At 43.3% G+C, this 230000-nt stretch overlaps 67 non-coding genes across 67 annotated transcripts; all 67 read left to right on the top strand.

Moving 5' to 3' along the window:
* Window positions 1-23504: 23504 nt before the first annotated feature.
* TRNAL-CAA (transfer RNA leucine (anticodon CAA)) lies at window positions 23505-23624 on the top strand. Its single transcript has 2 exons — window positions 23505-23542; window positions 23579-23624. It is a non-coding gene; the product is annotated as a tRNA-Leu (tRNA).
* Window positions 23625-27775: 4151 nt separating this feature from the next.
* On the top strand, window positions 27776-27896 carry TRNAL-CAA (transfer RNA leucine (anticodon CAA)). Its single transcript has 2 exons — window positions 27776-27813; window positions 27851-27896. It is a non-coding gene; the product is annotated as a tRNA-Leu (tRNA).
* Window positions 27897-39533: 11637 nt separating this feature from the next.
* On the top strand, window positions 39534-39653 carry TRNAL-CAA (transfer RNA leucine (anticodon CAA)). The gene is made up of 2 exons: window positions 39534-39571; window positions 39608-39653. It is a non-coding gene; the product is annotated as a tRNA-Leu (tRNA).
* Window positions 39654-43008: 3355 nt separating this feature from the next.
* Window positions 43009-43129, top strand: TRNAL-CAA (transfer RNA leucine (anticodon CAA)). Its single transcript has 2 exons — window positions 43009-43046; window positions 43084-43129. It is a non-coding gene; the product is annotated as a tRNA-Leu (tRNA).
* Window positions 43130-46393: 3264 nt separating this feature from the next.
* On the top strand, window positions 46394-46513 carry TRNAL-CAA (transfer RNA leucine (anticodon CAA)). The gene is made up of 2 exons: window positions 46394-46431; window positions 46468-46513. It is a non-coding gene; the product is annotated as a tRNA-Leu (tRNA).
* Window positions 46514-59303: 12790 nt separating this feature from the next.
* Window positions 59304-59423, top strand: TRNAL-CAA (transfer RNA leucine (anticodon CAA)). The gene is made up of 2 exons: window positions 59304-59341; window positions 59378-59423. It is a non-coding gene; the product is annotated as a tRNA-Leu (tRNA).
* Window positions 59424-60886: 1463 nt separating this feature from the next.
* On the top strand, window positions 60887-61006 carry TRNAL-CAA (transfer RNA leucine (anticodon CAA)). Its single transcript has 2 exons — window positions 60887-60924; window positions 60961-61006. It is a non-coding gene; the product is annotated as a tRNA-Leu (tRNA).
* A 3824-nt stretch (window positions 61007-64830) lies between these two features.
* On the top strand, window positions 64831-64950 carry TRNAL-CAA (transfer RNA leucine (anticodon CAA)). Its single transcript has 2 exons — window positions 64831-64868; window positions 64905-64950. It is a non-coding gene; the product is annotated as a tRNA-Leu (tRNA).
* A 1933-nt stretch (window positions 64951-66883) lies between these two features.
* Window positions 66884-67004, top strand: TRNAL-CAA (transfer RNA leucine (anticodon CAA)). Its single transcript has 2 exons — window positions 66884-66921; window positions 66959-67004. It is a non-coding gene; the product is annotated as a tRNA-Leu (tRNA).
* Window positions 67005-67992: 988 nt separating this feature from the next.
* TRNAL-CAA (transfer RNA leucine (anticodon CAA)) lies at window positions 67993-68112 on the top strand. Its single transcript has 2 exons — window positions 67993-68030; window positions 68067-68112. It is a non-coding gene; the product is annotated as a tRNA-Leu (tRNA).
* Window positions 68113-70072: 1960 nt separating this feature from the next.
* On the top strand, window positions 70073-70192 carry TRNAL-CAA (transfer RNA leucine (anticodon CAA)). Its single transcript has 2 exons — window positions 70073-70110; window positions 70147-70192. It is a non-coding gene; the product is annotated as a tRNA-Leu (tRNA).
* A 3264-nt stretch (window positions 70193-73456) lies between these two features.
* Window positions 73457-73576, top strand: TRNAL-CAA (transfer RNA leucine (anticodon CAA)). Its single transcript has 2 exons — window positions 73457-73494; window positions 73531-73576. It is a non-coding gene; the product is annotated as a tRNA-Leu (tRNA).
* Window positions 73577-84972: 11396 nt separating this feature from the next.
* Window positions 84973-85092, top strand: TRNAL-CAA (transfer RNA leucine (anticodon CAA)). The gene is made up of 2 exons: window positions 84973-85010; window positions 85047-85092. It is a non-coding gene; the product is annotated as a tRNA-Leu (tRNA).
* A 1463-nt stretch (window positions 85093-86555) lies between these two features.
* Window positions 86556-86675, top strand: TRNAL-CAA (transfer RNA leucine (anticodon CAA)). Its single transcript has 2 exons — window positions 86556-86593; window positions 86630-86675. It is a non-coding gene; the product is annotated as a tRNA-Leu (tRNA).
* Window positions 86676-90508: 3833 nt separating this feature from the next.
* On the top strand, window positions 90509-90628 carry TRNAL-CAA (transfer RNA leucine (anticodon CAA)). Its single transcript has 2 exons — window positions 90509-90546; window positions 90583-90628. It is a non-coding gene; the product is annotated as a tRNA-Leu (tRNA).
* Window positions 90629-92561: 1933 nt separating this feature from the next.
* On the top strand, window positions 92562-92682 carry TRNAL-CAA (transfer RNA leucine (anticodon CAA)). The gene is made up of 2 exons: window positions 92562-92599; window positions 92637-92682. It is a non-coding gene; the product is annotated as a tRNA-Leu (tRNA).
* Window positions 92683-93668: 986 nt separating this feature from the next.
* On the top strand, window positions 93669-93788 carry TRNAL-CAA (transfer RNA leucine (anticodon CAA)). Its single transcript has 2 exons — window positions 93669-93706; window positions 93743-93788. It is a non-coding gene; the product is annotated as a tRNA-Leu (tRNA).
* A 1959-nt stretch (window positions 93789-95747) lies between these two features.
* Window positions 95748-95868, top strand: TRNAL-CAA (transfer RNA leucine (anticodon CAA)). Its single transcript has 2 exons — window positions 95748-95785; window positions 95823-95868. It is a non-coding gene; the product is annotated as a tRNA-Leu (tRNA).
* Window positions 95869-96854: 986 nt separating this feature from the next.
* On the top strand, window positions 96855-96974 carry TRNAL-CAA (transfer RNA leucine (anticodon CAA)). The gene is made up of 2 exons: window positions 96855-96892; window positions 96929-96974. It is a non-coding gene; the product is annotated as a tRNA-Leu (tRNA).
* A 1959-nt stretch (window positions 96975-98933) lies between these two features.
* TRNAL-CAA (transfer RNA leucine (anticodon CAA)) lies at window positions 98934-99054 on the top strand. Its single transcript has 2 exons — window positions 98934-98971; window positions 99009-99054. It is a non-coding gene; the product is annotated as a tRNA-Leu (tRNA).
* Window positions 99055-100040: 986 nt separating this feature from the next.
* Window positions 100041-100160, top strand: TRNAL-CAA (transfer RNA leucine (anticodon CAA)). Its single transcript has 2 exons — window positions 100041-100078; window positions 100115-100160. It is a non-coding gene; the product is annotated as a tRNA-Leu (tRNA).
* Window positions 100161-102120: 1960 nt separating this feature from the next.
* TRNAL-CAA (transfer RNA leucine (anticodon CAA)) lies at window positions 102121-102241 on the top strand. The gene is made up of 2 exons: window positions 102121-102158; window positions 102196-102241. It is a non-coding gene; the product is annotated as a tRNA-Leu (tRNA).
* Window positions 102242-103229: 988 nt separating this feature from the next.
* On the top strand, window positions 103230-103349 carry TRNAL-CAA (transfer RNA leucine (anticodon CAA)). Its single transcript has 2 exons — window positions 103230-103267; window positions 103304-103349. It is a non-coding gene; the product is annotated as a tRNA-Leu (tRNA).
* A 1816-nt stretch (window positions 103350-105165) lies between these two features.
* TRNAL-CAA (transfer RNA leucine (anticodon CAA)) lies at window positions 105166-105285 on the top strand. The gene is made up of 2 exons: window positions 105166-105203; window positions 105240-105285. It is a non-coding gene; the product is annotated as a tRNA-Leu (tRNA).
* Window positions 105286-109373: 4088 nt separating this feature from the next.
* TRNAL-CAA (transfer RNA leucine (anticodon CAA)) lies at window positions 109374-109493 on the top strand. The gene is made up of 2 exons: window positions 109374-109411; window positions 109448-109493. It is a non-coding gene; the product is annotated as a tRNA-Leu (tRNA).
* Window positions 109494-111454: 1961 nt separating this feature from the next.
* TRNAL-CAA (transfer RNA leucine (anticodon CAA)) lies at window positions 111455-111574 on the top strand. The gene is made up of 2 exons: window positions 111455-111492; window positions 111529-111574. It is a non-coding gene; the product is annotated as a tRNA-Leu (tRNA).
* Window positions 111575-114879: 3305 nt separating this feature from the next.
* Window positions 114880-114999, top strand: TRNAL-CAA (transfer RNA leucine (anticodon CAA)). The gene is made up of 2 exons: window positions 114880-114917; window positions 114954-114999. It is a non-coding gene; the product is annotated as a tRNA-Leu (tRNA).
* Window positions 115000-116960: 1961 nt separating this feature from the next.
* TRNAL-CAA (transfer RNA leucine (anticodon CAA)) lies at window positions 116961-117080 on the top strand. The gene is made up of 2 exons: window positions 116961-116998; window positions 117035-117080. It is a non-coding gene; the product is annotated as a tRNA-Leu (tRNA).
* Window positions 117081-120249: 3169 nt separating this feature from the next.
* On the top strand, window positions 120250-120369 carry TRNAL-CAA (transfer RNA leucine (anticodon CAA)). The gene is made up of 2 exons: window positions 120250-120287; window positions 120324-120369. It is a non-coding gene; the product is annotated as a tRNA-Leu (tRNA).
* A 3356-nt stretch (window positions 120370-123725) lies between these two features.
* On the top strand, window positions 123726-123846 carry TRNAL-CAA (transfer RNA leucine (anticodon CAA)). Its single transcript has 2 exons — window positions 123726-123763; window positions 123801-123846. It is a non-coding gene; the product is annotated as a tRNA-Leu (tRNA).
* A 984-nt stretch (window positions 123847-124830) lies between these two features.
* TRNAL-CAA (transfer RNA leucine (anticodon CAA)) lies at window positions 124831-124951 on the top strand. The gene is made up of 2 exons: window positions 124831-124868; window positions 124906-124951. It is a non-coding gene; the product is annotated as a tRNA-Leu (tRNA).
* A 3357-nt stretch (window positions 124952-128308) lies between these two features.
* Window positions 128309-128428, top strand: TRNAL-CAA (transfer RNA leucine (anticodon CAA)). The gene is made up of 2 exons: window positions 128309-128346; window positions 128383-128428. It is a non-coding gene; the product is annotated as a tRNA-Leu (tRNA).
* Window positions 128429-130715: 2287 nt separating this feature from the next.
* TRNAL-CAA (transfer RNA leucine (anticodon CAA)) lies at window positions 130716-130835 on the top strand. The gene is made up of 2 exons: window positions 130716-130753; window positions 130790-130835. It is a non-coding gene; the product is annotated as a tRNA-Leu (tRNA).
* A 3353-nt stretch (window positions 130836-134188) lies between these two features.
* Window positions 134189-134309, top strand: TRNAL-CAA (transfer RNA leucine (anticodon CAA)). Its single transcript has 2 exons — window positions 134189-134226; window positions 134264-134309. It is a non-coding gene; the product is annotated as a tRNA-Leu (tRNA).
* A 992-nt stretch (window positions 134310-135301) lies between these two features.
* TRNAL-CAA (transfer RNA leucine (anticodon CAA)) lies at window positions 135302-135421 on the top strand. Its single transcript has 2 exons — window positions 135302-135339; window positions 135376-135421. It is a non-coding gene; the product is annotated as a tRNA-Leu (tRNA).
* A 1961-nt stretch (window positions 135422-137382) lies between these two features.
* On the top strand, window positions 137383-137502 carry TRNAL-CAA (transfer RNA leucine (anticodon CAA)). Its single transcript has 2 exons — window positions 137383-137420; window positions 137457-137502. It is a non-coding gene; the product is annotated as a tRNA-Leu (tRNA).
* A 2668-nt stretch (window positions 137503-140170) lies between these two features.
* Window positions 140171-140291, top strand: TRNAL-CAA (transfer RNA leucine (anticodon CAA)). Its single transcript has 2 exons — window positions 140171-140208; window positions 140246-140291. It is a non-coding gene; the product is annotated as a tRNA-Leu (tRNA).
* Window positions 140292-141816: 1525 nt separating this feature from the next.
* TRNAL-CAA (transfer RNA leucine (anticodon CAA)) lies at window positions 141817-141938 on the top strand. The gene is made up of 2 exons: window positions 141817-141854; window positions 141892-141938. It is a non-coding gene; the product is annotated as a tRNA-Leu (tRNA).
* A 2616-nt stretch (window positions 141939-144554) lies between these two features.
* TRNAL-CAA (transfer RNA leucine (anticodon CAA)) lies at window positions 144555-144675 on the top strand. The gene is made up of 2 exons: window positions 144555-144592; window positions 144630-144675. It is a non-coding gene; the product is annotated as a tRNA-Leu (tRNA).
* A 1525-nt stretch (window positions 144676-146200) lies between these two features.
* On the top strand, window positions 146201-146321 carry TRNAL-CAA (transfer RNA leucine (anticodon CAA)). The gene is made up of 2 exons: window positions 146201-146238; window positions 146275-146321. It is a non-coding gene; the product is annotated as a tRNA-Leu (tRNA).
* Window positions 146322-148808: 2487 nt separating this feature from the next.
* Window positions 148809-148928, top strand: TRNAL-CAA (transfer RNA leucine (anticodon CAA)). The gene is made up of 2 exons: window positions 148809-148846; window positions 148883-148928. It is a non-coding gene; the product is annotated as a tRNA-Leu (tRNA).
* Window positions 148929-150535: 1607 nt separating this feature from the next.
* TRNAL-CAA (transfer RNA leucine (anticodon CAA)) lies at window positions 150536-150656 on the top strand. The gene is made up of 2 exons: window positions 150536-150573; window positions 150610-150656. It is a non-coding gene; the product is annotated as a tRNA-Leu (tRNA).
* A 1110-nt stretch (window positions 150657-151766) lies between these two features.
* Window positions 151767-151886, top strand: TRNAL-CAA (transfer RNA leucine (anticodon CAA)). Its single transcript has 2 exons — window positions 151767-151804; window positions 151841-151886. It is a non-coding gene; the product is annotated as a tRNA-Leu (tRNA).
* Window positions 151887-158775: 6889 nt separating this feature from the next.
* TRNAL-CAA (transfer RNA leucine (anticodon CAA)) lies at window positions 158776-158897 on the top strand. Its single transcript has 2 exons — window positions 158776-158813; window positions 158852-158897. It is a non-coding gene; the product is annotated as a tRNA-Leu (tRNA).
* Window positions 158898-160008: 1111 nt separating this feature from the next.
* On the top strand, window positions 160009-160127 carry TRNAL-CAA (transfer RNA leucine (anticodon CAA)). Its single transcript has 2 exons — window positions 160009-160046; window positions 160093-160127. It is a non-coding gene; the product is annotated as a tRNA-Leu (tRNA).
* Window positions 160128-161738: 1611 nt separating this feature from the next.
* On the top strand, window positions 161739-161858 carry TRNAL-CAA (transfer RNA leucine (anticodon CAA)). The gene is made up of 2 exons: window positions 161739-161776; window positions 161813-161858. It is a non-coding gene; the product is annotated as a tRNA-Leu (tRNA).
* Window positions 161859-163132: 1274 nt separating this feature from the next.
* TRNAL-CAA (transfer RNA leucine (anticodon CAA)) lies at window positions 163133-163251 on the top strand. Its single transcript has 2 exons — window positions 163133-163170; window positions 163217-163251. It is a non-coding gene; the product is annotated as a tRNA-Leu (tRNA).
* Window positions 163252-187161: 23910 nt separating this feature from the next.
* TRNAL-CAA (transfer RNA leucine (anticodon CAA)) lies at window positions 187162-187281 on the top strand. Its single transcript has 2 exons — window positions 187162-187199; window positions 187236-187281. It is a non-coding gene; the product is annotated as a tRNA-Leu (tRNA).
* Window positions 187282-191552: 4271 nt separating this feature from the next.
* TRNAL-CAA (transfer RNA leucine (anticodon CAA)) lies at window positions 191553-191698 on the top strand. The gene is made up of 2 exons: window positions 191553-191590; window positions 191652-191698. It is a non-coding gene; the product is annotated as a tRNA-Leu (tRNA).
* Window positions 191699-193316: 1618 nt separating this feature from the next.
* On the top strand, window positions 193317-193436 carry TRNAL-CAA (transfer RNA leucine (anticodon CAA)). The gene is made up of 2 exons: window positions 193317-193354; window positions 193391-193436. It is a non-coding gene; the product is annotated as a tRNA-Leu (tRNA).
* Window positions 193437-194738: 1302 nt separating this feature from the next.
* TRNAL-CAA (transfer RNA leucine (anticodon CAA)) lies at window positions 194739-194858 on the top strand. Its single transcript has 2 exons — window positions 194739-194776; window positions 194813-194858. It is a non-coding gene; the product is annotated as a tRNA-Leu (tRNA).
* Window positions 194859-196335: 1477 nt separating this feature from the next.
* TRNAL-CAA (transfer RNA leucine (anticodon CAA)) lies at window positions 196336-196456 on the top strand. Its single transcript has 2 exons — window positions 196336-196373; window positions 196411-196456. It is a non-coding gene; the product is annotated as a tRNA-Leu (tRNA).
* A 1273-nt stretch (window positions 196457-197729) lies between these two features.
* TRNAL-CAA (transfer RNA leucine (anticodon CAA)) lies at window positions 197730-197875 on the top strand. Its single transcript has 2 exons — window positions 197730-197767; window positions 197829-197875. It is a non-coding gene; the product is annotated as a tRNA-Leu (tRNA).
* A 1627-nt stretch (window positions 197876-199502) lies between these two features.
* TRNAF-AAA (transfer RNA phenylalanine (anticodon AAA)) lies at window positions 199503-199648 on the top strand. The gene is made up of 2 exons: window positions 199503-199540; window positions 199602-199648. It is a non-coding gene; the product is annotated as a tRNA-Leu (tRNA).
* A 1608-nt stretch (window positions 199649-201256) lies between these two features.
* TRNAF-AAA (transfer RNA phenylalanine (anticodon AAA)) lies at window positions 201257-201378 on the top strand. Its single transcript has 2 exons — window positions 201257-201294; window positions 201332-201378. It is a non-coding gene; the product is annotated as a tRNA-Leu (tRNA).
* A 1346-nt stretch (window positions 201379-202724) lies between these two features.
* Window positions 202725-202845, top strand: TRNAL-CAA (transfer RNA leucine (anticodon CAA)). Its single transcript has 2 exons — window positions 202725-202762; window positions 202798-202845. It is a non-coding gene; the product is annotated as a tRNA-Leu (tRNA).
* A 2649-nt stretch (window positions 202846-205494) lies between these two features.
* TRNAL-CAA (transfer RNA leucine (anticodon CAA)) lies at window positions 205495-205614 on the top strand. The gene is made up of 2 exons: window positions 205495-205532; window positions 205569-205614. It is a non-coding gene; the product is annotated as a tRNA-Leu (tRNA).
* A 1479-nt stretch (window positions 205615-207093) lies between these two features.
* Window positions 207094-207213, top strand: TRNAL-CAA (transfer RNA leucine (anticodon CAA)). The gene is made up of 2 exons: window positions 207094-207131; window positions 207168-207213. It is a non-coding gene; the product is annotated as a tRNA-Leu (tRNA).
* Window positions 207214-208463: 1250 nt separating this feature from the next.
* Window positions 208464-208584, top strand: TRNAL-CAA (transfer RNA leucine (anticodon CAA)). The gene is made up of 2 exons: window positions 208464-208501; window positions 208537-208584. It is a non-coding gene; the product is annotated as a tRNA-Leu (tRNA).
* Window positions 208585-211233: 2649 nt separating this feature from the next.
* Window positions 211234-211353, top strand: TRNAL-CAA (transfer RNA leucine (anticodon CAA)). The gene is made up of 2 exons: window positions 211234-211271; window positions 211308-211353. It is a non-coding gene; the product is annotated as a tRNA-Leu (tRNA).
* A 1479-nt stretch (window positions 211354-212832) lies between these two features.
* On the top strand, window positions 212833-212952 carry TRNAL-CAA (transfer RNA leucine (anticodon CAA)). Its single transcript has 2 exons — window positions 212833-212870; window positions 212907-212952. It is a non-coding gene; the product is annotated as a tRNA-Leu (tRNA).
* Window positions 212953-214202: 1250 nt separating this feature from the next.
* On the top strand, window positions 214203-214322 carry TRNAL-CAA (transfer RNA leucine (anticodon CAA)). The gene is made up of 2 exons: window positions 214203-214240; window positions 214276-214322. It is a non-coding gene; the product is annotated as a tRNA-Leu (tRNA).
* A 1620-nt stretch (window positions 214323-215942) lies between these two features.
* Window positions 215943-216065, top strand: TRNAL-CAA (transfer RNA leucine (anticodon CAA)). The gene is made up of 2 exons: window positions 215943-215980; window positions 216019-216065. It is a non-coding gene; the product is annotated as a tRNA-Leu (tRNA).
* A 1346-nt stretch (window positions 216066-217411) lies between these two features.
* TRNAL-CAA (transfer RNA leucine (anticodon CAA)) lies at window positions 217412-217530 on the top strand. The gene is made up of 2 exons: window positions 217412-217449; window positions 217485-217530. It is a non-coding gene; the product is annotated as a tRNA-Leu (tRNA).
* Window positions 217531-220205: 2675 nt separating this feature from the next.
* On the top strand, window positions 220206-220325 carry TRNAL-CAA (transfer RNA leucine (anticodon CAA)). The gene is made up of 2 exons: window positions 220206-220243; window positions 220280-220325. It is a non-coding gene; the product is annotated as a tRNA-Leu (tRNA).
* Window positions 220326-221643: 1318 nt separating this feature from the next.
* Window positions 221644-221763, top strand: TRNAL-CAA (transfer RNA leucine (anticodon CAA)). Its single transcript has 2 exons — window positions 221644-221681; window positions 221718-221763. It is a non-coding gene; the product is annotated as a tRNA-Leu (tRNA).
* Window positions 221764-223242: 1479 nt separating this feature from the next.
* Window positions 223243-223362, top strand: TRNAL-CAA (transfer RNA leucine (anticodon CAA)). The gene is made up of 2 exons: window positions 223243-223280; window positions 223317-223362. It is a non-coding gene; the product is annotated as a tRNA-Leu (tRNA).
* Window positions 223363-230000: the final 6638 nt, after the last annotated feature.

Here is a 230000-nt window from a genome sequence, read left to right on the forward strand (position 1 = left end):
AATATCTCTCGGTAATTTCCTGAAACCTATTTTACTGCCGGCTAATAATGTTGAATGAAATAAAAACGAAGAAATATATGTCGGCATCATTGTTGACGTTTTTGTGACGACTGTCATCAAACGAAAAAGTAATATATCTTAACGGAAAAGCAAAAGCGAATTTTTAATATATATCGACACGTTGACGTCGGTTTCATGTTGGGCGGTGTATGATACACCATGACGCGATTTTTAAAAATATATCTCTGCGTTTTCCCGCGTGTGTGGAATGTTTGTGGAAAATTAAAGATTTCAAATAAACCTATTTAAAGTGTATGCGCACATAACTAATAAAAAAAACGAAGAAATATCTCTCGGTAATTTCCTGAAACATATTTTACTTCCGGCTAATAATGTTGAATGAAATAAAAACGAAGAAATATATGTCGGCATCATTGTTGACGTTTTTGTGACGACTGTCATCAAACTAAAAAGTAATATATCTTAACGGAAAAGCAAAAGCGAATTTTTAATATATATTGACACGTTGCCGTCGGTGTCATGTTGGGCGGTGTATGATACACCATGACGCGATTTTTAAAAATATATCTCTGCATTTTCCCGCGTGTGTGGAATGTTTGTGGAAAATTAAAGATTTCAAATAAACCTATTTAAAGTGTATGCGCACATAACTAATAACAAAAACGAAGAAATATCTCGGTAATTTCCTGAAACATATGTTACTTCCGGCTAATAATGTTGAACGAAATAAAAACGAAGAAATATATGTCGGTGTGGCGGACACAAAAGCCCACTGGCGTGGTGACATCATTCCACGCACCAAGTGGGCGGTGGCCACGCCCGAGGGGTAGGCGTGGCCTCATGATATACACCGGGCGACCAGCCCGGAGGAGTTCAGTGTTACAGTGTAGTCTTACAATAAAGACGTTTATATGTTACCGCTTGTCCGCTTCCTCCTTGCTCACAAGCAGCGCGCGTAACGCCGCGCTTTACTGGTGACCCTCGACGTTGGATCTGCCGGAGCGATCCTTCCACACGCGACGCCATCACCATGGCCGCCTTCGTCAAACTTCCGGAATTTTGGGAGGCTCAGGCCGAAGTCTGGTTCGTCCAGGCCGAAGCCCAATTTCAGCTTCGTCACCTCACCGGCGATGACACGCGCTACTGCCACGTCGTCGCCTCCCTCTGGCCCGGCACGGCCGCTCGAGTTGTGTCCGTCCTTCGCCACCCACCGGACGGCCACAAGTACGAGGCACTCAAGCGGCTACTCCTAGCCACGTTCAGCCTCACGGACGACGCACAGGCCGACCGCCTCCTGGATCTCCCCGAGCTCGGTGAGACGCGCCCGTCGGTCAGAATGGACCATATGCTGTCACTGTTGGGCGACGAAGCCCCCGGTTCTCTATTCCGGGCACTTTTCCGTCGCCAACTTCCAGCGCAGGTTCGCCTCGCGTTGGCCGGGACCGGGCTAACGGAACCCCGAGCATTGGCGGCCGAGGCGGACAAGTACTTCGCCGCTTCGGACACGCGGGCGAGCGTTGGCGTGGCCGTCACGGCCTTCGACGCTGATGTTCCACAGCATCATCTTCTACAGCACGCTGAGGTTCAGCAGCATGCTGATACGCACCTCGTGAACGCCGCCACGCCCCGCCCACCGCCGCGGCGAAAACCGCCACCGCGGGGAAACCCGTCGACTCCACCGGCCTGGCGGAGCCAGCCGCGCTCCTCCAGCTCCACCACCTGGTGCTGGTTCCACGCCAAGTTCGGCCACGAAGCTCGGCGGTGTCATCCGCCGTGCTCCTTCAACGGGTCGGGAAATGCCCGGGCCGGCGCTCAATTGTGGCGATGAGCGCCGGCCGTTCGAGCAGCCTGCTGTTCATAACGGACACCTTCTCCGGGCGCCGTTACCTGTGCGACACGGGAGCGCAGGTGAGTGTCATTCCCGCCGGCACGTCAGACAAGCACGCCGCGGGTGGGGGCCCCGCGCTGCTTGCCGCGAACGGGACGCCCATCCGTACGTACGGAAAACGCTGCCTCTCTCTGCGGTTTGGAGGGCAGGTTTTCCGATGGACGTTCGTCACCGCCGACGTGCCCATGGCACTGCTTGGCGCGGACTTCCTGTGCGCTAATGGGCTCCTGGTCGACGTCAAGCGCAGACGGCTTGTCCAGGCCGAGACGTTCAGCTCGCTCGCGTGTGCGTTGCCCAGCTCAACGAGCGGCTTGCCAAGCGGCTTGCCGAACGATTCGGTTCCGGCCACGTTGGTCTGTACGCTTCCGGCAGCGGACGCATTCACCCGCCTCCTCGCCGGCTTCCCGGCCCTCACGCGGCCCACCTTCTCGGCGGGGGCCGTCAAGCACGGGGTGGCCCATCACATCCCCACCGTCGGGCCACCGGTCTACGCCCGGGCACGCCGCCTCGAGCCGACGAAGCTGGCGGTGGCAAAAGCGGAGTTCGCTACCCTGGAGCGACTCGGCATCGTTCGGCGCTCAGAGAGCGCTTGGGCGTCGCCGCTGCACATCGTGCCGAAGCCCGGCGGGGGATGGCGACCGTGCGGGGACTATCGCCGTCTCAATGACGCCACGACTCCCGACCGCTACCCCGTCCCCCACATTCAGGACTTTTCCGCCCGTTTGGCGGGCAGGTCCTTCTTCTCGAAGGTGGACCTCATACGCGGCTACCATCAGGTCCCCGTCAGGCCGGAGGACGTCCCGAAGACGGCGGTCATCACGCCATTCGGACTCTTCGAGTTCCTGCGCATGCCCTTCGGTCTGAAGAATGCGGCTCAGGCGTTCCAGCGACTGATGGACAGCGTCCTGCGCGACTTGGATTTTGTCTACGTCTACCTGGACGATATCCTCGTCGCCAGCGCGTCCCGCGAAGAGCACCTACGCCACCTCCGCACGCTCTTTGAATGCCTGGGCCAGCATGGCCTGATTGTGAAACCCGCAAAGTGCTGGTTCGGCGCCGCCACAATCGATTTTCTGGGGCACCGTGTCACCAGGCACGGCGCCGTCCCCCTGCCGGCCAAGGTGGAGGCGGTGAAGGGGTTTTCGCGCCCTCGCACGATCAGAGGGCTGCAGGAGTTCCTGGGCATGGTGAACTTTTACCATCGGTTCCTGCCCCGTATCGCCCAGCTCCTGCGCCCCCTGCACGAAGCTCTCCGAGGTAAGCCGGGCAAAGGCGACGTTACCTGGACCGAGCAGATGGACACGGCGTTCACGGGCGCGAAGCTCGCCTTGGCTAACGCCACCATGCTCGCGCACCCGGCGCCCGATGCACCGATCGCCCTCACCACCGATGCCTCGGACTACGCGGTGGGCGCGGTGCACGAGCAATGGGTGCGTGGAGCTTGGCAACCGCTGGCGTTCTTTAGCCGGCAGCTTCGCCCGCCCGAACGCCGTTACAGTACCTTCGACCGCGAGTTGCTCGGACTTCACTTGGCGGTCAGGCACTTCCGCCATCTGCTCGAGGGCCAGGCGTTCACTGCCTTCGTCGACCACAAGCCGCTGATCTTCGCGATGGGCAAGGTCACCGAGCCGTGGTCGGCCCGGCAGCAGCGTCACCTCTCGGCCGTGTCCGAGTACACGACGGACATCCAGCACATCGCGGGGAAGGACAACCCGGTGGCGGATTGCCTTTCCCGGGCCGTCGCCCACGCAGTCCACCTCGGCATCGACTATGCCCGGATGGCAGCGGACCAGGCCGCTGACCCCGACGTCCAGGCCTTGCGGACCGCTGTCACGGGCCTCCGCGTCACCGAGGTGCTGTTCGACGGCGCGGGCACGGCCCTCTTGTGCGACGTCTCCCTCGGGCGTCCTCGCCCCATTGTGCCCGCGGGCTGGCAGCGCCAGGTGTTTGACGCCATCCACGGCCTGCCCCACCCGGGCGCGAGGGCCTCCCAAAGGCTGATCGCCGACAAGTTCGTCTGGCATGGCCTCCGGAAGGCCGTCCGCGGCTGGGCCAGGACGTGCCTCGCGTGCCAGCGCGCCAAGGTGCACCGGCACACCCAGGCCCCGTTGGCCCCGTTCACGGTGCCGGAACGCCGGTTTGACCAAGTCCACGTGGACCTGGTGGGACCTCTGCCCCCCTCGCGGGGTTTCACCTACGTCCTCACCATGGTGGACCGCACCACCCGGTGGCCGGAGGCCGTGCCCTTGGCGTCGACAACGGCGGCGGATGTCGCGCAGGCTTTCATCGCCACCTGGGTCGCCCGGTTCGGCGCCCCCTCAGACATCTCATCCGACCGCGGCCCCCAGTTCACCTCGGAGCTCTGGGGGGCGGTTGCGCAGGGGCTCGGGGTCCGGCTGCACCGAACCACGGCCTACCACCCCCAGGCTAACGGCCTGTGTGAGCGATTTCACCGCTCATTGAAGGCCGCGCTCCGGGCCACCCTCCGCGACGGCGGCTGGGTCGACAGGCTCCCCTGGGTCCTGCTGGGCCTCCGGACGGCGCCCAAGGAGGACCTGCGCGCATCCGCGGCGGAGTTGGTCTTCGGGCAACCGCTGCGGGTGCCGGGCGAGTTCCTCCCCGACTCCACGGCACCATGGTCCGCGGCACAGCAGCGCTCCGCTCTGCAAGAGACCGCCCAGAGGTTCGCCCCGGTGCCAACGGCATGCCACGGGCACCCACCGACGCACGTCGCCCCGGAGCTTCGCACGGCGGAGTACGTCTTCGTCCGCCACGATGCCCATCGGACACCACTGCGGCCCCCGTACGACGGGCCTTTCCGCGTGCTGGAGACCGGGGCGAAGCACTTCACCCTGGACATCGGCGGTACTCCTGACCGCGTTTCGGTAGACCGCCTCAAGCCGGCCCACCTCGATGTGGACCATCCACCGCCAGTGGCCCGACCCCCACGTCGGGGCCGCCCTCCTGCGGGCGGACCCCCGGCACCGCCCAGCCCCGCCGCCACGGCGCCCCCCGGTCCTGCACCCATCCCAGGGGCAGCCAGGGGCATCCCACCTGGTATCCCTGCACCCCGGACGCCGCCGATCGCCAGGGGGCGCTTCGGCCGGGTCATTCGTCTGCCCCGCAAACTGGCCCTCCAGGTGCGCGGGAATTCTGGGGGGGCACGTGTGGCGGACACAAAAGCCCACTGGCGTGGTGACATCATTCCACGCACCAAGTGGGCGGTGGCCACGCCCGAGGGGTAGGCGTGGCCTCATGATATACACCGGGCGACCAGCCCGGAGGAGTTCAGTGTTACAGTGTAGTCTTACAATAAAGACGTTTATATGTTACCGCTTGTCCGCTTCCTCCTTGCTCACAAGCAGCGCGCGTAACGCCGCGCTTTATCGGCATCATTGTTGACGTTTTTGTGACGACTGTCATCAAACGAAAAAGTAATATATCTTAACCGTGTTACCGTGTCTTAACTTAACGTATCTTAACGGTAACGGTGTAACTTAACGGTAACTAGTGGGGTCACCCGTGGGAATCCCACGGGCATGGACGTGTGTGACATTTCGACATATTGAGTTAGATGCTGCACCTGTTTCACAATAACACACACACACACACACACACACACACACACACACACACACACACACACACACACACACACACACACCTCGTTTTTTCATTTCTGTATCTCACAATTCGGTCTCTCTCTTATTCACACACCCACACAAACACACACACACACACACACACACACACACACACACACACACACACATACACACACACACACACACACACACACACACACACGTACACCGACACACATATACACATACACACACACATATATATACACACACACGCAAACACACATACACATACACACACACACACACACACACACACATGCACGCACACGTACACACATGTACACCGACACATGCATATACACATACACACATATACACATACACATATGGATACACACACATGCACACACATACACATATACACACACAGACACATACACATATACACATACACACACACACACACAGACACACACACACACACATGCATAAACATACACACATATACATACATACACACACACACATACACACACATGTACACCCACACACATGCACACACACATATATACACATACAGACACACACATATATACACATACACACATATATACACACACATACACATGTGTACACACATGTACACCCACACACACACACACATACATACACACACAAACACACACACACATATACACACACACATATACACATACAGACACACACACACACACAGACATATATATACACATACACATATATGCACGCACGCATGCACACACACACACACACACAAACACACACACATATACACACAAACACACACACATATACACACACACACACACATATACACATACAGACACACACACACAGACATATATATACACATACACATATATGCACGCACGCACACACACACACACACACTTATATGCACGCGCACGCACACGCACACACACACACACACACGTCCCACATGTATATATCCCACATCCCACATGTATATACATGTTTAAAGTGTACGTGCCCTTCCCCCCTCCCCCGCCCGGCAACGCTGAGTACTTCTGCTAGTAACTAATGAAATAAAAACGAAGAAATATCTCTGGGTAATTTCCTGAAACTCGGTGAAATTCGCTGAAATTCGCTGAAATTCGCTCGGTGTATCGGTGAAATATTTTATTTGGGCGGTGTAGAATTGCTTCGAACGAAATATCTCTTAGCAATTTCCCGTCTGTGTTTCATGTCCATGCACACGTGAAATGGAGTTTGTTTTTGCACACGTGAAATGAACATGTGAACCTTTACTTCCGGATAATAATGTTGAATGAAATAAAAACGAAGAAATATAGTGGGGTCACCCGTGGGACATTTCGACATATTGAGTTAGATGCTGCACATTCAAAATGGTTACTGGCAATTCATCAGATCCAGAAATGGTGTAATGAACACAATTTATTTATTTCACATAATATGTGACCCCTCACTCCTCTCCACCTGACACTCTCCTCTCTCCACCTGACACTCTCCTCTCTCCACCTGACACTCTCCTCTCTCCACCTAGCACTCCTCTCCTCTCCAATCCCTCACATTCCTCTCCTCTCCAATCCCTCACCTCTCCAATCCCTCACACTCCTCTCCTCTCCAATCCCTCACTCTCCTCTCCAATCGCTCCTCACTCGCCTCTCCAATCGCTCCTCACTCGCCTCTCCAATCGCTCCTCACCTGCCTCTCCAATCGCTCCTCACTCGCCTCTCCAATCGCTCCTCACTCGCCTCTCCAATCGCTCCTCACTCGCCTCTCCAATCGCTCGTCACTCGCCTCTCCAATCGCTCCTCACTCGCCTCTCCAATCGCTCCTCACTCGCCTCTCCAATCGCTCCTCACTCGCCCCTCCAATCGCTCCTCACTCGCCTCTCCAATCGCTCCTCACTCGCCTCTCCAATCGCTCCTCACTCTCCTCTCCAATCGCTCCTCACTTGCCTCTCCAATCGCTCCTCACTCGCCTCTCCAATCGCTCCTCACTCGCCTCTCCAATCGCTCCTCACTCGCCTCTCCAATCGCTCCTCACTCGCCTCTCCAATCGGCTTTCCCCGTCTCGTTTCTCTCGTTTTTCTCCCGTCTATTTCTTTTTCTTGCTCCAAATCGGCCCGTCTCGCCCGTCGGCCCGTCTCGCCCGTCGGCCCGGCTCGCCCATCGGCCCGTCTCGCCCGTCGGCCCGTCTTGCCCGTCGGCCCGTCTCGCCCGTCGGCCCGTCTCACCCGTCGGCCCCTCGTCCGTCGGCCCGTCTCGCCCGTCGGCCCGTCGGAATCGGAAATCGGGCCGTCTTGCTTTCTTGCTTGCGCGTAAATAAATTGTGTTCATTACACCATTTCTGGATCTGATGACTTGCCAGTAACCATTTTGTAAAAATGAATGTGCAGCATCTAACTCAATATGTCGAAATGTCACACACATCCATGCCCGTGGGATTCCCACGGGTGACCCCGCAAGTTTGCATTGACGTTCGTCGATGGACTCGTTCGCCCGTCTCATTCGTTTTCTTGCTACATCCTGTTCAAGTCTGCGTTCTTCATCGATCGTCTCATTCATTTTGGAAATAGAAGTTTCCACGCAGCGCATGAATTGTCACGATCCTCAAGAGGAAGTGTCTCGTAATCATCAAATGATAAATGGCAAGTAAATTATATTGTGGAAAATTAAAGATTTCAAATAAACCTATTTAAAGTGTGTGCGCACATAACTAATAAAAAAAACGAAGAAATATCTCTCGGTAATTTCCTGAAACATATTTTACTTCCGGCTAATAATGTTGAATGAAATAAAAACGAAGAAATATATGTCGGCATCATTGTTGAAGTTTTTGTGACGACTGTCATCAAACGAAAATGTAATATATCTTAACGGAAAAGCAAAAGCGAATTTTTAATATATATTGACACGTTGCCGTCGGTGTCATGTTGGGCGGTGTATGATACACCATGACGCGATTTTTAAAAATATATCTCTGCATTTTCCCGCGTGTGTGGAATGTTCTCAATTATTGCTGACACCGAGTCTGAAACCATCGATAAAAATGAAATCATATGGTGAGTTAGATTGGAGATAAAGGCGTGAGAGAGACTCAATGGCCTTGAAGTTACAGGCGTTTGAGAATTCATTTCGTTCTATAAACGGCAACTTTAATCGGATTTTCTTCCCGTTTTTTTTCAACCGAGTCTAAAACTATGTTAGCGACTGTGAAAAATGAAATGATATATCGAATTTGATTTGAAATAAAACTGGGAGAGAGAGCAAGACACCACGGGCCTACAAAACAGGCCTCAAAGCTATGCGAGTTAATAAAATGGTGGATATTTGTTTATAATTATATGAAGCCACTCCCAGAATGGGTGGAGCTATGGGTCTGCAAAATGGCTACTCTGCAAACCGAGTAAGCCACACCCCGGACAGACACCCAACAGACAGACAGACAGAATCATCTACGGCTATTATAATATAGATTTGTTATATTATATCATCTTTATCTGTCAATATTGTTAAAATGAAGATCAAATAGCTGTATGTTGAAATATGTTGAAAAAGTCAAAACTTTACATGCGGTGTACTTACTTTTTCATGTGACTGTAATTACTCTTTAATGGGAAAAAAAATTCGAGTTTGTTTTATCCTCAAAAATAGACTAGAGTGAACACACATTTGTGTTACAATATTGGCCTTTAAAACCTACCCTTATGAAGGAGGACAGACATCTGTACAAACACACAAACACAAACAAAAACACAAATTGATATAGTTTTAAATGGTAGATATTTCAAGTCCTGTACTTCAAATTATTTAAAAGTAAATTTTCACCTTAGAGTGCAGTCTACTTCACAATATTTGATTAAATTAAAGAAATTTTTGTTTCCTAATGCAAATTTGAACCAAATAGCCCAGGAGCTATAGGACCTAGAAGAAATGAGTAGAAAGCTGATTTTTTGCACAGAGCTTCAGAATACCATGTGGATGCCCACAATATAAAGTCCCACGAGTCCAACCTTGTGGCATTTTCAAAATTCAAGATGGCCGCCGGTTGGATGGAAAATACATAAATATGGATAACTTTAGCCTCGCACCTCATAAAAGTGTACTTTTCGTGGCTAAATATATGTTTTAGCACACTAGGATTTTAATAGAATATATTTCAGTGACCTCAGATAATGATATGTAGATATAATCCAAGATGGCTGACAAAATTACCGCTGCTGTAATGCAAAAAAACATCAAAATCATGATAAGTTTAATTTGCTATTATTTTATTTAATGCAAAATGTTTCACATTGTGACCACAAGGCCTGCAAGAGGTAAACAACACATGGGGATTTGACATTTAATTACAATACGACACAAAAGCAGACCAACTCTTTGATCCCAGTCATCCCAACCTGATTCTAGTGTTTTGGACAGTACCGTGTTAACTGAATGTCACTTTTCTTATTCCTGACTTAAACACTTATCACCCTCTAAATCAATGTCCCGAGAGTTTTTGCAATTATGGCCATTACAAACAGTACACAAGAGGGTACACTCCAGACCAGACGTGTAGCAAGTGCATCGTTTTCCACACCCCGCCTTGCATCCACAAGATATCATCTTCAGCACTTTCTCAGGGGCGACAGGCCTATCAGTCTCGATTGGAACAAGTAGTCCCTCTCTGTACTGCCACCCCCACTCAGTTGGCAGCAGTTCATTCCCCTGCCACTGCTGAACAGCATGGTATGCTCTGTAGCTGTGGAATTTGGTAGCTACTGAAGTAGGTGGGAGTGATTCCAGCTTGAAACCAGAAGACGTCAAAGATGTTCTATGGATTGATCGGAAGTACATGAGATATCGGTGTTTTTCCGTCTAACCGGCGGACATCTTGAATTTTGAAAATGCCACAAGGTGGGACTCGTGGGACTTTGTACTGTGGGTATCCACATGACATTCTGGAGCTCTGTGCAAAAAATCAGCTTTCTACTAATTTCTTCTAGGCTTCCCCTTCATTTTTGGCTAATGCTCCTGGGCTAAAAATTGACTTTGAAAAGAATGGTTCTTAAAAAATTGCCTTACTCAAAAAATATGACCATGATAAAAATGGAAAGTATGACAATTTTTCATTCAGCCTCATTAAAAACTTCACTTACTTCATGCAATTGGCATCAAAGTATTTCGTTGATAGTAATACGGTATCCAGGAACTGCCAAATCTAAAGGCCTGGGAAATATTTGGCTAGGTTTTGAAGTTTTGACAAAAGATCCTTGAAAGGCAGCTTTGGTGAATGCAATGCAGCAATGCAATCGTGAAACACAGACAAGCTAAAGTGATGAGAAGCAGACAAGAAATCCTTCTAAAATTTATGTTTTGATGATCCTAGCCATAGCAGTTACAAAAGACGATTTGTTATACTTAAATCATCAAAGCCTCGGAGCTACAAGCAGTAATGGAACGATGCATATTTTGAGAGAGGTTTGTGCAAATAAATAAATATAAAGCAGAGAGTTTGCACCCTTACATCTTCAAATGGAAAATGTGACAAATTAAAAATATGGCACTGAAATAAAAAAAACTTGTGGATGAAACACTTTTTACAACTTAACTGCAACACATCACAGAGGAATGTCAAGGTGTACATTCTTTTGGCCCAAACAGTTACAACTTATAGTTTTAAAAAATCTCTGTAGAGATGCTAAATGGGAAAGGTTCATGCCAATCAAGGTTCATGCTCCATGAGTCCGCATTCCATTTGTCCAAGAGCATTTTCTTTCTTTAATGGTGAATTTTTGAATAATTAGGCTTATTACCCATAACATCACCATCTCCAATTTAGAATGTGTGAATACTTTGCTGTTTCTTTCATAGACTTGGAAACAATGGGTGCTTCATGCTGCTGTGAAGTACGTGTTTGTGGCATGCTTTAAAAGTTTAACTTGCAGTGGAAAATAAAGAGTATTTAAGTCACTTGCCTTGATGCTGAAAAGCAACCTGTGCCAATGGAAATATGTATTGAAATTATCTAGGTGGTTCAAAGAAGTTTCCAAATAAATAAATAGAAGTACACTTTTGGAATATTGTGAAAGTTTATTTAAAATGCAAGTTTGTTGAGCCATTCTGACTAAAAAGATTCCAGAATAATCATGTCTTCTTCTTATTCTTCCAATAAGGCGCAGACACTTCCAAGCAGTATTATCGCAATGAGCACATGTAATCAAAGTTGCTGACTCTAGTCGACACGTTTTGTGACTTGCGACTTGACTTGGAATTGAAGAAATTGTCTTGAGACACAGAATTGGTGTCTGGGAACTTGCGACTTACATGCAACTTGAGTTTATAATGAATTGTTGACAATGTACAGAAAATAATCTGCCATATAAAACGCAATGTCAATTTGTGTGTTTGTACAGATGTCTGTCCCCCTTCATGAGGGTAGGATTTAAAAACCAATCTTTCAATACGAATGTATGTTCACTGTGATCTATTTTTGAGGATAAAACAAACTCGAAAAACATTTTCCATAAAAGGCTCTTCTATTGGAATTGTAGATGGTGGGTTGCAAACGGAGCATTAAGGGCGGTGTACAAAAGTGTTTTTTTTAAAATAACAATAAATACAAGGCGGGGGGGGGGGGTGAAGTTTGCTGCACGTGATGTACAATGTGCGCTCAGAGTAAAATCTGTGTTCATTTACATCCGCAGGATGTCTACTAAATAAAGAAAATATAAGCACACCTGACACTAGGCCGAGGCTTCAGACATTGTAAAGTTCACGAGGCTGCACCGTCGAATAAACTGTTCTAAGTCATCTTTGACGGCTTTTTACAAGTCATTTGGCTGCATGTGAAAACGTTAATCAAACCATGAACATTCGGGCCAGGGGAAACCTGGCCCCTGATTGGTAACCCCATGCATGTCCTGACCCAATAAATATATATTGTGATGATTAAACTGTCATTTGACTTTGATTATTTAAACTTCATCAATAATTGTAAAGTATATCAGACATATCTTTTTAAAAAGAAAACAAAAAAGTACGGTATCTTAAAAGACAAAAATTTAATAAGTTATATGTTTCATTTCCACATACAGGGGGAGGGGGGAGGGGGAGGGGAAAGGGGAGGGGGAGGGGGAGGGGGAAGGGGGGAAGGGGGAGGGGAAGGGGGGGGAAGGGAGGGGGAGGGGGAAAAGGGAGGGGGAGGGGGAGGGTGAGGGGAGAAGGGGAGGGGGTAGGGTGGAGGGGGAAGGGAGGGGGAGGGGAGGATGGAGGGGGGAGGGGGAAGGGGGAGGGAAGGGGAGGGCCAGTCAACAATGACGTTGCAGTTCTCATGGTCGGAGAGCAGCACAACAATCGCGACATCGTCCTGCATCTTCGCAACAGCACGAAGCGGATTTTGGAGACTCACCGATCCTGTGACGCCCTCCATTACCGGCGTTGCCGGGCAGGGGAAGGGAGACCCGGACATTACACACATTACAACATTACACACACACAAACTGTGTTTTATGTTCAATGGTCTGGCGGCGGGAATGGAACATCACATGATCGCTCTGAGCGAATCAGCGCGCTGCTCTGCCACCAGGTCAGATTCCATGTATAATATTACTTGCTGAAATGCGCTGAGGTAAATATGAATAAAAAATATGGATCTCGTCAAATATTTTTAGGTAGGCCATGTCCTTCCCAGGCTCAATGGCCATGTCTGTGCCAAATATCAAGTACGTGAGCCTCTCCATTTAGGATTCTATCGGTAACATTACACACACACAAACTGTGTTTTATGTTCAATGGTCTGGCGGCGGGAATGGAACATCACATGATCGCTCTGAGCGAATCAGCGCGCTGCTCTGCCACCACCTCAGATTCCGTGTATAATATTCCTCGCTGAAAAAAAATCGATGTGAAACATGCTACTATCTATGCTAAATCATGCTAAATCATGCTAAATGCAAATCATGCTAAAATCTATGCTACTTGCTTTGAGTTTATGGCGGCAAGGAACATCATGTGATCGTGTCATGAACATCATTCGTGATCACGTCATCACGTGATCGTGATCGTCATCAATGAGCGCGAATGAGCGAATCAGCACGCTGCTCTGCCACTGGTTCAGATTCCGTGTATAATATTCCTCGCTGAAAAAAAATCTATGTGAAACATGCTACTATCTATAGTGTAGCAGCATAGCAAACCTGTTGTGCATTTTGTGATACAAGCACCAAATTTGGCACAAATGTACATTAATATGTTGCGAACATTTTCAGATATTGGGCCACTTGAAATTCCGTAATTTTTTTTTTCAAATTTTTTCAAATTTCGTAATTTCAAATTTTTCGGGTGACACCGTCACAATTTCGGTCTTCGAGGCCGGCCGATAGGCAAAGTGTGACCAGAAGGGACGAGGTTCTCCTGACCACGTGGCCCTCGATCTGGGAAGCGAGAGGCGTTCCATTAGTGATATATATATATATTGTTGCAGGAGGGTCAAGTTCAAATCCCCACTCCTGACAACATTTTGTTGCGGGGGCCGGGTTCAAGGTGCACACGTCAAGGTGCACGCGCGTGCCGAAGAACCGTGCGATGGAACCCTCACTTTCCCACACCTTATGGGTGCCGAGCGGATTTGCATGGTGTGGAAAGCGGCGTTACCCCCACGAGATTTATGGACCTGAGTCTAGCCAAATTCGGTCCCAGATGATGCTAGGCCAATTGGTTAAAGGACATACCGAACAGGTTGGAAAGTAACAACAAAATGTACAGCCTTTTATTTTGAAGGCACAGAGAAACAGAGACGAAGATTCAGCTTATCAATTATTACCTAATAATAACCCCGACTTGGTGCCTTCACACTCTGACACACACACACAGGGAAAAGGGGCACTGGTTAAGGGCGTACCGATGTACGTGCTGGAATTGCCTCGCTGGTGACCACATGGTCTGGTGTGCGCGGCTCGCAGTTCGATGAGGTCAGGTCCGAAGGACGAACCGCCGCCTCGAAGTCGGCATGGATGAACTTAGCACAGGTAGATGAACTTCAGCGCAGGTGAGTCGTGTAGAAATGCCAACGCTTGCATGTCAGCCAGATGGCGCAAAACATCGGCGCAGAAGCGATGGGTGTCGACGAAGAACAAAGGCCAAAACACCTGTTGTCTGGTGGAGCCAAAACAAGAGAGTCCAGAGCAGGGTGTCGTCCAAGTGGCAAAATCCGAGGGAAAGAGAATCGTGTCGTCCACGAGGCAAAGAGAGAACAGAGCAGGAGTTCGACGTGGCGAAATCCACAGCAAGAGTTTAGAACAGGTGGTGTAGCACAGCAAAATCCAAAAGCAAAGAGAAGACAGTACAAAAATGTCATGCGTTGGGTGTAACTCATCTCGGATGACAGCTTTTGCTCTTTTCACGAATCGACTGGAGTACAGGCTCTTAATGGAAGTCAGATCACACCCAATAATTTTACAAGCAGTCTTTACTATTAGGTGGGATCGATCATCCCGCGTCGAACTGCCATACCAAACCGTGAAGGACAGGGTAAGGACACTTTATCATTGAGCGATAGGACCTGATCATCACAGGATGGCCGACACCAAAACTTTTCAACCTTCTAAAAAAGAACGACAATTGCTGAGCTTTTTTCACACAGTGATAGGTGTTCATCTCCAACTTAAGGTCATTGGAAATAGGTATGCTTAAATCCCGATAGTCAAAAGCAGCAGTTGCAGCTTTATTCAATCCCCACAGCAGAAATGCCTCTCAGTTGAACTTTTGTCTTTAAAAAAAAAAAAACCTTCCAATGAAGATTATAGAGGGTACTGGAGGTTTCCTTCCACCAAAAGTCATTGCCACAGCACTGTGCATAATTCCCGTTGCTTTAGCCCCATGGTGAACACCCCCAGGATCAATCCCATCTCACCATTTCCCTTAGCAGGACATCAATCAATCAAATCGATCAATGGGATTATTTTTAGTGCGATTTAATTTGAAAGTACGGTAAAATCTCAAATATCTTTGCAAATAAATAAGAGGAAAGGAAGGTTAAAAAAAAATTTTTTTCTAAAAACAATTGTAAAAAAAAGGATTAAAAAAAAGAAAACATTTAAACAATGATTTTATAACCACGATTGATAAGGTTGCGTGGATTTTGAAAGGGAGCAGTTTGTGAAGCTTATCTGAACAAGCTTGATAACTAAAAGGATTCATGGTAGTGTGAGCCCGAGTGTGAGGAATGACCAGAATATTCCCTTTGTTAGACTGTAGCAATCTTGCAGAGGTGTAGGGTGTGAAAGCATCATAAATGAAGCCTGGAATGAATTTATTTTTGGCTTTAAAGGTTATCAGCCATACTTTGGTGTACCGTACTGGGATCGGTGCACTGAGAGCCAGTTCAGTGTCTTGAGGATTGGAAAGATGTAATCAAATGTCTGACCTTTTATACCACTGGAAGATAAGACCTGTCTGTCGCTTCGCTGACGGGAATAGCAATGTTATGGATAGAGATAGATTTATGTATGCTTTAAAAGGCGGTGCATAACACTGGTCAAAATTTTTTGAAAAGTTTTATGGTTCTAGTATATTTGGAGGTGATTCTAACCAACATGAACCTGTAGATTTCGATTATGATATCCAATTTTCACGAGCACATCCAGTTTTTGAGAAACAGTATACCATAGGAATATCACTTCATTTGAAATTCACAAACCTCTTGTTGACCCTGAGAAGGTATTCTTACCACCACTTCATTTGAAACTTGGTTTGATGAAGAACTTTGTGAAGGCCATGGATCAAGATGGTGCTGGCTTCCACTACTTGCTAATGAAGTCCCAAGGCATTGTATCTGAGGCCAAAGTAAAGGCGGGTGTTTTCAATAGTCCTCAAATTCGTCTTGTACTCACTAATCAGGACTTTGTAACCAGACTATCTGAGCTGGAAAGCGTTGCTTGGGATAGCTTTGTGGCTCTTGCTAACAATTACCTTGGAAAATTTCGAGCACCAAATTATGAAGACCTTGTGGACAAGATGTTGAAGAGTTACCAGGCACTCGGTGCTCGAATGTCACTCAAGATACATTTCCTCCATTCTCATCTGGACTTCTTTCCACAAAATCTTGGCGATGTCAGTGATGAACATGGAGGAAGGTTTCACCAGGAAATTGCCATCATGGAGACTCGATATCAAGGCCGATTCAATCCAAACATGATGGGCGACTACTGTTGGACTTTACAGCGTGAAAGTGATTGCTCCTACAAACGCAAAAGTAAAGTTCAGAAGCACTTTTAATGTGATGTAAATAAAAACTTAAAGTTCATATTATTTTTGGAGATTTACATTTTTTTATGTGATGTAAATAAAAACTTAAAGTTCATATTATTTTTGGAGATTTACATTTTTTTATGTGATGTAAATAAAAACTTTAAGTTCATATTATTTTTTGTGATAATAAATAGACTTATTGAGACTTAATCAAGAAATTCGCATGCTCCAAATATTTTTTCCACACTTATGATGTACTACGTCAACGTTACGTGATAGCGAAATTTTATGGTCAGATTCGGATTCGTGGACACCAAATTAGTTAGAAACAGTTGAAAATAAGTCAGAACCAATTTGTCTGTTGACCAGTGAATCTGTAAATACTGTTTGATACAGTGATATACCACTGTTGAATGAATAAAATGGAAATGTTGAAAGTAAAAGTGTGAAATATAACAAGCATTTTCTGAATCTAAATGATATGAGACACCGAAATGAATGAGACTCACCATTATTATAAGTGAAGAAGAAGATGGAGGCAGAGTATTTGTTTTAATTTAAATTGAAACCGGCCCTTCTATCGTCAGCTTAATCAACTACATCATACTGTTTGCAGATTGCCCAGCATCTGATTGATAATGCTGCCAATTGTGTAGGGGATACCGTTATTGCTCGATTAGGACAATTGTCGCCGACCGGACACACACACGGACCCTGAAAAAAAAAAACATATTCTAAAGAAAATTTCTATAGAGGTCTATAGGAATTATATTGTACTTTCACGTCTGAAACTCCTGTTAAAACAGGAACCTCAGCGCCGAAATAGACTCAGAAGATGGACCGAATCATCTTTTATTGCACTGTGTTCAATTAATGAATTCTAACTTTACTGTTCTCCTAGGACCATTAAATTGGAGTCGAAATAATGGCGGCACACACACGGAAAGCATATAGATGGCTGAAACAAGTTTTCTTATCTTTTAAAGGGTTTATTAACCTGCACTCGCAAAGGGAAAAGCGGGGTTAAGTGATTGCTGCCTGCGTACGGCATACGTACGTGCGTGTCTGCATCTTACGATAATTCACCAAATGTCCATCTGTCTGTCTGTTCGAAGGTACCGTAAAAACTGCTGTACCGATCGCAAAGATATTTTGGGTGGATAATCCTGGGATCTCCAGGAGTAAAATAGGTAATTTAGTTTTCCCAATTTCAGCTTTAGTCTCCAGCATTCTCAGATTTGGACTCCCGCATAACATTCGCGTTCGCATAACGTTCATTGTTCTCATTGTGACGATGTTGTTTTCCCGGGTGCCGCGCAATCGGTGCAGCCGTTTGTGCGGCACCCCGGGAAAGCAACATGTCTGCATCGATCTTGCCAAGGCCGTAACAGCTATCGGCTCAAAACCCTTTTAACTGTTGATTTGGTACAGTAACACGTATCGGGAATTTGGTACACATATCGGGAGTACACACGACATACCGATTGTGAACACGATTATCGATCACGATTCACGATCATAGTGTATCGATCACGATTTGAAACACGATGGAATAATATTTACCGATATGAACAGTGATGTGGCTTTTATTGAAATTCTAAAGTTACTGTTTAGATTTTGATGATTTGCGTGTGATATGATTCAACGGATGTTTATATAAATCGTTTAAAATAAAAAACCTTCAATTTCTGATATTTTGCCTTTTCATTTGGGCCTCCCAATTGAAGCCCCGCCCATAGGGTGGGTACCGTTGCTGGTTTTTAAAATTCATTTTCTCGGCAACCGTTGGTCCGATTGACACGAAATTTTCACCATAGGAGCGACTCTGCCTGTATAATTTTTACTGATAATGATGACGTCATAAGTCACGTGGTATGGTACGGGCGACATTTTCGAAAAACTTTGCACCTCTATAGCTCCAAACCGCTCCATGGGAAAAATTGAAACATGGCTCATTGTAAATAACTCTGCATAGTGAATATGTGTTGTTAATGATGACGTCATTGGTGCCTTAATTATGATGTCATAATTCGACAAGTACAATGCTTAGTCCGATCAGCATGAAATTTCTTGAGCATGATCGACACAACGATTATATTGGAGAATGTAAATTTATAATGTCATCGGTCATATGGTCTGGTAGCCATATGGGAATCAAAGAAAAAAAACCGTTAACAAAACAGAAGAATTGGCTCGCACCAAGTGGATTGCTCGGGGTAAATATTCCATGAATTCCATCTCATTTGTAAAGTAAACAGGGAAGAGGGTAAAATACGCCCCCCCCCCCTCCTCTCTCCCCATAGACACACTTAGGGCCAGATTTACATTATAGGTGATGAAGGTTGTGATCAAGTTTGATTGAAATTGTATGTGAATAAACGTTGGTACATCACGAGTGATAAACGGGACGTTGTGGTCAAGTTTCATCGTAATTGTATGTGTTGTTTCTGAGAAGAAGGCAAATACATACTTTTGGGGGCAACCACACCTTAGATCCCCCAGGACCAAATTTTTAATGCCATGAACAAACGTTGGTACATCACAGGTGATGAAGTTTGTGGTCAATTTTGATTGAAATTGCAGGTGCAGTTCTGAGAAAAAAACAAATATGTATTTTGGGGGGCAAGTGCAACCCTCCCATAGACTGCCTTAGACCCCAGACCAGGAATCGAACCCAAGTCCTCTGATGAACTGTACCAGCGCTGACATCTGAGCTATCTGAGCAACTCTAAGCCAGCATGCAATTTTCGTATCCTTAGCAGCCAGTGCCTCAGAAGCATTGACGGATAGAGAGTGGCAATTCTATGTGTGGGAAAATTGCATGCTTGGTTAGGGTCACTCAGATAGCTCAGATGGCAGAGCACTGGTACACCTCACCAGCTAGGCCCTGGGTTCCATTCATAGCCAGGGCACGTAATTTCCATACCACATATATCAACTAATTAGTTATAATCCTGCTCGTTAAAATGTAATTATGCAGTTTCTGAGAAGAAAGCAAATGCATATTTTGGGGGACAACTGCCCCCAGTAATACCCCTTACAGCCCGATTTTTTTTAATTCCGTGAAAAAACTTTGGTACATGACAGATGATGAAGATTTTGGTCAAGTTTCATTGAAATGGTGTGTGTAGTTTCCGAGAAGAAAGCAAATATCTATTTTGGAGGGGTCAAACCTGGGCCACCCGTATATCCCTTCAAACATCGATTGTTTTTTTTAATGCCGTGAACAAACTTGAGTTGCAACACACGAAATATCATTTGTGCCAAGTTTGGTCACAATCCCATTAGCAGTTTCGGAGAAGAAGTTGCAAGTGTTTACGCTTGATGGACTGATGGACGGACAACATGCCATCCCATAAGTTCCCCAGAACTATGTTCAAGGTGAGCCAAAAAGCAACAGAAAGATCATAAGCAACAGACAGATCTTCGGGGTCTTCTGGGTCTTTTGGGTCATCTTGGTCTTGAAGGGTCTTTGGGGTATTTTGGGTCCTTTGCTTCTTTTTGGTCTTCGGGGTATTTTGGATCTTCCGGGTCTTTTGTGTCTTCAAGTATTTTGCGTCTTTATGGGTCTTGGTCGTCTTCAGGGTCCTGCGGAGCTTGAAGGGGTAACAAAGGTCAAGGGGTCTCAGCCGTCTCAAGATTTGAAAGGTATATTCCAACAGTATGTAATTAATAGACGTACATAATTAATGGTCAGGATGCAACCGAACCGAGAACGTTTGGATTCGGAAGAGGGTCAGAGAGCAGTATTCAGGATTGCAAAGCAGATAGCGAAAGAGAGGTGTGATGTGATGGGGGTGAGTTGCTTGAAGGATGAAGTGGGACAAATCGTTGTCGACCCAGATGGAATTAAAGGAAGATGGAAAAGATATATGGAAATGCTGTTGAATACAGAGAATGAATGGGATGGCAACATAGAGAGTAACCCAGTTTTAGGACCGGCAGAGTAGATAACTGAGAAGGAAGTTGAGGGAGCAATAAAAGCAATGAAGAGTAGAAAAGTGGGTGGGCTGACGGGAGTTGTGGGAGATATGTTGAAGGCAGCAGGAAGTTGGGGTGTGAAGAGAATGACAGAGATCTGTAATCTGGTGGTGAAAGAAGGCCGCATTCCAGTGCATTGGGAACTGAGTACCCTCGTCCCTCTATACAAGGGGAAAGGTGACCCTCTGGAGTGTGGCTCATACCGAGCGATAAAGTTATTGGAGCATGGAATGAAGGTATTGGAAAGGGTGTTGGAGAGGAGGATAAGGAAGAAAGTGAAGATCGACGAAATGCAGTTTGGATTTATGCCAGGAAGAGGAACGACAGACGTGCTTTTTATTGTGAGGCAGTTGCAGGAGAAGTACATGGAGAAGAGGAAGAAGTTGTTTCTTGGGTTTGTTGATCTGGAGAAAGCATTCGATAGGATTCCACACAAAGTATTGACATGGGCATTGAGGAAGTTAGGAGTGGAGGAATGGTTGATCAGAGTAGTGATGGCAATGTACAAAAGAGCACGCACAGCTGTAAGGACGTAGGATGGGAACAGTGGTGAGTTTGAGGTGAAGGTGGGAGTGCATCAGGGGTCGGTACTAAGGCCACTACTATTTGTAGCTGTGATGGAGGTGCTGGCTCAGAACGTAAAGGAGGGTTTACCGTGGGAGTTGTTGTATGCAGATGATCTTGTGTTGATTGCGGAAAGTATGGATGGACTGAAGGAAAAGATGAACAAGTGGAAGGAATGTATGGAGACAAAAGGTCTGAAGGTGAATATCAGAAAGACGAAGGTGATGGCAAGTGGTAAAGCATGTGGTGAGGTGGAAAGAACTGGGAAGTGGCCCTGTGCTGTGTGCAGGAAGGGTGTTGGAGTGAACTCCATTCAATGTACAATGTGCGCTGAGTGGGTTCATTAAAAATGTAGTGGTTTGAGAGGGTCATTAACCAGTGTGGCAGCTACATTCAAATGGGAGGTCTGCACAGAGGGAGCTGCAGATGGAGGAAATGTTGAGTTGGATCTTGGAGATGGCATGAAGCTGGAAGGTGTGAAAACATTTTGTTACCTAGGAGACATGCTGAATGGAGAAGGTGGATCAGACTCGGCAACGGTTGCTCGAGTGAAATGTGCATGGAAGGAGTTTCGGGAACTGAGTGGCGTGCTGACGAGGAGGGGAGTGTCGTTGAAGCTGAAGGGAAAGGTGTATGCTGCATGTGTGAGAAGTGTTATGATTTATGGGAGCGAGACATGGGTAATGAACGTAGAGCAGCAACGAAGGTTGGAAAGGGTGGAAATGCGAATGGTTCGATGGATGTGCGGAGTATCGTTGAGAGAGAGGAAGACAAATGATGATTGCGAAAGATGATGGGAATAGAGCCTGTGATTGATGCTGTGAAGAGGAACAGGTTGAGATGGTTTGGTCATGTGTTGAGGAAGGATGAAAGTGACTGGTTGAGAAGAGTGATGGAAATGAATCTAGAAGGAAGTAGAGGACGGGGAAGACCAAGAAAGACTTGGCTAAAGATGGTGGAAGAAGAAATGCGGGCGAGGGGGTTAACAAGGAGCGATGCAGAAAATAGGGCAAAATGGAGAAGATTGTCATGGGGACCGCAAGGCTAACCCCCGCTCTAGCAGGGAAAATTGCCTTAAAATGCATGTTGTTGTTGTTGTTGTTTGTATGCAACCGACATTCCAACAGCACATAATTAATAGATAAATAGTCACACTGCTTCACCGCACGCCTTCACGGATTGTTTTTGGTTTTCCGTACATATTTAAATAAAGAAGAAGACGTTTTGGCCACAAACAAACATACATACATATGAGAATCGGTGTGAGACCGAGGACTTGCCGGAATGTACTTTGACAGAGTTATTAGGGGTAAAAAACAATTTTTGACCTTGAGTTTGACCTTTTGAAGGTCACTCAAGGTCAAAGGTCATGGTGCCAAATGAAATGTCGTATGTGACTTCCTATATGTCAGAAACAGTAAGTGTATGCACATCTCTTGTACTTTTAGAGTTATAGTGGTTTGAAATATACTTTAAATGAAAACTCTGACCCCCCTGATTTCACATTTTGGGTGACCTTGAGCCTGACCTTGGGCCTAGAGAGTTAAAAATTGGGCACAGTCTATTCCAGGGCAAGGCAAATATGTGTGTAAAGTATGGCGATGCTATGTGCAACGATGTAGACGTAGTACTGCGCACAAACAGACAGACAGACAAACAGACAGACAGACAGACAGACAGACAGACAAACCAACCAACCAACACACATACGGAATATTTTCTGGCAAGGAACAAACATAACCAAACACGTTTGCTCCATTATAATAAGATTTAATCTAATTCTAAATTAATATCCATATCTCTTTACAATGAATTGAACACATACCATCTCATCGCCAAAAAGGGGAACTTTGTCAGGGCACTCGCATGCAATGAGCTATTTTTTTCAAACGGTCCATGGGATATCAATCTTCCACAAGCTGAATGAAAACAGGACAGCCGAAAGTTGGCATGCTCCGAGATGCAGCACCAAGCACCAGCATCTACCAGGATGGCAGTTTGAGGCATCCAAATAAACTTCACAGAACAAATCGATGTTGAGATTTTCTATTTCCATTAACCATATTTTCTACTTCCATAAACCGACCTTACCCAAACTGTGGGTGCAACAGCTCTGACATTGGTCATTTGGCCATGAAATTGAACCCTCCAAAGTACTGGAGTGTGTCAGTAGCTTATTTGGAGGGTATGACGCACTTTGCATGTATCAGGATAGCAGAGTGGTCTAAGGCGCCAGACTCAAGGCTCTCTTGCTTTCCATGCACTTCCATGGGTGGGTATTCTGGTCTCCCCATGGAGGCGTGGGTTCGAATCCCACTTCTGACATTATTTTTTAAATGTAATTATAAACGTTATTTTTCGAGCCATATAATTTTGCCAAGATGAACATGAACGCCAGATCCACAACCACAGTCAGTCACGGATCGACATCAGTGGATTTATATCAATTAATGGATTCACAACCTCAGTTGCATTCAGGCAGTCAGACCCAGTTGGTCTCGCACATCTTTGCACACGGACACACACACGCACATCCACACCCACACTCTCAAACGCATACACACTCAAACGTACACACACACGCACACACGCAAACATCTTTTTCCCATCACCTCATCCTCATCCGTACCCTGTTTGTTCTCATTTTCACCCTCACCACTCGACTCCTCACCTCCACCCAAATCACTCTTCCCTCACACTCGACTAACTCAGAGTTCACAGTTCACACTCGACTAACTCATTTTTCACACTCGACTAACTCAGACCTCACAGTTCACACTCACTTTAGTGAGTTGGTCTCGCAGTTGGTCTCGCAGATCTTTGCACACGAACACACACACGCACATACACACCCACACTCTCAAACGCATGCACACTCAAACATACACACACACGCACACACACAAACATCTTTCTCCCATCACCTCATCCTCATCCGTACCCTCTTTTCTCTCATTTTCACCCTCACCACTCGACTCCTCACCTCCACCCAAATCACTCTTCCCTCACACTCGACTAACTCAGACTTCACAGTTCACACTCGACTAACTCATTTTTCACACTCGACTAACTCAGACCTCACAGTTCACACTCAACTAACTCATTTTTCACAATCTACTCACGCATCCCTCACACTCTGGGCCTTCAGGGTCTTCAGCATCTTTTGCATATATTGGGTCTTCGGGATATTTTGGGGCTTTTTGGGTGTGAAGGGTCATCGGGGTATTTTGGGTATCCGTGGTCTTTTCGGATCTTCGGGATATTTTGGGTCTTCGTTGTTTTTAAGGGTCTTTGGGGGTATTTGGGGAATTTTTGGTCTTCATGTCTTTTGGATCTTTAAGTGTCTTCAGGGTCTTTTGTATCTTCAGGGTATTTTGGATCTTCAGGATATTTTGGGTATTATGGGTCTTCGTGGTCTTTTGGGTCTTTTAGGGTATTTGGGGTATTTTGGGTCTTCATGTCTTTTGGATCTGTAACTATCTTCAGGGTCTTCAGGATATTTTGGGAATTTTTGGTCTTCATGTCTTTTGGATCTTTAAGTGTCTTCAGGGTCTTTTGGATCTTCTGGGTATTTTGGATCTTCTGGATCTTTTGGGTAGTTTGTGTCTTCATGGCCTTTTGGGTCTTTTAGGGTATTTGGGGTATTTTGAGAATTTTGGGTCTTCATGTCTTTTGGATCTGTAAGTGTCTTCAGGGTCTTCAGGATGTTTTTGGTATTATGGGTCTTCAGGGTATTTTGGATCTTTAAGGTCTTCAGGGTATTTTGGGTCTTCAGGGTATGTTGGGTCTTCAGGATCTTTTGGGTATTATCAGTCTTCAGGGTATTTTGGGTCTTTGGGGTATTTTGGGCATTTTGGGTCTTCATGGTCTTTTGGAACTTCAAGTGTCTTCAGGGTATTTTGGCTTGGATGCGTGTCAGTAACTTATTTGGAGGGTATGACACACTTTCGAAGTGTCAGGATGGCCGAGCAGTCTAAGGCGCCCGACTCAAGGCTCTCAAGCTTTCCATGTGCTTCCATGGGTGGGTATTCTGGTCTCTTCATGGAGGCGTGGGTTCGAATCCCACCTCTGACACTATTTTCTTCCCAATTTAATTATAAAAAATTTCGTCGAGCCATATTAATTTGCAAAGATGGACGTGAACGCCAGATCCATAACCACGGTCAGTCACAGATCCACATCAGTGGATTTATATCAATTAATGGATTCACAACCTCCGTTGCATTGAGGCAGTCAGACCCAGTTGGTCTCGCAGATCTTTGCACACGAACCCACACACGCACATACACACCCACACTCTCAAACGCATGCACACTCAAACATACACACACACGCACACACACAAACATCTTTCTCCCATCACCTCATCCTCATCCGTACCCTCTTTGCTCTCATTTTCACCGTCACCACTCGACTCCTCACCTCCACCCAAATCACGCTTCCCTCACACTCGACTAACTCAGAGTTCACAGTTCACACTCGACTAACTCATTTTTCACACTCGACTAACTCAGACCTCACAGTTCACACTCAACTAACTCATTTTTCACAATCGACTCACTCATCCCTCACACTCTGGGTCTTCAGGGTCTTCAGCATCTTTTGCATATATTGGTTCTTCGGGATATTTTGGGGCTTTTCGGGTTTGAAGGGTCATCGGGGTATTTTGGGTATCCATGGTCTTTTCGGATCTTCGGGATATTTTGGGTCTTCGTGGTTTTTAAGGGTCTTTGGGGTATTTTCGAAATTTTTGGTCTTCATGTCTTTTCGATCTTTAAGTGTCTTCAGGGTCTTTTGGATCTTCAGGGTATTTTGGATCTTCGGGATCTTTTGGGTATTATGGGTCTTCGTGGTCTTTTGGGTCTTTCAGGGTATTTGGGGTATTTTGAGAATTTTGGGTCTTCATGTCTTTTGGATCTGTAAGTGTCTTCAGCGTCTTCAGGATCTTTTGGGTATTATCGGTCTTCAGTGTATTTTGGGTCTTTTGGGCATTTTGGGTCTTCATGGTCTTTTGGAACTTCAAGTGTCTTCAGGGTATTTTGTCTTGGATGCGTGTCAGTAACCTATTTGGAGGGTGTGACACACTTTAGAAGTGTCAGGATGGCCGAGCAGTCTAAGGCGCCAGACTCAAGGCTCTTCAAGCTTTCCATGTGCTTCCATGGGTGGGTACCCTGGTCTCCCCATGGAGGCATGGGTTCGAATCTCACTTCTGACATTATTTTCTTTCCAATGTAATTATAAAAATTTTCGTCGAGCCATATTATTTTGCAAAGATGGACATGAACGCCAGATCCACAACCACGGTCAGTCACAGACCCACATCAGTGGATTTATATCAATTAATGGATTCACAACTTCGGTTGCATTCAGGCAGTCAGACCCAGTTGGTCTCGCAGATCTTTGCATACGAACACACACACCCACATACACACCCACACTCTCAAACGCATGCACACTCAAACATCTTTCTCCCATCACCTCATCCTCATCCGTTCCCCCTTTGCTCTCATTTTCACCCTCAGCACTCGACTCCTCACCTCCACCCAAATCACGCTTCCCTCACACTCGACTAACTCAGACTTCACAGTTCACACTCGACGAACTCATTTTTCACACTCGACAAACTCAGACCTCACAGTTCACACTCAACGAACTCATTTTTCACAATCGACTCACTCATCCCTCACACTGTGGGTCTTCAGGGTCTTCAGCATCTTTTGCATATATTGGGTCTTCGGGATATTTTGGGGCTTTTTGGGTTTGAAGGGTCATCGTGGTATTTTGGGTATCCTTGGTCTTTTCGGATCTTCGGGATATTTTGGGTCTTCGTGGTTTTTAAGGGTCTTTGGGGTATTTTGGGAATTTTTGGTCTTCATGTCTTTTGGTTCTTTAAGTGTCTTCAGGGTCTTTTGGATCTTCAGGGTATTTTGGATCTTCGGGATCTTTTGGGTATTATGGGTCTTCGTGGTCTTTTGGATCTTTTAGGGTATTTGGGGTATTTTGGGTCTTCAGGATATTTTGGGAATTTTTGGTCTTCATGTCTTTTGGATCTTTAAGTGTTTTCAGGGTCTTTTGGATCTTCAGGGTATTTAGGATCTTCGGGATCTTTTGGGTATATGGGTATATGGTATATGGGTCTTCATGGTCTTTTGGGTCTTTTAGCGTATTTGGGGTATTTTGAGAATTTTGGGTCTTCATGTCTTTTGGATCTGTAAGTATCTTCAGGGTCTTCAGGATGTTTTGGGTATTATGGGTCTTCGGGGTATTTTGGATCTTTAAGGTCTTCAGGGTCTTTTGGGTCTTCAGGGTATGTTGGGTCTTCAGGATCTTTTGGGTATAATCGGTGTTCAGGGTATTTTGGGTCTTTTGGGCATTTTGGGTCTTCATGGTCTTTTGGAACTTCAAGTGTCTTCAGGGTATTTTGTCTTGGATGCGTGTCAGTAACTTATTTGGAGGGTGTGCCGCACTTTAGAAGTGTCAGGATGGCCGAGTGGTCTAAGGTGCCAGACTCAAGGCTCGTCAAGCTTTCCATGTGCTTCCATGGGTGGGTATTCTGGTCTCCACATGGAGGCGTGGGTTCAAATCCCACCTTTGACACTATTTTCTTTCGAATGTAATTATAAAAATTTTCGTCGAGCCATATTATTTTGCAAAGATGGACATGAACGCCAGATCCACAACCACGGTCAGTCACAGATCCACATCAGTGGATTTATATCAATTCATGGATTCACAACCTCGGTTGCATTCAGGCAGTCAGACCCAGTTGGTCTCGCAGATCTTTGCACACGAACACACACACGCACATACACACCCACACTCTCAAACGCATGCACACTCAAACATACACACACACGCACACACACAAACATCTTTCTCCTATCACCTCATCCTCATCCGTTCCCTCCTTGCTCTCATTTTCACCCTCACCACTCGACTCCTCACCTCCACCCAAATCACGCTTCCCTCACACTCGACTAACTCAGACTTCACAGTTCACACTCGACTAACTCATTTTTCACACTCGACTAACTCAGACCTCACAGTTCACACTCACTTTAGTGAGATGGTCTCGCAGTTGGTCTCGCAGATCTTTGCACACGAACACGCACACGCACATACACACCCACACTCTCAAACGCATGCACACTCAAACATACACACACACGCACACACACAAACATCTTTCTCCCATCACCTCATCCTCATCCGTTCCCTCTTTTCTCTCATTTTCACCCCCACCACTCGACTCCTCACCTCCACCCAAATCACGCTTCCCTCACACTCGACTAACTCAGACTTCACAGTTCACACTCGACGAACTCATTTTTCACACTCGACTAACTCAGACCTCACAGTTCACACTCAACTAACTCATTTTTCACAATCGACTCACTCATCCCTCACACTGTCGGTCTTCAGGGTCTTCAGCATCTTTTGCGTATATTGGGTCTTCGGGATATTTTGGGGCTTTTTGGGTTTGAAGGGTCATCGGGGTATTTTGGGTATCCGTGGTCTTTTCGGATCTTCGGGATATTTTGGGTCTTCGTGGTTTTTAAGGGCCTTTGGGGTATTTTGGGAATTTTTGGTCTGCATGTCTTTTGGTTCTTTAAGTGTCTTCAGGGTCTTTTGGATCTTCAGGGTATTTTGGATCTTCGGGATGTTTTGGGTATTATGGGTCTTCGTGGTCTTTTGGGTATTTTAGGGTATTTGGGGTGTTTTGGGTCTTCATGTCTTTTGGATCTGTAAGTGTCTTCAGGGTCTTCAGGATATTTTGGGAATTTTTGGTCTTCATGTCTTTTGGATCTTTAAGTGTCTTCAGGGTCCTTTGGATCTTCTGGGTATTTTGGATCTTCGGGATCTTTTGGGTAGTATGTGTCTTCATGGTCTATTGGGTCTTTTAGGGTATTTGGGATATTTTGAGAATTTTGGGTCTTCATGTCTTTTGGATCTGTAAGTGTCTTCAGGGTCTTCAGGATGTTTTGGGTATTATGGGTCTTCAGGGTATTTTGGATCTTTAAGGTCTTCAGGGTATTTTGGGTCTTCAGGGTATGTTGGATCTTCAGGATCTTTTGGGTATTATCGGTCTTCGTGGTTTTTAAGGGTCTTTGGGGTATTTTGGAAATTTTTGGTCTTCATGTCTTTTGGAACTTCAAGTGTCTTCAGGGTATTTTGTCTTGGATGCGTGTCAGTAACTTATTTGGAGGGTGTGACGCACTTTCGAAGTGTCAGGATGGACGAGTGATCTAAGTCGCCAGACTCAAGGCCCCAAAGCTTTCCATGTGCTTCCATGGGTGGGTATTCTGGTCCTCCCATGGAGGCATGGGCTCGAATCCCACTCCTGACACCATTTTCTTTCGAATGTAATTATAAAAATTTTCGTCGAGCCATATTATTTTGCAAAGATGGACATGAACGCCAGATCCACAACCACGGTCAGTCACAGATCCACATCAGTGGATTTATATCAATTCATGGATTCACAACCTCGGTTGCATTCAGGCAGTCAGACCCAGTTGGTCTCGCAGATCTTTGCACACGAACACACACACGCACATACACACCCACACTCTCAAACGCATGCACACTCAAACATACACACACACGCACACACACAAACATCTTTCTCCTATCACCTCATCCTCATCCGTTCCCTCTTTGCTCTCATTTTCACCCTCACCACTCGACTCCTCACCTCCACCCAAATCACGCTTCCCTCACACTCGACTAACTCAGAGTTCACAGTTCACACTCGACTAACTCATTTTTCACACTCGACTCACTCAGACCTCACAGTTCACACTCAACTAACTCATTTTTTACAATCGACTCACTCATCCCTCACACTCTGGGTCTTCAGGGTCTTCAGCATCTTTTGCATATATTGGGTCTTCGGGATATTTTGCGGCTTTTAGGGTTTGAGGGGTCATCGGGGTATTTTGGGTATCCATGGTGTTTTCGGATCTTCGGGATATTTTGGGTCTTCGTGGTTTTTAAGGGTCTTTGGGGTATTTTGGAAATTTTTGGTCTTCATGTCTTTTGGATCTTTAAGTGTCTTCAGGGTCTTTTGGATCTTCAGGGTATTTTGGATCTTCGGGATCTTTTGGGTATTATGGGTCTTCGTGGTCTTTTGGGTCTTTTAGGGTATTTGGGGTATTTTGGGTCTTCATGTATTTTGGATCTGTAAGTGTCTTCAGGGTCTTCAGGATATTTTGGGAATTTTTGGTCTTCATGTCTTTTGGATCTTTAAGTGTCTTCAGGGTCTTTTGGATCTTCTGGGTATTTCGGATCTTCTGGATCTTTTTGGTAGTATGTGTCTTCATGGTCTTTTGGGTCTTTTAGGGTATTTGGGGTATTTTGAGAATTTTGGGTCTTCATGTCTTTTGGATCTGTAAGTGTCTTCAGGGTCTTCAGGATCTTTTGGGTATTATCGGTCTTCAGGGTATTTTGGGTCTTTGGGGTATTTTGGGCATTTTGGGTCTTCGTGGTTTTTAAGGGTCTTTGGGGTATTTTGGAAATTTTTGGTCTTCATGTCTTTTGGAACTTCAAGTGTCTTCAGGGTATTTTGTCTTGGATGCGTGTCAGTAACTTATTTGGAGGGTGTGACGCACTTTTGAAGTGTCAGGATGGACGAGTGATCTAAGTCGCCAGACTCAAGGCCCCAAAGCTTTCCATGTGCTTCCATGGGTGGGTATTCTGGTCTTCCCATGGAGGCATGGGTTCGAATCCCACTCCTGACACCATTTTCTTTCGAATGTAATTATAAAAATTTTCGTCGAGCCATATTATTTTGCAAAGATGGACATGAACGCCAGATCCACAACCACGGTCAGTCACAGATCCACATCAGTGGATTTATATCAATTCATGGATTCACAACCTCGGTTGCATTCAGGCAGTCAGACCCAGTTGGTCTCGCAGATCTTTGCACACGAACACACACACGCACATACACACCCACACTCTCAAACGCATGCACACTCAAACATACACACACACGCACACACACAAACATCTTTCTCCTATCACCTCATCCTCATCCGTTCCCTCTTTGCTCTCATTTTCACCCTCACCACTCGACTCCTCACCTCCACCCAAATCACGCTTCCCTCACACTCGACTAACTCAGAGTTCACAGTTCACACTCGACTAACTCATTTTTCACACTCGACTCACTCAGACCTCACAGTTCACACTCAACTAACTCGTTTTTTACAATCGACTCACTCATCCCTCACACTCTGGGTCTTCAGGGTCTTCAGCATCTTTTGCATATATTGGGTCTTCGGGATATTTTGCGGCTTTTTGGGTTTGAAGGGTCATCGGGGTATTTTTGGTATCCATGGTGTTTTCGGATCTTCGGGATATTTTGGGTCTTCGTGGTTTTTAAGGGTCTTTGGGGTATTTTGGAAATTTTTGGTCTTCATGTCTTTTGGATCTTTAAGTGTCTTCAGGGTCTTTTGGATCTTCAGGGTATTTTGGATCTTCGGGATCTTTTGGGTATTATGGGTCTTCGTGGTCTTTTGGCTCTTTTAGGGTATTTGGGGTATTTTGGGTCTTCAGGATATTTTGGGAATTTTTGGTCTTCATGTCTTTTGGATCTTTAAGTGTCTTCAGGATCTTTTGGATCTTCAGGGTATTTTGGATCTTCGGGATCTGTTGGGTAGGATGGGTCTTCATGGTCTTTTGGGTCTTTTAGGGTATTTGGGGTATTTTGAGAATTTTGGGTCTTCATGTCTTTTGGATCTGTAAGTATCTTCAGGGTCTTCAGGATGTTTTGGGTATTATGGGTCTTCGGGGTATATTGGATCTTTAAGGTCTTCAGGGTCTTTTGGGTATTCAGGGTATGTTGGGTCTTCAGGATCTTTTGGGTATTATCGGTCTTCAGGGTATTTTGGGTCTTTTGGGCATTTTGGGTCTTCATGGTCTTTTGGAACTTCAAGTGTCTTCAGGGTATTTTGTCTTGGATGCGTGTCAGTAACTTATTTGGAGGGTGTGACACACTTTAGAAGTGTCAGGATGGCTGAGTGGTCTAAGTCGCCACACTCAAGGCCCCAAAGCTTTCCATGTGCTTCCATGGGTGGGTATTCTGGTCTTCCCATCTTGGATGCGTGTCAGTAACTTATTTGGAGGGTGTGACACACTTTAGAAGTGTCAGGATGGCTGAGTGGTCTAAGTCGCCACACTCAAGGCCCCAAAGCTTTCCATGTGCTTCCATGGGTGGGTATTCTGGTCTTCCCATCTTGGATGCGTGTCAGTAACTTATTTGGAGGGTGTGACACACTTTAGAAGTGTCAGGATGGCTGAGTGGTCTAAGTCGACACACTCAAGGCCCTAAAGCTTTCCATGTGCTTCCATGGGTGGGTATTCTGGTCTTCCCATGGAGGCATGGGTTCGAATCCCACTCCTCACACCATTTTCTTTCGAATGTAATTATAAAAATTTTCGTCGAGCCATATTATTTTGCAAAGATGGACATGAACGCCAGATCCACAACCACGGTCAGTCACAGATCCACATCAGTGGATTTATATCAATTCATGGATTCACAAACTCCGTTGCATTCAGGCAGTCAGACCCAGTTGGTCTCGCAGATCTTTGCACACGAACACACACACGCACATACACACCCACACTCTCAAACGCATGCACACTCAAACATACACACACACACACAAACATCTTTCTCCTATCACCTCATCCTCATCCGTTCCCTCTTTGCTCTCATTTTCACCCTCACCACTCGACTCCTCACCTCCACCCAAATCACGCTTCCCTCACACTCGACTAACTCAGAATTCACAGTTCACACTCGACTAACTCATTTTTCACACTCGACTCACTCAGACCTCACAGTTCACACTCAACTAACTCGTTTTTTACAATCGACTCACTCATCCCTCACACTCTGGGTCTTCAGGGTCTTCAGCATCTTTTGCATATATTGGGTCTTCGGGATATTTTGCGGCTTTTTGGGTTTGAAGGGTCATCGGGGTATTTTGGGTATCCATGGTGTTTTCGGATCTTCGGGCTATTTTGGGTCTTCGTGGTTTTTAAGGGTCTTTGGGGTATTTTGGAAATTTTTGGTCTTCATGTCTTTTGGATCTTTAAGTGTCTTCAGGGTCTTTTGGATCTTCAGGGTATTTTGGATCTTCAGGATCTTTTGGGTATTATGGGTCTTCGTGGTCTTTTGGGTCTTTTAGGGTATTTGGGGTATTTTGGGTCTTCATGTATTTTGGATCTGTAAGTGTCTTCAGGGTCTTCAGGATATTTTGGGAATTTTTGGTCTTCATGTCTTTTGGATCTTTAAGTGTCTTCAGGGTCTTTTGGATCTTCTGGGTATTTCGGATCTTCTGGATCTTTTTGGTAGTATGTGTCTTCATGGTCTTTTGGGTCTTTTAGGGTATTTGGGGTATTTTGAGAATTTTGGGTCTTCATGTCTTTTGGATCTGTAAGTGTCTTCAGGGTCTTCAGGATCTTTTGGGTATTATCGGTCTTCAGGGTATTTTGGGTCTTTGGGGTATTTTGGGCATTTTGGGTCTTCGTGGTTTTTAAGGGTCTTTGGGGTATTTTGGAAATTTTTGGTCTTCATGTCTTTTGGAACTTCAAGTGTCTTCAGGGTATTTTGTCTTGGATGCGTGTCAGTAACTTATTTGGAGGGTGTGACGCACTTTCGAAGTGTCAGGATGGACGAGTGATCTAAGTCGCCAGACTCAAGGCCGCAAAGCTTTCCATGTGCTTCCATGGGTGGGTATTCTGGTCTTCCCATGGAGGCATGGGTTCGAATCCCACTCCTGACACCATTTTCTTTCGAATGTAATTATAAAAATTTTCGTCGAGCCATATTATTTTGCAAAGATGGACATGAACGCCAGATCCACAACCACGGTCAGTCACAGATCCACATCAGTGGATTTATATCAATTCATGGATTCACAACCTCGGTTGCATTCAGGCAGTCAGACCCAGTTGGTCTCGCAGATCTTTGCACACGAACACACACACGCACATACACACCCACACTCTCAAACGCATGCACACTCAAACATACACACACACGCACACACACAAACATCTTTCTCCTATCACCTCATCCTCATCCGTTCCCTCTTTGCTCTCATTTTCACCCTCACCACTCGACTCCTCACCTCCACCCAAATCACGCTTCCCTCACACTCGACTAACTCAGAGTTCACAGTTCACACTCGACTAACTCATTTTTCACACTCGACTCACTCAGACCTCACAGTTCACACTCAACTAACTCGTTTTTTACAATCGACTCACTCATCCCTCACACTCTGGGTCTTCAGGGTCTTCAGCATCTTTTGCATATATTGGGTCTTCGGGATATTTTGCGGCTTTTTGGGTTTGAAGGGTCATCGGGGTATTTTGGGTATCCATGGTGTTTTCGGATCTTCGGGATATTTTGGGTCTTCGTGGTTTTTAAGGGTCTTTGGGGTATTTTGGAAATTTTTGGTCTTCATGTCTTTTGGATCTTTAAGTGTCTTCAGGGTCTTTTGGATCTTCAGGGTATTTTGGATCTTCGGGATCTTTTGGGTATTATGGGTCTTCGTGGTCTTTTGGGTCTTTTAGGGTATTTGGGGTATTTTGGGTCTTCATGTATTTTGGATCTGTAAGTGTCTTCAGGGTCTTCAGGATATTTTGGGAATTTTTGGTCTTCATGTCTTTTGGATCTTTAAGTGTTTTCAGGGTCTTTTGGATCTTCTGGGTATTTTGGATCTTCTGGATCTTTTTGGTAGTATGTGTCTTCATGGTCTTTTGGGTCTTTTAGGGTATTTGGGGTATTTTGAGAATTTTGGGTCTTCATGTCTTTTGGATCTGTAAGTGTCTTCAGGGTCTTCAGGATCTTTTGGGTATTATCGGTCTTCAGGGTATTTTGGGTCTTTGGGGTATTTTGGGCATTTTGGGTCTTCGTGGTTTTTAAGGGTCTTTGGGGTATTTTGGAAATTTTTGGTCTTCATGTCTTTTGGATCTTTAAGTGTCTTCAGGGTCTTTTGGATCTTCAGGGTATTTTGGATCTACGGGATCTTTTGGTATTATGGGTCTTCGTGGTCTTTTGGGTCTTTTAGGGTATTTGGGGTATTTTGAGAATTTTGGGTCTTCATGTCTTTTGGATCTGTAAGTGTCTTCAGGGTCTTCAGGATGTTTTGGGTATTATGGGTCTTCAGGGTATTTTGGATCTTTAAGGTCTTCAGGGTATTTTGGATCTTCGGGATATTTTGGGTATTATGGGTCTTCGTGGTCTTTTGGGTCTTTTAGGGTATTTGGGGTATTTTGGGTCTTCAGGATATTTTGGGAATTTTTGGTCTTCATGTCTTTTGGATCTTTAAGTGTCTTCAGGGTCTTTTGGATCTTCAGGGTATTTTGGATCTTTGGGATATTTTGGGTAGTATGGGTCTTCATGGTCTTTTGGGTATTTTAGGGTATTTGGGGTATTTTGAGAATTTTGGGTCTTCATGTCTTTTGGATCTGTAAGTATCTTCAGGGTCTTCAGGATGTTTTGGGTATTATGGGTCTTCGGGGTATTTTTGATCTTTAAGGTCTTCAGGGTCTTTTGGGTCTTCAGGGTATGTTGGGTCTTCAGGATCTTTTGGGTATTATCGGTCTTCAGGGTATTTTGGGTCTTTTGGCCATTTTGGGTCTTCATGGTCTTTTGGAACTTCAAGTGTCTTCAGGGTATTTTGTCTTGGATGCGTGTCAGTAACTTATTTGGATGGTGTGACACACATTAGAAGTGTCAGGATGGCCGAGTGGTCTAAGGCGCCAGACTCAAGGCTCTCAAGCTTTCCATGTGCTTCCATGGGTGGGTACTCTGGTCTCCCCATGGAGGCGTGGGGTCGAATCCCTCCTCTGACATTATTTTCTTTCTAATGTAATTATAAAAATTTTCGTCGAGCCATATTATTTTGCAAAGATGGACATGAACGCCAGATCCACAACCACGGTCAGTCACAGATCCACATCAGTGGATTTATATCAATTCATGGATTCACAACCTCGGTTGCATTCAGGCAGTCAGACCCAGTTGGTCTCGCAGATCTTTGCACACGAACACACACACGCACATACACACCCACACTCTCAAACGCATGCACACTCAAACATACACACACACGCACACACACAAACATCTTTCTCCTATCACCTCATCCTCATCCGTTCCCTCTTTGCTCTCATTTTCACCCTCACCACTCGACTCCTCACCTCCACCCAAATCACGCTTCCGTCACACTCGACTAACTCAGAGTTCACAGTTCACACTCGACTAACTCATTTTTCACACTCGACTCACTCAGACCTCACAGTTCACACTCAACTAACTCGTTTTTTACAATCGACTCACTCATCCCTCACACTCTGGGTCTTCAGGGTCTTCAGCATCTTTTGCATATATTGGGTCTTCGGGATATTTTGCGGCTTTTTGGGTTTGAAGGGTCATCGGGGTATTTTGGGTATCCATGGTGTTTTCGGATCTTCGGGATATTTTGGGTCTTCGTGGTTTTTAAGGGTCTTTGGGGTATTTTGGAAATTTTTGGTCTTCATGTCTTTTGGATCTTTAAGTGTCTTCAGGGTCTTTTGGATCTTCAGGGTATTTTGGATCTTCGGGATCTTTTGGGTATTATGGGTCTTCGTGGTCTTTTGGGTCTTTTAGGGTATTTGGGGTATTTTGGGTCTTCATGTATTTTGGATCTGTAAGTGTCTTCAGGGTCTTCAGGATATTTTGGGAATTTTTGGTCTTCATGTCTTTTGGATCTTTAAGTGTCTTCAGGGTCTTTTGGATCTTCTGGGTATTTTGGATCTTCTGGATCTTTTTGGTAGTATGTGTCTTCATGGTCTTTTGGGTCTTTTAGGGTATTTGGGGTATTTTGAGAATTTTGGGTCTTCATGTCTTTTGGATCTGTAAGTGTCTTCAGGGTCTTCAGGATCTTTTGGGTATTATCGGTCTTCAGGGTATTTTGGGTCTTTGGGGTATTTTGGGCATTTTGGGTCTTCGTGGTTTTTAAGGGTCTTTGGGGTATTTTGGAAATTTTTGGTCTTCATGTCTTTTGGAACTTCAAGTGTCTTCAGGGTATTTTGTCTTGGATGCGTGTCAGTAACTTATTTGGAGGGTGTGACGCACTTTCGAAGTGTCAGGATGGACAAGTGATCTAAGTCGCCAGACTCAAGGCCCCAAAGCTTTCCTATGTGCTTCCATGGGTGGGTATTCATGTCTTCCCATGGAGGCATGGGTTCGAATCCCACTCCTGACACCATTTTCTTTCAAATGTAATTATAAAAATTTTCGTCGAGCCATATTATTTTGCAAAGATGGACATGAACGCCAGATCCACAACCACGGTCAGTCACAGATCCACATCAGTGGATTTATATCAATTCATGGATTCACAACCTCGGTTGCATTCAGGCAGTCAGACCCAGTTGGTCTCGCAGATCTTTGCACACGAACACACACACGCACATACACACCCACACTCTCAAACGCATGCACACTCAAACATACACACACACGCACACACACAAACATCTTTCTCCTATCACCTCATCCTCATCCGTTCCCTCTTTGCTCTCATTTTCACCCTCACCCCTCGACTCCTCACCTCCACCCAAATCACCCTTCCCTCACACTCGACTAACTCAGAGTTCACAGTTCACACTCGACTAACTCATTTTTCACACTCGACTCACTCAGACCTCACAGTTCACACTCAACTAACTCATTTTTTACAATCGACTCACTCATCCCTCACACTCTGGGTCTTCAGGGTCTTCAGCATCTTTTGCATATATTGGGTCTTCGGGATATTTTGCGGCTTTTTGGGTTTGAAGGGTCATCGGGGTATTTTGGGTATCCATGGTGTTTTCGGATCTTCGGGATATTTTGGGTCTTCGTGGTTTTTAAGGGTCTTTGGGGTATTTTGGAAATTTTTGGTCTTCATGTCTTTTGGATCTTTAAGTGTCTTCAGGGTCTTTTGGATCTTCAGGGTATTTTGGATCTTCGGGATATTTTGGGTATTATGGGTCTTCGTGGTCTTTTGGGTCTTTTAGGGTATTTGGGGTATTTTGGGTCTTCATGTATTTTGGATCTGTAAGTGTCTTCAGGGTCTTCAGGATATTTTGGGAATTTTTGGTCTTCATGTCTTTTGGATCTTTAAGTGTCTTCAGGATCTTTTGGATCTTCTGGGTATTTTGGATCTTCTGGATCTTTTTGATAGTATGTGTCTTCATGGTCTTTTGGGTCTTTTAGGGTATTTGGGGTATTTTGAGAATTTTGGGTCTTCATGTCTTTTGGATCTGTAAGTGTTTTCAGGGTCTTCAGGATCTTTTGGGTATTATCGGTCTTCAGGGTATTTTGGGTCTTTGGGGTATTTTGGGCATTTTGGGTCTTCGTGGTTTTTAAGGGTCTTTGGGGTATTTTGGAAATTTTTGGTCTTCATGTCTTTTGGATCTTTAAGTGTCTTCAGGGTCTTTTGGATCTTCAGGGTATTTTGGATCTTCGGGATCTTTTGGTATTATGGGTCTTCGTGGTCTTTTGGGTCTTTTAGGGTATTTGGGGTATTTTGAGAATTTTGGGTCTTCATGTCTTTTGGATCTGTAAGTGTTTTCAGGGTCTTCAGGATGTTTTGGGTATTATGGGTCTTCAGGGTATTTTGGATCTTTAAGGTCTTCAGGGTATTTTGGATCTTCGGGATCTTTTGGGTATTATGGGTCTTCGTGGTCTTTTGGGTCTTTTAGGGTATTTGGGGTATTTTTGGTCTTCAGGATATTTTGGGAATTTTTGGTCTTCATGTCTTTTGGATCTTTAAGTGTCTTCAGGGTCTTTTGGATCTTCAGGGTATTTTGGATCTTTGGGATATTTTGGGTAGTATGGGTCTTCATGGTCTTTTGGGTATTTTAGGGTATTTGGGGTATTTTGAGAATTTGGGGTCTTCATGTCTTTTGGATCTGTAAGTATCTTCAGGGTCTTCAGGATGTTTTGGGTATTATGGGTCTTCGGGGTATTTTTGATCTTTAAGGTCTTCAGGGTCTTTTGGGTCTTCAGGGTATGTTGGGTCTTCAGGATCTTTTGGGTATTATCGGTCTTCAGGGTATTTTGGGTCTTTTGGCCATTTTGGGTCTTCATGGTCTTTTGGAACTTCAAGTGTCTTCAGGGTATTTTGTCTTGGATGCGTGTCAGTAACTTATTTGGAGGGTGTGACGCACTTTAGAAGTGTCAGGATGGCCGAGTGGTCTAAGGCGCCAGACTCAAGGCTCTCAAGCTTTCCATGTGCTTACATTGGTGGGTATTCTGGTCTCCCCATGGAGGCGTGGGTTCGAATCCCACTTCTGACAATATTTTCTTTCCCATGTAATTATAAAAATTTTCGTCGAGCCATATTATTTTGCAAAGATGGACATGAACGCCAGATCCACAACCACGGTCAGTCACAGATCCACATCAGTGGATTTATATCAATTCATGGATTCACAACCTCGGTTGCATTCAGGCAGTCAGACCCAGTTGGTCTCGCAGATCTTTGCACACGAACACACACACGCACATACACACCCACACTCTCAAACGCATACACACTCAAACATACACATACAGGCACACACACAAACATCTTTCTCCTATCACCTCATCCTCATCCGTTCCCTCTTTGCTCTCATTTTCACCCTCACCACTCGACTCCTCACCTCCACCCAAATCACGCTTCCCTCACACTCGACTAACTCAGAGTTCACAATTCACACTCGACTAACTCATTTTTCACACTCGACTCACTCAGACCTCACAGTTCACACTCAACTAACTCGTTTTTTACAATCGACTCACTCATCCCTCACACTCTGGGTCTACAGGGTCTTCAGCATCTTTTGCATATATTGGGTCTTCGGGATATTTTGTGGCTTTTTGGGTTTGAAGGGTCATCGGGGTATTTTGGGTATCCATGGTGTTTTCGGATCTTCGGGATATTTTGGGTCTTCGTGGTTTTTAAGGGTCTTTGGGGTATTTTGGAAATTTTTGGTCTTCATGTCTTTTGGATCTTTAAGTGTCTTCAGGGTCTTTTGGATCTTCAGGGTATTTTGGATCTTCGGGATCTTTTGGGTATTATGGGTCTTCGTGGTCTTTTGGGTCTTTTAGGGTATTTGGGGTATTTTGGGTCTTCATGTATTTTGGATCTGTAAGTGTCTTCAGGGTCTTCAGGATATTTTGGGAATTTTTGGTCTTCATGTCTTTTGGATCTTTAAATGTCTTCAGGGTCTTTTGGATCTTCTGGGTATTTTGGATCTTCTGGATCTTTTTGGTAGTATGTGTCTTCATGGTCTTTTGGGTCTTTTAGGGTATTTGGGGTATTTTGAGAATTTTGGGTCTTCATGTCTTTTGGATCTGTAAGTGTCTTCAGGGTCTTCAGGATCTTTTGGGTATTATCGGTCTTCAGGGTATTTTGGGTCTTTGGGGTATTTTGGACATTTTGGGTCTTCGTGGTTTTTAAGGGTCTTTGGGGTATTTTGGAAATTTTTGGTCTTCATGTCTTTTGGAACTTCAAGTGTCTTCAGGGTATTTTGTCTTGGATGCGTGTCAGTAACTTATTTGGAGGGTGTGACGCACTTTCGAAGTGTCAGGATGGACGATCGATCTAAGTCGCCAGACTCAAGGCCCCAAAGCTTTCCATGTGCTTCCATGGGTGGGTATTCTGGTCTTCTCCATGGAGGCATGGGTTCGAATCCCACTCCTGACACCATTTTCTTTCGAATGTAATTATAAAAATTTTCGTCGAGCCATATTATTTTGCAAAGATGGACATGAACGCCAGATCCACAACCACAGTCAGTCACAGATCCACATCAGTGGATTTATATCAATTCATGGATTCACAACCTCGGTTGCATTCAGGCAGTCAGACCCAGTTGGTCTCGCAGATCTTTGCACACGAACACACACACGCACATACACACCCACACTCTCAAACGCATGCACACTCAAACATACACACACACGCACACACACAAACATCTTTCTCCTATCACCTCATCCTCATCCGTTCCCTCTTTGCTCTCATTTTCACCCTCACCACTCGACTCCTCACCTCCACCCAAATCACGCTTCCCTCACACTCGACTAACTCAGAGTTCACAGTTCACACTCGACTAACTCATTTTTCACACTCGACTCACTCAGACCTCACAGTTCACACTCAACTAACTCATTTTTTTACAATCGACTCACTCATCCCTCACACTCTGGGTCTTCAGGGTCTTCAGCATCTTTTGCATATATTGGGTCTTCGGGATATTTTGTGGCTTTTTGGGTTTGAAGGGTCATCGGGGTATTTTGGGTATCCATGGTGTTTTCGGATCTTCGGGATATTTTGGGTCTTCGTGGTTTTTAAGGGTCTTTGGGGTATTTTGGAAATTTTTGGTCTTCATGTCTTTTGGATCTTTAAGTGTCTTCAGGGTCTTTTGGATCTTCAGGGTATTTTGGATCTTCGGGATCTTTTGGGTATTATGGGTCTTCGTGGTTTTTTGGGTCTTTTAGGGTATTTGGGGTATTTTGGGTCTTCATGTATTTTGGATCTGTAAGTGTCTTCAGGGTCTTCAGGATATTTTGGGAATTTTTGGTCTTCATGTCTTTTGGATCTTTAAGTGTCTTCAGGGTCTTTTGGATCTTCTGGGTATTTTGGGTCTTCTGGATCTTTTTGGTAGTATGTGTCTTCATGGTCTTTTGGGTCTTTTAGGGTATTTGGGGTATTTTGAGAATTTTGGGTCTTCATGTCTTTTGGATCTGTAAGTGTCTTCAGGGTCTTCAGGATCTTTTGGGTATTATCGGTCTTCAGGGTATTTTGGGTCTTTGGGGTATTTTGGGCATTTTGGGTCTTCGTGGTTTTTAAGGGTCTTTGGGGTATTTTGGAAATTTTTGGTCTTCATGTCTTTTGGATCTTTAAGTGTCTTCAGGGTCTTTTGGATCTTCAGGGTATTTTGGATCTACGGGATCTTTTGGTATTATGGGTCTTCGTGGTCTTTTGGGTCTTTTAGGGTATTTGGGGTATTTTGAGAATTTTGGGTCTTCATGTCTTTTGGATCTGTAAGTGTCTTCAGGGTCTTCAGGATGTTTTGGGTATTATGGGTCTTCAGGGTATTTTGGATCTTTAAGGTCTTCAGGGTATTTTGGATCTTCGGGATATTTTGGGTATTATGGGTCTTCGTGGTCTTTTGGGTCTTTTAGGGTATTTGGGGTATTTTGGGTCTTCAGGATATTTTGGGAATTTTTGGTCTTCATGTCTTTTGGATCTTTAAGTGTCTTCAGGGTCTTTTGGATCTTCAGGGTATTTTGGATCTTTGGGATATTTTGGGTAGTATGGGTCTTCATGGTCTTTTGGGTATTTTAGGGTATTTGGGGTATTTTGAGAATTTGGGGTCTTCATGTCTTTTGGATCTGTAAGTATCTTCAGGGTCTTCAGGATGTTTTGGGTATTATGGGTCTTCGGGGTATTTTTGATCTTTAAGGTCTTCAGGGTCTTTTGGGTCTTCAGGGTATGTTGGGTCTTCAGGATCTTTTGGGTATTATCGGTCTTCAGGGTATTTTGGGTCTTTTGGCCATTTTGGGTCTTCATGGTCTTTTGGAACTTCAAGTGTCTTCAGGGTATTTTGTCTTGGATGCGTGTCAGTAACTTATTTGAATGGTGTGACGCACTTTAGAAGTGTCAGGATGGCCGAGTGGTCTAAGGCCCCAGACTCAAGGCTCTTCAAGCTTTCCATGTGCCTCCATGGGTGGGTACTCTGGTCTCCCCATGGAGGCGTGGGTTCGAATCCCTCTTCTAACATTATTTTCTTTCCAATGTAATTATAAAAATTTTCGTCGAGCCATATTATTTTGCAAAGATGGACATGAACGCCAGATCCACAACCACGGTCAGTCACAGATCCACATCAGTGGATTTATATCAATTCATGGATTCACAACCTCGGTTGCATTCAGGCAGTCAGACGCAGTTGGTCTCGCAGATCTTTGCACACGAACACACACACGCTCATACACACCCACACTCTCAAACGCATGCACACTCAAACATACACACACACGCACACACACAAACATCTTTCTCCTATCACCTCATCCTCATCCGTTCCCTCTTTGCTCTCATTTTCACCCTCACCACTCGACTCCTCACCTCCACCCAAATCACGCTTCCGTCACACTCGACTAACTCAGAGTTCACAGTTCACACTCGACTAACTCATTTTTCACACTCGACTCACTCAGACCTCACAGTTCACACTCAACTAACTCGTTTTTTACAATCGACTCACTCATCCCTCACACTCTGGGTCTTCAGGGTCTTCAGCATCTTTTGCATATATTGGGTCTTCGGGATATTTTGCGGCTTTTTGGGTTTGAAGGGTCATCGGGGTATTTTGGGTATCCATGGTGTTTTCGGATCTTCGGGATATTTTGGGTCTTCGTGGTTTTTAAGGGTCTTTGGGGTATTTTTGAAATTTTTGGTCTTCATGTCTTTTGGATCTTTAAGTGTCTTCAGGGTCTTTTGGATCTTCAGGGTATTTTGGATCTTCGGGATCTTTTGGGTATTATGGGTCTTCGTGGTCTTTTGGGTCTTTTAGGGTATTTGGGGTATTTTGGGTCTTCATGTATTTTGGATCTGTAAGTGTCTTCAGGGTCTTCAGGATATTTTGGGAATTTTTGGTCTTCATGTCTTTTGGATCTTTAAGTGTCTTCAGGGTCTTTTGGATCTTCTGGGTATTTTGGATCTTCTGGATCTTTTTGGTAGTATGTGTCTTCATGGTCTTTTGGGTCTTTTAGGGTATTTGGGGTATTTTGAGAATTTTGGGTATTTTGGGCATTTTGGGTCTTCGTGGTTTTTAAGGGTCTTTGGGGTATTTTGGAAATTTTTGGTCTTCATGTCTTTTGGAACTTCAAGTGTCTTCAGGGTATTTTGTCTTGGATGCGTGTCAGTAACTTATTTGGAGGGTGTGAAGCACTTTCAAAGTGTCAGGATGGACAAGTGATCTAAGTCGCCAGACTCAAGGCCCCAAAGCTTTCCTATGTGCTTCCATGGGTGGGTATTCATGTCTTCCCATGGAGGCATGGGCTCGAATCCCACTCCTGACACCATTTTCTTTCAAATGTAATTATAAAAATTTTCGTCGAGCCATATTATTTTGCAAAGATGGACATGAACGCCAGATCCACAACCACGGTCAGTCACAGATCCACATCAGTGGATTTATATCAATTCATGGATTCACAACCTCGGTTGCATTCAGGCAGTCAGACCCAGTTGGTCTCGCAGATCTTTGCACACGAACACACACACGCACATACACACCCACACTCTCAAACGCATGCACACTCAAACATACACACACACGCACACACACAAACATCTTTCTCCTATCACCTCATCCTCATCCGTTCCCTCTTTGCTCTCATTTTCACCCTCACCACTCGACTCCTCACCTCCACCCAAATCACGCTTCCCTCACACTCGACTAACTCAGAGTTCACAATTCACACTCGACTAACTCATTTTTCACACTCGACTCACTCAGACCTCACAGTTCACACTCAACTAACTCGTTTTTTACAATCGACTCACTCATCCCTCACACTCCGGGTCTTCAGGGTCTTCAGCATCTTTTGCATATATTGGGTCTTCGGGATATTTTGCGGCTTTTTGGGTTTGAAGGGTCATCGGGGTATTTTGGGTATCCATGGTGTTTTCGGATCTTTGGGATATTTTGGGTCTTCGTGGTTTTTAAGGGTCTTTGGGGTATTTTGGAAATTTTTGGTCTTCATGTCTTTTGGATCTTTAAGTGTCTTCAGGGTCTTTTGGATCTTCAGGGTATTTTGGATCTTCGGGATCTTTTGGGTATTATGGGTCTTCGTGGTCTTTTGGGTCTTTTAGGGTATTTGGGGTATTTTGGGTCTTCATGTATTTTGGATCTGTAAGTGTCTTCAGGGTCTTCAGGATATTTTGGGAATTTTTGGTCTTCATGTCTTTTGGATCTTTAAGTGTCTTCAGGGTCTTTTGGATCTTCTGGGTATTTTGGATCTTCTGGATCTTTTTGGTAGTATGTGTCTTCATGGTCTTTTGGGTCTTTTAGGGTATTTGGGGTATTTTGAGAATTTTGGGTCTTCATGTCTTTTGGATCTGTAAGTGTCTTCAGGGTCTTCAGGATCTTTTGGGTATTATCGGTCTTCAGGGTATTTTGGGTCTTTGGGGTATTTTGGGCATTTTGGGTCTTCGTGGTTTTTAAGGGTCTTTGGGGTATTTTGGAAATTTTTGGTCTTCATGTCTTTTGGATCTTTAAGTGTCTTCAGGGTCTTTTGGATCTTCAGGGTATTTTGGATCTACGGGATCTTTTGGTATTATGGGTCTTCGTGGTCTTTTGGGTCTTTTAGGGTATTTGGGGTATTTTGAGAATTTTGGGTCTTCATGTCTTTTGGATCTGTAAGTGTCTTCAGGGTCTTCAGGATGTTTTGGGTATTATGGGTCTTCAGGGTATTTTGGATCTTTAAGGTCTTCAGGGTATTTTGGATCTTCGGGATATTTTGGGTATTATGGGTCTTCGTGGTCTTTTGGGTCTTTTAGGGTATTTGGGGTATTTTGGGTCTTCAGGATATTTTGGGAATTTTTGGTCTTCATGTCTTTTGGATCTTTAAGTGTCTTCAGGGTCTTTTGGATCTTCAGGGTATTTTGGATCTTTGGGATATTTTGGGTAGTATGGGTCTTCATGGTCTTTTGGGTATTTTAGGGTATTTGGGGTATTTTGAGAATTTGGGGTCTTCATGTCTTTTGGATCTGTAAGTATCTTCAGGGTCTTCAGGATGTTTTGGGTATTATGGGTCTTCGGGGTATTTTTTATCTTTAAGGTCTTCAGGGTCTTTTGGGTCTTCAGGGTATGTTGGGTCTTCAGGATCTTTTGGGTATTATCGGTCTTCAGGGTATTTTGGGTCTTTTGGCCATTTTGGGTCTTCATGGTCTTTTGGAACTTCAAGTGTCTTCAGGGTATTTTGTCTTGGATGCGTGTCAGTAACTTATTTGGATGGTGTGACGCACTTTAGAAGTGTCAGGATGGCCGAGTGGTCTAAGGCACCAGACTCAAGGCTCTCAAGCTTTCCATGTGCTTCCATGGGTGGGTACTCTGGTCTCCCCATGGAGGCGTGGGTTCGAATCCCTCTTCTGACATTATTTTCTTTCTAATGTAATTATAAAAATTTTCGTCGAGCCATATTATTTTGCAAAGATGGACATGAACGCCAGATCCACAACCACGGTCAGTCACAGATCCACATCAGTGGATTTATATCAATTCATGGATTCACAACCTCGGTTGCATTCAGGCAGTCAGACCCAGTTGGTCTCGCAGATCTTTGCACACGAACACACACACGCACATACACACCCACACTCTCAAACGCATGCACACTCAAACATACACACACACGCACACACACAAACATCTTTCTCCTATCACCTCATCCTCATCCGTTCCCTCTTTGCTCTCATTTTCACCCTCACCACTCGACTCCTCACCTCCACCCAAATCACGCTTCCGTCACACTCGACTAACTCAGAGTTCACAGTTCACACTCGACTAACTCATTTTTCACACTCGACTCACTCAGACCTCACAGTTCACACTCAACTAACTCGTTTTTTACAATCGACTCACTCATCCCTCACACTCTGGGTCTTCAGGGTCTTCAGCATCTTTTGCATATATTGGGTCTTCGGGATATTTTGCGGCTTTTTGGGTTTGAAGGGTCATCGGGGTATTTTGGGTATCCATGGTGTTTTCGGATCTTCGGGATATTTTGGGTCTTCGTGGTTTTTAAGGGTCTTTGGGGTATTTTGGAAATTTTTGGTCTTCATGTCTTTTGGATCTTTAAGTGTCTTCAGGGTCTTTTGGATCTTCAGGGTATTTTGGATCTTCGGGATCTTTTGGGTATTATGGGTCTTCGTGGTCTTTTGGGTCTTTTAGGGTATTTGGGGTATTTTGGGTCTTCATGTATTTTGGATCTGTAAGTGTCTTCAGGGTCTTCAGGATATTTTGGGAATTTTTGGTCTTCATGTCTTTTGGATCTTTAAGTGTCTTCAGGGTCTTTTGGATCTTCTGGGTATTTTGGATCTTCTGGATCTTTTTGGTAGTATGTGTCTTCATGGTCTTTTGGGTCTTTTAGGGTATTTGGGGTATTTTGAGAATTTTGGGTCTTCATGTCTTTTGGATCTGTAAGTGTCTTCAGGGTCTTCAGGATCTTTTGGGTATTATCGGTCTTCAGGGTATTTTGGGTCTTTGGGGTATTTTGGGCATTTTGGGTCTTCGTGGTTTTTAAGGGTCTTTGGGGTATTTTGGAAATTTTTGGTCTTCATGTCTTTTGGAACTTCAAGTGTCTTCAGGGTATTTTGTCTTGGATGCGTGTCAGTAACTTATTTGGAGGGTGTGACGCACTTTCAAAGTGTCAGGATGGACAAGTGATCTAAGTCGCCAGACTCAAGGCCCCAAAGCTTTCCTATGTGCTTCCATGGGTGGGTATTCATGTCTTCCCATGGAGGCATGGGTTCGAATCCCACTCCTGACACCATTTTCTTTCAAATGTAATTTTAAAAATTTTCGTCGAGCCATATTATTTTGCAAAGATGGACATGAACGCCAGATCCACAACCACGGTCAGTCACAGATCCACATCAGTGGATTTATATCAATTCATGGATTCACAACCTCGGTTGCATTCAGGCAGTCAGACCCAGTTGGTCTCGCAGATCTTTGCACACGAACACACACACGCACATACACACCCACACTCTCAAACGCATGCACACTCAAACATACACACACACGCACACACACAAACATCTTTCTCCTATCACCTCATCCTCATCCGTTCCCTCTTTGCTCTCATTTTCACCCTCACCACTCGACTCCTCACCTCCACCCAAATCACGCTTCCGTCACACTCGACTAACTCAGAGTTCACAGTTCACACTCGACTAACTCATTTTTCACACTCGACTCACTCAGACCTCACAGTTCACACTCAACTAACTCGTTTTTTACAATCGACTCACTCATCCCTCACACTCTGGGTCTTCAGGGTCTTCAGCATCTTTTGCATATATTGGGTCTTCGGGATATTTTGCGGCTTTTTGGGTTTGAAGGGTCATCGGGGTATTTTGGGTATCCATGGTGTTTTCGGATCTTCGGGATATTTTGGGTCTTCGTGGTTTTTAAGGGTCTTTGGGGTATTTTGGAAATTTTTGGTCTTCATGTCTTTTGGATCTTTAAGTGTCTTCAGGGTCTTTTGGATCTTCAGGGTATTTTGGATCTTCGGGATCTTTTGGGTATTATGGGTCTTCGTGGTCTTTTGGGTCTTTTAGGGTATTTGGGGTATTTTGGGTCTTCATGTATTTTGGATCTGTAAGTGTCTTCAGGGTCTTCAGGATATTTTGGGAATTTTTGGTCTTCATGTCTTTTGGATCTTTAAGTGTCTTCAGGGTCTTTTGGATCTTCTGGGTATTTTGGATCTTCTGGATCTTTTTGGTAGTATGTGTCTTCATGGTCTTTTGGGTCTTTTAGGGTATTTGGGGTATTTTGAGAATTTTGGGTCTTCATGTCTTTTGGATCTGTAAGTGTCTTCAGGGTCTTCAGGATCTTTTGGGTATTATCGGTCTTCAGGGTATTTTGGGTCTTTGGGGTATTTTGGGCAGTTTGGGTCTTCGTGGTTTTTAAGGGTCTTTGGGGTATTTTGGAAATTTTTGGTCTTCATGTCTTTTGGAACTTCAAGTGTCTTCAGGGTATTTTGTCTTGGATGCGTGTCAGTAACTTATTTGGAGGGTGTGACGCACTTTCAAAGTGTCAGGATGGACAAGTGATCTAAGTCGCCAGACTCAAGGCCCCAAAGCTTTCCTATGTGCTTCCATGGGTGGGTATTCATGTCTTCCCATGGAGGCATGGGTTCGAATCCCACTCCTGACACCATTTTCTTTCAAATGTAATTATAAAAATTTTCGTCGAGCCATATTATTTTGCAAAGATGGACATGAACGCCAGATCCACAACCACGGTCAGTCACAGATCCACATCAGTGGATTTATATCAATTCATGGATTCACAACCTCGGTTGCATTCAGGCAGTCAGACCCAGTTGGTCTCGCAGATCTTTGCACACGAACACACACACGCACATACACACCCACACTCTCAAACGCATGCACACTCAAACATACACACACACGCACACACACAAACATCTTTCTCCTATCACCTCATCCTCATCCGTTCCCTCTTTGCTCTCATTTTCACCCTCACCACTCGACTCCTCACCTCCACCCAAATCACGCTTCCCTCACACTCGACTAACTCAGAGTTCACAGTTCACACTCGACTAACTCATTTTTCACACTCGACTCACTCAGACCTCACAGTTCACACTCAACTAACTCATTTTTTACAATCGACTCACTCATCCCTCACACTCTGGGTCTTCAGGGTCTTCAGCATCTTTTGCATATATTGGGTCTTCGGGATATTTTGCGGCTTTTTGGGTTTGAAGGGCCATCGGGGTATTTTGGGTATCCATGGTGTTTTCGGATCTTCGGGATATTTTGGGTCTTCGTGGTTTTTAAGGGTCTTTGGGGTATTTTGGAAATTTTTGGTCTTCATGTCTTTTGGATCTTTAAGTGTCTTCAGGGTCTTTTGGATCTTCAGAGTATTTTGGATCTTCGGGATATTTTGGGTATTATGGGTCTTCGTGGTCTTTTGGGTCTTTTAGGGTATTTGGGGTATTTTGGGTCTTCATGTATTTTGGATCTGTAAGTGTCTTCAGGGTCTTCAGGATATTTTGGGAATTTTTGGTCTTCATGTCTTTTGGATCTTTAATTGTCTTCAGGGTCTTTTGGATCTTCTGGGTATTTTGGATCTTCTGGATCTTTTTGGTAGTATGTGTCTTCATGGTCTTTTGGGTCTTTTAGGGTATTAGTAGGGGAGCTCCCAATAGAGTTCGTGACCATTTTCCCGTGATCAAGGTTTGAAGGTTGATTTTGAAAGATAAAAATATATATAAAAAAATAAGCTTGGGTATCTTTTTTTAAAATGCGGGCTAACTCGGCCAGAGGACAAAATCCAAGATGTCCGCCAAAACCGCGAAATCGGGCATATTTCCGCCTACGTGAATGCTACATATACATATTGGGTGTCCATATGTGGGTTTTTCTGGGCCCAGATCTTGCATCTTACATCAGTCAAGTGATATTGTGACTTAAAATGATATTAAATGATTAATGTTGACCAAAATCCAAGATGGCCGCTGCAAAAAACCATGTATTGTATATGTTCATAATTGTGCATACCATAGATTCATCGCTGGCGTCTAAATACAGTTTTACATGACTAGTGTTTTCATTTATAACCTTACTGTTACTATGAATGACTTTTTGAGCAGGTAACGAACCAAGATGGCTGCCTCTCGCCCGTTAGATAAGCAGTTATGGCTACTGTACATTGTATCTATTGCAACGTCTTTTATTTGACACAATGTTCAAGGTTTTCATTTGCAATCAGTAAGAAAGAATTTATCTTTCTCTATTTTGTTTTATTATATTTACAGTGACATGACATTACATTTACAAGCAGTGATACACATTGCACAAGTAGCATATACGGTAGGGTTGAAAATGACAATAGTTGTTATAACAGTTTGTTTGTGTTGGATAGATTGAAATTGTTATTCACTGTCCGAATCGTCCATCTCGGACCCAGACTCGACTGGATCATCCATAGTTGGGCTGCTTTCCAAAGCCTGAGTTAGTTTTTCTGGGAGTGCTGGGTGAATGTACCTCAATGGAAGACACATGCCTTCCTCGAGATGCCAGCCATGAGATAAAGGAGACGGTGGCGCATCAGGTTTTTCGTAGTTGAGCAACACGTAGGTTTGATAGTTCACTCTCTTGACTTTCAAATCGTGGGATTCTTTGTCTGGTGGAAGCCGCAGTATTGATTTCCTTTTCATTTGTCGCCACTTCCTGGCCCGAGCATCACACAGAGTGGTACTTTGTTTGTCCTTGTATATGTACCGTATGGTGTACAGCGTCATATGATCAAGCACCTGCTGAGGGACCGGTAGGTGTTTCCCTACTTCACTGAGGAACGCTCTAGCTTCAGGTGAAGTGGATGATATGTCGAAGATGGTTTTCTTCCCATGTCCAAAGAATGCTGCTGTTGTGTCTGAGCCGCTGTGGACGTGAAGAGGAACTATGATATCTGCTATTTCCTTCGGGCAGAAAGCTGTACAATCTATGAACTGCTTTTTGTACTTCATTGCGAGCACCCCTTCAGTTCTATGAGCAACATACGATGCCAATACAAGCACGTCCGTATCTTCTGCGTCGATGATAACAGGTGTTTCTATTCCAGCTTTACGTATTTGTGAGTAGATGAAGAACATGCATGTGTCTGCTTCTAACTGTTCACACTGGAAGTCTGTAACAGGCAAACCTGTCGATAGATTGACACATGTGGGCCCAACGCAGTAGACAAATTCAGTGTTAGAATAGTTTCGGTACAACACGCTGAACTCGTTTCTGAGAAAGATCTGTAGGTGCTGCTTGTTTGTTGCATTGTGGAAGAAGTCTTGAAATCCTTTGGCAGATGGGAATTTGTCCGACTGCTTGAAAAATACATTCTTGGAGCCATCTGAAAATCCAGAAGTGCTTTTTCGAAACTTGCGTTCGCTATCCTTGACGGTCAGGGAAACATCATATCTGTCATTGACAAACACAACTTGTGATGCATATTTATGTCTGCTCATAATGACGGCGAACACCTTCGATGCGTAGTCTCCCCAGGTGTAGGAAATTCCATCAGCCTTTTCCCTGTCTTCTACCGATGGCGTAGACAAACGCCATATAAATCCCATGTCCAGGATCGCCGTGTACTTGTCTGGTGTTGGTTCCAACGCATGTAGCTTGAATTTTTCTACCAACTTAGATTTTTGCACTTTTTTCATGGTGCCGTTGATATTGAATATTGGCAGACATTCATCTGTGACTCGGTACGACATTATCTCTGACAAGGTGAAATTTTCGGTGTCATTTTCAGCAAGTGAGACAACTGCTGCCATCGCTCTGTTCTCCATTGCGTCTGACTTCATGATGCGCTCGCCAGTCTTGACTGAAGGTGGGTTGCTGAAGTTCCGTCTCAAATTCCTGTGAATGGTTGCATGGAAAGGTTTGTTGCTGCTGAACATTCTGTCTTCACAGAATGCCTTCAAGCATTTCTCGCCATCGGTGTGGACCGATTCAAAATCTTGAATGAGGTCATCAGAAGCTACCATTCCAGACTGTAGTGACTTCAAGACCTTGTTTTCTTCATTGAAAGGGTCACAGCCGAATTCAGTGATGCAGTTGTTAATATCTTGTACAGCTTGTTCGTCTTCCTTCATGCGAGTGGGAGCATTTTCACTGTGATGTCGTTTTGATTCTGATGTGCTGGCAAGATCATGCAGTGAGGATCGGACTCTATTAACATTGTTAGCATTTCGGGAATGTGACAGCAGCATCTTTTCGTTCTTCAAAATTTTGAGCCAGCCAGCTTTCATCTTTGAACCCTTGTTCATTGTCATCTCGATCCAGAGATCCAATGGCAAACATGAGTAAGGCTTTCCCGACATGGATTGAGCAAATAAGCCATCTCGCATGTATTGTGCTACATCCTCTGGGAGGGATTCCATTTCCAGCCAATACTCAACCAACCACCGTCCATATTTATCGTTGTCATAAATCTGGATCCATGGTAGCATTAAACGTAATGTCGACTTGAATTGTTCCCAGTTCTGGATTCTCAACGCATGCAGATTCATCATCAATATTTCAGTCATCTCCATAAATGTGATCCAGTACTTTGCCATTGAACCACCGGACTCCTCAATTCTATTGAACTCATCTGCCACCAATGAAATAACCTCTTGGTTGGCTTCCAGAAGTGCATAACATTCCTGCCGTTCTTCTGCTGTTGAGGAAGGATTCCGCAGGACAGTCAAGTGAGCTTCAAGTTCATCTGAGATGCTTCCCCCATTCTGTAGTGACTGTTGTATGATTCTTCTCAGCAGAGTTTCATACATCAATCGGAGACATCGTATGCTCCTCTTGTAGTGTTTGCCCCGTAATGCCTGGTCCACAGACCCTTCTGCAATAACATCTGCCGCAACGAGGATGTCAGACAAGCCAGACCCGTGAAAACGCTTATTCATGGCAGAAATGTAAGACATGTGAATATGAAATGGGCCCATAGAAGGCAACACGACACTGAATTTATCAGGGTGTTCGTATCTCATTTGCACTATCAAGGCATACACTGGTTGATCTCCTACCAACTGGATGAAGGGCATGTTCTTTTTGCCTGCTGCATCAACCATCCGGCACATTATTTCGTGCACTACAGATTTTACAGGAGGATTTGGAAAAGTCAAGAAGTAATACGGCTTGCTTTTGACAACATGCGGCTGAACTGTTGACTGGAAACCTGCAAATCCCCCAACTGTTTGACTGCATGGTGCAGGTGGTGTATGAGTCTCATCTAGACGTGCTTGACGTGTCATGGCATGAATGAGTCCTCGCTGCCTCTGGACTTTAGTATCTGAAGGAGTAATGTCAACACCTGTTCGCATACTTGGAGCTCCACGCTGGACAGTCTTGTAAGGATGGACTTTATGCTGATCGATGCAAAGATGCTTCATTTCTTTAGACTTGGGAATTGTTAATTCTGGGGCCGATTCCTCTGGAGCATGAACCAAATCAAGTGGCTGGACAAACATAACATTTGTACGGTGTGAAGTGTTCGCGCCAGTTAGCGTGTCCTCAGAAAAGTCATCATTGTCCATTACTGCTGTCCCTGGCATACCCAGTGCAAGCTCCTCTGGACATGCTTTGTTCTGCTCAATATCGTACTTGGCCCAAGCATCATAGAGATGTAGCACGTCTTTGTAGCTGATCCCAATTGAGAATTTTTTCAATAACTCGACAAGTTCCCAGCTTCTGGTTAGTCCGTGTATCATAACAGACAACCTTGTTCCAAATGAAGTTCGTTTGCCTGTCATATATGAAGAGAGCAAGGCAGTCAAAGCGATAACTGCAGAGTCGTCATCCTCCATATCAAGGTCACGCTGAGGTTTTGAAGACTTTAGACGGGAAATGAGCTGTTTCAGTAGGCTGCTTGTTTCATCCTCATTGAGTAAATCGTCAATGTGAGGTGGCCAGATCATTGGCGATACTTTTGCTGCTTCAGCTCTAATTCGTTGCGCTACAATTGAGACGAGTTGGTCATCAGTTGCACCTAGGCAATTTACAGCAGCTTCTATGTATGTTCCACCAGCTGACGTGTCAAAAACCATTGAGCTCTTGTTTTTTGTAACTCTTTCGTGGAAACCAATTTGGTCGCTGAATTCCGTTTGGAGCATAGATTTTATTGTGCTAGACTTCACAGTGTTCACAGTCATGCCAAAGTTCACCAGCATTTGCGTGTAGTCTTGTAGAAGGCTCTGTAGTGTTCGGAGTTCATGTCTTTCAAAAATTACAGTGCGCACATGTTTGAAAAACATTTGACGTACTTCTGCCAGTCGTACATTGTGCATGTGCAAATGTTGATCATTATAATCATGGACTTTGATGTATTTCGTCCAACATGACCGATGGTAGCGGATCTCTGTGGCAAATGGATCTGACGTGGAATCAATCAGTGTCAAAATGCGATCCCGCATATTCTCGTCGTCCAGATGGACTGTGTGACCTTTGAAGACATGCCATGCATCCATTTGTTGCATGATGTGCCACTTGTCCCGTCCAGGGTGTTTCAGGTCTTCTCCCTTCATACACCAAATACACAAATGTTTGTCTTGTATAATACCGGTTTGTGATCGTGATTGTCTCTGAGCGCAAGATGGTCCAGGTGCTTCGTCAGCTACATCATCGCTGCGAGAGATTTCTGTTTCAAAACATTTCTTTTGTCGCTTTAGTGCCTGCTCCAATTTATAGTTACTGGCCAGTTGAACTTTACACAGTTTGTGGAAATATATTCCAGCTGGTCCATTGTGCCATGGCACTGCATCAAAGACTTGACCGTATTTGTCCAATCCTCTCCATCGTTCTGCTTGTTGTTGGAGATGCTGCCAGGCTTCTGGGCTTAAGCTACCCTTTTCCTCATCACAATGCTTATGACAGAGGATACACTCACTGGAGCTTGATAGTCCTGGAGGCTGGTCCTCATCTTCACTCTTTCTCTTCTTTCCTTGAATGGGTGGTGTCGCCATGGTATACTCTGCAATGAAAAATAAAACCTATTACTTACTGTACATACCGTACATCAGACAGCATGATATGAATGATGTTAATACTTAACTGAACTTAAATATTGAACAGGACAGATCTTTATCTCTTAAAGAAAGGGACTTAACTAATATTTTAACTATTTTATTAGTTGAATATACTTAACTGTAATGCCTTGATCCATTGTCCACCCTGGTACTCCCTGGAAATTAATACTAACAACTACCTGTGAACAAATACCTGTGAAACTTAATCAAACCATCTTGTAGATAAGGCAGCAATCTTGGTTCGTTACCTGCTCAAAAAGTCATTCATAGTAACAATAAGGTTATAAATGAAAACACTAGTCATGTAAAACTGTATTTAGACGCCAGCGATGAATCTATGGTATGCACAATTATGAACATATACAATACATGGTTTTTTGCAGCGGCCATCTTGGATTTTGGTCAACATTAATCATTTAATATCATTTTAAGTCACAATATCACTTGACTGATGTAAGATGCAAGATCTGGGCCCAGAAAAACCCACATATGGACACCCAATATGTATATGTAGCATTCACGTAGGCGGAAATATGCCCGATTTCGCGGTTTTGGCAGACATCTTGGATTTTGTCCTCTGGCCGAGTTAGCCCACATTTTAAAAAAAGATACCCAAGCTTATTTTTTTATATATATTTTTATCTTTCAAAATCAACCTTCAAACCTTGATCACGGGAAAATGGTCACGAACTCTATTGGGAGCTCCCCTACTATATTTGGGGTATTTTGAGAATTTTGGGTCTTCATGTCTTTTGGATCTGTAAGTGTTTTCAGGGTCTTCAGGATCTTTTGGGTATTATCGGTCTTCAGGGTATTTTGGGTCTTTGGTGTATTTTGGGCATTTTGGGTCTTCGTGGTTTTTAAGGGTCTTTGGGGTATTTTGGAAATTTTTGGTCTTCATGTCTTTTGGATCTTTAAGTGTCTTCAGGGTCTTTTGGATCTTCAGGGTATTTTGGATCTTCGGGATCTTTTGGTATTATGGGTCTTCGTGGTCTTTTGGGTCTTTTATGGTATTTGGGGTATTTTGAGAATTTTGGGTCTTCATGTCTTTTGGATCTGTAAGTGTTTTCAGGGTCTTCAGGATGTTTTGGGTATTATGGGTCTTCAGGGTATTTTGGATCTTTAAGGTCTTCAGGGTATTTTGGATCTTCGGGATCTTTTGGGTATTATGGGTCTTCGTGGTCTTTTGGGTCTTTTAGGGTATTTGGGGTATTTTGGGTCTTCAGGATATTTTGGGAATTTTTGGTCTTCATGTCTTTTGGATCTTTAAGTGTCTTCAGGGTCTTTTGGATCTTCAGGGTATTTTGGATCTTTGGGATATTTTGGGTAGTATGGGTCTTCATGGTCTTTTGGGTATTTTAGGGTATTTGGGGTATTTTGAGAATTTGGGGTCTTCATGTCTTTTGGATCTGTAAGTATCTTCAGGGTCTTCAGGATGTTTTGGGTATTATGGGTCTTCGGGGTATTTTGGATCTTTAAGGTCTTCAGGGTCTTTTGGGTCTTCAGGGTATGTTGGGTCTTGAGGATCTTTTGGGTATTATCGGTCTTCAGGGTATTTTGGGTCTTTTGGCCATTTTGGGTCTTCATGGTCTTTTGGAACTTCAAGTGTCTTCAGGGTATTTTGTCTAGGATGCGTGTCAGTAACTTATTTGGAGGGTGTGACGCACTTTCGAAGTATCAGGATGGACGAGTGATCTAAGTCGCCAGACTCAAGGCCCCAAAGCTTTCCATGTGCCTCCATGGGTGGGTATTTTGGTCTTCCCATGGAGGCATGGGTTCGAATCCCACTCCTGACACCATTTTCTTTCGAATGTAATTATAAAAATTTTCGTCGAGCCATATTATTTTGCAAAGATGGACATGAACGCCAGATCCACAACCACGGTCAGTCACAGATCCACATCAGTGGATTTATATCAATTCATGGATTCACAACCTCGGTTGCATTCAGGCAGTCAGACCCAGTTGGTCTCGCAGATCTTTGCACACGAACACACACACGCACATACACACCCACACTCGCAAACGCATGCACACTCAAACATACACACACACACGCACACACACAAACATCTTTCTCCTATCACCTCATCCTCATCCGTTCCCTCTTTGCTCTCATTTTCACCCTCACCACTCGACTCCTCACCTCCACCCAAATCACGCTTCCCTCACACTCGACTAACTCAGAGTTCACAGTTCACACTCGACTAACTCATTTTTCACACTCGACTCACTCAGACCTCACAGTTCACACTCAACTAACTCATTTTTTACAATCGACTCACTCATCCCTCACACTCTGGGTCTTCAGGGTCTTCAGAATCTTTTGCATATATTGGGTCTTCGGGATATTTTGCGGCTTTTTGGGTTTGAAGGGTCATCGGGGTATTTTGGGTATCCATGGTGTTTTCGGATCTTCGGGATATTTTGGGTCTTCGTGGTTTTTAAGGGTCTTTGGGGTATTTTGGAAATTTTTGGTCTTCATGTCTTTTGGATCTTTAAGTGTCTTCAGGGTCTTTTGGATCTTCAGGGTATTTTGGATCTTCGGGATCTTTTGGGTATTATGGGTCTTCGTGGTCTTTTGGGTCTTTTAGGGTATTTGGGGTATTTTGGGTCTTCATGTATTTTGGATCTGTAAGTGTCTTCAGGGTCTTCAGGATATTTTGGGAATTTTTGGTCTTCATGTCTTTTGGATCTTTAAGTGTCTTCAGGGTCTTTTGGATCTTCTGGGTATTTTGGATCTTCTGGATCTTTTTGGTAGTATGTGGCTTCATGGTCTTTTGGGTCTTTTAGGGTATTTGGGGTATTTTGAGAATTTTGGGTCTTCATGTCTTTTGGATCTGTAAGTGTCTTCAGGGTCTTCAGGATCTTTTGGGTATTATCGGTCTTCAGGGTATTTTGGGTCTTTGGGGTATTTTGGGCATTTTGGGTCTTCGTGGTTTTTAAGGGTCTTTGGGGTATTTTGGAAATTTTTGGTCTTCATGTCTTTTGGATCTGTAAGTGTCTTCAGGGTCTTCAGGATGTTTTGGGTATTATGGGTCTTCAGGGTATTTTGGATCTTTAAGGTCTTCAGGGTATTTTGGATCTTCGGGATCTTTTGGGTATTATGGGTCTTCGTGGTCTTTTGGGTCTTTTAGGGTATTTGGGGTATTTTGGGTCTTCAGGATATTTTGGGAATTTTTGGTCTTCATGTCTTTTGGATCTTTAAGTGTCTTCAGGGTCTTTTGGATCTTCAGGGTATTTTGGATCTTTGGGATATTTTGGGTAGTATGGGTCTTCATGGTCTTTTGGGTATTTTAGGGTATTTGGGGTATTTTGAGAATTTTGGGTCTTCATGTCTTTTGGATCTGTAAGTATCTTCAGGGTCTTCAGGATGTTTTGGGTATTATGGGTCTTCGGGGTATTTTTGATCTTTAAGGTCTTCAGGGTCTTTTGGGTCTTCAGGGTATGTTGGGTCTTAAGGATCTTTTGGGTATTATCGGTCTTCAGGGTATTTTGGGTCTTTTGGCCATTTTGGGTCTTCATGGTCTTTTGGAACTTCAAGTGTCTTCAGGGTATTTTGTCTTGGATGCGTGTCAGTAACTTATTTGGAGGGTGTGACGCACTTTAGAAGTGTCAGGATGGCCGAGTGGTCGAAGGCGCCAGACTCAAGGCTCTCAAGCTTTCCATGTGCTTCCATGGGTGGGTATTCTGGTCTCCCCATGGAGGCGTGGGCTCGAATCCCACTTCTGACACTATTTTCTTTCTAATGTAATTATAAAAATTTTCGTCGAGCCATATTATTTTGCAAAGATGGACATGAACGCCAGATCCACAACCACGGTCAGTCACAGATCCACATCAGTGGATTTATATCAATTCATGGATTCACAACCTCGGTTGCATTCAGGCAGTCAGACCCAGTTGGTCTCGCAGATCTTTGCACACGAACACACACACGCACATACACACCCACACTCTCAAACGCATGCACACTCAAACATACACACACACGCACACACACAAACATCTTTCTCCTATCACCTCATCCTCATCCGTTCCCTCTTTGCTCTCATTTTCACCCTCACCACTCGACTCCTCACCTCCACCCAAATCACGCTTCCCTCACACTCGACTAACTCAGAGTTCACAGTTCACACTCGACTACCTCATTTTTCACACTTGACTCACTCAGACCTCACAGTTCACACTCAACTAACTCGTTTTTTTACAATCGACTCACTCATCCCTCACACTCTGGGTCTTCAGGGTCTTCAGCATCTTTTGCATATATTGGGTCTTTGGGATATTTTGCGGCTTTTTGGGTTTGAAGGGTCATCGGGGTATTTTGGGTATCCATGGTGTTTTCGGATCTTCGGGATATTTTGGGTCTTCGTGGTTTTTAAGGGTCTTTGGGGTATTTTGGAAATTTTTGGTCTTCATGTCTTTTGGATCTTTAAGTGTCTTCAGGGTCTTTTGGATCTTCAGGGTATTTTGGATCTTCGGGATCTTTTGGTATTATGGGTCTTCGTGGTCTTTTGGGTCTTTTAGGGTATTTGGGGTATTTTGAGAATTTTGGGTCTTCATGTCTTTTGGATCTGTAAGTGTCTTCAGGGTCTTCAGGATGTTTTGGGTATTATGGGTCTTCAGGGTATTTTGGATCTTTAAGGTCTTCAGGGTATTTTGGATCTTCGGGATCTTTTGGGTATTATGGGTCTTCGTGGTCTTTTGGGTCTTTTAGGGTATTTGGGGTATTTTGGGTCTTCAGGATATTTTGGGAATTTTTGGTCTTCATGTCTTTTGGATCTTTAAGTGTCTTCAGGGTCTTTTGGATCTTCAGGGTATTTTGGATCTTTGGGATATTTTGGGTAGTATGGGTCTTCATGATATTTTGGGTATTTTAGGGTATTTGGGGTATTTTGAGAATTTTGGGTCTTCATGTCTTTTGGATCTGTAAGTATCTTCAGGGTCTTCAGGATGTTTTGGGTATTATGGGTCTTCGGGGTATTTTTGATCTTTAAGGTCTTCAGGGTCTTTTGGGTCTTCAGGGTATGTTGGGTCTTCAGGATCTTTTGGGTATTATCGGTCTTCAGGGTATTTTGGGTCTTTTGGCCATTTTGGGTCTTCATGGTCTTTTGGAACTTCAAGTGTCTTCAGGGTATTTTGTCTTGGATGCGTGTCAGTAACTTATTTGGAGGGTGTGTCACACTTTAGAAGTGTCAGGATGGCCGAGTGGTCTAAGGCGCCAGACTCAAGGCTCTCAAGCTTTCCATGTGCTTCCATGGGTGGGTATTCTGGTCTCCCCATGGAGGCGTGGGTTCGAATCCCACTCCTGACAATATTTTCTTTCCAATGTAATTATAAAAATTTTCGTCGAGCCATATTATTTTGCAAAGATGGACATGAACGCCAGATCCACAACCACGGTCAGTCACAGATCCACATCAGTGGATTTATATCAATTCATGGATTCACAACCTCGGTTGCATTCAGGCAGTCAGACCCAGTTGGTCTCGCAGATCTTTGCACACGAACACACACACGCACATACACACCCACACTCTCAAACGCATGCACACTCAAACATACACACACACGCACACACACAAACATCTTTCTCCTATCACCTCATCCTCATCCGTTCCCTCTTTGCTCTCATTTTCACCCTCACCACTCGACTCCTCACCTCCACCCAAATCACGCTTCCCTCACACTCGACTAACTCAGAGTTCACAGTTCACACTCGACTAACTCATTTTTCACACTCGACTCACTCAGACCTCACAGTTCACACTCAACTAACTCGTTTTTTACAATCGACTCACTCATCCCTCACACTCTGGGTCTTCAGGGTCTTCAGCATCTTTTGCATATATTGGGTCTTCGGAATATTTTGCGGCTTTTTGGGTTTGAAGGGTCATCGGGGTATTTTGGGTATCCATGGTGTTTTCGGATCTTTGGGATATTTTGGGTCTTCGTGGTTTTTAAGGGTCTTTGGGGTATTTTGGAAATTTTTGGTCTTCATGTCTTTTGGATCTTTAAGTGTCTTCAGGGTCTTTTGGATCTTCAGGGTATTTTGGATCTTCGGGATCTTTTGGGTATTATGGGTCTTCGTGGTCTTTTGGGTCTTTTAGGGTATTTGGGGTATTTTGGGTCTTCATGTATTTTGGATCTGTAAGTGTCTTCAGGGTCTTCAGGATATTTTGGGAATTTTTGGTCTTCATGTCTTTTGGATCTTTAAGTGTCTTCAGGGTCTTTTGGATCTTCTGGGTATTTTGGATCTTCTGGATCTTTTTGGTAGTATGTGTCTTCATGGTCTTTTGGGTCTTTTAGGGTATTTGGGGTATTTTGAGAATTTTGGGTCTTCATGTCTTTTGGATCTATAAGTGTCTTCAGGGTCTTCAGGATCTTTTGGGTATTATCGGTCTTCAGGGTATTTTGGGTCTTTGGGGTATTTTGGGCATTTTGGGTCTTCGTGGTTTTTAAGGGTCTTTTGGAAATTTTTGGTCTTCATGTCTTTTGGAACTTCAAGTGTCTTCAGGGTATTTTGTCTTGGATGCGTGTCAGTAACTTATTTGGAGGGTGTGACACACTTTCGAAGTGTCAGCATGGACAAGTGATCTAAGTCGCCAGACTCAAGGCCCCAAAGCTTTCCATGTGCTTCCATGGGTGGGTATTCTGGTCTTCCCATGGAGGCATGGGTTCGAATCCCACTCCTGACACCATTTTCTTTCGAATGTAATTATAAAAATTTTCGTCGAGCCATATTATTTTGCAAAGATGGACATGAACGCCAGATCCACAACCATGGTCAGTCACAGATCCACATCAGTGGATTTATATCAATTCATGGATTCACAACCTCGGTTGCATTCAGGCAGTCAGACCCAGTTGGTCTCGCAGATCTTTGCACACGAACACACACACGCACATACACACCCACACTCTCAAACGCATGCACACTCAAACATACACACACACACGCACACACACAAACATCTTTCTCCTATCACCTCATCCTCATCCGTTCCCTCTTTGCTCTCATTTTCACCCTCACCACTCGACTCCTCACCTCCACCCAAATCACGCTTCCCTCACACTCGACTAACTCATTTTTCACACTCGACTCACTCAGACCTCACAGTTCACACTCAACTAACTCATTTTTTACAATCGACTCACTCATCCCTCACACTCTGGGTCTTCAGGGTCTTCAGAATCTTTTGCATATATTGGGTCTTCGGGATATTTTGCGGCTTTTTGGGTTTGAAGGGTCATCGGGGTATTTTGGGTATCCATGGTTTTTTCGGATCTTCGGGATATTTTGGGTCTTCGTGGTTTTTAAGGGTCTTTGGGGTATTTTGGAAATTTTTGGTCTTCATGTCTTTTGGATCTTTAAGTGTCTTCAGGGTCTTTTGGATCTTCAGGGTATTTTGGATCTTCGGGATCTTTTGGGTATTATGGGTCTTCGTGGTCTTTTGGGTCTTTTAGTGTATTTGGGGTATTTTGGGTCTTCATGTATTTTGGATCTGTAAGTGTCTTCAGGGTCTTCAGGATATTTTGGAAATTTTTGGTCTTCATGTCTTTTGGATCTTTAAGTGTCTTCAGGGTCTTTTGGATCTTCTGGGTATTTTGGATCTTCTGGATCTTTTTGGTTGTATGTGTCTTCATGGTCTTTTGGGTCTTTTAGGGTATTTGGGGTATTTTGAGAATTTTGGGTCTTCATGTCTTTTGGATCTGTAAGTTTCTTCAGGGTCTTCAGGATCTTTTGGGTATTATCGGTCTTCAGGGTATTTTGGGTCTTTGGGGTATTTTGGGCATTTTGGGTCTTCGTGGTTTTTAAGGGTCTTTGGGGTATTTTGGAAATTTTTGGTCTTCATGTCTTTTGGATCTTTAAGTGTCTTCAGGGTCTTTTGGATCTTCAGGGTATTTTGGATCTTCGGGATCTTTTGGTATTATGGGTCTTCGTGGTCTTTTGGGTCTTTTAGGGTATTTGGGGTATTTTGAGAATTTTGGGTCTTCATGTCTTTTGGATCTGTAAGTGTCTTCAGGGTCTTCAGGATGTTTTGGGTATTATGGGTCTTCAGGGTATTTTGGATCTTTAAGGTCTTCAGGGTATTTTGGATCTTCTGGATCTTTTGGGTATTATGGGTCTTCGTGGTCTTTTGGGTATTTTAGGGTATTTGGGGTATTTTGTGTCTTCAGGATATTTTGGGAATTTTTGGTCTTCAAGTCTTTTGGATCTTTAAGTGTCTTCAGGGTCTTTTGTATCTTCAGGGTATTTTGGATCTTTGGGATATTTTGGGTAGTATGTGTCTTCATGGTCTTTTGGGTCTTTTAGGGTATTTGGGGTATTTTGAGAATTTTGGGTCTTCATGTCTTTTGGATCTGTAAGTGTCTTCAGGGTCTTCAGGATCTTTTGGGTATTATCGGTCTTCAGGGTATTTTGGGTCTTTGGGGTATTTTGGGCATTTTGGGTCTTCGTGGTTTTTAAGGGTCTTTGGGGTATTTTGGAAATTTTTGGTCTTCATGTCTTTTGGATCTGTAAGTGTCTTCAGGGTCTTCAGGATGTTTTGGGTATTATGGGTCTTCAGGGTATTTTGGATCTTTAAGGTCTTCAGGGTATTTTGGATCTTCGGGATCTTTTGGGTATTATGGGTCTTCGTGGTCTTTTGGGTCTTTTAGGGTATTTGGGGTATTTTGGGTCTTCAGGATATTTTGGGAATTTTTGGTCTTCATGTCTTTTGGATCTTTAAGTGTCTTCAGGGTCTTTTGGATCTTCAGGGTATTTTGGATCTTTGGGATATTTTGGGTAGTATGGGTCTTCATGGTCTTTTGGGTATTTTAGGGTATTTGGGGTATTTTGAGAATTTTGGGTCTTCATGTCTTTTGGATCTGTAAGTATCTTCAGGGTCTTCAGGATGTTTTGGGTATTATGGGTCTTCGGGGTATTTTTGATCTTTAAGGTCTTCAGGGTCTTTTGGGTCTTCAGGGTATGTTGGGTCTTCAGGATCTTTTGGGTATTATCGGTCTTCAGGGTATTTTGGGTCTTTTGGCCATTTTGGGTCTTCATGGTCTTTTGGAACTTCAAGTGTCTTCAGGGTATTTTGTCTTGGATGCGTGTCAGTAACTTATTTGGAGGGTGTGACGCACTTTAGAAGTGTCAGGATGGCCGAGTGGTCTAAGGCACCAGACTCAAGGCTCTCAAGCTTTCCATGTGCTTCCATGGGTGGGTATTCTGGTCTCCCCATGGAGGCGTGGGCTCGAATCCCACTTCTGACATTATTTTCTTTCTAATGTAATTATAAAAATTTTCGTCGAGCCATATTATTTTGCAAAGATGGACATGAACGCCAGATCCACAACCACGTTCAGTCACAGATCCACATCAGTGGATTTATATCAATTCATGGATTCACAACCTCGGTTGCATTCAGGCAGTCAGACCCAGTTGGTCTCGCAGATCTTTGCACACGAACACACACACGCACATACACACCCACACTCTCAAACGCATGCACACTCAAACATACACACACACACGCACACACACAAACATCTTTCTCCTATCACCTCATCCTCATCCGTTCCCTCTTTGCTCTCATTTTCACCCTCACCACTCGACTCCTCACCTCCACCCAAATCACGCTTCCCTCACACTCGACTAACTCAGAGTTCACACTCGACTCACTCAGACCTCACAGTTCACACTCAACTAACTCATTTTTTACAATCGACTCACTCATCCCTCACACTCTGGGTCTTCAGGGTCTTCAGAATCTTTTGCATATATTGGGTCTTCGGGATATTTTGCGGCTTTTTGGGTTTGAAGGGTCATCGGGGTATTTTGGGTATCCATGGTTTTTTCGGATCTTCGGGATATTTTGGGTCTTCGTGGTTTTTAAGGGTCTTTGGGGTATTTTGGAAATTTTTGGTCTTCATGTCTTTTGGATCTTTAAGTGTCTTCAGGGTCTTTTGGATCTTCAGGGTATTTTGGATCTTCGGGATCTTTTGGGTATTATTGGTCTTCGTGGTCTTTTGGGTCTTTTAGTGTATTTGGGGTATTTTGGGTCTTCATGTATTTTGGATCTGTAAGTGTCTTCAGGGTCTTCAGGATATTTTGGAAATTTTTGGTCTTCATGTCTTTTGGATCTTTAAGTGTCTTCAGGGTCTTTTGGATCTTCTGGGTATTTTGGATCTTCTGGATCTTTTTGGTTGTATGTGTCTTCATGGTCTTTTGGGTCTTTTAGGGTATTTGGGGTATTTTGAGAATTTTGGGTCTTCATGTCTTTTGGATCTGTAAGTGTCTTCAGGGTCTTCAGGATCTTTTGGGTATTATCGGTCTTCAGGGTATTTTGGGTCTTTGGGGTATTTTGGGCATTTTGGGTCTTCGTGGTTTTTAAGGGTCTTTGGGGTATTTTGGAAATTTTTGGTCTTCATGTCTTTTGGATCTTTAAGTGTCTTCAGGGTCTTTTGGATCTTCAGGGTATTTTGGATCTTCGGGATCTTTTGGTATTATGGGTCTTCGTGGTCTTTTGGGTCTTTTAGGGTATTTGGGGTATTTTGAGAATTTTGGGTCTTCATGTCTTTTGGATCTGTAAGTGTCTTCAGGGTCTTCAGGATGTTTTGGGTATTATGGGTCTTCAGGGTATTTTGGATCTTTAAGGTCTTCAGGGTATTTTGGATCTTCGGGATCTTTTGGGTATTATGGGTCTTCGTGGTCTTTTGGGTATTTTAGGGTATTTGGGGTATTTTGTGTCTTCAGGATATTTTGGGAATTTTTGGTCTTCATGTCTTTTGGATCTTTAAGTGTCTTCAGGGTCTTTTGGATCTTCAGGGTATTTTGGATCTTTGGGATATTTTGGGTAGTATGGGTCTTCATGGTCTTTTGGGTATTTTAGGGTATTTGGGGTATTTTGAGAATTTTGGGTCTTCATGTCTTTTGGATCTGTAAGTATCTTCAGGGTCTTCAGGATGTTTAGGGTATTATGGGTCTTCGGGGTATTTTTGATCTTTAAGGTCTTCAGGGTCTTTTGGGTCTTCAGGGTATGTTGGGTCTTCAGGATCTTTTGGGTATTATCGGTCTTCAGGGTATTTTGGGTCTTTTGGCCATTTTGGGTCTTCATGGTCTTTTGGAACTTCAAGTGTCTTCAGGGTATTTTGTCTTGGATGCGTGTCAGTAACTTATTTGGAGGGTGTGACGCACTTTAGAAGTGTCAGGATGGCCGAGTGGTCTAAGGCACCAGACTCAAGGCTCATCAAGCTTTCCATGTGCTTCCATGGGTGGGTATTCTGGTCTCCCCATGGAGGCGTGGGCTCGAATCCCACTTCTGACACTATTTTCTTTCTAATGTAATTATAAAAATTTTCGTCGAGCCATATTATTTTGCAAAGATGGACATGAACGCCAGATCCACAACCACGGTCAGTCACAGATCCACATCAGTGGATTTATATCAATTCATGGATTCACAACCTCGGTTGCATTCAGGCAGTCAGACCCAGTTGGTCTCGCAGATCTTTGCACACGAACACACACACGCACATACACACCCACACTCTCAAACGCATGCACACTCAAACATACACACACACACACACACACACACAAACATCTTTCTCCTATCACCTCATCCTCATCCGTTCCCTCTTTGCTCTCATTTTCACCCTCACCACTCGACCCCTCACCTCCACCCAAATCACGCTTCCCTCACACTCGACTAACTCAGAGTTCACAGTTCACACTCGACTAACTCATTTTTCACACTCGACTAACTCAGACCTCACAGTTCACACTCAACTAACTCATTTTTTACAATCGACTCATTCATCCCTCACACTCTGGGTCTTCAGGGTCTTCAGCATCTTTTGCATATATTGGGTCTTCGGGATATTTTGGGGCTTTTTGGGTTTGAAGGGTCATCGGGGTATTTTGGGTATCCATGGTGTTTTCGGATCTTCAGGATATTTTGGGTCTTCGTGGTTTTTAAGGGTCTTTTGGGTATTTTAGGGTATTTGGGGTATTTTGAGAATTTTGGGTCTTCATGTCTTTTGGATCTGTAAGTATCTTCAGGGTCTTCAGGATGTTTTGGGTATTATGGGTCTTCGGGGTATTTTGGATCTTTAAGGTCTTCAGGGTCTTTTGGGTCTTCAGGGTATGTTGGGTCTTGAGGATCTTTTGGGTATTATCGGTCTTCAGGGTATTTTGGGTATTTTGGCCATTTTGGGTCTTCATGGTCTTTTGGAACTTCAAGTGTCTTCAGGGTATTTTGTCTTGGATGCGTGTCAGTAACTTATTTGGAGGGTGTGACGCATTTTCGAAGTGTTAGGATGGCCGAGTGGTCTAAGGTGCCAGACTCAAGGCTCTCAAGCTTTCCATGTGCTTCCATGGGTGGGTATTCTGGTCTCCCCATTGAGGCGTGGGTTCGAATCCCACTTCTGACAATATTTTCTTTCCAATGTAATTATAAAAATTTTCGTCGAGTCATATTATTTTGCAAAGATGGACATGAACGCCAGATCCACAACCACGGTCAGTCACAGATCCACATCAGTGGATTTATATCAATTCATGGATTCACAACCTCGGTTGCATTCAGGCAGTCAGACCCAGTTGGTCTCGCAGATCTTTGCACACGAACACACACACGCACATACACACCCACACTCTCAAACGCATGCACACTCAAACATACACACACACGCACACACACAAACATCTTTCTCCTATCACCTCATCCTCATCCGTTTCCTCTTTGCTCTCATTTTCACCCTCACCACTCGACTCCTCACCTCCACCCAAATCACGCTTCCCTCACACTCGACTAACTCAGAGTTCACAGTTCACACTCGACTAACTCATTTTTCACACTCGACTCACTCAGACCTCACAGTTCACACTCAACTAACTCATTTTTTACAATCGACTCACTCATCCCTCACACTCTGGGTCTTCAGGGTCTTCAGAATCTTTTGCATATATTGGGTCTTCGGGATATTTTGCGGCTTTTTGGGTTTGAAGGGTCATCGGGGTATTTTGGGTATCCATGGTTTTTTCGGATCTTCGGGATATTTTGGGTCTTCGTGGTTTTTAAGGGTCTTTGGGGTATTTTGGAAATTTTTGGTCTTCATGTCTTTTGGATCTTTAAGTGTCTTCAGGGTCTTTTGGATCTTCAGGGTATTTTGGATCTTCGGGATCTTTTGGGTATTATGGGTCTTCGTGGTCTTTTGGGTCTTTTAGTGTATTTGGGGTATTTTGGGTCTTCATGTATTTTGGATCTGTAAGTGTCTTCAGGGTCTTCAGGATATTTTGGAAATTTTTGTTCTTCATGTCTTTTGGATCTTTAAGTGTCTTCAGGGTCTTTTGGATCTTCTGGGTATTTTGGATCTTCTGGATCTTTTTGGTTGTATGTGTCTTCATGGTCTTTTGGGTCTTTTAGGGTATTTGGGGTATTTTGAGAATTTTGGGTCTTCATGTCTTTTGGATCTGTAAGTGTCTTCAGGGTCTTCAGGATCTTTTGGGTATTATCGGTCTTCAGGGTATTTTGGGTCTTTGGGGTATTTTGGGCATTTTGGGTCTTCGTGGTTTTTAAGGGTCTTTGGGGTATTTTGGAAATTTTTGGTCTTCATGTCTTTTGGATCTTTAAGTGTCTTCAGGGTCTTTTGGATCTTCAGGGTATTTTGGATCTTCGGGATCTTTTGGTATTATGGGTCTTCGTGGTCTTTTGGGTCTTTTAGGGTATTTGGGGTATTTTGAGAATTTTGGGTCTTCATGTCTTTTGGATCTGTAAGTGTCTTCAGGGTCTTCAGGATGTTTTGGGTATTATGGGTCTTCAGGGTATTTTGGATCTTTAAGGTCTTCAGGGTATTTTGGATCTTCTGGATCTTTTGGGTATTATGGGTCTTCGTGGTCTTTTGGGTATTTTAGGGTATTTGGGGTATTTTGGGTCTTCAGGATATTTTGGGAATTTTTGGTCTTCATGTCTTTTGGATCTTTAAGTGTCTTCAGGGTCTTTTGGATCTTCAGGGTATTTTGGATCTTTGGGATATTTTGGGTAGTATGGGTCTTCATGGTCTTTTGGGTATTTTAGGGTATTTGGGGTATTTTGAGAATTTGGGGTCTTCATGTCTTTTGGATCTGTAAGTATCTTCAGGGTCTTCAGGATGTTTTGGGTATTATGGGTCTTCGGGGTATTTTTGATCTTTAAGGTCTTCAGGGTCTTTTGGGTCTTCAGGGTATGTTGGGTCTTCAGGATCTTTTGGGTATTATCGGTCTTCAGGGTATTTTGGGTCTTTTGGCCATTTTGGGTCTTCATGGTCTTTTGGAACTTCAAGTGTCTTCAGGGTATTTTGTCTTGGATGCGTGTCAGTAACTTATTTGAATGGTGTGACGCACTTTAGAAGTGTCAGGATGGCCGAGTGGTCTAAGGCCCCAGACTCAAGGCTCTCAAGCTTTCCATGTGCCTCCATGGGTGGGTACTCTGGTCTCCCCATGGAGGCGTGGGTTCGAATCCCTCTTCTAACATTATTTTCTTTCCAATGTAATTATAAAAATTTTCGTCGAGCCATATTATTTTGCAAAGATGGACATGAACGCCAGATCCACAACCACGGTCAGTCACAGATCCACATCAGTGGATTTATATCAATTCATGGATTCACAACCTCGGTTGCATTCAGGCAGTCAGACGCAGTTGGTCTCGCAGATCTTTGCACACGAACACACACACGCTCATACACACCCACACTCTCAAACGCATGCACACTCAAACATACACACACACGCACACACACAAACATCTTTCTCCTATCACCTCATCCTCATCCGTTCCCTCTTTGCTCTCATTTTCACCCTCACCACTCGACTCCTCACCTCCACCCAAATCACGCTTCCGTCACACTCGACTAACTCAGAGTTCACAGTTCACACTCGACTAACTCATTTTTCACACTCGACTCACTCAGACCTCACAGTTCACACTCAACTAACTCGTTTTTTACAATCGACTCACTCATCCCTCACACTCTGGGTCTTCAGGGTCTTCAGCATCTTTTGCATATATTGGGTCTTCGGGATATTTTGCGGCTTTTTGGGTTTGAAGGGTCATCGGGGTATTTTGGGTATCCATGGTGTTTTCGGATCTTCGGGATATTTTGGGTCTTCGTGGTTTTTAAGGGTCTTTGGGGTATTTTTGAAATTTTTGGTCTTCATGTCTTTTGGATCTTTAAGTGTCTTCAGGGTCTTTTGGATCTTCAGGGTATTTTGGATCTTCGGGATCTTTTGGGTATTATGGGTCTTCGTGGTCTTTTGGGTCTTTTAGGGTATTTGGGGTATTTTGGGTCTTCATGTATTTTGGATCTGTAAGTGTCTTCAGGGTCTTCAGGATATTTTGGGAATTTTTGGTCTTCATGTCTTTTGGATCTTTAAGTGTCTTCAGGGTCTTTTGGATCTTCTGGGTATTTTGGATCTTCTGGATCTTTTTGGTAGTATGTGTCTTCATGGTCTTTTGGGTCTTTTAGGGTATTTGGGGTATTTTGAGAATTTTGGGTATTTTGGGCATTTTGGGTCTTCGTGGTTTTTAAGGGTCTTTGGGGTATTTTGGAAATTTTTGGTCTTCATGTCTTTTGGAACTTCAAGTGTCTTCAGGGTATTTTGTCTTGGATGCGTGTCAGTAACTTATTTGGAGGGTGTGAAGCACTTTCAAAGTGTCAGGATGGACAAGTGATCTAAGTCGCCAGACTCAAGGCCCCAAAGCTTTCCTATGTGCTTCCATGGGTGGGTATTCATGTCTTCCCATGGAGGCATGGGCTCGAATCCCACTCCTGACACCATTTTCTTTCAAATGTAATTATAAAAATTTTCGTCGAGCCATATTATTTTGCAAAGATGGACATGAACGCCAGATCCACAACCACGGTCAGTCACAGATCCACATCAGTGGATTTATATCAATTCATGGATTCACAACCTCGGTTGCATTCAGGCAGTCAGACCCAGTTGGTCTCGCAGATCTTTGCACACGAACACACACACGCACATACACACCCACACTCTCAAACGCATGCACACTCAAACATACACACACACGCACACACACAAACATCTTTCTCCTATCACCTCATCCTCATCCGTTCCCTCTTTGCTCTCATTTTCACCCTCACCACTCGACTCCTCACCTCCACCCAAATCACGCTTCCCTCACACTCGACTAACTCAGAGTTCACAATTCACACTCGACTAACTCATTTTTCACACTCGACTCACTCAGACCTCACAGTTCACACTCAACTAACTCGTTTTTTACAATCGACTCACTCATCCCTCACACTCCGGGTCTTCAGGGTCTTCAGCATCTTTTGCATATATTGGGTCTTCGGGATATTTTGCGGCTTTTTGGGTTTGAAGGGTCATCGGGGTATTTTGGGTATCCATGGTGTTTTCGGATCTTTGGGATATTTTGGGTCTTCGTGGTTTTTAAGGGTCTTTGGGGTATTTTGGAAATTTTTGGTCTTCATGTCTTTTGGATCTTTAAGTGTCTTCAGGGTCTTTTGGATCTTCAGGGTATTTTGGATCTTCGGGATCTTTTGGGTATTATGGGTCTTCGTGGTCTTTTGGGTCTTTTAGGGTATTTGGGGTATTTTGGGTCTTCATGTATTTTGGATCTGTAAGTGTCTTCAGGGTCTTCAGGATATTTTGGGAATTTTTGGTCTTCATGTCTTTTGGATCTTTAAGTGTCTTCAGGGTCTTTTGGATCTTCTGGGTATTTTGGATCTTCTGGATCTTTTTGGTAGTATGTGTCTTCATGGTCTTTTGGGTCTTTTAGGGTATTTGGGGTATTTTGAGAATTTTGGGTCTTCATGTCTTTTGGATCTGTAAGTGTCTTCAGGGTCTTCAGGATCTTTTGGGTATTATCGGTCTTCAGGGTATTTTGGGTCTTTGGGGTATTTTGGGCATTTTGGGTCTTCGTGGTTTTTAAGGGTCTTTGGGGTATTTTGGAAATTTTTGGTCTTCATGTCTTTTGGATCTTTAAGTGTCTTCAGGGTCTTTTGGATCTTCAGGGTATTTTGGATCTACGGGATCTTTTGGTATTATGGGTCTTCGTGGTCTTTTGGGTCTTTTAGGGTATTTGGGGTATTTTGAGAATTTTCGGTCTTCATGTCTTTTGGATCTGTAAGTGTCTTCAGGGTCTTCAGGATGTTTTGGGTATTATGGGTCTTCAGGGTATTTTGGATCTTTAAGGTCTTCAGGGTATTTTGGATCTTCGGGATATTTTGGGTATTATGGGTCTTCGTGGTCTTTTGGGTCTTTTAGGGTATTTGGGGTATTTTGGGTCTTCAGGATATTTTGGGAATTTTTGGTCTTCATGTCTTTTGGATCTTTAAGTGTCTTCAGGGTCTTTTGGATCTTCAGGGTATTTTGGATCTTTGGGATATTTTGGGTAGTATGGGTCTTCATGGTCTTTTGGGTATTTTAGGGTATTTGGGGTATTTTGAGAATTTGGGGTCTTCATGTCTTTTGGATCTGTAAGTATCTTCAGGGTCTTCAGGATGTTTTGGGTATTATGGGTCTTCGGGGTATTTTTTATCTTTAAGGTCTTCAGGGTCTTTTGGGTCTTCAGGGTATGTTGGGTCTTCAGGATCTTTTGGGTATTATCGGTCTTCAGGGTATTTTGGGTCTTTTGGCCATTTTGGGTCTTCATGGTCTTTTGGAACTTCAAGTGTCTTCAGGGTATTTTGTCTTGGATGCGTGTCAGTAACTTATTTGGATGGTGTGACGCACTTTAGAAGTGTCAGGATGGCCGAGTGGTCTAAGGCACCAGACTCAAGGCTCTCAAGCTTTCCATGTGCTTCCATGGGTGGGTACTCTGGTCTCCCCATGGAGGCGTGGGTTCGAATCCCTCTTCTGACATTATTTTCTTTCTAATGTAATTATAAAAATTTTCGTCGAGCCATATTATTTTGCAAAGATGGACATGAACGCCAGATCCACAACCACGGTCAGTCACAGATCCACATCAGTGGATTTATATCAATTCATGGATTCACAACCTCGGTTGCATTCAGGCAGTCAGACCCAGTTGGTCTCGCAGATCTTTGCACACGAACACACACACGCACATACACACCCACACTCTCAAACGCATGCACACTCAAACATACACACACACGCACACACACAAACATCTTTCTCCTATCACCTCATCCTCATCCGTTCCCTCTTTGCTCTCATTTTCACCCTCACCACTCGACTCCTCACCTCCACCCAAATCACGCTTCCGTCACACTCGACTAACTCAGAGTTCACAGTTCACACTCGACTAACTCATTTTTCACACTCGACTCACTCAGACCTCACAGTTCACACTCAACTAACTCGTTTTTTACAATCGACTCACTCATCCCTCACACTCTGGGTCTTCAGGGTCTTCAGCATCTTTTGCATATATTGGGTCTTCGGGATATTTTGCGGCTTTTTGGGTTTGAAGGGTCATCGGGGTATTTTGGGTATCCATGGTGTTTTCGGATCTTCGGGATATTTTGGGTCTTCGTGGTTTTTAAGGGTCTTTGGGGTATTTTGGAAATTTTTGGTCTTCATGTCTTTTGGATCTTTAAGTGTCTTCAGGGTCTTTTGGATCTTCAGGGTATTTTGGATCTTCGGGATCTTTTGGGTATTATGGGTCTTCGTGGTCTTTTGGGTCTTTTAGGGTATTTGGGGTATTTTGGGTCTTCATGTATTTTGGATCTGTAAGTGTCTTCAGGGTCTTCAGGATATTTTGGGAATTTTTGGTCTTCATGTCTTTTGGATCTTTAAGTGTCTTCAGGGTCTTTTGGATCTTCTGGGTATTTTGGATCTTCTGGATCTTTTTGGTAGTATGTGTCTTCATGGTCTTTTGGGTCTTTTAGGGTATTTGGGGTATTTTGAGAATTTTGGGTCTTCATGTCTTTTGGATCTGTAAGTGTCTTCAGGGTCTTCAGGATCTTTTGGGTATTATCGGTCTTCAGGGTATTTTGGGTCTTTGGGGTATTTTGGGCATTTTGGGTCTTCGTGGTTTTTAAGGGTCTTTGGGGTATTTTGGAAATTTTTGGTCTTCATGTCTTTTGGAACTTCAAGTGTCTTCAGGGTATTTTGTCTTGGATGCGTGTCAGTAACTTATTTGGAGGGTGTGACGCACTTTCAAAGTGTCAGGATGGACAAGTGATCTAAGTCGCCAGACTCAAGGCCCCAAAGCTTTCCTATGTGCTTCCATGGGTGGGTATTCATGTCTTCCCATGGAGGCATGGGTTCGAATCCCACTCCTGACACCATTTTCTTTCAAATGTAATTATAAAAATTTTCGTCGAGCCATATTATTTTGCAAAGATGGACATGAACGCCAGATCCACAACCACGGTCAGTCACAGATCCACATCAGTGGATTTATATCAATTCATGGATTCACAACCTCGGTTGCATTCAGGCAGTCAGACCCAGTTGGTCTCGCAGATCTTTGCACACGAACACACACACGCACATACACACCCACACTCTCAAACGCATGCACACTCAAACATACACACACACGCACACACACAAACATCTTTCTCCTATCACCTCATCCTCATCCGTTCCCTCTTTGCTCTCATTTTCACCCTCACCACTCGACTCCTCACCTCCACCCAAATCACGCTTCCCTCACACTCGACTAACTCAGAGTTCACAGTTCACACTCGACTAACTCATTTTTCACACTCGACTCACTCAGACCTCACAGTTCACACTCAACTAACTCATTTTTTACAATCGACTCACTCATCCCTCACACTCTGGGTCTTCAGGGTCTTCAGCATCTTTTGCATATATTGGGTCTTCGGGATATTTTGCGGCTTTTTGGGTTTGAAGGGCCATCGGGGTATTTTGGGTATCCATGGTGTTTTCGGATCTTCGGGATATTTTGGGTCTTCGTGGTTTTTAAGGGTCTTTGGGGTATTTTGGAAATTTTTGGTCTTCATGTCTTTTGGATCTTTAAGTGTCTTCAGGGTCTTTTGGATCTTCAGAGTATTTTGGATCTTCGGGATATTTTGGGTATTATGGGTCTTCGTGGTCTTTTGGGTCTTTTAGGGTATTTGGGGTATTTTGGGTCTTCATGTATTTTGGATCTGTAAGTGTCTTCAGGGTCTTCAGGATATTTTGGGAATTTTTGGTCTTCATGTCTTTTGGATCTTTAATTGTCTTCAGGGTCTTTTGGATCTTCTGGGTATTTTGGATCTTCTGGATCTTTTTGGTAGTATGTGTCTTCATGGTCTTTTGGGTCTTTTAGGGTATTAGTAGGGGAGCTCCCAATAGAGTTCGTGACCATTTTCCCGTGATCAAGGTTTGAAGGTTGATTTTGAAAGATAAAAATATATATAAAAAAATAAGCTTGGGTATCTTTTTTTAAAATGCGGGCTAACTCGGCCAGAGGACAAAATCCAAGATGTCCGCCAAAACCGCGAAATCGGGCATATTTCCGCCTACGTGAATGCTACATATACATATTGGGTGTCCATATGTGGGTTTTTCTGGGCCCAGATCTTGCATCTTACATCAGTCAAGTGATATTGTGACTTAAAATGATATTAAATGATTAATGTTGACCAAAATCCAAGATGGCCGCTGCAAAAAACCATGTATTGTATATGTTCATAATTGTGCATACCATAGATTCATCGCTGGCGTCTAAATACAGTTTTACATGACTAGTGTTTTCATTTATAACCTTACTGTTACTATGAATGACTTTTTGAGCAGGTAACGAACCAAGATGGCTGCCTCTCGCCCGTTAGATAAGCAGTTATGGCTACTGTACATTGTATCTATTGCAACGTCTTTTATTTGACACAATGTTCAAGGTTTTCATTTGCAATCAGTAAGAAAGAATTTATCTTTCTCTATTTTGTTTTATTATATTTACAGTGACATGACATTACATTTACAAGCAGTGATACACATTGCACAAGTAGCATATACGGTAGGGTTGAAAATGACAATAGTTGTTATAACAGTTTGTTTGTGTTGGATAGATTGAAATTGTTATTCACTGTCCGAATCGTCCATCTCGGACCCAGACTCGACTGGATCATCCATAGTTGGGCTGCTTTCCAAAGCCTGAGTTAGTTTTTCTGGGAGTGCTGGGTGAATGTACCTCAATGGAAGACACATGCCTTCCTCGAGATGCCAGCCATGAGATAAAGGAGACGGTGGCGCATCAGGTTTTTCGTAGTTGAGCAACACGTAGGTTTGATAGTTCACTCTCTTGACTTTCAAATCGTGGGATTCTTTGTCTGGTGGAAGCCGCAGTATTGATTTCCTTTTCATTTGTCGCCACTTCCTGGCCCGAGCATCACACAGAGTGGTACTTTGTTTGTCCTTGTATATGTACCGTATGGTGTACAGCGTCATATGATCAAGCACCTGCTGAGGGACCGGTAGGTGTTTCCCTACTTCACTGAGGAACGCTCTAGCTTCAGGTGAAGTGGATGATATGTCGAAGATGGTTTTCTTCCCATGTCCAAAGAATGCTGCTGTTGTGTCTGAGCCGCTGTGGACGTGAAGAGGAACTATGATATCTGCTATTTCCTTCGGGCAGAAAGCTGTACAATCTATGAACTGCTTTTTGTACTTCATTGCGAGCACCCCTTCAGTTCTATGAGCAACATACGATGCCAATACAAGCACGTCCGTATCTTCTGCGTCGATGATAACAGGTGTTTCTATTCCAGCTTTACGTATTTGTGAGTAGATGAAGAACATGCATGTGTCTGCTTCTAACTGTGCACACTGGAAGTCTGTAACAGGCAAACCTGTCGATAGATTGACACATGTGGGCCCAACGCAGTAGACAAATTCAGTGTTAGAATAGTTTCGGTACAACACGCTGAACTCGTTTCTGAGAAAGATCTGTAGGTGCTGCTTGTTTGTTGCATTGTGGAAGAAGTCTTGAAATCCTTTGGCAGATGGGAATTTGTCCGACTGCTTGAAAAATACATTCTTGGAGCCATCTGAAAATCCAGAAGTGCTTTTTCGAAACTTGCGTTCGCTATCCTTGACGGTCAGGGAAACATCATATCTGTCATTGACAAACACAACTTGTGATGCATATTTATGTCTGCTCATAATGACGGCGAACACCTTCGATGCGTAGTCTCCCCAGGTGTAGGAAATTCCATCAGCCTTTTCCCTGTCTTCTACCGATGGCGTAGACAAACGCCATATAAATCCCATGTCCAGGATCGCCGTGTACTTGTCTGGTGTTGGTTCCAACGCATGTAGCTTGAATTTTTCTACCAACTTAGATTTTTGCACTTTTTTCATGGTGCCGTTGATATTGAATATTGGCAGACATTCATCTGTGACTCGGTACGACATTATCTCTGACAAGGTGAAATTTTCGGTGTCATTTTCAGCAAGTGAGACAACTGCTGCCATCGCTCTGTTCTCCATTGCGTCTGACTTCATGATGCGCTCGCCAGTCTTGACTGAAGGTGGGTTGCTGAAGTTCCGTCTCAAATTCCTGTGAATGGTTGCATGGAAAGGTTTGTTGCTGCTGAACATTCTGTCTTCACAGAATGCCTTCAAGCATTTCTCGCCATCGGTGTGGACCGATTCAAAATCTTGAATGAGGTCATCAGAAGCTACCATTCCAGACTGTAGTGACTTCAAGACCTTGTTTTCTTCATTGAAAGGGTCACAGCCGAATTCAGTGATGCAGTTGTTAATATCTTGTACAGCTTGTTCGTCTTCCTTCATGCGAGTGGGAGCATTTTCACTGTGATGTCGTTTTGATTCTGATGTGCTGGCAAGATCATGCAGTGAGGATCGGACTCTATTAACATTGTTAGCATTTCGGGAATGTGACAGCAGCATCTTTTCGTTCTTCAAAATTTTGAGCCAGCCAGCTTTCATCTTTGAACCCTTGTTCATTGTCATCTCGATCCAGAGATCCAATGGCAAACATGAGTAAGGCTTTCCCGACATGGATTGAGCAAATAAGCCATCTCGCATGTATTGTGCTACATCCTCTGGGAGGGATTCCATTTCCAGCCAATACTCAACCAACCACCGTCCATATTTATCGTTGTCATAAATCTGGATCCATGGTAGCATTAAACGTAATGTCGACTTGAATTGTTCCCAGTTCTGGATTCTCAACGCATGCAGATTCATCATCAATATTTCAGTCATCTCCATAAATGTGATCCAGTACTTTGCCATTGAACCACCGGACTCCTCAATTCTATTGAACTCATCTGCCACCAATGAAATAACCTCTTGGTTGGCTTCCAGAAGTGCATAACATTCCTGCCGTTCTTCTGCTGTTGAGGAAGGATTCCGCAGGACAGTCAAGTGAGCTTCAAGTTCATCTGAGATGCTTCCCCCATTCTGTAGTGACTGTTGTATGATTCTTCTCAGCAGAGTTTCATACATCAATCGGAGACATCGTATGCTCCTCTTGTAGTGTTTGCCCCGTAATGCCTGGTCCACAGACCCTTCTGCAATAACATCTGCCGCAACGAGGATGTCAGACAAGCCAGACCCGTGAAAACGCTTATTCATGGCAGAAATGTAAGACATGTGAATATGAAATGGGCCCATAGAAGGCAACACGACACTGAATTTATCAGGGTGTTCGTATCTCATTTGCACTATCAAGGCATACACTGGTTGATCTCCTACCAACTGGATGAAGGGCATGTTCTTTTTGCCTGCTGCATCAACCATCCGGCACATTATTTCGTGCACTACAGATTTTACAGGAGGATTTGGAAAAGTCAAGAAGTAATACGGCTTGCTTTTGACAACATGCGGCTGAACTGTTGACTGGAAACCTGCAAATCCCCCAACTGTTTGACTGCATGGTGCAGGTGGTGTATGAGTCTCATCTAGACGTGCTTGACGTGTCATGGCATGAATGAGTCCTCGCTGCCTCTGGACTTTAGTATCTGAAGGAGTAATGTCAACACCTGTTCGCATACTTGGAGCTCCACGCTGGACAGTCTTGTAAGGATGGACTTTATGCTGATCGATGCAAAGATGCTTCATTTCTTTAGACTTGGGAATTGTTAATTCTGGGGCCGATTCCTCTGGAGCATGAACCAAATCAAGTGGCTGGACAAACATAACATTTGTACGGTGTGAAGTGTTCGCGCCAGTTAGCGTGTCCTCAGAAAAGTCATCATTGTCCATTACTGCTGTCCCTGGCATACCCAGTGCAAGCTCCTCTGGACATGCTTTGTTCTGCTCAATATCGTACTTGGCCCAAGCATCATAGAGATGTAGCACGTCTTTGTAGCTGATCCCAATTGAGAATTTTTTCAATAACTCGACAAGTTCCCAGCTTCTGGTTAGTCCGTGTATCATAACAGACAACCTTGTTCCAAATGAAGTTCGTTTGCCTGTCATATATGAAGAGAGCAAGGCAGTCAAAGCGATAACTGCAGAGTCGTCATCCTCCATATCAAGGTCACGCTGAGGTTTTGAAGACTTTAGACGGGAAATGAGCTGTTTCAGTAGGCTGCTTGTTTCATCCTCATTGAGTAAATCGTCAATGTGAGGTGGCCAGATCATTGGCGATACTTTTGCTGCTTCAGCTCTAATTCGTTGCGCTACAATTGAGACGAGTTGGTCATCAGTTGCACCTAGGCAATTTACAGCAGCTTCTATGTATGTTCCACCAGCTGACGTGTCAAAAACCATTGAGCTCTTGTTTTTTGTAACTCTTTCGTGGAAACCAATTTGGTCGCTGAATTCCGTTTGGAGCATAGATTTTATTGTGCTAGACTTCACAGTGTTCACAGTCATGCCAAAGTTCACCAGCATTTGCGTGTAGTCTTGTAGAAGGCTCTGTAGTGTTCGGAGTTCATGTCTTTCAAAAATTACAGTGCGCACATGTTTGAAAAACATTTGACGTACTTCTGCCAGTCGTACATTGTGCATGTGCAAATGTTGATCATTATAATCATGGACTTTGATGTATTTCGTCCAACATGACCGATGGTAGCGGATCTCTGTGGCAAATGGATCTGACGTGGAATCAATCAGTGTCAAAATGCGATCCCGCATATTCTCGTCGTCCAGATGGACTGTGTGACCTTTGAAGACATGCCATGCATCCATTTGTTGCATGATGTGCCACTTGTCCCGTCCAGGGTGTTTCAGGTCTTCTCCCTTCATACACCAAATACACAAATGTTTGTCTTGTATAATACCGGTTTGTGATCGTCATTGTCTCTGAGCGCAAGATGGTCCAGGTGCTTCGTCAGCTACATCATCGCTGCGAGAGATTTCTGTTTCAAAACATTTCTTTTGTCGCTTTAGTGCCTGCTCCAATTTATAGTTACTGGCCAGTTGAACTTTACACAGTTTGTGGAAATATATTCCAGCTGGTCCATTGTGCCATGGCACTGCATCAAAGACTTGACCGTATTTGTCCAATCCTCTCCATCGTTCTGCTTGTTGTTGGAGATGCTGCCAGGCTTCTGGGCTTAAGCTACCCTTTTCCTCATCACAATGCTTATGACAGAGGATACACTCACTGGAGCTTGATAGTCCTGGAGGCTGGTCCTCATCTTCACTCTTTCTCTTCTTTCCTTGAATGGGTGGTGTCGCCATGGTATACTCTGCAATGAAAAATAAAACCTATTACTTACTGTACATACCGTACATCAGACAGCATGATATGAATGATGTTAATACTTAACTGAACTTAAATATTGAACAGGACAGATCTTTATCTCTTAAAGAAAGGGACTTAACTAATATTTTAACTATTTTATTAGTTGAATATACTTAACTGTAATGCCTTGATCCATTGTCCACCCTGGTACTCCCTGGAAATTAATACTAACAACTACCTGTGAACAAATACCTGTGAAACTTAATCAAACCATCTTGTAGATAAGGCAGCAATCTTGGTTCGTTACCTGCTCAAAAAGTCATTCATAGTAACAATAAGGTTATAAATGAAAACACTAGTCATGTAAAACTGTATTTAGACGCCAGCGATGAATCTATGGTATGCACAATTATGAACATATACAATACATGGTTTTTTGCAGCGGCCATCTTGGATTTTGGTCAACATTAATCATTTAATATCATTTTAAGTCACAATATCACTTGACTGATGTAAGATGCAAGATCTGGGCCCAGAAAAACCCACATATGGACACCCAATATGTATATGTAGCATTCACGTAGGCGGAAATATGCCCGATTTCGCGGTTTTGGCAGACATCTTGGATTTTGTCCTCTGGCCGAGTTAGCCCACATTTTAAAAAAAGATACCCAAGCTTATTTTTTTATATATATTTTTATCTTTCAAAATCAACCTTCAAACCTTGATCACGGGAAAATGGTCACGAACTCTATTGGGAGCTCCCCTACTATATTTGGGGTATTTTGAGAATTTTGGGTCTTCATGTCTTTTGGATCTGTAAGTGTTTTCAGGGTCTTCAGGATCTTTTGGGTATTATCGGTCTTCAGGGTATTTTGGGTCTTTGGTGTATTTTGGGCATTTTGGGTCTTCGTGGTTTTTAAGGGTCTTTGGGGTATTTTGGAAATTTTTGGTCTTCATGTCTTTTGGATCTTTAAGTGTCTTCAGGGTCTTTTGGATCTTCAGGGTATTTTGGATCTTCGGGATCTTTTGGTATTATGGGTCTTCGTGGTCTTTTGGGTCTTTTATGGTATTTGGGGTATTTTGAGAATTTTGGGTCTTCATGTCTTTTGGATCTGTAAGTGTTTTCAGGGTCTTCAGGATGTTTTGGGTATTATGGGTCTTCAGGGTATTTTGGATCTTTAAGGTCTTCAGGGTATTTTGGATCTTCGGGATCTTTTGGGTATTATGGGTCTTCGTGGTCTTTTGGGTCTTTTAGGGTATTTGGGGTATTTTGGGTCTTCAGGATATTTTGGGAATTTTTGGTCTTCATGTCTTTTGGATCTTTAAGTGTCTTCAGGGTCTTTTGGATCTTCAGGGTATTTTGGATCTTTGGGATATTTTGGGTAGTATGGGTCTTCATGGTCTTTTGGGTATTTTAGGGTATTTGGGGTATTTTGAGAATTTGGGGTCTTCATGTCTTTTGGATCTGTAAGTATCTTCAGGGTCTTCAGGATGTTTTGGGTATTATGGGTCTTCGGGGTATTTTGGATCTTTAAGGTCTTCAGGGTCTTTTGGGTCTTCAGGGTATGTTGGGTCTTGAGGATCTTTTGGGTATTATCGGTCTTCAGGGTATTTTGGGTCTTTTGGCCATTTTGGGTCTTCATGGTCTTTTGGAACTTCAAGTGTCTTCAGGGTATTTTGTCTAGGATGCGTGTCAGTAACTTATTTGGAGGGTGTGACGCACTTTCGAAGTATCAGGATGGACGAGTGATCTAAGTCGCCAGACTCAAGGCCCCAAAGCTTTCCATGTGCCTCCATGGGTGGGTATTTTGGTCTTCCCATGGAGGCATGGGTTCGAATCCCACTCCTGACACCATTTTCTTTCGAATGTAATTATAAAAATTTTCGTCGAGCCATATTATTTTGCAAAGATGGACATGAACGCCAGATCCACAACCACGGTCAGTCACAGATCCACATCAGTGGATTTATATCAATTCATGGATTCACAACCTCGGTTGCATTCAGGCAGTCAGACCCAGTTGGTCTCGCAGATCTTTGCACACGAACACACACACGCACATACACACCCACACTCGCAAACGCATGCACACTCAAACATACACACACACACGCACACACACAAACATCTTTCTCCTATCACCTCATCCTCATCCGTTCCCTCTTTGCTCTCATTTTCACCCTCACCACTCGACTCCTCACCTCCACCCAAATCACGCTTCCCTCACACTCGACTAACTCAGAGTTCACAGTTCACACTCGACTAACTCATTTTTCACACTCGACTCACTCAGACCTCACAGTTCACACTCAACTAACTCATTTTTTACAATCGACTCACTCATCCCTCACACTCTGGGTCTTCAGGGTCTTCAGAATCTTTTGCATATATTGGGTCTTCGGGATATTTTGCGGCTTTTTGGGTTTGAAGGGTCATCGGGGTATTTTGGGTATCCATGGTGTTTTCGGATCTTCGGGATATTTTGGGTCTTCGTGGTTTTTAAGGGTCTTTGGGGTATTTTGGAAATTTTTGGTCTTCATGTCTTTTGGATCTTTAAGTGTCTTCAGGGTCTTTTGGATCTTCAGGGTATTTTGGATCTTCGGGATCTTTTGGGTATTATGGGTCTTCGTGGTCTTTTGGGTCTTTTAGGGTATTTGGGGTATTTTGGGTCTTCATGTATTTTGGATCTGTAAGTGTCTTCAGGGTCTTCAGGATATTTTGGGAATTTTTGGTCTTCATGTCTTTTGGATCTTTAAGTGTCTTCAGGGTCTTTTGGATCTTCTGGGTATTTTGGATCTTCTGGATCTTTTTGGTAGTATGTGGCTTCATGGTCTTTTGGGTCTTTTAGGGTATTTGGGGTATTTTGAGAATTTTGGGTCTTCATGTCTTTTGGATCTGTAAGTGTCTTCAGGGTCTTCAGGATCTTTTGGGTATTATCGGTCTTCAGGGTATTTTGGGTCTTTGGGGTATTTTGGGCATTTTGGGTCTTCGTGGTTTTTAAGGGTCTTTGGGGTATTTTGGAAATTTTTGGTCTTCATGTCTTTTGGATCTGTAAGTGTCTTCAGGGTCTTCAGGATGTTTTGGGTATTATGGGTCTTCAGGGTATTTTGGATCTTTAAGGTCTTCAGGGTATTTTGGATCTTCGGGATCTTTTGGGTATTATGGGTCTTCGTGGTCTTTTGGGTCTTTTAGGGTATTTGGGGTATTTTGGGTCTTCAGGATATTTTGGGAATTTTTGGTCTTCATGTCTTTTGGATCTTTAAGTGTCTTCAGGGTCTTTTGGATCTTCAGGGTATTTTGGATCTTTGGGATATTTTGGGTAGTATGGGTCTTCATGGTCTTTTGGGTATTTTAGGGTATTTGGGGTATTTTGAGAATTTTGGGTCTTCATGTCTTTTGGATCTGTAAGTATCTTCAGGGTCTTCAGGATGTTTTGGGTATTATGGGTCTTCGGGGTATTTTTGATCTTTAAGGTCTTCAGGGTCTTTTGGGTCTTCAGGGTATGTTGGGTCTTAAGGATCTTTTGGGTATTATCGGTCTTCAGGGTATTTTGGGTCTTTTGGCCATTTTGGGTCTTCATGGTCTTTTGGAACTTCAAGTGTCTTCAGGGTATTTTGTCTTGGATGCGTGTCAGTAACTTATTTGGAGGGTGTGACGCACTTTAGAAGTGTCAGGATGGCCGAGTGGTCGAAGGCGCCAGACTCAAGGCTCTCAAGCTTTCCATGTGCTTCCATGGGTGGGTATTCTGGTCTCCCCATGGAGGCGTGGGCTCGAATCCCACTTCTGACACTATTTTCTTTCTAATGTAATTATAAAAATTTTCGTCGAGCCATATTATTTTGCAAAGATGGACATGAACGCCAGATCCACAACCACGGTCAGTCACAGATCCACATCAGTGGATTTATATCAATTCATGGATTCACAACCTCGGTTGCATTCAGGCAGTCAGACCCAGTTGGTCTCGCAGATCTTTGCACACGAACACACACACGCACATACACACCCACACTCTCAAACGCATGCACACTCAAACATACACACACACGCACACACACAAACATCTTTCTCCTATCACCTCATCCTCATCCGTTCCCTCTTTGCTCTCATTTTCACCCTCACCACTCGACTCCTCACCTCCACCCAAATCACGCTTCCCTCACACTCGACTAACTCAGAGTTCACAGTTCACACTCGACTACCTCATTTTTCACACTTGACTCACTCAGACCTCACAGTTCACACTCAACTAACTCGTTTTTTTACAATCGACTCACTCATCCCTCACACTCTGGGTCTTCAGGGTCTTCAGCATCTTTTGCATATATTGGGTCTTTGGGATATTTTGCGGCTTTTTGGGTTTGAAGGGTCATCGGGGTATTTTGGGTATCCATGGTGTTTTCGGATCTTCGGGATATTTTGGGTCTTCGTGGTTTTTAAGGGTCTTTGGGGTATTTTGGAAATTTTTGGTCTTCATGTCTTTTGGATCTTTAAGTGTCTTCAGGGTCTTTTGGATCTTCAGGGTATTTTGGATCTTCGGGATCTTTTGGTATTATGGGTCTTCGTGGTCTTTTGGGTCTTTTAGGGTATTTGGGGTATTTTGAGAATTTTGGGTCTTCATGTCTTTTGGATCTGTAAGTGTCTTCAGGGTCTTCAGGATGTTTTGGGTATTATGGGTCTTCAGGGTATTTTGGATCTTTAAGGTCTTCAGGGTATTTTGGATCTTCGGGATCTTTTGGGTATTATGGGTCTTCGTGGTCTTTTGGGTCTTTTAGGGTATTTGGGGTATTTTGGGTCTTCAGGATATTTTGGGAATTTTTGGTCTTCATGTCTTTTGGATCTTTAAGTGTCTTCAGGGTCTTTTGGATCTTCAGGGTATTTTGGATCTTTGGGATATTTTGGGTAGTATGGGTCTTCATGATATTTTGGGTATTTTAGGGTATTTGGGGTATTTTGAGAATTTTGGGTCTTCATGTCTTTTGGATCTGTAAGTATCTTCAGGGTCTTCAGGATGTTTTGGGTATTATGGGTCTTCGGGGTATTTTTGATCTTTAAGGTCTTCAGGGTCTTTTGGGTCTTCAGGGTATGTTGGGTCTTCAGGATCTTTTGGGTATTATCGGTCTTCAGGGTATTTTGGGTCTTTTGGCCATTTTGGGTCTTCATGGTCTTTTGGAACTTCAAGTGTCTTCAGGGTATTTTGTCTTGGATGCGTGTCAGTAACTTATTTGGAGGGTGTGTCACACTTTAGAAGTGTCAGGATGGCCGAGTGGTCTAAGGCGCCAGACTCAAGGCTCTCAAGCTTTCCATGTGCTTCCATGGGTGGGTATTCTGGTCTCCCCATGGAGGCGTGGGTTCGAATCCCACTCCTGACAATATTTTCTTTCCAATGTAATTATAAAAATTTTCGTCGAGCCATATTATTTTGCAAAGATGGACATGAACGCCAGATCCACAACCACGGTCAGTCACAGATCCACATCAGTGGATTTATATCAATTCATGGATTCACAACCTCGGTTGCATTCAGGCAGTCAGACCCAGTTGGTCTCGCAGATCTTTGCACACGAACACACACACGCACATACACACCCACACTCTCAAACGCATGCACACTCAAACATACACACACACGCACACACACAAACATCTTTCTCCTATCACCTCATCCTCATCCGTTCCCTCTTTGCTCTCATTTTCACCCTCACCACTCGACTCCTCACCTCCACCCAAATCACGCTTCCCTCACACTCGACTAACTCAGAGTTCACAGTTCACACTCGACTAACTCATTTTTCACACTCGACTCACTCAGACCTCACAGTTCACACTCAACTAACTCGTTTTTTACAATCGACTCACTCATCCCTCACACTCTGGGTCTTCAGGGTCTTCAGCATCTTTTGCATATATTGGGTCTTCGGAATATTTTGCGGCTTTTTGGGTTTGAAGGGTCATCGGGGTATTTTGGGTATCCATGGTGTTTTCGGATCTTTGGGATATTTTGGGTCTTCGTGGTTTTTAAGGGTCTTTGGGGTATTTTGGAAATTTTTGGTCTTCATGTCTTTTGGATCTTTAAGTGTCTTCAGGGTCTTTTGGATCTTCAGGGTATTTTGGATCTTCGGGATCTTTTGGGTATTATGGGTCTTCGTGGTCTTTTGGGTCTTTTAGGGTATTTGGGGTATTTTGGGTCTTCATGTATTTTGGATCTGTAAGTGTCTTCAGGGTCTTCAGGATATTTTGGGAATTTTTGGTCTTCATGTCTTTTGGATCTTTAAGTGTCTTCAGGGTCTTTTGGATCTTCTGGGTATTTTGGATCTTCTGGATCTTTTTGGTAGTATGTGTCTTCATGGTCTTTTGGGTCTTTTAGGGTATTTGGGGTATTTTGAGAATTTTGGGTCTTCATGTCTTTTGGATCTATAAGTGTCTTCAGGGTCTTCAGGATCTTTTGGGTATTATCGGTCTTCAGGGTATTTTGGGTCTTTGGGGTATTTTGGGCATTTTGGGTCTTCGTGGTTTTTAAGGGTCTTTGGGGTATTTTGGAAATTTTTGGTCTTCATGTCTTTTGGAACTTCAAGTGTCTTCAGGGTATTTTGTCTTGGATGCGTGTCAGTAACTTATTTGGAGGGTGTGACACACTTTCGAAGTGTCAGCATGGACAAGTGATCTAAGTCGCCAGACTCAAGGCCCCAAAGCTTTCCATGTGCTTCCATGGGTGGGTATTCTGGTCTTCCCATGGAGGCATGGGTTCGAATCCCACTCCTGACACCATTTTCTTTCGAATGTAATTATAAAAATTTTCGTCGAGCCATATTATTTTGCAAAGATGGACATGAACGCCAGATCCACAACCATGGTCAGTCACAGATCCACATCAGTGGATTTATATCAATTCATGGATTCACAACCTCGGTTGCATTCAGGCAGTCAGACCCAGTTGGTCTCGCAGATCTTTGCACACGAACACACACACGCACATACACACCCACACTCTCAAACGCATGCACACTCAAACATACACACACACACGCACACACACAAACATCTTTCTCCTATCACCTCATCCTCATCCGTTCCCTCTTTGCTCTCATTTTCACCCTCACCACTCGACTCCTCACCTCCACCCAAATCACGCTTCCCTCACACTCGACTAACTCATTTTTCACACTCGACTCACTCAGACCTCACAGTTCACACTCAACTAACTCATTTTTTACAATCGACTCACTCATCCCTCACACTCTGGGTCTTCAGGGTCTTCAGAATCTTTTGCATATATTGGGTCTTCGGGATATTTTGCGGCTTTTTGGGTTTGAAGGGTCATCGGGGTATTTTGGGTATCCATGGTTTTTTCGGATCTTCGGGATATTTTGGGTCTTCGTGGTTTTTAAGGGTCTTTGGGGTATTTTGGAAATTTTTGGTCTTCATGTCTTTTGGATCTTTAAGTGTCTTCAGGGTCTTTTGGATCTTCAGGGTATTTTGGATCTTCGGGATCTTTTGGGTATTATGGGTCTTCGTGGTCTTTTGGGTCTTTTAGTGTATTTGGGGTATTTTGGGTCTTCATGTATTTTGGATCTGTAAGTGTCTTCAGGGTCTTCAGGATATTTTGGAAATTTTTGGTCTTCATGTCTTTTGGATCTTTAAGTGTCTTCAGGGTCTTTTGGATCTTCTGGGTATTTTGGATCTTCTGGATCTTTTTGGTTGTATGTGTCTTCATGGTCTTTTGGGTCTTTTAGGGTATTTGGGGTATTTTGAGAATTTTGGGTCTTCATGTCTTTTGGATCTGTAAGTTTCTTCAGGGTCTTCAGGATCTTTTGGGTATTATCGGTCTTCAGGGTATTTTGGGTCTTTGGGGTATTTTGGGCATTTTGGGTCTTCGTGGTTTTTAAGGGTCTTTGGGGTATTTTGGAAATTTTTGGTCTTCATGTCTTTTGGATCTTTAAGTGTCTTCAGGGTCTTTTGGATCTTCAGGGTATTTTGGATCTTCGGGATCTTTTGGTATTATGGGTCTTCGTGGTCTTTTGGGTCTTTTAGGGTATTTGGGGTATTTTGAGAATTTTGGGTCTTCATGTCTTTTGGATCTGTAAGTGTCTTCAGGGTCTTCAGGATGTTTTGGGTATTATGGGTCTTCAGGGTATTTTGGATCTTTAAGGTCTTCAGGGTATTTTGGATCTTCTGGATCTTTTGGGTATTATGGGTCTTCGTGGTCTTTTGGGTATTTTAGGGTATTTGGGGTATTTTGTGTCTTCAGGATATTTTGGGAATTTTTGGTCTTCAAGTCTTTTGGATCTTTAAGTGTCTTCAGGGTCTTTTGTATCTTCAGGGTATTTTGGATCTTTGGGATATTTTGGGTAGTATGTGTCTTCATGGTCTTTTGGGTCTTTTAGGGTATTTGGGGTATTTTGAGAATTTTGGGTCTTCATGTCTTTTGGATCTGTAAGTGTCTTCAGGGTCTTCAGGATCTTTTGGGTATTATCGGTCTTCAGGGTATTTTGGGTCTTTGGGGTATTTTGGGCATTTTGGGTCTTCGTGGTTTTTAAGGGTCTTTGGGGTATTTTGGAAATTTTTGGTCTTCATGTCTTTTGGATCTGTAAGTGTCTTCAGGGTCTTCAGGATGTTTTGGGTATTATGGGTCTTCAGGGTATTTTGGATCTTTAAGGTCTTCAGGGTATTTTGGATCTTCGGGATCTTTTGGGTATTATGGGTCTTCGTGGTCTTTTGGGTCTTTTAGGGTATTTGGGGTATTTTGGGTCTTCAGGATATTTTGGGAATTTTTGGTCTTCATGTCTTTTGGATCTTTAAGTGTCTTCAGGGTCTTTTGGATCTTCAGGGTATTTTGGATCTTTGGGATATTTTGGGTAGTATGGGTCTTCATGGTCTTTTGGGTATTTTAGGGTATTTGGGGTATTTTGAGAATTTTGGGTCTTCATGTCTTTTGGATCTGTAAGTATCTTCAGGGTCTTCAGGATGTTTTGGGTATTATGGGTCTTCGGGGTATTTTTGATCTTTAAGGTCTTCAGGGTCTTTTGGGTCTTCAGGGTATGTTGGGTCTTCAGGATCTTTTGGGTATTATCGGTCTTCAGGGTATTTTGGGTCTTTTGGCCATTTTGGGTCTTCATGGTCTTTTGGAACTTCAAGTGTCTTCAGGGTATTTTGTCTTGGATGCGTGTCAGTAACTTATTTGGAGGGTGTGACGCACTTTAGAAGTGTCAGGATGGCCGAGTGGTCTAAGGCACCAGACTCAAGGCTCTCAAGCTTTCCATGTGCTTCCATGGGTGGGTATTCTGGTCTCCCCATGGAGGCGTGGGCTCGAATCCCACTTCTGACATTATTTTCTTTCTAATGTAATTATAAAAATTTTCGTCGAGCCATATTATTTTGCAAAGATGGACATGAACGCCAGATCCACAACCACGTTCAGTCACAGATCCACATCAGTGGATTTATATCAATTCATGGATTCACAACCTCGGTTGCATTCAGGCAGTCAGACCCAGTTGGTCTCGCAGATCTTTGCACACGAACACACACACGCACATACACACCCACACTCTCAAACGCATGCACACTCAAACATACACACACACACGCACACACACAAACATCTTTCTCCTATCACCTCATCCTCATCCGTTCCCTCTTTGCTCTCATTTTCACCCTCACCACTCGACTCCTCACCTCCACCCAAATCACGCTTCCCTCACACTCGACTAACTCAGAGTTCACACTCGACTCACTCAGACCTCACAGTTCACACTCAACTAACTCATTTTTTACAATCGACTCACTCATCCCTCACACTCTGGGTCTTCAGGGTCTTCAGAATCTTTTGCATATATTGGGTCTTCGGGATATTTTGCGGCTTTTTGGGTTTGAAGGGTCATCGGGGTATTTTGGGTATCCATGGTTTTTTCGGATCTTCGGGATATTTTGGGTCTTCGTGGTTTTTAAGGGTCTTTGGGGTATTTTGGAAATTTTTGGTCTTCATGTCTTTTGGATCTTTAAGTGTCTTCAGGGTCTTTTGGATCTTCAGGGTATTTTGGATCTTCGGGATCTTTTGGGTATTATTGGTCTTCGTGGTCTTTTGGGTCTTTTAGTGTATTTGGGGTATTTTGGGTCTTCATGTATTTTGGATCTGTAAGTGTCTTCAGGGTCTTCAGGATATTTTGGAAATTTTTGGTCTTCATGTCTTTTGGATCTTTAAGTGTCTTCAGGGTCTTTTGGATCTTCTGGGTATTTTGGATCTTCTGGATCTTTTTGGTTGTATGTGTCTTCATGGTCTTTTGGGTCTTTTAGGGTATTTGGGGTATTTTGAGAATTTTGGGTCTTCATGTCTTTTGGATCTGTAAGTGTCTTCAGGGTCTTCAGGATCTTTTGGGTATTATCGGTCTTCAGGGTATTTTGGGTCTTTGGGGTATTTTGGGCATTTTGGGTCTTCGTGGTTTTTAAGGGTCTTTGGGGTATTTTGGAAATTTTTGGTCTTCATGTCTTTTGGATCTTTAAGTGTCTTCAGGGTCTTTTGGATCTTCAGGGTATTTTGGATCTTCGGGATCTTTTGGTATTATGGGTCTTCGTGGTCTTTTGGGTCTTTTAGGGTATTTGGGGTATTTTGAGAATTTTGGGTCTTCATGTCTTTTGGATCTGTAAGTGTCTTCAGGGTCTTCAGGATGTTTTGGGTATTATGGGTCTTCAGGGTATTTTGGATCTTTAAGGTCTTCAGGGTATTTTGGATCTTCTGGATCTTTTGGGTATTATGGGTCTTCGTGGTCTTTTGGGTATTTTAGGGTATTTGGGGTATTTTGTGTCTTCAGGATATTTTGGGAATTTTTGGTCTTCATGTCTTTTGGATCTTTAAGTGTCTTCAGGGTCTTTTGGATCTTCAGGGTATTTTGGATCTTTGGGATATTTTGGGTAGTATGGGTCTTCATGGTCTTTTGGGTATTTTAGGGTATTTGGGGTATTTTGAGAATTTTGGGTCTTCATGTCTTTTGGATCTGTAAGTATCTTCAGGGTCTTCAGGATGTTTAGGGTATTATGGGTCTTCGGGGTATTTTTGATCTTTAAGGTCTTCAGGGTCTTTTGGGTCTTCAGGGTATGTTGGGTCTTCAGGATCTTTTGGGTATTATCGGTCTTCAGGGTATTTTGGGTCTTTTGGCCATTTTGGGTCTTCATGGTCTTTTGGAACTTCAAGTGTCTTCAGGGTATTTTGTCTTGGATGCGTGTCAGTAACTTATTTGGAGGGTGTGACGCACTTTAGAAGTGTCAGGATGGCCGAGTGGTCTAAGGCACCAGACTCAAGGCTCATCAAGCTTTCCATGTGCTTCCATGGGTGGGTATTCTGGTCTCCCCATGGAGGCGTGGGCTCGAATCCCACTTCTGACACTATTTTCTTTCTAATGTAATTATAAAAATTTTCGTCGAGCCATATTATTTTGCAAAGATGGACATGAACGCCAGATCCACAACCACGGTCAGTCACAGATCCACATCAGTGGATTTATATCAATTCATGGATTCACAACCTCGGTTGCATTCAGGCAGTCAGACCCAGTTGGTCTCGCAGATCTTTGCACACGAACACACACACGCACATACACACCCACACTCTCAAACGCATGCACACTCAAACATACACACACACACACACACACACAAACATCTTTCTCCTATCACCTCATCCTCATCCGTTCCCTCTTTGCTCTCATTTTCACCCTCACCACTCGACCCCTCACCTCCACCCAAATCACGCTTCCCTCACACTCGACTAACTCAGAGTTCACAGTTCACACTCGACTAACTCATTTTTCACACTCGACTAACTCAGACCTCACAGTTCACACTCAACTAACTCATTTTTTACAATCGACTCATTCATCCCTCACACTCTGGGTCTTCAGGGTCTTCAGCATCTTTTGCATATATTGGGTCTTCGGGATATTTTGGGGCTTTTTGGGTTTGAAGGGTCATCGGGGTATTTTGGGTATCCATGGTGTTTTCGGATCTTCGGGATATTTTGGGTCTTCGTGGTTTTTAAGGGTCTTTTGGGTATTTTAGGGTATTTGGGGTATTTTGAGAATTTTGGGTCTTCATGTCTTTTGGATCTGTAAGTATCTTCAGGGTCTTCAGGATGTTTTGGGTATTATGGGTCTTCGGGGTATTTTGGATCTTTAAGGTCTTCAGGGTCTTTTGGGTCTTCAGGGTATGTTGGGTCTTGAGGATCTTTTGGGTATTATCGGTCTTCAGGGTATTTTGGGTATTTTGGCCATTTTGGGTCTTCATGGTCTTTTGGAACTTCAAGTGTCTTCAGGGTATTTTGTCTTGGATGCGTGTCAGTAACTTATTTGGAGGGTGTGACGCATTTTCGAAGTGTTAGGATGGCCGAGTGGTCTAAGGTGCCAGACTCAAGGCTCTCAAGCTTTCCATGTGCTTCCATGGGTGGGTATTCTGGTCTCCCCATTGAGGCGTGGGTTCGAATCCCACTTCTGACAATATTTTCTTTCCAATGTAATTATAAAAATTTTCGTCGAGTCATATTATTTTGCAAAGATGGACATGAACGCCAGATCCACAACCACGGTCAGTCACAGATCCACATCAGTGGATTTATATCAATTCATGGATTCACAACCTCGGTTGCATTCAGGCAGTCAGACCCAGTTGGTCTCGCAGATCTTTGCACACGAACACACACACGCACATACACACCCACACTCTCAAACGCATGCACACTCAAACATACACACACACGCACACACACAAACATCTTTCTCCTATCACCTCATCCTCATCCGTTTCCTCTTTGCTCTCATTTTCACCCTCACCACTCGACTCCTCACCTCCACCCAAATCACGCTTCCCTCACACTCGACTAACTCAGAGTTCACAGTTCACACTCGACTAACTCATTTTTCACACTCGACTCACTCAGACCTCACAGTTCACACTCAACTAACTCATTTTTTACAATCGACTCACTCATCCCTCACACTCTGGGTCTTCAGGGTCTTCAGAATCTTTTGCATATATTGGGTCTTCGGGATATTTTGCGGCTTTTTGGGTTTGAAGGGTCATCGGGGTATTTTGGGTATCCATGGTTTTTTCGGATCTTCGGGATATTTTGGGTCTTCGTGGTTTTTAAGGGTCTTTGGGGTATTTTGGAAATTTTTGGTCTTCATGTCTTTTGGATCTTTAAGTGTCTTCAGGGTCTTTTGGATCTTCAGGGTATTTTGGATCTTCGGGATCTTTTGGGTATTATGGGTCTTCGTGGTCTTTTGGGTCTTTTAGTGTATTTGGGGTATTTTGGGTCTTCATGTATTTTGGATCTGTAAGTGTCTTCAGGGTCTTCAGGATATTTTGGAAATTTTTGTTCTTCATGTCTTTTGGATCTTTAAGTGTCTTCAGGGTCTTTTGGATCTTCTGGGTATTTTGGATCTTCTGGATCTTTTTGGTGTATGTGTCTTCATGGTCTTTTGGGTCTTTTAGGGTATTTGGGGTATTTTGAGAATTTTGGGTCTTCATGTCTTTTGGATCTGTAAGTGTCTTCAGGGTCTTCAGGATCTTTTGGGTATTATCGGTCTTCAGGGTATTTTGGGTCTTTGGGGTATTTTGGGCATTTTGGGTCTTCGTGGTTTTTAAGGGTCTTTGGGGTATTTTGGAAATTTTTGGTCTTCATGTCTTTTGGATCTTTAAGTGTCTTCAGGGTCTTTTGGATCTTCAGGGTATTTTGGATCTTCGGGATCTTTTGGTATTATGGGTCTTCGTGGTCTTTTGGGTCTTTTAGGGTATTTGGGGTATTTTGAGAATTTTGGGTCTTCATGTCTTTTGGATCTGTAAGTGTCTTCAGGGTCTTCAGGATGTTTTGGGTATTATGGGTCTTCAGGGTATTTTGGATCTTTAAGGTCTTCAGGGTATTTTGGATCTTCTGGATCTTTTGGGTATTATGGGTCTTCGTGGTCTTTTGGGTATTTTAGGGTATTTGGGGTATTTTGTGTCTTCAGGATATTTTGGGAATTTTTGGTCTTCATGTCTTTTGGATCTTTAAGTGTCTTCAGGGTCTTTTGGATCTTCAGGGTATTTTGGATCTTTGGGATATTTTGGGTAGTATGGGTCTTCATGGTCTTTTGGGTATTTTAGGGTATTTGGGGTATTTTGAGAATTTTGGGTCTTCATGTCTTTTGGATCTGTAAGTATCTTCAGGGTCTTCAGGATGTTTAGGGTATTATGGGTCTTCGGGGTATTTTTGATCTTTAAGGTCTTCAGGGTCTTTTGGGTCTTCAGGGTATGTTGGGTCTTCAGGATCTTTTGGGTATTATCGGTCTTCAGGGTATTTTGGGTCTTTTGGCCATTTTGGGTCTTCATGGTCTTTTGGAACTTCAAGTGTCTTCAGGGTATTTTGTCTTGGATGCGTGTCAGTAACTTATTTGGAGGGTGTGACGCACTTTAGAAGTGTCAGGATGGCCGAGTGGTCTAAGGCACCAGACTCAAGGCTCATCAAGCTTTCCATGTGCTTCCATGGGTGGGTATTCTGGTCTCCCCATGGAGGCGTGGGCTCGAATCCCACTTCTGACACTATTTTCTTTCTAATGTAATTATAAAAATTTTCGTCGAGCCATATTATTTTGCAAAGATGGACATGAACGCCAGATCCACAACCACGGTCAGTCACAGATCCACATCAGTGGATTTATATCAATTCATGGATTCACAACCTCGGTTGCATTCAGGCAGTCAGACCCAGTTGGTCTCGCAGATCTTTGCACACGAACACACACACGCACATACACACCCACACTCTCAAACGCATGCACACTCAAACATACACACACACACACACACACACAAACATCTTTCTCCTATCACCTCATCCTCATCCGTTCCCTCTTTGCTCTCATTTTCACCCTCACCACTCGACCCCTCACCTCCACCCAAATCACGCTTCCCTCACACTCGACTAACTCAGAGTTCACAGTTCACACTCGACTAACTCATTTTTCACACTCGACTAACTCAGACCTCACAGTTCACACTCAACTAACTCATTTTTTACAATCGACTCATTCATCCCTCACACTCTGGGTCTTCAGGGTCTTCAGCATCTTTTGCATATATTGGGTCTTCGGGATATTTTGGGGCTTTTTGGGTTTGAAGGGTCATCGGGGTATTTTGGGTATCCATGGTGTTTTCGGATCTTCGGGATATTTTGGGTCTTCGTGGTTTTTAAGGGTCTTTTGGGTATTTTAGGGTATTTGGGGTATTTTGAGAATTTTGGGTCTTCATGTCTTTTGGATCTGTAAGTATCTTCAGGGTCTTCAGGATGTTTTGGGTATTATGGGTCTTCGGGGTATTTTGGATCTTTAAGGTCTTCAGGGTCTTTTGGGTCTTCAGGGTATGTTGGGTCTTGAGGATCTTTTGGGTATTATCGGTCTTCAGGGTATTTTGGGTATTTTGGCCATTTTGGGTCTTCATGGTCTTTTGGAACTTCAAGTGTCTTCAGGGTATTTTGTCTTGGATGCGTGTCAGTAACTTATTTGGAGGGTGTGACGCATTTTCGAAGTGTTAGGATGGCCGAGTGGTCTAAGGTGCCAGACTCAAGGCTCTCAAGCTTTCCATGTGCTTCCATGGGTGGGTATTCTGGTCTCCCCATTGAGGCGTGGGTTCGAATCCCACTTCTGACAATATTTTCTTTCCAATGTAATTATAAAAATTTTCGTCGAGTCATATTATTTTGCAAAGATGGACATGAACGCCAGATCCACAACCACGGTCAGTCACAGATCCACATCAGTGGATTTATATCAATTCATGGATTCACAACCTCGGTTGCATTCAGGCAGTCAGACCCAGTTGGTCTCGCAGATCTTTGCACACGAACACACACACGCACATACACACCCACACTCTCAAACGCATGCACACTCAAACATACACACACACGCACACACACAAACATCTTTCTCCTATCACCTCATCCTCATCCGTTTCCTCTTTGCTCTCATTTTCACCCTCACCACTCGACTCCTCACCTCCACCCAAATCACGCTTCCCTCACACTCGACTAACTCAGAGTTCACAGTTCACACTCGACTAACTCATTTTTCACACTCGACTCACTCAGACCTCACAGTTCACACTCAACTAACTCATTTTTTACAATCGACTCACTCATCCCTCACACTCTGGGTCTTCAGGGTCTTCAGAATCTTTTGCATATATTGGGTCTTCGGGATATTTTGCGGCTTTTTGGGTTTGAAGGGTCATCGGGGTATTTTGGGTATCCATGGTTTTTTCGGATCTTCGGGATATTTTGGGTCTTCGTGGTTTTTAAGGGTCTTTGGGGTATTTTGGAAATTTTTGGTCTTCATGTCTTTTGGATCTTTAAGTGTCTTCAGGGTCTTTTGGATCTTCAGGGTATTTTGGATCTTCGGGATCTTTTGGGTATTATGGGTCTTCGTGGTCTTTTGGGTCTTTTAGTGTATTTGGGGTATTTTGGGTCTTCATGTATTTTGGATCTGTAAGTGTCTTCAGGGTCTTCAGGATATTTTGGAAATTTTTGTTCTTCATGTCTTTTGGATCTTTAAGTGTCTTCAGGGTCTTTTGGATCTTCTGGGTATTTTGGATCTTCTGGATCTTTTTGGTGTATGTGTCTTCATGGTCTTTTGGGTCTTTTAGGGTATTTGGGGTATTTTGAGAATTTTGGGTCTTCATGTCTTTTGGATCTGTAAGTGTCTTCAGGGTCTTCAGGATCTTTTGGGTATTATCGGTCTTCAGGGTATTTTGGGTCTTTGGGGTATTTTGGGCATTTTGGGTCTTCGTGGTTTTTAAGGGTCTTTGGGGTATTTTGGAAATTTTTGGTCTTCATGTCTTTTGGATCTTTAAGTGTCTTCAGGGTCTTTTGGATCTTCAGGGTATTTTGGATCTTCGGGATCTTTTGGTATTATGGGTCTTCGTGGTCTTTTGGGTCTTTTAGGGTATTTGGGGTATTTTGAGAATTTTGGGTCTTCATGTCTTTTGGATCTGTAAGTGTCTTCAGGGTCTTCAGGATGTTTTGGGTATTATGGGTCTTCAGGGTATTTTGGATCTTTAAGGTCTTCAGGGTATTTTGGATCTTCTGGATCTTTTGGGTATTATGGGTCTTCGTGGTCTTTTGGGTATTTTAGGGTATTTGGGGTATTTTGTGTCTTCAGGATATTTTGGGAATTTTTGGTCTTCATGTCTTTTGGATCTTTAAGTGTCTTCAGGGTCTTTTGGATCTTCAGGGTATTTTGGATCTTTGGGATATTTTGGGTAGTATGGGTCTTCATGGTCTTTTGGGTATTTTAGGGTATTTGGGGTATTTTGAGAATTTTGGGTCTTCATGTCTTTTGGATCTGTAAGTATCTTCAGGGTCTTCAGGATGTTTAGGGTATTATGGGTCTTCGGGGTATTTTTGATCTTTAAGGTCTTCAGGGTCTTTTGGGTCTTCAGGGTATGTTGGGTCTTCAGGATCTTTTGGGTATTATCGGTCTTCAGGGTATTTTGGGTCTTTTGGCCATTTTGGGTCTTCATGGTCTTTTGGAACTTCAAGTGTCTTCAGGGTATTTTGTCTTGGATGCGTGTCAGTAACTTATTTGGAGGGTGTGACGCACTTTAGAAGTGTCAGGATGGCCGAGTGGTCTAAGGCACCAGACTCAAGGCTCATCAAGCTTTCCATGTGCTTCCATGGGTGGGTATTCTGGTCTCCCCATGGAGGCGTGGGCTCGAATCCCACTTCTGACACTATTTTCTTTCTAATGTAATTATAAAAATTTTCGTCGAGCCATATTATTTTGCAAAGATGGACATGAACGCCAGATCCACAACCACGGTCAGTCACAGATCCACATCAGTGGATTTATATCAATTCATGGATTCACAACCTCGGTTGCATTCAGGCAGTCAGACCCAGTTGGTCTCGCAGATCTTTGCACACGAACACACACACGCACATACACACCCACACTCTCAAACGCATGCACACTCAAACATACACACACACACACACACACACAAACATCTTTCTCCTATCACCTCATCCTCATCCGTTCCCTCTTTGCTCTCATTTTCACCCTCACCACTCGACCCCTCACCTCCACCCAAATCACGCTTCCCTCACACTCGACTAACTCAGAGTTCACAGTTCACACTCGACTAACTCATTTTTCACACTCGACTAACTCAGACCTCACAGTTCACACTCAACTAACTCATTTTTTACAATCGACTCATTCATCCCTCACACTCTGGGTCTTCAGGGTCTTCAGCATCTTTTGCATATATTGGGTCTTCGGGATATTTTGGGGCTTTTTGGGTTTGAAGGGTCATCGGGGTATTTTGGGTATCCATGGTGTTTTCGGATCTTCGGGATATTTTGGGTCTTCGTGGTTTTTAAGGGTCTTTTGGGTATTTTAGGGTATTTGGGGTATTTTGAGAATTTTGGGTCTTCATGTCTTTTGGATCTGTAAGTATCTTCAGGGTCTTCAGGATGTTTTGGGTATTATGGGTCTTCGGGGTATTTTGGATCTTTAAGGTCTTCAGGGTCTTTTGGGTCTTCAGGGTATGTTGGGTCTTGAGGATCTTTTGGGTATTATCGGTCTTCAGGGTATTTTGGGTATTTTGGCCATTTTGGGTCTTCATGGTCTTTTGGAACTTCAAGTGTCTTCAGGGTATTTTGTCTTGGATGCGTGTCAGTAACTTATTTGGAGGGTGTGACGCATTTTCGAAGTGTTAGGATGGCCGAGTGGTCTAAGGTGCCAGACTCAAGGCTCTCAAGCTTTCCATGTGCTTCCATGGGTGGGTATTCTGGTCTCCCCATTGAGGCGTGGGTTCGAATCCCACTTCTGACAATATTTTCTTTCCAATGTAATTATAAAAATTTTCGTCGAGTCATATTATTTTGCAAAGATGGACATGAACGCCAGATCCACAACCACGGTCAGTCACAGATCCACATCAGTGGATTTATATCAATTCATGGATTCACAACCTCGGTTGCATTCAGGCAGTCAGACCCAGTTGGTCTCGCAGATCTTTGCACACGAACACACACACGCACATACACACCCACACTCTCAAACGCATGCACACTCAAACATACACACACACGCACACACACAAACATCTTTCTCCTATCACCTCATCCTCATCCGTTTCCTCTTTGCTCTCATTTTCACCCTCACCACTCGACTCCTCACCTCCACCCAAATCACGCTTCCCTCACACTCGACTAACTCAGAGTTCACAGTTCACACTCGACTAACTCATTTTTCACACTCGACTCACTCAGACCTCACAGTTCACACTCAACTAACTCATTTTTTACAATCGACTCACTCATCCCTCACACTCTGGGTCTTCAGGGTCTTCAGAATCTTTTGCATATATTGGGTCTTCGGGATATTTTGCGGCTTTTTGGGTTTGAAGGGTCATCGGGGTATTTTGGGTATCCATGGTTTTTTCGGATCTTCGGGATATTTTGGGTCTTCGTGGTTTTTAAGGGTCTTTGGGGTATTTTGGAAATTTTTGGTCTTCATGTCTTTTGGATCTTTAAGTGTCTTCAGGGTCTTTTGGATCTTCAGGGTATTTTGGATCTTCGGGATCTTTTGGGTATTATGGGTCTTCGTGGTCTTTTGGGTCTTTTAGTGTATTTGGGGTATTTTGGGTCTTCATGTATTTTGGATCTGTAAGTGTCTTCAGGGTCTTCAGGATATTTTGGAAATTTTTGTTCTTCATGTCTTTTGGATCTTTAAGTGTCTTCAGGGTCTTTTGGATCTTCTGGGTATTTTGGATCTTCTGGATCTTTTTGGTTGTATGTGTCTTCATGGTCTTTTGGGTCTTTTAGGGTATTTGGGGTATTTTGAGAATTTTGGGTCTTCATGTCTTTTGGATCTGTAAGTGTCTTCAGGGTCTTCAGGATCTTTTGGGTATTATCGGTCTTCAGGGTATTTTGGGTCTTTGGGGTATTTTGGGCATTTTGGGTCTTCGTGGTTTTTAAGGGTCTTTGGGGTATTTTGGAAATTTTTGGTCTTCATGTCTTTTGGATCTTTAAGTGTCTTCAGGGTCTTTTGGATCTTCAGGGTATTTTGGATCTTCGGGATCTTTTGGTATTATGGGTCTTCGTGGTCTTTTGGGTCTTTTAGGGTATTTGGGGTATTTTGAGAATTTTGGGTCTTCATGTCTTTTGGATCTGTAAGTGTCTTCAGGGTCTTCAGGATGTTTTGGGTATTATGGGTCTTCAGGGTATTTTGGATCTTTAAGGTCTTCAGGGTATTTTGGATCTTCTGGATCTTTTGGGTATTATGGGTCTTCGTGGTCTTTTGGGTATTTTAGGGTATTTGGGGTATTTTGTGTCTTCAGGATATTTTGGGAATTTTTGGTCTTCATGTCTTTTGGATCTTTAAGTGTCTTCAGGGTCTTTTGGATCTTCAGGGTATTTTGGATCTTTGGGATATTTTGGGTAGTATGGGTCTTCATGGTCTTTTGGGTATTTTAGGGTATTTGGGGTATTTTGAGAATTTTGGGTCTTCATGTCTTTTGGATCTGTAAGTATCTTCAGGGTCTTCAGGATGTTTAGGGTATTATGGGTCTTCGGGGTATTTTTGATCTTTAAGGTCTTCAGGGTCTTTTGGGTCTTCAGGGTATGTTGGGTCTTCAGGATCTTTTGGGTATTATCGGTCTTCAGGGTATTTTGGGTCTTTTGGCCATTTTGGGTCTTCATGGTCTTTTGGAACTTCAAGTGTCTTCAGGGTATTTTGTCTTGGATGCGTGTCAGTAACTTATTTGGAGGGTGTGACGCACTTTAGAAGTGTCAGGATGGCCGAGTGGTCTAAGGCACCAGACTCAAGGCTCATCAAGCTTTCCATGTGCTTCCATGGGTGGGTATTCTGGTCTCCCCATGGAGGCGTGGGCTCGAATCCCACTTCTGACACTATTTTCTTTCTAATGTAATTATAAAAATTTTCGTCGAGCCATATTATTTTGCAAAGATGGACATGAACGCCAGATCCACAACCACGGTCAGTCACAGATCCACATCAGTGGATTTATATCAATTCATGGATTCACAACCTCGGTTGCATTCAGGCAGTCAGACCCAGTTGGTCTCGCAGATCTTTGCACACGAACACACACACGCACATACACACCCACACTCTCAAACGCATGCACACTCAAACATACACACACACACACACACACACACAAACATCTTTCTCCTATCACCTCATCCTCATCCGTTCCCTCTTTGCTCTCATTTTCACCCTCACCACTCGACCCCTCACCTCCACCCAAATCACGCTTCCCTCACACTCGACTAACTCAGAGTTCACAGTTCACACTCGACTAACTCATTTTTCACACTCGACTAACTCAGACCTCACAGTTCACACTCAACTAACTCATTTTTTACAATCGACTCATTCATCCCTCACACTCTGGGTCTTCAGGGTCTTCAGCATCTTTTGATTATATTGGGTCTTCGGGATATTTTGGGGCTTTTTGGGTTTGAAGGGTCATCGGGGTATTTTGGGTATCCATGGTGTTTTCGGATCTTCGGGATATTTTGGGTCTTCGTGGTTTTTAAGGGTCTTTTGGGTATTTTAGGGTATTTGGGGTATTTTGAGAATTTTGGGTCTTCATGTCTTTTGGATCTGTAAGTATCTTCAGGGTCTTCAGGATGTTTTGGGTATTATGGGTCTTCGGGGTATTTTGGATCTTTAAGGTCTTCAGGGTCTTTTGGGTCTTCAGGGTATGTTGGGTCTTGAGGATCTTTTGGGTATTATCGGTCTTCAGGGTATTTTGGGTATTTTGGCCATTTTGGGTCTTCATGGTCTTTTGGAACTTCAAGTGTCTTCAGGGTATTTTGTCTTGGATGCGTGTCAGTAACTTATTTGGAGGGTGTGACGCATTTTCGAAGTGTTAGGATGGCCGAGTGGTCTAAGGTGCCAGACTCAAGGCTCTCAAGCTTTCCATGTGCTTCCATGGGTGGGTATTCTGGTCTCCCCATTGAGGCGTGGGTTCGAATCCCACTTCTGACAATATTTTCTTTCCAATGTAATTATAAAAATTTTCGTCGAGTCATATTATTTTGCAAAGATGGACATGAACGCCAGATCCACAACCACGGTCAGTCACAGATCCACATCAGTGGATTTATATCAATTCATGGATTCACAACCTCGGTTGCATTCAGGCAGTCAGACCCAGTTGGTCTCGCAGATCTTTGCACACGAACACACACACGCACATACACACCCACACTCTCAAACGCATGCACACTCAAACATACACACACACGCACACACACAAACATCTTTCTCCTATCACCTCATCCTCATCCGTTTCCTCTTTGCTCTCATTTTCACCCTCACCACTCGACTCCTCACCTCCACCCAAATCACGCTTCCCTCACACTCGACTAACTCAGAGTTCACAGTTCACACTCGACTAACTCATTTTTCACACTCGACTCACTCAGACCTCACAGTTCACACTCAACTAACTCATTTTTTACAATCGACTCACTCATCCCTCACACTCTGGGTCTTCAGGGTCTTCAGAATCTTTTGCATATATTGGGTCTTCGGGATATTTTGCGGCTTTTTGGGTTTGAAGGGTCATCGGGGTATTTTGGGTATCCATGGTGTTTTCGGATCTTCGGGATATTTTGGGTCTTCGTGGTTTTTAAGGGTCTTTGGGGTATTTTGGAAATTTTTGGTCTTCATGTCTTTTGGATCTTTAAGTGTCTTCAGGGTCTTTTGGATCTTCAGGGTATTTTGGATCTTCGGGATCTTTTGGGTATTATGGGTCTTCGTGGTCTTTTGGCTCTTTTAGGGTATTTGGGGTATTTTGGGTCTTCATGTATTTTGGATCTGCAAGTGTCTTCAGGGTCTTCAGGATATTTTGGGAATTTTTGGTCTTCATGTCTTTTGGATCTTTAAGTGTCTTCAGGGTCTTTTGGATCTTCTGGGTATTTTGGATCTTCTGGATCTTTTTGGTAGTATGTGTCTTCATGGTCTTTTGGGTCTTTTAGGGTATTTGGGGTATTTTGAGAATTTTGGGTCTTCATGTCTTTTGGATCTGTAAGTGTCTTCAGGGTCTTCAGGATCTTTTGGGTATTATCGGTCTTCAGGGTATTTTGGGTCTTTGGGGTATTTTGGGCATTTTGGGTCTTCGTGGTTTTTAAGGGTCTTTGGGGTATTTTGGAAATTTTTGGTCTTCATGTCTTTTGGATCTGTAAGTGTCTTCAGGGTCTTCAGGATGTTTTGGGTATTATGGGTCTTCAGGGTATTTTGGATCTTTAAGGTCTTCAGGGTATTTTGGATCTTCGGGATCTTTTGGGTATTATGGGTCTTCGTGGTCTTTTGGGTCTTTTAGGGTATTTGGGGTATTTTGGGTCTTCAGGATATTTTGGGAATTTTTGGTCTTCATGTCTTTTGGATCTTTAAGTGTCTTCAGGGTCTTTTGGATCTTCAGGGTATTTTGGATCTTTGGGATATTTTGGGTAGTATGGGTCTTCATGGTCTTTTGGGTATTTTAGGGTATTTGGGGTATTTTGAGAATTTTGGGTCTTCATGTCTTTTGGATCTGTAAGTATCTTCAGGGTCTTCAGGATGTTTTGGGTATTATGGGTCTTCGGGGTATTTTTGATCTTTAAGGTCTTCAGGGTCTTTTGGGTCTTCAGGGTATGTTGGGTCTTCAGGATCTTTTGGGTATTATCGGTCTTCAGGGTATTTTGGGTCTTTTGGCCATTTTGGGTCTTCATGGTCTTTTGGAACTTCAAGTGTCTTCAGGGTATTTTGTCTTGGATGCGTGTCAGTAACTTATTTGGAGGGTGTGACACACTTTAGAAGTGTCAGGATGGCCGAGTGGTCTAAGGCGCCAGACTCAAGGCTCTCAAGCTTTCCATGTGCTTCCATGGGTGGGTATTCTGGTCTCCCCATGGAGGCGTGGGTTCGAATCCCACTTCTGACATTATTTTCTTTCCAATGTAATTATAAAAATTTTCGTCGAGCCATATTATTTTGCAAAGATGGACATGAACGCCAGATCCACAACCACGGTCAGTCACAGATCCACATCAGTGGATTTATATCAATTCATGGATTCACAACCTCGGTTGCATTCAGGCAGTCAGACCCAGTTGGTCTCGCAGATCTTTGCACACGAACACACACACGCACATACACACCCACACTCTCAAACGCATGCACACTCAAACATACACACACACGCACACACACAAACATCTTTCTCCTATCACCTCATCCTCATCCGTTCCCTCTTTGCTCTCATTTTCACCCTCACCACTCGACTCCTCACCTCCACCCAAATCACGCTTCCCTCACACTCGACTAACTCAGAGTTCACAGTTCACACTCGACTAACTCATTTTTCACACTCGACTCACTCAGACCTCACAGTTCACACTCAACTAACTCGTTTTTTACAATCGACTCACTCATCCCTCACACTCTGGGTCTTCAGGGTCTTCAGCATCTTTTGCATATATTGGGTCTTCGGAATATTTTGCGGCTTTTTGGGTTTGAAGGGTCATCGGGGTATTTTGGGTATCCATGGTGTTTTCGGATCTTTGGGATATTTTGGGTCTTCGTGGTTTTTAAGGGTCTTTGGGGTATTTTGGAAATTTTTGGTCTTCATGTCTTTTGGATCTTTAAGTGTCTTCAGGGTCTTTTGGATCTTCAGGGTATTTTGGATCTTCGGGATCTTTTGGGTATTATGGGTCTTCGTGGTCTTTTGGGTCTTTTATGGTATTTGGGGTATTTTGGGTCTTCATGTATTTTGGATCTGTAAGTGTCTTCAGGGTCTTCAGGATATTTTGGGAATTTTTGGTCTTCATGTCTTTTGGATCTTTAAGTGTCTTCAGGGTCTTTTGGATCTTCTGGGTATTTTGGATCTTCTGGATCTTTTTGGTAGTATGTGTCTTCATGGTCTTTTGGGTCTTTTAGGGTATTTGGAGTATTTTGAGAATTTTGGGTCTTCATGTCTTTTGGATCTGTAAGTGTCTTCAGGGTCTTCAGGATCTTTTGGGTATTATCGGTCTTCAGGGTATTTTGGGTCTTTGGGGTATTTTGGGCATTTTGGGTCTTCGTGGTTTTTAAGGGTCTTTGGGGTATTTTGGAAATTTTTGGTCTTCATGTCTTTTGGATCTGTAAGTGTCTTCAGGGTCTTCAGGATGTTTTGGGTATTATGGGTCTTCAGGGTATTTTGGATCTTTAAGGTCTTCAGGGTATTTTGGATCTTCGGGATCTTTTGGGTATTATGGGTCTTCGTGGTCTTTTGGGTCTTTTAGGGTATTTGGGGTATTTTGGGTCTTCAGGATATTTTGGGAATTTTTGGTCTTCATGTCTTTTGGATCTTTAAGTGTCTTCAGGGTCTTTTGGATCTTCAGGGTATTTTGGATCTTTGGTATATTTTGGGTAGTATGGGTCTTCATGGTCTTTTGGGTATTTTAGGGTATTTGGGGTATTTTGAGAATTTTGGGTCTTCATGTTGTTTGGATCTGTAAGTATCTTCAGGGTCTTCAGGATGTTTTGGTTATTATGGGTCTTCGGGGTATTTTTGATCTTTAAGGTCTTCAGGGACTTTTGGGTCTTCAGGGTATGTTGGGTCTTCAGGATCTTTTGGGTATTATCGGTCTTCAGGGTCTTTGGGGTATTTTGGGCATTTTGGGTCTTCGTGGTTTTTAAGGGTCTTTGGGGTATTTTGGAAATTTTTGGTCTTCATGTCTTTTGGAACTTCAAGTGTCTTCAGGGTATTTTGTCTTGGATGCGTGTCAGTAACTTATTTGGAGGGTGTGACGCACTTTCAAAGTGTCAGGATGGACGAGTGATCTAAGTCGCCAGACTCAAGGCCCCAAAGCTTTCCATGTGCTTCCATGGGTGGGTACTCTGGTCTTCCCATGGAGGCATGGGCTCGAATCCCACTCCTGACACCATTTTCTTTCGAATGTAATTATAAAAATTTTCGTCGAGCCATATTATTTTGCAAAGATGGACATGAACGCCAGATCCACAACCACGGTCAGTCACAGATCCACATCAGTGGATTTATATCAATTCATGGATTCACAACCTCGGTTGCATTCAGGCAGTCAGACCCAGTTGGTCTCGCAGATCTTTGCACACGAACACACACACGCACATACACACCCACACTCTCAAACGCATGCACACTCAAACATACACACACACACGCACACACACAAACATCTTTCTCCTATCACCTCATCCTCATCCGTTCCCTCTTTGCTCTCATTTTCACCCTCACCACTCGACTCCTCACCTCCACCCAAATCACGCTTCCCTCACACTCGACTAACTCAGAGTTCACAGTTCACACTCGACTAACTCATTTTTCACACTCGACTCACTCAGACCTCACAGTTCACACTCAACTAACTCATTTTTTACAATCGACTCACTCATCCCTCACACTCTGGGTCTTCAGGGTCTTCAGAATCTTTTGCATATATTGGGTCTTCGGGATATTTTGCGGCTTTTTGGGTTTGAAGGGTCATCGGGGTATTTTGGGTATCCATGGTGTTTTCGGATCTTCGGGATATTTTGGGTCTTCGTGGTTTTTAAGGGTCTTTGGGGTATTTTGGAAATTTTTGGTCTTCATGTCTTTTGGATCTTTAAGTGTCTTCAGGGTCTTTTGGATCTTCAGGGTATTTTGGATCTTCGGGATCTTTTGGGTATTATGGGTCTTCGTGGTCTTTTGGGTCTTTTAGGGTATTTGGGGTATTTTGGGTCTTCATGTATTTTGGATCTGTAAGTGTCTTCAGGGTCTTCAGGATATTTTGGAAATTTTTGGTCTTCATGTCTTTTGGATCTTTAAGTGTCTTCAGGGTCTTTTGGATCTTCTGGGTATTTTGGATCTTCTGGATCTTTTTGGTAGTATGTGTCTTCATGGTCTTTTGGGTCTTTTAGGGTATTTGGGGTATTTTGAGAATTTTGGGTCTTCATGTCTTTTGGATCTGTAAGTGTCTTCAGGGTCTTCAGGATCTTTTGGGTATTATCGGTCTTCAGGGTATTTTGGGTCTTTGGGGTATTTTGGGCATTTTGGGTCTTCGTGGTTTTTAAGGGTCTTTGGGGTATTTTGGAAATTTTTGGTCTTCATGTCTTTTGGATCTTTAAGTGTCTTCAGGGTCTTTTGGATCTTCAGGGTATTTTGGATCTTCGGGATCTTTTGGTATTATGGGTCTTCGTGGTCTTTTGGGTCTTTTAGGGTATTTGGGGTATTTTGAGAATTTTGGGTCTTCATGTCTTTTGGATCTGTAAGTGTCTTCAGGGTCTTCAGGATGTTTTGGGTATTATGGGTCTTCGGGGTATTTTGGATCTTTAAGGTCTTCAGGGTATTTTGGATCTTCGGGATCTTTTGGGTATTATGGGTCTTCGTGGTCTTTTGGGTCTTTTAGGGTATTTGGGGTATTTTGGGTCTTCAGGATATTTTGGGAATTTTTGGTCTTCATGTCTTTTGGATCTTTAAGTGTCTTCAGGGTCTTTTGTATCTTCAGGGTATTTTGGATCTTTGGGATATTTTGGGTAGTATGGGTCTTCATGGTCTTTTGGGTATTTTAGGGTATTTGGGGTATTTTGAGAATTTTTGGTCTTCATGTCTTTTGGATCTTTAAGTGTCTTCAGGGTCTTTTGGATCTTCAGGGTATTTTGGATCTTTGGGATATTTTGGGTAGTATGGGTCTTCATGATATTTTGGGTATTTTAGGGTATTTGGGGTATTTTGAGAATTTTGGGTCTTCATGTCTTTTGGATCTGTAAGTATCTTCAGGGTCTTCAGGATGTTTTGGGTATTATGGGTCTTCGGGGTATTTTTGATCTTTAAGGTCTTCAGGGTCTTTTGGGTCTTCAGGGTATGTTGGGTCTTCAGGATCTTTTGGGTATTATCGGTCTTCAGGGTATTTTGGGTCTTTTGGCCATTTTGGGTCTTCATGGTCTTTTGGAACTTCAAGTGTCTTCAGGGTATTTTGTCTTGGATGCGTGTCAGTAACTTATTTGGAGGGTGTGACGCACTTTAGAAGTGTCAGGATGGCCGAGTGGTCTAAGGCGCCAGACTCAAGGCTCTCAAGCTTTCCATGTGCTTGCATGGGTGGGTATTCTGGTCTCACCATGGAGGCGTGGGTTCGAATCCCACTTCTGACATTATTTTCTTTCCAATGTAATTATAAAAATTTTCGTCGAGCCATATTATTTTGCAAAGATGGACATGAACGCCAGATCCACAACCACGGTCAGTCACAGATCCACATCAGTGGATTTATATCAATTCATGGATTCACAACCTCGGTTGCATTCAGGCAGTCAGACCCAGTTGGTCTCGCAGATCTTTGCACACGAACACACACACGCACATACACACCCACACTCTCAAACGCATGCACACTCAAACATACACACACACGCACACACACAAACATCTTTCTCCTATCACCTCATCCTCATCCGTTCCCTCTTTGCTCTCATTTTCACCCTCACCACTCGACTCCTCACCTCCACCCAAATCACGCTTCCCTCACACTCGACTAACTCAGAGTTCACAGTTCACACTCGACTAACTCATTTTTCACACTCGACTCACTCAGACCTCACAGTTCACACTCAACTAACTCGTTTTTTACAATCGACTCACTCATCCCTCACACTCTGGGTCTTCAGGGTCTTCAGTATCTTTTGCATATATTGGGTCTTCGGGATATTTTGCGGCTTTTTGGGTTTGAAGGGTCATCGGGGTATTTTGGGTATCCATGGTGTTTTCGGATCTTTGGGATATTTTGGGTCTTCGTGGTTTTTAAGGGTCTTTGGGGTATTTTGGAAATTTTTGGTCTTCATGTCTTTTGGATCTTTAAGTGTCTTCAGGGTCTTTTGGATCTTCAGGGTATTTTGGATCTTCGGGATCTTTTGGGTATTATGGGTCTTCGTGGTCTTTTGGGTCTTTTAGGGTATTTGGGGTATTTTGGGTCTTCATGTATTTTGGATCTGTAAGTGTCTTCAGGGTCTTCAGGATATTTTGGGAATTTTTGGTCTTCATGTCTTTTGGATCTTTAAGTGTCTTCAGGGTCTTTTGGATCTTCTGGGTATTTTGGATCTTCTGGATCTTTTTGGTAGTATGTGTCTTCATGGTCTTTTGGGTCTTTTAGGGTATTTGGGGTATTTTGAGAATTTTGGGTCTTCATGTCTTTTGGATCTGTAAGTGTCTTCAGGGTCTTCAGGATCTTTTGGGTATTATCGGTCTTCAGGGTATTTTGGGTCTTTGGGGTATTTTGGGCATTTTGGGTCTTCGTGGTTTTTAAGGGTCTTTGGGGTATTTTGGAAATTTTTGGTCTTCATGTCTTTTGGATCTGTAAGTGTCTTCAGGGTCTTCAGGATGTTTTGGGTATTATGGGTCTTCAGGGTATTTTGGATCTTTAAGGTCTTCAGGGTATTTTGGATCTTCGGGATCTTTTGGGTATTATGGGTCTTCGTGGTCTTTTGGGTCTTTTAGGGTATTTGGGGTATTTTGGGTCTTCAGGATATTTTGGGAATTTTTGGTCTTCATGTCTTTTGGATCTTTAAGTGTCTTCAGGGTCTTTTGTATCTTCAGGGTATTTTGGATCTTTGGGATATTTTGGGTAGTATGGGTCTTCATGGTCTTTTGGGTATTTTAGGGTATTTGGGGTATTTTGAGAATTTTTGGTCTTCATGTCTTTTGGATCTTTAAGTGTCTTCAGGGTCTTTTGGATCTTCAGGGTATTTTGGATCTTTGGGATATTTTGGGTAGTATGGGTCTTCATGATATTTTGGGTATTTTAGGGTATTTGGGGTATTTTGAGAATTTTGGGTCTTCATGTCTTTTGGATCTGTAAGTATCTTCAGGGTCTTCAGGAAGTTTTGGGTATTATGGGTCTTCGGGGTATTTTTGATCTTTAAGGTCTTCAGGGTCTTTTGGGTCTTCAGGGTATGTTGGGTCTTCAGGATCTTTTGGGTATTATCGGTCTTCAGGGTATTTTGGGTCTTTTGGCCATTTTGGGTCTTCATGGTCTTTTGGAACTTCAAGTGTCTTCAGGGTATTTTGTCTTGGATGCGTGTCAGTAACTTATTTGGAGGGTGTGACGCACTTTAGAAGTGTCAGGATGGCCGAGTGGTCTAAGGCGCCAGACTCAAGGCTCTCAAGCTTTCCATGTGCTTCCATGGGTGGGTATTCTGGCCTCCCCATGGAGGCGTGGGTTCGAATCCCACTTCTGACATTATTTTCTTTCCAATGTAATTATAAAAATTTTCGTCGAGCCATATTATTTTGCAAAGATGGACATGAACGCCAGATCCACAACCACGGTCAGTCACAGATCCACATCAGTGGATTTATATCAATTCATGGATTCACAACCTCGGTTGCATTCAGGCAGTCAGACCCAGTTGGTCTCGCAGATCTTTGCACACGAACACACACACGCACATACACACCCACACTCTCAAACGCATGCACACTCAAACATACACACACACGCACACACACAAACATCTTTCTCCTATCACCTCATCCTCATCCGTTCCCTCTTTGCTCTCATTTTCACCCTCACCACTCGACTCCTCACCTCCACCCAAATCACGCTTCCCTCACACTCGACTAACTCAGAGTTCACAGTTCACACTCGACTAACTCATTTTTCACACTCGACTCACTCAGACCTCACAGTTCACACTCAACTAACTCGTTTTTTACAATCGACTCACTCATCCCTCACACTCTGGGTCTTCAGGGTCTTCAGTATCTTTTGCATATATTGGGTCTTCGGGATATTTTGCGGCTTTTTGGGTTTGAAGGGTCATCGGGGTATTTTGGGTATCCATGGTGTTTTCGGATCTTTGGGATATTTTGGGTCTTCGTGGTTTTTAAGGGTCTTTGGGGTATTTTGGAAATTTTTGGTCTTCATGTCTTTTGGATCTTTAAGTGTCTTCAGGGTCTTTTGGATCTTCAGGGTATTTTGGATCTTCGGGATCTTTTGGGTATTATGGGTCTTCGTGGTCTTTTGGGTCTTTTAGGGTATTTGGGGTATTTTGGATCTTCATGTATTTTGGATCTGTAAGTGTCTTCAGGGTCTTCAGGATATTTTGGGAATTTTTGGTCTTCATGTCTTTTGGATCTTTAAGTGTCTTCAGGGTCTTTTGGATCTTCTGGGTATTTTGGATCTTCTGGATCTTTTTGGTAGTATGTGTCTTCATGGTCTTTTGGGTCTTTTAGGGTATTTGGGGTATTTTGAGAATTTTGCGTCTTCATGTCTTTTGGATCTGTAAGTGTCTTCAGGGTCTTCAGGATCTTTTGGGTATTATCGGTCTTCAGGGTATTTTGGGTCTTTGGGGTATTTTGGGCATTTTGGGTCTTCGTGGTTTTTAAGGGTCTTTGGGGTGTTTTGGAAATTTTTGGTCTTCATGTCTTTTGGAACTTCAAGTGTCTTCAGGGTATTTTGTCTTGGATGCGTATCAGTAACTTATTTGGAGGGTGTGACACACTTTCGAAGTGTCAGCATGGACGAGTGATCTAAGTCGCCAGACTCAAGGCCCCAAAGCTTTCCATGTGCTTCCATGGGTGGGTATTCTGGTCTTCCCATGGAGGCATGGGTTCGAATCCCACTCCTGACACCATTTTCTTTCGAATGTAATTATAAAAATTTTCGTCGAGCCATATTATTTTGCAAAGATGGACATGAACGCCAGATCCACAACCACGGTCAGTCACAGATCCACATCAGTGGATTTATATCAATTCATGGATTCACAACCTCGGTTGCATTCAGGCAGTCAGACCCAGTTGGTCTCGCAGATCTTTGCACACGAACACACACACGCACATACACACCCACACTCTCAAACGCATGCACACTCAAACATACACACACACACGCACACACACAAACATCTTTCTCCTATCACCTCATCCTCATCCGTTCCCTCTTTGCTCTCATTTTCACCCTCACCACTCGACGCCTCACCTCCACCCAAATCACGCTTCCCTCACACTCGACTAACTCAGAGTTCACAGTTCACACTCAACTAACTCGTTTTTTACAATCGACTCACTCATCCCTCACACTCTGGGTCTTCAGGGTCTTCAGTATCTTTTGCATATATTGGGTCTTCGGGATATTTTGCAGCTTTTTGGGTTTGAAGGGTCATCGGGGTATTTTGGGTATCCATGTTGTTTTCGGATCTTTGGGATATTTTGGGTCTTCGTGGTTTTTAAGGGTCTTTGGGGTATTTTGGAAATTTTTGGTCTTCATGTCTTTTGGATCTTTAAGTGTCTTCAGGGTCTTTTGGATCTTCAGGGTATTTTGGATCTTCGGGATCTTTTGGGTATTATGGGTCTTCGTGGTCTTTTGGGTCTTTTAGGGTATTTAGGGTATTTTGGGTCTTCATGTATTTTGGATCTGTAAGTGTCTTCAGGGTATTCAGGATATTTTGGGAATTTTTGGTCTTCATGTCTTTTGGATCTTTAAGTGTCTTCAGGGTCTTTTGGATCTTCTGGGTATTTTGGATCTTCTGGATCTTTTTGGTAGTATGTGTCTTCATGGTCTTTTGGGTCTTTTAGGGTATTTGGGGTATTTTGAGAATTTTGGGTCTTCATGTCTTTTGGATCTGTAAGTGTCTTCAGGGTCTTCAGGATCTTTTGGGTATTATCGGTCTTCAGGGTATTTTGGGTCTTTGGGGTATTTTGGGCATTTTGGGTCTTCGTGGTTTTTAAGGGTCTTTGGGGTATTTTGGAAATTTTTGGTCTTCATGTCTTTTGGATCTGTAAGTGTCTTCAGGGTCTTCAGGATGTTTTGGGTATTATGGGTCTTCAGGGTATTTTGGATCTTTAAGGTCTTCAGGGTATTTTGGATCTTCGGGATCTTTTGGGTATTATGGGTCTTCGTGGTCTTTTGGGTCTTTTAGGGTATTTGGGGTATTTTGGGTCTTCAGGATATTTTGGGAATTTTTGGTCTTCATGTCTTTTGGATCTTTAAGTGTCTTCAGGGTCTTTTGTATCTTCAGGGTATTTTGGATCTTTGGGATATTTTGGGTAGTATGGGTCTTCATGGTCTTTTGGGTATTTTAGGGTATTTGGGGTATTTTGAGAATTTTTGGTCTTCATGTCTTTTGGATCTTTAAGTGTCTTCAGGGTCTTTTGGATCTTCAGGGTATTTTGGATCTTTGGGATATTTTGGGTAGTATGGGTCTTCATGATATTTTGGGTATTTTAGGGTATTTGGGGTATTTTGAGAATTTTGGGTCTTCATGTCTTTTGGATCTGTAAGTATCTTCAGGGTCTTCAGGATGTTTTGGGTATTATGGGTCTTCGGGGTATTTTTGATCTTTAAGGTCTTCAGGGTCTTTTGGGTCTTCAGGGTATGTTGGGTCTTCAGGATCTTTTGGGTATTATCGGTCTTCAGGGTATTTTGGGTCTTTTGGCCATTTTGGGTCTTCATGGTCTTTTGGAACTTCAAGTGTCTTCAGGGAATTTTGTCTTGGATGCGTGTCAGTAACTTATTTGGAGGGTGTGACGCACTTTAGAAGTGTCAGGATGGCCGAGTGGTCTAAGGCGCCAGACTCAAGGCTCTCAAGCTTTCCATGTGCTTCCATGGGTGGGTATTCTGGTCTCCCCATGGAGGCGTGGGTTCGAATCCCACCTCTGACATTATTTTCTTTCCAATGTAATTATAAAAATTTTCGTCGAGCCATATTATTTTGCAAAGATGGACATGAACGCCAGATCCACAACCACGGTCAGTCACAGATCCACATCAGTGGATTTATATCAATTCATGGATTCACAACCTCGGTTGCATTCAGGCAGTCAGACCCAGTTGGTCTCGCAGATCTTTGCACACGAACACACACACGCACATACACACCCACACTCTCAAACGCATGCACACTCAAACATACACACACACGCACACACACAAACATCTTTCTCCTATCACCTCATCCTCATCCGTTCCCTCTTTGCTCTCATTTTCACCCTCACCACTCGACTCCTCACCTCCACCCAAATCACGCTTCCCTCACACTCGACTAACTCAGAGTTCACAGTTCACACTCGACTAACTCATTTTTCACACTCGACTCACTCAGACCTCACAGTTCACACTCAACTAACTCGTTTTTTACAATCGACTCACTCATCCCTCACACTCTGGGTCTTCAGGGTCTTCAGTATCTTTTGCATATATTGGGTCTTCGGGATATTTTGCGGCTTTTTGGGTTTGAAGGGTCATCGGGGTATTTTGGGTATCCATGGTGTTTTCGGATCTTTGGGATATTTTGGGTCTTCGTGGTTTTTAAGGGTCTTTGGGGTATTTTGGAAATTTTTGGTCTTCATGTCTTTTGGATCTTTAAGTGTCTTCAGGGTCTTTTGGATCTTCAGGGTATTTTGGATCTTCGGGATCTTTTGGGTATTATGGGTCTTCGTGGTCTTTTGGGTCTTTTAGGGTATTTGGGGTATTTTGGGTCTTCATGTATTTTGGATCTGTAAGTGTCTTCAGGGTCTTCAGGATATTTTGGGAATTTTTGGTCTTCATGTCTTTTGGATCTTTAAGTGTCTTCAGGGTCTTTTGGATCTTCTGGGTATTTTGGATCTTCTGGATCTTTTTGGTAGTATGTGTCTTCATGGTCTTTTGGGTCTTTTAGGGTATTTGGGGTATTTTGAGAATTTTGGGTCTTCATGTCTTTTGGATCTGTAAGTGTCTTCAGGGTCTTCAGGATCTTTTGGGTATTATCGGTCTTCAGGGTATTTTGGGTCTTTGGGGTATTTTGGGCATTTTGGGTCTTCGTGGTTTTTAAGGGTCTTTGGGGTATTTTGGAAATTTTTGGTCTTCATGTCTTTTGGATCTGTAAGTGTCTTCAGGGTCTTCAGGATGTTTTGGGTATTATGGGTCTTCAGGGTATTTTGGATCTTTAAGGTCTTCAGGGTATTTTGGATCTTCGGGATCTTTTGGGTATTATGGGTCTTCGTGGTCTTTTGGGTCTTTTAGGGTATTTGGGGTATTTTGGGTCTTCAGGATATTTTGGGAATTTTTGGTCTTCATGTCTTTTGGATCTTTAAGTGTCTTCAGGGTCTTTTGTATCTTCAGGGTATTTTGGATCTTTGGGATATTTTGGGTAGTATGGGTCTTCATGGTCTTTTGGGTATTTTAGGGTATTTGGGGTATTTTGAGAATTTTTGGTCTTCATGTCTTTTGGATCTTTAAGTGTCTTCAGGGTCTTTTGGATCTTCAGGGTATTTTGGATCTTTGGGATATTTTGGGTAGTATGGGTCTTCATGATATTTTGGGTATTTTAGGGTATTTGGGGTATTTTGAGAATTTTGGGTCTTCATGTCTTTTGGATCTGTAAGTATCTTCAGGGTCTTCAGGAAGTTTTGGGTATTATGGGTCTTCGGGGTATTTTTGATCTTTAAGGTCTTCAGGGTCTTTTGGGTCTTCAGGGTATGTTGGGTCTTCAGGATCTTTTGGGTATTATCGGTCTTCAGGGTATTTTGGGTCTTTTGGCCATTTTGGGTCTTCATGGTCTTTTGGAACTTCAAGTGTCTTCAGGGTATTTTGTCTTGGATGCGTGTCAGTAACTTATTTGGAGGGTGTGACGCACTTTAGAAGTGTCAGGATGGCCGAGTGGTCTAAGGCGCCAGACTCAAGGCTCTCAAGCTTTCCATGTGCTTCCATGGGTGGGTATTCTGGTCTCCCCATGGAGGCGTGGGTTCGAATCCCACTTCTGACATTATTTTCTTTCCAATGTAATTATAAAAATTTTCGTCGAGCCATATTATTTTGCAAAGATGGACATGAACGCCAGATCCACAACCACGGTCAGTCACAGATCCACATCAGTGGATTTATATCAATTCATGGATTCACAACCTCGGTTGCATTCAGGCAGTCAGACCCAGTTGGTCTCGCAGATCTTTGCACACGAACACACACACGCACATACACACCCACACTCTCAAACGCATGCACACTCAAACATACACACACACGCACACACACAAACATCTTTCTCCTATCACCTCATCCTCATCCGTTCCCTCTTTGCTCTCATTTTCACCCTCACCACTCGACTCCTCACCTCCACCCAAATCACGCTTCCCTCACACTCGACTAACTCAGAGTTCACAGTTCACACTCGACTAACTCATTTTTCACACTCGACTCACTCAGACCTCACAGTTCACACTCAACTAACTCGTTTTTTACAATCGACTCACTCATCCCTCACACTCTGGGTCTTCAGGGTCTTCAGTATCTTTTGCATATATTGGGTCTTCGGGATATTTTGCGGCTTTTTGGGTTTGAAGGGTCATCGGGGTATTTTGGGTATCCATGGTGTTTTCGGATCTTTGGGATATTTTGGGTCTTCGTGGTTTTTAAGGGTCTTTGGGGTATTTTGGAAATTTTTGGTCTTCATGTCTTTTGGATCTTTAAGTGTCTTCAGGGTCTTTTGGATCTTCAGGGTATTTTGGATCTTCGGGATCTTTTGGGTATTATGGGTCTTCGTGGTCTTTTGGGTCTTTTAGGGTATTTGGGGTATTTTGGATCTTCATGTATTTTGGATCTGTAAGTGTCTTCAGGGTCTTCAGGATATTTTGGGAATTTTTGGTCTTCATGTCTTTTGGATCTTTAAGTGTCTTCAGGGTCTTTTGGATCTTCTGGGTATTTTGGATCTTCTGGATCTTTTTGGTAGTATGTGTCTTCATGGTCTTTTGGGTCTTTTAGGGTATTTGGGGTATTTTGAGAATTTTGCGTCTTCATGTCTTTTGGATCTGTAAGTGTCTTCAGGGTCTTCAGGATCTTTTGGGTATTATCGGTCTTCAGGGTATTTTGGGTCTTTGGGGTATTTTGGGCATTTTGGGTCTTCGTGGTTTTTAAGGGTCTTTGGGGTGTTTTGGAAATTTTTGGTCTTCATGTCTTTTGGAACTTCAAGTGTCTTCAGGGTATTTTGTCTTGGATGCGTTTCAGTAACTTATTTGGAGGGTGTGACACACTTTCAAAGTGTCAGCATGGACGAGTGATCTAAGTCGCCAGACTCAAGGCCCCAAAGCTTTCCATGTGCTTCCATGGGTGGGTATTCTGGTCTTCCCATGGAGGCATGGGTTCGAATCCCACTCCTGACACCATTTTCTTTCGAATGTAATTATAAAAATTTTCGTCGAGCCATATTATTTTGCAAAGATGGACATGAACGCCAGATCCACAACCACGGTCAGTCACAGATCCACATCAGTGGATTTATATCAATTCATGGATTCACAACCTCGGTTGCATTCAGGCAGTCAGACCCAGTTGGTCTCGCAGATCTTTGCACACGAACACACACACGCACATACACACCCACACTCTCAAACGCATGCACACTCAAACATACACACACACACGCACACACACAAACATCTTTCTCCTATCACCTCATCCTCATCCGTTCCCTCTTTGCTCTCATTTTCACCCTCACCACTCGACTCCTCACCTCCACCCAAATCACGCTTCCCTCACACTCGACTAACTCAGAGTTCACAGTTCACACTCAACTAACTCGTTTTTTACAATCGACTCACTCATCCCTCACACTCTGGGTCTTCAGGGTCTTCAGTATCTTTTGCATATATTGGGTCTTCGGGATATTTTGCGGCTTTTTGGGTTTGAAGGGTCATCGGGGTATTTTGGGTATCCATGGTGTTTTCGGATCTTTGGGATATTTTGGGTCTTCGTGGTTTTTAAGGGTCTTTGGGGTATTTTGGAAATTTTTGGTCTTCATGTATTTTGGATCTGTAAGTGTCTTCAGGGTATTCAGGATATTTTGGGAATTTTTGGTCTTCATGTCTTTTGGATCTTTAAGTGTCTTCAGGGTCTTTTGGATCTTCTGGGTATTTTGGATCTTCTGGATCTTTTTGGTAGTATGTGTCTTCATGGTCTTTTGGGTCTTTTAGGGTATTTGGGGTATTTTGAGAATTTTGGGTCTTCATGTCTTTTGGATCTGTAAGTGTCTTCAGGGTCTTCAGGATCTTTTGGGTATTATCGGTCTTCAGGGTATTTTGGGTCTTTGGGGTATTTTGGGCATTTTGGGTCTTCGTGGTTTTTAAGGGTCTTTGGGGTATTTTGGAAATTTTTGGTCTTCATGTCTTTTGGATCTGTAAGTGTCTTCAGGGTCTTCAGGATGTTTTGGGTATTATGGGTCTTCAGGGTATTTTGGATCTTTAAGGTCTTCAGGGTATTTTGGATCTTCGGGATCTTTTGGGTATTATGGGTCTTCGTGGTCTTTTGGGTCTTTTAGGGTATTTGGGGTATTTTGGGTCTTCAGGATATTTTGGGAATTTTTGGTCTTCATGTCTTTTGGATCTTTAAGTGTCTTCAGGGTCTTTTGTATCTTCAGGGTATTTTGGATCTTTGGGATATTTTGGGTAGTATGGGTCTTCATGGTCTTTTGGGTATTTTAGGGTATTTGGGGTATTTTGAGAATTTTTGGTCTTCATGTCTTTTGGATCTTTAAGTGTCTTCAGGGTCTTTTGGATCTTCAGGGTATTTTGGATCTTTGGGATATTTTGGGTAGTATGGGTCTTCATGATATTTTGGGTATTTTAGGGTATTTGGGGTATTTTGAGAATTTTGGGTCTTCATGTCTTTTGGATCTGTAAGTATCTTCAGGGTCTTCAGGATGTTTTGGGTATTATGGGTCTTCGGGGTATTTTTGATCTTTAAGGTCTTCAGGGTCTTTTGGGTCTTCAGGGTATGTTGGGTCTTCAGGATCTTTTGGGTATTATCGGTCTTCAGGGTATTTTGGGTCTTTTGGCCATTTTGGGTCTTCATGGTCTTTTGGAACTTCAAGTGTCTTCAGGGAATTTTGTCTTGGATGCGTGTCAGTAACTTATTTGGAGGGTGTGACGCACTTTAGAAGTGTCAGGATGGCCGAGTGGTCTAAGGCGCCAGACTCAAGGCTCTCAAGCTTTCCATGTGCTTCCATGGGTGGGTATTCTGGTCTCCCCATGGAGGCGTGGGTTCGAATCCCACCTCTGACATTATTTTCTTTCCAATGTAATTATAAAAATTTTCGTCGAGCCATATTATTTTGCAAAGATGGACATGAACGCCAGATCCACAACCACGGTCAGTCACAGATCCACATCAGTGGATTTATATCAATTCATGGATTCACAACCTCGGTTGCATTCAGGCAGTCAGACCCAGTTGGTCTCGCAGATCTTTGCACACGAACACACACACGCACATACACACCCACACTCTCAAACGCATGCACACTCAAACATACACACACACGCACACACACAAACATCTTTCTCCTATCACCTCATCCTCATCCGTTCCCTCTTTGCTCTCATTTTCACCCTCACCACTCGACTCCTCACCTCCACCCAAATCACGCTTCCCTCACACTCGACTAACTCAGAGTTCACAGTTCACACTCGACTAACTCATTTTTCACACTCGACTCACTCAGACCTCACAGTTCACACTCAACTAACTCGTTTTTTACAATCGACTCACTCATCCCTCACACTCTGGGTCTTCAGGGTCTTCAGTATCTTTTGCATATATTGGGTCTTCGGGATATTTTGCGGCTTTTTGGGTTTGAAGGGTCATCGGGGTATTTTGGGTATCCATGGTGTTTTCGGATCTTTGGGATATTTTGGGTCTTCGTGGTTTTTAAGGGTCTTTGGGGTATTTTGGACAATTTTTGGTCTTCATGTCTTTTGGATCTTTAAGTGTCTTCAGGGTCTTTTGGATCTTCAGGGTATTTTGGATCTTCGGGATCTTTTGGGTATTATGGGTCTTCGTGGTCTTTTGGGTCTTTTAGGGTATTTGGGGTATTTTGGGTCTTCATGTATTTTGGATCTGTAAGTGTCTTCAGGGTCTTCAGGATATTTTGGGAATTTTTGGTCTTCATGTCTTTTGGATCTTTAAGTGTCTTCAGGGTCTTTTGGATCTTCTGGGTATTTTGGATCTTCTGGATCTTTTTGGTAGGATGTGTCTTCATGGTCTTTTGGGTCTTTTAGGGTATTTGGGGTATTTTGAGAATTTTGGGTCTTCATGTCTTTTGGATCTGTAAGTGTCTTCAGGGTCTTCAGGATCTTTTGGGTATTATCGGTCTTCAGGGTATTTTGGGTCTTTGGGGTATTTTGGGCATTTTGGGTCTTCGTGGTTTTTAAGGGTCTTTGGGGTATTTTGGAAATTTTTGGTCTTCATGTCTTTTGGAACTTCAAGTGTCTTCAAAGTATTTTGTCTTGGATGCGTGTCAGTAACTTATTTGGAGGGTGTGACACACTTTCGAAGTGTCAGCATGGACGAGTGATCTAAGTCACCAGACTCAAGGCCCCAAAGCTTTCCATGTGCTTCCATGGGTGGGTATTCTGGTCTTCCCATGGAGGCATGGGTTCGAATCCCACTCCTGACACCATTTTCTTTCGAATGTAATTATAAAAATTTTCGTCGAGCCATATTATTTTGCAAAGATGGACATGAACGCCAGATCCACAACCACGGTCAGTCACAGATCCACATCAGTGGATTTATATCAATTCATGGATTCACAACCTCGGTTGCATTCAGGCAGTCAGACCCAGTTGGTCTCGCAGATCTTTGCACACGAACACACACACGCACATACACACCCACACTCTCAAACGCATGCACACTCAAACATACACACACACACGCACACACACAAACATCTTTCTCCTATCACCTCATCCTCATCCGTTCCCTCTTTGCTCTCATTTTCACCCTCACCACTCGACTCCTCACCTCCACCCAAATCACGCTTCCCTCACACTCGACTAACTCAGAGTTCACAGTTCACACTCGACTAACTCATTTTTCACACTCGACTCACTCAGACCTCACAGTTCACACTCAACTAACTCATTTTTTACAATCGACTCACTCATCCCTCACACTCTGGGTCTTCAGGGTCTTCAGAATCTTTTGCATATATTGGGTCTTCGGGATATTTTGCGGCTTTTTGGGTTTGAAGGGTCATCGGGGTATTTTGGGTATCCATGGTGTTTTCGGATCTTCGGGATATTTTGGGTCTTCGTGGTTTTTAAGGGTCTTTGGGGTATTTTGGAAATTTTTGGTCTTCATGTCTTTTGGATCTTTAAGTGTCTTCAGGGTCTTTTGGATCTTCAGGGTATTTTGGATCTTCGGGATCTTTTGGGTATTATGGGTCTTCGTGGTCTTTTGGGTCTTTTAGTGTATTTGGGGTATTTTGGGTCTTCATGTATTTTGGATCTGTAAGTGTCTTCAGGGTCTTCAGGATATTTTGGAAATTTTTGGTCTTCATGTCTTTTGGATCTTTAAGTGTCTTCAGGGTCTTTTGGATCTTCTGGGTATTTTGGATCTTCTGGATCTTTTTGGTAGTATGTGTCTTCATGGTCTTTTGGGTCTTTTAGGGTATTTGGGGTATTTTGAGAATTTTGGGTCTTCATGTCTTTTGGATCTGTAAGTGTCTTCAGGGTCTTCAGGATCTTTTGGGTATTATCGGTCTTCAGGGTATTTTGGGTCTTTGGGGTATTTTGGGCATTTTGGGTCTTCGTGGTTTTTAAGGGTCTTTGTGGTATTTTGGAAATTTTTGGTCTTCATGTCTTTTGGATCTTTAAGTGTCTTCAGGGTCTTTTGGATCTTCAGGGTATTTTGGATCTTCGGGATCTTTTGGTATTATGGGTCTTCGTGGTCTTTTGGGTCTTTTAGGGTATTTGGGGTATTTTGAGAATTTTGGGTCTTCATGTCTTTTGGATCTGTAAGTGTCTTCAGGGTCTTCAGGATGTTTTGGGTATTATGGGTCTTCAGGGTATTTTGGATCTTTAAGGTCTTCAGGGTATTTTGGATCTTCGGGATCTTTTGGGTATTATGGGTCTTCGTGGTCTTTTGGGTCTTTTAGGGTATTTGGGGTATTTTGGGTCTTCAGGATATTTTGGGAATTTTTGGTCTTCATGTCTTTTGGATCTTTAAGTGTCTTCAGGGTCTTTTGTATCTTCAGGGTATTTTGGATCTTTGGGATATTTTGGGTAGTATGGGTCTTCATGGTCTTTTGGGTATTTTAGGGTATTTGGGGTATTTTGAGAATTTTGGGTCTTCATGTCTTTTGGATCTGTAAGTATCTTCAGGGTCTTCAGGATGTTTAGGGTATTATGGGTCTTCGGGGTATTTTTGATCTTTAAGGTCTTCAGGGTCTTTTGGGTCTTCAGGGTATGTTGGGTCTTCAGGATCTTTTGGGTATTATCGGTCTTCAGGGTATTTTGGGTCTTTTGGCCATTTTGGGTCTTCATGGTCTTTTGGAACTTCAAGTGTCTTCAGGGTATTTTGTCTTGGATGCGTGTCAGTAACTTATTTGGAGGGTGTGACGCACTTTAGAAGTGTCAGGATGGCCGAGTGGTCTAAGGCACCAGACTCAAGGCTCTTCAAGCTTTCCATGTGCTTCCATGGGTGGGTATTCTGGTCTCCCCATGGAGGCGTGGGCTCGAATCCCACTTCTGACATTATTTTCTTTTTAATGTAATTATAAAAATTTTCGTCGAGCCATATTATTTTGCAAAGATGGACATGAACGCCAGATCCACAACCACGGTCAGTCACAGATCCACATCAGTGGATTTATATCAATTCATGGATTCACAACCTCGGTTGCATTCAGGCAGTCAGACCCAGTTGGTCTCGCAGATCTTTGCACACGAACACACACACGCACATACACACCCACACTCTCAAACGCATGCACACTCAAACATACACACACACACACACACACAAACATCTTTCTCCTATCACCTCATCCTCATCCGTTCCCTCTTTGCTCTCATTTTCACCCTCACCACTCGACCCCTCACCTCCACCCAAATCACGCTTCCCTCACACTCGACTAACTCAGAGTTCACAGTTCACACTCGACTAACTCATTTTTCACACTCGACTAACTCAGACCTCACAGTTCACACTCAACTAACTCATTTTTTACAATCGACTCATTCATCCCTCACACTCTGGGTCTTCAGGGTCTTCAGCATCTTTTGCATATATTGGGTCTTCGGGATATTTTGGGGCTTTTTGGGTTTGAAGGGTCATCGGGGTATTTTGGGTATCCATGGTGTTTTCGGATCTTCGGGATATTTTGGGTCTTCGTGGTTTTTAAGGGTCTTTTGGGTATTTTAGGGTATTTGGGGTATTTTGAGAATTTTGGGTCTTCATGTCTTTTGGATCTGTAAGTATCTTCAGGGTCTTCAGGATGTTTTGGGTATTATGGGTCTTCGGGGTATTTTGGATCTTTAAGGTCTTCAGGGTCTTTTGGGTCTTCAGGGTATGTTGGGTCTTGAGGATCTTTTGGGTATTATCGGTCTTCAGGGTATTTTGGGTATTTTGGCCATTTTGGGTCTTCATGGTCTTTTGGAACTTCAAGTGTCTTCAGGGTATTTTGTCTTGGATGCGTGTCAGTAACTTATTTGGAGGGTGTGACGCATTTTCGAAGTGTTAGGATGGCCGAGTGGTCTAAGGTGCCAGACTCAAGGCTCTTCAAGCTTTCCATGTGCTTCCATGGGTGGGTATTCTGGTCTCCCCATTGAGGCGTGGGTTCGAATCCCACTTCTGACAATATTTTCTTTCTAATGTAATTATAAAAATTTTCGTCGAGCCATATTATTTTGCAAAGATGGACATGAACGCCAGATCCACAACCACGGTCAGTCACAGATCCACATCAGTGGATATATATCAATTCATGGATTCACAACCTCGGTTGCATTCAGGCAGTCAGACCCAGTTGGTCTCGCAGATCTTTGCACACGAACACACACACGCACATACACACCCACACTCTCAAACGCATGCACACTCAAACATACACACACATGCACACACACAAACATCTTTCTCCTATCACCTCATCCTCATCCGTTTCCTCTTTGCTCTCATTTTCACCCTCACCACTCGACTCCTCACCTCCACCCAAATCACGCTTCCCTCACACTCGACTAACTCAGAGTTCACAGTTCACACTCGACTAACTCATTTTTCACACTCGACTCACTCAGACCTCACAGTTCACACTCAACTAACTCATTTTTTTACAATCGACTCACTCATCCCTCACACTCTGGGTCTTCAGGGTCTTCAGCATCTTTTGCATATATTGGGTCTTCGGGATATTTTGCGGCTTTTTGGGTTTGAAGGGTCATCGGGGTATTTTGGGTATCCATGGTGTTTTCGGATCTTTGGGATATTTTGGGTCTTCGTGGTTTTTAAGGGTCTTTGGGGTATTTTGGAAATTTTTGGTCTTCATGTCTTTTGGATCTCTAAGTGTCTTCAGGGTCTTTTGGATCTTCAGGGTATTTTGGATCTTCGGGATCTTTTGGGTATTATGGGTCTTCGTGGTCTTTTGGGTCTTTTAGGGTATTTGGGGTATTTTGGGTCTTCATGTATTTTGGATCTGTAAGTGTCTTCAGGGTCTTCAGGATATTTTGGGAATTTTTGGTCTTCATGTCTTTTGGATCTTTAAGTGTCTTCAGGGTCTTTTGGATCTTCTGGGTATTTTGGATCTTCTGGATCTTTTTGGTAGTATGTGTCTTCATGGTCTTTTGGGTCTTTTAGGGTATTTGGGGTATTTTGAGAATTTTGGGTCTTCATGTCTTTTGGATCTGTAAGTGTCTTCAGGGTCTTCAGGATCTTTTGGGTATTATCGGTCTTCAGGGTATTTTGGGTCTTTGGGGTATTTTGGGCATTTTGGGTCTTCGTGGTTTTTAAGGGTCTTTGGGGTATTTTGGAATTTTTTGGTCTTCATGTCTTTTGGAACTTCAAGTGTCTTCAGGGTATTTTGTCTTGGATGCGTATCAGTAACTTATTTGGAGGGTGTGACACACTTTCGAAGTGTCAGCATGGACGAGTGATCTAAGTCGCCAGACTCAAGGCCCCAAAGCTTTCCATGTGCTTCCATGGGTGGGTATTCTGGTCTTCCCATGGAGGCATGGGTTCGAATCCCACTTCTGACATTATTTTCTTTCGAATGTAATTATAAAAATTTTCGTCGAGCCATATTATTTTGCAAAGATGGACATGAACGCCAGATCCACAACCACGGTCAGTCACAGATCCACATCAGTGGATTTATATCAATTCATGGATTCACAACCTCGGTTGCATTCAGGCAGTCAGACCCAGTTGGTCTCGCAGATCTTTGCACACGAACACACACACGCACATACACACCCACACTCTCAAACGCATGCACACTCAAACATACACACACACACGCACACACACAAACATCTTTCTCCTATCACCTCATCCTCATCCGTTCCCTCTTTGCTCTCATTTTCACCCTCACCACTCGACTCCTCACCTCCACCCAAATCACGCTTCCCTCACACTCGACTAACTCAGAGTTCACAGTTCACACTCGACTAACTCATTTTTCACACTCGACTCACTCAGACCTCACAGTTCACACTCAACTAACTCATTTTTTACAATCGACTCACTCATCCCTCACACTCTGGGTCTTCAGGGTCTTCAGAATCTTTTGCATATATTGGGTCTTCGGGATATTTTGCGGCTTTTTGGGTTTGAAGGGTCATCGGGGTATTTTGGGTATCCATGGTGTTTTCGGATCTTCGGGATATTTTGGGTCTTCGTGGTTTTTAAGGGTCTTTGGGGTATTTTGGAAATTTTTGGTCTTCATGTCTTTTGGATCTTTAAGTGTCTTCAGGGTCTTTTGGATCTTCAGGGTATTTTGGATCTTCGGGATATTTTGGGTATTATGGGTCTTCGTGGTCTTTTGGGTCTTTTAGTGTATTTGGGGTATTTTGGGTCTTCATGTATTTTGGATCTGTAAGTGTCTTCAGGGTCTTCAGGATATTTTGGAAATTTTTGGTCTTCATGTCTTTTGGATCTTTAAGTGTCTTCAGGGTCTTTTGGATCTTCTGGGTATTTTGGATCTTCTGGATCTTTTTGGTAGTATGTGTCTTCATGGTCTTTTGGGTCTTTTAGGGTATTTGGGGTATTTTGAGAATTTTGGGTCTTCATGTCTTTTGGATCTGTAAGTGTCTTCAGGGTCTTCAGGATCTTTTGGGTATTATCGGTCTTCAGGGTATTTTGGGTCTTTGGGGTATTTTGGGCATTTTGGGTCTTCGTGGTTTTTAAGGGTCTTTGGGGTATTTTGGAAATTTTTGGTCTTCATGTCTTTTGGATCTGTAAGTGTCTTCAGGGTCTTCAGGATGTTTTGGGTATTATGGGTCTTCAGGGTATTTTGGATCTTTAAGGTCTTCAGGGTATTTTGGATCTTCGGGATCTTTTGGGTATTATGGGTCTTCGTGGTCTTTTGGGTCTTTTAGGGTATTTGGGGTATTTTGGGTCTTCAGGATATTTTGGGAATTTTTGGTCTTCATGTCTTTTGGATCTTTAAGTGTCTTCAGGGTCTTTTGTATCTTCAGGGTATTTTGGATCTTTGGGATATTTTGGGTAGTATGGGTCTTCATGGTCTTTTGGGTATTTTAGGGTATTTGGGGTATTTTGAGAATTTTTGGTCTTCATGTCTTTTGGATCTTTAAGTGTCTTCAGGGTCTTTTGGATCTTCAGGGTATTTTGGATCTTTGGGATATTTTGGGTAGTATGGGTCTTCATGATATTTTGGGTATTTTAGGGTATTTGGGGTATTTTGAGAATTTTGGGTCTTCATGTCTTTTGGATCTGTAAGTATCTTCAGGGTCTTCAGGATGTTTTGGGTATTATGGGTCTTCGGGGTATTTTTGATCTTTAAGGTATTCAGGGTCTTTTGGGTCTTCAGGGTATGTTGGGTCTTCAGGATCTTTTGGGTATTATCGGTCTTCAGGGTATTTTGGGTCTTTTGGCCATTTTGGGTCTTCATGGTCTTTTGGAACTTCAAGTGTCTTCAGGGTATTTTGTCTTGGATGCGTGTCAGTAACTTATTTGGAGGGTGTGACGCACTTTAGAAGTGTCAGGATGGCCGAGTGGTCTAAGGCGCCAGACTCAAGGCTCTCAAGCTTTCCATGTGCTTCCATGGGTGGGTATTCTGGTCTCCCCATGGAGGCGTGGGTTCGAATCCCACTTCTGACATTATTTTCTTTCCAATGTAATTATAAAAATTTTCGTCGAGCCATATTATTTTGCAAAGATGGACATGAACGCCAGATCCACAACCACGGTCAGTCACAGATCCACATCAGTGGATTTATATCAATTCATGGATTCACAACCTCGGTTGCATTCAGGCAGTCAGACCCAGTTGGTCTCGCAGATCTTTGCACACGAACACACACACGCACATACACACCCACACTCTCAAACGCATGCACACTCAAACATACACACACACACGCACACACACAAACATCTTTCTCCTATCACCTCATCCTCATCCGTTCCCTCTTTGCTCTCATTTTCACCCTCACCACTCGACTCCTCACCTCCACCCAAATCACGCTTCCCTCACACTCGACTAACTCAGAGTTCACAGTTCACACTCGACTAACTCATTTTTCACACTCGACTCACTCAGACCTCACAGTTCACACTCAACTAACTCGTTTTTTACAATCGACTCACTCATCCCTCACACTCTGGGTCTTCAGGGTCTTCAGTATCTTTTGCATATATTGGGTCTTCGGGATATTTTGCGGCTTTTTGGGTTTGAAGGGTCATCGGGGTATTTTGGGTATCCATGGTGTTTTCGGATCTTTGGGATATTTTGGGTCTTCGTGGTTTTTAAGGGTCTTTGGGGTATTTTGGAAATTTTTGGTCTTCATGTCTTTTGGATCTTTAAGTGTCTTCAGGGTCTTTTGGATCTTCAGGGTATTTTGGATCTTCGGGATCTTTTGGGTATTATGGGTCTTCGTGGTCTTTTGGGTCTTTTAGGGTATTTGGGGTATTTTGGGTCTTCATGTATTTTGGATCTGTAAGTGTCTTCAGGGTCTTCAGGATATTTTGGGAATTTTTGGTCTTCATGTCTTTTGGATCTTTAAGTGTCTTCAGGGTCTTTTGGATCTTCTGGGTATTTTGGATCTTCTGGATCTTTTTGGTAGTATGTGTCTTCATGGTCTTTTGGGTCTTTTAGGGTATTTGGGGTATTTTGAGAATTTTGGGTCTTCATGTCTTTTGGATCTGTAAGTGTCTTCAGGGTCTTCAGGATCTTTTGGGTATTATCGGTCTTCAGGGTATTTTGGGTCTTTGGGGTATTTTGGGCATTTTGGGTCTTCGTGGTTTTTAAGGGTCTTTGGGGAATTTTGGAAATTTTTGGTCTTCATGTCTTTTGGATCTGTAAGTGTCTTCAGGGTCTTCAGGATGTTTTGGGTATTATGGGTCTTCAGGGTATTTTGGATCTTTAAGGTCTTCAGGGTATTTTGGATCTTCGGGATCTTTTGGGTATTATGGGTCTTCGTGGTCTTTTGGGTCTTTTAGGGTATTTGGGGTATTTTGGGTCTTCAGGATATTTTGGGAATTTTTGGTCTTCATGTCTTTTGGATCTTTAAGTGTCTTCAGGGTCTTTTGTATCTTCAGGGTATTTTGGATCTTTGGGATATTTTGGGTAGTATGGGTCTTCATGGTCTTTTGGGTATTTTAGGGTATTTGGGGTATTTTGGAAATTTTTGGTCTTCATGTCTTTTGGATCTTTAAGTGTCTTCAGGGTCTTTTGGATCTTCAGGGTATTTTGGATCTTCGGGATCTTTTGGTATTATGGGTCTTCGTGGTCTTTTGGGTCTTTTAGGGTATTTGGGGTATTTTGAGAATTTTGGGTCTTCATGTCTTTTGGATCTGTAAGTGTCTTCAGGGTCTTCAGGATGTTTTGGGTATTATGGGTCTTCAGGGTATTTTGGATCTTTAAGGTCTTCAGGGTATTTTGGATCTTCGGGATCTTTTGGGTATTATGGGTCTTCGTGGTCTTTTGGGTCTTTTAGGGTATTTGGGGTATTTTGGGTCTTCAGGATATTTTGGGAATTTTTGGTCTTCATGTCTTTTGGATCTTCAGGGTATTTTGGATCTTTGGGATATTTTGGGTAGTATGGGTCTTCATGATATTTTGGGTATTTTAGGGTATTTGGGGTATTTTGAGAATTTTGGGTCTTCATGTCTTTTGGATCTGTAAGTATCTTCAGGGTCTTCAGGATGTTTTGGGTATTATGGGTCTTCGGGGTATTTTTGATCTTTAAGGTCTTCAGGGTCTTTTGGGTCTTCAGGGTATGTTGGGTCTTCAGGATCTTTTGGGTATTATCGGTCTTCAGGGTATTTTGGGTCTTTTGGCCATTTTGGGTCTTCATGGTCTTTTGGAACTTCAAGTGTCTTCAGGGTATTTTGTCTTGGATGCGTGTCAGTAACTTATTTGGAGGGTGTGACGCACTTTAGAAGTGTCAGGATGGCCGAGTGGTCTAAGGCGCCAGACTCAAGGCTCTCAAGCTTTCCATGTGCTTCCATGGGTGGGTATTCTGGTCTCCCCATGGAGGCGTGGGTTCGAATCCCACTTCTGACATTATTTTCTTTCCAATGTAATTTTAAAAATTTTCGTCGAGCCATATTATTTTGCAAAGATGGACATGAACGCCAGATCCACAACCACGGTCAGTCACAGATCCACATCAGTGGATTTATATCAATTCATGGATTCACAACCTCGGTTGCATTCAGGCAGTCAGACCCAGTTGGTCTCGCAGATCTTTGCACACGAACACACACACGCACATACACACCCACACTCTCAAACGCATGCACACTCAAACATACACACACACGCACACACACAAACATCTTTCTCCTATCACCTCATCCTCATCCGTTCCCTCTTTGCTCTCATTTTCACCCTCACCACTCGACTCCTCACCTCCACCCAAATCACGCTTCCCTCACACTCGACTAACTCAGAGTTCACAGTTCACACTCGACTAACTCATTTTTCACACTCGACTCACTCAGACCTCACAGTTCACACTCAACTAACTCATTTTTTACAATCGACTCACTCATCCCTCACACTCTGGGTCTTCAGGGTCTTCAGCATCTTTTGCATATATTGGGTCTTCGGGATATTTTGCGGCTTTTTGGGTTTGAAGGGTCATCGGGGTATTTTGGGTATCCATGGTGTTTTCGGATCTTTGGGATATTTTGGGTCTTCGTGGTTTTTAAGGGTCTTTGGGGTATTTTGGAAATTTTTGGTCTTCATGTCTTTTGGATCTTTAAGTGTCTTCAGGGTCTTTTGGATCTTCAGGGTATTTTGGATCTTCGGGATCTTTTGGGTATTATGGGTCTTCGTGGTCTTTTGGGTCTTTTAGGGTATTTGGGGTATTTTGGGTCTTCATGTATTTTGGATCTGTAAGTGTCTTCAGGGTCTTCAGGATATTTTGGGAATTTTTGGTCTTCATGTCTTTTGGATCTTTAAGTGTCTTCAGGGTCTTTTGGATCTTCTGGGTATTTTGGATCTTCTGGATCTTTTTGGTAGGATGTGTCTTCATGGTCTTTTGGGTCTTTTAGGGTATTTGGGGTATTTTGAGAATTTTGGGTCTTCATGTCTTTTGGATCTGTAAGTGTCTTCAGGGTCTTCAGGATCTTTTGGGTATTATCGGTCTTCAGGGTATTTTGGGTCTTTGGGGTATTTTGGGCATTTTGGGTCTTCGTGGTTTTTAAGGGTCTTTGGGGTATTTTGGAAATTTTTGGTCTTCATGTCTTTTGGAACTTCAAGTGTCTTCAGGGTATTTTGTCTTGGATGCGTGTCAGTAACTTATTTGGAGGGTGTGACACACTTTCGAAGTGTCAGTATGGATGAGTGATCTAAGTCACCAGACTCAAGGCCCCAAAGCTTTCCATGTGCTTCCATGGGTGGGTATTCTGGTCTTCCCATGGAGGCATGGGTTCGAATCCCACTCCTGACACCATTTTCTTTCGAATGTAATTATAAAAATTTTCGTCGAGCCATATTATTTTGCAAAGATGGACATGAACGCCAGATCCACAACCACGGTCAGTCACAGATCCACATCAGTGGATTTATATCAATTCATGGATTCACAACCTCGGTTGCATTCAGGCAGTCAGACCCAGTTGGTCTCGCAGATCTTTGCACACGAACACACACACGCACATACACACCCACACTCTCAAACGCATGCACACTCAAACATACACACACACGCACACACACAAACATCTTTCTCCTATCACCTCATCCTCATCCGTTCCCTCTTTGCTCTCATTTTCACCCTCACCACTCGACTCCTCACCTCCACCCAAATCACGCTTCCCTCACACTCGACTAACTCAGAGTTCACAGTTCACACTCGACTAACTCATTTTTCACACTCGACTCACTCAGACCTCACAGTTCACACTCAACTAACTCATTTTTTACAATCGACTCACTCATCCCTCACACTCTGGGTCTTCAGGGTCTTCAGAATCTTTTGCATATATTGGGTCTTCGGGATATTTTGCGGCTTTTTGGGTTTGAAGGGTCATCGGGGTATTTTGGGTATCCATGGTGTTTTCGGATCTTCGGGATATTTTGGGTCTTCGTGGTTTTTAAGGGTCTTTGGGGTATTTTGGAAATTTTTGGTCTTCATGTCTTTTGGATCTTTAAGTGTCTTCAGGGTCTTTTGGATCTTCAGGGTATTTTGGATCTTCGGGATCTTTTGGGTATTATGGGTCTTCGTGGTCTTTTGGGTCTTTTAGTGTATTTGGGGTATTTTGGGTCTTCATGTATTTTGGATCTGTAAGTGTCTTCAGGGTCTTCAGGATATTTTGGAAATTTTTGGTCTTCATGTCTTTTGGATCTTTAAGTGTCTTCAGGGTCTTTTGGATCTTCTGGGTATTTTGGATCTTCTGGATCTTTTTGGTAGTATGTGTCTTCATGGTCTTTTGGGTCTTTTAGGGTATTTGGGGTATTTTGAGAATTTTGGGTCTTCATGTCTTTTGGATCTGTAAGTGTCTTCAGGGTCTTCAGGATCTTTTGGGTATTATCGGTCTTCAGGGTATTTTGGGTCTTTGGGGTATTTTGGGCATTTTGGGTCTTCGTGGTTTTTAAGGGTCTTTGTGGTATTTTGGAAATTTTTGGTCTTCATGTCTTTTGGATCTTTAAGTGTCTTCAGGGTCTTTTGGATCTTCAGGGTATTTTGGATCTTCGGGATCTTTTGGTATTATGGGTCTTCATGGTCTTTTGGGTCTTTTAGGGTATTTGGGGTATTTTGAGAATTTTGGGTCTTCATGTCTTTTGGATCTGTAAGTGTCTTCAGGGTCTTCAGGATGCTTTGGGTATTATGGGTCTTCAGGGTATTTTGGATCTTTAAGGTCTTCAGGGTATTTTGGATCTTCGGGATCTTTTGGGTATTATGGGTCTTCGTGGTCTTTTGGGTCTTTTAGGGTATTTGGGGTATTTTGGGTCTTCAGGATATTTTGGGAATTTTTGGTCTTCATGTCTTTTGGATCTTTAAGTGTCTTCAGGGTCTTTTGTATCTTCAGGGTATTTTGGATCTTTGGGATATTTTGGGTAGTATGGGTCTTCATGGTCTTTTGGGTATTTTAGGGTATTTGGGGTATTTTGAGAATTTTGGGTCTTCATGTCTTTTGGATCTGTAAGTATCTTCAGGGTCTTCAGGATGTTTAGGGTATTATGGGTCTTCGGGGTATTTTTGATCTTTAAGGTCTTCAGGGTCTTTTGGGTCTTCAGGGTATGTTGGGTCTTCAGGATCTTTTGGGTATTATCGGTCTTCAGGGTATTTTGGGTATTTTGGCCATTTTGGGTCTTCATGGTCTTTTGGAACTTCAAGTGTCTTCAGGGTATTTTGTCTTGGATGCGTGTCAGTAACTTATTTGGAGGGTGTGACGCACTTTAGAAGTGTCAGGATGGCCGAGTGGTCTAAGGCACCAGACTCAAGGCTCTTCAAGCTTTCCATGTGCTTCCATGGGTGGGTATTCTGGTCTCCCCATGGAGGCGTGGGCTCGAATCCCACTTCTGACATTATTTTCTTTTCAATGCAATTATAAAAATTTTCGTCGTGCCATATTATTTTGCAAAGATGGACATGAACGCCAGATCCACAACCACGGTCAGTCACAGATCCACATCAGTGGATTTATATCAATTCATGGATTCACAACCTCGGTTGCATTCAGGCAGTCAGACCCAGTTGGTCTCGCAGATCTTTGCACACGAACACACACACGCACATACACACCCACACTCTCAAACGCATGCACACTCAAACATACACACACACACACACACACACACACACAAACATCTTTCTCCTATCACCTCATCCTCATCCGTTCCCTCTTTGCTCTCATTTTCACCCTCACCACTCGACCCCTCACCTCCACCCAAATCACGCTTCCCTCACACTCGACTAACTCAGAGTTCACAGTTCACACTCGACTAACTCATTTTTCACACTCGACTAACTCAGACCTCACAGTTCACACTCAACTAACTCATTTTTTACAATCGACTCATTCATCCCTCACACTCTGGGTCTTCAGGGTCTTCAGCATCTTTTGCATATATTGGGTCTTCGGGATATTTTGGGGCTTTTTGGGTTTGAAGGGTCATCGGGGTATTTTGGGTATCCATGGTGTTTTCGGATCTTCGGGATATTTTGGGTCTTCGTGGTTTTTAAGGGTCTTTTGGGTATTTTAGGGTATTTGGGGTATTTTGAGAATTTTGGGTCTTCATGTCTTTTGGATCTGTAAGTATCTTCAGGGTCTTCAGGATGTTTTGGGTATTATGGGTCTTCGGGGTATTTTGGATCTTTAAGGTCTTCAGGGTCTTTTGGGTCTTCAGGGTATGTTGGGTCTTGAGGATCTTTTGGGTATTATCGGTCTTCAGGGTATTTTGGGTATTTTGGCCATTTTGGGTCTTCATGGTCTTTTGGAACTTCAAGTGTCTTCAGGGTATTTTGTCTTGGATGCGTGTCAGTAACTTATTTGGAGGGTGTGACGCATTTTCGAAGTGTTAGGATGGCCGAGTGGTCTAAGGTGCCAGACTCAAGGCTCTCAAGCTTTCCATGTGCTTCCATGGGTGGGTATTCTGGTCTCCCCATTGAGGCGTGGGTTCGAATCCCACTTCTGACAATATTTTCTTTCTAATGTAATTATAAAAATTTTCGTCGAGCCATATTATTTTGCAAAGATGGACATGAACGCCAGATCCACAACCACGGTCAGTCACAGATCCACATCAGTGGATTTATATCAATTCATGGATTCACAACCTCGGTTGCATTCAGGCAGTCAGACCCAGTTGGTCTCGCAGATCTTTGCACACGAACACACACACGCACATACACACCCACACTCTCAAACGCATGCACACTCAAACATACACACACATGCACACACACAAACATCTTTCTCCTATCACCTCATCCTCATCCGTTTCCTCTTTGCTCTCATTTTCACCCTCACCACTCGACTCCTCACCTCCACCCAAATCACGCTTCCCTCACACTCGACTAACTCAGAGTTCACAGTTCACACTCGACTAACTCATTTTTCACACTCGACTCACTCAGACCTCACAGTTCACACTCAACTAACTCATTTTTTTACAATCGACTCACTCATCCCTCACACTCTGGGTCTTCAGGGTCTTCAGCATCTTTTGCATATATTGGGTCTTCGGGATATTTTGCGGCTTTTTGGGTTTGAAGGGTCATCGGGGTATTTTGGGTATCCATGGTGTTTTCGGATCTTCGGGATATTTTGGGTCTTCGTGGTTTTTAAGGGTCTTTGGGGTATTTTGGAAATTTTTAGTCTTCATGTCTTTTGGATCTTTAAGTGTCTTCAGGGTCTTTTGGATCTTCAGGGTATTTTGGATCTTCGGGATCTTTTGGGTATTATGGGTCTTCGTGGTCTTTTGGCTCTTTTAGGGTATTTGGGGTATTTTGGGTCTTCATGTATTTTGGATGTGTAAGTGTCTTCAGGGTCTTCAGGATATTTTGGGAATTTTTGGTCTTCATGTCTTTTGGATCTTTAAGTGTCTTCAGGGTCTTTTGGATCTTCTGGGTATTTTGGATCTTCTGGATCTTTTTGGTAGTATGTGTCTTCATGGTCTTTTGGGTATTTTAGGGTATTTGGGGTATTTTGAGAATTTTGGGTCTTCATGTCTTTTGGATCTGTAAGTGTCTTCAGGGTCTTCAGGATATTTTGGGTATTATCGGTCTTCAGGGTATTTTGGGTCTTTGGGGTATTTTGGGCATTTTGGGTCTTCGTGGTTTTTAAGGGTCTTTGGGGTATTTTGGAAATTTTTGGTCTTCATGTCTTTTGGATCTTTAAGTGTCTTCAGGGTCTTTTGGATCTTCAGGGTATTTTGGATCTTCGGGATCTTTTGGTATTATGGGTCTTCGTGGTCTTTTGGGTCTTTTAGGGTATTTGGGGTATTTTGAGAATTTTGGGTCTTCATGTCTTTTGGATCTGTAAGTGTCTTCAGGGTCTTCAGGATGTTTTGGGTATTATGGGTCTTCAGGGTATTTTGGATCTTTAAGGTCTTCAGGGTATTTTGGATCTTCGGGATCTTTTGGGTATTATGGGTCTTCATGGTCTTTTGGGTCTTTTAGGGTATTTAGGGTATTTTGGGTCTTCAGGATATTTTGGGAATTTTTGGTCTTCATGTCTTTTGGATCTTTAAGTGTCTTCAGGGTCTTTTGGATCTTCAGGGTATTTTGGATCTTTGGGATATTTTGGGTAGTATGGGTCTTCATGGTCTTTTGGGTATTTTAGGGTATTTGGGGTATTTTGAGAATTTTGGGTCTTCATGTCTTTTGGATCTGTAAGTATCTTCAGGGTCTTCAGGATGTTTTGGGTATTATGGGTCTTCGGGGTATTTTTGATCTTTAAGGTCTTCAGGGTCTTTTGGGTCTTCAGGGTATGTTGGGTCTTCAGGATCTTTTGGGTATTATCGGTCTTCAGGGTATTTTGGGTATTTTGGCCATTTTGGGTCTTCATGGTCTTTTGGAACTTCAAGTGTCTTCAGGGTATTTTGTCTTGGATGCGTGTCAGTAACTTATTTGGAGGGTGTGACGCACTTTCACAGTGTCAGGATGGCCGAGTGGTCTAAGGCGCCAGACTCAAGGCTCTCAAGCTTTCCATATGCTTCCATGGGTGGGTATTCTGGTCTCCCCATGGAGGCGTGGGCTCGAATCCCACTTCTGACATTATTTTCTTTCCAATGTAATTATAAAAATGTTCGTCGAGCCATATTATTTTGCAAAGATGGACATGAACGCCAGATCCACAACCACGGTCAGTCACAGATCCACATCAGTGGATTTATATCAATTCATGGATTCACAACCTCGGTTGCATTCAGGCAGTCAGACCCAGTTGGTCTCGCAGATCTTTGCACACGAACACACACACGCACATACACACCCACACTCTCAAACGCATGCACACTCAAACATACACACACACGCACACACACAAACATCTTTCTCCTATCACCTCATCCTCATCCGTTTCCTCTTTGCTCTCATTTTCACCCTCACCACTCGACTCCTCACCTCCACCCAAATCACGCTTCCCTCACACTCGACTAACTCAGAGTTCACAGTTCACACTCGACTAACTCATTTTTCACACTCGACTCACTCAGACCTCACAGTTCACACTCAACTAACTCATTTTTTTACAATCGACTCACTCATCCCTCACACTCTGGGTCTTCAGGGTCTTCAGCATCTTTTGCATATATTGGGTCTTCGGGATATTTTGCGGCTTTTTGGGTTTGAAGGGTCATCGGGGTATTTTGGGTATCCATGGTGTTTTTGGATCTTCGGGATATTTTGGGTCTTCGTGGTTTTTAAGGGTCTTTGGGGTATTTTGGAAATTTTTGGTCTTCATGTCTTTTGGATCTTTAAGTGTCTTCAGGGTCTTTTGGATCTTCAGGGTATTTTGGATCTTCGGGATCTTTTGGGTATTATGGGTCTTCGTGGTCTTTTGGCTCTTTTAGGGTATTTGGGGTATTTTGGGTCTTCAGGATATTTTGGGAATTTTTGGTCTTCATGTCTTTTGGATCTTTAAGTGTCTTCAGGGTCTTTTGGATCTTCAGGGTATTTTGGATCTTCGGGATCTGTTGGGTAGGATGGGTCTTCATGGTCTTTTGGGTCTTTTAGGGTATTTGGGGTATTTTGAGAATTTTGGGTCTTCATGTCTTTTGGATCTGTAAGTATCTTCAGGGTCTTCAGGATGTTTTGGGTATTATGGGTCTTCGGGGTATATTGGATCTTTAAGGCCTTCAGGGTCTTTTGGGTATTCAGGGTATGTTGGGTCTTCAGGATCTTTTGGGTATTATCGGTCTTCAGGGTATTTTGGGTCTTTTGGGCATTTTGGGTCTTCATGGTCTTTTGGAACTTCAAGTGTCTTCAGGGTATTTTGTCTTGGATGCGTGTCAGTAACTTATTTGGAGGGTGTGACACACTTTAGAAGTGTCAGGATGGCCGAGTGGTCTAAGTCGCTACACTCAAGGCCCCAAAGCTTTCCTATGTGCTTCCATGGGTGGGTATTCTGGTCTTCCCATGGAGGCATGGGTTCGAATCCCACTCCTGACACCATTTTCTCTCGAATGTAATTATAAAAATTTTCGTCGAGCCATATTATTTTGCAAAGATGGACATGAACGCCAGATCCACAACCACGGTCAGTCACAGATCCACATCAGTGGATTTATATCAATTCATGGATTCACAACCTCGGTTGCACTCAGGCAGTCAGACCCAGTTGGTCTCGCAGATCTTTGCACACGAACACACACATGCACATACACACCCACACTCTCAAACGCATGCACACTCAAACATACACACACACGCACACACACAAACATCTTTCTCCTATCACCTCATCCTCATCCGTTCCCTCTTTGCTCTCATTTTCACCCTCACCACTCGACTCCTCACCTCCACCCAAATCACGCTTCCCTCACACTCGACTAACTCAGAGTTCACAGTTCACACTCGACTAACTCATTTTTCACACTCGACTCACTCAGACCTCACAGTTCACACTCAACTAACTCATTTTTTACAATCGACTCACTCATCCCTTACACTCTGGGTCTTCAGGGTCTTCAGCATCTTTTGCATATATTGGGTCTTCGGGATATTTTGCGGCTTTTTGGGTTTGAAGGGTCATCGGGGTATTTTGGGTATCCATGGTGTTTTCGGATCTTCGGGATATTTTGGGTCTTCGTGGTTTTTAAGGGTCTTTGGGGTATTTTGGAAATTTTTGGTCTTCATGTCTTTTGGATCTTTAAGTGTCTTCAGGGTCTTTTGGATCTTCAGGGTATTTTGGATCTTCGGGATCTTTTGGGTATTATGGGTCTTCGTGGTCTTTTGGCTCTTTTAGGGTATTTGGGGTATTTTGGGTCTTCAGGATATTTTGGGAATTTTTGGTCTTCATGTCTTTTGGATCTTTAAGTGTCTTCAGGGTCTTTTGGATCTTCAGGGTATTTTGGATCTTCGGGATCTTTTGGGTAGGATGGGTCTTCATGGTCTTTTGGGACTTTTAGGGTATTTGGGGTATTTTGAGAATTTTGGGTCTTCATGTCTTTTGGATCTGTAAGTATCTTCAGGGTCTTCAGGATGTTTTGGGTATTATGGGTCTTCGGGGTATTTTGGATCTTTAAGGTCTTCAGGGTCTTTTGGGTATTCAGGGTATGTTGGGTCTTCAGGATATTTTGGGTATTATCGGTCTTCAGGGTATTTTGGGTCTTTTGGGCATTTTGGGTCTTCATGGTCTTTTGGAACTTCAAGTGTCTTCAGGGTATTTTGTCTTGGATGCGTGTCAGTAACTTATTTGGAGGGTGTGACACACTTTAGAAGTGTCAGGATGGCCGAGTGGTCTAAGTCGCCAGACTCAAGGCCCCAAAGCTTTCCACGTGCTTACCATGGGTGGGTATTCTGGTCTTCCCATGGAGGCATGGGTTCGAATCCCACTCCTGACACCATTTTCTTTCGAATGTAATTATAAAAATTTTCGTCGAGCCATATTATTTTGCAAAGATGGACATGAACGCCAGATCCACAACCACAGTCAGTCACAGATCCACATCAGTGGATTTATATCAATTCATGGATTCACAACCTCGGTTGCATTCAGGCAGTCAGACCCAGTTGGTCTCGCAGATCTTTGCACACGAACACACACACGCACATACACACCCACACTCTCAAACGCATGCACACTCAAACATACACACACACGCACACACACAAACATCTTTCTCCTATCACCTCATCCTCATCCGTTCCCTCTTTGCTCTCATTTTCACCCTCACCACTCGACCCCTCACCTCCACCCAAATCACTCTTCCCTCACACTCGACTAACTCAGAGTTCACAGTTCACACTCGACTAACTCATTTTTCACACTCGACTCACTCAGACCTCACAGTTCACACTCAACTAACTCATTTTTTCAATCGACTCACTCATCCCTCACACACTGGGTCTTCAGGGTCTTCAGCATCTTTTGCATATATTGGGTCTTCAGGATATTTTGCGGCTTTTTGGGTTTGAAGGGTCATCGGGGTATTTTGGGTATCCATGGTGTTTTCGGATCTTCGGGATATTTTGGGTCTTCGTGGTTTTTAAGGGTCTTTGGGGTATTTTGGAAATTTTTGGTCTTCATGTCTTTTGGATCTTTAAGTGTCTTCAGGGTCTTTTGGATCTTCAGGGTATTTTGGATCTTCGGGATCTTTTGGGTATTATGGGTCTTCGTGGTCTTTTGGGTCTTTTAGGGTATTTGGGGTATTTTGGGTCTTCATGTATTTTGGATCTGTAAGTGTCTTCAGGGTCTTCAGGATATTTTGGGAATTTTTGGTCTTCATGTCTTTTGGATCTTTAAGTGTCTTCAGGGTCTTTTGGATCTTCTGGGTATTTTGGATCTTCTGGATCTTTTTGTAAGTATGTGTCTTCATGGTCTTTTGGGTCTTTTAGGGTATTTGGGGTATTTTGAGAATTTTGGGTCTTCATGTCTTTTGGATCTGTAAGTGTCTTCAGGGTCTTCAGGATCTTTTGGGTATTATCGGTCTTCAGGGTATTTTGGGTCTTTGGGGTATTTTGGGCATTTTGGGTCTTCGTGGTTTTTAAGGGTCTTTGGGGTATTTTGGAAATTTTTGGTCTTCATGTCTTTTGGATCTTTAAGTGTCTTCAGGGTCTTTTGGATCTTCAGGGTATTTTGGATCTTCGGGATCTTTTGGTATTATGGGTCTTCGTGGTCTTTTGGGTCTTTTAGGGTATTTGGGGTATTTTGAGAATTTTGGGTCTTCATGTCTTTTGGATCTGTAAGTGTCTTCAGGGTCTTCAGGATGTTTTGGGTATTATGGGTCTTCAGGGTATTTTGGATCTTTAAGGTCTTCAGGGCATTTTGGATCTTCATGGTCTTTTCGAACTTCAAGTGTCTTCAGGGTATTTGGTCTTGGATGCGTGTCAGTAACTTATTTGGGGGGTGTGACACACTTTAGAAGTGTCAGGATGGCCAAGCAGTCTAAGGTGCCAGACTCAAGGCTCTCAAACTTTCCTATGTGCTTCCATGGGTGGGTGCTCTGGTCTCCTCCATGGAGGTGTGGGTTCGAATCCCACTTCTGACATTATTTTCTTTTTAATGTAATTATAAAAATTTTCGTCGAGCCATATTATTTTGCAAAGATGGACATGAACGCCAGATCCACAACCACGGTCAGTCACAGATCCACATCAGTGGATTTATATCAATTAATGGATTCACAACCTCGGTTGCATTCAGGCAGTCAGACCCAGTTGGTCTCGCAGATCTTTGCACACGAACACACACACGCACATACACACCCACACTCTCAAACGCATGCACACTCAAACATACACACACACGCACACACACAAACATCTTTCTCCCATCACCTCATCCTCATCCGTACCCTCTTTGCTCTCATTTTCACCCTCACCACTCGACTCCTCACCTCCACCCAAATCACGCTTCCCTCACACTCGACTAACTCAGAGTTCACAGTTCACACTCGACTCACTCATTTTTCACACTCGACTAACTCAGACCTCACACTCTGGGTCTTCAGGGTCTTCAGCATCTTTTGCATATATTGGGTCTTCGGGATATTTTGGGGCTTTTTGGGTTTGAAGGATCATCGGGGTATTTTGGGTATCCATGGTCTTTTCGGATCTTCGGGATATTTTGGGTCTTCGTGGTTTTTAAGGGTCTCTGGGGTATTTTGGAAATTTTTGGTCTTCATGTCTTTTGGATCTTTAAGTGTCTTCAGGGTCTTTTGGATCTTCAGGGTATTTTGGATCTTCGGGATCTTTTGGGTATTATGGGTCTTCATGGTCTTTTGGCTCTTTTAGGGTATTTGGGGTATTTTGGGTCTTCAGGATATTTTTGGAATTTTTGGTCTTCATGTCTTTTGGATCTTTAAGTGTCTTCAGGGTCTTTTGGATCTTCAGGGTATTTTGGATCTTCGGGATCTGTTGGGTAGGATGGGTCTTCATGGTCTTTTGGGTCTTTTAGGGTATTTGGGGTATTTTGAGAATTTTGGGTCTTCATGTCTTTTGGATCTGTAAGTATCTTCAGGGTCTTCAGGATGTTTTGGGTATTATGGGTCTTCGGGGTATATTGGATCTTTAAGGCCTTCAGGGTCTTTTGGGTATTCAGGGTATGTTGGGTCTTCAGGATCTTTTGGGTATTATCGGTCTTCAGGGTATTTTGGGTCTTTTGGGCATTTTGGGTCTTCATGGTCTTTTGGAACTTCAAGTGTCTTCAGGGTATTTTGTCTTGGATGCGTGTCAGTAACTTATTTGGAGGGTGTGACACACTTTAGAAGTGTCAGGATGGCCGAGTGGTCTAAGTCGCTACACTCAAGGCCCCAAAGCTTTCCTATGTGCTTCCATGGGTGGGTATTCTGGTCTTCCCATGGAGGCATGGGTTCGAATCCCACTCCTGACACCATTTTCTCTCGAATGTAATTATAAAAATTTTCGTCGAGCCATATTATTTTGCAAAGATGGACATGAACGCCAGATCCACAACCACGGTCAGTCACAGATCCACATCAGTGGATTTATATCAATTCATGGATTCACAACCTCGGTTGCACTCAGGCAGTCAGACCCAGTTGGTCTCGCAGATCTTTGCACACGAACACACACATGCACATACACACCCACACTCTCAAACGCATGCACACTCAAACATACACACACACGCACACACACAAACATCTTTCTCCTATCACCTCATCCTCATCCGTTCCCTCTTTGCTCTCATTTTCACCCTCACCACTCGACTCCTCACCTCCACCCAAATCACGCTTCCCTCACACTCGACTAACTCAGAGTTCACAGTTCACACTCGACTAACTCATTTTTCACACTCGACTCACTCAGACCTCACAGTTCACACTCAACTAACTCATTTTTTACAATCGACTCACTCATCCCTTACACTCTGGGTCTTCAGGGTCTTCAGCATCTTTTGCATATATTGGGTCTTCGGGATATTTTGCGGCTTTTTGGGTTTGAAGGGTCATCGGGGTATTTTGGGTATCCATGGTGTTTTCGGATCTTCGGGATATTTTGGGTCTTCGTGGTTTTTAAGGGTCTTTGGGGTATTTTGGAAATTTTTGGTCTTCATGTCTTTTGGATCTTTAAGTGTCTTCAGGGTCTTTTGGATCTTCAGGGTATTTTGGATCTTCGGGATCTTTTGGGTATTATGGGTCTTCGTGGTCTTTTGGCTCTTTTAGGGTATTTGGGGTATTTTGGGTCTTCAGGATATTTTGGGAATTTTTGGTCTTCATGTCTTTTGGATCTTTAAGTGTCTTCAGGGTCTTTTGGATCTTCAGGGTATTTTGGATCTTCGGGATCTTTTGGGTAGGATGGGTCTTCATGGTCTTTTGGGACTTTTAGGGTATTTGGGGTATTTTGAGAATTTTGGGTCTTCATGTCTTTTGGATCTGTAAGTATCTTCAGGGTCTTCAGGATGTTTTGGGTATTATGGGTCTTCGGGGTATTTTGGATCTTTAAGGTCTTCAGGGTCTTTTGGGTATTCAGGGTATGTTGGGTCTTCAGGATATTTTGGGTATTATCGGTCTTCAGGGTATTTTGGGTCTTTTGGGCATTTTGGGTCTTCATGGTCTTTTGGAACTTCAAGTGTCTTCAGGGTATTTTGTCTTGGATGCGTGTCAGTAACTTATTTGGAGGGTGTGACACACTTTAGAAGTGTCAGGATGGCCGAGTGGTCTAAGTCGCCAGACTCAAGGCCCCAAAGCTTTCCACGTGCTTACCATGGGTGGGTATTCTGGTCTTCCCATGGAGGCATGGGTTCGAATCCCACTCCTGACACCATTTTCTTTCGAATGTAATTATAAAAATTTTCGTCGAGCCATATTATTTTGCAAAGATGGACATGAACGCCAGATCCACAACCACAGTCAGTCACAGATCCACATCAGTGGATTTATATCAATTCATGGATTCACAACCTCGGTTGCATTCAGGCAGTCAGACCCAGTTGGTCTCGCAGATCTTTGCACACGAACACACACACGCACATACACACCCACACTCTCAAACGCATGCACACTCAAACATACACACACACGCACACACACAAACATCTTTCTCCTATCACCTCATCCTCATCCGTTCCCTCTTTGCTCTCATTTTCACCCTCACCACTCGACCCCTCACCTCCACCCAAATCACTCTTCCCTCACACTCGACTAACTCAGAGTTCACAGTTCACACTCGACTAACTCATTTTTCACACTCGACTCACTCAGACCTCACAGTTCACACTCAACTAACTCATTTTTTCAATCGACTCACTCATCCCTCACACACTGGGTCTTCAGGGTCTTCAGCATCTTTTGCATATATTGGGTCTTCAGGATATTTTGCGGCTTTTTGGGTTTGAAGGGTCATCGGGGTATTTTGGGTATCCATGGTGTTTTCGGATCTTCGGGATATTTTGGGTCTTCGTGGTTTTTAAGGGTCTTTGGGGTATTTTGGAAATTTTTGGTCTTCATGTCTTTTGGATCTTTAAGTGTCTTCAGGGTCTTTTGGATCTTCAGGGTATTTTGGATCTTCGGGATCTTTTGGGTATTATGGGTCTTCGTGGTCTTTTGGGTCTTTTAGGGTATTTGGGGTATTTTGGGTCTTCATGTATTTTGGATCTGTAAGTGTCTTCAGGGTCTTCAGGATATTTTGGGAATTTTTGGTCTTCATGTCTTTTGGATCTTTAAGTGTCTTCAGGGTCTTTTGGATCTTCTGGGTATTTTGGATCTTCTGGATCTTTTTGTAAGTATGTGTCTTCATGGTCTTTTGGGTCTTTTAGGGTATTTGGGGTATTTTGAGAATTTTGGGTCTTCATGTCTTTTGGATCTGTAAGTGTCTTCAGGGTCTTCAGGATCTTTTGGGTATTATCGGTCTTCAGGGTATTTTGGGTCTTTGGGGTATTTTGGGCATTTTGGGTCTTCGTGGTTTTTAAGGGTCTTTGGGGTATTTTGGAAATTTTTGGTCTTCATGTCTTTTGGATCTTTAAGTGTCTTCAGGGTCTTTTGGATCTTCAGGGTATTTTGGATCTTCGGGATCTTTTGGTATTATGGGTCTTCGTGGTCTTTTGGGTCTTTTAGGGTATTTGGGGTATTTTGAGAATTTTGGGTCTTCATGTCTTTTGGATCTGTAAGTGTCTTCAGGGTCTTCAGGATGTTTTGGGTATTATGGGTCTTCAGGGTATTTTGGATCTTTAAGGTCTTCAGGGCATTTTGGATCTTCATGGTCTTTTCGAACTTCAAGTGTCTTCAGGGTATTTGGTCTTGGATGCGTGTCAGTAACTTATTTGGGGGGTGTGACACACTTTAGAAGTGTCAGGATGGCCGAGCAGTCTAAGGTGCCAGACTCAAGGCTCTCAAACTTTCCATGTGCTTCCATGGGTGGGTGCTCTGGTCTCCTCCATGGAGGTGTGGGTTCGAATCCCACTTCTGACATTATTTTCTTTTTAATGTAATTATAAAAATTTTCGTCGAGCCATATTATTTTGCAAAGATGGACATGAACGCCAGATCCACAACCACGGTCAGTCACAGATCCACATCAGTGGATTTATATCAATTAATGGATTCACAACCTCGGTTGCATTCAGGCAGTCAGACCCAGTTGGTCTCGCAGATCTTTGCACACGAACACACACACGCACATACACACCCACACTCTCAAACGCATGCACACTCAAACATACACACACACGCACACACACAAACATCTTTCTCCCATCACCTCATCCTCATCCGTACCCTCTTTGCTCTCATTTTCACCCTCACCACTCGACTCCTCACCTCCACCCAAATCACGCTTCCCTCACACTCGACTAACTCAGAGTTCACAGTTCACACTCGACTCACTCATTTTTCACACTCGACTAACTCAGACCTCACACTCTGGGTCTTCAGGGTCTTCAGCATCTTTTGCATATATTGGGTCTTCGGGATATTTTGGGGCTTTTTGGGTTTGAAGGATCATCGGGGTATTTTGGGTATCCATGGTCTTTTCGGATCTTCGGGATATTTTGGGTCTTCGTGGTTTTTAAGGGTCTCTGGGGTATTTTGGAAATTTTTGGTCTTCATGTCTTTTGGATCTTTAAGTGTCTTCAGGGTCTTTTGGATCTTCAGGGTATTTTGGATCTTCGGGATCTTTTGGGTAGGATGGGTCTTCATGGTCTTTGGGGTCTTTTAGGGTATTTGGGGTATTTTGAGAATTTTGGGTCTTCATGTCTTTTGGATCTGTAAGTATCTTCAGGGTCTTCAGGATGTTTTGGGTATTATGGGTCTTCGGGGTATTTTGGATCTTTAAGGTCTTCAGGGTCTTTTGGGTATTCAGGGTATGTTGGGTCTTCAGGATCTTTTGGGTATTATCGGTCTTCAGGGTATTTTGGGTCTTTTGGGCATTTTGGGTCTTCATGGTCTTTTGGAACTTCAAGTGTCTTCAGGGTATTTTGTCTTGGATGTGTGTCAGTAACTTATTTGGAGGGTGTGACATACTTTAGAAGTGTCAGGATGGCCGAGTGGTCTAATTCGCCAGACTCAAAGCACCAAAGCTTTCCATGTGCTTCCATGGGTGGGTACTCTGGTCTTCCCATGGAAGCATGGGTTCGAATCCCACTCCTGACACTATTTTCTTTCAAATGTAATTATAAAAATTTTCATCGAGCCATATTATTTTGCAAAGATGGACATGAACGCCAGATCCACAACCACGGTCAGTCACAGATCCACATCAGTGGATTTATATCAATTCATGGATTCACAACCTCGGTTGCATTCAGGCAGTCAGACCCAGTTGGTCTCGCAGATCTTTGCACACGAACACACACACGCACATACACACCCACACTCTCAACCGCATGCACACTCAAACATACACACACACGCACACACACAAACATCTTTCTCCTATCACCTCATCCTCATCCGTTCCCTCTTTGCTCTCATTTTCACCCTCACCACTCGACTCCTCACCTCCACCCAAATCACGCTTCCCTCACACTCGACTAACTCAGAGTTCACAGTTCACACTCGACTAACTCATTTTTCACACTGGACTAACTCAGACCTCACAGTTCACACTCAACTAACTCATTTTTTACAATCGACTCACTCATCCCTCACACTCTGGGTCTTCAGGGTCTTCAGCATCTTTTGCATATATTGGGTCTTCGGGATATTTTGCGGCTTTTTGGGTTTGATGGGTCATCGGGGTATTTTGGGTATCCATGGTGTTTTCGGATCTTCGGGATATTTTGGGTCTTCGTGGTTTTTAAGGGTCTTTGGGGTATTTTGGAAATTTTTGGTCTTCATGTCTTTTGGATCTTTAAGTGTCTTCAGGGTCTTTTGGATCTTCAGGGTATTTTGGATCTTCGGGATCTTTTGGGTATTATGGGTCTTCGTGGTCTTTTGGGTCTTTTAGGGTATTTGGGGTATTTTGGGTCTTCATGTCTTTTGGATCTGTAAGTGTCTTCATGGTCTTCAGGATATTTTGGGAATTTTTGGTCTTCATGTCTTTTGGATCTTTAAGTGTCTTCAGGGTCTTTTGGATCTTCTGGATCTTCTGGATCTTTTTGGTAGTATGTGTCTTCATGGTCTTTTGGGTCTTTTAGGGTATTTGGGGTATTTTGAGAATTTTGGGTCTTCATGTGTTTTGGATCTGTAAGTGTCTTCAGGGTCTTCAGGATATTTTGGGTATTATGGGTCTTCGGGGTATTTTGGATCTTTAAGGTCTTCAGGGTATTTTGGGTCTTCAGGGTATGTTGGATCTTCAGGATCTTTTGGGTATTATCGGTCTTCAGGGTATTTTGGGTCTTTGGGGTATTTTGGGCATTTGGGTCTTCATGGTCTTTTGGAACTTCAAGTGTCTTCAGGGTATTTTGTCTTGGATGCCTGTCAGTAACTTATTTGCAGGGTATGACGCACTTTCGAAGTGTCAGGATGGCCGAGCGGTCTAAGGCGCCAGACTCAAGGCTCTCAAGCTTTCCACGCGCTTCCATGGGTGGGTATTCTGGTCTCCCCATGGAGGCGTGGGCTCGAATCCCACTTCGGACACTATTTTCTTTCTAATGTAATTATAAAAATTTTCGTCGAGCCATATTAATTTGCAAAGATGGACGTGAACGCCAGATCCACAACCACGGTCAGTCACAGATCCACATCAATGGATTTATATAAATTCATGGATTCACAACCTCGGTTGCATTCAGGCAGTCAGACCCAGTTGGTCTCGCAGATCTTTGCACACGAACACACACACGCACAAACACACCCACACTCTCAAACGCATGCACACTCAAACATACACACACACGCACACACACAAACATCTTTCTCCTATCACCTCATCCTCATCCGTTCCCTCTTTGCTCTCATTTTCACCCTCACCACTCGACTCCTCACCTCCACCCAAATCACGCTTCCCTCACACTCGACTAACTCAGAGTTCACAGTTCACACTCGACTAACTCATTTTTCACACTCGACTCACTCAGACCTCACAGTTCACACTCAACTAACTCATTTTTTACAATCGACCCACTCATCCCTCACACTCTGGGTCTACAGGGTCTTCAGCATCTTTTGCATATATTGGGTCTTCGGGATATTTTGCGGCTTTTTGGGTTTGAAGGGTCATCGGGGTATTTTGGGTATCCATGGTGTTTTCGGATCTTCGGGATATTTTGGGTCTTCGTGGTTTTTAAGGGTCTTTGGGGTATTTTGGAAATTTTTGGTCTTCATGTCTTTTGGATCTTTAAGTGTCTTCAGGGTCTTTTGGATCTTCAGGGTATTTTGGATCTTCGGGATCTTTTGGGTATTATGGGTCTTCGTGGTCTTTTGGGACTTTTAGGGTATTTGGGGTATTTTGGGTCTTCATGTATTTTGGATCTGTAAGTGTCTTCAGGGTCTTCAGGATATTTTGGGAATTTTTGGTCTTCATGTCTTTTGGATCTTTAAGTGTCTTCAGGGTCTTTTGGGTCTTCTGGGTATTTCGGATCTTCTGGATCTTTTTGGTAGTATGTGTCTTCATGGTCTTTTGGGTCTTTTAGGGTATTTGGGGTATTTTGAGAATTTTGGGTCTTCATGTCTTTTGGATCTGTAAGTGTCTTCAGGGTCTTCAGGATCTTTTGGGTTTTTTCGGTCTTCAGGGTATTTTGGGTCTTTGGGGTATTTTGGGCATTTTGGGTCTTCGTGGTTTTTAAGGGTCTTTGGGGTATTTTGGAAATTTTTGGTCTTCATGTCTTTTGGATCTATAAGTGTCTTCAGGGTCTTTTGGATCTTCAGGGTATTTTGGATCTTCGGGATCTTTTGGTATTATGGGTCTTCGTGGTCTTTTGGGTCTTTTAGGGTATTTGGGGTATTTTGAGAATTTTGGGTCTTCATGTCTTTTGGATCTGTAAGTGTCTTCAGGGTCTTCAGGATGTTTTGGGTATTATGGGTCTTCAGGGTATTTTGGATCTTTAAGGTCTTCAGGGTATTTTGGGTCTTCAGTGTATGTTGGCTCTTCAGGATCTTTTGGGTATTATCGGTCTTCAGGGTATTTTGGGCCTTTTGGGCATTTTGGATCTTCATGGTCTTTTCGAACTTCAAGTGTCTTCAGGGTATTTGGTCTTGGATGCGTGTCAGTAACTTATTTGGGGGGTGTGACACACTTTAGAAGTGTCAGGATGGCCAAGCAGTCTAAGGTGCCAGACTCAAGGCTCTCAAACTTTCCATGTACTTCCATGGGTGGGTGTTCTGGTCTCCTCCATGGAGGTGTGGGTTCGAATCCCACTTCTGACATTATTTTCTTTTTAATGTAATTATAAAAATTTTCGTCGAGCCATATTATTTTGCAAAGATGGACATGAACGCCAGATCCACAACCACGGTCAGTCACAGATCCACATCAGTGGATTTATATCAATTAATGGATTCACAACTTCGGTTGCATTCAGGCAGTCAGACCCAGTTGGTCTCGCAGATCTTTGCACACGAACACACACACGCACATACACACCCACACTCTCAAACGCATGCACACTCAAACGTACACACACACGCACACACACAAACATCTTTCTCCCATCACCTCATCCTCATCCGTGTCCTCTTTGCTCTCATTTTCACCCTCACCACTCGACTCCTCACCTCCACCCAAATCACGCTTCCCTCACACTCGACTAACTCAGAGTTCACAGTTCACACTCGACTCACTCATTTTTCACACTCGACTAACTCAGACCTCACATTTCACACTCAACTAACTCATTTTTCACAATCAACTCACTCATCCCTCACACTCTGGGTCTTCAGGGTCTTCAGCATCTTTTGCATATATTGGGTCTACGGGATATTTTGGGGCTTTTTGGGTTTGAAGGATCATCGGGGTATTTTGGGTATCCATGGTCTTTTCGGATCTTCGGGATATTTTGGGTCTTCGTGGTTTTTAAGGGTCTTTGGGGTATTTTGGAAATTTTTGGTCTTCATGTCTTTTGGATCTTTAAGTGTCTTTAGGGTCTTTTGGATCTTCAGGGTATTTTGGATCTTCGGGATCTTTTGAGTAGGATGGGTCTTCATGGTCTTTGGGGTCTTTTAGGGTATTTGGGGTATTTTGAGAATTTTGGGTCTTCATGTCTTTTGGATCTGTAAGTATCTTCAGGGTCTTCAGGATGTTTTGGGTATCATGGGTCTTCGGGGTATTTTGGATCTTTAAGGACTTCAGGGTCTTTTGGGTATTCAGGGTATGTTGGGTCTTCAGGATCTTTTGGGTATTATCGGTCTTCAGGGTATTTTGGGTCTTTTGGGCATTTTGGGTCTTCATGGTCTTTTGGAACTTCAAGTGTCTTCAGGGTATTTTGTCTTGGATGTGTGTCAGTAACTTATTTGGAGGGTGTGACGTACTTTAGAAGTGTCAGGATGGCCGAGTGGTCTAAGTCACCAGACTCAAGGCCCCAAAACTTTCCATGTGCTTCCATGGGTGGGTATTCTGGTCTTCCCATGGAAGCATGGGTTCGAATCCCACTCCTGACACTATTTTCTTTCGAATGTAATTATAAAAATTTTCGTCGAGCCATATTATTTTGCAAAGATGGACATGAACGCCAGATCCACAACCACGGTCAGTCACAGATCCACATCAGTGGATTTATATCAATTCATGGATTCACAACCTCGGTTGCATTCAGGCAGTCAGACCCAGTTGGTCTCGCAGATCTTTGCACACGAACACACACACGCACATACACACCCACACTCTCAAACGCATGCACACTCAAACATACACACACACGCACACACACAAACATCTTTCTCCTATCACCACATCCTCATCCGTTCCCTCTTTGCTCTCATTTTCACCCTCACCACTCGACTCCTCACCTCCACCCAAATCACGCTTCCCTCACACTCAACTAACTCAGAGTTCACAGTTCACACTCGACTAACTCATTTTTCACACTGGACTAACTCAGACCTCACAGTTCACACTCAACTAACTCATTTTTTACAATCGACTCACTCATCCCTCACACTCTGGGTCTTCAGTGTCTTCAGCATCTTTTGCATATGTTACGTGGTCCCCTCGGTGACTACCTGGTCTCGGTGACCCCCGGACCGTGAGAGGAACTTCGCCAGAAAGTTGTATCACATATGCGCTTTCGCCACGCAATCCATATGAATTCCACCCAAGAGAAACTGAGTTTCAATGATATATTTCAAGGGTAATGATACCATACAATTTCAATGCTACAATCAAGGATATTTTCCCCGAGCAATCCACCGTCAACAATTCACAATCCACAATCAATCCCCTAGATGATTAAGATGGCCATCTTATATATGTGTGTCCCCTTTTGTACTCACGACCCCCTTTTGGTCTCTGTCCCTCACAATGTCTCTGGGCCCCTCCTGACCAAGATGATGGTCGGCTTCGCCGCACTCGGGCGGTTGAACGAACCCCGGGTGGACGTTTTTCCACCGGGCAGGTATCGTACCGGGGACCACGGCTGCAGCCCCCTCGTGGCCACGCGAAGCGGGTACTGTAAAGCAAGCAAAAGCCACACGCCGCTTGCACCGCGTTTTAGGCCCCAACGTGCGACCCGTACGCGTCTTTGTAGACGGTGCCACGAACGGTGCCAGAAGCTGGGTCGGTGCACGGCCCCACGGCAACTTGACGCGTCCACCGGGTAGGTACACGTCCCGGTAACTCCTCTCGCCAGACGGGCTTGGGAACGCCGCTTTTCCACGCGGCTCAAGATCGATCCCACCTTTTGTCGGAGCGGGGCGAGGAAGAAGACTCCTCGTCGCTTCTCTTCCTCGTGTCTTTCTTCTTCCGTTTCCGGTCTCTTTTCCCAGAAGGGCTCCTGACCCTCCAACCACAACAACCCTTAATCGACTGCACATTGATAAGCAAAGACCTGAATGGTAATTCACATACATTCACATAAATATGTAACACTCCCCCCCTTCAAGAAAGAAAGTTTGAACCCAGCGAAAACTTTCTTTGCCGGCCAATTTGGATAAACAAACCAGATAACTCAACCCCCCCCCCCCCCCCCCCCACATTATCAGTTCCCCCCGGGCACCGTTATCTATCTATAATTCCAGTAATCTCTGTACGTTTGTACGTCTGTACGTCTGTACGTTTGTCTGTGACCGCTGTTTCTCGACAACTACCGGTCCGATATACTTGAAACTTGCCAGGTATATTGCTGGGGACCCGAGGATGTGCCTTTTCAAGGTTTGAAATTAATCGGACAAGTACTTACCGAGCTATGGCGATTTAGCCGTTCGCCGTTCGCTTTGCCGTTGCGAATGGACCAAACCATTCATGTAAATAGAGGGGGGGGGGGGTTCTGTGGTCGTTCGCTTTGGCTTTGCGAATGGACCAAACCATTCATGTAAATAGAGGGGGGGGTTCTGTGGTCGTTCGCTTTGGCTTTGCGAATGGACCAAACCATTCATGTAAATAGAGGGGGGGGGTTCTGTGGTCGTTGCGAATGGACCAAACCATTGTTTTTTTTTTGCAGTTTTTTTTTTTTTTGCAGTTTTTTTTTTTTTGCAAGGAACGGGCACCCACGTACGGGCACGTCCTAGCTTATATATAGTACGGGCATGCCCTAGTCACTTAAAAATAAAGCAACCAAAATTTCACCACAACCCCCCCAGATTAACTCACTCTGGACTAAGCACCAGCAACGACATTGTCCCTGCCCTTTACATGTTCAATTTCCCGTTGGACTCCTGCCAAGCCAAACTCCATCTCATGACCCTCTGACTTTGACTGTCAGTTTCTTGTGAATGAAGGTTAAGGGGTTGATCAAAGATCCAAAGTTAAGCAGCTCGATAGCACTTTTTCCGGGAGGCCAAGCCGAGTATTCACTACATGGATGCCTTTAGGAACGTGGAGTTCACGGTTAGTCCGTGCAGGAAAGTTCTCTACATGGGCGCCTTGAGGAACGTGGAGTTCACGGTTAGTCCGTGCATGAAAGTTCACTACTTGGACGCCTTTAGGAACGGCGTTCACGGTTAATCCGTGTAGGAATCTTGGCTCGGCGGCTCCGCCGCATTCAGTGCTTCAACTTCTCAGAACTTCCCTAATAATTATGGTGGGACCGCTTGTCCCTGTAGTCCCATGAATAGCGGTCTCCTTCTCGGCCACTACTTTGACAATCCTTCCTTCGGGAGCTGCCGTAACTCAGGGAGCCTCCATAATAATATTGATTGCGGCCACCACCAAAACTACCGCCCAGTTGTCCTCTCCTGTAGACCTCTCGACGCCTACGAAATGCCTTCCCTACTGTTATGGTCCGACCCTCCAAATCCTTGCCATTCCAATTCTTCTCTGCCTCTCTGGCGTCTTTTGTGCTTGCAAACGTGACAAAGCCGAACCCTCTTGACTGTTGCATTTCCCTGTCTCTTACCAACCGCACTTCCACCAGCAGCCCATATCTGTTGAAGACAGAGGTCAGAACTTCTTCCTCTGTTTTGAAGTTCAGTCCCCCTACAAATAACTTGGTACTTTTGTCGCCATCCCGAGCTGGTGTGGTGTTATTTTCCCTGCTGGGCTCTTTACCAACCCTCAGGTTACCATAAACTTGACCCCCGGCCAAATCATTCCCGATAACCACAGATACACCCTCTACAGGAAGTGTGGCTTGTAAACCGACGGTGACCGGTCCTGACACCAAATCGGACTCCAAATGGATGACATGAAGTGGAGCACTAACACCACCCCCGATCCCCTGTAAACGAACACTATCCCCCGTTGCCGTCTCCTCGGACCATGGCAAAATGCCTTCAAGCATTAAAGATTGATGTGCTCCTGTGTCCCTCAATATCCTAACCGGTCTCCGGTTAGTCGAGGCTCCATCCAGTGACACAAACCCCTCTGAAATAAATGGTTGGTAACCCTTTTGATGGCGATTTCTCACAATGGCCATTGCATTTGGAGTAGTAATAGTCGGACTCCGCTCTGGGTCTTCCCTTTTCATGCGGTAACAACTGGACATCAAGTGTCCAGGTTTCTTGCAAAAAGCGCAAGTAGGCCCGGAGGAAAAACTCGTGGTCTGCCTCGGGCCCCCCGAAATATAAGTTTGTCTTGGGCCCGCATCCCTCTGATTTCGAACAGGTGGGGTATCCGCGTTGTCCCCATAATCCTCTCGAGGCCGCCGCCATGTATTGTCGTTCTCCGCACCTGCTGTTCCCCACCTCCCCTGCGGAGATCTAGGCGAGGAGTTAGGTTCGTGGACCCCTATTCGGTGGGTTAAGGCATAATCATCTGCCATGGTGGCTGCGTCCCACAACTTTGGTACTTTCTTTTCCTGCAGGTACACTTTGATGTCCTCGTGGACACACTGCTGAAATTCCTCCACCAGGATCAAGTCACGCAATGTTTCGAAGTCTTTCCCGATTCCTTTTGACTCACACCACCGATCAAACATGTTTTCTTTCACTCTGGCAAATTCCACATGGGTCTCACTCTCCCTCTTCCTGGCATTCCTGAATTTTAGCCTGTAAGCTTCCGGAACCAACTCATAGGCTTTGAGGATGTGTTTCTTCAGTACCTCATAATCTGCACATTGGTCCATTGGTAGCGCCGAATAAATCTCTTGAGCTTTTCCCACCAGCACACTTTGCACTAGTATGGTCCAGGCCTCCTCCGGCCAGTTTAATTGTCGAGCCACTTTCTCAAAGTGTGGAAAAAATTTCGCGACTTCCTTTTCACTGAACGGTGGAACCAGCCTCACATGTCTGCCCACATCCCAGGTTTTCTGGATAGGTGTCGACCCCGTCAGCAAGGGTGGTACCTCTCCCCGTTCTCTCATTAACTCCAGCTCCTTGAATTTAATTTCCTGCTGAAGCTCCATGTCACGTTCCTTTAATTCCCTTTCCGCTTTTCTCTCCTCTGCTTCGAGGTCCCTTGCAGCTCTCCTCTCCTCTGCTTTTCTCCCTTCTAACCTTTCCTGGAGTTCTCGTTCCACTCTCCTTTCCTCTGCTTGTTTCTCTTCTCTCCTCTCTTCTGCTTTCCTTTCTGCTTCTGCTCTTTCCTTTTCTGCTTTCCTTTCTTCTTCTGCTCTTTCCTTTTCTGCTTTCCTTTCTTCTTCTGCTCTTTCCTTTTCTGCTTTCCTTTCTTCTTCTGCTAACCTTTCCTGGAGTTCTCGTTCCACTCTCCTTTCCTCTGCTTGTTTCTCTTCTCTCCTCTCTTCTGCTTTCCTTTCTTCTTCTGCTCTTTCCTTTTCTGCTTTCCTTTCTTCTTCTGCTCTTTCCTTTTCTGCTTTCCTTTCTTCTTCTTTAATCCGTTCCTGGCTCCGTAATTGCAACTCCAGTTTCCGGAGCTCAACGTCTTCTGGTTCTTTGGGTAGCCACTGCCAGGCTAACTCGTCCCATGTTCCTAATCCCACCATAGACTGTATCACCGTGGTCTGCAACTCTGCCTTCCTCAAATTAGTTCGGACCTCCAAGTTAAAATGTTTGGCCAATTTCAAGAGGTCCGCTTTTAGTAACGCTCGGAACTGTGCCTCACTAGGTGTTACCGCAAAGTTCTGTGCAACAAACGCCATGGTGACTATCATTAACACCTGTTAACCTTCACCCAAGACTTTACCACAATTTCTCAAAAATTTACCAATTAATAATTAATTAATAAATTTTACTTAATAAAATTATTATTTTATTATGTTATACAATTTTAAATCCCGGACGTAGACCCAATTGCGAATCCGCAAATCGTAATTTGGACGAGCCCCCAATTCTGTTACGTGGTCCCCTCGGTGACTACCTGGTCTCGGTGACCCCCGGACCGTGAGAGGAACTTCGCCAGAAAGTTGTATCACATATGCGCTTTCGCCACGCAATCCATATGAATTCCACCCAAGAGAAAACTGAGTTTCAATGATATATTTCAAGGGTAATGATACCATACAATTTCAATGCTACAATCAAGGATATTTTCCCCGAGCAATCCACCATCAACAATTCACAATCCACAATCAATCCCCTAGATGATTAAGATGGCCATCTTATATATGTGTGTCCCCTTTTGTACTCACGACCCCCTTTTGGTCTCTGTCCCTCACAATGTCTCTGGGCCCCTCCTGACCAAGATGATGGTCGGCTTCGCCGCACTCGGGCGGTTGAACGAACCCCGGGTGGACGTTTTTCCACCGGGCAAGTATCGTACCGGGGACCACGGCTGCAGCCCCCTCGTGGCCACGCGAAGCGGGTACTGTAAAGCAAGCAAAAGCCACACGCCGCTTGCACCGCGTTTTAGGCCCCAACGTGCGACCCGTACGCGTCTTTGTAGACGGTGCCGCGAACGGTGCCAGAAGCTGGGTCGGTGCACGGCCCCATGGCACTTGACGCGTCCACCGGGTAGGTACACGTCCCGGTAACTCCTCTCGCCAGACGGGCTTGGGAACGCCGCTTTTCCACGCGGCTCAAGATCGATCCCACCTTTTGTCGGAGCGGGGCGAGGAAGAAGACTCCTCGTCGCTTCTCTTCCTCGTGTCTTTCTTCTTCCGTTTCCAGTCTCTTTTCCCAGAAGGGCTCCTGACCCTCCAACCACAACAACCCTTAATCGACTGCACATTGATAAGCAAAGACCTGAATGGTAATTCACATACATTCACATAAATATGTAACACATATATTGGGTCTTCGGGATATTTTGCGGCTTTTTGGGTTTGATGGGTCATCGGGGTATTTTGGGTATCCATGGTGTTTTCGGATCTTCGGGATATTTTGGGTCTTAGTGGTTTTTAATGGTCTTTGGGGTATTTTGGAAATTTTTGGTCTTCATGTCTTTTGGATCTTTAAGTGTCTTCAGGGTCTTTTGGATCTTCAGGGTATTTTGGATCTTCGGGATCTTTTGGGTATTATGGGTCTTCGTGGTCTTTTGGGTCTTTTAGGGTATTTGGGGTATTTTGGGTCTTCATGTCTTTTGGATCTGTAAGTGTCTTCATGGTCTTCAGGATATTTTGGGAATTTTTGGTCTTCATGTCTTTTGGATCTTTAAGTGTCTTCAGGGTCTTTTGGATCTTCTGGATCTTCTGGATCTTTTTGGTAGTATGTGTCTTCATGGTCTTTTGGGTCTTTTAGGGTATTTGGGGTATTTTGAGAATTTTGGGTCTTCATGTCTTTTGGATCTGTAAGTGTCTTCAGGGTCTTCAGGATGTTTTGGGTATTATGGGTCTTCGGGGTATTTTGGATCTTTAAGGTCTTCAGTGTATTTTGGGTCTTCAGGGTATGTTGGATCTTCAGGATCTTTTGGGTATTATCGGTCTTCAGGGTATTTTGGGTCTTTGGGGTATTTTGGGCATTTGGGTCTTCATGGTCTTTTGGAACTTCAAGTGTCTTCAGGGTATTTTGTCTTGGATGCCTGTCAGTAACTTATTTGGAGGGTATGACGCACTTTAGAAGTGTCAGGATGGCCGAGCAGTCTAAGGCGCCAGACTCAAGGCTCTTCAAGCTTTACCACGCGCTTCCATGGGTGGGTATTCTGGTCTCCCCATGGAGGCGTGGGTTCGAATCCCACCTCTGACACTATTTTCTTTCCAATGTAATTATAAAAATTTTCGTCGAGCCATATTAATTTGCAAAGATGGACGTGAACGCCAGATCCACAACCACGGTCAGTCACAGATCCACATCAATGGATATATATCAATTAATGGATTCACAACCTCGGTTGCATTCAGTCAGTCAGACCCAGTTGGTCTCGCAGATCTTTGCACACGAACCCACCCACGCACATACACACCCACACTCTCAAACGCATGCACACTCAAACATACACACACACGCACGCACACAAACATCTTTCTCCCATCACCTCATCCTCATCCGTACCCTCCTTGCTCTCATTTTCACCCTCACCACTCGACTCCTCACCTCCACCCAAATCACGCTTCCCACACACTCGACTAACTCAGAGTTCACAGTTCACACTCGACTCACTCATTTTTCACACTCGACTAACTCAGACCTCACAGTTCACACTCAACTAACTCATTTTTCACAATCGACTCACTCATCCCTCACACTCTGGGTCTTCAGAGTCTTCAGCATCTTTTGCATATATTGGGTCTTCGGGATATTTTGGGGCTTTTTGGGTTTAAAGGGTCATCGGGGTATTTTGGGTATCCATGGTCTTTTCGGATCTTCGGGATATTTTGGGTCTTCGTGGTTTTTAAGGGTCTTTGGGGTATTTTGGAAATTTTTGGTCTTCATGTCTTTTGGATCTTTAAGTGTCTCTCAAGGTCTTTTGGATCTTCAGGGTATTTTGGATCTTCGGGATCTTTTGGGTAGTATGGGTCTTCATGGTCTTTTGGGTCTTTTAGGGTATTTGGGGTATTTTGAGAATTTTGGGTCTTCATGTCTTTTGGATCTGTAAGTATCTTCAGGGTCTTCAAGATGTTTTGGGTATTATGGGTGTTCGGGGTATTTTGGATCTTTAAGGTCTTCAGGGTCTTTTGGGTCTTCAGGGTATGTTGGGTCTTCAGGATCTTTTGGGTATTATCGGTCTTCAGGGTATTTTGGGTCTTTTGGGCATTTTGGGTCTTCATGGTCTTTTGGAACTTCAAGTGTCTTCAGGGTATTTTGTCTTGGATGCGTGTCAGTAACTTATTTGGAGGGTGTGACGCACTTTGCAAGTGTCAGGATGGCCGAGTGGTCTAAGGCACCACGCTCAAGGTTCTCAACTTTCCATGTGCTTCCATGGGTGGGTATTCTGGTCTCCCCATGGAGGCGTGGGTTCGAATCCCACTTCTGACACTATTTTCTTTCCAATGTAATTATAAAAATTTTCGTCGAGCCATATTATTTTGCAAAGATGGACATGAACGCCAAATCCACAACCACGGTCAGTCACAGATCCACATCAGTGGATTTATATCAATTCATGGCTTCACAACCTCGGTTGCATTCAGGCAGTCAGACCCAGTTGGTCTCGCAGATCTTTGCACACGAACACACACACGCACATACACACCCACACTCTCAAACGCATGCACACTCAAACATACACACACACGCACACACACAAACATCTTTCTCCTATCACCTCATCCTCATCCGTTCCCTCCTTGCTCTCATTTTCACCCTCACCACTCGACTCCTCACCTCCACCCAAATCACGCTTCCCTCACACTCGACTAACTCAGAGTTCACAGTTCACACTCGACTAACTCATTTTTCACACTCGACGAACACAGACCTCACAGTTCACACTCACTTTCGTGAGTTGGTCTCGTAGTTGGTCTCGCAGATCTTTGCACACGAACACACACACGCACATACACACCCACACTCTCAAACGCATGCACACTCAAACATACACACACACGCACACACACAAACATCTTTCTCCCATCACCTCATCCTCATCCGTACCCTCTTTGCTCTCATTTTCACCCTCACCACTCGACTCCTCACCTCCACCCAAATCACGCTTCCCTCACACTCGACTAACTCAGAGTTCACAGTTCACACTCGACTCACTCATTTTTCACACTCGACTAACTCAGACCTCACATTTCACACTCAACTAACTCATTTTTCACAATCGACTCACTCATCCCTCACACTCTGGGTCTTCAGGGTCTTCAGAATCTTTTGCATATATTGGGTCTTCGGGATATTTTGGGGCTTTTTGGGTTTGAAGGGTCATCGGGGTATTTTGGGTATCCATGGTGTTTTCGGATCTTCGGGATATTTTGGGTCTTCGTGGTTTTTAAGGGTCTTTGGGGTATTTTGGAAAATTTTGGTCTTCATGTCTTTTGGATCTTTAAGTGTCTTCAGGGTCTTTTGGATCTTCAGGATATTTTGGATCTTCGGGATCTTTTGGGTATTATGGGTCTTCGTGGTCTTTTGGGTCTTTTAGGGTATTTGGGGTATTTTGGGTCTTCATGTCTTTTGGATCTGTAAGTGTCTTCATGGTCTTCAGGATATTTTGGGAATTTTTGGTCTTCATGTCTTTTGGATCTTTAAGTGTCTTCAGGGTCTTTTGGATCTTCTGGATCTTTTTGGTAGTATGTGTCTTCATGGTCTTTTGGGTCTTTTAGGGTATTTGGGGTATTTTGAGAATTTTGGGTCTTCATGTCTTTTGGATCTGTAAGTGTCTTCAGGGTCTTCAGGATGTTTTGGGTATTATGGGTCTTCGGGGTATTTTGGATCTTTAAGGTCTTCAGGGTATTTTGGGTCTTCAGGGTATGTTGGATCTTCAGGATCTTTTGGGTATTATCGGTCTTCAGGGTATTTTGGGTCTTTGGGGTATTTTGGGCATTTGGGTCTTCATGGTCTTTTGGAACTTCAAGTGTCTTCAGGGTATTTTGTCTTGGATGCCTGTCAGTAACTTATTTGGAGGGTATGACGCACTTTAGAAGTGTCAGGATGGCCAAGCGGTCTAAGGCGCCAGACTCAAGGCTCTCAAGCTTTCCACGCGCTTCCATGGGTGGGTATTCTGGTCTCCCCATGGAGGCGTGGGTTCGAATCCCACTTCTGACACTATTTTCTTTCTAATATAATTATAAAAATTTTCGTCGAGCCATATTAATTTGCAAAGATGGACGTGAACGCCAGATCCACAACCACGGTCAGTCACAGATCCACATCAATGGATATATATCAATTAATGGATTCACAACCTCGGTTGCATTCAGTCAGTCAGACCCAGTTGGTCTCGCAGATCTTTGCACACGAACCCACACACGCACATACACACACACACTCTCAAACGCATGCACACTCAAACATACACACACACGCACGCACACAAACATCTTTCTCCCATCACCTCATCCTCATCCGTACCCTCCTTGCTCTCATTTTCACCCTCACCACTCGACTCCTCACCTCCACCCAAATCACGCTTCCCACACACTCGACTAACTCAGAGTTCACAGTTCACACTCGACTCACTCATTTTTCACACTCGACTAACTCAGACCTCACAGTTCACACTCAACTAACTCATTTTTCACAATCGACTCACTCATCCCTCACACTCTGGGTCTTCAGAGTCTTCAGCATCTTTTGCATATATTGGGTCTTCGGGATATTTTGGGGCTTTTTGGGTTTAAAGGGTCATCGGGGTATTTTGGGTATCCATGGTCTTTTCGGATCTTCGGGATATTTTGGGTCTTCGTGGTTTTTAAGGGTCTTTGGGGTATTTTGGAAATTTTTGGTCTTCATGTCTTTTGGATCTTTAAGTGTCTTCAGGGTCTTTTGGATCTTCAGAGTATTTTGGATCTTCGGGATCTTTTGGGTATTATGGGTCTTCATGGTCTTTTGGGTCTTTTAGGGTATTTGGGGTATTTTGGGTCTTCAGGATATTTTGGAAATTTTTGGTCTTCATGTCTTTTGGACCTTTAAGTGTCTCTCAGGGTCTTTTGGATCTTCAGGGTATTTTGGATCTTCGGGATCTTTTGGGTAGTATGGGTCTTCATGGTCTTTTGGGTCTTTTAGGGTATTTGGGGTATTTTGAGAATTTTGGGTCTTCATGTCTTTTGGATCTGTAAGTATCTTCAGGGTCTTCAAGATGTTTTGGGTATTATGGGTGTTCGGGGTATTTTGGATCTTTAAGGTCTTCAGGGTCTTTTGGGTCTTCAGGGTATGTTGGGTCTTCAGGATCTTTTGGGTATTATCGGTCTTCAGGGTATTTTGGGTCTTTTGGGCATTTTGGGTCTTCATGGTCTTTTGGAACTTCAAGTGTCTTCAGGGTATTTTGTCTTGGATGCGTGTCAGTAACTTATTTGGAGGGTGTGACGCACTTTACAAGTGTCAGGATGGCCGAGTGGTCTAAGGCACCAAGCTCAAGGTTCTCAACTTTCCATGTGCTTCCATGGGTGGGTATTCTGGTCTCCCCATGGAGGCGTGGGTTCGAATCCCACTTCTGACACTATTTTCTTTCCAATGTAATTATAAAAATTTTCGTCGAGCCATATTATTTTGCAAAGATGGACATGAACGCCAAATCCACAACCACGGTCAGTCACAGATCCACATCAGTGGATTTATATCAATTCATGGCTTCACAACCTCGGTTGCATTCAGGCAGTCAGACCCAGTTGGTCTCGCAGATCTTTGCACACGAACACACACACGCACATACACACCCACACTCTCAAACGCATGCACACTCAAACATACACACACACGCACACACACAAACATCTTTCTCCCATCACCTCATCCTCATCCGTACCCTCTTTGCTCTCATTTTCACCCTCACCACTCGACTCCTCACCTCCACCCAAATCACGCTTCCCTCACACTCGACTAACTCAGAGTTCACAGTTCACACTCGACTCACTCATTTTTCACACTCAACTAACTCAGACCTCACATTTCACACTCAACTAACTCATTTTTCACAATCGACTCACTCATCCCTCACACTCTGGGTCTTCAGGGTCTTCAGCATCTTTTGCATATATTGGGTCTTCGGGATATTTTGGGGCTTTTTGGGTTTGAAGGGTCATCGGGGTATTTTGGGTATCCATGGTGTTTTCGGATCTTCGGGATATTTTGGGTCTTCGTGGTTTTTAAGGGTCTTTGGGGTATTTCGGAAATTTTTGGTCTTCATGTCTTCTGGATCTTTAAGTGTCTTCAGGGTCTTTTGGATCTTCAGGGTATTTTGGATCTTCGGGATATTTTGGGTATTATGGGTCTTCGTGGTCTTTTGGGTCTTTTAGGGTATTTGGCGTATTTTGGGTCTTCATGTCTTTTGGATCTGTAAGTGTCTTCAGGGTCTTCAGGATATTTGGGAATTTTTGGACTTCATGTCTTTTGGATCTTTAAGTGTCTTCAGGGTCTTTTGGATCGTCTGGGTATTTTGGATCTTCGGGATCTTTTGGGTAGTATGTGTCTTCATAGTCTTTTGGGTCTTTTAGGGTATTTGGGGTATTTTGGGTCTTCAGGATATTTTGGGAATTTTTGGTCTTCATGTCTTTTGGATCTTTAAGTGTCTTCAGGGTCTTTTGGATATTCAGGGTATTTTGGATCTTCGGGATCTTTTGGGTAGTATGGGTCTTCGTGGTCTTTTGGGTCTTTTAGGGTATTTGGGGTATTTTGGGTCTTCATGTCTTTTGGATCTGTAAGTGTCTTCAGGGTCTTCAGGATATTTTGGGAACTTTTGGTCTTCATGTCTTTTGGATCTTTAAGTGTCTTCAGGGTCTTTTGGATCTTTTGGGTATTTTGGATCTTCTGGATCTTTTTGGTAGTATGTGTCTTCATGGTCTTTTGGGTCTTTTAGGGTATTTGGGGTATTTTGAGAATTTTGGGTCTTCATGCCTTTTGGATCTGTAAGTGTCTTCAGGGTCTTCAGGATGTTTTTGGTATTATGTGTCTTCAGGGTATTTTGGATCTTTAAGGTCTTCAGGGTATTTTGGGTCTTCAGGGTATGTTGGGTCTTCAGGATCTTTTGGGTATTATCGGTCTTCAGGGTATTTTGGGTCTTTGGGGTATTTTGGGCATTTTGGGTCTTCATGGTCTTTTGGAACTTCAAGTGTCTTCATGGTATTTTGTCTTGGATGCGTGTCAGTAACTTATTTGGAGGGTATGACACACTTTCGAAGTGTCAGAATGGCCAAGCATTCTAAGGCACCAGAGTCAAGGCTCCCAAGTTTTCCATGTTGCTTCCATGGGTGGGTGTTCTGGTCTCTTACCATGCAGGTGTGGGTTCGAATCCCACTTCTGACACTATTTTCTTTCCAATGTAATTACAAAAATTTTCATCGAGCCATATTATTTTGCAAAGATGGACATGAACGCCAGATCCACAACCACGGTCAGTCACAGATCCACATCAGTGGATTTATATCAATTAATGGATTCACAACTTCGGTTGCATTCAGGCAGTCAGACCCAGTTGGTCTCGCAGATCTTTGCACACGAACACACACACGCACATACACACCCACACTCTCAAACGCATGCACACTCAAACATACACACACACGCACACACACAAACATCTTTCTCCCATCACCTCATCCTCAACCGTACCCTCTTTTCTCTCATTTTCACCCTCACCACTCGACTCCTCACCTCCACCCAAATCACGCTTCCCTCACACTCGACTAACTCAGAGTTCACAGTTCACACTCGACTAACTCATTTTTCACAGTCGACTAACTCAGACCTTACAGTTCACACTCAACTAACTCATTTTTTACAATCGACTCACTCATCCCTCACACTCTCGGTCTTCAGGGTCTTCAGCATCTTTTGCATATATTGGGTCTTCGGGATATTTTGGGGCTTTTTGGGTTTGAAGGGTCATCGGGGTATTTTGGGTATTGTAGGGGAAATGGTAGGGGAGACTCAAGACTCCAATATGACCGAAACAGCTTTATAAAGTAAGGATTTATTATCATTTGGTATGTCACTTGTTTCAATTCAATAATTACTACAATAGCTAAACGGATTGTTAATTCAAGTCGTTGGTTCTTCTTCTCCGGCCGGTCCTCTCTCAGCGCTGTTCATAGGGTTCCGTTCCGTTCCGTAGGTCAGAGCTTCTGGACACAAGTCCTCCTGACTCATCGTTTGCTCTGGTTTTTATTACCTTCGCAAAAGCGGAAGGTTATGTTTTGATCGCTGTGTATTTATTTGTATGTCTGTGTGTGTGTGTGTGTGTATGTTATTCGCATAACTCAAAAAGTATTCAACCGAATTGCATGAAATTTGGTGGGATGATTGGTTATTATACGGGACACATTTGATTAGATTTTGGGAGCAATCGGGTCAAAGGTCAAGGTCAAGGTGACGAAAAGGTCAAAATCGTATTTTTGTTGTTCTGTTCCCTACACTCCCATGCCAAGTACAGAACAGTAGCTGCGGCGAAGGTATGCGCTCTACCGAGTGCCCGTTCTAGTTGGTCTTGTCGCGCTAATCCTTTCTCCGCTAATGCCCCGAGGTCATGCATGCACCGAGTCCTGGCATCAGCTCGCTCCCCTCCTGCTGCGAGTTCCGTTTACCAAACGATAGGGGGGTGCTCCAGCCTGGGGCTGTGACCAGGTGGACAAGAGATTACCATGTTCGTGCACATTCTTGGCATCCATTTACGAAATCGTTACCAGTCTTTAATCAATGAGTTACCAGTGCCAAGAGATAAGTTACACTGAGTTACACTTCCACAATTCCCTCATCTTTTTGTTTTTGTTTATATTAACCATTAATCTAAACATCAATATAAGTAAACAGTCAATCACTACAAGTAAACATCATTACAAGTATAAGTAAATAATCAATCACTGCAAGTAAACATCATTACAAGTATAAGTAAATAATCAATCACTGCAAGTAAACATCATTACTTTGGTAATCAAATTCCCTTAGGCATACACCGTCATCCTGCAAGAATCACAAAACATTTCGTTGGTCATTGACTCCTTCCATATTGTTCAATCTATTGCATTTGCATCACAAATATATTTTCAAAACAACACTTCACCATCACCAAGATACAACAATTTCACTTCATTTTCAAGTTTTGTAAAGCATCTGCACCATCTGGCAAAAAACGTTTGCCTCCACACAAATGTTGACTTTGTTTGAAAGGAAGGGCTGATCACTTGTGTTTGAATCCAGGTATGAAACATTTTCTCCTAATGTCTTCATAGCTCCTGCACTACTTCGTGTAGGATTTCGCTGTTGTGGTAACATTGCGGAGTCATAGACTGACCCTGCTCTCCTTGTAGCATTCTTGCCACTTTTTGCTGTAAACCATTGTAATTCCTGAACAAGGCCTTCACCCAGTTGTAGTCGACTTGCCTCCTCCCTCAGTGTGAGTGGGCAGCAAGTATTGGTGTGACGTTGATTGGCCAGCAAGATGTGGAACAGGGATGCCGGATGCATCCACAATGATGTTGGGACCATGGTGTTCAGGTCATCCATGGTCCATACCAGGAGTGGCCCGCAGAATCGCGCACAGCTGTTGTGAAAAGGCACAGCCATTGGTTTGCAGCTCCATGCTGGCTCCCCGGAAGTTGGTGAAGTAATAACATATGTCCCCGCATTTCACAGAGGTTGCGGGTAAAATGTCGTTGTCCTGCAACTTCTGATGTGATGAATGTCCGAAGCCTTCGAACAAGAGTAAGTGATCGCCTTTCTTTCATATGTTGCAGTGTGATCCAGGCAAATGGTCACATAAATTTCCTTGGTGAAGGTAAGCATTCATCTCCAAGTTACACGGGAGAATGTCTTCATCATTCTTTGAGAAAGAGGGTGTATGCCATGATTAACTTCATTTTTTAGTCACAAATTTTCTTTCTCGAACTTCTTCCCAATTCCGTTAGCACTCCCTTCAAAATGTGATCTCGTCTTATCCTTATGCTCAGTCACATCTGAATCTGCTTTCCGCACACACTGAATCAGATAGGGTACATCTTACCATGAAATCAGCATAATCATGTATATCTTCCGACAGTTTCACATTCAACAATTTGTTGTTTTTCCTTAACACATTCAAAAAGTTATATTCATTTATATGCGTCACACAAATAATATTCAATCAGGTATGTATTTCACTACTAAACTAAGAATAGCATGCACAATTGCTTTCAGGTTAATATAGTTCAAAAATTAACTCATGCAGGTATTTTAGCACTACTCTAAGAAAATAAATTGTATATGATTACAATCACAAACGGGAATATCTAATTCCCAACGACAATTTTCCCAAACCAACAAATTAAGCATAATGTATTATTACCATAATTCCTCTCCACTTTTCTTTTTCCTTTTTTTTTTTTTTTTCTAACAGTGTGTCACTCGTGGTGATATGAGTTCACTGATATTGTACTTGACACAACTCATAACATTGTTGTTATGCCATTATCTTAATTCTACTGTGTTCATTTGCAACATCACTTGATTTAATCTTTTAATCTCAGTATTTATGCCGCCATAAAAGTCTTCCTTTTCTGGTTCCACATTTCTTTCCTCATTTGTCACTTCATGCGTTATCATCGTGTTGTTGGTTACCTTATTCAAATACACCGTCACTAAGGCTTTCAAGCAAGCCACCACTAAAACAATTGCCAATATAACTACTAAACCAACAAACAAGTCTGCTACTCCTTGTATATATTCATACCTATGACATAATTATATGTTGATGACATTCAACATTATATACCAAACTAACAAGCTTCCTAAAAGGTAAATAAAGAAAATCCCTTAATATGTAACATAAATCAGATTATTTGTCTTACCCTGATCCCCCTATCTCCCGGGGTTGAACTCAATCCCCTGATCATGAGTGTAGTTGTGATACATTTTTCACTCATGTTGTATTAATATCAGCAGGTAATTGTATGTCATGTAGGCAAATAAATGTCACTATCCCAAGTAGGAATATCACATGTTGAAAATGTAATGTTTATCAATGCAAGGGGTGTTAAAATGTAATTCAAATGACTGTAAATCACGACTATCATTTATCTGCCACTGAATGTTCTGCTGGGCTGCTAGGTGCAGCCTCATTTTCTGTGGGATCGTCCACCTTAGCCCCATGTGCTTGCTTGCAATGAGAGGCATGAATCCAACTTTCTATTTTGGGTCCATATTCGTTTCTATTCTTATCAATCTCCTATGGTTTATCATTTCGTTCCAAGATACCGCAACCAAAGGTTTTAACCAAAGCTCTACCAAACTATTTCCAATTTGAACAAAAATGCCAGTGAAACAATGATTCGAAGAATTAACTTCAAGGGGTCAATAAATTTATTCTATAGCCAGATCTAATTTTCCCATCCAATAGTTTGCCTTGCCACATGTCATATTATAACACTTTAATAAACCTTCGAAAAATGTTTCCCATCTCAACAAATTTCCTTTTTTCAAATAGCCATGTGTAACTTACGTATTTAACTACAATTTCCTCTCAATTTGTTTGGCCTAACTGGCCGCAAAAGTGGCTGCCAGCATGCAGTACCGTTTTTTATCTACCAAGGAAGTGTTCGTCCACACAAGACCTCTACCAAAATGTTGTTTGTAAAAACAAATCTGGGATTTCTGATTACATGGATGCACACTCTCAGGACATTTTCAGGCTGCTGTTAACAATCCACTACGATAAATTAATTCCTTTACCCACAATCAAATAATTAGTACAAATTGAGGATATTATCCCTATCACATTCTTTTATAGATTCATTATGTTGGATCTAATTTTTTTCCCAATAATTTTCCACTGCTGTAAGGAAGAACAATAGCTCTCATAAGTCTTAGTAATATCGTACTTAATTTGCCCTGCATCGAATAATTTATTTACTATCCTTTCTCATCTGTTAACCAGTGACTTTGTTTGAACTCCAGAACTGAAAACTCACAATAGTTCAAACCAGCAAAATTTTCTTTACTATTTTCCCATATCATCTATGCCTAAACCACATCCATACATACAGCACAATTTATATGCTGATAAAATTCAAGTTTATATATATAAAAATCCGTGAGCAGAGTACTCTGGGAAGTCAGTGTAAGACCTCTCCTAAATTTGGCTAATTTTGTACTCCCACATTTTTTTTTTTTATGAAGCTCATATCCATAAATAGCTTTGATTCTCATATAAATTCGATCACAATGGAATCCCAAGATTACTCCCAATTTTTACTATTAATGAATAGCTGCTCATAACTCAGCAAATCAAATCTTTATTCTCCATCTCCCTTGACAAAAGTGATAATTTTTTATAATCAAATTATATTTCTATTATTTTTTATTTTTTTTTATTTTACGAATTCTCTCGATATGCGATCCCATCCCCATGGAACTATCTATTTTCCTTCAGACAAGACACACTGTCGGTGTCAACAATCTTGTAAGATTGATACACAAAAACAAAAACAACAAACACAAACATTGATACACAAAACACCCACACACGCATGCATTATGCATATTTGTTTGCGTTGGAACCATTATTTACAGATCAGGTTGGGTGTCAGTTTTATTTCATTTTCATAAAATTTGTCCTTCAATTTTATAAATGCTAATACGCAAATGGACCAAAAAGTTTATTTTTTTTTAGAAAACCCCTATGATGTCACATTGAAATTACCCTTTCAGTTCCCACCATAATTTATCCAAATTTGACTACACACCCATTTGCATGTCAGTCGACCACTGACCTATCAATCATGCGGAACACTAGTCCGAAATTCCCACCTGATCATCATGTGACTCTTGTCACTTGGTTTCAAAAATTTGCAAAGCAATTGTTCCAACTTTGTAAATTTAAAATTGTGTGCCCAACATAAAAGATCCAATTTCGGCATTTGATCAATTAATTACTAATTTGCTTACAAGCAAAAGAAAAAATGAATAATTCTTGCTCTGAAAACTTTTCAGACCCAAGAATCATCGACAGTTATTCATGTTTGTCCAGTAATCTAATTTGTTGAGGCCAATCGTCATTTGGGATTTGTCGCAATGAAGGCCTAATCATTGTCTGAGGTATCGGTCAGCACTGGTACCCTTGATCTTGGTTTACCCTATTAACTTGTCTTCCTTTTGGTATACGGACATCCTCTTTTCCAATGTCCCATCCGTCCACACTTGAAACACCGGTTTCTGTCGTTGCCTGGTCTGTGCACCTGTGCACCTGTATTGCTGGGCTGCATCTCTACATCCCTGAGTTGCCACTGCAATCTCTCGTTATCTCCTGAAACACGAAAAAATTCTCTGTACCATCCTTTTTTTTTTTTTTTTTTTTTTTTTTTTTTTGTATACAAGATCGAGGCTCGTGAAAGAGCGAACATTAATCACACAGAAAGACAAACCGACACATAAAACATATAACATAGGGAGCGGTAGACAAGATGGGGAGAGAGGGGGAAGGACACAAACACAACATTTGAGAGCAGGGACCGAGAGACATGGAGACATCGAGAGATCTGAGAGAGGGCGAGGGCTTGGGGGGGGGGGCGTGGGAAGGGGGCAGTGGGAGAGGTATAAAACATATGGACACTGCCAGGACTTCCAGGAAAGAAGTTGGAATTTCAAACAAGGTGGATCTGGGGTGAATTAGCGGGGGTAGAAAAGCTCAAGGTTTTGGATGGGGGAAGAAAGGAGATGGTGGTGAACAGCTGTTTTAAAGACCTGGAGGGAGGAGTGGGATTGAAGGGAGTGAGGGAGTTTGTTCCAGAGGCGGGAGAAAAGAGGAATGAAAGAGTGAAGGTGAGCGGAGAGCCGAGATTTCGGCAGTTTAACCATCAGAGGGTTGCTGGCAGATCTTGTGCGACCTGTAGGAATATTTGGGGGACAGAGCACAGAGAGAGCTGGGGGTGCAAGGCCGGAGAGGAGTCGGTAGAAGACAGAAAGACCACCTACCTGCCTGCGGTGAGTGAGTGAAAGGCCCTCAGAGATAGCTTCATCGCGGGAGATTCCAATAATTCTGAAAGCTTTGGTTTCAACAGCGTGAAGCCGAGCTAGGTGTGAGGCAGGAGCACCGGCCCATAGGGGAGAACAGTATTCCATTGAGCTGCGGATGAAAGCCTTGTATGTGGTGAGGAGCTCAGGTGTGCCGAGGAAGGACTTCGCATGACGGAGGATGCCCAGTCGGCGACTGGCTTTGGAGGCCAGCTTGGAAATGTGGTTTTCCCAAGAAAGATCATGGCAGATAGTGAGACCCAAAATCTTGAGCGACAGAACTTCTTGGAGAGGATTGTTGAGAAAGTAGATGGGAGGGTTGTCCAGTCGATCTTTTCGGAGAGACATAGTAAGAGTGTGAGATTTGTCAGGATTGAAAGACATGTTCCACTTGTTTGACCAGTCTGTGATTTTGTCCAGGTCTTCAGAGAGTGAGGAGGCAGCAGACTGCCGATCTGAGGGAAGAGGAATGGAGCGGCAGAGAGTGGAGTCATCAGCAAAGAGATAGAGAGGATTTTCGAGAGAGTCAGAGAGATCATTGATGAAGACCAGAAAAAGCACGGGGCCCAGAACACTGCCTTGGGGAACTCCAGCCTGAACAGGAAGAGGAGATGAGAGAAACCCATTCAGGGCCACACGTTGACGACGACTAGAGAGGAAGTCCGCCAGCCATGCGTGGAGATTTCCATGGATACCAAAGGAGGAGAGTTTGGTGAGCAGAGCGGGGTGCCAGACCGTGTCGAAGGCACGTGATATGTCGAGGGAGACAGCTCTAATTTCCTGTTTGGCATTGAGGACCTCCATCCATTGTTGAGACAGCAGAAGCAGCATGTCCAGAGTAGAGTGACCTGGTCTGAAACCAAATTGATGATCAGAGATCAAGCCATTGGAGAAGAGGAAAGATTTCATATCAGAAGCAATGATGGATTCCATGACTTTGCTGATAATTGGGAGAAGGCTGATTGGTCTGTAGTTGCTAGGATCTGTTTTTGCACCCTTTTTTTGCAAAGCGGTGATGTTGGCTGATTTCCAAGCAGATGGCAGTTGACCTTGAGCAAAAGAGAGGGTGAAGAGAACAGAGAGAGGGTGAGATAGAGCAGCAGAGCAGGATTTTAGGACCCGTGGGCTGATGCCGTCGGGTCCAGTTGCAGAATCAGAGTCGAGGGTTGACAGAAACTTTTCCACCTTGTCAGGAGGAAAGGACACGGAGTCCAGGAGCAGCAGGGTACGACTGGGTATGGTGGGTACAGAGAGGGATGGGTTTGGGACACAAGATTTAGAGGCAAACACAGAGTTGAGGCATTCAGCTTTTTCACGTGCGGAGTCAGCTGTGTAGCCGTTTGAGGTAAGGGAGGGGATGGAGGGGGAACAAACACCAGAAACGGATTTGACCAGACGCCACCAGGATTTGGAAGAGGGAGACAGATAAGAGAGTTCGGTCTTGAGAACGGAGAGATATTGTTTCCTGGCTCTCCTGAGGGTGGACACACACTTGTTTCGGGCTTTGTGAAAGGAAATGAGATTTCCTTCCGTTGGATTTGCTTTCCAGGAGACGAAGGCAAGTTGTTTCTGGGCAACAGCCTCACCACAAGATTCCGTGTACCATGGACGGGAGGAAGGGTATGACAACTGAAGACGAGATGGGATAAATCTGTGCATGAGAGAGAGCAATTTACTTTGGAAGAATTCCCAGGATGAGTTGATGTCAGAGGTGGTAGAGATGGGAGACCAGTCCAGATGATTGATGGCTGCTTGAAGACCGTGCCAGTTGGCCTGAGTGAAATGCCAGACTCGTCTACGCTGAGCAGGCTCCCTGAGGATGGTCAGAGAGATGTCCACTTTAACAAGGACATGATCAGATGATCCGATCGGAGCAGAAGAAGAGCAGCAGACATTTTCAGGGAAGTTAGTCATAACCAAGTCCAGAAGAGAAGATGTTCCGTTGACTGAGATCCGGGTCGGGAAATTGACAGATTGTGTCAGTCCCAGTGAGTCGCAGAAGTCCTTTGCTGAGGAGCCATGGCTGGTGAGAGAGTTGAACTGGCATGATGACATGTTGAAATCACCACATATGAGGAAGAGAGAGTTGGGATGAGTAGATAGAAGTTGGTCCATATCATCAGACAGCGAGATGTAGATGGAGTCATCACTGTTTGGTGGACGGTACAACACACATATGAACAAGAGGTGGGAGCGAAGGGGAAGCCGTAGCCAGAGGTATTCCTGGGGGTGAGGTGGAGAGAGTGCAGTGCAGGGCGAGTGAGGAAGAGAGTTTTTGATAAAGATAGCAACCCCGCCTCCAGGACGAGGCTCAGGTCTATCATACCGGAGGAGGGAGTAGCCCGGGAGAGATACTATGGAATCAGAGACATCATAAAGGAGGAAAGTTTCTGTTAAGCAGATCACGTCTGGTTTGACAGAAGCAACCTGTATGGAGAGATCAGTTAAGTTTGAACGAAGGCCCCGGATGTTTGAGGTCCATACCGTTAATGAAGAGGAAGGGGGAGCATCAGATACAGAACAGGGGGGAGGAGGGGTAGGGTAAGATGTGGAAGAGGTGGAAGAGGTAGGGAGAGCTGTTGAAGGTGTGTCAGAGATTTCAGAATAGCTCGGAGAAAGGGAAGGATGGGGCGGACAAAAGGTTTGATGGTGATTGGGTGAGCCACAATGAGGTGTTATTTGAGGAGGGGGAAGAGCGAGGCAGAAGCTTGGGGGAGATGGAGGTGAGAGTTTGAAGGGGGAAGAAGCGGGGAGGACACTTTGAGGAGGGGGAGTGAGCGGGGGGAAATTGAGAAGCAATGAGGGTGGGGAGATTTGAAGGGGAGGGGTGAGGGGGGAGTTTGGGAGGGAAGGGACAAGGGGAGGGATTTGAAAGGGATGGGATATGGGGGAGATTTGGAGGGGAGGGGTGAGGCAGGAGTCTAGGAGGGGAGGGGCGAGGGGGCGTCTTGGCGGGGAGGGGTGAGGGGTAGTTTAGGAGGGAGGGGGCAAGGGGGGAGATTTGAAAGGGATGGGTGATGGGGAAGATTTGGAGGGGAGGGGTGATGGGGAAGATTTGGAGGGGAGGGGTTATGGGGAAGATTTGGAGGGGAGGGGTGAGATTGGATTTTTGAAAGTGTACGATTTATGGGAAACGAACATTTATTGCAAAATGAGTTTCTTGTGATCTTCGAGTTAAAAATACGTTTAAGGACGCTGGATGGAGGATGGAGTGCAGGAGAGTTTAGGGAATGTAGAAAAAAGGCACTATAGGAGATGGATATTTTTTTGGGGATGAATTGATTTGGTGAGCAAGTCGAAAGCAGCCTTTTAAAGAAGAAGAAGAAAAAGGTGTTATAAAATATGACGGAATACATAACTTGAGGGGAAAGTGTAAACATTGAAGGTTAATGAGTGAAAACTATCTGGGGAAATGGGGGAGAAACACGTGGTCGAAGAACGAAACAACGAATAAGAATGAATAAACGAATGAGAACAGAGAAGGAAAATTTTTTTTTTTTTTTTTTTTTTTTTTGAGTTGAGATTTACACAAGGAAGTAGGCTATGGGTGAAAAGACTGGGAATACAGAGAACGAAAGTTATTGGATCACAAACGACGGACCACTGAGAGAAAAACAAAGCCTCAAGGTTGTACAGTGCACACTGTACAAGGCCTTGCTCGCGACACGGCAAACAGACGATCAATTTATGAAAGATAAACACCGAGAAACAACCAAAGTTGCACACAATAACTTCACACACCGAAAGATAAATACAGTTTCGACAAAATACAATTGTGAACAGACTTAACTTCGAAAAACGTGGAGACCGTGATATAAAGGGTAATTTGGGGAGACAACTGGAAATCAGATGGGACAACTGTCACTTTCATTCCTAATTTCGAGGGCAGTTGTGCATTTGTCTCCTCCACTGTATCCTGTATCCTTTTTATTTTAAGTTCTAGATCCGTTATCCGTTCTTGCTGTTCCCGTTGTCTGGATTCACCATCCCAAAGATGGAATGCAAGCCAGTCTACCGTTAGATTCTGTCTCTTCCTGGCTTTCAATCTTTGTTCCAATCTTTCCAATCGACTTCGCTCAAATGTACCATCTCTTGGAAACTCCTCATCATGTCCCTTTGTCCACAAATACCAATTCTCGACCTGCCTTATAGCTTCGGCACCATAACGGTCGTACATATGATGTGTACAAGTACCTTTTTGTGGAATCTCTGGTTGTCCTTGTGTATTCTTGCAGGCTCCATTTCCCATTTTGCCTTTTATCAAAGTAGCGTTGGATGTGTTGTAGTTTGTTCCTCTAATGCTTCACTCGTACCTCCAGGAAGGATCTCTCCACCTGTTCAAACGGTGATTTCCAGAGAATCTCCCTCACCTGTGGCGTTTGCACAATCCAATCTCACAGATCAGTATTTGCAGATGAGCCGGAGGGTCAGTATGAAATGGGTGAATCCTCAGGTGTCTGCTCTGTTGACGGGGAAATCACACAATGGTAACCGCACATATATATCTGTATATAAACTCACCACCTTGCTCAATTTTCCAAGGTTGTCTTCACATTGATAATATCTCACAAAGATATCAAAGCTTCTTTCTTGAGACCGCATTTTCATCAATCAAACAATCAATATATTCAATTCAATTTATTCAGTTCAATTTATTCAGTTAAATTTATTCAATTAAATTCAATCAATTAGATTCAATCAATCAACAATTCAATCAATTATTCAATTTCAATTAATTCATCAATATTCATCAATAAATCAAATTAATCATTTTGGATGACTCCTTGCATAAGCCCTTTCCCCAATGATGTCAGGACAGGTCCATCCATTGACTGAGATCGAATCTCATCGGTCGTCACCTCTGGTTCGTACCTCATGTCAATTGATGAATCACCGTCCTGTCCTAGGGTCATATCTGACATATTTCCCCATTTTGCCTGGTCTCCACAAATTTTCTTTGCAACCACTAAAGGCAACTCATCCTTCATTCGTGAGACAGCCAAAATGGATGCAAGATATTAAAGTTCATTGGTAAAAATATCTCATCATTTTTTCTTTTAATAGTACCCAAATCTCTTGGCAATATAAATTTCGTAAAACTCCTGAAATAAGACTGTAAAATTCCTTCAATCATGCTAAATTTTGAAACTCCATCGCTTGTAACACCCACTTTATCCCATAGGGCTTGAAAGTTCTTTCCCAAGTTCATGCAATCATTCTGCATTTGAACCCTATGATATCATTCATAATAATCATCATGATTTTATAGTCATGGTCCTATCATAATCATCTATTTAAACGAACATTTCCTTTATCACCACAGCTATGTGGTATAATCAACAATAGAATAAAACTGTACATAGCAACAGGCTACCTCATGGCCACTTAGTATACCTATTGACAATAAGTCATAACAATATCGAATAATCATTGAACAATTCAAAAATCGCTTCCACTGCTCCAGCCGCAGCATTCGTCATTTTGTCTGCTCATCCGCATGACCAAAACGAAATAAAGGGAGCTCAACCATTACACAGCGCTTTTAATGGCGCATGCCATAGGACCTCAACGCAATTTCGACTCGGCCAGAAAACGAGCAAATTTTGCAGGATGTTAACTGGAATTAGTCATGAAAATATATCCAAAATACACAAAAATACACACCCACAAAAATAAACAACAAACCCAAACAACCCCAAGGTCGACCCTCTTACACAGTAAATTACATCATTTCAGCATCGTATTGATTGCTGAAATATTCCAGGGTTTATACACACCTTAAAAGAGGTATGCGTGGTGTTGCCCCCTCCCACGTTTATTCCAGGGTTTATACACACCTTAAAAGAGGTATGCGTGGTGTTGCCCCCTCCCACTTTTAATTCCTCATTAAATTCCTCATTAAATTACTAATTAAATTACTTATTAAATTACTTATTAAATTACTCATTAAATTACTTATTAAATTACTTATTAAATTACTCATTAAATTACTCATTAAATTACTCATTAAATTACTTATTAAATTACTCATTAAATTACTCATTAAATTACTTATTAACTTAACTTACATAGTTTCAGCATTGTATTGATTGCTGAAATATTCCAGGGTTTATACACACCTTAAAAGAGGTATGCGTGGTGTTGCCCCCTCCCACGTTTATTCCAGGGTTTATACACACCTTAAAAGAGGTATGCGTGGTGTTGCCCCCTCCCACTTTTAATTACTCATTACATCGTTTCCATTAAAAAAAACATCGCTTCTACTGCTCCAGCCGCAGCATTTGTCACTTTGTTTGCTCATCCGCATGACCAAAACGAAATAAAGGGAGCTCAACCATTACACAGCGCTTTTAATGGTGCATGCCATAGAAACTCAACGCAATTTCGACTCGGCCAGCAAACGAGCAAATTTTGCAGGATGTTAACTGGAATTAGTCGTGAAAATATATCCAAAATACACAAGAAATACACACCCACACAAATAAACAACATTTATTCCGTTCAACAGAACAAACATTTCCTCTATCATGACATGCATGTCTTCAAAATTATATGACCAAGAGAAAAAGTAAAATTAATTAAAAACTGCGGGCAGTGATGATCCGGGGACCATACCGCTCCATCCTGATTGGACGAGTGCGTGCTAGAGTCGTTAACAACGACAGTCCAGATCCGATTGTTCAAAATTTCAACTCAATCGATCGAAAAATGAACGCAGGGATGCATTTTAAAGGTGCAGTGGCACTAACTGAGTTGCCACGAATATGGCCACGAAATTGCCAATATGGCCATCACAAAATATTTTCCTTAATCAATTGGCTCATAGCATAACCAATCTGCAAGTATTTCATCCGAAGATGTATCTCTGAGGACTTTTAATTAAATAAGTCATTTATAAATCAACGAGTTAATTTATTAAATGATTAATCAATAAATCAAAATTTTCCTTGACAGCCACATCACTCGGTCAGTGTCATGTCCAAATATCAGCTTCCTTACTCAAAAGGTGCCTGAGTTAATGTAATGTAATTACTGTAATAAGATTACTGCAATTACTGTAATGATTACTGTAATTACTGTAATTACCGGAACTGTAATTACTGTAATTACCTCAGGTAATTACTGTAATGTAATTACTGTAATTTAATAAGAAATGTAATTAATTAAATAAGTACTTCATTAATCGCTAATAATTAAATAACTCATGAATTCTTATCCGATTTACTTAACATTTGAGTGTCCCCAAAACGTTGGAGCAAAACGTTGCAACAACGAAAGTGAAACGTTGTAGCGACGTTGTGGAAACGTCAGCAAAACACAACATTTGAATGTTCCCAAAACGTTGGAGAAAAACGTTGCAACAACGAAAGTGAAACGTTGTAGCGACGTTGTGGAAACGTTAGCAAAACCCAACATTTAAATGTTCCCAAAACGTTGGAGCAAAACGTTGCAACAACGAAAGTGAAACGTTGTAGCGACGTTGTGGAAACGTTAGCAAAACCCAACATTTAAATGTTCCCAAAACGTTGGAGCAAAACGTTGCAACAACGAAAGTGAAACGTTGTAGCGACGTTGTGGAAACGTTAGCAAAACCCAACATTTAAATGTTCCCAAAACGTTGGAGCAAAACGTTGCAACAACGAAAGTGAAACGTTGTAGCGACGTTGTGGAAACGTTAGCAAAACCCAACATTTAAATGTTCCCAAAACGTTGGAGCAAAACGTTGCAACAACGAAAGTGAAACGTTGTAGCGACATTGTGGAAACGTTAGCAAAACACAACATTTGAATGTTCCCAAAACGTTGGAGCAAAACGTTGCAACAACGAAAGTGAAACGTTGTAGTGACGTTGTGGAAACGTTAGCAAAACCCAACATTTAAATGTTCCCAAAACGTTGGAGCAAAACGTTGCAACAACGAAAGTGAAACGTTGTAGCGACGTTGTGGAAACGTCAGCAAAACACAACATTTGGATGTTCCCAAAACGTTGGAGCAAAACGTTGCAACAACGAAAGTGAAACGTTGTAGCGACGTTGTGGAAACGTTAGCAAAACCCAACATTTAAATGTTCCCAAAACGTTGGAGCAAAACGTTGCAGCAACGAAAGTGAAACGTTGTAGCGACGTTGTGGAAACGTCAGCAAAACACAACATTTGAATGTTCCCAAAACGTTGGAGCAAAACGTTGCAACAACGAAAGTGAAACGTTGTAATTATCACATTGCAATGACCTCTAAACATTCCTAAACCAATAAGCTAGTCTGGCGATGCCAAATACCCCACACCCCTGTCATCCCAGAAGTCACTGTTTGCCACAACCATTATTTGGAAGTCTTTTGCTGTCAAAACTCAATTTCTCTGCTGTCAAAGGCCCAAAACCCGGCCTCTGTGACTTCTCCGCCAATTGTCACTTTCTCTTGACAAAAACAAACATCTTCTATATTTATCCCATTAAAACCCCATTAAAATCCCATTAAAATCCCATTAAAATCCCATATCTTGTCACCCTTTGCATTTTTGAAAGCAATTAATTCCATAACTCAATATTACCTCAATATATATATATAAAAATCCGATCCCATTAAAATTCCATTAAAATCCCATATCTTGTCACCCTTTGCATTGTTGAAAGCAATTAATTCCATAACTCAATATTACCTCAATTTATATATATAAAAATCCGATCCCATTAAAATCCCATTAAAATCCCATATCTTGTCACCCTTTGCATTGTTGAAAGCAATTAATTCCATAACTCAATATTACCTCAATTTATATATATATAAATCCGATCCCATTAAAATCCCATTAAAATCCCATATCTTGTCCCCCTTTGCATATTTGAAAGCAATTAATTCCATAACTCAATATTACCTCAATATATATATATATAAATCCGATCCCATTAAAATCCCATTAAAATCCCATATCTTGTCACCCTTTGCATTGTTGAAAGCAATTAATTCCATAACTCAATATTACCTCAATTTATATATATAAAAATCCGATCCCATTAAAATCCCATTAAAATCCCATATCTTGTCCCCCTTTGCATATTTGAAAGCAATTAATTCCATAACTCAATATTACCTCAATTTATATATATAAAAATCCGATCCCATTAAAATCCCATTAAAATCCCATATCTTGTCACCCTTTGCATTGTTGAAAGCAATTAATTCCATAACTCAATATTACCTCAATTTATATATATAAAAATCCGATCCCATTAAAATCCCATTAAAATCCCATATCTTGTCCCCCTTTGCATATTTGAAAGCAATTAATTCCATAACTCAATATTACCTCAATTTATATATATAAAAATCCGATCCCATTAAAATCCCATTAAAATCCCATATCTTGTCACCCTTTTTGTCCACAAATCTTTTTTAGAAGTGAAACAAAATTTGTCTGTACTTTGTCTCATAGAATCCACAGTTTCAGAGAGTAAACAGTTATATACTTTGTCATTATTTTTCCCATTTAACTTGTTCAAAGAACGTTCATTTCGCAAAATCGAACCAACCACAACCTTCGCCATTAATATCTATTGTAAGCGTGCCGAATCAGTAAGCATCACCCCTCCTATGAGCCTCGACCAGAGGGTGGTTGTTACTCACAAACACTCGTCGCTAGCTGTTCCATTGTCTGTTGATTTTCATTCTGCTGCCTATTTCCATTGAGCCATCAGAGTGGAATTTGGAATTTTTTATTTCTCTGAGCTCATGAAAGTGGTGACAATGGGTGGTCTGCCATTGCTTTTCCACAAAAGCACTACGAGTTTTGGACATGGCGGGAAAACTGAAAAAATATATTTATTTAAAACGGGTGTACACGATTGTACGCGTGTACGGACCTTACCGAACCGGCAAACAAATCGCCTCATGGTGCACTTCATGAGCCGATTTGCCTGCAGATCTGAGCAAGGCTTTTAATACCCAGCGTATAATGTCCTCGCACGCTCACGAATAAATAGAATCATTTAAAACGTTTCATCCTTGGATTACCTATGGACAATCCCAAGTCCCACACACCAAATCCTCCTCCATGTATATACACATAACTATTCCCAAGTTCGTAAATCATACTGGACAAAAACAAGACACACTCACCTTTAAAGGTCTTGTATGTGTCCAATTGATCTCAGCGGTGCCTCCAGATTGTAGGGGAAATGGTAGGGGAGACTCAAGACTCCAATATGACCGAAACAGCTTTATAAAGTAAGGATTTATTATCATTTGGTATGTCACTTGTTTCAATTCAATAATTACTACAATAGCTAAACGGTTTGTTAATTCAAGTCGTTGGTTCTTCTTCTCCGGCCGGTCCTCTCTCAGCGCTGCTCATAGGGTTCCGTTCCGTTCCGTAGGTCAGAGCTTCTGGACACAAGTCCTCCTGACTCATGGTTTGCTCTGGTTTTTATTGGTCTTGTCGCGCTAATCCTTTCTCCGCTAATGCCCCGAGGTCATGCATGCACCGAGTCCTGGCATCAGCTCGCTCCCCTCCTGCTGCGAGTTCCGTTTACCAAACGATAGGGGGGTGCTCCAGCCTGGGGCTGTGACCAGGTGGACAAGAGATTACCATGTTCGTGCACATTCTTGGCATCCATTTACGAAATCGTTACCAGTCTTTCATCAATGAGTTACCAGTGCCAAGAGATAAGTTACACTGAGTTACACTTCCACAGTATCCATGGTGTTTTCGGATCTTCGGGATATTTTGGGTCTTCGTGGTTTTTAAGGCTCTTTGGGGTATTTTGGAAATTTTTGGTCTTCATGTCTTTTGGATCTTTAAGTGTCTTCAGGGTGTTTTGGATCTTCAGGGTATTTTGGATCTTCGGGATCTTTTGGGTATTATGGGTCTTCGTGGTCTTTTGGGTCTTTTAGGGTATTTGGGGTATTTTGGGTCTTCATGTCTTTTGGATCTGTAAGTGTCTTCAGGGTCTTCAGGATATTTTGGGAATTTTTGGTCTTCATGTCTTTTGGATCTTTAAGTGTCTTCAGGGTCTTTTGGATCTTCTGGGTATTTTGGATCTTCTGGATCTTTTGAGTATTATCGGTCTTCAGGGTATTATGGGTCTTTGGGGTATTTTGGGCATTTTGTGTCTTCATGGTCTTTTGGAACTTCAAGTGTCTTCATGGTATTTTGTCTTGGATGCGTGTCAGTAACTTATTTGGAGGGTATGACACACTTTCGAAGTGTCAGAATGGCCAAGCATTCTAAGGCACCAGACTCAAGGCTCCCAAGTTTTCCATGTGCTTCCATGGGTGGGTGTTCTGGTCTCTTCCATGCAGGTGTGGGTTCGAATCCCACTTCTGACACTATTTTCTTTCCAATGTAATTACAAAAATTTTCATCGAGCCATATTATTTTGCAAAGATGGACATGAACGCCAGATCCACAACCACGGTCAGTCACAGATCCACATCAGTGGATTTATATCAATTAATGGATTCACAACTTCGGTTGCATTCAGGCAGTCAGACCCAGTTGGTCTCGCAGATCTTTGCACACGAACACACACACGCACATACACACCCACACTCTCAAACGCATGCACACTCAAACATACACACACACGCACACACACAAACATCTTTCTCCCATCACCTCATCCTCAACCGTACCCTCTTTTCTCTCATTTTCACCCTCACCACTCGACTCCTCACCTCCACCCAAATCACGCTTCCCTCACACTCGACTAACTCAGACTTCACAGTTCACACTCGACGAACTCATTTTTCACACTCGACTAACTCAGACCTCACAGTTCACACTCAACTAACTCATTTTTCACAATCGACTCACTCATCCCTCACACTGTGGGTCTTCAGGGTCTTCAGCATCTTTTGCATATATTGTGTCTTCGGGATATTTTGGGGCTTTTTGGGTTTGAAGGGTCATCGGGGTATTTTGGGTATCCGTGGTCTTTTCGGATCTTCGGGATATTTTGGGTCTTCGTGGTTTTTAAGGGTCTTTGGGGTATTTTGGGAATTTTTGGTCTTCATGTCTTTTGGTTCTTTAAGTGTCTTCAGGGTCTTTTGGATCTTCAGGGTATTTTGGATCTTCGGGATCTTTTGGGTATTATGGGTCTTCGTGGTCTTTTGGGTATTTTAGGGTATTTGGGGTATTTTGGGTCTTCTTGTCTTTTGGATCTGTAAGTGTCTTCAGGGTCTTCAGGATATTTTGGGAATTTTTGGTCTTCATGTCTTTTGGATCTTTAAGTGTCTTCAGGGTCTTTTGTGATCTTCTGGGTATTTTGGATCTTCGGGATCTTTTGGGTAGTATGTGTCTTCATGGTCTTTTGGGTCTTTTAGGGTATTTGGGGTATTTTGAGAATTTTGGGTCTTCATGTCTTTTGGATCTGTAAGTGTCTTCAGGGTCTTCAGGATGTTTTGGGTATTATGGGTCTTCGGGGTATTTTGGATCTTTAAGGTCTTCAGGGTATTTTGGGTCTTCAGGGTATGTTGGATCTTCAGGATCTTTTGGGTATTATCGGTCTTCAGGGTATTTTGGGTCTTTGGGGTATTTTGGGCATTTGGGTCTTCATGGTCTTTTGGAACTTCAAGTGTCTTCAGGGTATTTTGTCTTGGATGCGTGTCAGTAAGTTATTTGGAGGGTATGACGCACTTTAGAAGTGTCAAGATGGCTGAGCTGTCTAAGGCGCCAGACTCAAGGCTCTCAAGCTTTCCATGCGCTTCCATGTGTGGGTATTCTGGTCTCCCCATGGAGGCGTGGGCTCGAATCCCACTTCTGACACTATTTTCTTTCTAATGTAATTATAAAAATTTTCGTCGAGCCATATTATTTTGCAAAGATGGACATGAACGCCAGATCCACAACCACGGTCAGTCACAGATCCACATCAGTGGATATATATCAATTCATGGATTCACAACCTCGGTTGCATTCAGTCAGTCAGACCCAGTTGGTCTCGCAGATCTTTGCACAAGAACCCACACACGCACATACACACCCACACTCTCAAACGCATGCACACTCAAACATACACACACACGCACACAAACAAACATCTTTCTCCCATCACCTCATCCTCATCAGTACCCTCTTTGCTCTCATTTTCACCCTCCCCATTCGACTCCTCACCTCCACCCAAATCACGCTTCCCTCACACTCGACTAACTCAGAGTTCACAGTTCACACTCGACTCACTCATTTTTCACACTCGACTAACTCAGACCTCACAGTTCACACTCAACTAACTCATTTTTCACAATCGACTCACTCATCCCTCACACTCTGGGTCTTCAGGGTCTTCAGCATCTTTTGCATATATTGGGTCTTTGGGATATTTTGGGGCTTTTTGGGTTTAAAGGGTCATCGGGGTATTTTGGGTATCCATGGTCTTTTCGGATCTTCAGGATATTTTGGGTCTTCGTGGTTTTTAAGGGTCTTTGGGGTATTTTGGAAATTTTTGGTCTTCATGTCTTTTGGATCTTTAAGTGTCTACAGGGTCTTTTGGATCTTCAGGGTATTTTGGATCTTCGGGATCTTTTGGGTATTATGGGTCTTCGTGGTCTTTTGGGTCTTTTAGGGTATTTGGGGTATTTTGGGTCTTCAGGATATTTTGGAAATTTTTGGTCTTCATGTCTTTTGGATCTTTAAGTGTCTTCAGGGTCTTTTGGATCTTCAGGGTATTTTGGATCTTCGGGATCTTTTGGGTAGTATGGGTCTTCAAGGTCTTTTGGGTCTTTTAGGGTATTTGGGGTATTTTAAGAATTTTGGGTCTTCATGTCTTTTGGATCTGTAAGTATCTTCAGGGTCTTCAGGATGTTTTGGGTATTATGGGTCTTCGGGGTATTTTGGATCTTTAAGGTCTTCAGGGTCTTTTGGGTCTTCAGGGTATGTTGGGTCTTCATGGTCTTTTGGAACGTCAAGTGTCTTCAGGGTATTTTGTCTTGGATGCGTGTCAGTAACTTATTTTTAGGGTGTGACACACTTTAGAAGTGTCAGGATGGCCGAGTGGTCTAAGGCATGAGACTCAAGGCCTTCAAGCATTTCCATGTGCTTCCCTGGGCGTGCATTCTGGTCTCCCCATGGAGGCATGGGTTCGAATCCCACCTCTGACACTATTTTCTTTCTAATGTAATTATAAAAATTTTCGTCGAGCCATATTATTTTGCAGAGATGGACATGAACGCCAGATCCACAACCACGGTCAGTCACAGATCCACATCAGTGGATTTATATCAATTTATGGATTCACAACCTCGGTTGCATTCAGGCAGTCAGACCCAGTTGGTCTCGCAGATCTTTGCACACGAACACACACACGCACATGCACACGAACACACACACGCACATACACACCCACACTCTCAAACGCATGCACACTCAAACATACACACACACGCACACACACAAACATCTTTCTCCAATCACCTCATCCTCATCCGTTCCCTCTTTGCTCTCATTTTCACCCTCACCATTCGACTCCTCACCTCCACCCAAATCACGCTTCCCTCACACTCGACTAACTCAGACTTCACAGTTCACACTCGACGAACTCATTTTTCACACTCGACTAACTCAGACCTCACAGTTCACACTCAACTAACTCATTTTTCACAATCGACTCACTCATCCCTCACACTGTGGGTCTTCAGGGTCTTCAGCATCTTTTGCATATATTGTGTCTTCGGGATATTTTGGGGCTTTTTGGGTTTGAAGGGTCATCGGGGTATTTTGGGTATCCGTGGTCTTTTCGGATCTTCGGGATATTTTGGGTCTTCGTGGTTTTTAAGGGTCTTTGGGGTATTTTGGGAATTTTTGGTCTTCATGTCTTTTGGTTCTTTAAGTGTCTTCAGGGTCTTTTGGATCTTCGGGGTATTTTGGATCTTCGGGATATTTTGGTTATTATGGGTCTTCGTGGTCTTTTGGGTCTTTTAGGGTATTTGGGGTATTTTGGGTCTTCATGTCTTTTGGATCTGTAAGTGTCTTCAGGGTCTTCAGGATATTTTGGGAATTTTTGGTCTTCATGTCTTTTGGATCTTTAAGTGTCTTCAGGGTCTTTTGGATCTTCTGGGTATTTTGGATCTTCGGGATCTTTTGGGTAGTATGTGTCTTCATGGTCTTTTGGGTCTTTTAGGGTATTTGGGGTATTTTGAGAATTTTGGGTCTTCATGTCTTTTGGATCTGTAAGTGTCTTCAGGGTCTTCAGGATGTTTTGGGTATTATGGGTCTTCGGGGTATTTTGGATCTTTAAGGTCTTCAGGGTATTTTGGGTCTTCAGGGTATGTTGGATCTTCAGGATCTTTTGGGTATTAACGGTCTTCAGGGTATTTTGGGTCTTTGGGGTATTTTGGGCATTTGGGTCTTCATGGCTCTTTTGAAACTTCAAGTGTCTTCAGGGTATTTTGTCTTGGATGCGTGTCAGTAACTTATTTGGAGGGGATGACGCACTTTAGAAGTGTCAGGATGGCCGAGCAGTCTAAGGTGCCAGACTCAAGGCTCTCAAGCTTTCCATGTGCTTCCATGGGTGGGTATTCTGGTCTCCCCATGGAGGCGTGGGTTCGAATCCCACTTCTGACACTATTTTCTTTCTAATGTAATTATAAAAATTTTCGTCGAGCCATATTAATTTGCAAAGATGGACGTGAACGCCAGATCCACAACCACGGTCAGTCACAGATCCACATCAGTGGATATATATCAATTAATGGATTCACAACCTCGGTTGCATTCAGTCAGTCAGACCCAGTTGGTCTCGCAGATCTTTGCACACGAACCCACACGCGCACATACACACCCACACTCTCAAACGCATGCACACTCAAACATACACACACACACGCACACACACAAACATCTTTCTCCTTTCACCTCATCCTCATCCGTTCCCTCTTTGCTCTCATTTTCACCCTCACCACTCGACTCCTCACCTCCACCCAAATCACGCTTCCCTCACACTCGACTAACCCAGAGTTCACAGTTCACACTCGACTAACTCATTTTTCACACTCGACTGACTCAGACCTCACAGTTCACACTCAACTAACTCATTTTTTACAATCGACTCACTCATCCCTCACACTCTGGGTCTTCAGGGTCTTCAGCATCTTTTGCATATATTGGGTCTTCGGGATATTTTGCGGCTTTTTGGGTTTGAAGGGTCATCGGGGTATTTTGGGTATCCATGGTGTTTTCGGATCTTCGGGATATTTTGGGTCTTCGTGGTTTTTAAGGGTCTTTGGGGTATTTTGGAAATTTTTGGTCTTCATGTCTTTTGGATCTTTAAGTGTCTTCAGGGTCTTTTGGATCTTCAGGGTATTTTGGATCTTCGGGATCTTTTGGGTATTATGGGTCTTCGTGGTCTTTTGGGTATTTTAGGGTATTTGGGGTATTTTGGGTCTTCATGTCTTTTGGATCTGTAAGTGTCTTCAGGGTCTTCAGGATATTTTGGGAATTTTTGGTCTTCATGTCTTTTGGATCTTTAAGTGTCTTCAGGGTCTTTTGGATCTTCTGGATCTTTTTGGTAGTATGTGTCTTCATGGTCTTTCGGGTCTTTTAGGGTATTTGGGGTATTTTGAGAATTTTGGGTCTTCATGTCTTTTGGATCCGTACGTGTCTTCAGGGTCTTCAGGATGTTTTTGGTGTTATAGGTCTTCAGGGTATTTTGGATCTTTAAGGTCTTCAGGGTATTTTGGGTCTTCAGGGTATGTTGGGTCTTCAGGATCTTTTGGGTATTATCGGTCTTCAGGGTATTTTGGGTCTTTGGGGTATTTTGGGCATTTTGGGTCTTCATGGTCTTTTGGAACTTCAAGTGTCTTCAGGGTATTTTGTCTTGGATGCGTGTCAGTAACTTATTTTGAGGGTATGACACACTTTCAAAGTGTCAGGATGGCCGAGCAGTCTAAGGCGCCAGACTCAAGGCTCCCAAGCTTTCCATGTGTTTCCATGGAGGCGTGGGTTCGAATCTCACTTCTGACATTATTTTCTTTTTAATGTAATTATAAAAATTTTCGTCGACCCATATTATTTTGCAAAGATGGACATGAACGCCAGATCCACAACCACGGTCAGTCACAGATCCACATCAGTGGATTTATATCAATTAATGGATTCACAACTTCGGTTGCATTCAGGCAGTCAGACCCAGTTGGTCTCGCAGATCTTTGCACACGAACACACACACGCACATACACACCCACAATCTCAAACGCATGCACACTCAAACATACACACACACGCACACACACAAACATCTTTCTCCCATCACCTCATCCTCATCCGTACCCTCTTTGCTCTCATTTTCACCCTCCCCATTCGACTCCTCACCTCCACCCAAATCACGCTTCCCTCACACTCGACTAACTCAGAGTTCACAGTTCACACTCGACTCACTCATTTTTCACACTCGACTAACTCAGACCTCACAGTTCACACTCAACTAACTCATTTTTCACAATCGACTCACTCATCCCTCACACTCTGGGTCTTCAGGGTCTTCAGCATCTTTTGCATATATTGGGTCTTCGGGATATTTTGGGGCTTTTTGGGTTTGAAGGGTCATCGGGGTATTTTGGGTATCCATGGTCTTTTCGGATCTTCGAGATATTTTGGGTCTTCGTGGTTTTTAAGGGTCTTTGGGGTATTTTGGAAATTTTTGGTCTTCATGTCTTTTGGATCTTTAAGTGTCTTCAGGGTCTTTTGGATCTTCAGGGTATTTTGGATCTTCAGGATCTTTTGGGTATTATGGGTCTTCGTGGTCTTTTGGCTCTTTTAGGGTATTTGGGGTATTTTGGGTCTTCAGGATATTTTGGAAATTTTTGGTCTTCATGTCTTTTGGATCTTTAAGTGTCTTCAGGGTCTTTTGGATCTTCAGGTTATTTTGGATCTTCGGGATCTTTTGGGTATTATGGGTCTTCGTGGTCTTTTGGGTCTTTTAGGGTATTTGGGGTATTTTGGGTCTTCATGTCTTTTGGATCTGTAAGTGTCTTCAGGGTCTTCAGGATATTTTGGGAATTTTTGGTCTTCATGTCTTTTGGATCTTTAAGTGTCTTCAGGGTCTTTTGGATCTTCTGGGTATTTTGGATCTTCGGGATCTTTTGGGTAGTATGTGTCTTCATGGTCTTTTGGGTCTTTTAGGGTATTTGGGGTATTTTGAGATTTTGGGTCTTCATGTCTTTTGGATCTGTAAGTGTCTTCAGGGTCTTCAGGATGTTTTGGGTATTATGGGTCTTCGGGGTATTTTGGATCTTTAAGGTCTTCAGGGTATTTTGGGTCTTCAGGGTATGTTGGATCTTCAGGATCTTTTGGGTATTATCGGTCTTCAGGGTATTTTGGGTCTTTGGGGTATTTTGGGCATTTGGGTCTTCATGGTCTTTTGGAACTTCAAGTGTCTTCAGGGTATTTTGTCTTGGATGCGTGTCAGTAACTTATTTGGAGGGTATGACGCACTTTAGAAGTATCAGGATGGCCGAGCAGTCTAAGGTGCCCGACTCAAGGCTCCCCAAGCTTTCCATGTGCTTCCATGGGTGGGTATTCTGGTCTCCCCATGGAGGCGTGGGTTCGAATCCCACTTCTGACACTATTTTCTTTCCAATGTAATTATAAAAATTTTCGTCGAGCCATATTAATTTGCAAAGATGGACGTGAACGCCAGATCCACAACCACGGTCAGTCACAGATCCACATCAGTGGATATATATCAATTCATGGATTCACAACCTCGGTTGCATTCAGTCAGTCAGACCCAGTTGGTCTCGCAGATCTTTGCACACGAACCCACACACGCACATACACACCCACACTCTCAAACGCATGCACACTCAAACATACACACACACGCACACACACAAACAACTTTCTCCCATCACCTCATCCTCATCCGTACCCTCTTTGCTCTCATTTTCACCCTCCCCATTCGACTCCTCACCTCCACCCAAATCACGCTTCCCTCACACTCGACTAACTCAGAGTTCACAGTTCACACTCGACTCACTCATTTTTCACACTCGACTAACTCAGACCTCACAGTTCACACTCAACTAACTCATTTTTCACAATCGACTCACTCATCCCTCACACTCTGGGTCTTCAGGGTCTTCAGCATCTTTTGCATATATTGGGTCTTCGGGATATTTTGGGGCTTTTTGGGTTTAAAGGGTCATCGGGGTATTTTGGGTATCCATGGTCTTTTCGGATCTGCGGGATATTTTGGGTCTTCGTGGTTTTTAAGGGTCTTTGGGGTATTTTGGAAATTTTTGGTCTTCATGTCTTTTGGATCTTTAAGTGTCTACAGGGTCTTTTGGATCTTCAGGGTATTTTGGATCTTCGGGATCTTTTGGGTATTATGGGTCTTCGTGGTCTTTTGGGTCTTTTAGGGTATTTGGGGTATTTTGGGTCTTCAGGATATTTTGGAAATTTTTGGTCTTCATGTCTTTTGGATCTTTAAGTGTCTTCAGGGTCTTTTGAATCTTCAGGGTATTTTGGATCTTTGGGATATTTTGGGTAGTATGGGTCTTCATGGTCTTTTGGGTCTTTTAGGGTATTTGGGGTATTTTGAGAATTTTGGGTCTTCATGTCTTTTGGATCTGTAAGTATCTTCAGGGTCTTCAGGATGTTTTGGGTATTATGAGTCTTCGGGGTATTTTGGATCTTTAAGGTCTTCAGGGTCTTTTGGGTCTTCAGGGTATGTTGGGTCTTCAGGATCTTTTGGGTATTATCGGTCTTCAGGGTATTTTGGGTCTTTTGGGCATTTTGGGTCTTCATGGTCTTTTGGAACTTCAAGTGTCTTCAGGGTATTTTGTCTTGGATGCGTGTCAGTAAATTATTTGGAGGTTGTGACGCACTTTAGGAGTGTCAGGATGGCCGAGTGGTCTAAGGCACCAGATTTAATGCTCTCAACTTTCCATGTGCTTCCATGGGTGGGTGTTCTGGTCTCCTACCATGGAGGCGTGTTCTGGTCTCCTCCATGGAGGCGTGGGTTCGAATCCCACTTCTGACACTATTTTCTTTCTAATGTAATTATAAAAATTTTCGTCGAGCCATATTATTTTGCAAAGATGGACATGAACGCCAGATCCACAACCACGGTCAGTCACAGATCCACATCAGTGGATTTATATCAATTCATGGATTCACAACCTCGGTTGCATTCAGGCAGTCAGACCCAGTTGGTCTCGCAGATCTTTGCACACGAACACACACACGCACATACACACCCACACTCTCAAACGCATGCACACTCAAACATACACACACACGCACACACACAAACATCTTTCTCCTATCACCTCATCCTCATCCGGTCCCTCTTTGCTCTCATTTTCACCCTCACCACTCGACTCCTCACCTCCACCCAAATCACGCTTCCCTCACACTCGACTAACTCAGACTTCACAGTTCACACTCGACTAACTCATTTTTCACACTCGACTAACTCAGACCTCACAGTTCACACTCACTTTAGTGAGTTGGTCTCGCAGATCTTTGCACACGAACACACACACGCACATACACACCCACACTCTCAAACGCATGCACACTCAAACATACACACACACGCACACACGCAAACATCTTTCTCCCATCACCTCATCCTCATCCGTACCCTCTTTTCTCTCATTTTCACCCTCACCACTCGACTCCTCACCTCCACCCAAATCACGCTTCCCTCACACTCGACTAACTCAGACTTCACAGTTCACACTCGACGAACTCATTTTTCACACTCGACTAACTCAGACCTCACAGTTCACACTCAACTAACTCATTTTTCACAATCGACTCACTCATCCCTCACACTGTGGGTCTTCAGGGTCTTCAGCATCTTTTGCATATATTCGGTCTTCGGGATATTTTGGGGCTTTTTGGGTTTGAAGGGTCATCGGGGTATTTTGGGTATCCGTGGTCTTTTCGGATCTTCGGGATATTTTGGGTCTTCGTGGTTTTTAAGGGTCTTTGGGGTATTTTGGAAATTTTTGGTCTTCATGTCTTTTGGTTCTTTAAGTGTCTTCAGGGTCTTTTGGATCTTCAGGGTATTTTGGATCTTCGGGATCTTTTGGGTATTATGGGTCTTCGTGGTCTTTTGGGTCTTTTAGGGTATTTGGGGTATTTTGGGTCTTCATGTCTTTTGGATCTGTAAGTGTCTTCAGGGTCTTCAGGATATTTTGGGAATTTTTGGTCTTCATGTCTTTTGGATCTTTAAGTGTCTTCAGGGTCTTTTGGATCTTCTGGGTATTTTGGATCTTCGGGATCTTTTGGGTAGTATGTGTCTTCATGGTCTTTTGGGTCTTTTAGGGTATTTGGGGTATTTTGAGAATTTTGGGTCTTCATGTCTTTTGGATCTGTAAGTGTCTTCAGGGTCTTCAGGATGTTTTGGGTATTATGGGTCTTCGGGGTATTTTGGATCTTTAAGGTCTTCAGGGTATTTTGGGTCTTCAGGGTATGTTGGATCTTCAGGATCTTTTGGGTATTAACGGTCTTCAGGGTATTTTGGGTCTTTGGGGTATTTTGGGCATTTGGGTCTTCATGGCTCTTTTGGAACTTCAAGTGTCTTCAGGGTATTTTGTCTTGGATGCGTGTCAGTAACTTATTTGGAGGGTATGACGCACTTTAGAAGTGTCAGGATGGCCGAGCAGTCTAAGGTGCCAGACTCAAGGCTCTCAAGCTTTCCATGTGCTTCCATGGGTGGGTATTCTGGTCTCCCCATGGAGGCGTGGGTTCGAATCCCACTTCTGACACTATTTTCTTTCTAATGTAATTATAAAAATTTTCGTCGAGCCATATTAATTTGCAAAGATGGACGTGAACGCCAGATCCACAACCACGGTCAGTCACAGATCCACATCAGTGGATATATATCAATTAATGGATTCACAACCTCGGTTGCATTCAGTCAGTCAGACCCAGTTGGTCTCGCAGATCTTTGCACACGAACCCACACGCGCACATACACACCCACACTCTCAAACGCATGCACACTCAAACATACACACACACACGCACACACACAAACATCTTTCTCCTTTCACCTCATCCTCATCCGTTCCCTCTTTGCTCTCATTTTCACCCTCACCACTCGACTCCTCACCTCCACCCAAATCACGCTTCCCTCACACTCGACTAACCCAGAGTTCACAGTTCACACTCGACTAACTCATTTTTCACACTCGACTGACTCAGACCTCACAGTTCACACTCAACTAACTCATTTTTTACAATCGACTCACTCATCCCTCACACTCTGGGTCTTCAGGGTCTTCAGCATCTTTTGCATATATTGGGTCTTCGGGATATTTTGCGGCTTTTTGGGTTTGAAGGGTCATCGGGGTATTTTGGGTATCCATGGTGTTTTCGGATCTTCGGGATATTTTGGGTCTTCGTGGTTTTTAAGGGTCTTTGGGGTATTTTGGAAATTTTTGGTCTTCATGTCTTTTGGATCTTTAAGTGTCTTCAGGGTCTTTTGGATCTTCAGGGTATTTTGGATCTTCGGGATCTTTTGGGTATTATGGGTCTTCGTGGTCTTTTGGGTATTTTAGGGTATTTGGGGTATTTTGGGTCTTCATGTCTTTTGGATCTGTAAGTGTCTTCAGGGTCTTCAGGATATTTTGGGAATTTTTGGTCTTCATGTCTTTTGGATCTTTAAGTGTCTTCAGGGTCTTTTGGATCTTCTGGATCTTTTTGGTAGTATGTGTCTTCATGGTCTTTTGGGTCTTTTAGGGTATTTGGGGTATTTTGAGAATTTTGGGTCTTCATGTCTTTTGGATCCGTACGTGTCTTCAGGGTCTTCAGGATGTTTTTGGTGTTATAGGTCTTCAGGGTATTTTGGATCTTTAAGGTCTTCAGGGTATTTTGGGTCTTCAGGGTATGTTGGGTCTTCAGGATCTTTTGGGTATTATCGGTCTTCAGGGTATTTTGGGTCTTTGGGGTATTTTGGGCATTTTGGGTCTTCATGGTCTTTTGGAACTTCAAGTGTCTTCAGGGTATTTTGTCTTGGATGCGTGTCAGTAACTTATTTTGAGGGTATGACACACTTTCAAAGTGTCAGGATGGCCGAGCAGTCTAAGGCGCCAGACTCAAGGCTCCCAAGCTTTCCATGTGTTTCCATGGGTGGGTATTCTGGTCTCCCCATGGAGGCGTGGGTTCGAATCTCACTTCTGACATTATTTTCTTTTTAATGTAATTATAAAAATTTTCGTCGACCCATATTATTTTGCAAAGATGGACATGAACGCCAGATCCACAACCACGGTCAGTCACAGATCCACATCAGTGGATTTATATCAATTAATGGATTCACAACTTCGGTTGCATTCAGGCAGTCAGACCCAGTTGGTCTCGCAGATCTTTGCACACGAACACACACACGCACATACACACCCACAATCTCAAACGCATGCACACTCAAACATACACACACGCACACACACAAACATCTTTCTCCCATCACCTCATCCTCATCCGTACCCTCTTTGCTCTCATTTTCACCCTCCCCATTCGACTCCTCACCTCCACCCAAATCACGCTTCCCTCACACTCGACTAACTCAGAGTTCACAGTTCACACTCGACTCACTCATTTTTCACACTCGACTAACTCAGACCTCACAGTTCACACTCAACTAACTAATTTTTCACAATCGACTCACTCATCCCTCACACTCTGGGTCTTCAGGGTCTTCAGCATCTTTTGCATATATTGGGTCTTCGGGATATTTTGGGGCTTTTTGGGTTTGAAGGGTCATCGGGGTATTTTGGGTATCCATGGTCTTTTCGGATCTTCGAGATATTTTGGGTCTTCGTGGTTTTTAAGGGTCTTTGGGGTATTTTGGAAATTTTTGGTCTTCATGTCTTTTGGATCTTTAAGTGTCTTCAGGGTCTTTTGGATCTTCAGGGTATTTTGGATCTTCGGGATCTTTTGGGTATTATGGGTCTTCGTGGTCTTTTGGCTCTTTTAGGGTATTTGGGGTATTTTGGGTCTTCAGGATATTTTGGAAATTTTTGGTCTTCATGTCTTTTGGATCTTTAAGTGTCTTCAGGGTCTTTTGGATCTTCAGGTTATTTTGGATCTTCGGGATCTTTTGGGTATTATGGGTCTTCGTGGTCTTTTGGGTCTTTTAGGGTATTTGGGGTATTTTGGGTCTTCATGTCTTTTGGATCTGTAAGTGTCTTCAGGGTCTTCAGGATATTTTGGGAATTTTTGGTCTTCATGTCTTTTGGATCTTTAAGTGTCTTCAGGGTCTTTTGGATCTTCTGGGTATTTTGGATCTTCGGGATCTTTTGGGTAGTATGTGTCTTCATGGTCTTTTGGGTCTTTTAGGGTATTTGGGGTATTTTGAGATTTTGGGTCTTCATGTCTTTTGGATCTGTAAGTGTCTTCAGGGTCTTCAGGATGTTTTGGGTATTATGGGTCTTCGGGGTATTTTGGATCTTTAAGGTCTTCAGGGTATTTTGGGTCTTCAGGGTATGTTGGATCTTCAGGATCTTTTGGGTATTATCGGTCTTCAGGGTATTTTGGGTCTTTGGGGTATTTTGGGCATTTGGGTCTTCATGGTCTTTTGGAACTTCAAGTGTCTTCAGGGTATTTTGTCTTGGATGCGTGTCAGTAACTTATTTGGAGGGTATGACGCACTTTAGAAGTATCAGGATGGCCGAGCAGTCTAAGGTGCCAGACTCAAGGCTCCCCAAGCTTTCCATGTGCTTCCATGGGTGGGTATTCTGGTCTCCCCATGGAGGCGTGGGTTCGAATCCCACTTCTGACACTATTTTCTTTCCAATGTAATTATAAAAATTTTCGTCGAGCCATATTAATTTGCAAAGATGGACGTGAACGCCAGATCCACAACCACGGTCAGTCACAGATCCACATCAGTGGATATATATCAATTCATGGATTCACAACCTCGGTTGCATTCAGTCAGTCAGACCCAGTTGGTCTCGCAGATCTTTGCACACGAACCCACACACGCACATACACACCCACACTCTCAAACGCATGCACACTCAAACATACACACACACGCACACACACAAACAACTTTCTCCCATCACCTCATCCTCATCCGTACCCTCTTTGCTCTCATTTTCACCCTCCCCATTCGACTCCTCACCTCCACCCAAATCACGCTTCCCTCACACTCGACTAACTCAGAGTTCACAGTTCACACTCGACTCACTCATTTTTCACACTCGACTAACTCAGACCTCACAGTTCACACTCAACTAACTCATTTTTCACAATCGACTCACTCATCCCTCACACTCTGGGTCTTCAGGGTCTTCAGCATCTTTTGCATATATTGGGTCTTCGGGATATTTTGGGGCTTTTTGGGTTTAAAGGGTCATCGGGGTATTTTGGGTATCCATGGTCTTTTCGGATCTGCGGGATATTTTGGGTCTTCGTGGTTTTTAAGGGTCTTTGGGGTATTTTGGAAATTTTTGGTCTTCATGTCTTTTGGATCTTTAAGTGTCTACAGGGTCTTTTGGATCTTCAGGGTATTTTGGATCTTCGGGATCTTTTGGGTATTATGGGTCTTCGTGGTCTTTTGGGTCTTTTAGGGTATTTGGGGTATTTTGGGTCTTCAGGATATTTTGGAAATTTTTGGTCTTCATGTCTTTTGGATCTTTAAGTGTCTTCAGGGTCTTTTGGATCTTCAGGGTATTTTGGATCTTTGGGATATTTTGGGTAGTATGGGTCTTCATGGTCTTTTGGGTCTTTTAGGGTATTTGGGGTATTTTGAGAATTTTGGGTCTTCATGTCTTTTGGATCTGTAAGTATCTTCAGGGTCTTCAGGATGTTTTGGGTATTATGAGTCTTCGGGGTATTTTGGATCTTTAAGGTCTTCAGGGTCTTTTGGGTCTTCAGGGTATGTTGGGTCTTCAGGATCTTTTGGGTATTATCGGTCTTCAGGGTATTTTGGGTCTTTTGGGCATTTTGGGTCTTCATGGTCTTTTGGAACTTCAAGTGTCTTCAGGGTATTTTGTCTTGGATGCGTGTCAGTAAATTATTTGGAGGTTGTGACGCATTTTAGGAGTGTCAGGATGGCCGAGTGGTCTAAGGCACCAGATTTAATGCTCCCAACTTTCCATGTGCTTCCATGGGTGGGTGTTCTGGTCTCCTACCATGGAGGCGTGTTCTGGTCTCCTCCATGGAGGCGTGGGTTCGAATCCCACTTCTGACACTATTTTCTTTCTAATGTAATTATAAAAATTTTCGTCGAGCCATATTATTTTGCAAAGATGGACATGAACGCCAGATCCACAACCACGGTCAGTCACAGATCCACATCAGTGGATTTATATCAATTCATGGATTCACAACCTCGGTTGCATTCAGGCAGTCAGACCCAGTTGGTCTCGCAGATCTTTGCACACGAACACACACACGCACATACACACCCACACTCTCAAACGCATGCACACTCAAACATACACACACACGCACACACACAAACATCTTTCTCCTATCACCTCATCCTCATCCGGTCCCTCTTTGCTCTCATTTTCACCCTCACCACTCGACTCCTCACCTCCACCCAAATCACGCTTCCCTCACACTCGACTAACTCAGACTTCACAGTTCACACTCGACTAACTCATTTTTCACACTCGACTAACTCAGACCTCACAGTTCACACTCACTTTAGTGAGTTGGTCTCGCAGATCTTTGCACACGAACACACACACGCACATACACACCCACACTCTCAAACGCATGCACACTCAAACATACACACACACGCACACACGCAAACATCTTTCTCCCATCACCTCATCCTCATCCGTACCCTCTTTTCTCTCATTTTCACCCTCACCACTCGACTCCTCACCTCCACCCAAATCACGCTTCCCTCACACTCGACTAACTCAGACTTCACAGTTCACACTCGACGAACTCATTTTTCACACTCGACTAACTCAGACCTCACAGTTCACACTCAACTAACTCATTTTTCACAATCGACTCACTCATCCCTCACACTGTGGGTCTTCAGGGTCTTCAGCATCTTTTGCATATATTCGGTCTTCGGGATATTTTGGGGCTTTTTGGGTTTGAAGGGTCATCGGGGTATTTTGGGTATCCGTGGTCTTTTCGGATCTTCGGGATATTTTGGGTCTTCGTGGTTTTTAAGGGTCTTTGGGGTATTTTGGAAATTTTTGGTCTTCATGTCTTTTGGATCTTTAAGTGTCTTCAGGGTCTTTTGGATCTTCAGGGTATTTTGGATCTTCGGGATCTTTTGGGTATTATGGGTCTTCGTGGTCTTTTGGCTCTTTTAGGGTATTTGGGGTATTTTGGGTCTTCAGGATATTTTGGAAATTTTTGGTCTTCATGTCTTTTGGATCTTTAAGTGTCTTCAGGGTCTTTTGGATCTTCAGGTTATTTTGGATCTTCGGGATCTTTTGGGTATTATGGGTCTTCGTGGTCTTTTGGGTCTTTTAGGGTATTTGGGGTATTTTGGGTCTTCATGTCTTTTGGATCTGTAAGTGTCTTCAGGGTCTTCAGGATATTTTGGGAATTTTTGGTCTTCATGTCTTTTGGATCTTTAAGTGTCTTCAGGGTCTTCAGGATGTTTTGGGTATTATGAGTCTTCGGGGTATTTTGGATCTTTAAGGTCTTCAGGGTCTTTTGGGTCTTCAGGGTATGTTGGGTCTTCAGGATCTTTTGGGTATTATCGGTCTTCAGGGTATTTTGGGTCTTTTGGGCATTTTGGGTCTTCATGGTCTTTTGGAACTTCAAGTGTCTTCAGGGTATTTTGTCTTGGATGCGTGTCAGTAAATTATTTGGAGGTTGTGACGCATTTTAGGAGTGTCAGGATGGCCGAGTGGTCTAAGGCACCAGATTTAATGCTCCCAACTTTCCATGTGCTTCCATGGGTGGGTGTTCTGGTCTCCTACCATGGAGGCGTGTTCTGGTCTCCTCCATGGAGGCGTGGGTTCGAATCCCACTTCTGACACTATTTTCTTTCTAATGTAATTATAAAAATTTTCGTCGAGCCATATTATTTTGCAAAGATGGACATGAACGCCAGATCCACAACCACGGTCAGTCACAGATCCACATCAGTGGATTTATATCAATTCATGGATTCACAACCTCGGTTGCATTCAGGCAGTCAGACCCAGTTGGTCTCGCAGATCTTTGCACACGAACACACACACGCACATACACACCCACACTCTCAAACGCATGCACACTCAAACATACACACACACGCACACACACAAACATCTTTCTCCTATCACCTCATCCTCATCCGGTCCCTCTTTGCTCTCATTTTCACCCTCACCACTCGACTCCTCACCTCCACCCAAATCACGCTTCCCTCACACTCGACTAACTCAGACTTCACAGTTCACACTCGACTAACTCATTTTTCACACTCGACTAACTCAGACCTCACAGTTCACACTCACTTTAGTGAGTTGGTCTCGCAGATCTTTGCACACGAACACACACACGCACATACACACCCACACTCTCAAACGCATGCACACTCAAACATACACACACACGCACACACGCAAACATCTTTCTCCCATCACCTCATCCTCATCCGTACCCTCTTTTCTCTCATTTTCACCCTCACCACTCGACTCCTCACCTCCACCCAAATCACGCTTCCCTCACACTCGACTAACTCAGACTTCACAGTTCACACTCGACGAACTCATTTTTCACACTCGACTAACTCAGACCTCACAGTTCACACTCAACTAACTCATTTTTCACAATCGACTCACTCATCCCTCACACTGTGGGTCTTCAGGGTCTTCAGCATCTTTTGCATATATTCGGTCTTCGGGATATTTTGGGGCTTTTTGGGTTTGAAGGGTCATCGGGGTATTTTGGGTATCCGTGGTCTTTTCGGATCTTCGGGATATTTTGGGTCTTCGTGGTTTTTAAGGGTCTTTGGGGTATTTTGGAAATTTTTGGTCTTCATGTCTTTTGGTTCTTTAAGTGTCTTCAGGGTCTTTTGGATCTTCAGGGTATTTTGGATCTTCGGGATCTTTTGGGTATTATGGATCTTCGTGGTCTTTTGGGTCTTTTAGGGTATTTGGGGTATTTTGGGTCTTCATGTCTTTTGGATCTGTAAGTGTCTTCAGGGTCTTCAGGATATTTTGGGAATTTTTGGTCTTCATGTCTTTTGGATCTTTAAGTGTCTTCAGGGTCCTTTGGATCTTCTGGGTATTTTGGATCTTCAGGATCTTTTGGGTAGTATGTGTCTTCATGGTCTTTTGGGTATTTTAGGGTATTTGGGGTATTTTGAGAATTTTGGGTCTTCATGTCTTTTGGATCTGTAAGTGTCTTCAGGATGGTTTGGGTATTATGGGTCTTCAGGGTATTTTGGATCCTTAAGGTCTTCAGGGTATTTTGGGTCTTCAGGGTATGTTGGATCTTCAGGATCTTTTGGGTATTATCGGTCTTCAGGGTATTTTGGGTCTTTGGGGTATTTTGGGCATTTGGGTCTTCATGGTCTTTTGGAACTTCAAGTGTCTTCAGGGTATTTTGTCTTGGATGCGTGTCAGTAACTTATTTGGAGGGTGTGACACACTTTAGAAGTGTCAGGATGGCCGAGTGGTCAAAGGCGCCAGACTCAAGGCTCTCAGGTCTTTCCATGTGCTTCCATGGGTGGGTGTTCTGGTCTCCTCCATGGAGGCGTGGGTTCGAAACCCACTTCTGACACTATTTTCTTTCTAATGTAATTATAAAAATTTTCGTCGAGCCATATTAATTTGCAAAGATGGACGTGAACGCCAGATCCACAATCTCGGTCAGTCACAGATCCACATCAGTGGATATATATCAATTAATGGATTCACAACCTCGGTTGCATTCAGGCAGTCAGACCCAGTTGGTCTCGCAGATCTTTGCACACTAACCCACACACGCACATACACACCCACTCTCTCAAACGCATGCACACTCAAACATACACACACATGCACACACACAAACATCTTTCTCCCATCACCTCATCCTCATCCGTACCCTCTTTGCTCTCATTTTCACCCTCACCACTCGACTCCGCACCTCCACCCAAATCACGCTTCCCTCACACTCGACTAACTCAGAGTTCACAGTTCACACTCGACTCACTCATTTTTCACCCTCGACTAACTCAGTTTTCACACTCGACTAACTCAGAGTTCACAGTTCACACTCGACTCACTCATTTTTCACACTCGACTAACTCAGACCTCACAGTTCACACTCAACTAACTCATTTTTCACAATCGACTCACTCATCCCTCACACTCTGGGTCTTCAGGGTCTTCAGCATCTTTTGCATATATTGGGTCTTTGGGATATTTTGGGGCTTTTTGGGTTTAAAGGGTCATCGGGGTATTTTGGGTATCCATGGTCTTTTCGGATCTTCGGGATATTTTGGGTCTTCGTGGTTTTTAAGGGTCTTTGGGGTATTTTGGAAATTGTTGGTCTTCATGTCTTTTTGATCTTTAAGTGTCTACAGGGTCTTTTGGATCTTCAGGGTATTTTGGATCTTCGGGATCTTTTGGGTATTATGGGTCTTCGTGGTCTTTTGGGTCTTTTAGGGTATTTGGGGTATTTTGGGTCTTCAGGATATTTTGGAAATTTTTGGTCTTCATGTCTTTTGGATCTTTAAGTGTCTTCAGGGTCTTTTGGATCTTCAGGGTATTTTGGATCTCCGGGATCTTTTGGGTAGTATGGGTCTTCATGGTCTTTTGGGTCTTTTAGGGTATTTGGGGTATTTTGAGAATTTTGGGTCTTCATGTCTTTTGGATCTGTAAGTATCTTCAGGGTCTTCAGGATGTTTTGGGTATTATGGGTCTTTGGGGTATTTTGGATCTTTGAGGTCTTCAGGGTCTTTTGGGTCTTCAGGGTATGTTGGGTCTTCAGGATCTTTTGGGTATTATCGGTCTTCAGGGTATTTTGGGTCTTTTGGGCATTTTGGGTCTTCATGGTCTTTTGGAACTTCAAGTGTCTTCAGGGTATTTTGTCTTGGATGCGTGTCAGTAACTTATTTGGAGGGTGTGACGCACTTTAGAAGTGTCAGGATGGCCGAGTGGTTTAAGGCACCAGACTCAAGGCTCTCAACTTTCCATGTGCCTCCATGGGTTGGTATTCTGGTCTCCTACCATGGAGGCGTGGGTTCGAATCCCACTTCTGACACTATTTTCTTTCTAATGTAATTATAAAAAATTTCGTCGAGCCATATTATTTTGCAAAGATGGACATGAACGCCAGATCCACAACCACGGTCAGTCACAGATCCACATCAGTGGATATATATCAATTCATGGATTCACAACCTCGGTTGCATTCAGTCAGTCAGACCCAGTTGGTCTCGCAGATCTTTGCACAAGAACCCACACACGCACATACACACCCACGCTCTCAAACGCATGCACACTCAAACATACACACACACGCACACACACAAACATCTTTCTCCCATCACCTCATCCTCATCAGTACCCTCTTTGCTCTCATTTTCACCCTCCCCATTCGACTCCTCACCTCCACCCAAATCACGCTTCCCTCACACTCGACTAACTCAGAGTTCACAGTTCACACTCGACTCACTCATTTTTCACACTCGACTAACTCAGACCTCACAGTTCACACTCAACTAACTCATTTTTCACAATCGACTCACTCATCCCTCACACTCTGGGTCTTCAGGGTCTTCAGCATCTTTTGCATATATTGGGTCTTTGGGATATTTTGGGGCTTTTTGGGTTTAAAGGGTCATCGGGGTATTTTGGGTATCCATGGTCTTTTCGGATCTTCAGGATATTTTGGGTCTTCGTGGTTTTTAAGGGTCTTTGGGGTATTTTGGAAATTTTTGGTCTTCATGTCTTTTGGATCTTTAAGTGTCTACAGGGTCTTTTGGATCTTCAGGGTATTTTGGATCTTCGGGATCTTTTGGGTATTATGGGTCTTCGTGGTCTTTTGGGTCTTTTAGGGTATTTGGGGTATTTTGGGTCTTCAGGATATTTTGGAAATTTTTGGTCTTCATGTCTTTTGGATCTTTAAGTGTCTTCAGGGTCTTTTGGATCTTCAGGGTATTTTGGATCTTCGGGATCTTTTGGGTAGTATGGGTCTTCATGGTCTTTTGGGTATTTTAGGGTATTTGGGGTATTTTAAGAATTTTGGGTCTTCATGTCTTTTGGATCTGTAAGTATCTTCAGGGTCTTCAGGATGTTTTGGGTATTATGGGTCTTCGGGGTATTTTGGATCTTTAAGGCCTTCAGGGTCTTTTGGGTCTTCAGGGTATGTTGGGTCTTCAGGATCTTTTGGATATTATCGGTCTTCAGGGTATTTTGGGTCTTTTGGGCATTTTGGGTCTTCATGGTCTTTTGGAACGTCAAGTGTCTTCAGGGTATTTTGTCTTGGATGCGTGTCAGTAACTTATTTGGAGGGTGTGACACACTTTAGAAGTGTCAGGATGGCCGAGTGGTCTAAGGCATGAGACTCAAGGCCTTCAAGCATTTCCACGTGCTTCCCTGGGCATGCATTCTGGTCTCCCCATGGAGGCATGGGTTCGAATCCCACCTCTGACACTATTTTCTCTCCAATGTAATTATAAAAATTTTCGTCGAGCCATATTATTTTGCAGAGATGGACATGAACGCCAGATCCACAACCACGGTCAGTCACAGATCCACATCAGTGGATTTATATCAATTTATGGATTCACAACCTCGGTTGCATTCAGGCAGTCAGACCCAGTTGGTCTCGCAGATCTTTGCACACGAACCCACACGCGCACATACACACCCACACTCTCAAACGCATGCACACTCAAACATACACACACACGCACACACACAAACATCTTTCTCCTTTCACCTCATCCTCATCCGTTCCCTCTTTGCTCTCATTTTCACCCTCACCACTCGACTCCTCACCTCCACCCAAATCACGCTTCCCTCACACTCGACTAACCCAGAGTTCACAGTTCACACTCGACTAACTCATTTTTCACACTCGACTGACTCAGACCTCACAGTTCACACTCAACTAACTCATTTTTTACAATCGACTCACTCATCCCTCACACTCTGGGTCTTCAGGGTCTTCAGCATCTTTTGCATATATTGGGTCTTCGGGATATTTTGCGGCTTTTTGGGTTTGAAGGGTCATCGGGGTATTTTGGGTATCCATGGTGTTTTCGGATCTTCGGGATATTTTGGGTCTTCGTGGTTTTTAAGGGTCTTTGGGGTATTTTGGAAATTTTTGGTCTTCATGTCTTTTGGATCTTTAAGTGTCTTCAGGGTCTTTTGGATCTTCAGGGTATTTTGGATCTTCGGGATCTTTTGGGTATTATGGGTCTTCGTGGTCTTTTGGGTATTTTAGGGTATTTGGGGTATTTTGGGTCTTCATGTCTTTTGGATCTGTAAGTGTCTTCAGGGTCTTCAGGATATTTTGGGAATTTTTGGTCTTCATGTCTTATGGATCTTTAAGTGTCTTCAGGGTCTTTTGGATCTTCTGGGTATTTTGGATCTTCTGGATCTTTTTGGTAGTATGTGTCTTCATGGTCTTTTGGGTCTTTTAGGGTATTTGGGGTATTTTGAGAATTTTGGGTCTTCATGTCTTTTGGATCCGTACGTGTCTTCAGGGTCTTCAGGATGTTTTTGGTGTTATAGGTCTTCAGGGTATTTTGGATCTTTAAGGTCTTCAGGGTATTTTGGGTCTTTGGGGTATTTTGGGCATTTTGGGTCTTCATGGTCTTTTGGAACTTCAAGTGTCTTCAGGGTATTTTGTCTTGGATGCGTGTCAGTAACTTATTTTGAGGGTATGACACACTTTCAAAGTGTCAGGATGGCCGAGCAGTCTAAGGCGCCAGACTCAAGGCTCCCAAGCTTTCCATGTGCTTCCATGGGTGGGTATTCTGGTCTCCCCATGGAGGCGTGGGTTCGAATCCCACTTCTGACATTATTTTCTTTTTAATGTAATTATAAAAATTTTCGTCGAGCCATATTATTTTGCAAAGATGGACATGAACGCCAGATCCACAACCACGGTCAGTCACAGATCCACATCAGTGGATTTATATCAATTAATGGATTCACAACTTCGGTTGCATTCAGGCAGTCAGACCCAGTTGGTCTCGCAGATCTTTGCACAAGAACACACACACGCACATACACACCCACACTCTCAAACGCATGCACACTCAAACATACACACACACGCACACACACAAACATCTTTCTCCCATCACCTCATCCTCATCCGTACCCTCTTTGCTCTCATTTTCACCCTCCCCATTCGACTCCTCACCTCCACCCAAATCACGCTTCCCTCACACTCGACTAACTCAGAGTTCACAGTTCACACTCGACTCACTCATTTTTCACACTCGACTAACTCAGACCTCACAGTTCACACTCAACTAACTCATTTTTCACAATCGACTCACTCATCCCTCACACTCTGGGTCTTCAGGGTCTTCAGCATCTTTTGCATATATTGGGTCTTCGGGATATTTTGGGGCTTTTTGGGTTTGAAGGGTCATCGGGGTATTTTGGGTATCCATGGTCTTTTCGGATCTTCGAGATATTTTGGGTCTTCGTGGTTTTTAAGGGTCTTTGCGGTATTTTGGAAATTTTTGGTCTTCATGTCTTTTGGATCTTTAAGTGTCTTCAGGGTCTTTTGGATCTTCAGGGTATTTTGGATCTTCGGGATCTTTTGGGTATTATGGGTCTTCGTGGTCTTTTGGCTCTTTTAGGGTATTTGGGGTATTTTGGGTCTTCAGGATATTTTGGAAATTTTTGGTCTTCATGTCTTTTGGATCTTTAAGTGTCTTCAGGGTCTTTTGGATCTTCAGGTTATTTTGGATCTTCGGGATCTTTTGGGTATTATGGGTCTTCGTGGTCTTTTGGGTCTTTTAGGGTATTTGGGGTATTTTGGGTCTTCATGTCTTTTGGATCTGTAAGTGTCTTCAGGGTCTTCAGGATATTTTGGGAATTTTTGGTCTTCATGTCTTTTGGATCTTTAAGTGTCTTCAGGGTCTTTTGGATCTTCTGGGTATTTTGGATCTTCGGGATCTTTTGGGTAGTATGTGTCTTCATGGTCTTTTGGGTCTTTTAGGGTATTTGGGGTATTTTGAGATTTTGGGTCTTCATGTCTTTTGGATCTGTAAGTGTCTTCAGGGTCTTCAGGATGTTTTGGGTATTATGGGTCTTCGGGGTATTTTGGATCTTTAAGGTCTTCAGGGTATTTTGGGTCTTCAGGGTATGTTGGATCTTCAGGATCTTTTGGGTATTATCGGTCTTCAGGGTATTTTGGGTCTTTGGGGTATTTTGGGCATTTGGGTCTTCATGGTCTTTTGGAACTTCAAGTGTCTTCAGGGTATTTTGTCTTGGATGCGTGTCAGTAACTTATTTGGAGGGTATGACGCACTTTAGAAGTATCAGGATGGCCGAGCAGTCTAAGGTGCCAGACTCAAGGCTCTCAAGCTTTCCATGTGCTTCCATGGGTGGGTATTCTGGTCTCCCCATGGAGGCGTGGGTTCGAATCCCACTTCTGACACTATTTTCTTTCCAATGTAATTATAAAAAATTTCGTCGAGCCATATTAATTTGCAAAGATGGACGTGAACGCCAGATCCACAACCACGGTCAGTCACAGATCCACATCAGTGGATATATATCAATTCATGGATTCACAACCTCGTTTGCATTCAGTCAGTCAGACCCAGTTGGTCTCGCAGATCTTTGCACACGAACCCACACACGCACATACACACCCACACTCTCAAACGCATGCACACTCAAACATACACACACACGCACACACACAAACATCTTTCTCCCATCACCTCATCCTCATCCGTGCCCTCTTTGCTCTCATTTTCACCCTCCCCATTCGACTCCTCACCTCCACCCAAATCACGCTTCCCTCACACTCGACTAACTCAGAGTTCCCAGTTCACACTCGACTCACTCAGACCTCACAGTTCACACTCAACTAACTCATTTTTCACAATCGACTCACTCATCCCTCACACTCTGGGTCTTCAGGGTCTTCAGCATCTTTTGCATATATTGGGTCTTCGGGATATTTTGGGGCTTTTGGGTTTAAAGGGTCATCGGGGTATTTTGGGTATCCATGGTCTTTTCGGATCTGCGGGATATTTTGGGTCTTCGTGGTTTTTAAGGGTCTTTGGGGTATTTTGGAAATTTTTGGTCTTCATGTCTTTTGGATCTTTAAGTGTCTACAGGGTCTTTTGGATCTTCAGGGTATTTTGGATCTTCGGGATCTTTTGGGTATTATGGGTCTTCGTGGTCTTTTGGGTCTTTTAGGGTATTTGGGGTATTTTGGGTCTTCAGGATATTTTGGAAATTTTTGGTCTTCATGTCTTTTGGATCTTTAAGTGTCTTCAGGGTCTTTTGGATCTTCAGGGTATTTTGGATCTCCGGGATCTTTTGGGTAGTATGGGTCTTCATGGTCTTTTGGGTCTTTTAGGGTATTTGGGGTATTTTGAGAATTTTGGGTCTTCATGTCTTTTGGATCTGTAAGTATCTTCAGGGTCTTCAGGATGTTTTGGGTATTATGGGTCTTTGGGGTATTTTGGATCTTTGAGGTCTTCAGGGTCTTTTGGGTCTTCAGGGTATGTTGGGTCTTCAGGATCTTTTGGGTATTATCGGTCTTCAGGGTATTTTGGGTCTTTTGGGCATTTTGGGTCTTCATGGTCTTTTGGAACTTCAAGTGTCTTCAGGGTATTTTGTCTTGGATGCGTGTCAGTAACTTATTTGGAGGGTGTGACGCACTTTAGAAGTGTCAGGATGGCCGAGTGGTTTAAGGCACCAGACTCAAGGCTCTCAACTTTCCATGTGCCTCCATGGGTGGGTATTCTGGTCTCCTACCATGGAGGCGTGGGTTCGAATCCCACTTCTGACACTATTTTCTTTCTAATGTAATTATAAAAAATTTCGTCGAGCCATATTATTTTGCAAAGATGGACATGAACGCCAGATCCACAACCACGGTCAGTCACAGATCCACATCAGTGGATATATATCAATTCATGGATTCACAACCTCGGTTGCATTCAGTCAGTCAGACCCAGTTGGTCTCGCAGATCTTTGCACAAGAACCCACACACGCACATACACACCCACGCTCTCAAACGCATGCACACTCAAACATACACACACACGCACACACACAAACATCTTTCTCCCATCACCTCATCCTCATCAGTACCCTCTTTGCTCTCATTTTCACCCTCCCCATTCGACTCCTCACCTCCACCCAAATCACGCTTCCCTCACACTCGACTAACTCAGAGTTCACAGTTCACACTCGACTCACTCATTTTTCACACTCGACTAACTCAGACCTCACAGTTCACACTCAACTAACTCATTTTTCACAATCGACTCACTCATCCCTCACACTCTGGGTCTTCAGGGTCTTCAGCATCTTTTGCATATATTGGGTCTTTGGGATATTTTGGGGCTTTTTGGGTTTAAAGGGTCATCGGGGTATTTTGGGTATCCATGGTCTTTTCGGATCTTCAGGATATTTTGGGTCTTCGTGGTTTTTAAGGGTCTTTGGGGTATTTTGGAAATTTTTGGTCTTCATGTCTTTTGGATCTTTAAGTGTCTACAGGGTCTTTTGGATCTTCAGGGTATTTTGGATCTTCGGGATCTTTTGGGTATTATGGGTCTTCGTGGTCTTTTGGGTCTTTTAGGGTATTTGGGGTATTTTGGGTCTTCAGGATATTTTGGAAATTTTTGGTCTTCATGTCTTTTGGATCTTTAAGTGTCTTCAGGGTCTTTTGGATCTTCAGGGTATTTTGGATCTTCGGGATCTTTTGGGTAGTATGGGTCTTCATGGTCTTTTGGGTATTTTAGGGTATTTGGGGTATTTTAAGAATTTTGGGTCTTCATGTCTTTTGGATCTGTAAGTATCTTCAGGGTCTTCAGGATGTTTTGGGTATTATGGGTCTTCGGGGTATTTTGGATCTTTAAGGCCTTCAGGGTCTTTTGGGTCTTCAGGGTATGTTGGGTCTTCAGGATCTTTTGGATATTATCGGTCTTCAGGGTATTTTGGGTCTTTTGGGCATTTTGGGTCTTCATGGTCTTTTGGAACGTCAAGTGTCTTCAGGGTATTTTGTCTTGGATGCGTGTCAGTAACTTATTTGGAGGGTGTGACACACTTTAGAAGTGTCAGGATGGCCGAGTGGTCTAAGGCATGAGACTCAAGGCCTTCAAGCATTTCCACGTGCTTCCCTGGGCATGCATTCTGGTCTCCCCATGGAGGCATGGGTTCGAATCCCACCTCTGACACTATTTTCTCTCCAATGTAATTATAAAAATTTTCGTCGAGCCATATTATTTTGCAGAGATGGACATGAACGCCAGATCCACAACCACGGTCAGTCACAGATCCACATCAGTGGATTTATATCAATTTATGGATTCACAACCTCGGTTGCATTCAGGCAGTCAGACCCAGTTGGTCTCGCAGATCTTTGCACACGAACCCACACGCGCACATACACACCCACACTCTCAAACGCATGCACACTCAAACATACACACACACGCACACACACAAACATCTTTCTCCTTTCACCTCATCCTCATCCGTTCCCTCTTTGCTCTCATTTTCACCCTCACCACTCGACTCCTCACCTCCACCCAAATCACGCTTCCCTCACACTCGACTAACCCAGAGTTCACAGTTCACACTCGACTAACTCATTTTTCACACTCGACTGACTCAGACCTCACAGTTCACACTCAACTAACTCATTTTTTACAATCGACTCACTCATCCCTCACACTCTGGGTCTTCAGGGTCTTCAGCATCTTTTGCATATATTGGGTCTTCGGGATATTTTGCGGCTTTTTGGGTTTGAAGGGTCATCGGGGTATTTTGGGTATCCATGGTGTTTTCGGATCTTCGGGATATTTTGGGTCTTCGTGGTTTTTAAGGGTCTTTGGGGTATTTTGGAAATTTTTGGTCTTCATGTCTTTTGGATCTTTAAGTGTCTTCAGGGTCTTTTGGATCTTCAGGGTATTTTGGATCTTCGGGATCTTTTGGGTATTATGGGTCTTCGTGGTCTTTTGGGTATTTTAGGGTATTTGGGGTATTTTGGGTCTTCATGTCTTTTGGATCTGTAAGTGTCTTCAGGGTCTTCAGGATATTTTGGGAATTTTTGGTCTTCATGTCTTATGGATCTTTAAGTGTCTTCAAGGTCTTTTGGATCTTCTGGGTATTTTGGATCTTCTGGATCTTTTTGGTAGTATGTGTCTTCATGGTCTTTTGGGTCTTTTAGGGTATTTGGGGTATTTTGAGAATTTTGGGTCTTCATGTCTTTTGGATCCGTACGTGTCTTCAGGGTCTTCAGGATGTTTTTGGTGTTATAGGTCTTCAGGGTATTTTGGATCTTTAAGGTCTTCAGGGTATTTTGGGTCTTTGGGGTATTTTGGGCATTTTGGGTCTTCATGGTCTTTTGGAACTTCAAGTGTCTTCAGGGTATTTTGTCTTGGATGCGTGTCAGTAACTTATTTTGAGGGTATGACACACTTTCAAAGTGTCAGGATGGCCGAGCAGTCTAAGGCGCCAGACTCAAGGCTCCCAAGCTTTCCATGTGCTTCCATGGGTGGGTATTCTGGTCTCCCCATGGAGGCGTGGGTTCGAATCCCACTTCTGACATTATTTTCTTTTTAATGTAATTATAAAAATTTTCGTCGAGCCATATTATTTTGCAAAGATGGACATGAACGCCAGATCCACAACCACGGTCAGTCACAGATCCACATCAGTGGATTTATATCAATTAATGGATTCACAACTTCGGTTGCATTCAGGCAGTCAGACCCAGTTGGTCTCGCAGATCTTTGCACAAGAACACACACACGCACATACACACCCACACTCTCAAACGCATGCACACTCAAACATACACACACACGCACACACACAAACATCTTTCTCCCATCACCTCATCCTCATCCGTACCCTCTTTGCTCTCATTTTCACCCTCCCCATTCGACTCCTCACCTCCACCCAAATCACGCTTCCCTCACACTCGACTAACTCAGAGTTCACAGTTCACACTCGACTCACTCATTTTTCACACTCGACTAACTCAGACCTCACAGTTCACACTCAACTAACTCATTTTTCACAATCGACTCACTCATCCCTCACACTCTGGGTCTTCAGGGTCTTCAGCATCTTTTGCATATATTGGGTCTTCGGGATATTTTGGGGCTTTTTGGGTTTGAAGGGTCATCGGGGTATTTTGGGTATCCATGGTCTTTTCGGATCTTCGAGATATTTTGGGTCTTCGTGGTTTTTAAGGGTCTTTGCGGTATTTTGGAAATTTTTGGTCTTCATGTCTTTTGGATCTTTAAGTGTCTTCAGGGTCTTTTGGATCTTCAGGGTATTTTGGATCTTCGGGATCTTTTGGGTATTATGGGTCTTCGTGGTCTTTTGGCTCTTTTAGGGTATTTGGGGTATTTTGGGTCTTCAGGATATTTTGGAAATTTTTGGTCTTCATGTCTTTTGGATCTTTAAGTGTCTTCAGGGTCTTTTGGATCTTCAGGTTATTTTGGATCTTCGGGATCTTTTGGGTATTATGGGTCTTCGTGGTCTTTTGGGTCTTTTAGGGTATTTGGGGTATTTTGGGTCTTCATGTCTTTTGGATCTGTAAGTGTCTTCAGGGTCTTCAGGATATTTTGGGAATTTTTGGTCTTCATGTCTTTTGGATCTTTAAGTGTCTTCAGGGTCTTTTGGATCTTCTGGGTATTTTGGATCTTCGGGATCTTTTGGGTAGTATGTGTCTTCATGGTCTTTTGGGTCTTTTAGGGTATTTGGGGTATTTTGAGATTTTGGGTCTTCATGTCTTTTGGATCTGTAAGTGTCTTCAGGGTCTTCAGGATGTTTTGGGTATTATGGGTCTTCGGGGTATTTTGGATCTTTAAGGTCTTCAGGGTATTTTGGGTCTTCAGGGTATGTTGGATCTTCAGGATCTTTTGGGTATTATCGGTCTTCAGGGTATTTTGGGTCTTTGGGGTATTTTGGGCATTTGGGTCTTCATGGTCTTTTGGAACTTCAAGTGTCTTCAGGGTATTTTGTCTTGGATGCGTGTCAGTAACTTATTTGGAGGGTATGACGCACTTTAGAAGTATCAGGATGGCCGAGCAGTCTAAGGTGCCAGACTCAAGGCTCTCAAGCTTTCCATGTGCTTCCATGGGTGGGTATTCTGGTCTCCCCATGGAGGCGTGGGTTCGAATCCCACTTCTGACACTATTTTCTTTCCAATGTAATTATAAAAAATTTCGTCGAGCCATATTAATTTGCAAAGATGGACGTGAACGCCAGATCCACAACCACGGTCAGTCACAGATCCACATCAGTGGATATATATCAATTCATGGATTCACAACCTCGTTTGCATTCAGTCAGTCAGACCCAGTTGGTCTCGCAGATCTTTGCACACGAACCCACACACGCACATACACACCCACACTCTCAAACGCATGCACACTCAAACATACACACACACGCACACACACAAACATCTTTCTCCCATCACCTCATCCTCATCCGTGCCCTCTTTGCTCTCATTTTCACCCTCCCCATTCGACTCCTCACCTCCACCCAAATCACGCTTCCCTCACACTCGACTAACTCAGAGTTCCCAGTTCACACTCGACTCACTCAGACCTCACAGTTCACACTCAACTAACTCATTTTTCACAATCGACTCACTCATCCCTCACACTCTGGGTCTTCAGGGTCTTCAGCATCTTTTGCATATATTGGGTCTTCGGGATATTTTGGGGCTTTTGGGTTTAAAGGGTCATCGGGGTATTTTGGGTATCCATGGTCTTTTCGGATCTGCGGGATATTTTGGGTCTTCGTGGTTTTTAAGGGTCTTTGGGGTATTTTGGAAATTTTTGGTCTTCATGTCTTTTGGATCTTTAAGTGTCTACAGGGTCTTTTGGATCTTCAGGGTATTTTGGATCTTCGGGATCTTTTGGGTATTATGGGTCTTCGTGGTCTTTTGGGTCTTTTAGGGTATTTGGGGTATTTTGGGTCTTCAGGATATTTTGGAAATTTTTGGTCTTCATGTCTTTTGGATCTTTAAGTGTCTTCAGGGTCTTTTGGATCTTCAGGGTATTTTGGATCTTTGGGATATTTTGGGTAGTATGGGTCTTCATGGTCTTTTGGGTCTTTTAGGGTATTTGGGGTATTTTGAGAATTTTGGGTCTTCATGTCTTTTGGATCTGTAAGTATCTTCAGGGTCTTCAGGATGTTTTGGGTATTATGAGTCTTCGGGGTATTTTGGATCTTTAAGGTCTTCAGGGTCTTTTGGGTCTTCAGGGTATGTTGGGTCTTCAGGATCTTTTGGGTATTATCGGTCTTCAGGGTATTTTGGGTCTTTTGGGCATTTTGGGTCTTCATGGTCTTTTGGAACTTCAAGTGTCTTCAGGGTATTTTGTCTTGGATGCGTGTCAGTATATTATTTGGAGGTTGTGACACACTTTAGGAGTGTCAGGATGGCCGAGTGGTCTAAGGCACCAGATTTAAGGCTCTCAACTTTCCATGTGCTTCCATGGGTGGGTGTTCTGGTCTCCTCCATGGAGGCGTGGGTTCGAATCCCACTTCTGACACTATTTTCTTTCTAATGTAATTATAAAAATTTTCGTCGAGCCATATTATTTTGCAAAGATGGACATGAACGCCAGATCCACAACCACGGTCAGTCACAGATCCACATCAGTGGATTTATATCAATTCATGGATTCACAACCTCGGTTGCATTCAGGCAGTCAGACCCAGTTGGTCTCGCAGATCTTTGCACACGAACACACACACGCACATACACACCCACACTCTCAAACGCATGCACACTCAAACATACACACACACGCACACACACAAACATCTTTCTCCTATCACCTCATCCTCATCCGGTCCCTCTTTGCTCTCATTTTCACCCTCACCACTCGACTCCTCACCTCCACCCAAATCACGCTTCCCTCACACTCGACTAACTCAGACTTCACAGTTCACACTCGACTAACTCATTTTTCACACTCGACTAACTCAGACCTCACAGTTCACACTCACTTTAGTGAGTTGGTCTCGCAGTTGGTCTCGCAGATCTTTGCACACGAACACACACACGCACATACACACCCACACTCTCAAACGCATGCACACTCAAACATACACACACACGCACACACGCAAACATCTTTCTCCCATCACCTCATCCTCATCCGTACCCTCTTTTCTCTCATTTTCACCCTCACCACTCGACTCCTCACCTCCACCCAAATCACGCTTCCCTCACACTCGACTAACTCAGACTTCACAGTTCACACTCGACGAACTCATTTTTCACACTCGACTAACTCAGACCTCACAGTTCACACTCAACTAACTCATTTTTCACAATCGACTCACTCATCCCTCACACTGTGGGTCTTCAGGGTCTTCAGCATCTTTTGCATATATTCGGTCTTCGGGATATTTTGGGGCTTTTTGGGTTTGAAGGGTCATCGGGGTATTTTGGGTATCCGTGGTCTTTTCGGATCTTCGGGATATTTTGGGTCTTCGTGGTTTTTAAGGGTCTTTGGGGTATTTTGGAAATTTTTGGTCTTCATGTCTTTTGGTTCTTTAAGTGTCTTCAGGGTCTTTTGGATCTTCAGGGTATTTTGGATCTTCGGGATCTTTTGGGTATTATGGATCTTCGTGGTCTTTTGGGTCTTTTAGGGTATTTGGGGTATTTTGGGTCTTCATGTCTTTTGGATCTGTAAGTGTCTTCAGGGTCTTCAGGATATTTTGGGAATTTTTGGTCTTCATGTCTTTTGGATCTTTAAGTGTCTTCAGGGTCCTTTGGATCTTCTGGGTATTTTGGATCTTCAGGATCTTTTGGGTAGTATGTGTCTTCATGGTCTTTTGGGTATTTTAGGGTATTTGGGGTATTTTGAGAATTTTGGGTCTTCATGTCTTTTGGATCTGTAAGTGTCTTCAGGATGGTTTGGGTATTATGGGTCTTCAGGGTATTTTGGATCTTTAAGGTCTTCAGGGTATTTTGGGTCTTCAGGGTATGTTGGATCTTCAGGATCTTTTGGGTATTATCGGTCTTCAGGGTATTTTGGGTCTTTGGGGTATTTTGGGCATTTGGATCTTCATGGTCTTTTGGAACTTCAAGTGTCTTCAGGGTATTTTGTCTTGGATGCGTGTCAGTAACTTATTTGGAGGGTGTGACACACTTTAGAAGTGTCAGGATGGCCGAGTGGTCAAAGGCGCCAGACTCAAGGCTCTCAGGTCTTTCCATGTGGCTTCCATTGGTGGGTGTTCTGGTCTCCTTCATGGAGGCGTGGGTTCGAAACCCACTTCTGACACTATTTTCTTTCTAATGTAATTATAAAAATTTTCGTCGACCCATATTAATTTGCAAAGATGGACGTGAACGCCAGATCCACAACCACGGTCAGTCACAGATCCACATCAGTGGATATATATCAATTAATGGATTCACAACCTCGGTTGCATTCAGGCAGTCAGACCCAGTTGGTCTCGCAGATCTTTGCACACTAACCCACACACGCACATACACACCCACTCTCTCAAACGCATGCACACTCAAACATACACACACATGCACACACACAAACATCTTTCTCCCATCACCTCATCCTCATCCGTACCCTCTTTGCTCTCATTTTCACCCTCACCACTCGACTCCTCACCTCCACCCAAATCACGCTTCCCTCACACTCGACTAACTCAGAGTTCACAGTTCACACTCGACTCACTCATTTTTCACCCTCGACTAACTCAGTTTTCACACTCGACTAACTCAGAGTTCACAGTTCACACTCGACTCACTCATTTTTCACACTCGACTAACTCAGACCTCACAGTTCACACTCAACTAACTCATTTTTCACAATCGACTCACTCATCCCTCACACTCTGGGTCTTCAGGGTCTTCAGCATCTTTTGCATATATTGGGTCTTTGGGATATTTTGGGGCTTTTTGGGTTTAAAGGGTCATCGGGGTATTTTGGGTATCCATGGTCTTTTCGGATCTTCGGGATATTTTGGGTCTTCGTGGTTTTTAAGGGTCTTTGGGGTATTTTGGAAATTGTTGGTCTTCATGTCTTTTTGATCTTTAAGTGTCTGCAGGGTCTTTTGGATCTTCAGGGTATTTTGGATCTTCGGGATCTTTTGGGTATTATGGGTCTTCGTGGTCTTTTGGGTCTTTTAGGGTATTTGGGGTATTTTGGGTCTTCAGGATATTTTGGAAATTTTTGGTCTTCATGTCTTTTTGATCTTTAAGTGTCTACAGGGTCTTTTGGATCTTCAGGGTATTTTGGATCTCCGGGATCTTTTGGGTAGTATGGGTCTTCATGGTCTTTTGGGTCTTTTAGGGTATTTGGGGTATTTTGAGAATTTTGGGTCTTCATGTCTTTTGGATCTGTAAGTATCTTCAGGGTCTTCAGGATGTTTTGGGTATTATGGGTCTTCGGGGTATTTTGGATCTTTGAGGTCTTCAGGGTCTTTTGGGTCTTCAGGGTATGTTGGGTCTTCAGGATCTTTTGGGTATTATCGGTCTTCAGGGTATTTTGGGTCTTTTGGGCATTTTGGGTCTTCATGGTCTTTTGGAACTTCAAGTGTCTTCAGGGTATTTTGTCTTGGATGCGTGTCAGTAACTTATTTGGAGGGTGTGACGCACTTTAGAAGTGTCAGGATGGCCGAGTGGTTTAAGGCACCAGACTCAAGGCTCTCAACTTTCCATGTGCCTCCATGGGTGGGTATTCTGGCCTCCCCATGGAGGCGTGGGTTCGAATCCCACTTCTGACACTATTTTCTTTCTAATGTAATTATAAAAATTTTCGTCGAGCCATATTATTTTGCAAAGATGGACATGAACGCCAGATCCACAACCACGGTCAGTCACAGATCCACATCAGTGGATATATATCAATTCATGGATTCACAACCTCGGTTGCATTCAGTCAGTCAGACCCAGTTGGTCTCGCAGATCTTTGCACAAGAACCCACACACGCACATACACACCCACACTCTCAAACGCATGCACACTCAAACATACACACACACGCACACACACAAACATCTTTCTCCCATCACCTCATCCTCATCAGTACCCTCTTTGCTCTCATTTTCACCCTCCCCATTCGACTCCTCACCTCCACCCAAATCACGCTTCCCTCACACTCGACTAACTCAGAGTTCACAGTTCACACTCGACTCACTCATTTTTCACACTCGACTAACTCAGACCTCACAGTTCACACTCAACTAACTCATTTTTCACAATCGACTCGCTCATCCCTCACACTCTGGGTCTTCAGGGTCTTCAGCATCTTTTGCATATATTGGGTCTTTGGGATATTTTGGGGCTTTTTGGGTTTAAAGGGTCATCGGGGTATTTTGGGTCTCCATGGTCTTTTCGGATCTTCAGGATATTTTGGGTCTTCGTGGTTTTTAAGGGTCTTTGGGGTATTTTGGAAATTTTTGGTCTTCATGTCTTTTGGATCTTTAAGTGTCTACAGGGTCTTTTGGATCTTCAGGGTATTTTGGATCTTCGGGATCTTTTGGGTATTATGGGTCTTCGTGGTCTTTTGGGTCTTTTAGGGTATTTTGGGTCTTCAGGATATTTTGGAAATTTTTGGTCTTCATGTCTTTTGGATCTTTAAGTGTCTTCAGGGTCTTTTGGATCTTCAGGGTATTTTGGATCTTCGGGATCTTTTGGGTAGTATGGGTCTTCATGGTCTTTTGGGTCTTTTAGGGTATTTGGGGTATTTTAAGAATTTTGGGTCTTCATGTCTTTTGGATCTGTAAGTATCTTCAGGGTCTTCAGGATGTTTTGGGTATTATGGGTCTTTGGGGTATTTTGGATCTTTAAGGTCTTCAGGGTCTTTTGGGTCTTCAGGGTATGTTGGGTCTTCAGGATCTTTTGGATATTATCGGTCTTCAGGGTATTTTGGGTCTTTTGGGCATTTTGGGTCTTCATGGTCTTTTGGAACGTCAAGTGTCTTCAGGGTATTTTGTCTTGGATGCGTGTCAGTAACTTATTTGGAGGGTGTGACACACTTTAGAAGTGTCAGGATGGCCGAGTGGTCTAAGGCATGAGACTCAAGGCCCTCAAGCATTTCCACGTGCTTCCCTGGGCGTGCATTCTGGTCTCCCCATGGAGGCATGGGTTCGAATCCCACCTCTGACACTATTTTCTTCCTAATGTAATTATAAAAATTTTCGTCGAGCCATATTATTTTGCAGAGATGGACATGAACGCCAGATCCACAACCACGGTCAGTCACAGATCCACATCAGTGGATTTATATCAATTTATGGATTCACAACCTCGGTTGCATTCAGGCAGTCAGACCCAGTTGGTCTCGCAGATCTTTGCACACGAACACACACACGCACATACACACCCACACTCTCAAACGCATGCACACTCAAACATACACACACACGCACACACACAAACATCTTTCTCCTATCACCTCATCCTCATCCGTTCCCTCTTTGCTCTAATTTTCACCCTCACCATTCGACTCCTCACCTCCACCCAAATCACGCTTCCCTCACACTCGACTAACTCAGACTTCACAGTTCACACTCGACGAACTCATTTTTCACACTCGACTAACTCAGACCTCACAGTTCACACTCAACTAACTCATTTTTCACAATCGACTCACTCATCCCTCACACTGTGGGTCTTCAGGGTCTTCAGCATCTTTTGCATATATTGTGTCTTCGGGATATTTTGGGGCTTTTTGGGTTTGAAGGGTCATCGGGGTATTTTGGGTATCCGTGGTCTTTTCGGATCTTCGGGATATTTTGGGTCTTCGTGGTTTTTAAGGGTCTTTGGGGTATTTTGGGCATTTTTGGTCTTCATGTCTTTTGGTTCTTTAAGTGTCTTCAGGGTCTTTTGGATCTTCAGGGTATTTTGGATCTTCGGGATATTTTGGGTATTACGGGTCTTCGTGGTCTTTTGGGTCTTTTAGGGTATTTGGGGTATTTTGGGTCTTCATGTCTTTTGGATCTGTAAGTGTCTTCAGGGTCTTCAGGATATTTTGGGAATTTTTGGTCTTCATGTCTTTTGGATCTTTAAGTGTCTTCAGGGTCTTTTGGATCTTCTGGGTATTTTGGATCTTCGGGATCTTTTGGGTAGTATGTGTCTTCATGGTCTTTTGGGTCTTTTAGGGTATTTGGGGTATTTTGAGAATTTTGGGTCTTCATGTCTTTTGGATCTGTAAGTGTCTTCAGGGTCTTCAGGATGTTTTGGGTATTATGGGTCTTCGGGGTATTTTGGATCTTTAAGGTCTTCAGCGTATTTTGGGTCTTCAGGGTATGTTGGATCTTCAGGATATTTTGGGTCTTTGGGGTATTTTGGGCATTTGGGTCTTCATGGTCTTTTGGAACTTCAAGTGTCTTCAGGGTATTTTGTCTTGGATGCGTGTCAGTAACTTATTTGGAGGGTATGACGCACTTTAGAAGTGTCAGGATGGCCGAGCAGTCTAAGGTGCCAGACTCAAGGCTCTCAAGCTTTCCATGTGCTTCCATGGGTGGGTATTCTGGTCTCCCCATGGAGGCGTGGGTTCGAATCCCACTTCTGACACTATTTTCTTTCTAATGTAATTATAAAAATTTTCGTCGAGCCATATTAATTTGCAAAGATGGACGTGAACGCCAGATCCACAACCACGGTCAGTCACAGATCCACATCAGTGGATATATATCAATTAATGGATTCACAACCTCGGTTGCATTCAGTCAGTCAGACCCAGTTGGTCTCGCAGATCTTTGCACACGAACCCACACGCGCACATACACACCCACACTCTCAAACGCATGCACACTCAAACATACACACACACGCACACACACAAACATCTTTCTCCTTTCACCTCATCCTCATCCGTTCCCTCTTTGCTCTCATTTTCACCCTCACCACTCGACTCCTCACCTCCACCCAAATCACGCTTCCCTCACACTCGACTAACCCAGAGTTCACAGTTCACACTCGACTAACTCATTTTTCACACTCGACTGACTCAGACCTCACAGTTCACACTCAACTAACTCATTTTTTACAATCGACTCACTCATCCCTCACACTCTGGGTCTTCAGGGTCTTCAGCATCTTTTGCATATATTGGGTCTTCGGGATATTTTGCGGCTTTTTGGGTTTGAAGGGTCATCGGGGTATTTTGGGTATCCATGGTGTTTTCGGATCTTCGGGATATTTTGGGTCTTCGTGGTTTTTAAGGGTCTTTGGGGTATTTTGGAAATTTTTGGTCTTCATGTCTTTTGGATCTTTAAGTGTCTTCAGGGTCTTTTGGATCTTCAGGGTATTTTGGATCTTCGGGATCTTTTGGGTATTATGGGTCTTCGTGGTCTTTTGGGTATTTTAGGGTATTTGGGGTATTTTGGGTCTTCATGTCTTTTGGATCTGTAAGTGTCTTCAGGGTCTTCAGGATATTTTGGGAATTTTTGGTCTTCATGTCTTTTGGATCTTTAAGTGTCTTCAGGGTCTTTTGGATCTTCTGGGTATTTTGGATCTTCTGGATCTTTTTGGTAGTATGTGTCTTCATGGTCTTTTGGGTCTTTTAGGGTATTTGGGGTATTTTGAGAATTTTGGGTCTTCATGTCTTTTGGATCCGTACGTGTCTTCAGGGTCTTCAGGATGTTTTTGGTGTTATAGGTCTTCAGGGTATTTTGGATCTTTAAGGTCTTCAGGGTATTTTGGGGCTTCAGGGTATGTTGGGTCTTCAGGATCTTTTGGGTATTATCGGTCTTCAGGATATTTTGGGTCTTTGGGGTATTTTGGGCATTTTGGGTCTTCATGGTCTTTTGGAACTTCAAGTGTCTTCAGGGTATTTTGTCTTGGATGCGTGTCAGTAACTTATTTTGAGGGTATGACACACTTTCAAAGTGTCAGGATGGCCGAGCAGTCTCAGGCACCAGACTCAAGGCTCCCAAGCTTTCCATGTGCTTCCATGGGTGGGTATTCTGGTCTCCCCATGGAGGCGTGGGTTCGAATCCCACTTCTGACATTATTTTCTTTTTAATGTAATTATAAAAATTTTCGTCGAGCCATATTATTTTGCAAAGATGGACATGAACGCCAGATCCACAACCACGGTCAGTCACAGATCCACATCAGTGGATTTATATCAATTAATGGATTCACAACTTCGGTTGCATTCAGGCAGTCAGACCCAGTTGGTCTCGCAGATCTTTGCACACGAACACACACACGCACATACACACCCACACTCTCAAACGCATGCACACTCAAACATACACACACACGCACACACACAAACATCTTTCTCCCATCACCTCATCCTCATCCGTACCCTCTTTGCTCTCATTTTCACCCTCCCCATTTGACTCCTCACCTCCACCCAAATCACGCTTCCCTCACACTCGACTAACTCAGAGTTCACAGTTCACACTCGACTCACTCATTTTTCACACTCGACTAACTCAGACCTCACAGTTCACACTCAACTAACTCATTTTTCACAATCGACTCACTCATCCCTCACACTCTGGGTCTTCAGGGTCTTCAGCATCTTTTGCATATATTGGGTCTTCGGGATATTTTGGGGCTTTTTGGGTTTGAAGGGTCATCGGGGTATTTTGGGTATCCATGGTCTTTTCGGATCTTCGAGATATTTTGGGTCTTCGTGGTTTTTAAGGGTCTTTGGGGTATTTTGGAAATTTTTGGTCTTCATGTCTTTTGGATCTTTAAGTGTCTTCAGGGTCTTTTGGATCTTCAGGGTATTTTGGATCTTCGGGATCTTTTGGGTATTATGGGTCTTCGTGGTCTTTTGGCTCTTTTAGGGTATTTGGGGTATTTTGGGTCTTCAGGATATTTTGGAAATTTTTGGTCTTCATGTCTTTTGGATCTTTAAGTGTCTTCAGGGTCTTTTGGATCTTCAGGTTATTTTGGATCTTCGGGATCTTTTGGGTATTATGGGTCTTCGTGGTCTTTTGGGTCTTTTAGGGTATTTGGGGTATTTTGGGTCTTCATGTCTTTTGGATCTGTAAGTGTCTTCAGGGTCTTCAGGATATTTTGGGAATTTTTGGTCTTCATGTCTTTTGGATCTTTAAGTGTCTTCAGGGTCTTTTGGATCTTCTGGGTATTTTGGATCTTCGGGATCTTTTGGGTAGTATGTGTCTTCATGGTCTTTTGGGTCTTTTAGGGTATTTGGGGTATTTTGAGATTTTGGGTCTTCATGTCTTTTGGATCTGTAAGTGTCTTCAGGGTCTTCAGGATGTTTTGGGTATTATGGGTCTTCGGGGTATTTTGGATCTTTAAGGTCTTCAGGGTATTTTGGGTCTTCAGGGTATGTTGGATCTTCAGGATCTTTTGGGTATTATCGGTCTTCAGGGTATTTTGGGTCTTTGGGGTATTTTGGGCATTTGGGTCTTCATGGTCTTTTGGAACTTCAAGTGTCTTCAGGGTATTTTGTCTTGGATGCGTGTCAGTAACTTATTTGGAGGGTATGACGCACTTTAGAAGTATCAGGATGGCCGAGCAGTCTAAGGTGCCAGACTCAAGGCTCTCAAGCTTTCCATGTGCTTCCATGGGTGGGTATTCTGGTCTCCCCATGGAGGCGTGGGTTCGAATCCCACTTCTGACACTATTTTCTTTCCAATGTAATTATAAAAATTTTCGTCGAGCCATATTAATTTGCAAAGATGGACGTGAACGCCAGATCCACAACCACGGTCAGTCACAGATCCACATCAGTGGATATATATCAATTCATGGATTCACAACCTCGGTTGCATTCAGTCAGTCAGACCCAGTTGGTCTCGCAGATCTTTGCACACGAACCCACACACGCACATACACACCCACACTCTCAAACGCATGCACACTCAAACATACACACACACAAACATCTTTCTCCCATCACCTCATCCTCATCCGTACCCTCTTTGCTCTCATTTTCACCCTCCCCATTCGACTCCTCACCTCCACCCAAATCACGCTTCCCTCACACTCGACTAACTCAGAGTTCACAGTTCACACTCGACTCACTCAGACCTCACAGTTCACACTCAACTAACTCATTTTTCACAATCGACTCACTCATCCCTCACACTCTGGGTCTTCAGGGTCTTCAGCATCTTTTGCATATATTGGGTCTTCGGGATATTTTGGGGCTTTTTGGGTTTAAAGGGTCATCGGGGTATTTTGGGTATCCATGGTCTTTTCGGATCTGCGGGATATTTTGGGTCTTCGTGGTTTTTAAGGGTCTTTGGGGTATTTTGTAAATTTTTGGTCTTCATGTCTTTTGGATCTTTAAGTGTCTACAGGGTCTTTTGGATCTTCAGGGTATTTTGGATCTTCGGGATCTTTTGGGTATTATGGGTCTTCGTGGTCTTTTGGGTCTTTTAGGGTATTTGGGGTATTTTGGGTCTTCAGGATATTTTGGAAATTTTTGGTCTTCATGTCTTTTGGATCTTTAAGTGTCTTCAGGGTCTTTTGGATCTTCAGGGTATTTTGAATCTTTGGGATATTTTGGGTAGTATGGGTCTTCATGGTCTTTTGGGTCTTTTAGGGTATTTGGGGTATTTTGAAAGCATTTTCAAAATCGTTCAACTAATATAGTTCAAAAATTAACTCATGCAGGTATTTTAGCACTACTCTAAGAAAATAAATTGTATATGATTACAATCACAAACGGGAATATCTAATTCCCAACAGCAATTTTTCCAAACCAACAAATTAAGCATAATGTATTATTACCATAATTCCTCTCCACTTTTTCTTTTCCCTTTTTTTTTTTTTTTTTAACAGTGTGTCACTCGTGGTGATATGAGTTCACTGATCTTGTAATTGACACAACTCATAACATTGTCGTTATGCCATTATCTTAATTCTACTGTATTCATTTGCAACATCACTTGATTTAATCTTTTAATCTCAGTATTTATGTCGCCATAAAAGTCTTCCTCTTGTGGTTCCACATTTCTTTCCTCATTTGTCACTTCATGCGTTATCATCGTGTTGTTGGTTACCTTATTCAAACACACCGTCACTAAGGCTTTCAAGCAAGCCACCACTAAAACAATTGCCAATATAACGACTAAACCAACAAACAAGTCTGCTACTCCTTGTATATATTCATACCTATGACATAATTATATGTTGATGACATTCAACATTATATACCAAACTAACAAGCTTCCTAAAAGGTAAATAAAGAAAATCCCTCAATATGTAACATAAATCAGATTATTTGTCTTACCCTGATCCCCCTATCTCCCGGGGTTGAACTCAATCCCCTGATCATGAATGTAGTTGTGATACATTTTTTCACTCATGTTGTATTAATATCAGCAGGTAATTGTATGTCATGTAGGCAAATAAATGTCACTATCCCAAGTAGGAATATCACATGTTGAAAATGTAATGTTTATCAATGCAAGGGGTGTTAAAATGTAATTCAAATGACTGTAAATCACGACTATCATTTATCTGCCACTGAATGTTCTGCTGGGCTGCTAGGTGCAGCCTCATTTTCTGTGGGATCGTCCACCTTAGCCCCATGTGCTTGCTTGCAATGAGAGGCATGAATCCAACTTTCTATTTTGGGTCCATATTTTTTTCTATTCTTATCAATCTCCTATGGTTTATCATTTCATTCCAAGATACCGCAACCAAAGGTTTTAACCAAAGCTCTACCAAACTATTTCCAATGTGAGCAAAAAATGCCAGTGAAACAATGATTCGAAGAATTAACTTCAAGGGGTCAATAAATTTATTCTATAACCAGATCTAATTTCCCCATCCAATAGTTTGCCTTGCCACATGTCATATTATAACACTTTAATAAACCTTCGAAAAATGTTTCCCATCTCAACAAATTTCCTTTTTACAAATAGCCATGTGTAACTTACGTATTTAACTACAATTTCCTCTCAATTTGTTTGGCCTAACTGGCCGCAAAAGTGGCTGCCAGCATGCAGTACCGTTTTTTATCTACCAAGGAAGTGCTCGTCCACACAAGACCTCTACCAAAATGTTGTTTGTAAAAACAAATCTGGGATTTCCGATTACATGGATGCACTCTCAGGACATTTTCAGGCTGCTGTTAACAATCCACTATGATAAATTAATTCCTTTACCCACAATCAAATAATTAGTACAAATTGAGGATATTATCCCTATGACATTCATTTATAGATTCATTATGTTGGATCTAATATATGTATTATTTTTTTTCCAATAATTTCGCACTGCTGTAAGGAAGAACAATAGCTCTCATAAGTCTTAGTAATATCGTATTTAATTTACCCAGCATCGAAGAATTTATTTACTATCCATTCTCATCTGTTAACCAGTGACTTTGTTTGAACTCCAGAACTCAAAACTCACAATAGTTCAAACCAGCAAAATTTCCTTTACTATTTTCCCATATCATCTATGCCTTATACACATCCATACATACAGCCCAATTTATATTCTGATAAAATTCAAGTTTATATATATATAAAATCCGTGAGCAGAGTACTCTGGGAAGTCAGTGTAAGACCTCTCCAAAATTTGGCTAATTTTGTACTCCCACATTTTTTATGAAGCTCATATCCATAAATAGCTTTGATTCTGATATAAATTCTATCACAATGGAATCCCAAGATTACTTCCAATTTTTACTATTAATGAATAGCTGCTCATAACTCAGCAAATCAAATCTTTATTCTCCATCTCCCTTGACAAAAGTGATAATTTTCATAATCAAATTATATTTCTATTTTTATTTTACGAATTCTATCGATATGCGATCCTATCCCCATGGAACTATCTATTTTCAGACAAGGCACACTGTCGGTGTCAACAATCTTGTAAGATTGATACACAAAAACAAAAACACTAACATTGACACACAAAATACCCACACACACATGCATTATGCGTATTTGTTTGCGTTGGAACCCTTATTTACAGATCAGGATGGGTGTCAACTTTATTTCAATTTCTCAAAATTTGTCCTTCAATTTTATAAACGCTAATACACAAATGGACCAAAAAGTTTATTCTTAGAAAACCCCTATGATGTCACATTGAAATTACCCTTTCAGTTCCCACAATAATTTATCCAAATTTGACTACCCACCCATTTGTATGTCAGTCGACCACTGACCTATCACTCATGCGGAACAATAGTCCGAAATTCCCACCTGATCATCATGTGACTCTTGTCACTTGGTTTGCCAAAAAATTGCAAAGCAATTGTTCCAAACTTTGTAAATTAAAAATTTTGTGCCCAACATAAAAGATCCAATTTCGGCATTTGATCAATTAATTATCAATTTGCTTACAAGCAAAAGAAAAATGAATAATTATTGCTGCGAAAACTTTTCAGACCCAAGAATCATCGACAGTTATTCATGTTTGTCCAGTAATCTAATTTGTTGAGGCCAATCGTCATTTGGGATTTCTCGCAATGAAGGCCTAATTGTTGTCTGAGGTATCGGTCAGCACTGGTACCCTTGATCTTGGTTTACCCTATGAACTTGTCTTCCTTTTGGTATACGGACACCCTCTTTTCCAATGTCCCATCCGTCCACACTTGAAACACCGGTTTCTGTCGTTGCCTGGTCTGTGCACCTGTGCACTTGTATTGCTGGGCTGCATCTCAACATCCCTGAGTTGCCACTGCAATCTCTCGTTATCTCCTGAAACACGAAAAAATTCTCTGTACCGTCCTTTTTGGGGAGACAACTGGAAATCAGATGGGACAACTGTCACTTTCATTCCTAATTTCGAGGGCAGTTGTGCATTTGTCTCCTCCACTGTATCCTGTATCCTTTTTATTTTAAGTTCTAGATCCGTTATCCGTTCTTGCTGTTCCCGTTGTCTGCATTCAACATCCCAAAGATGGAATGCAAGCCAGTCTACCGTTAGATTCTGTCTCTTCCTGGCTTTCAATCTTTGTTCCAATCTTTCCAATCGACTTCGCTCAAATGTACCATCTCTTGGAAACTCCTCATCATGTCCCTTTGTCCACAAATACCAATTCTCGACCTGCCTTATAGCTTCGGCACCATAACGGTCGTACATATGATGTGTACAAGTACCTTTTTGTGGAATCTCTGGTTGTCCTTGTGTATTCTTTCAGGCTCCATTTCCCATTCCGCCTTTTATCAAAGTAGCGTTGGATGTGTTGTAGCTTGTTCCTCTAAAGCTTCACTCGTACCTCCAGGAAGGATCTCTCCACCTGTTCAAACGGTGATTTCCAGAGAATCTCTCTCACCTGTGGCTTTTGCACAATCCAATCTCACAGATCAGTATTTGCAGATGAGCCAGAGGGTCAGTATGAAATGGGTGAATCCTCAGGTGTCCGCTCTGTTGAAGGGGAAATCACACAATGGTAACCGCACATATATATCTATATATAAACTCACCACCTTGCTCAATTTTCCAAGGTTGTCTTCACATTGATTAATATCTCACAAAGATATCAAAGCTTCTTTCTTGAGACCGCATTTTCATCAATCAAACAATCAATATAATCAATTCAATTTATTCAGTTCAATTTATTCAGTTAAATTTATTCAATTAAATTTATTCAGTTCAATTCAATTATTCAATTTCAATTAATTTATCAATATTCATCAATAAATCAAATTAATCATTTTGGATGACTCCTTGCATAAGCCCTTTCCCCAATGATATCAGGACAGGTCCATCTATTGACTGAGATCGAAGCTCATCGGTCGTCACCTCTGGTTCATACCTCATGTCAATTGACGAATCACTGTTCTGTCCTAGGGTCATATCTGACCTATTTTTCCATTTTGCCTGGTCTCCACAAATTTTCTTTGCAACCACTAAAGGCAACTCATCCTTCATTCGTGAGACCGCCAAAATGGATGGCAGATATTAAAGTTCTTTGGGAAAAATATCTCATCATTTTTCTTTTAATAGTACCCAAATCTCTTGGCAATATAATTTTCGTAAAAGTCCTGAAATGGGACTGTCAAATTCCTTCAATCATGCTAAATTTTGAAACTCCATCGCTTGTAATACCCAATTTATCCCATAGGTCTTGAAAGTTCTTTTCCAAGTTCGTGCAATCATTCTGCATTGGAACCCTATGATATCATTCATAATAATCATCATGATTTTATAATCATGGTTATATCATAATCATCTATTTGAAAAACAAACATTTCCTTTATCACCACAGCTATGTGGTATAATCAACAATAAAATAAACTGTACATAGCAAAAGGCTACCTCCTGACCACTTAGTATTCCTATTGACAATAAGTCATAACAATATCGAATAATCATTAAACAAGTAAAAGAAAAATCGCTTCTACTGCTCCAGCCGCAGCATTCGTCATTTTGTCTGCTCATTCGCGTGACCAAAACGGAATAAAGGGAGCTCAACCATTACACGGCGCTTTTAATGGCGCATGCCATAGGAACTCAACGCAATTTCGACTCGGCCAGAAAAACGAGCAAATTTTGCAGGGTGTTAACTGGAATTAGTCGTGAAAATATATGCAAAATACACAAATATATACATCCACAAAAATAAACAACAAACCCAAACAAACCCAAGGTCGACCATATTACATAATATTACACCATTTCAGGTGACATGAGAAAATCGTCATGATTGCTGAAATGTTCCGGGGTTTATACACACCTTAAAGAGGTATGCTTTGTGGTGTTGCCCTCTCCCACGTTTAATTAAATTAACCATAAACATTTCTTCCGTTCAACAGAACAAACATTTCCTATATCATGACATGCATGTCTTCAAAAATTACCATTTCAGCATCGTATTGATTGCTGAAATGTTCCAGGGTTTATACACACCTTAAAGAGGTATGCTTTGTGGTGTTGCCCTCTCCCACATTGAATTTATTAACCATAAACATTTCTTCCGTTCAACAGAACAAACATTTCCTATATCATGACATGTGCATGTCTTCAAAAATTGTATGACCACGAGAACAATGAACAGAAAGAGTGAAAGGTAAAAGTAAACCTAATTAAAACTGTGGGCAGTGATGATCCGGGGACCATACCGCTCCATCCTGATTGGACGGGTGCATGCCAGAGTCGTTAACGACAGTCCAGATCCGATTGTTCAAAATTTCAACTCAATCGATCGGAAAATGAACGCAGGGATGCATTTTAAAGGTTTTCAAGAAATCCACCATGGCCGCCATGTCACGTGACTTATGATGTCATAATTAATATATGCATCCAATCAAGTGACTTACGATGATTGGTCAAGGTATCGAGCTC

This window comes from Myxine glutinosa, chromosome 8 (genome assembly GCF_964187855.1).
Source record: "Myxine glutinosa chromosome 8, kmMyxGlut1.1, whole genome shotgun sequence".
In the NCBI taxonomy this organism is placed as follows: domain Eukaryota; kingdom Metazoa; phylum Chordata; class Myxini; order Myxiniformes; family Myxinidae; genus Myxine; species Myxine glutinosa.